The sequence below is a fragment of the Larus michahellis genome, chromosome 5, assembly GCF_964199755.1.
Source record: "Larus michahellis chromosome 5, bLarMic1.1, whole genome shotgun sequence".
Lineage (NCBI taxonomy): Eukaryota > Metazoa > Chordata > Aves > Charadriiformes > Laridae > Larus > Larus michahellis.
The window spans coordinates 47,508,227-47,796,584 of NC_133900.1; the positions used below are offsets into that span (position 1 = coordinate 47,508,227).

Here is a 288,358-nt window from a genome sequence, read left to right on the forward strand (position 1 = left end):
AAGCCAAGCTCCGGGATCAGGTGCTGGCATAGCGTTTCCCTTCCCAGAAGGGGCACTTGGCTGGCGAGGAGGCGGGATAGCCTTCCTGGGGTGAAATGTGTCGTCATAAAAATAAGGGGAGGAAATCCGTGCAGCAGCCAGGTCCCCCCTGCCACACGCAGGCACCCCGGGAAGCTACTGTAGCTTGGGCTCTGCCCCACTTTTGGGGTTTTCTCTCTCCTTCTCTGATCCCTGAGATGCTGCAGGAAGCTTTGCTTAAGGTCTTTAAGAGCTGAAGGAGTTTTTAAAGCCGCTGTGGCAGCCCTGTGTATGTCCGCGGGGCATCTCGCAGCAAAATTTCACCCAAGCAGAAGGGCTTCGGGCTCCTGCTCCCTCCCTGCACCCTGGTGGGAGCATCCTTGGGGCTGCAAATGATGTCCCCAAAGGAAGGAGTGGTTTTGCTCCAGTGACACTGGGACCCCAAAAGCTGTCTCTGAGCTTTCTGGCAGGGTACGGGTTGCTCAGCCCCAAGTTTGTCCAGGACTGCAGCCCTCCAAGCGTGCCGCAGTGCGCAGGCTGCCAGCCCGGGACTCCCCCAGTCACCTGCCATCTGGAACTTGCTGGCACAAGTCACCATCCCCAGGAGCCTGCCTGCCTCCACCAGCCAGGGCGAGCACTTTCTTGGCGAGCTCCTTGCTAGCTCCTGCTGATCCACCCAGATATTTCCTTCGCAGAGCTGGGGGGTCAGCTTGGTCCCAGGGGTCACCTTTCCTTGACCGTCCCACCACGATGCATGCAATCCATTGCAATGGCACATCAGCCTTCCTCTCCCTCCAGTTTCCCAGTCTGCACTCTCACTTGGGGTTATAGCATGGAAATCAAGCCTTAATTCCTGGCTTTGTCCTGTTTCTCCCCCAGCTTTCACCTTTGGAGGCTTGGTCTGGGGTCTTCCCTACAGCCTGGGGAGATTTTGTCAGGGGGTTGGATGTTCCTGGGACTCCCAGCCCTATTTAAGGGAGAAGCTGCTGTCGAAAGCAGGCAAAATATCTTCATCCTCCTGCCTTGCCTAGCCATGAGCCAGCAAGGAGATGGGGGAAGGTCTAAGGAGCACCTTCCCCACCACAGCATGCAAGCTGGGCAAGAGGAGACAGCCCTGGAGCCTCTGGCAAGGGCAGAGATGGGAATCACTGATCTGAGGTTGGAATTCATTTTTCCAAAGGGATGGGCTGAGTACTGGTTCATAGCAATACTACTTTGCCAGCCAAACTTGGGCCCATGTGCTCAAAGCCAACAGATATCTAGGGAAAAGTGGAATTTCCATACGTCTTCTCCGAGTCCCAAGGATTCATGGCTCATATATCTTCTGTATTTGAACTGATGCCTTATGTTTAATAGTCCTCAGTGAATTTTTCCACTGTCTGATTCCTTTTTGGACCTTTAGAATCCTCTGTGCTGTGAGATGAGCTAAGTTTTACGTGAAGAAATCTCTCTTTCTGTTTCTTTGGAGCGTGCCCACCGCCTCTGCTCTTGCAGCTTCAGAAGACCCTCTGAGCAAAGGGGCGTGTGTGCAATAAATCTGCTGGCCGCTCACATGAGGCGACGAATTCCCTCTTCCTGGTGATCAAAACCTCTCTGTGGTGATGCGTGAAGATAGGAAATGCCCTGCTGGTGATGCTAACCTCTTCCAAGGGCTTCTCTCACAGGCAAGAAAGTGGCTCTGTTGACACTGGGCCACTGGTCCTCAATATTCAAGAAGATGCTTCTGCGATTCAGAAGTGTTTTTTTTTTCCCCGGAAAGCCAGGAAAAAGAAAACAATCTCACAGCACTTCCCATCTCTCCGTGCTCCCCAGCGTTTCCATCTCTTACGGCCAACGGCGTCCCTTGGACGTCTCCTTGTGTCTCTGGTTTGCTCTGAAGATGGGGCTGAGCAGCAGATGGAGTTTGCGTATTTCAAAGAAATCCCCCTGGGAAGTGCTGCTGCTTCCCCCCATAGCTGTTAGGGGCAGGGACAGAGGTGGGCACCCACAGGGTCACCTGCCCTATGAGCTCCCATGGTTTGCAAGCTGCCGGTACCATCCTGTGCTTGATGCAAATCCCTGAATTACCTTTCGTGACTCCCATCTTCCAGATGTAGAGCATCTCCTTTAAACCGCCCCCACCAAAAAACACATCAAAAGCCAACCACAAAGCCCGTATTCTTTATAAACCACCCCGAAACTCCCTCTGCCAGGCCTCTGAGATGGAGAAGGGAGTGGCATCCCAAAATCTTGAAGGTGGCAACGGACTTCACAGCGGGTGGATGGCACGATGTGATGGAGCAGTGATTTCTCCTGGGATGCCACTGGAGATGGCATGTTGATGGGTCACTGCCCAGCCACTGGATCTCATCTCTTTGCCCTGCATCTCTTCCTCCGATTGCTGCAACCACCTCCCCTTCCAGGAAAACTTCTAGAATACATCTCTCTGTGTTTCCATGGCAACTGGCACGCGACCAGCGGTGCCGTCTCCACCGTGTACCTATTCCTGGTGCCATGGAGAGGATGCTCGTGTGACAGAGGAGACAACCCGGAGAGGTCGAGAAGATCACCACCACCTCCCAGCTGTGCTGCTGGCCCCGGGGCAGCGGCAAAGGGATGCTCCGAGGACCTCTGCCGAAGACCATCTTTCCTCAGGCATGCCCAGGCCACCTCAGCAAATTTAAGCAGCACGTGAGGCTCTATGAAATGCCTGTTGAAAGGTTTGTTTTTTTTTTTAATTACTGGTCAGGAGGGAGGAATCGCTGGCTGGAATTTCAGAGCCTGGGCACAGCGGGAGGTCGGAGTGGATGGCTATCTCGCTCCAGGTTTTATGTTGCTGCGCATCACCATATTCTCTGGGTGCTTAGCTAGCGCGAGCAGCTCTTCTTGCCCTTAACGCATTGCTTCTCCTGTATCCTTGCTTTTTTATCACAAGCAGCTGAGCTTTGGGGTAAAATCCCTCAAATTTGGCTGCTACCTCCAGTTTAGCCGAAGGGGATTACAGCCTGGGGGCGACTGCATATGGGGACAGCAGAGCAGCTTGCCAAAGCGGAGAGGTCGCTGCAGTGCCTGCGATCCCATCGCCTCCTAAAAGTAGGCTATAGTCACAAATAATCTCATCTCCTGCTCCCCCCTGCCCCCTGAATAATATAGTCAAACCCAATACTAAAGGCAAAGTGCTAATGCTGTGAGCTCTCAGAGAAGCCGGCGGAGAGCAGAAGTGGTATTTCTATTCTCTCCTTCATCACGCGTCCTAATCACAATATTTTTAGCATGTGCTTCTGCATGCGTTGGTCAGGGGCAGGAAGATTAATTTGGCTCAGAGTAAGCACAGGGCTGAGGCCGAGGCTGTCAGGAACACAATCATTTGGCTGTAATAAAGTAATAAAGCAGGAGGGGACAAATTTCTCAACTTCTTTCCAAATTCACATTTTTTTCTACGAGTCTGACTGCCTTCATGTATTGACTGGGAAGCCGTGAACAGTTCCAGTTTGAATGAAATGATTCACTGGGCCCCAAATAAGTCTTTCTCCACTCATTCTCACACCAGTTTTAATCACCTCTAAAAAAATTATTTTTAAATAAAGCATTCTTTAAAACAAATTACTGGACTGTTTTATTCAGAAAAAGCCTGAAGCAAAACATTTGGACTTTTATTTTTTAGTTTCCTGGGGGCTTTGAACAGGAGCTCAAGCTCCGAAATGAGCCCTGGGCATCATTAGGCTCTATCTTCATTAGGCTGCAGGACATCTCAATCCCCACCGCAGATAAAAACCTTCTCTAGGCCCCTTCTGCTCATCTCGCCGTGGTCCTGCAGCCTGGGCAGGTTTTATTAGGGCAAGCAGAGGCTCGCACTGCACCCAGCAGCCTCAGGGCTCCGGCTTCGCAAGTGATATGGCAAAGGTGTGCTGGGGATACGTCTCGAATGAGATGCAAAGAAATGTTGGCCCCTTTACCGCCAGTGTCGTCAACCCGAAACAGAGCCTGCTTGCCATCAGATAAAGGCGTTCATTAACAAACCATTAGAATAAAATCCCTTTTGAGAAGGACAGGTAAGGAAAGCTAAGCTGGCTGGAGAGGGAGGAGCGCGTTTCTGTGCCCAGGGAAAGGAAGAAAGCCTCGAGGTTGCTTCGCCTCCGCCCACACCTCCCTCCCTGGGCACCCGGCCAGTTTCGAGACCCAGTTTCCCAATGCCCACAGGGATTACTGGGAACTGGGGTCGACCCTGGGAATGGGCAGGCGGCTTCCTTGAGAGATTCAGAGTTAAAAGGGCTGGTTTTGTACCCACTGTTCCAAACTAAGTGAATTGGCCAGGGATGTTGCAGAGAGCCCATTGCAGAGACTGGAGCTAAATCCATGCTCCCCGAGGCCCATGTTACTTTTCTAACAACCTACTGCAAATCTTGCCCATGAACCACGCTCAATTACTTACCCCTCTTGGTTGCCAAGAGAGGGGCACGCACACCTGGCCTGGTGCCTGCTCGGAGATGAATTTATCGGACAGCTTTCCATTTGTGAGTGTTATTTGCTTCCTTGACCAGCTCACTGCTCCTTTTCAGGAAAGTTTCCAAGTATGCGGAGAAACACTCTCCAGAATCATTAATCAGAGCAGCACGAAGATTTATTAACTCTCCTCTCCATGAAATAAAACCATCAGCCTCCAAAGCCAGCTTTCTATGCCACCAATTCTTCCTCCCAAGTAAATTTAAAGGCTGTCACCGTCAGCTGCTAATGAAGGCAAATCCATCTATCAAGTTCTGATTTGTTGCTTGTGGTTACAGTATCGTGATCTCGACTCATACCCAAAATACAAGAGTGAAATGATAGCAGTCCTTTTTTTTGCTATTAGTATTAATTACATTAATAAAACTTAATGATATTCATGCCAAAGGTTGGAAGTGCATGGAAATTCATGGAACTCTTCAAATTAACTGCTCTTTTCTCTCGGCATATAATTAGGAAAACTATTAAATATAGTATGGTATGGAAATTAATACAAGTTATATCTATTACATAGTTCAGCTATGAGAGAAGCAGAATTTGCCATCTCACTTGCAGGAATCTCACTGCCCAACACAGGCATAAATGGGAAAACTGTCACTCTAAAATGTATATGCAAGAATGCATTTTTTCCCCCAAAATAGCATGGGAGAATGCTGATTTTACCTACTCTTGAAAATGTCTTAAGCTGCATTGTGCAGCCAGTCGCTACAGATTGCCAGAACCTGGAAGGACATACCAAAGGAATATGAGTGCAGATGGATGCCCCCTTGTACCTTCCTCTAGGCACCCATCAGTGACCACTGTCAAGGGATGAAGTACATGACCAGATTGGTCTTCAGCCTGCCTGAGAGCGACCAACCCTACGTTCCTGCTCTTGCTCCAGGACACCATCCTATCGCTAGAGGGCAGGAGGAAGGATACCTCCTTGGGTTGTTTTGTGACGGTTCAGCATCTCCTGCTGAGGTCACACACTCGGCAGCATCTGGACTTTGGTGTATCATCCTGTTTGGCAACGTGTTTGAGTCCTATTTGTTCCTGCAAAGAGGATAAATCTCCAACCCAAGGTTTGTCCTTCAGGGAACAATGTGGACTTCTTTGGCTAAGGTGTACCAGAGTGTGCTGAGGAGAGTAAATTGTCTGCATCATGTCTGGGTTTATTTGCAATCAAACACACAGCTGGGTCAACACTTTCTGCATGAGCCCAGCGTGGGAAAGAGTCAATGCATCCCCTCTCCATCAGGCTCAGAGCAGAGCCGTGGAGAGAGGGTACAAGCCAGAGCAGCTCCTCCTAGAGGAACCTGGAAATTTACAGGTGCAGAGCACAGATGAGAACACCATGCCAGTGGCTGGCCCATGCTTTCTGGGCCATACATCACCTTTTTATGAGGATCAGCTCGAGCTAGGGACAGATCATTAAATAACATGGTGAGGAAGACACATACAGGCATTAGTCTGATCCGGAAAGTGAGGGACAAGGGTTGAAACTTTCCTATAAACATACGAATCATCATGATGCCACACATCAGCGAGAGTATTTACTCGTGTAGCCTGAGAGTCAGAAATAGAAAGCATCTCGAGATGGTTACACAGGGGTCCTCCGAGGGTGTTTATGCCTTTGATTTCAGCTCCTCTCTGAAGCTAACAGAAGGGCCTTTTCATTCCCTTGGATCTGCTGGAAGAGGGATTCGAGCAATGCTGAATGTCCCACCTTGATGCAGGAGGCTGCAGGATGAGGACACCATGGAGAGCTTCTTGCAAGGCGACTCACACACTGGACTCCGAATATTGTAGATGCCCACTGGTTGTGCTCCTGATGGATCTCCCCCGACTCCTTGGCTCAAATTTTGCCTCTCTTCCCAGCTCATTCCCCTCACCTGGAAGAAGGGGTTTGCATTTGTCAGCAGCAGGGTGGGGAGACAGACAGATGGAAAAAGACAGCAGCTGTCAGTCCTGTGCACTCATAATTTTACATCAGTAAATACTCCTGCGGTCTCTGTCAAGCAGCTGCAGGGAACAGAGTGGTTCATTTATATGGCGGCCCCAGGACACTCCTTACTCTGCAGGTTCAGACAATGAATAAGGTCTCCTCTTGTCTTAACCCTCTACTATAGCCATCAGCCAGCACCTTTCAGCTCCCTCTTGGTCCCCAAGCCTTCCCTGGCACTTGTCCTGTTCCCATCATACTCTGAAGCTGCTGATGCCAGCTGGGACTAGTTGATGGCAGCTCATTTACTTGTAAATCCACCTCAGTTAACGACTACAGCCGTTAGCATCAGTTACGCAGTTTACATCCAGCTATAAATAAGCACAGTAGTTGAGAAATTACTAGTGATCTAAAATTGGGAAGTAACAGGGTGGTTTGCAGGCAGTCACTAACAGAGTGTGCCATTCACAAAACACACAGGTTGTCTTGGAGCAGGGACATCCCACTTGCAGTCTATGGGATGTGTCCAACCATCCCAAACAACCCATCCAATGCTGTGGGCTCTGTGGCACCATTTATTGCCGCAGCCCCAGTGCACCCAGCACGGGACTAAACGTAACTCTGCTACGGGACAGCTTTACAGCCAGCTGTGCTTCCAGGACTCTTCTCTCTTTGCAGAAGACTTGACCAAGAGCTGCAAAGAATTAAATATACCCTACAAGAAAGTGTTAGTAGAGAACAAGGGCATGGCTCTTTGCTCTGTGCCCAGAGCTCTGCCGGAGGGAGCCAGTGGGAATCCTGCATTACTCCAAATGGACAGAGCAGGGCTTGGCCCACTCTGGCTCACTGACAAATACAAATAAATATAACTGGCATGAAGCATAAACTGCCTGCCAGGACAGTGCAATGTCTCCATAGAAACCCCTGACAAGAGAACCTGATGCTAATTTAACGACGGCAAGAATAGTGCTGTAGCCTGTTGATGTTGTAAACTTCCTCGTTTGAGCTCTCTTTTTTTTTTTTTTTAAAAGGAAAGTGGGATGTAATTGCTGGAGACGACGCCGGATGCAAGGCAAAGGACGGACACGGCGTCTCTGGTGCTGTGACAGCTAGTGATGACAGATGCACGCTCAGCTCGCACTGATTTCTCCTTCACTGCTCCAGTTCACAACTAAAAATAAGCAGAAGAAGGAGCTGAGTCTGCTTCAAGGAATTGTGGGGCAATAGATAAATAAAAATAAAAAGTGAAGTTCCTGAGTAGAGACATTTCTAAAGCTAGATCACCTCCTCCAGTGCTGGCCCTTAAACCTCTGCCCAGGAAAAATCACCAAATCAATGAGTTTCTGTGAAAAATAAACATTCCCTTCCCATACAACCAGGAAAAATACCCAGAGATGAGGATGCAGTCTGAACTGCAGATCCAAAGTGTTCAGGAAACACAAAAGTGTCTCCCCAGATTGCTAGATCTGCATAGAGAGAAGGATATGTATAGAGAAGTTTTGATTTCTTCTTTTTCTTTAAATTGGCTTTCTGCTTTCAGGTCTTGAGGCAGCGCTCACAGTTGTCTCTGACCACTGTGATTGCAAGAATCTAGGTTAGACCGTACCTGTACACCTAACCGAGGTTATATTTTAACTGGGAAATCCTCTGGAAGTCCTGAGTCTGGTCTTTCCCACTCTCTGGGTCAATCCCAGCTCCATATCAAGGTGAATCCTGGGCATGCACCGACCTACCCCTCTTCTCCTCTTCATCCACTGAGCCTGGGGACACCAGAAGGGATACTGAGCTGCAGTGAGCTCTGACTACTCAGTTTAGGTGTTGGGGAGGATCAGGATCCCATGATAAAAAAAAAATCCATGGAGTTCAGCTGCAAATTTGAGCACTTTGAATTGCCACTTGGAATTAGCAGCTTTTTCTACCAGTGAGATTTGAGCCCCTACTCAAACATTTAATTGCCCAAAGTTAGCTGGGGTGCATCCCTCTCCCAGCAGCTCAGGACCCCACTCCCTCTGCAACTTTTCAGTCTCTGCTAATTAGACTAGCTTTATTTTGTGCCTTGATCATGCCTCGTCTCCCTGATGTGAAAAGATGTGGTTATACTTCATCCCTCCACCCCTCCCCTCCACCTATAGAGAGGAAAAGCATGTAGGTGCACCACAGCCACGAGGTTACCCTGACACACAGTAGTGAATTAAACATGCATGGGAACTTGGGCACCGAGGCCAGCTGGTGAATAAACTCCTTACCCTTCAAAACAGGGGGGCTTCCTGCAGGCTGCCTCCTGGGAACGGTCCCTGGCCCAGCTCCCAACCTGCGCTAAGTCACAGAGGAGCCAAAACCAGGAAGATTTATTTCATTGTTGTTTCCTGTGTTAATAAAACCAAGCAGGAGGAAAGAGCAGAGCTACAGCCCCGCACGCCCTTCGAGACCGGGCTGGGAAACTTTACTGCTTACTGTAACGTAGAGAGGATGAAGTGATTCCCAGGTGGCCCCAGAGGCTGGGGGTGGATTTGCCATCATAACAATGATGACCTGATGGAGAGGAACGTTGCGAGATTTAATTCATTGACGCTTGAGAAGTGTTTTAGAAGGGACTATGAGGTGAAAAGCATGCACGCCACCAGTCACCGGCAGAGCTGTAACTAAAAGAACTTGAGGAGTTAGACCTGGCTTCTGTAGGAACCTGCCAATGGGAATTTTGTTGTTGACTTCAAGGGTACCAACATTTCTGGTAGCTTTCTGCCCTACCTCGGACTTTACACCCACAGAGACATTTGGTGCTACGTACGGTTTTGTTTGTTTCATGACTGTTTGGTCTAAATTCCCCTCTCCCCCTCTCCCAATGAAATAAATAAAGCTGATTTCTCAGGAAATACATGTTTCCTAATTTGTCCTAGGGATAATCCAGCTGTCCGCAGGGTCTGAATATGATCACTAGTATTTACTCTTAGCTCTGAAATGCAACCAGTTTTGGTATAGAACGTGCCAATATTTTCTATTTTAACTTCCACATGGCATTTTCTTCTTTTTTCTCCCCTCTTTTTAGACTTCAGATTCAAATAGTGAAAGTAAAAGGTCTAAAAACCACAAAGCGCTTGGAAGCTCAAAGGTTTCAGAGGAAGAAACATGTCTGTTGTTTCCAGGAGATAAAATGAGGCCACGTTTCATTGGCACTGCTGTGACTTTCCTGCAGTGACACGCTTTGAAGGTGTATTACATCAGAGACAGTGGTTCGGCACTTTCTCCTCATTCTCTGCAGTGATTATAACCTCTCATTGCTCCAGCTTCCTCTGCAGTCATGGAATAAAATGATTAATAATATTTGATACTTCTCTGATGTGTTAAATAAAATACAGTGCTGTTTGGCAAATGTCAGGCTCTTGCCTGAACTGAGCCTGGAATGTTTCCTTCTGACTGTCAGGTTTCACTTCCCCTTTGTCATGTTTAAGTTCATGAAAAACAGGCATTACATTTCGATTTCCATTGAATCACAGGGCCAAGCCAGTCACTGGAGCCAACCAATTGACACTAAGCGAGGAGCTGACTCATGAAATTGGCTGGTGTTGAATTACTCTTCCAGAGAAAACTGAAAGCCGAGGCTTTAACTCCCCAGCGATGTTCAAAATCCTATCGTGCTCTTTGCCAAAATGTCTGTATTCACTTTTCATTATTACCCCCAGCACTTGTTATATCAGGATAATTTGGAACGAAAATTGGGCAATACGTACATTAAGTGCTTCCAATCCTGTTATTCCACCATTCACAGAGATACTTCCTCCAGCAATGCAAACACTATCTGCCTAGAGCATGCACAGCACATGACCTTGGAGAACAGACTGTCCCAAATTGGGAACACCAGGAGCAAGGTTGCCTGTGCCGTCCTTTGCAGAACGGCAACCAGACTATGTCAAAACAGGTACAGCATGCCTTGAGGTCCTGGTCCCAAAATGATCTGCATCAAGGGTGTGGCTACAGTGAGGTGTACCTCCTTTCTACGTCATCCACTTGCGCTGTCTGCTTCTAGAGAAGGACTGAGCTGCCCATCTGGAGTCATTTGAGGTGTCCCCTGACATCTCCAGAAATGATGGACTGTCTGCTGAAGACCTGTGCCCTGTGAGGTGGAGCTTTAAGCAGGGCACCCTGTCCTGACACCAAATTCCTGCCCCACTTTCTTCTGTTAACTATTCCATTTCTGCCCAGCTCATCTTCCCTCTCTCTTTCCTTCCTCCCCATCTCCCTACCCCTTTGGTCCTCCTATCTGAGAGACACGTGCCTCACCCCTCTGTGTTGCCTTGGGAAGAGGCAGACAGACTCCTGCCATTCATGTCAGCTCTTGCCCGTATCATACTTGGCACTGGCCAAGAAAGTTGTCTTGAGCTCCAATATTCCTAACGTATGTCCCATGTGCCAGGAGCAGGCAGCAGAACACATGCTGTACACATTTAGGAGCTGTGGAGGGCTGAGATAAACTCATCCAGGTTCACAGACATGTCTGCAAATTTGCCACAGATATCATTGAACGCAAGAAAAAAGCCAGATTTTTCAAAGGTGTTTACCTAAGCATGTTCAGGTGCAATTTCCTGGGATAGGTATTTCCGTGACTATTTAATAACACATTTTATAACACATTTTATAACACTCCAAAACATTTTCTAATCTGGCAAAACAACATCTTTTTCTCCTCCCCTCAAACCGCAGAACTGTTTCATCTGAACTTTACACAAAATCTCAGCTGGAGAGAGACATTTGTCCCAGAAAATTCTTGTCCAAACAATTACAGTTTGGCAAAAGTTCTGAGCAACTGAAAGCAGGCACTGGAAATGGGAAAAGCCGGGCTGCCTTAATGAACAGAGCAGCTGGAGCAAGAGGAACCAGCAAGGGACTGTATATACTATCTACAGCGACAGCTTTAGCTTTGCATCCTTGAAACAAACTTAATTCTCAACATTTGGCTTCCGTACTGGCAAGACTGTCCTTGGGAAAATGTTATAACACAACTGCACTTACTGCTTCTCTGCACTGTGTGGAGTCTTGCCTCTTGCTTCCTGATGATTGCCCTGCCCCAAGGTCAAAAACATGGATACTGTGGCCTTTATGATTGAACTCCATTTCAGCAGTGAATGGATCTCAAAAGCTGATGTCTTCTCTTTCTGAGGAGGTGGGATTCCAGGGTCTTCTAGAGATCTGTCGTTAGCCACGGCAGGCTTTGTTTTGCAACAGAAAATCTTGAACTTGGGTTGCACAGATTTTCAAAGGAGCTTCTAAAATCTCAGTAGAGTGGATGACAAATATATAAGCCAAGGGCATCTTGCTTCACAGATGGAAAGATGCAAAAATCATGCTGATAAAATTACTGAAAACTGTAACACACCCACAGCACATAGGCTACCATAACTTTTTTGCATGCAAATTCCGAGTGATCCTGTAGCCAAAAATGGCAACGAGAAAAGCAACCTGAGGGGATGCAATTCCTTCATATAACTTTGCGTCCAAGAATAATGATGTGTGTCAGTTCTGTGGATATGTGCTGAACCAGCCAGAATGATTCAGAACGGTTGGCAAAACGGAAGCGTTAGTCACTGTGAAAGATCCAGAAGTTAGTGTTGGCATATCGTGGGCATGGCAAGGAGAAACCAAAACCAAATAGGGAAAAGGGTAATGTAATGGAAGAGAAGCTGCGAAGGGGATGGAGGTGGAAGGGGTAACTTCTCAAATAAAGAAGGCTCTGGAAAATGAGACTAGTGCCAGTAGAGGCAGGTGATGGATGGGACAGAGTGGTTGGGCTCAGAGGAAGAGTATCTCTAACAAAGGCAAGTTGGCAAAGAGGAATGTGTCTTGCTCAACACATCAGTGCCCTTAGATGGGTTGCCCTGCATCCTCAGCCCAGCATTTCTGAATCTAAATCCATGAGCAGGCACTGCCCTCTTAGATCTGACAGTTCTGCAGGCAACTGTAGGTCATCAAACCTTCTGCACCAGCTGCTGAAGCACGCTCAAAACTAGTCTAATGTCTTCCATCTGATCTCTTCTTTCCCACTGCAGGCTGTAGTTTGGGCTGAATGCTTGTTCCAGCTTGAGATGAGCCCTGTCTGGGATATCTGCTGAGGAGGCTGGTGGCTGTCTATTCGGCCTCATACTCTGCTTGGAGAGCATGAACTGGAGCATGGTCCTTCCCAAAGGTGCAGAGGCGGTTTGACCAATGCCTAACACTAAGTGTAGACAAACATGTGCTCGCTGCAGATGGGAGAGAGCAAGAGCAACAGCATGGCCGGGAGTATCACTTGATTTCTTTGCCTGGCAGGTAACTCAAGTTAACTCAGGTTCAACTTGAGTACAATACTGGGAAAGCGAGGCCTCCACATGGTGAGCTTTGCCCACAAAGTGTGATGAACCACGTAAGCCAACAAGGTAGGCAGTGAAGCCTGATGTCCTACAGAGCTGTAGCTCTTAATTGTGTCTCCTGGTGTCTTGCAAACCTCTAATTAACAGACTCTTTAAAAATCCTTCCGTGCTTGGGAGATTCACAACATTTGATTGAAGCTGCCCAATGGCTATCAGCCAGTTATTACTTTATTCCTTTAAAATTAGGAAAATGAACAGACAGAAGGATGCATGCATAGTCACCTAAGCCTTGTTTCCAAGGAAGCCAGGCTCATAGTTGTCTTGAGATAGCTCAAGGAATTAGGATGGACATCTTACACCTCTCAAGTGTTGATTCATAAACCCCCACACTAGGAGTGACCTGCCAGACAAAAGCCAACATCATGCTTTTCTCGGTAACAGGCTCTGACAATGCGTGTGTGTGTGAAATACCAGTCTGGCAACATCTGAAGAGGCATGAAAGGGGATAAAATGCACTTTTTAAATCAATCACCATTTTAGATTTTTTTCTATATTGAAAGGAGCGGGGGAGAACATGAAAAGGTTGAAGTAGCATAGACAAAGTGATTCACCATGAAAGTGAGGGTCAGTAGGTGGGGATGGGCTATACATTTACTCTTAACCTTTCTGCTGGGATTTCAGGGATAAAAATGAGGGGCTGATGACCCTCTGCAGCATAAGTAGATGTGTGACACCTCCTAGGCTGCTTTGGGGGTTTTCATTTTGTCTTTGCAACAAAAAATTACAGCTTAAAACCTGAGAAAGAACACACTGTAGATATATGGTTCAGCAAACAGAATCTGCAGAGGGCAATTACAAACTTGTTTTTTTAAATAAGTAGATGAAGTTCTATGCTGATGTAAACAGGCTCTATGTCTGTGGTCGTACATACACCTGATCTGCTCAGATGGTACAAAGAAGAGCACAGCAAATATAAGCACTGGTTTAGGGCATGTGAATTACTCCCTAGGCTCTGCTGCCTGATCTCCATTGACTACATGGGAGCTTGGATGCCTGTCGTAGAAGTGGCAACCCACGTGTAGACAAGTAAAATGGGGTCACCTTGCACAGAAACAGTTGTGTTTCCGTAGCTTGAAGCCCAAGGGGAACGATTTCTTACTTGGACTAGCCGGACTCAAATAACAATATCAATGATAACAGCTAACAATAACAATAATAAAGGACTGATGCAGATAACACTACATATTGCGATTTCTAAGTCATCACAGAGAGTCCAGAGACTGAAAGTGAGAATTTACAGGACTTGGCTTCAAATGCACGGCAGTTGTCTAAGCACCCACCTCAGGGCCAGTTACGTTTTGTTGTCCACTCTGGAGGACTGCAGTGGGGAGAAAGGTTATCTATAACTCAGGGATGTGTATGAAGGACCTCACTCTTTTTCTGGGTTGATGACAGATTTATTACCCAGCGCTTCTTCCCAGTTGCCAGCACTGTCTTTAGACACAAAGTAGGTGGTTACCTAGAGCAGCAGAAGCTGAGCTTCGAGCAAGATGAAGACAATTCTGAACAACACAGCAGCAACCACGACAGCAGAGACTCCCTGCAGGGACTGCTGGATCTGAAGTCTGAACAAAGAAGAACTGGCAAGAGGTGGCCCAAACCCTTCTGCCTGCTCCTCTGACCTTGCTCCACGTCTGCATCTCTGCATCCCATGGAGGGGAACTAGTTTGTTCAGAGCAAACTGAATTTTGCCTGCAGCGCTGCAAAGCCCGTAGCCAGCTCTGCCAACTTCTCTGCCTGTGGAATGAGGGAGTGATGATAGTGATATTCGATGTGAATTCCCACCTGCCTCACACGGCTGGTTTGGGCTTTAATTAATACTCACAAACTGCTTAAAAAGCCACATATAGAAGCTGTTATGTAAGCACAAGTTATTATTATTAAAAAAACATTACAAGCGAGTTATTAGACTGACAGATGGAATTATCAGTGGAATTATAATTTTATCAATCATCTTTCATTTTGTTTCATCTCGTCTTTCTTTTATCACCCTCCAGTTCTAGGCTAGCAGCCCTAACACTGTCTAAACGGACAGCCTATTGAATGTTGCATCACCGGATGGCTCTCAATGGCACAGATGAGTAAGCGAGCTCTTCCCAGACAGCAAAGAGACCATGTTGTGAAACTAACCAGAATCCATCTGTGGGTTGAAACGGGCGCAAAATGATTTAGAACCGACGATAGCTGGGACCTGAAATATCATTTCCCTCCCCAAGGCTGGCTCTCAGCTTAGGCAAAGCAAGTGGCTGCCACCCTCACGGGGAGCTGTGGGCTGCGAGAAGGAAACCTGCCAATGGGAAACATTTACTATTCCCCAGCAGTAATTGTTCTTCATTAGAACTGTCAAACTGCTGTGATGGCGGAGGCTAATTTTCTCTCTGATCTCAAGATGTTGGAAAGCTAATGGCGCTATCTCATAAGCTCTCTTTCCAGAGAGCTACTGATTGGTGCCTGCCTTCAAGGCAGGCTTATGTACAACGGGAAGCAGCACAGATGAGGCTCCAAGTCCTCATGTTCTGCTCTATCCTCTACGAGAACCTGTTGTCTCCAATGCATGGGTGACCCATCACAAAGAGGAGCTGGGGGCAGAATTTGGGAGGATGATTAGGAAGAGCTCCCAACTGCTCTCATGACGGGAACTCCAGAGGAAGCTCCTTCCGGTAGGTTAGTGGTGAAGCAAAGGTTCACGGGACTTTTCAACAGCCCCCAAAGAGATGACTGTCCCCATCACACTGCAGTTTTGGTAATTACTTCTTGTCTCAGTTTTTGGTGGGTAACTCTGTATAGTAAAGATCTCCTTCTTCCACTTGGGAGCCTAGCACTTTGTTTCTGGCTGGGGCTTTTACAATGACAAGACATAAATATTTCTTTTTATTATTTGATTTTCCCAGTATCCTGTACTGGGATACAGTATCCCTGTATCCAGAATCTGAAAAGTTTCTGGGGTATATATCAAGACTAAAAAAAGGAGGCCCAAGTAGAAAACATCTACTGTTAACATAATTCTAAATTCCGTTAAAGGAAATCCTGTTTCCTTCTTGACTGTCCTGGGAATAAGCAACAGGGAAAACTGGATCCTATAAAACATATACTAGGTTGACTTCATGCTATTCTCTCCCTGCCCAACCATCCCATCTGTCAAAACTTTCATATATCTGTTATTTGCTACACGTTTTCTTTTAATTGCTACATTTAATTTATGATGCTATTACATTCTAAAATAGATAACCTGCTTGGCAGCAAATATTCCTAAAATAATCAAGTTCATTAATATGATTAAGAGCAAAATCTTTTACTGCTTCTGCTGCTCAATATTAAATTGAAGAATGAACATTTAAATAGACAGTTTCTTATGTAGGTCTCTTATTTTTACAAAGTATAAAACTCAGTTAATTTTAAAGGTTTCTATCTAAAAATAGTACTGTACTGTACTTTAATAGTAAAGTAATAAAAAAAAATATTCTATGAAGTAAGAAAGAAACAAAATGTTACGCGTTGTAAGTTCCCAGACATTCATTGCATGACTAATACTGTAACGATGATTTTAGACCGGTCAGAACCCAAGAAATAAGGATGCTATATAATATCAAACTATGAAAAGAAGACGATCGTGCAGTTAACATGGGGTGACGGTTTATGATTCGTAGGATTTTAGTTACTGTGCTAAATTTATATCCTTAATTTGCTTAAATTAAAATTGCTCAGTCTGGTTACAGCCTTTTCTTAGCCAAGTCTGAAAATGAACTACAGTTGCATGTTATTAGTCTTACTTTGGAGGTCTATAATTATAACATAAGTAATTTAAGGACGATAAAACTGAGGAAGTCTTCCATTATCCCTGAAGAGGATTTCGGGAACGGAGGTCAAGTCTCATACAAATTCAAGGCCTCTCTTCTTTCTCATGAGAATTGAAGGCTAGGCACCCAGTGCTGAGGGTTCAATTAAATAAACTATTATTTTATTGAACATTTATCATTAAAGTGTCTTTCAGCCCTACTCACAGGCAAGGGCCACGCTGTACCATGCGCTGCACAGACACAGAAATTAAAAGGACAGTCTCTGTCTCGCAAAGGCTACGGCCGAAGGATAAGGCAAGATATAACAGATGGAAACAGACAGATGGAGGAAAGCAAGAAAACAATGATACAATGTCAGCCAGCATGACGGGAAGTCAGCTCAGCACCCCAGTAGTCTGTTAGGCAGCTTTTTGCAGGAATCGCAGCAAAATGCGGGGAGTGGCATGGGAAAGAGCATGAAGGTGCTTGTCCGCACGCTAGCACGGAGGTAACGAAGGCTGGCACCACTGGCAGAGAGGGCTGGCTTCCTGATGCTGCTGAAAGGTGAGGAATGCACTAAGAGTAAGTTAAAAAGGCCTTGAAAATGAAGAACAAGCCTTCGAGTTGGAGGCAATGGAAAGAAGGGAGCCAGAGGATGCAGAGGATCAGAAGCAAAATGTTAGGTTTGGCAGCTGCCCCTTGGGTAAGTACAGGTGGGGCTGGGCTGTGAAGTCCAGAGAAGGGGACATCTCAGCACTTGGGATGGGAGATGGCTGGGCGTGGGTGGCTGCATCTCAGAGCCTTCAGGTGGAGAGGGTCCGAGACATGGAGACAGCTTGAGTGAAGGGACCAAGATGAAGACCCAAGTCAAAGGTGGGGCCCACATGAAAGGTCCGAGTGAAAGTCTGCTAAGAAAAGCAGAGGAGGGCTGGTGGAAGCTATTCAGAGCTTCACTTCACATCCGTAAAATACGAGGATACCAAAGACAGGCTGGGCTTCTGCTCCAGGCTGAGGAGGGCTGGTGGAGTAAAGGGCTGCACCTGTAAATTGCTATCACAGAGGCAGTACCTGGGTTTGTGTCTATGAGATTCTCCCAGAGGACACATAGCAAGGAGACCATACAGCACACAGCATATAGAGCCCAGTGAGTCCTACACATAGAACCTGGGAGCAAGAAGAGAAATATTCTCTAAAGTCCATCCAGAAGGATCGACTGGAGATATAGGAAGATGACAGAGGACAAGGCTTCAGGAAGAGATCAGTCTAACTTGTGGAATTGATTGACAGGTCAGGGAAGGCAAGAGTGAAGTATTGGTTTTGAGATTTAACTTTAAAGAAGTCATGAGTGACTCTGGAATGAACATTTCCTAGGTATTGAAAGAGATTGGAAGAATTCAAGATAGGTTTGGTATGTCCATCCTTAGAGATGTTCAGAACTTGATTGGACAAAGTCCCGAGCAACCTGATTTAGTTGTATCTTCTAAATGACTTCCAAAAGTCCCTTCGAGCCCTAAACTATTCTATGAATCTGTGGCAGCAATTGTTCAGTGTGTTCAATATGCTTAGAGGTGGAGAGAGAAGGTAAGATGGGGCAGATATGGAGGTGACAAATGGCTTTCAGAATGGAGGTTTTTGGAGATGATAGAACCTAAAGCATGATTATACTGTGGGGAGAAATTAGCAGTCAAGAATGAGGGTGTGAGGAGAGAGCAGGGAATGGGATGAAAGCAAGCACAAAGGAGACAGCGTGAGATATTTGAAGCAATTGTGGTGACAATCAAGAGGCTCCTGCATTGATGACCACGGAGGAGAATGAAAGGCAGATTGAGAGCAGGGAAGCACGGAGGTATGGAAGGGTGACGATATGTCTTGTCCATAAACTCTTGGAAATATTTGGCAGGATCCTGTCTTGGGAGAAAAGCAGAGCAAAGAGAAAGGGAACCTCAAGGACTGAACAGTGCAAGAGTCTGGCAGTGTATTAGCCAGGTAACAGAACTCAAGATTGAGTGAAGCCACTGAAAAGAATGAATATATAATGGATGAAGTCACCTTTGCTCTTCATTGTTGCGATTCATCAGACCAAAGATAGACTTTCATAGCACAGATATCTCCATTTGAGCAAGTCACCCTAGGTTCCCTTTAAAGTCAACACAGAAGAATAGAAACTTTGAGGGCATGCTTCATCTCATCCTAAAATAGAGATCTAAAACAGATCAGCTGACTCATGCCCTAAGAGAGCATGATTTTTCCCCACAGATTATAAAGGGAGCTTACACACCTGACTTCAGATTAGAAGTCTGTACTGTAGGAATATAAATTTAGATAACTGCCATGCTGCCTATCCACCCCAAACACTCTGCATTCTGAACACGGGAGCAGAGAACTGGGATCAGGGATGAGCTAAGACTGGGCAAGCTTGCAGCGGGAAAGAAAGGCAGAAGAGTCAAAGTTAGAAGAGACTGAAGAATGGCAAGATGGAGATGAGAGATGGCTGAGCACAGACGACATCACTAACACTGGTCACCTGGACATCATGGAAAAACTGACTATGGTTTTATGGTCAATGATGAAAAAGAGCAGGTTGCTTCAGAAATTGCCATCCAAGAAATCATGTCTTGACAGTATCGAGTCCTCTCGAGAGTGCAAAAGTTGACCAAGAGTTGTAACTACAAGACTGGGACTCCTGAAACAGGAGTATTTGACTGTGTGAACACCTGCATCTGGATGATGTGTCTAAGCTCCCTTTACAGTCAACTAAAATATGAGGATCAATTCTGTTGCCCAAACATAGGCATCGAGTGCTACTTGAGATGCCCAGCTACTTGAGATGCCCGCATCTCCATTTCCTTAAGGGCACAGGTCTCCCATAGGTCTGATGTCGGATTTACCAGCTCTGCACAGATGTCTTGGGCACTCTCCTACACCTCAGGTGGCACTAGATGTCTGTGGGTAGGTAACAAGAGTTGAGCCCAATGAAGCGCAGGAGTGATTCAACTGACCCTAGGGTAGATACCCACATTTCAGCAGTTGAGTACCTCAGGAATCACTGAAAGCTGCTATTGCAGAAAGATGAGGGACTTCCCCCCACCAGCCCCAGGCAGATGTGGAAGTACCTTGGACTGAACTAAGTCCTATTTTTAGGCAACTGGATCCCGTCCTGCATTACCACCAACTGTAGAGGAGTTTAAATACACAATCCACATGTAGAAACATCTGTGTAGAGACTTAAATTCAGGTTTAAGTCTTGTCTCAGCTGAACTTCACCCTTGGTGTGTAATTCAGATTGCCAAGGTATGAGGGCATTGGTGTGGTGGATGGACTCGGGAGTCTCCTACTGAAGACAGATTGAAAACTTAAATAGACTCCTCAACAGTTCAAGCATAAAACAGATGTCTTAGCTTCCACAGGCAGAGCTTCAGAGCCCTGATGCTACTGCAGATTTTATCAGGGGGATCAGGCTGAAGAACTAGGTAGCCCTGGCACAACTGGTTCCAAAGTGCTTAAAAGCCACAGGTACAATTAGGAGAGACGAATCTATTTCTGGCAGCCCCCTGCAGCACAGAAAGCAAGGTCTGAATGGGTGATGGAGTGCAAACGATTCCACTGTCAGAGCAGAAGCATGCTGATGGGATGGCATGGACAGAAAGTGCACTGCAGGAGCTATTCTGAACCTGTGGGTAAAAGAAAGACTCATTTCCAGCACTGCCAGTTTGTCATTTTTCTTCACCACTAAATTCACTTATTTATTTTCCTGTTTAAACTTAGCACATAACTCAAAGAACGTAACGTTTTAGCTTGACAAGTGGTTTATTCAGGCAGCTGATTTACCAATTCAAAGGCTACTCCCTACAGACTCCTACCAGAAATGTAAGCGTTCAGTCGTAAACCTCTGATTTAATTAAAGAAAGACTTAGACCCACAAACATTATCGCAGCTGGAAAATCCATAATTAGCCGTACATTTTTTTACGAAGGAACTTTCCCCTGATTTGCCTGAAACCAGGGGAAGGGCTCCATACCTCTATCATAATTTCCTACCACTTTCAGCTCAGGCATTAGAGACGCTGTGTGGGCAGATTTAATAGGTTCTTTCTCGCTTCCTGGTGAGGAGAAGGATTGCATAAGATGTGAGTCAAGACACTGGTCCTGAATCTGTGACTGCGATACTGGCAGGAGCTGCACTGTCTGCTTGTCGGCTGGGATCTCAGTAAACAGCACACTTTGTAGCAGTGGTATCAGCCTGCTTTGGGTCACTGGAGAAAAGCCGACTAAAATGTTCTCTTTTTGCTTGAAATCGGGGGCTCAGCGTCACTCACTCTTTGGGAGGAAGGTATTGGGGTTCCTCCTCTTATCCCAGCTCACCCTTTCACACTCCTAAGCTTTCTTATTCCTAAAATAAATGGTTCCTTTCTTTGGTGGTGAGTGCTCTTGATCACGCTCTTAGGGTGATTTATTCCCTCTTTTGAGGTTTTTTTTCACCCAGGTCCAGAGCCTTTAGACACAGGGTTTTCCCCCCTGTGTATGGACTAAAATTTTAAACAACTCATGCACCATTGACAGAAAGAAATGTCAAGCTTTCTCCATGCTCAGGCCTCCAAAACTTGGGTCTATTTAACCTAATTTTGGGCATCTTACCAGAGTAAGACTTAGGTATTTAGTTACCCCAGGCACCTTCTGTGTGTACTGAAAGGAACCATGTACCTTCAGAGAGTGGATCCTAGGCATGCTCAATCATTTTTTTACAGTAAGGGTGGTGGGACACTGGGCCAGGTTGGCAGAGAAGTTATGGATGCCCCATCATTGGAAGTGTTCGAGGTCATGCTGGAGGGGGCTTTGAGCAACCTGATCTCATGAAGGAAGTCCCTGTCCCTGGCAAGGGGATTGGACTAGATGATCTTTGAAGGTCCCTTCCAACCCAAACCATTCTTGTTAAGGACTGCAAGGCAACCATCATCCCAAACTTAGATACCCCAGCTAGGGGCCTGAGGTTTGGTGGAGTGATGCTGCGCCCAAGTTCCTCAGATCATTTTATCTCATTAAACAGTTTTCTCGGTTTGATCCTGATTTGCTCTTTTGAGATCAGGAACAGCAGTTAAGCCCAGATTCTGTTTATCCCTCAATCTAATTTAGATAGAATCAGCTAATAAACCCTCCTACTTTCTCCGACAGTATTTCAGTAATTATGGCAGGCTGTTAGCACTACCGCAGGCAGCAAGGAGGAAAATCTTTTTCCAGCTTTCCTCAAAGTCATATTTACCTATGCCAGTTCTCTTCCGCCCATCCCAGCTCCTATTTCTCCTATTTCTCCAGCCTAGTAAGCCATGGCATGTAGCACAGCCTCCCCATTCATACATCTATTTCCATGTTCCCCGAGCAGCGCCGACTCTTTGGTGCCGGTGCTCTAGTCATGCGCTCTAACTCGTTATTATCATCGTTATCCTAATACCTGGTTTCATGTCCTGCATTGGCAGTTTGAACTCCTTCGCTTGCACTAATACATACACATTTCAGCTCTCCTTTTAACGGAGCACTCCCACTGTCCTTTCACTAATTGAATCACCTACCTAATCAGTCTTCTCGCACACGAACACTTTCTTTCTCCTTGCTGCCCACCCTTCTGCCCACCGACATGCTTTATCTTCACTGACTTGCTTTTTCCCCTCTTTTTTTTTAACCAAGACTAGATGGAGAGATTACCTGTGTCTCTCCCACTAAACCATGTGAATTTTTTCAATCACAAACCAGGAAAAGATAGAGTGGAGCTGGCTCCGTCAGGTGTAAATGTTCCTGAGATGCCTGATATTGAAATACACAGACACTAAAATAGCTGAGATTTTCCAGAACAGCTGAAGAATCCTGTTGACATGATCCCAATAATTACAAGTTTCCAACTACCCCAGTGCATCCAAATACGACAGCTCAAAAACTCAATTAGATCTTCAGAAAAATACTTGTAAAACAGTTTAGTACTTCATCGATGCGCCAAGAGGTTGGTTAAAAAGCTGAGGATATCACAACCATTTGTAGATCCCTTTATCCTCTCAGGCTGCCTGGGATCGTCAGTTGTGGTATGGGACAGAGACCCTTAATTAACAGGTCATAATATTGGCAGTACCGTGTATCTGCTTTTACTAAACACTTCCACTGAGGTCACATCCAGTCCTCTGCCGCCTGGGTGCTATTGCGCCGGATAGAACTACGTCCCTACGTCAAAAGCTTTGCAATTAACATGTCATTGGCACAAGCCAGGGCCTGATTTTTAAATATTCCTTTTCCAAAGATATTTGCAGCCATGAGGGACACCTGCATTTTAGATTCTCCTCTGGAATTAACACGTTAATCAATTGCTTTGATTAATCAATCGTTTTGGGGGAAGCGAAAGCAGGCACGGCTGGTCAGGCCCGGCTCTCTCTGAAAATCTTCCGCAGCAATGGCCTTTTTTAAAATTCCTCTCCAATTTTCATTTCAAGTGACATTTTATTGGAAAGGATTTTAGCATATTACATCTCAGACTGAGTAAGTCTCTGGATATTGTTAGAAAATTAATAAAGAATGTGAACAGCTTCCTGTATGATGTGTAAGCGATAAACATTCAGAAAACCCTTCCTCCTCCCCTCTCTGCCTGTGAATTGCTCTTCTAAAAATAAAGGGTATGACAGAATTTCTGTATTGTATGACAAGAGGAGCCCTTCAGTCATTTGCAGCAGAGAAAAGCAAATGGCAAGCTTTCTCACAGATGACATTTGGAACTGTTATTAGCGCTACAACGTACGGGCTAAATTCTGCTCTCCCTCGTACCACTGCAATTAGGGGAAAATGGCACTGAAATTAAACGGGCTCTTCCTCGTACTTCCCAGGGAAAGCAAGCAAGGAACCTCGGCTTCTTGCAGCAGTATTTACTTTTTTATTGCTGCCTCTTCTCTTCCTCACCCAGTCACCCCAGGCACGCACCCCGATACGTGATATTTTCTTAAGTCTCACTTGTAAATTATTAGGTGATGATTTTGGGGATGTGCATAAACAAGGACCTAGGATAGGCGGAGATGAGCAAATTTAATTGCATTTGTAATAGGAGATGGGTTCGGATATAAAGCAGCATTTTCTTGTCAGCATTGTAATTATTTTAAGGAATGTTTGCCTTGACGTACTTTAGTGTTCTGATTTATCTAGTGCTGAAAAATAACACCCAATTCACTGCAGAATCAATGCAGACAAAAATGAACATACACTGCCTTTTGGGAGATGTTACATTGGATACATGGCAGATAATGGCTATGAGGAGAATAAATAACACAGGAGACAAAAATTGTTATGGAGGTGCCTTTATTTTTCAGTCTACTTCAGCTTCCCTCTGCTTAATAGAGAATGAAAACTGGTGCAGTTATTTATTGTCTCACATGCAGAGAGGTGGACAGTCTGGAGCTATATTCATATGCACAGCTGGATATATTGCTTATATCAACACCAGAAAAGCTTAATTGCTTTTGAGAAGGAGCTCAGTAACTTTATGAAAGATTAAATGATGTTTTGCCTCTGAAAAACGGATCGTGAAGCTGCAGTCAATGACCCTGGAGGCTCCTCTCACTCCTCCATGCCTCTCGAGCTGTGGGAGAAAGACTGTCAGCACCGTGCCGGATCAATGATCTGTATCTTCTGCTGCTCCACCTTCAACTGTCACCTGCTCTTGCTGCTTTAGAGGAAGGGTAAGTAAATAAAATACAGCCAGACCACTGTGTTTTTAGGGGGAAACTCCTTCCTTGCCCTTGCCAACTAGCTGAAACATAAAATATCATTACAGTCAGTACTTCTACTGAATGCCTCAGGGAGACCATTATGGCTGTGACAGGGAAAATGTGGAGCTCCTCCTTCCTTCATAGCACCCAAAGGGAAGCAAGGAATGATTGCGGGGGGCCTACCAACACCCAGGCCTTTGCAGGGGTTCACCTCAACTTTTCTGCCTGCCCAGGTGGCAGAGGATCTCCCCCAAACTTGAGGCCTGTCCTTTTGCCAATCAGACTGGGAAAATGGTCCCTGACAGACCACCACAGACAGACCGCCTCTCCTGGTGGAGAGTTTTGAGTGAGCTGAACAGACTTCCCCCCCCGCCCCGAAAATCACATCTCGTTCCCCAGCACTATCTCAAAATGTCTGCCACCAGATTTTACTGTACGCTCCTCACCAAGCCCCAAAGCTCTCCATGATCAGGCATCACCTCTCTGCAAGCGGGCTGGCAGAGAAGAGCAGGGGCAACGGTTCCCTGTCACGGCAAAAGCACACAGCCACCGCGCTCATTTGGAAAAAAAAACCAAAAACCCTCTCACGGACAGAAATTTCCCCTCGGTGTCCACCTAATTACAGCTCACTCGGACCCGGCGGGCGGCTGCGAGAGCCGGGAAGGAAACGTTTGGGGCTGCAAGTCGGTTTGTGTGAGACTTCCCATCCGGGCACTCGCCGCCGCGCCGCCCGCCAAAACGCCAGCGCGCGCCCCCTCAGCCGCCGCTCTGCGGCGCCCGCCCCGCCCCTCCACGCCCTCCAACGGCCGCTGGCACCGCGCGCAGGGGGCGGTGCCTCCCCTCCCGACCCCCGCGCATGCGCGGGGCTGGAGCGAGTCCCTAGCGACGGGGCGGGTTGGCAGGGCGGCGGCGCGTGCGCGGCAGGGCGGGGCGGGCTCGCGCTGGCCCGCGGCGGGCGCTGTGAGGAGAAAGGGGTGCGCGCGCGCGCGTTATGGAGCCCCCAGAAGAGGAGGTGGGGGAAGAGGAAGAGGAGCGGGTTCCTGTGAGTACGGGGTCTGCGGAGGCGCTCGGGCTAGGCGGCCTGTGGGGGTAACGTGTCAGGGAGGCGGTGGCAGCTCTGAGCAGCCCCTCAGCCCGCCTCCGGCCTTGGGGAGGGGGGTGTGGCAGGCTGGTCCAGTTGCGTTTCGTGTTCCCCTCACGGTGTGTGTGTGGAAACTGGCCTGATCTCGCCTTCTGCCCCGCGAAGGGGCTATCACTGGCTGGCTCTTCTCCCCCAGAAGGGGGGATGCAAGTGTCCTGAGCCCTCCCTGCCCATCTTCTCCTGCCCTGGAGAAAAAGAGGCCTGTAACTGGTCTGATTGCTCCTCCCCTCCTGAGATAAGCGTGTGTGTGTAATTGTCCTATTTCCTTTGTGCTTTAGTCTACCTTAGAGAGGGGTGGGTACAGTTGGCTTGACCGGTGCAGTTGGCTTGGTCACTAGCCCTCCTAAGAATTCATAGCCAGTGGGGCTGGAGTGGTCTCATGGACCCATTCATGCCCTGGAAAGGGTTCATACGTGGCTCTGTGTGCTTTGCTGTGTTTATATCAATGCTGGAGGTGGGAAGAGGAGATCTCTGGAGATCATGGGTATCACATCACATCCTAACACCCCCATATTCTGGAATCAATGTCTTCCTGAACTTGCCCCTTGTGAGAACATTGGTAAGCTTCCGTCCTGTAGTATTGCACTGTTCTGGCACCCAGCCTTAGCTGTCCTGGTCTTTTCGTGGTGTTTTCCAGAAGTGTAAAGAGCTTGCAGCACCTGCACAAGTTTGGACTCTTGCAAACTGTTGGGAAGCATCTTTGTGCAGGGTAATTGAACAGCTGATGTTGGACACTTGGGTCTGGAGATGTTTATGGATGTCACGTTCACAGTTGTCTATTAGGAAAGGTATAAGAGGGCAATCCAAAATGAAAAGTTATAAGATGGTGATCACTCCAGAGCTCTGAAGGAACTCAGAGGCACAACAGCCAAATGGCAACCAGTGGTGGATGCCATATAAATTTTTGTAAACATTCCCGGGGAAGAATAATGGTTTGGTATATGTTTCAGTCTTATCAGGAAAAACAACAGAAACTAAAAAAAAGAATGGAAACAGCCATGTGAATAAATATGACACGTTAAAGGCAAGTCTAGCCTTAAGAACATGTGAAGATAAGAACTTAGATAGTGTAGTCTTCATTTTCCAAAAGCCTTCAGCAGAGGAACCTTAACCGTGTATTTTCAGGAAGGCTAATTTGACACAGAATAGAAGGGAAGGTTCTTGCATTACTGTGTATTCTTGTATATATTTCAGTAGAAATGAAGTTCATTTGAATGCTGATTTACAGGCAAATTTCACAGGTTAACTTTATGATTCTAAGTTGTATGTGATATTATAGACCAGTGAACTCGCCTCCTACTTTTTGTTATACCTTCATGGTGTTCATCACAGGTCAGTTTATTTTGATCCTTCTTGTGTGTCAAATTTTGTTGTTTTATGGCGGCCATTGCTTCCTTCTCTGCATTTGTTTTGCACTGTGGTTTAATTGCTGCTCTGACAACTGGAGCTCAGCTCTGGGAGTACCAGATGGAGCTGAGCCAAGCTTGTTGCTAGTGTACTGCTGCTCTTCTGGATCAAGGGGATGCAGGTGCAGATAGACAGTAGGCCAGGCAAATCTTCTGTCTCTTGTAGTGTGGCTGCTCTTACACCTTTATTGTATGTTTCTGTTGCAAGAGATTATTTTAGCTATGACCTCAGTTGACAGAGAATAACTCTGAAAACCTATATTTGTAACTTGTAAACACGCAAGGCTGTGGTTTCATGAGTTCCATATAAATCAGAAAGCCCCACCTCACCTGTCAAAAGAAGTGACCTGTCCTGCTGTGCCCTGATTACTTCTTGTTGCCTCTGTTGTTTTGTCACATACTCCAACAGACAACAAACCAGCGCAGCTAGGCAGTGGACTGTTAACTGCAGTTAAAAATGGCTTAAGAAACATCTACTCAACTTTTATCTCAAGTTTTTTTTACTGAAGAGAGACTAGGACTGTATCTTCCATGCGAAGTGCCAGCTTATGATAATTTAAAGGCATTATGGAACTTTTGGCCTTAGTCTGTAAGAGTGAGAAGAAATTATGTAAGCAACATAGTGATACATTTTACTGTTTATGTTATTTTTTGTTTCATCAGTGAAAACACTTTGTCTGTTTCCTCTTTTAGTTTACTTTTGATTATGAGGATGACTTAGCACTGTCCTGCAAAGTTTTTGATTCTACATTTAGCTAAGCATAGCTATTACGAACAGGATCCAGTAGGATCGAGTCTTTGGTTCTCATTCTTAAATGCTGCAAATTGATAGCTACATTCCCAAAATTCCATCATTAATAAATTTTTTTTCTTTCTCCCCCCCCTTTTTTTAAAGCTAAGTTGAAACATCAAACTAAGGTACTTCTGACAGAGGTACCTTCTATTTCAATGGTAACAGTGTGGAAAAGATAAAGGAATGAGTGTTTTTGTAAAAGTCGAAGGACAGTACAATACAAATTACAGCTCCTGTAACTACGATCTAAAAAAAGCAAACAAAAATCTTAAAATCAGGTGATACTCATTGCTTTTTCAGTGTTTCAAAGCTAAGAATGTAAAGAAGTGGCTGACCTTCTCATTACATAAAAGCGTTCAGAAATGCTATTAAACGTTCATATTGCAGTTTTGATTTGGACAGCAAGCTGTTATGGGATTTTTTTGTCACAGGAATGAAAACAAGATGTCTAAGCTACCTTGTGTGAAACTAAATTTTGTTTTAATTTGCAATAAGTAGAGAAGTGGTTGATGCTTGGAGGAAAGTTAATAGTTTTGATTATTAGCTGTTAGATTGCTGAAGTGGCTGTAGCAGTGTTAACATATTGTGAATTTAGTATGTTCTTCCAATTAGAAAGTTGGCTCTCATCTAGGCTCCCTCTCCCACAAGAGGTTGGCCCAGGTGATCTTTTGAGGTCCCTTCCAACTGAGCTAATCTATAATTCTGTGAAACCCAAAATAATTACTTCTGAATTAATAGAACAGGAATCCAGCTTCAGTTCCAAAGAAATGTGATAGACCTGTGGTTTCATTTAAATCTTTCTTCTCACTCTGTGTGCTTAGTAGAAGAGCTTGTGGGTGATAGGTAGTGCCTGGGGTAGTGGGGGCTTAAGAAAGTGACTACTTAGGTAAACTGGACATACACCCTGTCCAGCCCTATGGACTTGGGTATCTGAGGATGGTGCTGGAGCTGGCTGGTGTCGCAAACGGCCTCCGTGTATCAAGGCTGAGATATTTTTGATAACTAGAAAAAGATTAATGTTATGCCCCTTTTTTTTCAAGAAGGGCAGGAAAGAGGACCTGAAGAACTACTAACTAGTTAGCCTAGTCATCTGTTCAAAATCTAACTTGTGGCGTTCCTCAGGGGTCAGTCCTTGGGCTAATGCTGTGTAATGTCATCAGTGGTTACCTATGTGGATGGGATGAGTGCACTGAGTTTGTGGATGACAGCGGGTTGGAGGGAGTGGGTGATATGCTGGAGGACAGGGCTGCCATTCAGAGGGACCTTGGCAAGCTGTGTTAAATGGCCCAAAAGGAATCTCATGAGCTTTAGCTATGAAAAATGTGGAGTCTTTCTTGCTGAGAAAGAAAATCCCTGTACATCAGTACTGACTGGTGGCTCTTCAGAGAAGAGCCTGCGGACCTGGTGGACAGCAAGTTGAATGGGACTTGACAGCTTGCTCTTTGCAGCAATGAAGGCCTGCCGTGCGTTGGGCTGCATTAATGCTCCCAGAGCATAACTCATAGCTGAAGGGAACTGAATATTACCTCTTCTTGGCCACAGCTGTGTATCCTGTCTCCTGTTGGTAGAATCATGGGGTTGGAAGGAACCTCTAGAGATCATCTAGTCCAACCTCCCTGCGAAAGCAGGTTCACCTACAGCAGGTTGTGCAAGATTGCATTCAGGTGGGTTTTTCATATCTCCAGAGAAGGTGACTCCATAACCTCTCTGGGCAGCCTGTTCCAGTACTCTGTCACCCTCAAAGAAGTTTTTTTTTCCCATGGTCAGATGGAACTTCCTGTATTCCAGATTGTGCCCATTGCACTTTGTCCTGTCACTGGGCACCACTGAAAAGACTCAGGCCTCATCCTCTTGACATGCACCCTTTAGATATGTATAAGCATTGATAAGATCCCCTCTCAGTCTTCTCTTCTTCAGGCTAAATGGATCCAGGTCTCAGCCTTACCTCCTAATGCTCCATTTCCCAGATCATCTTTGTAGCCTTCTGGTGGACTCTCTCCAGTAGTTCTTTGTCTTTCTTGAACTGGACACAGATGTGTCCTCATCAGGGCAGAGTAGAGGGGGGACGATGACCTCCCACAACCTGCTGGCCACACTCTTTTTAATGCAGGATATCATTTGCCTTCTTGGCCACAAGGGCACATTGCTAGCCTATGATCAACTTCTTGTCTACCAGATCTCCCAGGTCTTTTTCTGCAGAGCTGCTTTCCAGCAGGTCAGCCCCTAACCTGTACTGGTGCATGGGGTTATTCCTCCCTAGGTGTAGGACCCTATGCTTGCCTTTGTCAGGTTGCTCTCCACCCAGCCCTCTAGCCTGTCCAGGTCTCACTGAATGGCAGCACAGCCTTTGGGTGTATCAGCCTCCCAGTTTTGTGTCATCAGCAAAGTTGCTGAGGGTACACTCTGTCCCCTCATCCAGGTCATTGATGAATATGTTGAACAGGACTGGACCCAGTACTGACCCCTGAGGAACACTGCTAGTTACAGGCCTCCAAATGGACCCTGTGCCACTGATCACAACCCTCTGAGCTCTGCCATTCAGCCGGTTCTCAGTCCACCTTGCTGTCCACTCATCTAACCCACACTTCCTACACTTACCTATGAGGATGTTACGGGAGACAGCATTCTGGGCTGCCAGGACAAGAGAGAGGTCAACAAAGTGGCCTGCATCAGGTGGAGGCCACCAAGACACTCAGGAGACTGGAGCATGTGCTGCATGAGGAGAAGCTGCAGAGGCTGGGTTTGTTTGGCCTGAGGAGAAGGAGGTTGAAGGTGAGGATCTGGCAGTGGTGCTTCCCTGCCAGAAGGAGGGCTTAGAGAAAGAAAGAGGAAGACTCTTCTTGGAGGTGCACAGTGACAGGACAAGCAGCAGTGGTGATGTTACAGTAAGGAGAAATTCTAACTGGAGACAAGGAAATCACTTTTTTTATGAAGAGGATGGTGAAGGGCAGACCAGGACCTGCAAAGGTGGTTGAATCTCCATTGTTGGAAATAGTCACAAGTTGACAGGATGAAGCCTGAGCAACCTGATCTAGCCTTGAAGTGAGCCCTGCTTCAAGCAAAAGGTTGGACTAGGTGACCTTCAGAGGTTCTGCCAACGTAAGTTACACTGTGATTACATGAATAAAACTTCTGCTTCAGGCATTAAGGTGTATTACACTAATCAGCTTTCAGATTGCCTTACAGTGCCCATGGCTGAGGTCTGACTGTGAACAGGGAGTGTGCTGTCAGCCTTGGAAGCCTTATTTTCGTAGGAAACTGAGCAAAAAATAGGCAGACTTGTTGCAGATCAGCAATGATTAATTTTCCACTTGCCGTTTTAGGACACTCCATAAAGCTATTGATGTTATGAACTTGACAGTGGAAACTATTATTTTTGAAAGATTCAAAACGATGCATTAGCAATCTTTGCAATGTCAGTGTATATTGTGTAAATATACAGGTTGCCTTTCTGTAATGCTTTTAGTGCATCCCCAACAGTTTACTGTGTCATGAATCTTCCCTTGTTGTACTTGAGATCTGCTGGGCTGGTTCTGATCTCTTGTGGCCATTTGAGAGTCCAACATGGGTTGCATGAAAGTAATAAAACTGTTCTGCATTTACACAGCGCCTGATGGTACTGGTTGGTTGTGCCTTCATGCCAGGAGGGAATGGTGTGGGTCTGAAAAGTACTGCTAGCTAGCATGCCAGTCCTTATTGAAAAAACAAGGTACAGCTTAAATACTTTGTGTTTCTCACACCTGACAGCACCAAATCATTGTTACATTTTTCTGAATAATATTTTTGAAGTCAATATTATTTACTGGTATGTTCATAGATGAACTTCTAGTGCTGAACTATTTGCAGACAATGTGAATTTTGTTACTCATTTCAGTAGCTGGATTTAACTGCTAACCATTTTCATACAACTTCTGGTACTGGGCTTCTGACCAAAAAATTGTTTTTGATGTAAAAACTTATTCTGCATTTGAATGAGACTTTTTTTTTTTTTAAAACTTTGTGTTCTGACACACAAAGTAAGGTTGGTATGGACTATAAAGCCATGATAAATGAAATTGTTGGGTTATTGTGAAATGGAGTTGCATTTTATGTAGCATTAAGGGAATTCTGAATTTGCATGTAGCCTTTGAAGTGCTTTTGCATGATGATTGCTTTGCTTTTCCTTGACTGTTCATTACAAGCTGGTAATTTTGCCATGAAAGGAACGAGTAGGTATGAGACGGTGTGACCTACATTCTTTGTGTTCTAGCAAAATTGGTTCTTTAATCATGAGGGACACAGTGGTCAATTGCATGTTTTAGCAGGTAAATATGCGTCTCTTTCGCCATGTTCCTTTGTTCCTTCCTCACAGCTGGGGAAGACCTTGCCCTGCAGCAGTGGGTTGCTGACTCCAAGTGGCGTGAGGCTTGCACTGCACTGTCGTTACAGGTGATGGGAGGGAACTCGCACCTTAGCTTTCTTTGTAAGGCTTCACAGACCGGAGATAAAGTCATGCTACAGGCTAGGAAGCTTGATTAAGTATTATTTGTGACAACCTTTTATAGCTTTTTAAAAGTTATTACCGCATAAAATTTGAATATAAACTAGTGGACAAATAAGAACAATAACTTTTTAGTATGTAGTACAAGCTGTGCAGCTATGAAGAAACCTCCAGTGAAGGGATTTCCATCATACATCCTTTGGGTCCAGTTATTCAGCAAATGTGCCTGGGGTTTGTAGTATGGGGACGTTTCTGCATCTGTATTCAAAACTAATTGTGTATGTAGACAGACAAATTCATGATTGTCTGAAATATAAAATGTTGTTTATTTAATTATTCATTAATTGTGGGTTTCATATTGTATGCTTGTTTATCCACTAGGAGTAGGCAATAAAGGCACAGAAATGCAAGAATTTAGAACAAAGTATTTGAAACCACTTGAAATAAATTGTTAAGAAAATACCCAGTGTGACTTTGTTAAGGACAATTGATTTCAAACACATTTATGATCATCTTTGAGAGGCTAAGTGATCTAGTAAAAAAAAAAAAAATATGCAGCAAGTTTGGAAGGCATTTCAGGTACAGCTTTTGATTATTTTTCCTGGCTCATTCCTGTTAAGTGTTTTCATTGATAAATTGCATGATTAGTAGATCGTGTAGTCATTGCATGATTAGTAGAATCTAGTGAGACCTAGAAAATAAGTAGATACGGTTATGCTGGGGAAAGTGATTAATACTTTAGAAAATGGTATCGGAATCAGGAATGTTCTTGACAAAATGGGGAAAAATAAGTCCTGAAGTTTGCAGAACGAAATCCAGCAAAAGCAAGTTCAGAGTGGGATCACTTCTAGCACTATTACGTGATCACCTTACTTTGGTGTAAATGCTTGCTTATGTTGGAAGAGTTGGTCCTGAACTCCACTGCCTGTTTTTGCAGGGTTGATGATTTTCCAGCAGCATGTTCAGACAGATAAGGAAACTGAAACACAGATTTGTACTGAATTAAGCTGGCCATGTACCTCTGACTTTTAGGAGAGAGAAATGAGATGAAGTGTTTGGAAGAAATGATAGCGTATTTCTGATGTTTTGGGAAGATCAGATTGTTAGAATTACTCATCTAGGGAGTCCTTTCCCATATCTCTCTAGGTCTTTTACTTTGTTATGCTGTGTTCTATTGTATGATATTTTTATTGAGACCCACTGAAAATATCCCAGTAAAGTAAGAAGAGCTAAGCCTGGATATTCAAACTTTCAGTGGTTCAAAACTGAGAAATGTTCGTATTTCTTTCTATGAAATGTAGCATCAATTAAGAATGCCGAATGAATGTTGCTGTTCCTCCCATTTAAGTTAATGGCACTATGTTGTGTGGGGGTGGTTGTAGTTGTTCAGCTTTATTTTTGTCTTTTCCTCTCATTATGTATTTAGCAGCAAAAGCTAACTTTTGATCTATTAGATTTCAGGAAGAAAAACCTTGTTAAATTTTCTTCATCCGAGTTTAATTATATGGAAACCCTCAGAGATGATTATACTTGTTTAGTAAATCCTAATTTATTTCTTGCTTGCAACTGCTTTGTTATGTACCCTGGTACACACAGTGCTAATATGTGGCAGATCTCTTCCATTGCGCTGTTTCTTTAATATTGCTTTTTGGTATAAGGATTAAAAATGAAATAATGAAACAGAATGTTCTGTTGCCTGTTTCCTTTGCTTCCTTCCAGCTGCTAACCTACAAGGTCCTAGTGACTTGGCTCCCTTTTGAAAAGGAGAGATTACTTCCCTCGTGGTGTTTTGTTAATGCAGTGTCAGGTTCCTTTAAAGAGCAATTCTAAATGCACAGCACAGCCTTATGTATGCACCATGAGAAGCTACAGCTGATGAGTATGTGGGCCTTAAGTCCTTCGAGCCATGGTATTTGTTATTTGAAAACACAAATCAGGCTTGGGTGCTAGCAGGAGAATCCTACTTGTGTGGGAAGTATTTGACTTCAGGAAGTGATCATCTTTCCTTAAGGTCCTTCTGTTACTTCAGTACCTCAAGCATGCTTGGCTTTTGATTCCATTTGATTTCAGAGCATAAAATTTGGATATAAGCAGTTGTGGATTTATGCAGTTGTGTAAAGCTTGCCTTTTTTTTGTTTGTTTTCTTTGAAGGAAACTTTGAAAGAGCAAATTCCAAAGAAGTCTTAGGCTTTTGTGGGAAGATTTTATGAAATGCATTGGTATAACTAATACAATTTGTGAGAATCATGGGCATGGCTCTTGTGATGTACGAGAGTTGAACGATTTAAGTAGTGGTATTGGAATGGGTAAATGTATTGGTTTCACTGAGCATTTGCTAGGTGGGCTGCTCTGAAGCTGGGGAGGTATTGCTTCTTGATTTATAGAGCTTTTTATTTATTGAGTGGCTGTTTTCTCAGGATGGTTGCCTTCCTGGCAGAATCAGTCATTGGTGGCAATTTTTTCTTTCACATGAGGTTTCTTGGGTTGAACACTACTGGTGTTTCTGAGGGGCGTGTTTCAGTGGAGAATTCCTGACTAATTGTATCGCTTTTTCGGGGGTCCTGTTTCATCTCCCTTCCATCCCACCCCACACCCCAAATCAAATCTGCTTCCACTCCCACCCCCCAATAGCACTGCAGACAGATCAATAGCTTATGGGCATTTTGATAAGAAATGTTGACAAACAGTGAGCTGGAAATCAGAACTGATAAACCTGGATGGAATCGGAAGACTAACAATGAGTGTTTCTTGCTTTTCCGTCATTGTATTTTTGCCTGCTTGCTTAAACAAAAAAGAATCACAGAATCTTCAGAGTTGGAAGGGACCTCTAGAGATCATCTAGTCCAACTCCCCTGCTAGGGCAGGATTGCCTAAAGCACATCCCTCAGGGCTGCATCCAGGCAGGTCTTGAAAGTCTCCAGAGAAGGGGACTCCACAACCTCCCTGGGCAGCCTGTTCCAGTGCTCTGTCACCCTCACTGTAAAGAAGTTTTTCCGTGTATTTGAATGGAACTTCCTATGTTCCAGCTTGTGCCCATTGCCCCTCGTCCTGTCACTGGGAACCATTGAAAAGCGTCTGGCACCATCCTCCTTCAACCCACCCTTTAGATACTCGTATGCCATAATAAGGTCTCCCCCCAGCCTTCTCTTCTCCAGGCTAGAGAGTCCCAGCTCTTTCAGCCTTTCCTCATAAGGGAGATGCTCCAGTCCCTCAATCATCTTAGTTGCCCTTTGCTGGACTCGCTCCAGCAGTTCCCTGTCCCTCTTGAACTGGGGAGCCCAAAACTGGACGCGGTATTCCAGTTGTGGCCTCACCAGTGCAGGGTAGAGAGGGAGAATGACCTCCTCTGACCTACTGGCCACAGTCTTCCCTATGCAGCCCAGGATTCCATTGGCCTTTTTGGCAACAAGGGCACATTGTTGGCTCATGGATAATTTACTGTCTACCAGGACCCCCAGATCTTTCTCCTCAGAACTACTTCCCAGCAGGTCCACCACTAACCTATACTGGTGCTTAGCATTCTTCCTCCCCAGGTGCGGGACCTTGCACTTGCTTTTGTTGAACCTCATTACGTTCTTCTCTGCCCAGCTCTCCAGCCTGTCCAGGTCACGCTGGATAGCAGCACGACCCTCTGGAGTGTCAGCCACCCCTCCCAGTTTGGTATCATCAGCGAACTTGCTGAGGATACACTGTCCCATCATCCAGGTCATTAATGAATATACTGAACAAAATTGGACCAAGTATTGACTCGTTTCTTTTTTATATGAGGGAGGTGCATGCTGCAAAATCATTTGAATTATGTTTTAACAGGAATTGACTCTCTAAATATCTTTTCTCTACAGTTCTGCCACTTTATTCTAGTCTGCCACTTTGCAGATCACTTCCTGTGTTCATGATACTATAGCATCACTGTGACAACGACAGCAGCTATTTACATGAAATATTAATATAGGTAAAGGATATCATATTATCTATTTGTGATACTAACATTTATTTCATATCATATTTCATGTTTTCATTCATGCTTTAATCTCTTTGGCTTGTGATGCTGTAGGTGTTGTTCTTTTTGACTTTCTCTCATAATCTACAGGCAGACAGATGAAATTTTAGAGCATCAAATAAGAGATGTGCATTACAGTCAGACTACTTGGGGAATGAGCTGTGCCGCTGACTTGCCATATTGTTGTACACTAAGTTCTCTGTGCCTAGTAAAAGGAGGATAAATATTTATCATGCATATTCTAAAGTAGTTCTATGAATCAGTGTGTTGAAACATTTTTGGGTCTTTGCATGGAAGGCACTGTGTAAGTAGTCTTAGCAATAGTAATACCACTTTGATTCCTTCCTCTTCTCAGTGACTGAGTATTTGAGCCTTTGGTTGCTCTGGATATAATTGTACTCCGAATCTTCTAGAATATTGCTATTTGTAGTAATTGCATCATAACTCATTAGCATTTCTCCACCAATTTCTTCTTGAGAAATCTCCATATGATACATCTCTGGCTCTGTTTTCCCAAAATAAGACTGGTCGAACCTATTCCAAATTCTGATGTGAAATGAATGGGTTTTGAAAACTGTTAAGTGCCAAGGGAGCATTTGTGAGGAGGAAGTACTTGTGGGAAAGAAATTTCCACAAAGTGGAAGCTCATCTGTACTTTGTTCTTCTATATTTTTATTTTATACCCGTTTGCCCAAGACTTGCTCAAGTTAAATTTTCTGAGGAAGATTCTTGCTGACTTCATTTGATAGTGAATTGTGGTGCGTCTCTTTTTTTTTTTTTTTGTTTCATTCTGTAATAAAATATTTTGGTAAAAGATTAAGATATGAAGCTACAGGTAGGAGGAACCAGTTCAGATCATGTTTTTCGTGCCTTTTTTTTTTAGTGTTGTGACAATGAATATGTCACTCCAGGTGCATTGAAACTATGGAAAAATTCAAAGTTTGGCTATAAGATTTAGTGAAATTATTATCTTGGTCGTATTTTCTTTAGGTTGCCAGTCAACTTTTTATTTATTTGTTCTGAAAGTAAGTTAATCAGTAGGTTTTGGGAACTGAAGAGTTCTCTTCATGAAAAGTGGTTCCTCTGGCATGCTGGTGGGTAGAGGGAAGTCTGTGATACAGCTCCTGTAGCATAGAAAAAAGATTTTAATTTAAGTGGATGACAGATATACAAGTAATTAAATGATTTTGAGAGGAATTGCTCACCATAGGCTAAAGAAGGTCATTTTAAAGGGAAGAATGAAGAATAACATGCACAGTTCAGTTGTTTAGTCTTTTGTTCATTGTGTGCATCTTGTCATTACTCATCCATTTTAGTATGTTCTGGAATACCCACTTAATTAGCTATGCTCAACATATCTAAATAAAATCAGTACCCTTTTTTTTTAATTAGTTTTCTAATCACGGTATGGGTCCCTTACCTAATGCTATTAATTTCCAGTACCATACACTATTAATTTCCATTTGGATTAATAAAATTACCCTTTTCTGAAGATGTGTATTGTAAAACCAAAATTTCAATAATAGGCCTTAATTAAATTACCAAATGGCTACTGGAATGCTTTGCCTTCGGAGCTATTGTCACGTACACTTCAGTGCTGCTTCTTCTAGTGACTTGATTAGTGTGAACAATAGGAACTAGGGGAATGTGATAGGGATTGTGTATATGCATAGAGGCTACAATTATTATCTTTAGTGCGGATACAAAGCCCAAACAAACTTATTTTGTGCAGTGAATTAATTTGGAAGAGTAGTTTCTGCCTGGCTGAGTCCTAGTTTCATAGGTGTGATCTATGCATGATCCGTAATTAACATTTTCCTTTTGAGTGCTATAGGTTTTTTAAACTTAGGCAAAAATATTCTTGCCATTGCAATTAATTTACTTTACAGTGCTGGCCTGCATAGAAAGCTGTATTGTGTTTTTATTTCAGTGATGCTATTTTGTGGAAGGATTTAAGATGACATATGGCACTGAAATTCTGGAATTTTATGAGATAACTATGTAGAATTGAGGTTTTCGTAACTGTGCCTGAAAAATGCAGAGGTGTTGCCCCAATGATGTTCTTTAGTTTGCAGTTGGACATTTGAGTAAGTGGCTTATTTTAAAGGGGAAAAACTGGACATTTAAGGGGTAAAAGGAAAAGTCCTGAACTGGAACCTCATCTTATAAATAAAGTGGGCTGTATTTTCCAGGCAGGAAGAGTTTGAGTTACATGGGCATAATTGGGGCTGAAACTAACTGGAGTCCGTGTGGTGCTTTGCCAGTGGGTCTTGGCAGTCCCCTGACCAAATGCTCTTTAAAGGCAAGAGAAGTTCAGCCTGTCTTCAGCTCTGCATGTTCTCAGGCTTCTTAAGGGTGAAAATAAGCTATTCACAGGAAGCTTGGATGCCTGGTAATTGGGAATTAGAGGGGAAGGCCCAAGCTCTCTCTCTGTAGATGACAACCAAGCCACTGGATGGTGATTATTACAGGTTAGTCAAAATTGAAGGGGTTTTCCTCAGTTTATCTTGTAAATTTGTAAATCCACTGTCTCTGTGGCAGAATTAATGGCTTCTTAGGAACATAAGAGATGGAGAAAGATTCATTTGTGATGGCTGTAATTTATTTTTTGTAGATGGATTGAAGATGTTGGTATGCTTTGTATAAGAATCACAATCAACTGAGGTGCCATAAATAGTCAAGAGTGAACTCACCTTTCCTAAGTTCCAATATGGACTAGCAGTCCTGTAACAAATTAAAAAAAAAAAAAAAAACAAAAAAAACCAAAAAAACAAAACCAACTTAAACTTTCATTCACATCCTTTCCAGCTTTTTGGTGCGTTAAGAAGAATGAAACAGAATTTAGGTTTCAGTTTAGCTAATCTAGTAGGTGGTATTCACATTTAAAGAAAGCAATCTCAAATGCTGAATTTTGTGTGTTTCTTTTACATTGAAACAGGTCTATGTTCTGGACTTTTCTCTAAGTTTGTGTCTGATCTCTTCTCTTAGAATGTAATTGATGTCTTTATGCAAGCTCTTATGGCTGGCTTTTTTAATGATAAAAGCTGTATTGTAGTTTCAGCTGGGATGAAGTTGACTTTCTCACTAGTGGCTGGTATAGTGCTATGTTTTGGATTTGGGATGAAAATAGTCAAGGCCTTTTCTGCTCCTCATATCGCCCTGCCAGCGAGCAGGCTGGGGTAGCACAAAAAGCTGGGAGGAGACACAGCCAGGACAGCTGACTCCAACTGACCAAAGGGATATCCCATACCATGTGACGTCATGCTCAGTGTATAAAGCCGGGGGAAGAAGAAGGAAGGGGGGGGGGGGGGGGGCGCGTGTTTGGAGTTATGATGTTTGTCTTACCAGGTAACTGTTATACATGATGGAGCCCTGCTTTCCTGGAGATGGCTGAACACCTGCCTGCCCATGGGAAGTAGTGAATGAATTTCTTGTTTTGCTTTGCTCGCATATGTGTGGCTTTTGTTTTACTTATTAAACTATCTTTATTTCAACCCACGAGTTTGGTTTTTTTTCACTTTTACTCTTCCTGTTCTCTCCCCATTCAAACTGTGGGAGTGAGTGAGTGGCTGCGTGGTTCAAGCTGATGACTGGTGTTAAACCGTGACAGGTTGCAAATGGCATGCTCAGTCCATAGAATCGTAGAATCATTGAGGTTGAAAAAGACCTTTAAGATCATAAAGTCCAACCGCTAAACTAGCACTGCCAAGTCCTAAACCATGTACCTAAGTACCACATCTACATGTCTTAAATACCGCCAGGGACGGTCACTCACCCACTTCCTTGGGCAGCCTGCTCCAATGCTTGACAAGCCTTTTGTGAAGAACCTTTTCCTAATATCCAATCTAAACCTCCCCTGGCACAACGTGAGGCCATTTCCTCTTGTCCTATTGCTTGCTACTTGGGAAAAGAGACCAGCACTCACTTTGCTACAGCCTCCTTTCAGGTAGTTGTAAAGAGTCACAATGTCTTCTCCCCTCAGCCTCCTTTTCTCCAGACTAAACCACCCCAGTTCCCTCAGCTGCTCCTTATAACACTTGTGCTCTAGACCCTTCACCAGCTTCGTTGCCCTTCTCTGGACCCGCTCCAGCACCTCAATGTCTTTCTTGTAGTGACAGACCCAAAGCTGAACATAGTACTCGAGGTGTGGCCTCACCAGTGCCGAGTACAGGGGGATAATAATTTCCCTAGTCCTTGTTGCCACACAATTTCTCATACAGGCCAGGATGCTATTGGCCTTCTTGGCCACCTGGGCACACTGCTGGCTCATATTCAGCCAGCTGTTGACCAACACCCCCAGGCCCTTTTTCACTGGGCAGCTTTCCAGCCACTCTTCCTCAAGCCTGTAGTGTTGTGTGGGGTTGTTGTGACCCAAGTGCAGGACCCATCGCTTTTTGAACCTCATGCAATTGGCCTTGTCCTATCAATCCAGCCTGTTGAGATCACTCTGTAGAGCTTTCCTAATCTCAAGGAGATTGACACTCATGCCCAACTTGGTGTTGTCTGCAAACTTACTGTGGGTGCACTTGATCCCCTTGAACAGATTGTTGATGAAGATATTAAAGAAAATGGACCCCAGTACTGAGCCCTGGGGAACACCACTTGTGACCAGCTGCTGACTGGAGTTAACTCCATTCACCACAACTCTTTGGGCCCAGTCATCCAGCCAGTTTTTCAACCAGTGAAGAGTATGCTTGTCCAAGCCATAAGCAGCCAGTTTCTCCAGGAGAATGCAGTGGGAAACGGTGTCAAAGACTTTGCTAAAGTCTAGATAGACAACATCCAAGTCTTTCCCTCGTCCACTAAGCGGCTCACCTTGTCATAGAATAAGATCAGTTTAGTCAAGCAGGACCTGCCTTTCATAAACCTCTGCCATTTGCTGTCTTGGACACTAAAAATACCTCCAAGTGTAGCTTGGCTTTTAAAAAATATTATTATTAGTGAGTTAAACTGGAACTAGAGTCAACATGAGGAAGAGGATGAGGGCAAGGAGGGGTATTAAAGAGATGGGGGAGCTACAAGTCCTTTTTCTGGTTGAGGCCTCATGTTATATTGCTGCGTTAATATTACCTGATGTTCTCCAGTGGTAGTCCCCACTTTTTTTTTTTAAGCTGGTAACTACTTTCCTGGAACATTTTTGTTTGGGCTGAATCTTGGTGTTCCAGAAATGTCTCTTTTCGCCATTATATACCATTGTGTTTGAACCTGGCTGTCTGTATTGTCTGGGGAAAGCTGTTACAGTCGTGACCTCCAGCATGAGATATTATAGAAGAGAAATTTTGTTCTGACTGCAGAACAGCTTTCTCTGTTACCTTGTGGGGGAAAAAAATGTTACATCTGCTTTTCCAGGCTGAAGTCTAATTTAACTTCAGTTCATGCCCTCAAAGCCTGTCAGGTATTGCTAAATTATAATTTAGAAATCAACCTAGACTTGCTTTAAGATATTTACATAAGATGCCTTTTAAAATTTAGGTTACAACATTGATACAAGTAAAAACCTTCTTTGTTAATATAATTACTTTTTAAAAAATCCCAACAACCACTGTTAATAAACCAGACAGGACAAATGCTAGACCTGACTTTGATCAAGGTGATGAGTCTTTTTGGTATTTTGTGATTTATTTAGAACTGCATGTACGTGGATTGGAAATGAGAAATAAATTTCTGGCCCTCAGAAATGATTGGCTAATGTGCAGAAGCTCATGTTCACTGTTTCTTGTGATCTGAAGTGGCAAATGAACCTACCCCTTCTTGTTAAGTTTTGGAAGTCTGGATTGAATTTAGGTCACTGCCTAAGTATGTTGAGGCACGTGCCTCACTTCGGGTGTTGGGGATGGCTTGAATATTTTATATATTTTGTTGTCCATTACTTAAATATATACACATGTTGAAATACCAAGAAATTATTTTCTATTTTAAAAACACATATCGTTTCTTTTAGCCTATTGCAACAACTCCACCACATTGTGGCCGGAAGGAGGAATCCTTAAGCCGCAGCAGTAGCGAAACCCAGGCATCCGTTACCAGTGGGATCTCCCTAGGAGAAGCAATACGTCAGAAAACTGCCATTAATTGGGTATTTGTACTGTGCTTTGTTTTGTTTGTGGTTGAAGGATAATTACAAGGATGAAAATAATATAAAGTGCTTTATCTGTATAATTTAGACCTCCACCTTCCCGCCCTGTAAAGATCTGTGTTTCTTGGACCTGCAGAAAAATAGGACTGTTGTGAACTTTGTCAAGTCATCTAGTCTAGTCTTGATTCAAGTGCTACAAACCTTTTTGACACGTTCAAAACTGAATCCCTAGTAGTTCAGGGATCTTTTTTTTTTTTTTAACATCCCCCCCCCCTTCTGTTTTCTGGTTATAAACCTAATATATTTTCCAGTGTAATGTTTTCTTCTTTGCAACACTATCTTTGATATATATGCAGTTTGTAATTAGCTGTAATCCTGGTCCTGCTACTGCCTTTAAATTACCAGATCTGTCTACTTCAAAATAGATGATTTACATGTTACCACGTGAACTAAAGCATGTCTCTGTGCTATCTAACTACTTTTAGACTTAGTTTTAATGATGTGTTCCATATGTGATGAAGGAAAACTGTACTCACATCGTGATACAGTCATAGTAGTTCTAGCTGATGGATATGCTTCCAAATATTTAATTACTCTGAGAATTGCGTAAGATCACAGGTGTTTTGAAAAGACGGATTGTATCAAAAATTTTATTTCCAAATGGTTATAAGAATCTTGTGCAAAAATTATAGTTTATATAGCAAAATGCTAAAGTGAAAAGTAGCTTTTAATATGTTAGTAGTGTTTCAAAAGGCAGAAGAGCTTGCAGCTATTAAGTAGGGATAGTACTGTACCTCTGCCAATTCACTGGAACACTTAACGTATATGTAATTATAAGTTACATATGCTGATGATGGTTTCCCTTATAAGTGATAGATAGTCTTAATTCTCTACGCTGAAGACTGGTCTGTGCCTTTTCCATAATTAAAATGTATCTGTTTAATTATTTCCCCAGTAATCCCAATGCAAATGCGTTAATGAGGTATCTGAACTAAAGATGCTCTTCCCCATTTGAACATGAACTGAAAGTCTTTTTCTTAAAATATACCAAAGAGTTGACTGGGATTCTCAAGGCATTATCTGTGTGACCTCAGATTTCTGTAACTAGAGACTTCCTTTAAAGACAAACCAGAAGCTGTTCTGCTTGTTACTCCCCCGATTGTACGATGCAAACCATGTTTACTACACAGTGTCAGGAACTGAATTGGCCCAGCATCCTACTGAAGGATTTTTCTTTCTAAGTGAGAGATTTCATTCTGGTTTGTAAAAAGCCTTCTGTGGTGGCAGGATTTGGAGATGAAGCTCAGTTTCGGACAAGTGATGGAAGAGTGGGGATCAGATAATAAGCAATAACAACTTAAGCAGTAGTGAGAACTGACTGTGGACTTCATCAGTTCATAGTGCATCATAATTCTTTTACATTAAAAACTGAGTATTCGTATAGGAAATACAATTCAGAAGCAATGATTCCATTGTTTCATAACTTAGTCTTTATTTCCTTTGGAAATATGCCTTATAAAACTTTCTTGAGTTTGAGCACTTTTTTTGCCCACCTGTTCTTAGGGTATCGAGTCATGGTATCAACTTCCAGCAGAAGTGGATGCCAGCCATTTAACTGCTGCCTCGGAGACAAAGCTTGGCCTGACTTGTGGTAGAAATGACCTGACAGAGTTCCCTACTCTGGAGGAAGGAGTGTTGCCTTCAGCAGAAGCATCTAGAAAGCAGTCTCCTGGAGATACAGCACACGGCTTACTGCTGGGTATGTTCAAAGTTGCCTTTTGTTCAACTGCTAAACAATTAGGATTTTACTTTTAAATTAATTCCTAACCTGGGTTTGACTTCTTTTAGTGAAAACTGGTGTTTAAAAATGCATTCTGTGTAATTTTATTGTCAACGCCCATCTTCAAAATGAGATAGAAGGCTTGTGTACCTTTCTTGGGTCCTTTAACAGGTGAATTGATTATCTTTGGTCTCAGGTAAAACTGTAGTCTTGTTTTCCTTTAGAATTAATAGTAAACCTGAGTAAAGTTAGAAATTTTTGGTGTTGCATCTAGGTGAGGTGATAGTTCTCTGTGTCCTCAAAATCTGTATTAATTTGTTAGTCAAAAATCTTTGTTAATTTCAAAACAGTGGATAGAATAGTAGATGTAATCGTATTGATAACACGAAAAACTGTGTGGCAAGAGTGTGTGCATGCTTGCACTCCTTTTTCATGAATTCAAACTACTGTGTACTGTTCCTGTGTTTCACTGCTTCTTACAGGATTTCTTTATACACAAAGTAATCTCCGAATACAGTTTTAAAAGGTTTTCAATAGCCCTTTACAAAGGTATCTTATAAGTGTTACTGCTCTTTAATTAATCGGTATATGTATTCCTTTTCAGATAAGAGGAAAAACTGAGGCATTATAGCTAGAAGTACTGTACTACTGCAAGATTTAACCCATATAAAGGGATTTCCTTATGTAGGAAGTTAGCATAACAAAGACTACATGGAAGAGAAAGGTGGTAATTATTTACAGAATGTCTCAGTAAGTTGATGTTTACACACTTACATGGTTGTACTCACAAGCACCAGCTCTTGTTTTTATTTCCCAAGTAGTCTAGCTTGCCTGTAACATGGCAGCCTGGGATGGTGCTTTGCTGTACTCTGCTGTACTTAACAACTCACTGTTGAGCTAACAGGAAAAGGAGCTGTGTATATGAAATGCAGCAACCTTGTTGTTAATGTCCCATTGTCAGAGCACAGGACCTTCTGCTAACGAGTCCTCTCTACTGGCGCTTAACCACAAGTTTATGCACACATTCTTACTTCATTCATATCAATAGTAATGTATTTGTTACAAGTCCTTACATTTCTCTCTGGGTTTGGACAATGGCTATATTGTAATGTACCACATTAATGTGGATATTGATTCTTTCCAATATATTGGTCATCTTGGCCTCAGAATGTGTTTGCAATTGGTATGCTATCTTCAGTATTGATCATAGCGCTAAGATGTGAAAACCTGTGTGCAGTGTATTGGTATATTACAAGTGTTATCATTAACAACACAATTTGAAATACAAAAAAGCCTGAAGAGTGTTAAAAAACTAATTGTAATACAGCTGTGAGCATCCTTTAAGAATAGTATACCAGTGGTGAATAGTTAGGGTTTCTGCATCGCTTAATTGTAACTTCTCATCCTTTAGCTGCTGCTTCTATTTGTTGTGATTCACCAATAAGTTTGTTCCAGCCATACTAATCCCAGTGTAGCACTCTTCCACATTATATAATTCTGATTAGCAAATGCACGATATGGATGGACACTGTATATGTTTCATCCTCGATATATACAAGAAGGTTGTTATTGTTTTTTCTATGTGGGGTTCAGTTTTATGATGTGATCCCCACCAGACCAGATACAGGGAAAGAACATGCATGCAGCTGTTTCCAGAATCATAGCCGAGGGAAATGTTAACTGATAATTGGTACTTGCGTGCAAGTAGTTGTTGCTGCATTGAAGTACAGCGTTCTTCAGGTTGCTTTCATGTAGAACAGATGAATTTGTTACACCTCCATTTTTCATAAGGCGTTTTTAGCTCCATTAATACACCATTAGTGATGCATCAAGTTCTTAACTTTAGATATCCAAAGTGATTGATGGATTATTTTCGGTAATGCTAGTGGGGTTTGTGCATCTATTATTTGGCAGTCATCTTTATTTTTGACATAAAATATCCTGGGTTTTATTTCTCGTAATGACATGGTTGTATTTGTTCCATGCCTAGTACTTACACCAGTCTAGACAGTGTTGTTTTGGTCTTCCCTCCTCCCCCCAACTGTTCAGATTATTTACATTTTTGTGGCAAAACCCCCCTACTTATAGTGTTTAATATTCTATTAGTAGTCCTTATTGCTAGTGCTTGTGTTTGGGTGCCATTTATATTACTGCCAGTAATATTTTCCAGTTCTAACACCACTTCAGAAAAGCTAAGCATTTCTGTTGCTTCCTTTCACATCTAATCATCGCAGTTTAGTTAAAGATTGGTTTGAGAAGTTCCAAGATTTAATATTTCACCTTTATCCATCCTTGGTTACATTCACTTTCATCCATGTGGAGTCAGAGTATTCTGTTCTGGTGATATAGTTTTTTTTAGTCCACTGGTAGTAGTACATCTTTGAAAAAGAAAACTTCTTTTTATAATGCAGCATTATTCTCTGCGTCTTAAGACACGAACCATGTTACTGATTCATTGTAATAATGTCTAATAATCCTCAAAATAATGGAAACAGAGACGCTCACTTTCTTCACTCATTGCTCTTAATCATAAGAAATGTATCTGTCCCCAACAAGATAAACTTGTTTCTCTTGGAAATAAAGCCAACTTTTGTCAGATCCATTTTTCTTTTACCTTTATTTGCTCATATTTTCTTTTTGTTTTTTAACTTCAGGCTTCAGCTGTGACAATTAATCTGTAAGGAATATCTTTCACTTTTTGTAAGTGTGCATTTAACAAAACCAAAAACAGCAAAAGCAGAGCTAAGCAATGTATAGTTAACAATACTTATATGGCTGAAGTGGTTTGCTTTCTCTTCTGTGCTATCTATGGAAGATAAACCTAGACAAGACTGTTATTGATAGCTGTTTTAATTATCCAAGCTGGAATATTGTCCTTGCTTGCCTTACTTTAGTTGCGTTCTTTACATTTATTGCATTTCTGCTTCCTTATGCGTCCAAGTTACTATGCTAAACAACTGTTCACCAGACCCCCAGACATGACTGTTATCCATTGATTCCACTCTTAAATTAGCAGTTGTTGCATTTAGGTATAGATTTCTATTTTTTTTTTTTTTTTTCAACTCTTAAATGCTAGTTGTGACATCAAATTTGATCATGCACTGTGCGTTAACTTTTGGCTTTCAAAGTGTTGTGGTTTAACCCCATCTGGCAACTAAGCACCACGTAGCTGCTCACTCACTCCCCCCATGGTGGGACTGGGGTGAGAATCAGAAGAGTAGAATTGAGAAAACTTGTGGGTTGAGATAAAGACAGTTTAATCAGTAAAGCAAAAGCTGCGCACATGCAAGCAAAACAGAACAAGGAATTCATTAACTACTTCCCGTTGGCAGGCAGGTGTCCAGCCATCTCCAGGAAAGCAGGGCTCCATCATGCATAATGGTTCCTTGGTAAGACAAATGTCATCACTCTGAACGTCCCCCCCTTCCTCCTTCTTCCCCCAGCTTTATAAACTGCTCATGACATCACATGGTATGGGATATCCCTTTGGTCAGTTGGGGTCAGCTGTCCTGGCTGTGTCTCCTCCCAGCTTTGTGGGTGCCCTCCACCTCCATGTTGGCCCGTATGAGAAGATGAAAAGTCCTGGATGCCGTAGCAACAACTAAAATATTAGTCGGTTATCAACATTATTCTCATGCTAAATCCAAACCACAGCAGTATACCATCTGCTAGTAAGAACATTAACTCTATCCCAGCCGAAACCGGGATGCAAAGTTATCTCTGTCTTGATTTCAATTGAATTGTTAATTTTTCCTGTGCAAACATTTGTGTATGTATATTGTAACTTATTGTTATGTCATTTGTTAACTGCTTCTTACCTGATGATAAAGCCTGTTTTTCTTTACTTTTATGACACTCCACCTAGACTCCTTTTATGCATATACTTTCATACACTTCCTTGGAAACGCATAACTTAACAATGCTGTTACTAAGCCCAAAGTATTTCTTTTTGTATTGATATCCCTTAGAGGATCACTCTGGAAAATCAAATATTACCCCCTCCCATTAGATTATTATATTTGTGACTCACTTTTCCAGGATGTTACTGAAATTGCTGAATAAAGATGCTTCTAAGGCTGGTTTCATTACGTCATTGTGCTAGGTTTTTCCACAAACAAAATTATTATGGGGAAATAATATGATTGCTTGTGATATTTTAAAATAAACCTGTGTTGCATCCAGTTAACTGCAAGTTCAACTTGCAATTTGCTATTCCTATAACAACTGGTGTAATCTTACTTGTTGGTTTTTGTTTGTTCTGAAGTTAAACAACTGCTTAAGGGGATGGAGTTGAAATTGCCTTGGGAATAGCCTGGTAAACATTCATGGCAGCTCCTGAGGGTTTTATGAGTTTAGCTATTATTACCATTTGCTCATTTTCATCAGTTTGTGGTTATTTTGATAATGCTTTGATCCATCCTTTGTGAAGGAGCCTGTAAGAGGAGAGAGAACATCTGTCTGGTGGATCTGTATCCAGAGGTTCTGAACCCCTCTGAGGCTCAAGGTTCCATGCCTTCCACTGTAGGTCTCGCACTGATGGCTGCAACTATTCTTTGTGTTTTGTGGTATGCTTTCTTCGGAGATCGAACTCGGTTTTGGTAACTTGGATTATCTGGTTCAAAAAATTGCTGTTTCTCTGCTTGAACCTTTTGTTTACTTGTTCAGGGGTTCTCTGCTACACGGTTCTCTGTCAGCTTTATGGTGGTGAATATACATGGATTTCTATGAGGGAAAACAAGACAGAAGATGACTTCTATCTGTAAAGGCAGAATCTGGGATTAGGTTAGTTTTTGTAGAGGTAATACATCTGCTGAAGGAACTTTTAAAATCCTGTGTATGATACAAAAGCATTAAAGGAAAGACCAGTGCTTTTTTTGGTTTCTTAGAAACTTCAGGTACTTTACTGGAAATCCCAAATGTTTGCCAATATAGACTTAATATGTTGCTTTAGTCTACACTGAACACTAAGCACTGTCCCTTGCTGCCATGAGGCTTTTTTTTTTTTTTTTTAAGACAATGTGTTAGGAAGATGAAGTGAGATTCTATTCTGGCATAACAACACAGGCAGACAAAGCTTGGTACGGCTGAATCAGTTGCTGGTTGCTGTGGATTTGGAGCTACTTCTGAGATGTTTTTGCAGAAGTTTTCTCCTTTATGAAATAAAAAGCACTCTTGACTGCCTCATCTTTGGGCCTATGGACAGCTTTGTAATTAAAAGCCATGTGTACATCACGGTGAGTTGCTGTCTGGCTGCATTTGGTTAATACTGAATATTTTGTTTTACCATATAGGAAATTCTGGTTTAAGACAGATATTAAAAAGTGGAAGGACATGGCAGGTTAGGCATGCTTTGTTTTTGCTTACATCTTCTATATAGAATTGTTGTATTTAGTATATTTTATAGCATTTTGTCAACATTATTGTGGTTTGCAGAACTGGAATCCATTTTGTCAAGAAAAATTTCCTGATATTTGTCAAGGTTTGTGTTTTAAATGCAACTGGAATTAAAGAGAAAGCATAAGGTTTTTTAATAAGATGCAAAGCTATAAGAATTCTGTATAGTGCTGGTATTTTATTTGTTGTTCTCTAGTGAGTGTGCCAGTAGCTACAGCCTTTTTTTGTATGCACTTAAATTTCCAGATATGGGAGGAAAGGTGAGAGGGAAGCGAGAAACATAAGCTGTAATACTAATCTATTCCTTCTTCTCTTCAAAAAGTGTTTTGAATTTCATTTGGGGAGAAGGGGGGGGAACTCACAATGACAGTTGTATTGCAATTGCTCCTGCTACATTGTGGAACAGATTGATAAAGCCAAGAAGGTTTTGTTTTTGTTTTGCCTTCCTTTTTTATCTTCCACAAATGGCAATTTGACTCTGGCATTCAGAATTGTCAGCAGGCTGTAAGATAAAGTAGCACACCCAGCTTTGCTTGTTCAGTGAATTCAACTGTGAGGAAGCTTTTGACCTTCAGAGTGACAGCGGGAAGAATTACTGTTTTGACACTAGATGCTCGAAGAGTGTTGTACTGACGTCACTTGCTGCTTTAAGCATCGAGCACCTGCTTCTCTGCCTGAAAACCTAGGTTATGTCTGAGTGTAATGAGCCCCTAAATCACTGTAAGCATCCAAAATATGATAGTGATGATCTTTCTGCCTCCTGCAGAAAATAAGTTACTGAAAACATTAGAGTTCATGTGCTGTAAGATTAGAAAACGTTCAAAAAGGCCAGATGAGGGGGAACATGTGACATGGCTGGAGTTACATTTTATATATATGAAAAAATTAGTTTTGTAGCCCAGTTAAATGTTATCTATTGAACTCCATAAGAATGCTTTTACAGGTCATCTCTGCAGGCTGCTGCAGGGGGAAAGCTGGAAGAGAGGCTTTCTACTGAGGATGTGGCTGCAGTGAATGTCAACTATTATCATTCCTCCTTTTTTTTTTTTCTCTTTTTCTGTTCCCTTTTTTCCTCACTCTTCTTTCGTGGCCTTGTCAGTCATCTGCTGCTTCAAGTCAGTGATCACCACCACAGTTCCTCTAACTGGAAACCTCTGGGGAAGGCAGGGTACTGTCAGCCTAAGGCAGATTTATGCTACATGGCAGAACCAGAACGTTCTTTGGAGAACTCAGGGGAGCAAGACTGTCTGAAATGGAAGCTAGTCTAAGGATGTAGATTTGCAATATATTTAGTCAGCTAAAGACTGCTACTGAAAAGGAAGGGTCTGGCTTTTCCTCGTCCTGCATACTTATTCCTGCTGCATCCTCTCTGCTAAACCCACTATGTGAATTGGTGCAATCAGATGCGCTCGCTGTTCAGACTGAAATGTAATGATAGGGTTGGAAAATGGAAATGGTTACATTTCAGCTGGATCAGAATTCTCTTGCCTGTGCAAAAAAAGGAGGGGGAAACACATCTCTGGGCTGGAGTGGAGAGATTAGGGCTATCCCTTCTCCTGAGGTGTAGTCATACAGTTTCAAGTGGAGATGGAGAACTCAGGGGCTCTTGTTCAGGACTACATCTACGAGGCTGAGGAGGGAGGGAAGAGAGAACTGAAGTAAGACTTGTGTGTGCTGTTCACATAACTGTTGAAGCCATTAATGATCTATCTAAACTGCCTTACACATTCTGTAGAGAGACAGTTAGACATTTTGTAGAGAGACAGTTAAGTTGTCATATTGTGTCAATGCACTTGGAAGTGTCTTATTTGTCACCTAGGTTTGCATAACTTCAGTGTTTTACATTGGATTCTTGTTATATAGTATCTGAACTGAAATGCTGTTAATGACCACATTTCTGTTGCATACGTACATACAAATGTAATCAAGTCACTCTTTTCTTTGATTACACTAAACAGATTTAGTTGTAGGAGGCTCTTGTGATGAGGCATGTTGCTTCATCTTTTAGACGTTTTCTCTGATCCTCCTGTGATAGTTATGTCATCAGATGTTATGGTCATCAGAAAACTGCGAATTTTGTTTCAACAGTAGTTTCAGTACAAGATTGGAAAGAATAGTCCTTGTTACTACTTATTCATTATTCTTGCTTTTACATATATATGAAAAATTTGCTTGCCATTTTGGATACAGTATTTCACTGGCCTCCTGTCAGTGGTTTGTTCGCCATGACCCTAAGTCCTCCTCCAAGTTGTTGCTTTCTGAGGTAGTCCTTGACTCTGTTAGATTTGCTTAGGTGCTTCTTTCCCACCCCTACCCAACGTATTGCTGGACTTCAGTTATACCAAAACTTGTATCCTTTGCCATGCTGTGATGACAGGTGACCCAGACTGCCCCGTATCAATGGTCTGTGCAGTGAGATATATATTATTGGCAAATATCTTCCTCATCTGTGTGCCTTCTCTGTAAGAACTTAGGGGTTTCTGAAGTTTCAAATAGGGCAGGGACAAGAACAGCTCTTGAAGGGGTTCACTAGGTGCAGTGAGGATTTCCTGTTTATAATTCTTGGAGAATGCTAAGTCATTCTTCATCTGTTTGTGTGCTGGGTTGACTTTCTTGGTACAAATGTTGAGTGGTACTTAAATTTTTGTTGATATAATTTATCTTTAAAGCATTGATTTATCAGCCAAATGTTGTGACTTATGTTGTGTGAGTGTGTGTATGTATGTGTGTATACACATTTATTTTATCAATACATGTGTAGATGCATTAAAAAAAAAATGTATGGCAAGATCTATTTTTGACAGCATTTGACAGCTTTTTTACCCAATTATTTTTGGTTCCCTCCCTCAGTCTTTTGTTTCTTCATTTACAAAGACAGCACACCCAGTCTTCATTGTTCAGCAAAGCTCTGTCTTTAATTACTCCTGATTTTCAATTTAACATTTAGCTTGAAAACACGTTTTCACTCAAAGTGAAGAAGTTAAGCTGAAAATCAGGAAAACTTATTTTCCTCTTGTATGAATAAAAATGAGCTGCCAGTTCTGAAAACATGAAGTGTATCATGATGTGAGATGACAAGTCTAATTCAATAACTGCAATTACTATTGCCTTTCTTCACTAATATAATTTTAAATGTAAAACAAGACTTGGGAGGAAAAAAAGTACATCTACCATAGTTTAGATTCCAACTTGCTTAATGTTTCTTAAAATACATATTTTTGCATCTTTAATGCAATTCTGTATCCAAGCTAACTATGGTCAATCTAGTCAGTATTTTCAAGTATAATAACAAAAAATTGAGTACACTAAACAGAATAAATGTTTGAGCAAATACTCATACTCTACTCCCATATAGTGGTTGTGAATAGGGCATCTAATGTGCAAGCTGTGTTCCGTTTTGTCAGTACCTGCCCCTGAAAGCAAACCTCTTTGTTTTCTGTAAGTACATTTTAAATAAGTGCTAAGGAGATTAGAGTGAATTAGATCAGTCCCTGTTCTGTGATTTTTAATCATGATTCAAATTGTGATTAAAATCACATAAATACCAATCAGTCTGGTACATTACACCACAATTTTGGCTGTGCCCTATAATGTAATAGAGCCCTGAGGCACTGTTATATTATAAATGAGACATCCCTGACCTTGTTCCTTATTTTCTTAGCTGATGCTCCCTCTGTGCTGATGCTGCCAGCCTTGAGTTTTCTCCTTTACTTTTTTTTACACTTCCATGTGTGTTGTAATTTTTTTCATCCAGCTTTGCACGGATGCTCACCAGTCTACATTGGAGCCTCTTCTGAATGCCCTCTTTTGTCAAGTTGCTTAGGAGTTGCTTAGCTATTCATACCTATTTTATTAAGATGCATATCATCTCCTTTCCTATAAACTTCCAAGAAAGCAGATGGCTTTTTTTACTTTTCATTCATGTTTGGTATTGCAGATAGTTAAGACAAGAGTGAAATGGAGTGGTGACCAGTGCAATGCATTTATGTAACGAAGTAAGGTAGAGAGTGTAGCTTTAAAGAGGTACTGGCTGCTAGAAAAACAAAGATTCCACTTAAGTTGATGTAGCATGTTTGTGCCATCTGTCCTACAGATGCTAAAGTATAAATTCGGCTTCCTCTAGGAGACATTAGGCTGGCCATGTGGTGGAGACAGCTGCTGAGATAGAAGGGAATCTTTGAAACTGTATAGCAATCATATTATTTTTCTAGCTGCTGATGGGGTGGGACTAGGGGGCGTCCAAATTTTGAGCCAGTTTTGCTGTGTGCTGTAGAATTACTTCTATCCATATAATTATCCTCTCACTACATAGTGTTCTAAAGTAATTAAAAAAATGATAATTGGAAGCATTAAATTAAAAATGAATCAGAAAGGTCATCTTGTGGTTCAATACCACTCATCAGCTGATGTAATACAGGCTGTAGAAAGCCTCAGGATAAAGCTGACGTAATGTAAACTTGATTCTTTGTATGTAATGGCCATCTCATCTGATGATTATGCTTCTGTATAGAATATAGCTTGTCTGAGGTGGTTGAAAACTAATGAACCTAAATTAAATGAATGTGAATTCTGGTTCTGAAAGCCACACTCTTGATGACAAATAGCTTTTTTGCTTTAAAAAACCCCAACTTATTAAAGTATAGGGATTTTTTTTTTTTTGCATCAAAATGTGTATGTAGTGATTTACACTTATCAGATACCAGCTTATAGTTGTTTTTATTCTTGTGTTATAAAACATTTCTGTTTGATTTTGTAAGCAGTGAACTGAAAAAAGAAGTGACAACTACCTCAGAGAACAAAGAAATACATGACAGAAACTAAAATTTATTGATACAGTAGTAGACAGTGGTACTAGTATAATTGTGATCACTGTTTTATTATTACTTGCAGAAAAATATCTGCATCTTTTGCTATAATAAAAATTTATGGAAAAATGGAGACTGGGGAAGACATCAGTGGGGATTCTTGGTTTTTAAAGAAGTAAATGGTGATCTGGATAGAAGCCCTGTGGATGTTTTCTGACATGTATAGGCTGTGTGGAAATCACGAGGAGAGATGCTGACTAGTGAGTGGAAAAGGACAGGGATGTGTGCAAAAAGAATTTTAAGAGGCTAAGTTAGAGATGTCAGTGTGAAGTAGCATTTTGACATTGGCGAGAAGAAACCTGAATTTCATAAGCGATAAGAAAGTTGAATTTAATACATGAAGGAACATGCTTCAGCAGAGGATTTAAATGATGGGATTACATAATTTTCACTGCAGTTGGCATGTTTTTTAATTTTGAAGGCTGTATTAGTTGGCAGGGCAGTTTAAAGAGGGATTGCCTGGCATGCTTTTATTACTGTGTTATTGTTATTTTTAACAGATATTCAGGACACTCAGTTCTCTCCCTGTCTTCCACTGCTGATGTATTCAACACAAGGTCAAAGATTTTCAGATGAGACGCTTCTCCAGCAGTCAGAAATGGATTTTATTCCCTTAAGGTAGGATAAAGTTACCTGGTGTCATGACAGAACACAAGTCTGAGTGTCGCTTTTCCTGAGCGGCCATGAGTTGTCCTATATTTGATAACTATATCAAATAGTTATTTCAACTATATCAATAGTTGAAATAGTTATCAAAAAACTATATATATATAATAATTACAGTTTTATGCTCACAGAAATAAGACAAAGGTGTAGTTTACTCTTTGTTTGTTTTGTATAGAGAGAAGGCATTGTCAGAGTTCTACTCATCTTCTTATGTTGCCTTCAAAAGAGTTTGAACAAGGGAAAACTGGAACAAGCCTCTTCTGAATTTATCATCCTTAATGTACCTGAAGAAAATGGGAAAATGAGGAACTCTACCCTCTCAGACATCTTTTTAGTTTTCTTAGACTCTGAAATAAACTTCATGAAATTTTGGGGACAAAAATCACATACAACTTGTAGTTACAGTAGTAAATGCATGCATATACATGTAATAATATTGTGGTTTGTATATACTGGAATAATATATGTTATGTGTAATTAAAAATACATATTTTTATATAAAGTTTGAATACATAAAGGAATAACTATTTCAGTAGAAGTCTTTGTCCAAGCCTTCATTTCGAGGTGTAACAGATGATTCCTTTTGTGCAACGAAGGCAAGAAATCCTCTGCCCTTCATTAAAAAGAGAAAAAAGGAAGTGTACATATAAACACACATACTTACCGTTTTGTTGTTGTTTAGGCTTCCTTGTACTTTTTTTGGTGTGTGACGGGAGACAGATTTGTTTCCTAGTGTGATACACTGTGACTTCATTTTGTGGATCAAAACTTAGTTCCACCAGAGCTGGTGATCTACTTTCATAAAGTTATATTACTTGGTGTTTGATCGTTTTCATATAAAATAACTATTAATTCAAAATCCACAATAAAAATATTAGAAGTTTATAGGAATTTATTGCTTGTGTTCCTCTGAGACCCTGGCTTATTTTATATCCTTTAAAGAAATAATTGATGTAATGAAACTGAAATAGGTGATTTATATTAAAAAAAGAAAAACCACATGGAAATTTATATGTGTGTAAGCAGCTCCTATATTTTATTTAATTAATAAACATGCTGTTAGTAAAAAATACTTCAGTCCTAATTTGATTGAAAAATATTGACCTACTAAGTAGGAACTAATATTATTTGAAAACCTTTATTTTATAGGGCAGTGGGGCTTTTTGATGTTGTTTGAACTTTCTACACTTCTTCACATTTTGGCCTGTTTAGAGGGTGTGTTTATGTCTGTGTTGCTAAACCCCAGTTAGTTTTTGAGTGAGGTTCTACTTCTGCCTCTTATATTAAAGCAGAGAATATGGACGTTGAAATAAAAAATACAATCAGAAATTTACTTACTTTTCTCGTCTCTTGTAGAGGAGTCCCTGATGTTTCTGGTGCATCTGAGGAGCACACAAAGCCTTTGCACATCCGTGAAGCTATGTCACTGACAGATGCAGAATCTCCCTCCAATGCACCCGGTGACTGCTTGACTTTGTCCCAGCATCCTCTTTCATTCAGACATGTGGAACCTTGTGATGCCGGCTGTAGTGGATGGTTGTCTCAGCAAACTTCTTTTTCTGGACAACTACTGGTGAACAAGGGGGCAAATGAAGACTGTAAGAATTATACCAATGAGAAGGCATTTATTCCCCAAACAAGTGACGATTTAGCAAACTCCGCTTCAAAGGTGATGCTAACCAAGGCAGATAGACTGAACCAAATGGAAACTTCTCTTGCAAAGCAGACCTGTAGTACGTCTATAAAAGACGAACGTTTCTCCCGCAACGGCGACATACCAGCTACTGTTTTTGAGCTTTCAGAGGAAGACAAAGGGTTACTGAGGCATGATGAGCTCTCATCTTCAGAAAACTCCTCTTGTAAAACAGCACTGACTAAGAATTCAGAAAAAAGGGAAAGAGAGATGCCAAAGGAAAAGGTAAAAATGTCTGAGAGTGAGTCAGAAGGGTGCTTGAGGCAGCTGGAGAAGCTGGAAAAAGAAAAGAAGGTTCATGAGCTTGATTTGTCTCATAACTTACCTGATGATTTGAGGAAAGACTTTTTACAAAAGAATTGTAAAAATTCAGATGCACAAGATGTTTTTTCTGCAAAGGCTTCTGAAATAGCTGAACTGTTGAAGGAACAGGGAGAGGATTTAAATGGCTCTGAAAGCTTGAAGTTGGTTCAAGCTGTTGCTGAGGAAATCCAGGGAGCTTTCCTGGATCATCAGCAGAAACAACTGTCTCCTGCAGTGAGATTTGAGAAAGAGGAGTTTATCCCTATTGTGACAAGCACCAGTGATTGTGCACCTAAACAACTGGTTGTGACTGACATGGAAGCTCCTTCTTCATGCCGTGAGGATGCCGCAGTGGAAGTAGAACCTGGAGTAAGCAGGAGTGAATTAACTAGTTCAGATTTTTCCATAGAAAGGGGACATAAAATTACAGGCATTTCCCCTTCCTTTAATCTTGTAGGTGATGGCTCATTCTCTGTACACTTCACTCATCCAAACTATCAGTCTACTCCAGGGATACTACTAAAGAAAAATGTTAAGGCAGAAGAACTTGGTGTCCTTGTCATCAAATCAGATATTCAGGCCTCTCCTTCATGCTTAAATGAAGAAACTTCAGGGAAGTCATCTGCAAGTACACCTGTATCTCCTGAGAAACAACATTCACTCCAATGTGCTCAGAAAGAAAACAATGAATGTTTTGAGTCCTTGCAATTCAAATTTCCCCACACTGGAAGAATTCAGTCACTCCCATCACTTAGTTTCACAGAGAAGGTAGGGACTTGGAATATGAGCCAGCCAGAGGAGATATCTGATGCATTGACTTCATGTGCCCCAGGTGGAGTTTCTCCTGAAAGGAAAGCCTACAGTGCTATTGCCAGTTCTTCAAACAATATTTTGTCAATACAAAAAAGTGGTAGAGACCCCAAAGATTATGTTGCTGCTTCCTCTAGAGAGACAGGTTCCCTGGGAAGTTTGCATTTTCATAATAAAAACATACTGCTTATGCACCTTCTTAATAGATCTCAGTCTGACAACACAGTTAATGTTTCCAGTAGGAACATGTCCTTGGTTGAAGTTATTCTGCCAGCAAACTCAACAGAGGCAGTGCAGCCTCTAGAAGAAAAAAGTAATGTTTTAGGAGTGTCTGAAAATAGTTTACGAGGCTCCATGATACAAAAGTTTACAGCTGAGATTGTTTCTGGTTCTAGTGCTGAAGATGCAGAAAGTAATAGTACAGGACAAAGTTCAGACCCAAATATTTTTGTTTCTGTTGAAGGAGTGACTCAGCTCCTTCCAGAGGATGCAAACTCTCCAACTGATGACCAGAAGTATTGTGATGCTCTTGAAAATCACTCTTACAACCTAAATGTTCCTACTGGCCATGTTAGCATGGGCAATTTTAATGATATTTCCCCAGATAGTTTGAATCTTCCTGTTAGTTCTGGGGAAAGTATCCAGGGGGACTTGGGCTCTTCTGGGTGCTCTTCAGTGGTTTCCAGGCACTTCTTCACCAGTGCAAAAGATAACTTCATCACCGTTGGAGCAACTTCTTTAGAAACTCCAGAGAAAGAAGAGCTTAATATCGAAGAAAGGATCCCAGTAAGTTAGTTTCTAACAAAAATTTGTAACCCTTTTTTACCTTCTGATTACGAAGAGATCAGAGTACGCTTGGCTGTCATAGACTGAGTAGGACAGAAGTGCAGAAAGTATCACAGGAACGAGACACTAGCATACTTATAGTTAGTTTGTGATATCCAGTAATGTCCAGAACCTGACACGCCATAGTTCATCTTCTAGAAATACTAGCAAATAAGCCTAAAAAAAAATAAATCTTAAAGGATCTTTTATAAATTATTCTAAGTTAAACTCTGATTTCAGAGTTTTCCTATTTTATTTAATCCTCTGTTCTTCTAGGAGACTCTGGTAGGGTCTAAATCACTACAGACTAAATGAAATGGTTTTACGCTGATCCGTGCTACTGGTGAATTTCATCCATGGTATTACTTCAGCTTACCTTAAATACAGAGGTGGAAGAAATAACTTTTAGGTAATATTTAGCATGGGCAAAGAAAAGGTTGGATATGAGGAAGATTATTTTTTTTTTGTTGTTTTTTCCATGTATAGATGATAGTGTCATGGTAACAGAATGCAAGAGAAATGTAAAGATTGGTGGCTAATGGTTGTGGAACGTAAAGGACATAAGAACAGGACATAGTGGGTGATAAAAAGTGAAATCTGTTTAAGAGACTTGTAAATAAATTGATTGTAGCTCTTTTAGCAGAGCACTGATAAGCCATTTCTGATCTTCCAGATTCTTTCAAAAGATCAGGTTATAATTATCCAAACATGAGGTTGAGACTCAACTGCTGACTAAGGAAATGCTAGGCTGCAGAAGAGAGAGATGAACTTCACACACCCACGGATCTGCAATAATAGCAAAACCAACACAGAACTCCTTGGCAAATCAAATTGCTTTTTTTCCTATAAATACTCTTACAGCTTGTTCACTTTATTTCAGTATCTAAGGCATACATTCTTGATTCTTTGTATATTGCTCATAAAGGACGTTCGAAGCCTCGGCATACCTTTACTCCTTTATATCTTATTTGGCTAATGCAGATTTCTTTCCTCCCTTCCCCATTTCAGGATGGTTGGTGAGAGTGGAGGGCAGATTGTGGCAGCTATGTTAACTATACTAATAGCTGTTGAGTGTTAGAGAAAATTAAATGCAGATTTATGTTAATGATAAACATGTAATTATCTTCTGAGTAAGTGGCTGTTCCTCTCACAAGATGACTCCTATAATCATTAGGTCTTTGGAACTGTGTTTTAGAAGCACTCTTCTCTGAGTTGTCTCTGCAAATACGTGTTGAAACAAATATAAATATTGTAGGGAGGATATTTTAAATTCAATTCATGAGAAATAAAGGTTGTCTGTTACCTCCTTTTATGACTATAATTAGGTGTGTTCTCCAGCCCTAGTTCTGAGGAATTCTGCTCTCATAAATCACTGACAAGGTAAAGGAAATTAGGCCACATATATGGGTATTAATAGGTAGGTTTATAATAAAATCATAGGAAATAGAATTGGCTAAGATCCATAAGGTAACTTATTTCATTTTGTTGGCTAGTTTAGGACGTAGTACAGATGAATTTAAATTAACTTGCCCCTACAGGTGACTAAGTCAAGGCAGATTTGTTGGTGGTTTTTTTTTTTTTCTGGCATATAATGTCTGGATGTAAACTTAGATGCTCTGATAAAAGGGAAGAAATTACTTTCTCAGGAGATCCTAGATGGCCTTTGGTAGGCTCTTACCTCCACAAGACTCTTCCAGCTTTCAAAATGTATTAATATAGGGAATGACGTTGTTTGTGTCTGAATTAACAATCTCCTGGATGTTGCACAGAGAGAGTTGGTCTCGTCCTCATAACATTTTTCTCTGGTATATTGCAGACTTCTAGGGTTTGGGTATGATTTTTGTTTGGCTTCTCTAAACTAACTGCTTTGTTTAATGTTAATGAAGTTATACTTGAATAGCAACTTATGTATATGGCATACAAAGAGTGCTTGTGTGTATTTGTTCCATACTTATGGAAAAGGGGAAAAGACATGCATTTTATGCCATCTTTACTAAGAAGGGGTTATTGCTTTAGCTGCGCTAGTAAAACTAAGTCTTTGTTCTACATAGAATTTGTATACTTGAGTATCCTGTATTTTATAGACTTAAACCAGTGCAGTAGGTTGTATCCAGACGTGGTTTCATAGCCAGAGAGCTTTTGAGGTACTGCTGAAATTTGTTCATTGCACGCTAGGCCACTGGGTATATAGGCAATTATATATTAGACTACCTGTGTTTCTTCATAAAACTATCACCAGCAGAAGGCGATTCTACCCCTTGGCCAGTGCAAGTTTATTTCTTACAGCAATGTCACTAAAACTGTTTCATGACGTTTTTTAACCAGCTCTAACAAAAGGATTCCCAACGATTTGCCTTGAAGACTAGCCCATAATGAACTTGTCCTTAAGAGTGAGAAACTTTCCTGCTGCCTAGCTTGAAATTCAAAGTCTGATAATGTTCTCCGTGCAGCAATCATTTAGGGAGGAAAAAGGTTTTTAAACCAAACCTTTTTGTTCTCCTTCCAGCTGGCAAATGTCATTTTAAACAGGTGAGGCTGAAGCTTACTAATCTCCTCTGAAGTATCAGACTTCTTGTTTATACAGTGTAGAGAGCATGCATTTGAGTAAAAAGACTGTAAGCAGTCGGCTTCCATTGTTTCTGGATCCTGCGGAAAGGGCTGGGCACTGGTTTAGTGGTAGCGGGCTGCTGCCAGTTGCAGTCTTTGGTACGTGATGAAGGAAAGGTCAGAAAAGCACTGGAGGAAAAAACTGTTGGTGAGTGCAAGCACAAGTGCTATCACTGCCAGAACAGTCCTTGCAACTTATTTCTGAATTGCTGCCAAAGATAAATTAATGAGGAATAGATGGCAGGATATGTCAGTTGTTCTGCTGGGCTGCATGTGGTTTGTGAAGTGCCCATTGCGTAGGCCTAATCATACTAGCAAGAAAAAAGGCTTATCACTCATGGCCCAAAGAACAGAATAAGCTGGAGATGTTGTCTTATGTGACTGCTTTAGTGCTTTGGGTGAACTGTTAGTGTGAGTTGAACATGAATGAGACTCAAGATGGTTTAAAACAAGTTGTTTGTGTTTAAGGTGACATGGAAACCGTGTGCAGCTTCATAATCCATTGACATTCTGTAAGACTGCCATATGTGTTATGTTACTTTTTTCTTGTTTTGCCAGATATATCTTCGCAACCTTGGCATTGATCAGTCACCTGGAACTATACTGACACCGTTTATACCCCGAGGACCGATCAGGGAAGTTGAATTTTCCCCTTCAGAGCTTAGAACGCTGAAGGACTCCACTGACACGCTAACGAGGACTGCTCCACAGCCACAAGGTATGGGAAAGGATGACCTTGTGTTGTGCAAGCCTTAGAGAGCACAGAACTGCGGACTCACCTGTGAAGTTGCTCTTGGCCTGGTAGTGCTAAGTGTGTTTCTTCTCATGTATCTCTATTTCATTCATATGAGTTGATCTCCTCCCATCTCAAATGTGAGATACTTGGCCTTGGAAAAGTCAGCATTAAAATGTTTGAAAACATGGCTTCTCAGTAAGGAGTCAGGGCTACATGGCACCTTCTAGCCAGTGCAGTGGCGTTTTGTCTTTTGTTTTTCTTTATTTCTCTTGTCACAAGAGTTCTTAAGAAGGAAATGTTTTGTATCTGAAGATTAAAGAAATGTTACCAGATTTTTTTCTTCCTGCGAGAGAAATAACTCTTGGTTTCTATTTCTTTCTGAGACTTCTTGGTGTGTTCAGTGTGACAGAAACTCAAATGCATTTTATAACTGACACAATCAGTTCATAAATCCATCCATCTCAATATATAAAAGAAAATAATCGATATGACCTTAACAAGTTTGAGTCATTTCTATGTGAAGAACAGAGTGTGCTCAGTTAGGGTTAAGATCCTTTTGTGACATGCCCATGTAGCGTGTCATTAAAATGTGAAAATGTGCATTGCAACTACTTTTCCTTAGCATATTCTCTTTTGGCATTTGCTTCTTGTACCCAGTGGGAAAGAGCAGATCTGAAGGCTCTTCACAAGAAGTACCTGTCTAACCCTTTGAATATCTGTGACTTTGAGAATCCTGCACTGACCTATCTTTCTAAACAGAAGTGATTAAGTACCTCTCTTCTTATGCCAGTTGAGCTTGCTTATTTTCTTTTATTATTTTTTCCTCCTTTAAGCATTGTGGGAGACTTGGCAACTGAAACAACTTTGCAATTGGTACAGGGGTGGAGTTCTTCTCAGCAGAGGTATTATTCAGCTGGGCTCTGGACAGCTTAATGTACTTGAAAATATCAATGGTTGTGCCATGAAACGAAATTTCGTTTGAAACAAACAGAATTGCTGTTGGCAGGCATGCTTGGGAGCTGGCTTTTCACTTTTGTGTGTACCTGCCAGCATGGATTTAAGAGCAGCATTTGCACTTAAGTTTGGCCTCTTTTTTTTTTTTTTTTTTTAAAGTAATAATTTGTTATATATCCAAATGCTAAAAGTCCATCTTGTCTGCTTTTGGAGCTTTCTAACCAGTAGTGGGAAACAAGCTTATCCATAGAGTGTACTTTGCATTTTTCCAAAAGGATATTTTGGAAATACTGCCCCGCAGCCCTCCTGTTTTTTGCAGTGATACTTTTATAATCCACGTGTTCATTTGGACACTCAAGTACCACTATGTCATTTATCTAAGAATATTGATTTAAAATCTAGTTTAAGCATTTATTTAAAAGGAAGTTATTTAAGTCAAGTTCTGTAGTTTCCTTGATATTTATGCAAAATTGTCCAAGGGATTTCTTTCAGTAGACAATTGTCATGGAAGTCTTAGTTCAAGTCTCATTCTAAAAACAGTTTCCTAAATGTTTTCTAATATTTGGATTCTTCACTCCCTTTACACACCCTCCAGTACAAGAAAAAGTAGTCTTTACTGATGCAGCTGTTTTCTGGAGCCTCAAGCTTAATGAGTCTTCTGTTTCTTTGTAGGTGAATTGCCACCAGCAGTTGAAATTACACAAACAAGTTTTAATTCGGACACTTCCACTCTCAGTATATCTATATCAATGAATTCAGAAGTTGGCGCTGATATTCTGTCACCCTGTGAACTCTCTCCCCGCTTTTCAAGATCTTTTGGAGACAAATCATTGAGTCAGTGCAAAATGTCATGCCACCAACTGGAGATAACTGCTCCACTTCCCACACAACGGGAGGCAAAGTGTTCAGCTGTCTCCAGACTAGCTGAACCAAACCAGCAGCAGCAGACTGCTGGTTCACCTGGCTGCTGTTCTGACAGAGAGAGTCCCATGCTTGTTGCAAAAAGTGTTCAGGATCTGCTAGCTCAAAATGAGTCAAAAGATGTAATTAGCAGCCTGCAGAGATGGACTGCTGGCTCTTTGGCTGGAGTTAAAAATGAAATGGAAGTTTACAGAGGATCACGAACTTCAAGTGTAGGTAGTAAGAGAAATAAGGGTCAAGAAAGTGATTCTTTGATTGGATCTGGTGCATTGCGAGAAATACATAAGCTTTTGGCAGAGGATATAGCTGTCACTCGGTGTGATCCTGTCCTTTCCACTGCTTCTTCTAGAGAAACTGGTAAGTCTTCCCCAGCGCCGATAAGAAAGGAGGATGGCCCCGAAGGTTCCACGTTAGTGAAAGACAGTGTCCCCCACTTTCAGAAGATATGTTCATGGGATGAGACTATGACTCAAAGAAGTAAGCAAGAAGAGAGGGTGGTAATAAAGCCTCTGAAGTACAGCACATGCGATTTAAGATGGGAAAATTCTTATGAAGTCGATTTGCGTAATAGTGAAGAGATGATGAAGGAAATGACCAAAGAGTTTAGGACAGGAAAATCTGTAGGAAGGTCTGAGCCAGAAGGGTGTAGCAGCGTAACTACAGACAGAAATCAACCTGGTTTTGTGGGTCTTGCACAAAGCAATGGAAGTAGTGAAGTCAGCACTGGAAGAACTTCAGAGTTGAGAAATTCTTCTTCATCAGAGCGTCTAGGCAGTGTCACCAATGTCCCAGCAGGCTTTCAGGGCATGTTGTCTAAAGCTAGTGTAGCTGGAAGCAAGGCAGGAGGTTTGCAAGAGAGTGATGACAGTAGCAGTGGAGATTCACTAGCTGCCCATATCAGAAACCTTCTGGGGCATCCATTTTCCTCAGAGCCTCTAGGCAGTGTCACCGACGTCGCAGGAGGCTTCCAGAGCATATTGTCTAAAGCTGGTGCAGCCAGAGGCAAGGCAGGAGGTATGCAAGAGAGCGATGGCAGTAGCAGTGGAGGTTCACTAGCTGCCAGTGTCAAAAAACAGAAAAATGGCTCGCCTGTGATACATGCAACACAAATTCTGAAGAGTGCAGATGAAGAGGAGACGAAAGCACGAGGTAATAAAATGTCTCAGTTGTGTTTTATCAGGTGTTATGTTAGAATGGCAAATATTTATGTTTAAGGGATTGCTTTGAAATGACTTTGAAATGATGAGGTATGGATGTTAAGGGAACCCAAATCTGTTCCCCTGATTTTGAAGGTGGTTTATATTATATTATTAATGATAAATTTTAATGGGACAGGGCTTAAATGATCAATGTTTTTTAGTCATCTTATGTAGTATGATAGAATGGGGTAGAATTGGACTTTCCCAGTTTGAATACCTTATTTAGCCTAACATTGACATGAGAAAGTGTTTTGTCCACATAGCTATTAGGCATGTGCCAGGTTAAGAATTTGGGAAAGGATTGTGTGAAAGAGCGTTGACTTGAGTCTGAGACTGTAAAGGTGCCAGAACCGGGTAATGGGTCCTGGATCCATCTTTCCAAAGAAATGTTCAGAAGGTCCATTTTAAATTGTATTTCTGGTCAGTCTGTCAGCTCTGCTATTTGATAATGCTCTTTATCGTGGTAGCTAGAAATGGGTAGCAAAGTTTTGATTTTTAAGTTATAAAACTGTTACCATACATGATGTGAGAAAATGGAAAGGAAACTGCTTTCTGTTTTATGTTCTTTGTATAGCATGGGTGAAGCTAAAACTGGCCAGCCGATCTCAGGAATCTCTGTCAGACTGGAATGAAGAGGACCAACAAAGACTAGAGGAAATAAAGGCAGAACTGCTTCTGAGTGCCAAGAAATCTGCACTAGCCAAGGTACAAAACAGACATGACAAACCAGCTGCTCTGGAGAAAATTTTTGAAGCGGGGGATGAATGCTGCTGTCTTACCTGTGATCTTCAAAAATATTTCAGGAATGTAATTCATTTTAAGATTGGTGGCTAGACAGGGAGAGGGGGATGCAAACTAATGAGAGCTGTGTTTAGTGGAGACACTTGTTTCAGTTTAGTCAGTTCCTACATATGTTTTAGAACCAGCCACAGCACATGCTGTTGTGTTGTGGTTTTTTTTTTTTGGTTTTGTTTTGTTTTTCCTCAGACTGTAGTTAGTTATCTTGGGTGAAGGGGGGTGGTTTGGGGATGTAGGGGGCTGGCACACAACTGAAGATAATCTGAAGGAAAGTAGGAAGGACAGAGATGTGGTCAGTGATGATGTGATGAAAGAATTGGTGTTAATTGTGGTGAGAAAGTGCATGCAGCTTATGATTCTTACCAAGCCAATTAACTTCTGCTTTTCACAAAATATTTATGTAAGTGCTGATTGTGCCTTATAAACTCCTCCTTCTTCCGTGGAAGGAGTTTACTGTACAATGCAATATTGTCTAGGTGATAGGAGTGTGTTGTGTTACTTCCCATGTGTTCTGAAATGTTTACAAAGGAGTGTGATGCTTATCTTTGAAAGGATGCCTCAGGGAAGAAGGGAGTAAATTGTTCATTCTTTATGTTGACTTTATCAAAGGTAATGGCTTCAAGTGTGAGGAAGTGTCTTATTAGAAAAGAAACTCCTTAACGGTAAGGATGATGAGAGGAAGATTATGGAGTGTTAATCATGGTATGTTTTTAAGAAGAGCTTGGGCATATGTTGGTAAAGAATCATCTAAGTGTAGTTAATGCTGATTTGGGGCAGGGATATAGGCTAGATGAGCTTTCAGTCTCTTACAGCTCTATTTTTCTGCGAAAACTTGTCATCGAATTGTTGGGATGTTTTTTATATCTCCTTTGGAACATTTCTAGTTCATATATTAACATATAGTATATCTGAATTGGAATTTGTCTAAACAAGAGTGTGTTACCTTCAGTTTGACTTTAAATATCCATTTTCAGCATTCGTCTAATTATGTCATGATTCCTAGGGGCTGTCTGTGTGTCCCAAGGTAGGGCATTATTCATAGAGAGTATTTTGAACAAAAAAAAAACAGACTGGAAGAACATGGAGGTGTTTGTATAACATGAGTAGTGGATGGATGATGTATTCATGTGTGCAGGTTAGAGACCCAGAATCGGTGGGAGAGAGGCTGGATAATTAGGCAGAGCTAAGGACTGGGGCAGTTTCTGAGGAGAATGTAGAAAATTTGCAGTTGAAAGTAGAGTCATAATCCATCCTAAATTTGGTGTTTCAGATAAATGCCCTTAGCTTTAGTAATATATCTTCCTTTTTTTTTTTTTTTTCCTTTTCTCTTTGTAGACTGTCTGCCTCCCAGGAAAAGCAGTGGTTTTGTTTGTTTGCTTGCTTGTTTTAATTGAAAGACTTGCATCAGCAAGAATGAAGAATAGTGTTTTAAGAGTAGTCTGTGTTTGTGTTTATAGTTTCTTGGGCATGAACAGTGTTGGTAGTACAGTCATCAGCTTCCAAAACACATCAGACTAAGCTTCTCGATTATTCACATATTGATGTAATCTTTGACCGAGGAGCCTAAAAAAAACCCCCAACATGTTAAGTTTTATTTATTTTTAGAAATTCAGACAATTCTTAAAAAGTAAAATAACCCCAAAAGACGAATACATATTTTGCTTCAGTCTGTTCGATCAAGACTAGAGGCCCTGAAGCCATTTTTTCCCAGCTTTTAGATTTTGTTGCATCTCAGCTTTGTCCCTAACATTAACTTGTTACAGACTGTAACCAAGTACTTTACCTTTATATAACTCAGTGTCAGCTATAAATTTTATCCCAATTTAGAGTAAGAAAAAATTAGTCACTTTTGCAAACCAAGACTCCAAGAACTTGCTTTAAGTCAACCACAACACTTTCTGCTTTGATCTTGAAACAATTTTTGCTCTACAGTGGCTTTAGTTTGAAATTAAAAATAGTTTTGAATTTGCAGAATGAAGGCGGCTGGGTTTTTTTGGTTATACTTAAGGTAAATGTATTTTTTTTCTCCAAGAAAAACAATATGTCACAGAAAAATACAGGATGTTGAAAACTATTTAACTGAAAAAAATGCAGCCAGTTCTATTGCTGACAAAATAATCTACTCTGAATTAAATGGAAACTGTTCTGTAAGATACCTGTTGAATTTATAGAGCAAAGCTGGCAATACACTGACTTAAAAAGAACAGAACAAAGATTATGAAAAGATATTTTCCTTCTCCTAAACTTTAAAGACAGAGAAAGACAAACTGTTCCTAGCACTCATGCAAACAATTCTTTCGTCAGACCGTCATCTTTATTTTAGTGCTTCTGATGCAGACTTATGATGAGTGTTCTTTTGAGAAACTTTAGACTCTGCATCTCATTTTTATAGGTGACAGCTCAAGAAAAATAATTTACCACTGTGATATTTTATAGTTTCTCGCAGGAAGCATGTGAACCTTCTCCTTAAAAAAAAAAAGACAATGCAACGAAGGAGCAGGACAGCTCGGGAGAGTTCTTGTCAGTGATATTTTAATTCTAAAGATTGTTCCATTTTTTGAGATAGTCAAGTATCTGTTTGATAGCTGTTTGTCAGTGGTGATGTGTTAACAGACGCTCTAAAAAAGAAGCATCATAATGATTTCTCAAGTTCTAGCTGAGCAGAGTGTTTAAGGAGGTGATTGGGACATATGCACATAAATGGGCTCCAAACATGTACTCAAGTGCTAAGCTGAATAGTGGCCCAAAAATGGGAACATTCAAGATGAAAAGTTAATGTTGAAGAGGTATCTCTAATACCAAGCTGTGCTCATGAGTGTAACTCCGAATTTTATTTTCTTTGTTTTATCTTCTGTAAAATTGACAAACCTTGCGTAGTGAATCTGTTTTCTGTACCCTCAATTCATGGAGTCTTCTTGGTGATTTTATAGCTCTTCCATTACACAAGGAGAGAAACACTCTATTCACACTATTATGTTTTATAATAAACACTAAATCTTGGCAGAAATGCGTAGGAGTAGATGGCAAACACGGAACTTTTGACATTAAGGGGTTTTAGTTTAAATTTCATACTAACTCCACTTGATACTGGCTCTTCCTAAAGGTCTTAACTGGGAAGAGAAAGTGCAAATCATTGGGCTTCTTTAGCAGGAAAAGGTGACAAAGGCTGCAGATTTATTAACTGCACGCGCATAAGAAAAGTCACGTTTCAGATCATCCAGAGTTGGGTCTTGTGAAATTTATGATAAGATGATGGCACTCTTTTATAAACTTTTTTGTGATGAAGGGAGGCAGAGAGTTGCCAAGACATTCCTAAAGATGGGCTACTGTTTGATGAGTAATTCCTACGTCTGTGGCCATACTGGAGTGGCTGTAGAGATCTGTTTTTTGCCTGAGCAGGTAAGTTGGTGGTAGAGTACTTATTCTTTTGATAGACTTGAGGAGTTTAATCCTAGGATGTGTGATGCTCCTCAGTTATAAAGAGCCACAGAATGACATGAAGGTTGTTGGGATTTTTAAGAAAAGCATATAAAAAGTCAATCCTAGGCTCCAGAAATCATCCCTGTTACTGTTGTTCCGCTGAAATCATTAGGGTCTTTCAAGAATAATTGATAATTTCAAGAATAACAAAAGCCAGTAGGCGGACTTCTGTTCTAGGAGCATTGCCTTTCAAATGGAACCACCTTCTTGTGCCATTTGTACATGTACATTTGTTTTGGTCCCCCAGTTGAGATTGAGGGTTATTGAATTGCTGTTAGATAAAAGTACAGTTTCAGCATATTAAACCTAAGAATTTCAAATTGAGGACCCCACCTGTATTTTTATGGGTGCCAAATAGCTATCTCTTGACTTATCTAAGAGCATTCCCTCTCTGTATACTGTATTCTTCCACTATATGCTGTATTTTTCCACTCCTTGTACTTTCTCACTTTTTCAGGAAGTTCACTGAGTTGTAGCTATAAATTTGCACTGCAATCTCTTGTGGATCATATGCCACACAGATCTTTTTTGGAAGGATGACACATAACAAGCACAATAAGACATGTGAAAGGCTTGGGAAGATGAGTTTATAGCAACTTCTGTGCTTGCTTTCAGTTGTAGGAGTTGCTGTGTATTACTTCAGGCCATTGAACTGGTACGTGGTTTAGGGAAAAGATCGTCTTGGGAGCATCCCTACCCTGGCACAGGACTGCTTTGTGTTCTTGCATTCTTCTACGGTCCCTTGTTGTCCCTCATGGCTTTAGGAAATACAGGAAGCCAAATAAACTAATTTATTTGCTTAGAATAGATAAGGCCATGGAAAAATACTGCTTTGGAGTAATAATCCAGACCTTGCTGAAATAGTTTCCCGCTAATGACATCTGGGATGTAGAAAGGATTGAAAATCTGTTGTGGAATACATGTTTATACTTTGTGACTTACACCAAAAATGTTTTTGACTGATTTTTATTTCCAAATTCCAGCTAGCTGCTGAGGATGTCACCATCCAGGGACCTGCGTTACACTTTATTAATGAAATATACTCTGCTGTTTCCACAGTTGTTCCAATCAGTAGGAGAAAATAAATACAACCTAGATTTTTAGTTTTATTTTTTAAATAAGCTTATCTGGCCCATCTCCATGACAGTACATTTATCTCAGATTTGCTCTTTGCACCTCAATGAAAGTACTGTAATTTTAATGACACATTAAAGAAGTGCAGATACCGATAAATTAATAAAATTATGTCCATGCTTAAGAAATTCTCTCTAAAGAACGCTGGTGGCCTATAGTTTCACATATACTAACATGAGCTCTAATGATTCGGATGCTGATGAAATTGTCTTTTGTTTTGTCCATTTCCGGTGTTCACTAACCATGATGCTGCCTCTGATGCTAAACTGACCTGTGAAAAAGAATTGGGGTGAAATAATGTAAGAGGGAGCTGCTGTCTAGCATATTGTGTGAAGTGTGGTCTGGTATTTTGTGTCAGGAGTGGGACTAACTGTATGATACCTGTTCTAGTTAGTGTGCATCTAAGCGAGGGGAATCTCGGTTTATAGATAAATGTTCATTTCTCTAGAATCAATACAGCTACTTCCAAAGGTTAGTGTTTTAGTTCTTTTGTTACTGCCCCTCGTTGGAGGTGCAGTGTTAACACATCAGGTGAGTAGTTGCCTTAATTTGCTTCAGGGCAAAATCTGTTGCATTTTTCTGAGCAACGCTCACAGTAATAAGCAGTAACTTAAGGTTTTCCCAGTTGCACTTGCAAGGGTTTCTCTTTGTACTCTTAGAGTAACAGGCTTTCTGCATGCATCTGGGAGTGTGATGTTTTATTCACTTGTTTGTAGTGTAATCTTTAATCTAGAGGTATTTGTCATTCTCTTCTTCCAAACTACCTTCTCCTTGCACCAGTCAGGTAAGTTGCTGCAAAAATCAACAATCAGTGTTTGGGAGCTTCCCAATGAGAAAAGTCTTGGAAGCAAAGGTCCTACCCATACCTACCTCCAGCTCAGCCTAAACCACAACACATGTGCACGAGGAGTTGCAGAAAGTAAGGAAATGAGGATGGTGAGCCAGTCAGAGACAGAGGATCATATTTTGTTTGTCTGTCTTACTGATCTCGGTACATCTCTGCAGACCATGTATTGAACGTCCCCTGATAGTATCGGTTGTGTGTAATGAGTTGAAAGAAGAGTTTGGAATATCCAGACTTCGTTGAGTATTTAAACACATTTATTTCTACGTTGTTTGGCAAGTAACTAGAGCCATTTGCTGAACCTTTCATACCTTTTATCTTTGTGTAGTATATTTAGTGTATATATGCATATGTATATATGCCTAGCAAGTATATATGCTTTGTGTACAAAAGATGCGTCAAGAAATCAGGTTACATTTTGAAATGCCAGAAGAAGGTGTAGGTTCTGTAGTGAACAGGGACTGTAACCCTGGGAGTTTTCCAGTTAACTGCAGCGTGAGTAATCTGTCTCATTAATGGGCAGCTGAAGGGCAACACCATCTGATGAATATGCTTAGAGAGCAGGGTGTGGATTTATTTTGTCTGATTCTGCTGGGGGGCTATAGCATGTGTTGCTTTAATTTTATTTTCCTGGTATGATAAAGTGCTGTTGATTGTTGCTGTTGGGACTTTTTTTTTTTTTTGATGGAATGAGGCTTGAGGTACAGGAGAAGATGAAGCAATGAGGACTGGAGGGCATGCTGAAAATGGGAATGGTTAGTAAAGTCAGGCAAAGAAACCAGGACAGAAGTTTAATATTAAAGTAAATTATTAGTTTCAGTTTCCTAAATGACCATGACCACAGGCAGGTAATTTAAGGCACAACACTTTATACTGTTGTGTAAAATACATGCCAGAGATCCCTGAATATGTGTAGTCAAATAGCAGAGTCCCACATAGAGTGGCTCTGTTACTGGGAGGTGGTACAGATGTGGGACAATTTGCATGGTCAGACAAAGATGTAAATGTAACTTAGTTTTAAGAAGATTTTATGAGCAAAGACAACTGACAGTGAACTTCCTTGGTTTTGGTGGGATTAGTGTCTTATCTGTTGGTAGGAATACCTTCTCTTTTTTTGCAGAAGGAGTACCTTCTCTTTTTTGTCACCAGCTTTCCAAACAAAAAAATAGTTTTTGTGGCAAACATATCCATTTTGATGGGAGAATGAAAATGATCTGCACATGACAATTGGCAAGTTTTTACAAGTTATCACTTACCTGAAAGAGAAAATTAAAGCTCTGATTGTTTTACGTCACTTTTTAATTATTGTCAGCAGTGGGTGGTGGCCATAAAAATAAAAACACTTATTACAGCTCTTGTCTGAGAGGAAAACTGGCATACTTGTTTTGGGGGAAAAGAGAAATGTCAATTATGGAAAATTAAAGCTTTTCTAATTAAATATTTTCTCATGCTTTGTAAAGAACAGCTTTCTTTGCTTCCCACTTGTTCCCATGTAGCTGTGTTCCTTTCATTTTAGTTCTGCTTCATAAACACTAGAGTTGACTCAAGTGCAAGGGAAAACCTTTTACATCAAGTTCTGTTTTATATAGTGATATTTATGGCATAGCAAAATGTCAGATGCAGAAGTATCCCTGTAACCCTAAAAATGTCACATAATGTAGCGCTTTAATAGTGTGGAGTTTGTTTGGACTCTGATCCAAACCAGAATAATTTTAGTGTGTGTCTGCTAACTGATTTCTTGGAAGTCGCCAGAACTTAACATTACATACTTGGTTAAGGTTTGAGTACTTACAACTGGAAGTAAATGTGGATTTCTGTGTTGTTTTGTTTTTCCATGGAGCTATGAAGGGATCCTTTTCATCAGTAATTTACAGATGACAAGTAGTTAAGTTGTATACAAGATCTCCTTCCTTGGAGATTTTCGAAACCTGATGGGACAAGGCCCTGAGCAGCCTGGCCCAATGTTGAAATTAGCCCTACTTTGAATGAGAGGTCATACTAGAGACTTCCAGTGGTCTCTTGCAACCTAAATATTTCTGTGATTTTGTGTGGCTAATTGTCTGGCTTTTAAATTAAAAAAAATTATCACTGAAGTCACAAAGCTTTAGCAGGGTGTGTTTGTCTCTCCCTACATCCTTTTGAACTTAGGTAGCGAATAAATATTCAAAAGATAGTCATTATTCCTAGTACATGATGAACTGGGTTTATGATAAATGTTCATCTGTCTGTGAAGCCAACCAATAAAAGGAAACAAGGTTTTATTCTTGTTTTCTAGTGAGTGGAGTGATGTTGAGAGGTATTTACAACTTTATAGTTCAAAAAACTAAAGGCTTCTATTATAGATATCATTGCTGCTGTTTGTTGTAGCATCAAAACCATGTTAGCTAATTTGCTGGCACTTAAAATATGACAAATTTTTAATTAGTTCCGTTAACAGATGAGTTCCAGAGAAAGCGTGTGCTCATTCATGATGACAGACTCTTGATTATCGACAGCACTAGTCTTTCTTTGAATTCTGCAATCCAGATTTTGGCAAGGGCTGGAAGTTATCCACATAACCTTTGTGAATTCTTCGGTATTTTTCAGGATTTGTGGGGATGCAGTTTGGAAGCTGCTTCTCAGTATAGCCATAATCAGGAAGAGGACGTGGAGCATTTCAAATCTTCAAGTGACAAAAGATTTCAAACTGACAGACAAACACAAGCAGTTAAGACTAAGGCACTTTTAGAGTCAAGTTTACGACAATTCGTGCCATTATGTAGAGATGGTCCGTCTGATTGTTGCCTGCTGAAGGATACACAGTTTAAATCTTTGAGTACGATTCAAACACCTATTTGCAGCAAGCATCAGACAGTTGCAGCTAGTCATTCTGATGCACTTGTTGAACTTCATCCACCATTGCAGATGGAGAGAGACACATATGCAATGAGGTCTGCAGCAAGAGAAGTAGTCCATTTACCAGCTCAGAAGAAGCTGTCTGTGGAAAAGGATTCTGAGGAAATGGCTAAGCAAATTACTTCTATCACTTTTTCATCCCGAAAACGTTTTCAGTCACCTTTGACTTCCATGGTACTCAGCAGCAGTCTCACTAGAGACAGTCTTCATGGGATAATGCCTTTGGAAGTTGACTCTGCTAGCACTGAGGAACAGAGCCATGACAAACAACAATCGGAAAGATGTAAGACCTGTCCTCCTTCAAGTCCAATGCTTTCTGGCTCAGCATCTAATGAGATTGCTTTTACTGCTGAGAAAGACAGGTTTCATCATGTCTCTGCTGACAGTAACAGAGTTGGAGCTTATCAAGAAACAGACGGTTTGTCAGATGAGTATTCTGTAAGCATCCATGCTGATAAAAGACAGACCCTTAGTGCAAAAAATTCTCATGTTCTGCCTCAAGATGTGACTGAATTGGGCAGGCATAGTGCCAGACTTGTGGGGCTTGACTGCAATAAAACATTCAGTCAAGAAACGAATAGATTTAATGAAGCCCATTCTATAAGCTGTTACCAGCAGGACAAAAGTAGCCCACCTGGCCACATCCAGTTGTATGAGAACTTAGAAGGTTCAGATCCAGCCGTACAAACTGATTTGCTGAAGGGCCGTATTAAGTTATTTGAAGAAGAGAAGAAAAGTCTTTCTGATGAAGTACCTCTCGTTCAGAAAGAGGATGTGAGAGAGCAAATCAGTATGTCTCACCATTCATCTGCGGATGAGATTTTATCCACCACGTCTGTATCTCCTTTGTCACCAACTAAGAAAGTACTGTCTTGTGTCCACATAACTCTTTCCTCAAAGTGTAACAACTCAGACCTGCATGGTGACTTGAATACTGAAAATGAGATGAGATCATGGGATAAACCTGAAGTTAATACTCAACCAGTGTCTTTAAAAACTCCAGAAACTTTAATAGAAGCTGTTTCCACATTATCACCTGCTAACCTTATTCCAGAAGATCAAAGACCTTCATCTTTCCCAAGGCCAGTGTCTTCAGCAGATCCTTGTCTAGTGCTTTCCACTGTTACAAGCACAGCAGGGCAAGAGCTACCTCTGCAAAGCAGTGAGAGATCAGAAGTCACTGTTCTGGGTTCAGGGGGGTGTAGTCTGAAGAATATCTTCAACTCTGTAGTTCCTGCAAAGACTGAGAAAAGTACTTCTGATGCTACCACTCAGATAACAACAGAAGGTCCTGAAAAAATAACCTTTTCAGCAGAAATTTATGTTAATTCACAAGACAGTGAAAATGCTGTCCACCAATCATCTCTCCAGAAAGCACATGAACTTCCCAACAATAGAACTTCATCTCGGAACAAGATTTCCTCTTTCCCAAGGCAGAATGGTGAGCAAATTAGTGTCCTATATGTTTATGTAGACTTTCCTCTATTCAAGTTTGAGATATTTATAGGTATTGAAAAAACAAAAACAAATCCAGCTTTTTTTTTTTTTTGTGAAAGCAACATTCTTGAGATAATTTTGATATTTGAAGTTGCTCATATGGGAAAAAACCCAACCCTTAAACTTGGACTCTGCAGTCTTGTGGGTAGGGCGTTGTATAAATACAGTTGTAGTTCAATTCAGGTTTATCTGGAAGTGAATTTGTTGGTACAAGTCTGGTTCAAGAAAACTTTCTGACATTTGTTTCTAGATAATTTCATTTGGTTTACCGCTTAGAGTTTGTCAAGAGGTATATCTAGTTACTGATTTAATCTCTAGTCAAGGTAGTACAAAAGCTAAGAAGAGAATATGCACATCAGTATTTTCTGCAGAATAAAACAGAAAATGTGGAGGCCTTTTAAATCTGTTGACGAAGGAATGTAGATGTTTTGCAGTGTTTTCCCACAGTAGTGTTTTATAGCACTGGTATGTCTACACTTGTGTAGTTTTCATGATTTTTCCTGGGCTCCAGGCTTTGTATCTCTATTTTCAAGGTGTTTAGAATGGTACGGGTTGAGAGAGCAAATTCTTTCACTATATCAGAGTGCAAAAAATATTTCATCTATCTGATTACCTCTTCTCTTTGCTATTAGAAGTCAGATAATGTTCTGGTCCAAACGTTTGCTGGAATTCTGTTGTGACACCACTGTTTTTATTGACTTGAGAGACATATCCTTGCTTAGTTAAAATTATTTCATTAAACATGGATCAACTGTGAGCTATGTGGGTATGTGAGGAGGTTTTTCTAAGTCAGTGTTTGTCACCCAACTCACAAATTTAGTATTGAATAGGTAAGTAAGCTATTTTTTCTAGCTGAGTGACAATCAACCTTCCAACCATTGAGCGCGTATTAATTAAATAATTCACACTTGCAATTTATTTTCCTAAAGAATATGCTATTTCTCCAGATTTTCCACACTGAACATCTTCAGCAGTCTCCTTGGGTCCTGATTTTTGCTTTTATCTTCAGTTGCATTAAAGGATTAAAGCCTGACTTCTGTTAATTGCTTTGCCTTCCATCCTCACAGATCAGCCCTTATTGTTGCCATACAAACCTTCTGGAAGTACTGGAATGTATTATGTTCCGTATCTAAAAGCAGGATCCAAAATTTCTCCAGTTGCGTCAGAAGCTAGCGTTGAGAGCTCTCACTCAGGTATTTGTTTATCTTAGGTCTTCCAAATGCAAAATGATGGTTGTAATTCATGGATCAAAATATACATATTTCATATGCAGAATTGTCTCAGTTGAGCTTAGGACTCTTCTGTTCTACAAGTTTAGAGAAAGCGCATTGATTTTTAATAGAAAAATGTCTTTGTTCATGTTCACACTGCTTTATAACACAAAGATGTATGAGCCCTGACTGAAGACTATGGTTTCAATTTCTTTGATGAAGGGGATGTTAGTACTCCATTCTGGCAGTGAAAAGAAGCAAGGCTCAATGTCTTACAGCTTGATAATTATTTCTTTTCCTCTGGGAATTACTGTTCGGTTTGGATTCTTTCATATCTCTGCCAGTTCTCATTCTTTTTAGTTCCCATATTGATGTACATTCTTTATTAATTTGGTATGTGTGCATTCTGAAATACCTGCATAATACAACACACATTTCAGATAATAGCTTTCTCAATACTGAATTTCTTTCCTCCATATTAAGGGATTCCAGTGTAGAAAGCTTTTCTATAAACAATGTAATTCATAATCACAGCTTAAAATATATATTCACCTCTTCCCCACATCCTCCCATCTCCCAGGAAAAAGCTCTCCTCATTTACTGGAGGAAAGGATGCTCTGTGATTCATCAACTTCTTTTGCTTTGCCTGCTGTTATTTTTCAGTTCTCTTCTATACATAAAGAAAGCATCACATAAGCATTATAGGTCTTATTTGCAGATTGTTTTCAGTCAGAGCTTTTTGACATCCACAGTTACTTGTAGACAAAACTAATATTACAGAGATGTCCAATTCCTGAGAGAAATGCCCCAGGGAAGTAGATTGATAGAACAGTGACAGTAAGTGACAGGTTAGTCATCATAGTCACAAATTGTGCTTGTAATTGCTTATGTATGTCTGATCATTACCTTTTTCCGGTCTGTCTGTTGTAATATGGTCAAAATGAGAGAAACAAATGTGATGCGAGTCTGTTGTTTTGCAGAAGCTATGATGCTAGGTATAAAAATGCATATGAGGCAGTGCAAGGTTCTAGAAAACGTCCAGCAGAATTAAAAAATAAATTTTGTTTTGTAAACTCCCTGCTGCAGCTAGGATTCTTAGCTCACGAGTAGTAGCAGAAGAAAATTGAGTTGAATTAAATCTGCTGAATGTAACCAGCTGGTGTTGACGAAGATGATAAATCAGTTAGGGGCCATTTTAGGTTTCTAACATTAGGAGACAGCGGTATGGTAGTAAGAGAGCTCTGCTGCTGTTGTCCTGCATTCTTGTTTAGAGGTTATACAGACCTACTCTAGTCATCCAGTTTTTATCCATTGCTATTCTGAGCTCGGAAAGTAGGTATTTACATCAGTCAGTGAAAATGTCTGGAATTGTAATGTGAGCAGGAGGGAGTCTGGGCACTCCCAGGTCCTGTGTCTGGCTTCCTAGCATACTTGTCTAATGCTTGTATTCTTCTCTGCTTGTCAGTAGAATAGGTGAAATTTATCTACCTCTCAGGGAAGAATCTTGTCACTAAAGATCATGAAAAACAATGTGGTGCAATACCTACTGCTGCTGTGTTAGTCACTAGAACTGCTCGCTAGGGATCATGATTGTTGGTTGGTGAATATACTGGTACTAATACTTGGATAATAGGCTTTCTTTCAGGCTTTGTCTTTGTTGTGAAATTTCTGTATCTATTTTTTGTGCTTCCTCTTTTTACTCATGATTATTGCTCTCTTTCTCTGCAGGGTCAAATGATGCTCTTCCTCCAAGGTTTTCAACAAGCGTGCTTGGTTTAGAGGATGATAATGCTCCAGGCAGTACAGCTATCGAGCATAAAGAAGGAATCTACAGTAAGAGGGCCAAGCCCAAGGTAGCCTGGGCTGAGGAGCAAATGGTACCACTGGAAGCTTCCTCAGGTAGTTAAAGTGTGTGTTTCATTTTACATGTGTTCTCATACACACGAAAGAAAGTAGAGAAAAATAATTATGTTTCAGGATCCACAATTTTTGGTCTCATGGTATTGCTGATGGGCTGCTGAAGATGCTGGATTTGACTCATTTTTCTCTTCCCCATCTTTCTGCCCAAACACTTGGATATTAGTATTTGCTAGAATTCCAGTGGCCCCAGTGCCTATTGGAGCCTTTGTAAGATTTTTTTTTTTTTTTTTTTTTTTTTTTTGGGTTTGATGGGGTTTGGGGTTTTTCTTGTTTGTTTTTCTAAAGCATTCTTTGAGAAGTGCAAAGTCTCCTTTACGTGTTCAAGGGATGCCTGTGTAGAAAATGACAGAAATCCCTTGGTAAATAAAAGCAGGTGGGATGACTCTGTATATTGGGTTGGCGTTGTGTTCCTGCCCGCAAATACACTTGTGTCTTGTGGTGTCATGTAAAGTATCTCTGTAATGTTGGTATGTAACTGAATTTTAATTTGATTTGACTGATGACTCTCTCTTCCTCCCCTCCATTAACCTTCTTGGATGGTACTCCTGAGGGATGAAGGTCAGGATTTTATACTATAATAGCCTACTTTAAGGGTTTATTTGCTGAGAATGATGACAAAATGAAATTACGCTATGCTTGCTGATGATTTTGACACTGTTTCTCATGACAGTAGCTAAAATTAGTCCTGATGGACACTCCTTTCATACAAAACCTCATTTTGTGAGGTTAATAAACTTCCTCGAGACTGAGTAGGCATGGGGATTTTTGTTGTGTTTGAGAAATGCATCTTGTTCCTGGACAGAAGTAACTGTAAACAGAAAATCGCTGAGTGGTTGCCATCTCTCATAAATGCAGCTATTAATTCCTCAGAGAAGTTGTTTATTGCACAGTACAGTATTTTGCAATATGTGCTATATTACACAAAGAGTGAGCAAGTTGCAAGGAGGTAATATCATTATGTCTGTTAATGAGGGATGGGACACGAAACATATGAAAACAGCCTAATGGATTTTGAATTAGAGTGTTCCTGCTCTCTTCTAGGTATTCGCATACATAGGGTTTTGGGGAGCCTATTTATTTTTCTTAGTATCACATAAACTTGTTACATGGAGACTAACGAAATGGATTTTTATGGACTATCTCAGTGTGATGATTGTTGTCCTTTTTAAGCAGGCAGCTCAATATGCCCAGGGTCAGGTCACCCCACAGAGCTGTGCTGATGTATTGCTGGGGATTCCTTCTGATGATTTTAATTCTTCACTCTAGAAGCGGCTTTCTGTGAAGCTTTTCTCTTCAGAATGGAGAGATTTTGGTATTTCCGTTAGGTAACTTTTATTTCCAGGAGACAATTTAAGATGATTGCATAAGACGCACTGGACTTCATTATTTTATCTTCATTTTACTTTTTCAATAAGTGTACATAGGACCAATAGTTGAATTAGTGCAACAATGAAGACAATGTTGTCTTAACCTAGTTTTTCTAATGGAAGAAATAATTCGCTGTGAGCATTTATAAAATGCAAGAATATGGGAACACGTAAGTGGAGTAAGACAGAAAAGTGTTTCCTTCATTCACTGTGGGTAAATTGAAAGAAGAATGCTGGGTCACGGTGGTAGAGCTACAGAAAGAGCGCGTGTATAGAAGTGAGGTCTCTGAACAAGAATCTACAGTAACAAAATATGTTGGAGCAGAAATCAGCGGATACCTTGTTTTTCCAAATAGCCTGGATAAAATGGAAGGGGAACATAAGTGCTACTGTAAAATTATCTAATAGTATTTTTCTGTAGCTGTGATGGTCTAAAGACACAGGCAAGAAAAGAACTGTAAGTAGAAATAATCTTTTATGAGACCAGCCAGTACAGTTGGAAATTTAAGCAAGCTTTCTGAAGAAAGACTTGCATGTCTAAAATCTTCTCTGACTTCTTCAACTGTATTTTTAGGTGGTCTAATAAAAGATTACCTCTACCCACAGAGCTTGTCTAGAGCTTAAAATTATGCAAGTTATGTATTTTTTAAAAAAAGTTTCTCTATATAAACTTATTTTTATTTTTTGCCTGTTTGCATTCCTTCCATTTTGTTGGTAACTTTTTAAAAACACAGAAATAGCAAAAATTCTGCATAGTATTCCCAAGCCTGATCTCATTTGTCAGGAGGATGTGGAGGAATCCTCTTGCATGAGTATATAAACACTGACCTTGTATGGAAAGACAAATTCCTCCAATTTCAGAGTTAGTGAGACTGAGTCTGCTCATGCTGTTCATGATCTTGACATCACACTGAACTTGTCTCTGTGTTGGGAAGGGAAGAGATGTATAAAATCTAAGGAAAACAAGTGACTAAATAAAAGTAAAGTTGATGAGGCAGTATTGACAGTATGAATTCATGCAATTGTAACCCTTCCTGAGCTTATCTTGCATTACTTGTTCCCACGTGGAATTGAGGTTTTATAAAAACATAGCTTGTGATTCTTGATGAGGTGGGAAGGTATTTTCCTCCTTGGTTGTGGGACTTGCCACCCTTTTGCTGAATCAGTGGCAAAGTGTGCTCAAATGAATAAAGGAAGACCTTATTTCCAGTTCTGTCTTCATCAGTAGATCACAATCATGGAAACAAGACTGTTTGAAACAAAACAAAAATACAAACAAAAAACCAAACTTAGCAGGAATGTTGGAGAGCTAGAGAAGAGCTGGTATGAGTGTGATTCCTGCCATTAATGGAGCTTGATAGGCATTTGCTGACAGCTCTCCATTACCTAGTCACTGATGTTACCATTAGTAAGTGGACCATTCTTTTTTTGTATTAACTATTTATATTAAAGCTATTACTATTCTATAAGGCATCTTTAAATGATACGCTTGGCTAAAATGGCATAGAACATCTTGGAGTAAGAATAGGGACCTGGGAAATCCTTCTGGCACTAGTATCTATAATTTCTCCTTTCTGCGTTCATGGTTCATTATATAATTCAGTCCATTATACAAAGAACATAACAAGAAACACATTTTTACTTTCTAAAATTTGATTATTTTTTTAACAGTATATTGCAAAGGACTTTAAAATTATTTTGAAGTATATTCCTGCTAGTGCATGCTGCATGCATACTTGACGTATGTCTATTACAAATGAGTTTATAATTGGATTTCTGCATATAGTCCTTTGTAATTTCAGATAGTAGCATGTTCTGGGGGGATTTCACTGCCGCTTTGAATTAAAATCTGTCATCTAAGCTTGAAAGCAAAGCAGGGCTAAATCTTGATATGCTATCGGAGATGGTTCTAGGAGCTGTACGGAAAGTGGTATTGGTTGTCTTATATATAGCGCTGTTCTGAGTTAGTTAGGAGAAGATGTTAAGGCATAGCGTCAGGGGACATTTGTACTCCCTGAGCATTTGTCTGAGAAGAGGCAAAATGAGTTGTGGCTTCTATCATGAGTTTCCATAAATATAAATAAAGGTTCAGTCCAAATTTTGGTCTGGAGCCTAGTTACCTGTGGTGTATCTAGATTCCTCCTTCAGATTCAGTTGGATATAATATTCCCTTGGATTCTGTGTTGCAAACAATAGAAAATATTATTTGTATACTTTTAATAATGCCAAAACTTCATTTCTAAGTTTGCTGCATTTTGGGTACAATGATTCCTGCTTTTAATCCCTTGAAGTGATTGGAAAGTGTTAAGATGAAAATCATCCTGGTAAAGATTTGCGGTTTGCTACTTGCTTCCCTGTAAAGAAACAAAAATTTAAAGTTTTTTCGTCTCTTCTAGAACACACACATCATTCGAAGTCTGTAAAAACCACTCATTCGGTCTTCAAATCTGCACAGTTCTACCTTCATCATCCAATGCCCATGTGTGAGAGCTACTTCCTGTCTAACAGCGAGCTGTCAGAAGACAGTTCTGGTATTGGACATGCTAGACCTTCCTCAAGGGCTATCTTGCAGAATCGGAAGAAAGTACATTGTCATCGACGTGTTTTCTCTGTTTGTCATAAAAAAGATAGTGAAAATGAATTCTTTCCACTCACTGCAGAAGCAGATTACAGCAAGAATGAGGATCTAAACGTTAGCACATCTTTGGGGAATGAAACATCAGGGAAGGACCTACTTCAACATGGCAGAAGAGAAGCAGAACAAAAGGCAGCTAGAAATTATCCTTTGCCGTGTAGCCAAACAACTTGCCTCAATGAGACTGTGGAGAAAGACCTGTCACCGAGAAACAGAACCCACTCCAGTGGTAGCTTAGATGAACTCTGGGTTAAGTTTTTGGAATGCCAGAAGAGACACCAGCACCATGATTTTAGGAGTAATGGTGAGCTGTCCCTTGTTGAACGCCTCGATAGATTGGCCAGGGTCCTCCAGAATCCCATTAAGCATACACTAATAACAACAAAATCTGAAAAGAACATTTCTGAAAGGGAAATTAAGGGAAGAGGGCAGAAGAAAATAAGACTGCCAGAAAAGAGCATGTCTGAAAGTACATTAGAGCCTAATGCAACACATGTTGAAGAAAGACCGCGTATCACCCATGATAAAAATAGCCTTGTTGAGCTCAGGAAAAATAGGCCAGGAGAGAAAATTGTCTGCCACATGAATAAAATTTTGGAGCACCAGCAGTACTTGGAAACTCCTAGTGACACTTCCTCAGAGACAAGGCTTAGTGGAGATCATGGTACCACGATCAGTTCTGCCACCTCAGAATCAGATGCTGTGACCCAAACAGAGATGGAAACTGCTACTCAGACTGAGGTGAGCAGTTCTGTTTCCACCATTGACACAGCCAGGCTGATCAGGGCTTTTGGGCATGAAAGAGTGCGGGTGTCACCAAGACTCTCCCAGCTTTATTGTACCATCAACCACCAGAAAATTTGCTCTGAAAAGTGGAACAAGGGAAGTGGCAAAGCAGTGGGTGTAGAATATCCAAAGGTTACTTCTGAGAGACACAGGAAAAGGAAAGAGATCCAGGTATGTGGCCAGTTAGACCAAAAGACAAGTTTAACTAATATTTATAGGAGCTCTTAAACTGCTGTACAATAGTAGAGTTTGTTATTTGGAGAATCATCTAAAATTTCACAGTGTGTTGTTTACAAGGTATGCTTCTGTCTTTGATTTAAGTAGCTCAAACAAGTCCTCTGCCTTTCCAGGAATAAGGATGGCTTAAAAAAGATTTTTATTAATATTTTTATTTATAATACTTATTTAAAGGTAAAATGAAATTGTCATAAACTTTGCAACATTAGGACCGTTAATATTAATTAATATTAATTCTGACCATCTAACAATGAAATTAGGATCCAACATTTCTTGCATGGTTGCAGTATTTAGAAGATTATTTTATTCCATATTCCACTCATAAGACTAATCTTTCAATATCTGGACCGTAAAAACATCATCAGGTCTTTTGCCTGTTAAAATCACCCACGAGATAACTGATTGCAGTAATACTTATATGAGAATAAAGACTCACTATTCCCGGTGCTTGATGTTGCATTGAACACTTATGGCTTTAGAAAGTAGTGTCTTTTATCTGCTGATGTAGTGTTCTTTTTTAAAAATACATATAGACACATGACCCATCTCAAATAAGGAGTGAGAGAGTGAGAGAAAATTGATGGCAAAATGGCAAACTTAATTTTAAAATCCAAAGTTTGGTAATTTCTGTGATGCTTGGCAGAACAGAATTCAAGAAGTGTTTTGTTTTGTTTTTATTTTAGTTGCAAATATCTGGTTTAGAGACAGATATTTGCTTTATAGCATAAGCCCTACTCCTAGAGAGACTACTGTACAAATCTTTCAGGCGAGTGCTGGATTTTGTAGCTCAGTTTTTTATGAGAGCCTATTGTCAGCTCTGCTTCCAGAAAACTTGGTTACAGCTTTTTTTATTTATAGATGCTGAACGCATCCCAGAAGGCTTTTATCTATTCCAGTTTCTGTTATTTCTAAAGCACTCTTCAAGCTGCCATCTGGTAGCAGGTAGAAAGCTAAAGGTTGCGCTGTTCAGCTGCTGAAGGGCTTTGAAAGCACTGAACTGAATATTCTAGTCCAAATAGGAATATGCATGTCAATATTCAGTATTGAATGGCTGCTTAAACTTATTTCTGTGGGCTGATATGCATGTGCATGTAAATGGGTTATCTTGGCTTTTTTTCCTTACTTTATACTGTCTTCCTTTTTGCTGAGCACATATTCAAATTTGCTTCTGTTCTCTGAAAGAAGATACATATCTACTACATCTGTCTAGTGCAGTCTACTAGAGTTGAAATAGTTTTATGAAACTAAAAACCAGTTCTTGCCACTATGCATGAGAGTAAAAATTGCCTCCTTTTAATGTTGAAATGAAATTGCTTTGCATTGAAGTAGTGATAGCAGAGGTTCAATAAAAAGGTAATAAAAAAGCCTCTGTTCATTTCCATCGTGGCTGGCGTTATGAGTTACTAATAGGATACTAATTGCTATGATCCAGGAAAAAAAATAATCTGTTTCATAATTAAAAATTAAATTCAGCAGAGTTGCAGAGATTGGTCTGTGCCGCACTGTTGGATTTGAAGCCTGGGGAAACACTGTCAGTTAATTGCTGTTAATAAAGCACTAACCTTCTCTCTGTTGTATATAACCAAAAAGCTTGTGGACTAGATGCATTACACTTACAGAGTATATTCCTTTTTAAATGGCTGTAAAGTTATAATGTGTCATAAATTTAGATTAGTTTATTGTAACAAAGTTGTGCTGCTTACATTCCTGCAGCTGGAACTTCTATTTGCGTAAATGGTGAAGAGGTGAAATTAGTGTTTTGCCTAAGCCATGATCTTGCCACGTGTCTCCTTTTTCTTGTTTTTATTGAGTTTAGTTTTCTCCACCTGGAGAACTTTGTGTAATGAGGATCACAGGGTGAGAGAATTTCCCATGTTTTGAAAGGACTTTGCTCTTCCATGCCAGTGGTACAGAACTGGAGTTCAATGTGAATTTATAAAGCAACCTGTTAATCTCTCAAGACAGTTTGTCCCTCCAGCAAATGCAGCAACCTTTTAAAGGCTTTTGGGTAGGAATGTAGGATTCGGTTTAGATGTTTATTCTTCCTCTTTCCAAAGCAGAAATATTTCACAGACTTTGCGGTCTTTCGTGAAAGTACAGCTAACAGATGATCTTGCCCCACAGCAAAGGGTTATTATAAGTCTGTCTTGGCAGGCCACATCGTCTCAGGAACTTTGGACAAACGAATTGGAGGATGCTCATCACTGTACAGAATCTGATCACAGACAGGCTCTTGCCTCCAAAAACCGCACACTCTTCTCACTAGAACAGGGTGCAGAAAGTGCATTGGGGCATGAGGATAAAGTCAAGGCTGACTGTTGTGTGGCACAGCAATAAGAGACACTGATCAGCCTGTGATAAATATCTAAATAATAATAGAATCAAGGTACAAGTAAAGAGTGATGGCTATAACTTTTTTTGCTGTTTAAAACCTACTTTCTGTTCATTTTGCTTAGTATTTCAGGAATTTCTGTTGCCTTTCTTGGTGTTTTTTTTTTTTTTTTTTTTTTTTTCCCTAGAAGGCAATCTCCCTTTCATTGGATTCAGCTTCTGCAAGCAGCAGTTCTTGGGGACCAAGCTCTGCTCTTAGTAACAAGCGACGGACACGTATGCTAAACAAAGGTATCCAAGCAGGTGAGCTGTTGAATTCCAGATTTGTCTGTGTTTGCTTCTGCCTTTCATCTCTTTGGAAACTTCTCCAAAGTCTGTTGTGTGTTTCTGGTGATGGGTATGTACACGCAACGTTCTTCAAATTCACTTTGAATGCTTTTAGAGAAAGATGTTATGTTCTAATTAAAATGAGCCATTTCATTTCCTTTCTTGGTCTGCTTGAGTAGTACCCAGTTTTATCACTTACTTACAAGTTTATTAACTTAAGCTTCTGATCTATTTCAATAATAAAGGTGGACTAATGGTATTTTTTATATATTTTTTTCTCCGCAAGACATCTGTTACTTGCAGAATACATTTTGTAGGCATATGCTGTTTCAGAAGGCAACTGCAGTGTTTCATATTCTTCTTGGTAATATTTAGGATGTTATATTCTATTTAAAACATAAGCTGATCCTGGACTAGTGCAGTTCTGCATTTGGGTTTTTCTGGTGGCAATTATCAGTTTCTTCATTGCTGTCATTTACACGCCAAGTTGCCATTATAAGATTAAGTAATGGCTTTGTTTTATTCATCAGACATATCAATTATTTATTTATTCCTGTTTTTTTTTTCAGTGTGCAAGTGGATTGAATCACAAAAGTATTTTCATGGCTTGTTTTCAAGATCATGTTATGACTTTTTGAATGTTAGTTGACATCTTCCACTTTATATGTTTCTGTTAAATATTTGTAGTGCTGTGAGCAAACCAGTCCTCTATAGCTAAAACATTATTTTGTATGGGATGCACTGCGTAAGCTAACAGGTCTAGAAAAACGTGCGGTTCCATTGTCCAAAAGGTAAAGCTGTATGCTGACCTGCCGTTGTGTCTTTCAGCAGCAGATTTGAAGTTGACTCTTTACATAGTCAACTCAGGTCCCCATCAAGGGGCATAGCTGGTTCAAGTTTAGTTCCCATCCCCATATGTATATATGCTTGCTTTGCTTGGGGTGCTTGCTTTACACCACTTGAATTTTACTCAGATTATTGTATAGTAACAATTTTGAGTCACTGTAAACCCTCCTTGAATTGGAAGTGGGAATATAAAAGATTTTCCTTTTGGAAGATGGGAGTAAAGAAAGTGATCCTTCACCTTCGAAGTTAAAATTGAGGGTTACCCCCTGAACTACGCATGTCACACGTGCTGATGTTGAAGTACTTCCAGCTGCTCTGGAATAAGATGTTACTGCTTTGTTTTCAACTACAGGAGACTTGGAGATTGTGAACAGCGCAACTAAGAAAAACACTCGAGATGTTGGTGTGACTTTTCCTACCCCAAGATCTAGTCAGCCAAATCAGTGGCCCCAGGAACCCTGGCATTGTGTTGATGGTATTTTTGGAGAGTCAGATGGCACGGTCACAGATCATCAGGCAGCAGGAAGCAAGGATAAGCAGAAGGGACAGCCAGGCAATTTTTCTGTGGAGAAAAGGGCGAAAAGGAACAGGCTGCATTTACCACAAGGTCAGTCCAAAATACACTTTCTCTGTGGACCAGAAAAGCTCTATGTCTCAACAGCAACTAGCAAAATATGTGAGGAGGATTTGCTAGGACGCAGAGTAATACACTAGTACAGTCAGTTCTTATTCTGTTTTTAATCAGTGAATTTTAAACAAAAACACTATGTCAAGTGAGCTTTCTAGCGTTCTATTATGATGGCATTTTCAACCAAGCAACCTAGACAGCAAAGGTAGTAAGTAGAAAGCAAGGAATAATACAAGAAAAGATGAATGAGATGGGAATCACATAGACACTTAATTTTGATTTTTCAAGGTATAAAAGGTTCTGTTAAGCTCTGTGTAACTGGTCACCGTAAACTGTATTTACTGTTTCATGTACTGAGGCTTCAAAGAACAAGTATTTCTTTGGGAATGCTTGAGGGAAGATTGTGGTACCAGAAGAACTAGACTTGTCTCCCTCTTTTAGCTAAAGTTGCATTTTTGGGCTGATGGTGTAGCCTCTTGACTGATGGTTTATTTTGAGTTGTGCTTTGTTTTGTTTGTTTTTTTTCCAAATTTCCTGTCAGTCTTCATAATATCGTGATCAAATGTTTAAAAATGTTTTCCTTAGGCATCATTGTTGTTGTAGGGACAAATCATTCTCTCTCATACTGGTTTAATTTAGAAAATTTAGAATATCTGTTCGCAGTACTAGGTGATGTATTCGAATCCCTTTATGTATGTAAACTGTGACTAATCTAATTCTTGTATACATATTTAAAATTTAGAAGATGTAAATCATTTGATCTTCAAAAACATCTATTAAAAAATATAGGGCTTAGAACAGCACAGAGGTTCCTTAAAAATGTGTAATTGCTGATAAGTATTCTTTCTATAGAGAGAGAAACTTGCAAACTAAGTTATTTTGTGCCTTTTTAAAAGTGTGGTTTGATAAAGATTTGCTGTTTTTTTGACACTTGGCAAAGGAATTATTTTGAAACTGCCAAAGGTGTCTGCTATGGAGTCCCATCTTATTAAACTGAAGTGAGTATTTATTGCAGTGTTAGGCCACTGATTGTGTTTAGGTAAGGCTGTGAGACATAGATGGAAAATAGGCACGTGTGTTGTCTACATATCTTAATTATCTTTTGTGGCCGTTTTAACAGGAATGTCATGGTTTGTCCAAGCAGAAGACTTGAAATCTGAATCTAGGAAGGAAAACCATTCCAATTCCTTTTCTGGTCCTGGTCCCTCTTGGTTTGAACCGTTGACCAGCACAAAGCCTTGGAGAGAGCCTCTCCGAGAGAAGAACTGGCAAGAGCAGCAGCACAGCAACGTGATTCAGCCAGCAGTTCTGGAAAGAGATGCTGAGAACAGGTCCTTACGACCGTTTGTGAAGCTTACGCTACAGGTAAAGGGACTCTGTGCTATAAGGCTGCTGGGATCTCAGTAGGATTTCGGGAGTAATGCTGAATCTTGTGGGAACACATTTTCTTCCTTTTTTTGTTTTGTTTTATTTTTTTCTTTTGTTATTTCACCTTTATAATCAGTGGAAGTCAACATGTTACAGACCACTCCTACTTAACAAAAAAGTTAAAAAATAAATAAATAGCAAAACCAAGAAAACCAATGAATTTCTTAGTCCTGTTTGGTTATGTTAATCTGGCTTTCCACAATATGCTAATCTGTTTGAATTGACCTAATATTTTAGGGCTTAAATAATTTTTCTTTAGGAACTAGAGAGGAAGTAGCTGACATAATGTCAAGTCATACTTGCTTCCATGTAAAAATAATACTCTGTGATGTACATAGTAAGTGATTAAATGACCTTTAATTCATATAGTGCTAACACTGTATGTGTGTGTATATACATACACATGCGTACATGGTGTACACTTCAGATCAAGTGTGATCACTCAATATCTGTGGAAAAATACAGATGGTAATGTACAGAAATATTTTTGAAAAAGTTTGTCCACAGCAAGTGAAATCCAAATTAGGAGGTGCTAATTTAGGTGCACTTCAGAAGTTTCTTTAAGTTCAGTTGCATCTGCTCATGTTCTCAGAGACTGCTCTGTGATGGAAATTGAAGTGTGGCAAACCAGAGGTAGTAGGAGATCGCTTTTAAAATTCCACTTCTGATCCAAAATGAATTGCTAATGTTGATGTGCCCCCCGATTTATACCACAGGAGGCTGTAATAAGTTACAGAATCTTCTATGGGCTCAACTTTGTGGACTTTGCTATGCTTTTTTTGAGAAAAGATTTGTGTCCCTTTTGCTAATTATTTTAGCTTTTTTTTTTTTTTTCTTTCTTTTTGGCCAGTTAGTCTTCTATTTGTTGACATATAGCTTGTTAAACAAGATCTCTGAGTATCTACCCAGCATTAAGGCTACAACATTTTGTATGTGATACCAAATACTACTTTGGGATTTTTTTTTTCCCATGCTTCGGTAATGGTGTTAGATATCTTGATTATTCCCTTCCAGCCCTCGGGAGACAGTCTGGCCACTTCACACTTTGCTTTGTGTCATCCCATTTCAGGAGGCTCTTGCGGTGCATCGCCCTGATTTCATCTCCCGCTCTAGAGAGCGTGTGAAGCATCTGAAGCTTGTAATGGAGGAAAGGAGGGTACAGAGCGTACTGCAGTCCGAACGAGAAGAGCTATTTAATCCTCCGGAGAAGAGAAAGGGCTACAGGAATGCAAGTCACATGCTGTCTGACAGAGGTACCTTCATGGTTCTGCTTTTTATGTTCTATAGGAATTAATGATTTTCCACATTATACTTAAGGGTGTATTTTCAATAAAAACATTACAATTATTTAACGTTATTGTGTATAAGAATCCATAACTTAAAAAGGACTCACTGCAGTAATATTCTTTGTGAGAAGTAGACTTTTCATTCTCTTATCTCAAAATTTTCCATTTAGGTTTTCTGATTAGAGAAAAGAGAAGAACAATTCCAAAGAGTGAAATGGTTCAAAGATCTAAACGGTAAGGTTAAGAAAATCTTGTTTCAGGTAGATAAGTGACCTGAGTAAATGGGTAGGAAAAACGAATGAATTGTATCTGCAGTCAAAGAATTCAGCTTTTTCAGTGCAAGATGCAGGCACCTTATCAGAGGGAGAAAGCACCTATATAAGAAATCCAAGAAACAAGATCATTTTTAAAAAATTATTTCTGTAACTAAATCTGAGTGTTCTGCTGCGGTATCTGCCGTCCAGGCACTACATCAGACTGTGCAAGTACTGGATCCCAAAAGAAGCAGAAATGTAGGGTTTGGGCCACTGGAGTGTCTGTATCGTTTTAAACATTAACAAACTAGGTAACTGGTGTGGGAAGTAAGGCATTGTTTCACCAAATGAAAGTAGCTTAATATAAGAAATAACTACTCTCAAAGGAATATGGAAGCTTTTACCCTTGATGAAAACCACCTTATGATAGATTTTGCCTTATTTTTGATTCAAGTAATTCATATATAAAGTGCACACTAGCAGTGTAGTAAACATTTTGAATGCCTGTGCTACAGAGAGAGCATGTGAAGATGTAATAAAAAAATGGAGTCTATTGCAGCTGTATTCTGAAATGGTAGTGGGGTCAAGGGGAGGTGGTTTGGAAGAGTACTAGTTGAGAAACAGCATAAATATTTAAATAAGACTCATGAAGTCATGTCTGATAACCTGTAAAATTACATAAAAATACAATGATACTGTAAGTTATTTCAGAGTCAAAACAAAGATCAAGAGTATACTCTGAGGCAAAGGATATTTAAGTAGTTGGGATTTCAGCATATATGTAAGTGCTTTGTTGCATTGAAGTTTTGGAATGTACATGCTATATTGAGGGAAGGGTTTGTGCTATGTGAAAAGGGCAATGCTGTGGGCCGGGACTGTTTCACAGCATCTTAATGGGTAGTCGCAATGGGATGGAGAGCATCTCAATGGATTTACAGGTGACACCAAACTGGGAGGACCAGTCAGTATGCTGGAGAGTAGGTCTGCAGTTTCTAGAGATCTCTGCAGGCTGGGGGAAAGGGCCAAGAGCAATCTCATGAAGTTCAACAATGATAAATACAAAGTCTCTCCTTGGGACAAACACACCCCCCTCCTGCCAAGGACACCCCACTTGGCAGTGTCTGAGGACAGATTGTCCGGGGAGTGGCCCTTCTGGAAATGGTCTTGGGGGCCTGACAGCTGGTGAACAGCAGATTGAACACGAGTTGTCAGTATGCTCTTGCAGGGATGAAGGCCAGCTACTCACTGCAGGGAAGTGGGTATTACCTCTGCTTGGCACTGATGGGGCCACAGCTGGAACCTCTCTCCTGTTCTGAGCTGTCACTACAAGAGAGAGGCCTGCCTCTGGTGGAGGCCACCAAGACACTCAGGAGACTGGAGCATGTGCTGCATGAGGAGAAGCTGCAGAGGCTGGGTTTGTTTGGCCTGAGGAGGAGGAGGCTGAAGGTGAGGATCTGGCAGTGGTGCTTCCCTGCCAGAAGGAGGGCTTAGAGAAAGAAAGAGGAAGACTCTTCTTGGAGGTGCACAGTGACAGGACAAGCAGCAGTGGTGATGTTACAGTAAGGAGAAATTCTAACTGGAGACAAGGAAATCACTTTTTTTATGAAGAGGATGGTGAAGGGCTGGACCGGGACCCGCAAAGGTGGTTGAATCTCCATTGTTGGAAGTAGTCACAAGTTGACAGGATGAAGCCTGCGCAACCTGATCTAGCCTTGAAGTGAGCCCTGCTTCAAGCAAAAGGTTGGACTAGGTGACCTCTGGAGGTCCTTGCCAGCCTAAGTCACACTGTGATTCCACAAAATATCTACTGGAATATGCAATATACAGAAGAAACCCCTTGATATATGTGCTGGGAGAGTTCAAAAAGAATGTTTTATTTCAATAGCTTTTGGCATTTGGGAGTATTTTTAGAGCATTAATAGACAGGTGGCAGAAGTGGTACATAGGGTAAATATGTCAGTTCCCCAAGGAAAGCATCTCCACGTGTTTTAGCTGGAGTAGAGGGTTCGGGTCACTTGGATGCTGAGGTTGATGTATCTGAACTCATGTATTTTCAGAAACTCTGATTTCCTAGTAACCAAAGTCAACACGACTTCTGTGGAGACTGATCTGGGCAGTCACACTTGGTGACTTCTTTTTATTCTTGCTGCTTTCATACTGCAGCTCTCAGTTGGAGCTGAGAAGTAATTTATTCTGTACCATTCTTTTGAAATCCACACCTATAATGAGTGCAGAAGCTTTTTCTTTTTCTCCGAGGATATAAATGGAATTTCTCATGGTGAGTTAGCTAGAGGTAATGAAAACAATTTTCAAGGAATTTACCCTGCAATTCTGCATTGCTCACTTCATGTTCTAAACATCTTTAGGGTGGGATGATTTGTGAAGGGTAAATCTTGATCTTTTGTTGAGGGGAGCCCTAGAATGTCAAAAGGCTTTAGAGAGTGGTGAGATGGTATCAAAGCAAAACCCCAAATCTTGGTGGTATCCCTGCCCCCATCCAGTGGCACATGCACGGACCTAGCATCCTCTGCTGCCTTCCAGCAAAGCATGAGAGGAATAAAATAAACATCAAGAGGTGAATTATTTCCTCTTTTCTGTAGTGGTAATATGCGTAGTGACATTTTTAGAAAAGATGATCTCCTAAGAGCAGCTGCAGAGTAGAAAAATAGGGATACACAGGAAGGTAGGTTACTGAAAGAAGTGCAGTTGCCAATTTTTTTTTACTACTTTTTTTTGGTGTTGGATGTGTATTTGCTTGCTCATCAGTTCCACTGTGACGTCTGATGGACTGGTAGACACATTTGCTTGGGGGACAGTAGAAGCTACAAATGTATATGGCTCTCCCTAGCTGATGCTGGTGAATTAGACAGGAGATAATATTCAGTACAGAGATTTGTATTTGGTCCTTGCTTTCTTGGTTCTGCCTACTTACTTACTCATTATCGTACAGCTTCCTATTACTTTGTTTTCCAGCTAACTTCTCATCTTTCTCTCCTTTGAAATATGCAAGTGACACCTAACTTGCACTGACTAAATAGCAAATGGGTGCAAACTGATAGACATTTGCCTCCATCACTTCTCTTGCCAATCTGAAGTATTACTTGTTTTCCTGCTGGAATTAGTACCAAGAGAACTGTCAAAGATGCCCCCCCCCCGGCTGGTGGGCTGCATTGATTTGCAATGTTCAAAATGGAGTGTGTTGTAGTACTTTCAGATAACATGAGTTGAAGGCATAGATGTCTTTAAAAATATTGAAAGTGCCAACAGTAATTATGCAAAGATATGATATTGACTTAAGAATGAAACAGTCTCTAAAAGAGTGTATTGTATCTGTAATGAGTTTGTTTGTTTGCTTTCTCTTTGCTGATTATCAAATCAGCATGTTAAGAAAGGAGCAAGATCTCTTTTGCTTTAAGTATTACATGACTGAAATTTTTGAACATCATTAATTTCCACCTCCCATAAACCTCAGTGTTTTTGAAGCTGCATATTTCTTCCTTAATGATCTTAAAGGAAGATGTGGGGAAGGCAGTGTGAGTAATACACTGCCATCCTAGATGTCAGGCCCCTCCTTTAGATGGTAGCATGTAAGACAGACTAGAATAGTGCACTGAGTCTGTACTGAGCACCAGTCACCTTCTATTCGGTTGAAAGTATCCCTTGCTGTTTGGTTCTGGTATGGGAGGAGTTCAGCACTGGAGAAGACAAAGCATTTGCCTAAACAGGGTGACACTGTTGAATGCGGAAAATACTGAAATTTTGAAAAGATGCCTAAATAGCTTAAATCAGGTTATTCTTGTGATAAAGGTGTTGCTATCAATGGATAAACGTGTTACTCGGAATCAGCATAACCAGCACAGAGAAGCAGTGGGGCTATTCTGTACTGAAGATATTGAAGCTCTACCTTTTGCAGCTGGGTAATCATAGCAGCTCTATGGTCATTTTAATGTTATAAATATTGCTTTTAGGAGGTGCTGCTTGTAAGAGAAAGACATTATGGCATGTGGGAATTTCCGGTATCACAACTGCTATGTATTCCACATTTTCCGTGTGTGACACTAGTAAACCCCCAAATAAATTTTTCTATGATGTGGTTGGCTAGTAGCCTTTAACAGAATGTGAACATAAAACAGAGGATGTGGGTTTTTTTAATATCAATAACTTCCTTCCAAGTCACTATTTTTGACTTTTTGTATTTACACTTAAGGATCTATGAGCAGCTTCCAGAAGTGCAGAAGAAGCGAGAGGAAGAGAAGAGAAAAATGGAATACAACTCATATCGCCTGAAAGCACAGCTTTACAAAACGGTATGTGTTCTGGTCAAGTATTTATACTGGAACATTTTAGAATTTTTTTTCTTGAGATCAAAAGCATTATGGTAATATTTACTAAATTTTTTATTCTCTGGTATTATTTTGCAACTTCTAGGATATATCAGCATTTAATCAGGGTCAAAGCAGTCAAACTTAAAATTTGAAACAAAAAATCCTCTTACCTAACTTAAAATTCTTCCAGTACCTACACGTGACCTATGGAAAAAAGACAAGGAAGCATGGTCCTCATTAAAATACACCCAAAAGGTCTTGTGCAGAGTCTTGAGGGCAGAATAGAGGGATCACGGAGCTTAGTTAAAGATGGTATTTCATGGACAGGCTCTTTGAACTGGAGGCTGCTGGTTTTGCTCTCAAGTACCCTTGCTGTAGATGTATTTGGCTTACACAATTCACAGCTATCTTTGCAACCATGGTTAACAAAGCCTGGAGTCGTCATTCTTAATTTTACTTAGTGGAGAACTGTCAGTACTGGTGGTAACTTGTTAACTTTGGGGGCTGTGGATTTCATCGTTACGTGTTTGTTCAGCTGATAGTGTGGTCTTACCGCACTGGCACTGATCAGCCTTGGATCTCCTCTGTCTGGCAAGCTGTAGAATAAACCAGTATCCCTAAGCATGGGTATGACTAACTTTGAACCACAAACACTTGTCCAGCAGTTCAAGACCAGTTTCTGTGCTGGGACCTCACCACAAAACCAGCAGGAGAGCAAACGTGGGGTGAGGACTCCAGGATTTTGGTGAGCAGAAAAAGGAAGCAGTGGGGCCCATTTTGCTGGGCTGCTCTAAGACTGTGCTGAATCCTGGCTCATTCTGCCATGAAGCAGTGAGATACCTGCAGGGAGCTGCTTCTGTCCCAGCTGAGAACTGCTGCTTGTACTCTTCTCCCTGGCAGTCCCAAGTTGTGCAACATGTGTTTAACAGACACACACAAAGCACGGGTTTAATTCATGATAGAAAGATTGAAGAACCCTGTGCTAGAGACTCGCCTGGGTTAAGCACGATATGTAACAAAGAAGAGAATCTTCTGTCCTTATGCCCTCCTGTGTGCACACATCTAATTATCTAGTATTTCTGTGTAACGAGCAGTATCACAATGATGTGACAAATGTCCTGATAAAACAGAGGAGGCCCATTTGTCCCCCCTGAAAAGTGCATCTCCAAAACTGACCAGTGTAGCATTTTTTGAGCTGTTCTAGGCATCCATATGCTTAAGCTTTCTCTTAAGACTTAATAAGAACTGAAAGATGAGAAACAGCAGTTTGTAATGCAAACACTGAGGTTCTAACCTGACTTACCTTCTCCCACTTTAACTAACCTGCATGCCATAACACGTAGCCTTCCAGAGAACTCTGGCAGCAGGCAATAAACTGCATTATAAGCCTCAGTGGTTTAAGGACATGCATTAAAAATTAAAACTCTCTCTTTTTTTTTTTTTTCCCCTCTGGGTCTTAAGGTTGCACTTCAGTTTTAGCATTGCAACTCTTTCCTGGCTAAGTTGTCCTACCAGAGCTGGAATAATGAGTTTAGCTATTTGTTGGGAACAGCAGTAATTGGATTTTAAAAGTCAGGGTTCATAACGCAATGCATTATTCAGAATACCTTCCTAATCTGATTGTAGGTACTTAACACTAGAATTACTTGAATTTGATTATATGCTTTTGCAGGGTATATTCAGGACATATTTTTTTCACTGGTCTGACAATCTCAGATGCCGGTACAGTAAGGTCTTAAGAGTTAACGAATGCTGGCAGTTGTTGACTTGAAGTAGGATTGTCAGGTGGAAGCAGAGAGAAGATCAGATCAGAAGTTTTGTATATAAATGTGGTTTTGATTGGAAGAGGGATGATGATTCATTGCAGTCAATATTGTAATCTTTTTGTCTTCCTTGATGATGCAGAATAGCTGTAGTGAGTAGCTGTAAATACAGTGAATGGTTTGTTTAGAATTTGGTTAATATGTTGCTGAGAGCATCAGTTTCTAAGGGGATCTGATTATGCATGAAAAAAAGAGCCACAGATTTTGTGGAATGACTCCAAAGATGACATAGAGTATTAGGAGAAGATGGCTGGTACAAAAGCTAGATGAAAAACGTATGTAATGTAGGGTTATATAATTTAAATGATCTGTAGCACTGTATCTCTCATAGTGAAAAGTTTGTGAACTGCTGATGTAGAACAGCAGATCAATACTCTGGAATAGATCTGACTCTTATTTTAATTGCAGTCACCTAGAGGAGTCTTGTTGTGCCTTACACAAACCTAGCAGGGGACAGTTCCTTCCAAGACTGTTTGGCATGTATCCAGACAAAGCTCGGGAAAGGAGAGGGAGGCAAACAGTCAAGTGCCCTGCTCGAGTTTGTGTGGGTTAATGGTGGAGCCAGGCATAGTACTCGTATTCTCTGACTCCCAGGTCAGTGCTTAGTGGCATGACCTGTCCCTAATGAAACTTCTTTGTCCTTCATTTTTTGTACTTTGACTGGCTGCCACTGGACATCTTGATGCGGAAAGCATGTACTCATGCCCCAACCACTCCAGAGTGCAGCTTAGTAGGTTAAACTGTTGGTGAAAGTGTCTGCTGAGGCATCCTGTTCTGGAATGTCTGAGGCTTATGCTTATATTTTCTTGTCTGACTTTCTGCTGTGCAAATGTTAATACCTGGCAGAGGAGCACTAAGGAAACAGCTGGGCAAGTGGGGATGTCTGAAACTGCCAGGCCAGTTTGCTTAGTGAAGGAGAGTCTGAGCACTTACTTTCTCCCAGCACCTGTGCCTGAACACTTTATTGTAATAGTGAAGTGTGCTTATAGCCTAAGTTTATTACATTTCAGCCATGAGGTAATATGGTGCTGGGACACTGGTTGCTTCTATTTCTGTCACTGACACCAAAGGAGTAGACATGTAAAAGTAAAACTAGGCATACACCTCACTAAAAGCAGTACAGCTGGCTCTGAGGATGGGATTATCTGGCAGTACAGTGTGCATACCACTTCTACAGGGCGTTGAGGGCTCACAGGTTAAGGGTGATTAAAATTTGGGAAAGGAAGCAATGAATTAAACATGTATACACACTCATATCTGTATGTACATGAACATGGACAAGTGTTGTTTGATGAAGCATCCTCACATCAGAATTTAAAGATATGTTAGCTATAGCTGCATATTGATGTAATTTCTGGGACAATGCTTCTGAATTAAAATGAACACCAGCTTCTTAGTAATGTATTGTGAGTAGAAAACAAACAAAATTGTATGTTCCAGTATGAGCAATGACAGCTACTATGTGGGACACACTGCTCTCTGCAGGCAGTGTGTGTCTCCTCATTAGCTGTAGGGAACCAAGAATAATGATCTTAGTGTCCAGGTTGAGCAATGAGATGAAACTGAGTTTATTTGGCTCAAAATAAGTCTCCAAATTAGTGAATATATATAGACAAAATTTGCTTACATTTTGTAAAGTACAAGTGAAAATATTAATACAGGACACCTGGGAAGTAAGGGCTGTCAGTGCTTGTTTTAAGGCATTTATGTGCTGCAGTGGAAGGTGAGGAGAGAATGAAATAACAGTTTTGTTAGCATCGAGTGAGGATGGGATCCTTGTGAGGAAACAGTATGGACTCATATATAACTGGAAACTTATCAAAATTCCAGTGCTTGAAATCAACTGAGGGTTTCCAGGCATTCTTAATTTTTTGAATTGTTAAATACTTATCTTTATTAAGATAGCAAAGTTATTTTTATCACAGATGCGCATGAGTCTGGGCTGATGTTCTGTCCCAGTATCCCTTTGCTTTTGTACTTTTAATTTCAAATAGAGCATAAAATTATACCAGTCAGATAAGGGAATGGTGTGTGCCCTTTAATTTTGAAAACTGTTTAATCGAGACAGATTTCTGGTCTGATGACAGTATAAATCAGAATTCTTTGAACCCCAGTGAAGTGAAAATTAATTTTATGAGTTTATCGGATACAAATTTGTCCTATTACCAAGGCTTTTCCATTAGACATAGTAGTTGGTAATTTTTGTAAATAGGGAGCATGGGAGAGACCTTAAAGCTTAAAAGGCTAAAGCGGGTAGCAAAGTTATTAATTTATGTTCTTCCCTCTACCCCTTAAAATTAAAAACGATAGTAGCATTCAGGAACACTAAACACCATTTCATTTATAGATGGGACATGTCCTTTAGAGCCTGTGGAAGATAGGGGCCACAAGGTGTCACTACCCTATAGGAAAAAGCACATGCTTCTAGAGGTGTGAAACTGAATTGCACTTTGCTTGCTGCTTTACAGTAATTTTTGCTTAATGTTTGTTTTTCATCCCCTTGGCTACATTTTCCCTCCTGTCAGCAACGTGTTAGGGTTTTTTTTTGTTTTGTAGTCACTTCTGGAAGTGGAGCAAAGAGGGGAGATAGCATCTAATTGCTAACTGGGTTTGCTTATTAGATTGCAAAAGGGCCTGTGAGCTGTAGGGACTCTTCATAGGTTTTGTGGTATGAGGCATTTTGAGCCCTTCTGAGGCTTCATAAAGTACTGGGGACAGATTCCATGCTGAGATTCACATCAGCAGCTTTGCTGCTTTTTATATTTATGTATGTAAGCAGAGTATATTCTGCGTTGGTATATACACTATATATAGTATGTGTATATACTGTATACACACATAGTGCATACTCTGTGCGTATAAAGAGCTGAGCTGTGTGTAGCATTCATCTGTGTGGTACAAAAGGTCACATCAGGTAACGGCTGTATCATTCCCGCTGCTGTTAGTAATCTATGAGGTATCCAAAGCTCTTACTTTATTGTATACTTCTATAAAGCTATGTAGTATGTATCATAGAATCACAGAATAGTTTAGGTTGGAAGAGGCCTTCAAAGGTCATCTAATCCAGCCCTGCAGCAATGAGCAGGGACAGCTTCAACTAGATCAGATTGCTGAGAGCCCCATCCAACCTGACCTTGGATGTTTCCAGGAATGGGGCATCTACCACCTCTCTGGGCAACCTGGTCCAGTGATTTGCCACACTCATTGTAAAACGTTTCTTCCTTGTATCTAGTCTAAATCTACCCTCTTTTAGTTTAAAACCATTACCCCTTGTCCTATTGCAACAGTCCCCATTTTTCTTATAAGCCCCCTTTAAGTACTGAAAGCCTGCAATAAGGTTTCCCTTGAGCTTTCTCTTCTCCAGGCTGAACAACCCCAACTCTCTCAGCCTGTCCTCATAGGAGAGGTGTTCCAGCCCTCAGATCGTTTTTGTGGCCCTCCTCTGGACCACCTCCAACAGGTCCATGTCTTTCCTGTGCTGGGGGCTCCAGAGCTGGATGCAGTACTCCAGGTGGGGTCTCATCAGAGCAGAGTAGAGGGGCAGAATCACCTCCCTTGACCTGCTAGCCATGCTTGTTTTGATACAGCCCACTACTCGAGCTTGTCCAGGTCCCTCTGGATGGTATCCCGTCCCTCAGGCATGCCAGCTGCACCACTCAGCTTGGTGTCATCTGCAAACTTGCTGAGGGTGCACTCGATCCCACTGTCTACGTCATTAATGAAGATATTGAACAGTACTGGTCCCAATACGGACTCCTGAGGGACACCAGTTTTTACCGTTCTCCATCTGGACATTGAACCATTCACTGCTACCCTCTGTATGTGACCATCCAACCAACTCCTCATCATCCAGACAGTCCGCTTATCAAATCCCTATCTCAAATTTAGAGATAAGGATGTTGTGGGGGATTGTGTCAAAGGCCTTACAGAAGTCCAGATACATGACATCTATAGCTCTTCCCTTGTCCACTGATGTAGTCACTTCATCATAGAAGGCCCCTAGGTTGGTCAGGCAGGACTTGTCCTTGGTGAAGTATGTATTCCATGCTTCAAAACACGAGTGATCTGCCAGCTGAGCTAGCAGAATGTGGTGTTTAATTATCTGGATTGCCCATTGCCATAAGAATGGGTCACACTAGCAGGTGCCTGGAGAAGAATACCATAACAGAGCCAGCATTAGCAGTACTTCTCAAAGATGCTCTACCAGTCTGGTGTAATTTATGTCCAAAGGGCTTTCAATCCATTTTTGGATTGGTGGCATTTTTTCTTTCATGAATTTGTCCACTTTCTTTGTGAAGTGTAAACGTCTGGTGTTTGCAGCACCGTGGGGAGGAGTTCCACAGTTTAACTGTGCAAGACCATGACTTTTCACACAAAGTATTCTGTGGGGGGTTTTGTTTTGTTTCTTTAAAATCTATTTCCAGCTATTTTATATGATGCCTCCCCAGATTAGTTTTGGAAGAGTCCGCCAATAACATTCCTTTTTCACCTGCTTCAGGTTGCTTTCATCTCTTCCCCTTCGGTCATGGCTTATCCCTCCCACTGTAGCGAAGAGCCCTAATTTATTGAGTTGTTTATTGTAGAAAAAACTTCCACTATGCTTGTTACTCTTCTCCGTAGCTCTTCTAGTTTTCCTGTGTCCTTTCATAAATGTATCGCAAACTGGAGAACACGGGACGCCCAGAAGTTTGTATTCAGCAGGTGAAGAGCGAGACATGCATCATGGTGGTTACTTGATGGAAACTGTCTGTCAGCTCATGTCAAGGTGTATTCTGACTCCTTAGACTTGTTTCTGACCATTTCCACAGCAGCCAACACAGGGACATCCTGGTGGTTTTTATACCGATGAGTGAGAAACAACTAGTCTGCTGTAGCTGTTCTAAAATATGTAAACAGCTATTTCTTAGTGTTGTGTTACCCCTTGATATTCTGTTCAGAAAACTTATTAACAATATCTTCATGCTTAGCACTTTTAATTTTTAGAGGAATAATAATCATTCTCTCGCTTTGTTTTTATCTTTCAGAAAATCACCAACCGTGTCTTAGGGAGGAAAGTGCCTTGGAACTGATAAAGATCTGTTCAAACGAAGGTGTATTGTGCTTATTAAATGTGCAGCATAAAGGAGATTGTGAAGTGAAAAAACTAATGCAGTAAATACTCGTGCAGTGTATGTTTTGTGGTATTCACTTGTGTAATTTTTGTACTTATATAATCTTGCTGTATTTAAGAATCAATAATTTGATATGAATGACAGGTTTTTAAATAAATGGATGGGTTTTGTAGTGGTGTTAACACGCTTCCAAAGTAAACATAGTTTGGAAGTACTTGGTTCATAATATATTTATAACTACCTGATTGGAACAGTAGTTTTATATATTTATTTTAAATTGTTTTTAACAATTATTTTTTATTTTTTTATTTCCTATCTGAATGTAGAAAACTCACTTGTAATGTTTTGTAATGCAAAACCCCCTTAAATAAATAACATCAGATCAGTTTGTAATAACTGTTGCAGCAAATATGAAATGTATCTTCGCTGTCAGTATGGACAACATCTGAAGAAATTGGGCCGTCATCACCTCTTACTTTACCCAACACAGAACTTAAGCTCTTACAGGGTATCTGTAGTGGCTGTTTAAACTGGACGTTATTAGTGCCTGAAAGAGTGGAGGAGTCACAACTTCACCGAGCTTTCGCTTGGTTTGCTTTCTTTCTGTATAAACCAGGAGAGTCGCATCAGAAATTTTTTATGATGTTGGGGATTTTTAAGCTTTGCCTGGGAGAGTCCCTTTCACTTCATTAGATGCTTGCATGCTGACAGGGTACTTGCTTATACATTTAACAAGCACCACAGTGACAAAAGATGAAATACGAAGATTGTGGTTCTTTTGTGATAGAAGCCTGAAGTCTCAGTTTCGTTTGCTTATCACAATAGAGTTCATATGATGTATAAACAGGAAAAGACACCTGAGGAAAACGTAAGTGGGTGTGAAGAGTGGTTTCCTATTTTCTGTACTTAAGATGTTCATAGCAGTTAAGTTCAAGGAGTGGCTGTAACGGTACACACAGTTCTATGGAGGGTGAGGCACAACTCAGAGATTGTGAGCTGTTGTGTTCACTAAGGGTTTCACAGAACTTCTTGTTTCACCCCTTGGCTTGAGCCATCCAGTGGAGGCTACAGTCCAGCTCTGCCAGTTACCCCTGGAGTTCACACTAGGGTATAACGAATCAAGTCTTCAGATGATGGGAAATAATGTAATTCCCTTGAAGGTCAGTAGACCTACACTAAATTACACTGGACAGAGATTTAGCATAGTATTTTTCAAACTGTGTCCTGTGCTGCTGGTACCGCACGCTGTTAAAGCGGCCATTATATCTTACCCCAGAGTCAAGTGTGAAAATATATGCGGGTGTAAGATTTATATTTTTTCTGGATGTACTCTTCTTACCAGAATAGCATGAAAAAAACCCAGCCACCAGAAAACCATGATCTAATATGTTGGAAGGCCATATCTTGTTTGGTCTCAGAAATCTGAAGTTAAGACTGCAGGTTAAAAATAATACAGTATCACATGGCTGTGATAAATCAGCTCAGAGAATGGCTTTATCTCTTTAGACCTTTCCATGTTTCAAAATCTGTTTTTACCTATTTGTGCCTTCCACTGTCTTGTCCTTGGGATCAGTTTGGATGCAAGTTACTGCTTTGCTTTTGCTCTTCTGGGGCTAGAAAGCAGCTCTGTACGTTGCTGAAGCAGAAGGTGCTAAACCTTGCTGGTACTGGGATTTCTCATGCGATTCCCTGATATATGTATGAATAGACTTTTTCTTTGCGACAAGAAATTCAGCGGTGTTGGAGTCCTGACAAGATGTTACCTCATTGAGTGCTCACTTAAAGCCAGTTAGCTTCTTAAATATGCTTTTAAGCTTTCAACCAATGAAAAAACAAGAGTGCTTAAGGGCCCTGCTGATGCCTCAGGGGATACTTGGAAGTCTTCCTACAGCCAGATAACACAGCTGATGGTTGTTTTTATTTAAATGCCCATAGCGTTCCTGTGTGTTGCTCCCTAACAAAAGCATAGAGGCCAATAATCAAGCACATTGCGAACAGGCAGTCCATTTCAACTGGTTGGAGTACCCATCTTCCCGTAAGTAGAGTAGTACACGTTGTAAAACCTTTCAAAACAAAGGAAGAGGTGCTGCAAATTTTTTTTTTAATGTTTTACCTCACTTAAAAATGTTCACTAACTACCGAAGTAATCTAACAGTCGCTGTCATTCTGTGAGTTGTTAGAGTTGCAGCTTGTGAGCTTTAGCGACAAGTAGCTGTAATTCCTCATTTGGTGGAAATATTGTAGCATTTTGCCTTTGCAAAGGAAGAAGTATTTGCTTCTGTTAAAAAAACTTCTGTTTGGGCACACTTTAATATATCAGAATGTGTGATCTGAAGATTGTGCGTGGATGTTTTACCCTGGTCTCGAGCTGCACAAAGAGTTTGCCCTCTGGTTTATGAAGTATTGTAAAGCAAACATTCTCTTTGCTTTGCGCACAGGGGGAAGAAAAAAAAGTTTGTCAAGGAACAGTATGAGATTGTTTGACTTTTCTCCCCAGAGGACTGAGCACCTGCAATTCCAGATGAAATCGGGAGGAGCTGCAGCTTCTCAGAACCTCTGAAAATTAGGTCCCGTGTGGCCAGGTTTAAAGGAGGCAGGTCTCCTCCTCAGCCCTGTACTCTAACAGCGTTATGGTCCATCCTTCTCGATTCCTTCACAAGGGATGTATCGTCCATCCTTCTCTTGATTTCTTCATGAGGGATACTAGTGAAGCTGACTTACAGCCATTCCACTACTATTCCTTGTTGTCATCAGGTCAGATAAAGCTTGTGCTGGGTGCAAAACATCCAGTGTTTATAGTTTGATGGAAGGAGGCTGTTGACATTTGGAGTCATTGCTTCCAACACGCAAAACTTTTTTGAAGAACTCAGGAAATTGTGCTTGTCTTGTGTTGATTCTGGAGTGGAGTCATCTCTCCTTAATCCACTGCTATACAAAGACTTTTAGGGTAAATTCTGCAAGTCTTTGGAAGTTTAAAGAGGGCAGAACTATTTTTTTTTTTTTTTTTAACCCTACAGGAGCAGGCTTTTGTTATCAGCTAATTAGAAATGGGCTTTGATCAGACTTTGCCATGCCCACCCTGCACAATGATTATTGCGTAGATGCCAAATGCATGTTTGAGTCTCACCAAAAGGCCAGTTATCATAGCTGGTATCTCAAAAACTGGGAAGGGGCAGCACAGTTGTCTGTTGAGCTGTCTCCAGAAACTGAAAGCAGCTTTGATCTAGTACTGTTGTTCATTTGTACCTTGTTCATCACCAAGTAAATAAAATGTCTGGTCTTTTGCTTCGGACTGGCTGTAGATGTGCTGTCTACAAACTGAACTTGAAGTGGGAAGAGTGAAGGATGTGGGGGTGCGGTGGACAAGGCAAGGAAACCTCAGAGAAAAGGGGTGTAAAAAAGCCACCGTATGCTTTGAAAGGTTCCTTAGTTCAAAAAAAGAGGCTTGTTTGCCCTTCAGAAACACCTTCCATTTCCTCTTTCGTGATAATATTCCCTAGTTGTACCTTTTGTATTCCATCCTGGTGAACCTTTTATAATAACATGGTAAGTCCTTTGGTTCTTGATGGATGTTTTTGGAGTCCCTTCTATGGAGAACCAGTCTCAAGTTAGAGCTTTGCCGCATCAGGCAGTGATGGGGGAATGTGTGAGGAGCTTGAGCAGATGCTGTTTGGCACATGTTCTCTCATCACTGGTAACTGGAAAGATCACCGTGGAAACCAATTGCAAGGATCATGTGGGGAAAAAAAAAAAAATAGTCGAAGTGTGGAACTTCCTTGGAAAAGAAAAGGTCCCCACAGAACATAGTCGTGTTACTGTGTGTGTGTTTTGATATGCCTGGTCCAGAGTGGTTGACTCCTGGAGGACTACTTCCCTGAAGGACTTCTGCCTTTGTCGGTGGTAAATTTGTTAGTGGATGTGCCTGCAGGAGAATGCAACTGAGCGACTTTGAAGAGGAGGACGCTGAAAAGGAGATTTGCCCTGTGCAAAAGCAGGTAAGCTACTGGCTTCCGCTTATTTGTGAGAGCATCCTGGTTTATAATTCACTATAATTCACTCTTCCTGAAACAATACCCTAATAAAGAAAATACTTCCTGACTGGCTGTTCGTTAGTCCAGATCAAACTTTAATCCAGTAAAGAAGATCTTAATATATTGCTTCCTTTATGCTGCGTTTATTAGTTGGCCAGCTGGGCAACTGTACTTCTGTAAAGTGTAAAAGTGTAGCATGAAGTCATTGGACATGTTCGTCGTAGGCTTGGGGAAGGAATTCAGCTGAACTGCTGTAAATGGAAAAGACACAATTCTTTCACACAAGCAAGGTTTGAAAGTCAAACTTTTATTAATATTTTTCTCCCTACATCAGCAGATAAATGAATTCTCCAGGCCAAATTAGACCCTGCGGGAGGGTGAATGACCGCCGCATGACAAATGAAAGCCATGTTGATTAATATTCTTCTGGAAGGCACTCAAATTCCACGGTGATGAGGACAGTTGTGAGAGGTCTTGATAGGGGAGAAGGACGTGTTTTTTTTTTTTTTTTTAATACAATCTAATTTTATTCATGTACCCACGTGCTGCAGCCCTGTCTCTGTCTAGCTTTATCAGAAGCTACTTCAAACTCGTCTTCATGATGCAAAACAAAGGAGAAACTCCAGATCACTTTCCCCAAGTTGCGTTGGCTCCTTTACCCAAGTTCAATTCAGTACGTCCCATGAATCACTCTGCTCTAGGGGGCTTGCTGCTGGCTGCTGCCAAGTCTCCTTGAGTCATCTGCTGAGTAGCCAGCCCTGGCCTTCCCCTGGAGAAGAGTAAGTCTTTTGGACTGTGAGACTTGCTGGTTGTATCTGGAGCACGTAAAAAGCCAGCTACGCTCTGTGGTCTCTGGAATGCCTGTGCATGAGAAGCTGAGTTCCTGTGGCATTGTGTGCAGGTTGAATAGTCATTTTAGTGGGAGATTATGTGAAACTGGGTCTAAGGAGACTTTTTTTTGGTCTATCAAGGTACATATTTTATGAATGGCATAGAGTTGTTTTACTACATCACAGTTGTCCTTGTCCTTTGCAGAAGGACCCATAACGGACAAAGACTTTGTGTGGACAATGCAGTGGTGGAAGACTCAAAGTGTAGGTTCCTGGGATATCTTTGAGCACACCTCCTGTGCTTGTGCAACTCGATGTGCTGGTTGTCTTCTTCATGACTATGAAGAACGAGTGCCTGGGAGGACAGGAGCATGCTGAAAATAGATACCAAGGGGCTCTCCCTGTCTTTAATTCCATGTTTGTGAGTGATTCCCCCGCCCCTGCTTCACATATGCTGCTCTTGGCTTACACTGGGACGCAGAAATCCCGGATCTCAGCCTCAGCTGCCACGCTGCGTGACCCAGCTGCAGATCATGGTCGGGTGCCACAGCTTCTGTAGGCTTTTGTCAGCAGAGATATCAAGTGATCGAGGCTGTAGACGGGGGAAAGAACGCCTGTTCCTTTGCACAAAACGACCTTTTATAAGCTGCTCTGGATAACCACCAGCCATTGTGATCCCCAGCCCCATGCAGGTCCATGTACTTCTCCATGGCCAATGGCTACAGTCACATTCCCTGTGCTGGTGGAAAGCAGAGGCTTTTGCCTTCACATAAGCTGAGACTGCGCTACTTTCAGTAGTTTGCATTGGTTGAGAAAGAGGAGGAATGAGGAAAAATATCACGTAACGTAGTAGCGGTGAAGCTATGCCACGGTGACGGGCTGCTGGGGGAAGACTGGAGCCTGTCAGCTGCCCAGGGTTTCCTTGGCTTACGGTCCCTACGCTATCCCAGCCCCTGGCTCACCCCTCTGCAGAATCCTGGCCACCAACTGCCCTTTCTTGGAAAGACGTTCGCAGCGTTCAGCAGCTCTGCACAGCCTCGTTCCTCTGGACCTAGCTGCTGATGGTTTCCTGATGGCTGAAAGCCATCATTTGAATCTCTCCTAGTTATGTGCCAGGCTGCTGATTTACAGCTGCTCTGATGAACTTCCACTGAGCTGTGTGGATCCAAGAAAGGACTGCAATGCCCTTTGTTTTTCACCGCACTTCCACAGGTTTATTCTTTGGAGTGACTTTATATTTTCCAGCGTTTGTCCTCTTGTGGAAGTGGTGGGACCTGCGCAGCCTTTCCATGGTGAGCTGAAGCAGGAGACCATCTTCAAGCTTCAGTGAGTCCTTTCTCGTGCTCTGCAGAGCTTGACCCAGAAAGGGGGGAAGATGCTTGGGAGATTCTGTGGTGAGAGTGAGATGCTGCTAAATGGCATTAACCCACCTGAAAAAAGGCTGTATCTGAGGCTAATGGGCGCTTGAAGGTGTTGCCAAGCTGGCTGGGGAAGACTTGCTAAGACTCGCTAATGCTGTCCAGATGTTTGCATCTGCTGGTTGCATCCCAGGGCCCTGTTAACAGGACCTCAACACGTGTTTGAGTGCCAGGAGGGCTCCGACTGTGCTGCTGCCTGGGCTGTGCTATTTGGATTTGCCCTTTGTGTTGGGAAACCCCAGCAAAGTCTCCTCTCCCTTCCTCTGCTGAAATGTCACCTTGGGCAGGCTCACCCAGAGCTCCCTAGAGCACTTCGGGTAAGGGTGTCTTGCAGCTGCCTCTATTTTTAGAGTAAAATCATTTCACAAAGCTTTAATTACTGGTGTTAATCAATATTATTATTCGGGCTTCAGTAGCTATTGGTGAATCCTTGCCCTGGACTCAGGAGGAGAAGTTAGGTAACGCCAGGAGAGGACCCAAACAGGCTGAAGCAGAGCAGGGACCGTGCTCTGTGTGTGTGCAGGAAGGAAAGTGAGCCGCACCCCAGCCCCAGGCTGCCCGGGTGGGGCAGTGAGCTGTGCCACCCCCCCCCCAACTTTGATGGGGCTGGATGCTGGCACCCATCTCCTGTTAGAAAAAAAAATAAATTAATCACAATCACAAGTGTGGCGGGTATTGAGGGCCATAGACTTGTCTCTCCTCTGTCTCACCCTGGTGGGATGGATGGAGTTATTTAATTGCCTTCCCCCACATCCCTCTCCCTGTGCCCCCTCGCTTCTCCCCCCGCAGGAAGGGGGTGAAGCGGCGGCGGGGAGCCCGGGAAGGGGTGTGGGGGGGTCGGCGGCTGCCGTCCCGGCTGCGGCGGGATGCCCCGGCGGGGGGAGCCTGGGAGCAGCCTTCTCCTCCGGTCTGGTTTTCATTAAGCGGCCCGGCTGGGCCAAGAAACACAGCAATAAATAAAAGCGAACAATGCCGGCCCCCTCCCTCCCGCCGCCCCCTCCAGCCGCCCAGCCCAGGACGCAGCCGGGCGCCTGGGAAAGGGGGCTCCGGCCGCCGGCGAGCGGGGCCGGCCGGGGCGAGTGAATGGGGCTGGCGGGGGGAAGCCGGGCGGAGGGGAGGGGACCCGAGAGCATAAGAGGGGAAGGCAGGGCCGGCGGCGGCGAGCAGAGGCGGTGACAGCCCCGGGGAGCGCCGGCATGGCCGGGCGGGCCCCCCGCAAGCCCTGCGGCCGAGGGGGCTTGGCCGCTTTTTGGGGGAGCCGCGTCTTCTTCCTGGGGTGGCTGCTGCTGCTCCCCGCGCGGGGGGATGCTTCTGGACCGCGAGGTAAGGGGAGGGGGGCGAGCGGGAGGCGCACCCCGGGTTCCTCCCGCGGGGAAGGGGGTGCGGGTGGGGGGTACCCCGGAGCTTGCAGGGGAAGAATGGATGTGGATCTAGGGGGGGCGGTGGTGCTGGTGGGGGTGTCGCGTCCCTGGGCTCGGAGCGGGGGAGGCTGTGGGCAGCGTTCCCTCCCTCCTGCCCTATCGCCCTGCTGGGGATGTGCCCCCCAAATTCCCCCTCTCAGCGGGTCCTCCAAGCCCCATCCCAGCGCTGCCCGGGCCAGAGCGGCCGGACTCTGCACTATGACTCTATATGGTCTGGTTGGGATGGGAGGGCTGGGACCGGCCAGCCCCCCCCCCGGGAGAGAGGATGGATTCAGGTCCTCACCCCACTCTGCTCCTCCAGCACCCCCAGAAGGGCTGAGACCTCCCTCGTCTCCCCATCCCGAGCCTCCCTTGGGTCCCTGGGGCTGTCCCAGCTCCGTGTGGTGGCACCTTGAAAGGGAGCTGGCAGTGGCTTGTGTTTTGGGGTGAAACTTGGCTTTTACCACAAATGAGGAAATACATGATTTTCTACAGTGGTTCCTATTGCTTTTCAAATGTGTGCGGGGGGGGGGGGGGGGTTGCCAGGTTGGGTTCAGCCTCCTGTAGTCTCTCTTCTCCATCCCTAATTCCTTCCACAACCCCACCATGAAGATGGTGTTGATGCCTCTCCATGCAAAGCACAACTTTTATTTTTTTTTTTTTTTTACTTTCGAGCTTTGCTGGGTTCTCTCCTGCTGCTGCAAATAAGTTTTCCAGCAACTCCGAGAGAGACCCGGGCGATCTGCGCAGCTGGGAGAGGGTGGTGGGAGCCAGAAACCTCTGTTTGGGTTAAAGAAGAAAGAAGGAGCAGACGCTGCCCGCTTCGGCTGGAGCCTGGGCGCTGCGGGGCTCGGCTTCAGGCTCGGGCATCCCCCAAACGCGGGGCTGTCCGGCTGCAGCGCTGCAAACATCTTAAACGCCAAAGCAATGCTGTTCCCGACAGAGCGTTCCCAGAAAGGGCTGGGAATGAGTGTGTTTAAGGGAAAAAAAGAGAAGGGGGGGGAGGGGGCAGTGAGAAACCGTCTCTACGCTACATTTGGATTTATTTGACTTAAATTTTTAAGGCCGTATCTCATGTTCTGATTCTCTCCGATTCCCAGCAAAAGCTATAGTCAAAACAGCGAGAAGCTTAATATAATAACCAAGAGGTTTTTACGACGTGGCCTGAAGCCCAGCCCCATAATCCCTGCAGAACGGCTGCCCCTCGTGTCCCATCCCCTCCCCAGACAGCGTGGGAGAAAGACGGGCTTTGCAGCAAGCGGGGAGAGGCAGCGTCTCCCTGTCCGTCTCCCTCCGTAGCAGTCAGCGAATTAGAAATAGGGATATTTTTTGACCCCTTTTATCTGTAACGGGAAGGCAGCAAACCCCGCTGGAGCTGCCCACCCTTCGTGGCTGGACGCAAGTCGCATCGCGGCCACGTCTCATTTTCCCCACCAGAAAACAAGGCTTATACATGGCTGCGGGGTTGGTGGGCCTCGCTAACGCTTTTGGAGGAGGTGAGGAGAAGGAAACTGGGATCGTGCCACCACCTTATCTACAGTTATTCCTGGAATCTGATTAAATGCTATATATAATGAAAGCTGATTAAATGCCATTGCACGATAGTGCCGGGTGCGTCCCAGGGCCTCGTGGGACAGACATGGCCGGGCTGGGGAGCTCGATCACGTTAAAACACTCGATCTGCAGTTCCCAACCAATAACTCCATCTTTTTTTTTCTTTTTACTTTTGAATAACTTCATCTTTCCTCAAGCCAAATCCCCCTAGATAGATGCAAGGAGGGAACCAAAACAAGCATATAAAATTATAAAGCCATAAGCCCTGTTATTACACTCCCTTCGTAAATAACTTCGCCCTTTGCCGGGGAAGGTTACTAGGGCCAGGCTTTCACTGACAACATTTGGCTTGGCAAGGGGGTCCACCCCTTGACATTTTTGCTAGACCTCATCCCCTCTCCGTAGCATCTTCAGATTTTATTTTTTTTTCTGTTGCTGTCCTGGCTTAAGTCACCAGTAGCTGCTCACTCTGCTGCAATCAAATATGGCCGCATTGTTTAGGAAAAAAAAAAAATCTTAGAAAGTCTGCCTGTCTCTGGTTGAGCCAAGGAATTGCTTGTACTGCTCTGCCCAGGGGAGCTGGGATGGCTCAGAGAAACCCATAATGTGCTGCAGCTATTTTAGCTCCTCTGCTCCCTGCTCGAGTCCAGCTGTGGCGGGGAAGATGATGGCTCGATTTCTGGGTGATGGAACCACACTTCCCTGTCCCATAAATGATGACGATCAATGGTGTTAAAAGCATAAAGCCAAAAAAAAAAAAACCACCAACCCAAAAGAAAGCTGTTTGTGTGATTCAGGAGAGATGGAGCAGGTGTGTGGATGCGCTGCTGCCTGCGCAGCCCCTACCCTCACCCCGGGCTGGGGTGCTCTGGGGGTGCTCCATGGGGTTTGCCTGAGCTGGTTGGTGGTGGCCAGGATGAAAGCGGGGCCAGGGAGGGGACGCCCATGTGGCAGTGGCTTCTCCAGGTGGGGTTTGAGAGGATTTAGGCTACCACTTTGGGATCTGGGTGGGCAGCAATGCTCTGGGGAGGTTTCCAGCAGCAAGGCTGGGCCAGCGATGAGGGTGCTGGCCTGGGGAGGGGGCAGTGCTTTGGCTTCATGCCATGTTCATCCCCCAGAAACTCCTAAGAGGTGCCCTGGATGTTGCCCAGAGACCCCAGCTCTCTCTCTTCCCCTCCATTTCTCTCTTGAGGTGGTTGCGGAGGAGCTGCCGCTCTCAGGGGCTTGCAAGGTCTGTTCATGCGCTCACCAGGTCTTCTTTTTCCCAGGGTCACTGTCTCATGGAGAACGGGTCACCCCACACTGGCTCCTTGGGGGCCGTACCAGACGAGCCGTCAGCCTGGATGAAAAGGTAAGGGCAGAGATGGTTCCCCTCCCCTGCACTGCGCAGCCGGGTCCTGCACCCAGAGGTCCTCATGGTGGGACTTGGATGGACATGTTGACTTTGTGGGTCCCATGAGCAGAGTACGGAGTTTATAGGACCCATCACCCTGTTCAGGTGATGAACAAGGAAAGCAGAGGAGGCAACAGTGAGTTAATTAAATGTGATCTTAACTATTGGGTAGTAAGAAGGATGGCCAAGAGCTATAGAGTGAGTGGAGATGAGCTGGGCAGTTTGGAGACAGAGAGGGAGGTAATTCATCAGACTGAAGGTTTGGCCAGAACAGACAGACCAGCAGTATTAGCTAAAGGGAAAGTGCTGCAAGACTTAAGAGCAATATCCTTGGGATGACTGCGAAGAAGCCAGGCATGGGCTGTGGGGAGGAGAGGACATCTCTTCCCAGGGCTGCTCTGCTGGCCGTTGCACCCTCTCCACCACCCCCACTGTCTCCAGCTCTGCTTTATGAGGTGCTTGTGGTGACCCTTGCCTGGGTTTGGCACCTTGCCGGGCTCTGGGGTCAACTGGCTCCGCAGCTGCCCATCGGCCGCAGCAGCTGGTCCTCGTACTCAGCAGCTGGGAGAGTCTCAGGGGCTATGGTCTCCTACGGGGCAGATCAAATCGCTTCCCCGCAGAACAAGCACCAATGTGGATGGTTGTGGGAAACCGTTGTGTTTTGGGGACTGAGCAGATTCGCTGCTGAGAAGACCTTCTCTGGTGGCATCTCACTGGAGCGGGGGCTGAGGACACAGCTTTGAGGTGCCTCCAAGTGAGACCTCCTTCATCCAGGCAGGAGATACTGCGGGGGGGAGTCAGCCCAGCTTCCCAGCGGTGAAAGCAAAGAGGGGATTTGTGCTGCCCTGCCTCCTCGGAGCAGTATCATTCCCATCGGCACTGGCTGCTGGGAATCATGTTTCTCCGGTAGCTGAAATAACCCATCGTGTTGGGGATGCTGTGGTCAGCCTGTAGAAATGTCCCCTCTCTTCCTAGCAGCCCCGTATCGGTCTATATTTAAGTTGGATGGCAGTCGAGACGGGGAATGCATGGCAGTGGGAGGATTATTTATACTCTCACTAATACCCCGCTGCCCAAAATTGTGCTGGGTGGGTGCAAATCGTGGACACGCGTCGGGTTTTGATATTCACCAGGGGACCCTGGGGGCAGTAGGACTGGGATGGCCATCGGCTGGGGACAGGGTGGCTGGGTAGGTCCCAGTGTGTTTCCTGGCATCTGCTCTGCGTCCGCTGGCTCCAGCCAGCCCGAAACAAGGAGGCTCCTGTTCCTTGGAGTGGGGGGAAGGCAGGGAGAGGGAGGGTGGTCGCAGCCGGGAGTGGGGAGGCTTTGTGGGGGAAAGATGGTGGTAACCAGACAAAGGATGGGGTAGGAGAGAGCGGGCTCCCCGCTTGCAGACAGAGCCCTGAACCGGCCCTTTTTGCCCTGGTACTGCTGACGTGTGTATTTTTAGGATCGATTTAGCCCGTCCCATCCCCGCCCTGCCTCCTCCTGCCCTCCAGCAGAGATCCTGGAAATAAATACGGCTGTGTGGTTGCTGCCAGCCCACTCTGTTTGTCCAGGCATGGCTGGCTTTCGGGGTGGGTGTCTGCAAGGACACAACATCCGAGTGTGTGAAATGATGGGTTCAAGCGTGGTGACCGCCCCGAGGCTCCTCCGTCCTTTCTCCTCTGGGTGCTACTCCTCTGCGCAGCGGGTGGGATGCTGAGGGGTGGCCCGTGCCACAGTCCCGGGGGACATCACTGCATCTCCTTTCCCTCTTCCCAGAGGAGCTAGATGGAGCCGGTGGGAAGAGGAGGAGGATGGTGGTGGTGGCCCTGTGGTCCCATCGTGTGCGGGCTGGCACGGCGCTGGGCGGGCTGGACCCTGCCTCCCCCCTCTACACCCTCCTCTCTCCTATTGTTTGGGGCTGAACTCCCCGCGGGCTCGACGGCTCCCTGCACACATGGAAGCGATTTTGGAGAGGCCGAGGAGGAGGTCGTGGGGACCCTGATTGCAAACAGCTCCCTCGTCACCGCTGGCTTGGGGTGGGATCCTGCCCCGCTGCTGCCGGCATCCTCCTCCTCCCACTCCTTCCTCCCGGCTCAGGTCACGGAGCAAAGGCTGCCAGAGCTGACTGTGGGCTTTTCCAGTCCTTTGGGGCTGGAAATGGAGGTTGTGCCCAGCATGCTGGCCCAGGTGTTCCACCAGTATCCAGCTACGAAGCACGGGAGTCCCCCGTCCCCACCCTGGGGACCAACAGAGCCTGTTGTGCTGCCTGTGGTGTTCCCTGCCTTATTTCTTTCCCTTTGGAATTGCCTTTTCCCAAGCATGGTTTCTTGCTGCAATGGTTTTAAACTGAAAGAGCGTAGGTTTAGATTGGACGTAAGGAAGAAATATTTTACACTGAGGGTGGTGAGATACTGGACCAGGTTGCCCAGAGAAGTTGTGGATGCCCCATCCCTGGAAGTTTTCAAGGCCAGGCTGGATGGGGCTTGGAGCAACCTGGTCTAGTGGCAGCTGCCCTGCCCTTGACTTTGAAGATCCCTTCCGAGCCAAACCATTCTGCGATTCTGTGATTCTATTAATCACAAGGTCTGAGGAACATCGAGGCAGAAGAGCCCCTCAATCTTCCTCTGGGTCTCTTCTGGCACCCTATCCCTGTATGGGAATGCACCTTGGCACCGATGAAGCATCCTTCCACTCACTGCTACCCTGACACTGCGGAATCATCTGCTGGGTCCCTGGAGCAACCAGTGTCTCCCTGTCCTGGGGGTGGGACGTGGCTGTCCCCTCACCCTTGCTGATGAACACTTGGAGCATTCCCTCTGGCCGTGGTCGGGGCTGTCCCTCCCCTGGCCCTGCAGCGTGGGCCCCTCCCCTGAGAGCATCACATCCATGAGGGGTCACAGCCCTGCTCCCGGAGGAGGAAGGGAGGAGGACCACCAGGTGTCGAGGACACGCACTCCTGCAATCTGTTTCCTGCAGGGAAGCCCTTTTCCCTTGGCAACGTGTGGCAGGACTGAGCAAAGTCCCTGAGCCAAGTTTGCTTCAAAACAACCAAAATCCTGCCTCTGTCTCCAGGGCCTGTACTACCCTGGTTCCTTCAACTGCCCTGGAGCTGGCTGCCCCCAGGATGCTTTTCCAGTGAGCGGCTGGAGCAAGAGGCTTGTCCTTGACATCTCGGATCGCGGTCCCGATGCGTGTTTAGGACAAGGCAAGGCAGTCCCCAAGCTGTGCTCTTCCAATCCTAACTGTGCTGCTGGGATCCAGCTGCCTGGGGAGGACCTGGCTCAGCCGTGATGCTCCAGCTGCAAAACCCATCACCAAATCCTCCAAGGAGCATCTCCTGGTAACTCTGAGCCCCGTCTTCCTCGTTACGTCCAGGCTTGTATGCGCTTACTTAGGCAATTGGGGCTTGTGGGACCTGCCCGAGCAGATGGCTGGGCTGTGATTTGGATGTGGCTTTTGGATTTGGGCTTAACTAGTGATTTCCCAAGGAGCTCAGTGCTCTCTGAGCCCGCTCCCGGGTGAGCCGCTCTCCTGCAGGGCAGCGGGGGATTCTCAGCAAGGGCGGAGGAGGGAGCCTGGGCGAGGAGGATGGCCAGGAGCCGTGGGGAAACAAAGATCGTCTTTCCCCTCGAAGAGCAACGCAAACCCCTTGGCCTCAGCTCCCCTGCAAACATCGCTGTGGTTTTTCTGATCAGCAGATTGAAAAAGGAAAATAGACTTGGACTCGGCCCAGCAGGTCATCTGGGTTGTTCGCAGGCTTGGTCCTGGCCAGGGCAGATTTCATCCCAGCTGCTCTTGGCCTCTCCCAGCCCAGCCCCTGGTGGGACTGGCTTTGCTGGGATGTCCTGGAGAGGGGTCACCACCTCCACATCCAGCCAGGGTCAAGGGAAGGTGGTTCCTGCAGCCTGTGGCGGAGACTTACGCATGCTTTTCGTGGCCACTGGAGAAACAAGGTGGTAGCGTTTGGATGAGGGAGGAAGATGCTGGAGCCCAGGATGATGCTGGTGCCTGGGAAGGTGCCGGAGCCCAAGAAGATGCTGGAGCCTGGGGGTGATGCTGGAGTCCAGGAAGGTGCTCATCCCTGCTCATTCAAGGTGCACAATATCTTGACTGGCAGCTCTTGGGGACCCAACTGCCTGGCAGTTAGACTCAGGGCAAAATTATCAGTGTTTAATTAATGCAATAACCTTTCCTGGCCTTAGAGTTGGGTTTTTTGACTCCTACCTGTCGTGAGTGGTGCTCGCACCCTCTTTCTCCCTCATCTTACTCCTTGCTATTTATTTCTCCAGGGGCTGAGCTGGTTTCAGCCCATCACAGCTGAAACCAGGATCCGTCCCGAGCTCCCCACTGCCTCTACACGTGCTCTCTGGGGAAACTGAGGCATGGGGAAGGGGACAGCTTGCTATGTACCACCTCGCGGGGGTTGGATGCAGACCCCATTAGCAGTGGTTTGTTTTCCAGCCTTTGGCAGCCTGGGAGACAGGACGGTGCGTGAACGGGGAGCTGTGAATGCAGGGATAACCCTGCACACACACATGTCCCTTTAAGACGGCAGCTGGGAAAGAGCATTTTGCCAGTAAAGGCCCTTAAGTCGAGGCAGGGAGTAATTGCTGGGGAATTCAAAACCGGGAAGGAGCGGCAGGGACTTGGGGAGGGGGAGGAGGAGATGGGCTGTGGGGAGAGGGTGTTAGGGAGATCAGAGACGGGGAGAAACAGGCTTGAAAAAAGGGAGGGCGAAGAGGGGGGAAAGAAGGGAAATGGCAAGAAAAATGTACAGACCATGTTTGGCCAGGGAGTGATGTTTGTATAAGATCATGTTCTAAAAATACAGCCCGTTCCCACCATCGCCGAAGGAGGGGAGCCCTCTGCCCCGGCTTCCTCCTCCCGGCATCACACAGGGCCCCTCGCTGGGAGCGGGGACCGTGGCCGTGCCGTGCTCGTGCCAAAGGGGCTCACTGGGAAGTGGCAGGGCCTTGTAACCGGCTTGCTTTGCTGTTTGGTTTGGGGTATTTTTTGGTTTATTTTATTTTATTTTTTTAAGTGCTGTGTCTGGTCTCCTTTTTTGGAGCTGGGAAGATGGTGTTGGAGGCAGAGGAGGGGCTCGGCTGGCCCCACTCCATCACCGTGTCCCCATGCTGTTATGGGCTGGGGTGTCTGGCACCTCCCCGTCCTTAGGAAACGGGGCCATAAGGGCTCAGACCCATGTGTCTCCTTGGAGCCAGAAGCATCCATGTGGCCAATTTGAGCAGCGTAATGGGGTCCCTCCATCCCTGGAGCTCAATTTGGGGTGGCCTGTAAGGAACACCCATCTTGGGAGCACAAACCCCATGTCCTGGGGTGCAGCAGCGGTGGTACTCGGCTGTCCTGCACCAAAACGCTTTGTCCTGTGATGCTGCCCCTTAAAAGCAGGATGGTCGCCAGGAGGGTGGCCCTGGGGCTGCCAGGCTGGAGGTCCCCCAGTGTCCCCGGTGCCCAGGATGCGGGGTAGGGATCAGGGTGCAAAGCCTTGCTGGCCATCTTTATAGGATGAGAGGGGACAGCGGGATTTGGCTTCTGTTTTAGCCCAAGCTGTGAATCGCCCAACTTTACCCCCGCCCCGCTGCATTCCTAGTGACCGGCTGCAAAACCCTGTGATGCTAAGAGCAGCCGAAGCCAGAGCCTTGCGGGGATGGCTCCTTCCTCTCCCCTTTCCCTCCAGAGCTGGAAGAAACTTGCCAGCTCATGGCCAGGGTACCGGAGCCCTGCGGCGGATCCCGAGCACGGGGCTGAGGGCTGTCAGCCTGCTGGGCTCCATGCATCCGTCATGGATGGGGAGGGACTCAGCGAGGGAGACAGAGCCAGACACGCCGGCTGGGCCGTAAACAGTGCCATGCTTTTAGTGTCTCCAGTGCTGGAGCTGGGGAAGGGATGTGGGGACATCGGAGGAGGGCTGCACGTGTGGGCTCCAGCCCATCCTGTCACGTGCAAACGAGCCGTGCTGGTGTGGATCCCTGCGTAGGGTTCCCATTTAATGCCCTCCAAAGTGAGGGAGTGTGTAAAACCGCCGGCATCCTGGGGAAGCTGAGTCAATCATTTCCTCTTACTGCCCTACGGTATTTTTAACAGTGCAGTTATCCGGTGCCTGGGCGGTTGCTATTTATTTCCGTACCCTGCAGGGGTGCATGCAGGTGCCGACCCACCCAAGAACCAGCCTCTGCAAGATCCAGCTCAGGATCTCTGGTGGGGTGAAGCTGCAGTGGGACAGAGCACCCAGAGACTCCATTTGGGATGCTCAGGGCACTGCTCCCGATCCTGTATGCCATATCGGTTCTCTCTTGCTGCCTTTTTCTGGGGGAGCTGCCAGCAGATTTGGGATTTGCTTTCTCACCCCCTCTCTTGCGGGGTGAATCCCAGTGTGAATCCTCTTTTATCTGCTGCTATTCATGGGAAACCAAGAGGAGGGTTTATTTCTCACCTTCCATGGGCTTGTGGCAGGGGATGGAGTAGGTGGAACAGATCCATGGAGGAGAGGCTGGGATGTGCCATGAGCTGGGGAGCAAAGGAAGGTGCTGGGGACAGGGATGGACAGAGGAGATGGTGATGGTGCTCGGTGGGAACAGCACAGGGTGCCTCGTGGTCCACTGCCATGGCTGAGCTTTTGGGAGGTGAGAGGTGGTGTAGGATGTCCCCAGCAGAGTGGCTGGGGATGTTCAGGGACCTCCTGTCCCCCATGTCCCCACTCACACCCACCCCTGCCCTGCGGCACACATTCTCTCATTGCTCCCTCTGCATTTCTGCAGTTGGAGAAGCAGCTCCTGCTTTTACAAACAGGGACGGTGCTCAAAATCCATTGCATCTGCTGCCTGTGTTGTTGTGTTGCTAACGCAGCAGTAGGTCCTACCATAATACAGGTAGGCAGTAGGATGGACAGGCACCCATCTGGCAGCATCCTGGACTCCGTTTTTTCTAATTCCATTCCTCCTTTGCTTCCTCCACAGGTGCCGGCGCCTGCCCGAGCAAAGGTGGCGGTGATGGCTGAGGGCAGAGAGCTCGTCCTGGTGCTGGAGAGGAACCAGTAAGTGTCGGGGCTGGGGCTGGGGAAAGGGAGTTGGGTATCCCTGGCATGGTCCCACCTAGAGCAGTAGTATCCTGGCTGTCCTGTCCTGCCCACAGTGGAAGGGACGGCCCAGTGTGGCTTCCTGCCAGCTGCAGCCAATGCATCAGTTTGGGCTGAAATGCTCCTTTTTCCACTGCCCACACCCGTGTTGTGCAGGAAGCAGCCTTGGCTCGATGCCACGGTGCAGGACCCAGTATGGGTGAAGGTGGTGTGGGGTGCTTAGGGGATTGAGAGAGAGATGCCAGGTAGAGCGTCAGCCGGATGGGGGACTCTTGGGCTGCCATCCCGCTGGTAGGGCTAATCCTGTGAGGTCTTTGGAGGTATCTTATGGTGGGAAATGCTGACTGCTGGCAGTGATTTGGAAACCTCTGCTGCTTTTCTGCTGGACTGATTTTGGGGTTGGAAGCCTGGCACCATTCCTGGGTGACCTTGCCATGTAGCCTCACTTGACCCTTTCTGGGAGAGAACAATCATCTCCATCTTCTGCCCTGCTCTCCTTACCCCTCTCCCTAAGACTTTGTCCCGTTTTGGATTCAGGTCCCTCCTGGTGCCAGGTGGCCCCATGGTGGGGCAGGGCAAAAAGCTGATCTTTGCAGGACGGGCTTCTGCTTCCACTTCTGCTTCTCACCAGCAGCTGTGGGAGGCTTGTGCCTGGCAGAGCTCTCTTCCTGATGCTGTTTGGGTACAAAAGCAGCCACCACGGTGTCTCCCAAACAACCCTGCCAGGCAGCAGGTCCCAGCGACCTGCAGAGTGGCTTTTGGTGTGCAGGAAGGAGAACTGGGGAGTTGCCATGCATGTTGTGGTTTAGGACTGTGGGCAATGGGGGGGTTGGCAGGGGGGGTTGAGAGCTCAAGTGCAAAACTTAGCCTTGTTTCTAGCTGGTGCATCAGGCCTGGAGATGTTTGTATGTCTTGTCATGACCCTAATTCTGGCTTGGTACCACTTTGCCATGCTGAAGGGATGAGTGTGGCCAGGAGGGGTGAAGAGCATCTCTGGTGGCTGTGGTGCTTCTGTCAGGGCTGGAGGAGTGTGAGGCATTGCAGGATGCTGAACTCTGGATGAGGGCGCGGGGAAACAGATGGGGGGATCGGTGGCAGCAAAAGGGAGCTGAGCACTCAGGGCAGTCCATGGCACCCAGGACCATCCATGGCACCCAAAAGCATTCATGGCACATAGGACTGTCTGTGACACTCAGGACTGTCTGAGGCACCCAGGACCATCTGTGGCGCCAAGAACTGTCTTGGCACCTAGGACTTTCCATGGCATCAAAGAGCATCCACAGCACACAGGACCATCCATGGCACCCAAGACAGTTCATGGCACTCATGATAGTCTGTGGCACTCAAGATCATCTATGGCACCCGGGGTAGTATGTGGCATCCAAGAGCATCCGTGGCACCCAAGACATGGCACCCAAGAACTTCCATGGCACTCAGGGCCATCCATGGCATCCATAGCACCCAATACCATCCGTGGCACCAAAGGCAGTCCACATGGCACCCAGGATAGTCCATAGCACCCAAGACTGGCTGTGCCTAGTGGTCGTGTCTACTGGGAAGACCAGTGCAGCCCAGACCATCTACACAGCTGTCTTGTGCCAGCTAACAGGACTCCTTAGCCTTGTTAGCTCGTGGGCCAGTGAGGCCATGCTAGACCTCAAATCTTCTTTCTTCTGGTACTTGGAGATGTGGTTAGCCTCCAAAACCATCCTTTGTGGTGTTTTCCAACAAGGCCTTCCCGTGTGCTGGAGGAGAATACACATCTCCTTGCCTTTCCCTTCCAGGGGGTCCTGGTGCTTGGCCTTCCCTGGAGAGGACATCCCAGTGGTCTGAGCCATGCTGGGACTCGCTGTGCCCCTGGATGGGACTCGCTGTGCCCCAAGTTGGGGGATCAGTTTAATCCTCCCTGTTCCCTCTATTCCCCAGGCATGGCATGGAGGCTTTCGCCTCTCCACTGTCTTCAGCCAACCCATCCCCATCCCTGTCCCCATCCTGCACAGGTGGTTGCCCATCTGCCCCCACACTAGCTGGACACTTGTCTTGCCAGGCTGCCTACAAGCCCCTATCCAGGATCCAGGCTGAGCTCCTGTCTCCTTTCTCCGCTATAACTGGAGTTACTGGTGCCAGGCACCCACTCACAGGCGGGCTGGGAAGGCGGGAACGTGCCCACAGCGACATTTTTGAGGCCAAGCTCATTGCAAAATAGAAACCAAGAGGCGGGAGGGCTATTCTGGAGCCGTCTGTTTGGTTTATTTTCTTCTGCTGTAGAATAAAGCCCCTGGGATGGGGCCAAACCCCACAAATCGAGGGCCAAGCTGTCAGCAGGGGTAAACCAGCCCTGCTTTGTCCTTCTTTGGGTGGCCAAGACCCCTGCATGCACACGGTCCTTCAGGGGACCTGCTGTCCCCATGGTGGCTGCAAGCTCATGGTGGGGCACCCCTCACCCTGGTATCTGGGCAGAGTCATGCAGCCTTCTGCAGCGTGGGAAACCCCCATCCCTTTCTCTTCTCTCCCACCACCCATGGGTTCGTTTCAGTCTAAATCCCCCCTGTCTGCTCCCCAGGACCCCCAGCCCCACACGCTTGCTGGTTACAAGCTCAGCTCTGGCTCTTCCCTGTGACAGGAAGCAATTTGTCAGCGTGGGACGGGGCTGCGTCAGGGGTGGCCCCGGGACCAGCTTTGGTGGGAGACGGCTGGCAGCTGGGGGGGAAGCTGAGGCATGCGGGGTGCAGGCAGGGGGGTGCAGGCTTTGCTAAAAGCAGTTTGAGCTTTCTCATGATCAGCTCTGTTTTTTCGGGGACCCCCCGCCCTGTTGCTGGGGTGTTGCACCAGGTGCATCACCCTTGCTGTGCCGTGAGTGGGGCGAAGTGACATACTCAGGAGTGGAGGGGGTGGCCGTGTCGGAGACCCCAAACTTCCTGTGTCCTCGGATGGACCTTGAGATTGATCCCTTCTTCTCCCAGCAGGATGCTTCCCTCTGGGGACTTTGGTAGTCCCAAGGGAGGTTTGGTCCCTATGGAGAAGCTGTCACCCTGCCTGGCTGCTCATCCTCGGTGGTGGCGAGGTGGTCCCTGAGCCAGGGGGTGGGTGGGCAGCCAGGCTCCTCCTGTGCACGTCCCCTGTCCCAGACCAGCAGGACCTTCAAGCAATATGGGCAGCCCCTTCCTTTCTGAGATGCAAAGTGGCACGCTGGACTGCTATTCATGTCCCTGCTGGCCGTGGGCAACCGCTGGTCGGGGGCCAGCCCTGACGCACCGATGATGGCCGCACTGCCAGCTCCACTGTCCAAAGCTTTGCAAAGGGAGGCTGTGAAGGGGAACCATGCAGACGGCTCAGCCCTGTATAGCTGCCCAGGGCTGGGCATAGAGGCTTGGTGTCTCCCTATGCCGGGACACCCAGAGCAGCTCGAGGGTCCTCACCCCTCTTCCCTCTCCTCTCTCTGCAGGCTGCTGGCGCCGGGCTACACCGAGACACACTACGCTGCGGACGGGCAGCCCGTGACAGTGGCCCCCAACCACACGGTGGGTGCCGGAGGACGGCCGTAGCTCACCGCCTTTTTTGAGGGTGCCTTGGCACTTGGGATGAAGCCAAAGCCCCACCGGGACGAGGCGCGGTGTTTTCGCTGGCAGCATCCCCGGCGCCTGTCGCGGCAGGAATGCAGCAACACGCGGCTCCTGTATCTCTTGGCCGCGATACAGCACCTCGGGAAATAAACACAGGCAGCGCCGGGCTCGAGCAGTCCTCGCTTTCCCCGACGTCCCCCCACCGGCCATTTGTCACCCTTCCAGCGAGCCGAGCCGGGCGTGGGGCTGTCTGTGTCCCTGGCTGAACCGCCGGAGCCAGCAGCCTCCTGGCTCCATCCCTCCCGTTCCCCGGTGCAGAGGGACACCACTCGCCTGGCTGGGAAATGCAAAATGAGTGTTATTTTGGGCCGTGCATGGGGGGTTTGTTGCTGCCCAGCCCTGTGCGGTGGTTTCTAACGGAGGTCTCCATCGCCTCTCTCCCAGGACCACTGCTACTACCACGGACACGTCCGGGGCTATGGCGGCTCCTGGGTCGTCCTCAGCACCTGCTCCGGAATACGGTATGGAGATGTGTGGGGCAGGGAGGGGCTTGTTGGGCTGACGAAGAGGGGGATGGATCCAGCTGCCCCCTTCCTCCCTGCAGGGACCCCCCCTGGGGACCCCCCGGAGCAGCGTCGAAGGTGCTGCAAGCCCAGTTCTAGATGTTTCGTGGGGCTGATTTTCCATTGCTCCCCTTCTCCTACCCTTCACCCGACCCCTGGGGCAGGCAGGGCAGGGAGAGGCTGTTTTTCTGGCAGCGTGAGCTGCCTTCAAGGAAATTTGTCTGTGGAGGAGGCAAGATCCCGCACCCTGCAGCGGGGACCCCAGAACTGAGCTTTGTCCTCCTGCAACCACCAGCTGCCATCCTGTGTTCGCGTGGTCTGACTGGCACGGAGGCTTTAACGCTACGGATATATTAGCTCATAGGGGTGTATAGACAAAGACATCCATCCCTTGCCTCTGCCCCCACTCTGGGTATGGACCAAGCTGAGGTGCAGCGAGTTTGTGGGGCCTCAGCAGGGGCTGTGAAAGTACCACAGGAGTCATCTGGGGCTGCTCTCCATTGCCAGGGGCCTGATAGTCCTGAGCAGCAACACCAGCTACTACTTGAAACCCCTGGGGAGCCTTGAGCCAGGCCATCATGTCATCCATCGAGCAGAGCACTTGCCCATCCGAAGTGGGACCTGTGGACATGGTGATGATTTCGGGAGCACTATTGCTGACGTTGCTTGGCTCTTCCAGACAGTCCATCAGCGGGTAAATCCATCCTGGGGTCCTTTGCTTGTGGAGGGGCAGAGGGCTGAGAGCGGGGCCATCTGTGCTCCTCCTAAATGCCTGCAGCTTGTGGTGGGGTGCCTCTCATCCTGGCATCTGGGCAGGGTTGCGCAGGCAGAGGGGACGTAAGGGGTGTTCATGGGCAGCTCACCTGGTTTGGAAGTGGGCAGGAGACCTCAAAGGGAGGATGTGTGGGTATGCTGTGCCATACAATGTGGGATGTGATGTAAGGCGACACTGGGAGTTGCACTAAAGCTGCACAAATTTTCCTGGTCTCCTCGTACCTCAGTTTCCCCTCTTGGCCGTCCTTCCTGGGCAGCTCTGTACTGTCTGGGGAACCTGTGATGCTCAGAGCCGCAGGCTGTCCGCTCTTTCAATCCTTCGAGTCTTGCTGTCTGTCTCGCAGGTGAAGAGAGATGCCTGGAGGACCATGAAGTACATGGAGCTGTTCATTGTTGCTGATCACACACTGGTGAGCACCACAGGGGGCAGAAACCTGGTCCCCTGCCGAAAAGCAGGGACCCTTCTCTGTCTCCCTCCCTCCCTGCTCTTCCTCTGGTGACCCTTCCCCATCCCCATCTCTCTGCAGTACAGGAACCAGAACCTCAACCTCGGCATGACCAAGCAGCGCATTGTGGAGATCGCAAACTACGTGGACAAGGTAACGGCCGGTGAGGGGGACCAGCCACCACCTCCGTGATTCCCGGTGCATGTGAAAGACCTGAGCTGGGTGCTAGCCTGGTGGTGGCCCTCAGGGACTGTCCCCATGTCACTGGGGCTAGGAGTTTAGATGGCAGATGTGAGCATGCGGTGGAAAATGCTTTGCCACCCATCGGCTCAGCTGCAGCTGTGAAGAGGGTGCTGGTTTTTCACCCTACTGTAGCAATGGGGATCAGTGCTGGCATCCTTGACACAAGCAGGGACATGCTTAGGTGCTGTCAGCTGATGGATGGCATCGTGCCACCCTGACCGGCTCCTGTGACGACACCTGTGCCTATAGAGTTCATGCTTGCAGGTGGATTTGGGACAAGTGTGTCCCCAGGTCACCCATCTGAAACACCATGGCAGTGATATAGGATGTACAGCGAATGCCAGTCCCCATCCCCTCCATCCCTGTCCCTTCCCTGCAGTTTTACAGGTCACTGAATATCAAGGTGGCCCTGATCGGCCTGGAGGTGTGGACGGAGCGGGACCAGTGCGCCGTCACCAGCGATGCCAACGCCACGCTCTGGTCCTTCCTGCAGTGGAAGAAGGCACTGAGGTCACGCAAGAAGCACGATAATGCCCAGCTGCTGACGTGAGCACCCCTATGGACCTGGAGATGTCGGGGCAGGGGGCTCCCAGCTCAGACCGGGGTCTCCAAGCCACCCCTGGGGTGCTAACTGCTCCTCTGTTCTCCTTTCTGGGCAGAGGGAAGACGTTCAGGGGGACAACCATCGGCATGGCCCCACTGGAGGGGATGTGCAGCGCAGATAACTCCGGAGGTGTCAGCGTGGTAAGAGGGGCATGAGGGTCCCTGCTGCTCCTCTCAGGCTGGGGGACCCCACTGCGACCCCATCTTGCTGGGGTTCTTCATGCGCCTGTAGGACCAGCCATCCCGGGTTGGTCCTGGGATGCAGCCCGAGAGTGAACAATGCTGCTGGTAGCCCCTTACACCTCTGAGATGTTGGCCAAATGCTTAGGAGGGTGGGAAGGGCTGGTTTAAAGTTCTCCTGCCCCATGTACACCCCCAGCTTCCAGATAGCAGCAGTGTTTGGATCGCCTGTGTTGCTTCTGCCCTTCATGTTGAATAGCCCCTGCTTGTTCCCTGCTTCTGCTTTCTGGTTTTGTAGGTCATCTCCAGCCCAGATAACTCTTATCCTCCTCCTGATGGGGTGATGGTGGCCCTGGTGACCTGTGGTCCCTAGACAGGGTGGTGGTGTGGGGCACTGAGGTTTTTGGTTTTTGGGATGCACCTTGCAAGGCCCCATGTTTTCAACAGTTGGCTCCTGCAAAAGAGTTTCCCAACAGTCCCATGCAGGACTTTTAGGAGACCAAACCCCACTTCTGCCATGAATCTTCCTCTATCCCTTTCTCTGTCCCTCCCACGGGATCCAGTTGCAATCCCAGGGATGTTGCAGTCCCTCCATCATCCCAACCTCATTCCCTGTTGCGGGATCACCCCTCTCCATCGCTCCCGGCTGCTGTGCTGATGCATGCCCCATCCCTCTGCAGGACCATTCGGAGCAGCCCATTGGAGCAGCCGCCACTATGGCCCACGAAATCGGCCACAATTTTGGCATGAGCCACGACAGCACGGGCTGCTGTGTGGAGGCCACCCCGGAGCAAGGTGGCTGTGTCATGGCAGCGGCCACCGGGTAAGTGTCGGTGGGGACGGGATGTGGACCCTAAGCCCCCCAGCAGGTTGTGGATGCTGTTTGGATCTGGGTGGGCTGGGGAGTGGGGATGGGGTCCTGTCCTGCAAGGCGCCGCTGTGGGTGCAGTGCCCCATTGCAAAGGAGAACCCGGCTGGTTGCCCTCCTCCCTGTTTGCCCTGCACATCCCAATACCCTGGAGCGAGCACACCCCAGGGCCCAGGAGCCGGCAGGGCTGGTGGTCTCCGAGGGGTAGCAGAAGATAGCAGAGGGGTAGCAGCCCCATCCCAAATGAGCCAAGGATGGAAGCAAATGGATGTTATCTGCTAGACACATTACAGGAATCCAAGGCATTTCCCTGGGCTAACCCACACCTCAGCACGATGAAATTATTCTTTATTGTAAGACTGGAGGGCCAAGGGGTGCCCAGTCCCTGGCCATGCTAGCAAGTGGTGCTACTCACAGTGCTAGCACCGCACTCATATTGCGGCGCTGCGGTGGGGTGAGCTCACATCCCTCACCCCAGCCCCACTAAATCTGGCGTTGGGATGCTCCGTGGCGGCAGCCATTAACTTTCATGCCCTCTGGCATCTCTCCAGGGTTTGTTTTCCTGTGCTTTTACCCTTTGATTCAGTCCAGAGCGGTATGAAATTCAGCCGGTTGGTGACAGACACTTCCCTTCCAAAATCCTTCTGTTGGGTTTTCCAGCTCCTGACGATACAGTCATCCCAGATTTCCCTGCACTGCAGGAAAGCAGCTGTTCACTCCCCATTATTTGAACGCACCCGCTCTTCCAGTTGATAAATAACAGTCGAACGCCACGATGTGGTGTCAGAGAGTCCCCGGGCTTTTCCCGGCGGCACTCAGGGCTGTCAGACTGTCCTGCTGACCCCATGGTGTTTAGTCTCTGCCTGGGTGGATTGTGGTGGGGAAAAACGGGGGCTTTCCAGGGCGAGGCAGCCCCGCACTTGTTTGTTTAGTTATCCTACTAATTAAATGTCCTGCCCGCACCCTCCACAGCTGGATGCGCTGGTGCAAAACAGTAGCAGATGCTGTAGCTCAGCTGTGCCCCTGCTCAGCCCTGCAGGCAAAGCTCTCCGAGCTGACATCTCCCTGTCGTATTTCTTCCGTCTTATTTTGGCTGAAATATTTTTTCTTCACGTGGGCAGAAAACACATTTTTGACTGTGTTCAGCCTGTCCCTATTTGCACGTTCATGTACCAGCTCATGGGTATATTTATTTGCTCACCCTCCGCTTGCACAGGACTTGCAGCTTTCCCTCCAGCTCAAGAGATTTCCCCCAGGCTTCAAAATTACTTTTAGAAAAAGCCCTGTGTGTCATCTCGGAAATGAGAGGTCCTAATATGAAATAAAATGCGTTTTCACCGAGAGGAGGAAATGAAACCAGCACTGAAGGGGAGAGCTGTGCACAGCTCTTACTCTCTGCTTCCTTCTTCTTCATACATCACACAAAAACCCCCACAAACTTGTGCAAAATTACGGAAGAACCACACGCAGAGCTTTGGTAGAAAAATCACCGTTTCCCTCCAGCTCCTTACAGGAAAGGCCAGTTGGGTTATTAGAGAAATGAACTTACACGTTGTAGGCTCTGATTTATTTTTTTTTTCTGCTCAAGCCTTATGAATGATTTAATATAGTTTTGGGGTTTGTTTTTTTTTTTTTTGTGTGTGTTTCTTTTCCATTTTTCTTTAACTTTTTAGAGGATTTTTCTCCATCTCAGCCTCAGAGGTATTTAAACAGCCCCAAAAGGGTATTTCCCATCAGCACTTCAGTGATAGCAGGCACATATTTAGCAGACATCCTGGGCAGATAGTCACTGCAGATGTGGAGACCTGCCTTGCGGTTAGGACGGAGGCATTTGCGGTGTCCCAGTTGCAGAGGACTGAGGCACAAAGGTGACACCTGCAGCAGCAATAAGCTGGCAGAGCCTGCAGGCATGGGCGCTCCCTGGGCTGCGAGGTTTAGCCGATGGGGGTCTCCAGTCTTTAAGAGGTTTCTTGCTGGAGGGCTGATGCTCTGGGGGTGGGGTATAGCAGGTCTGCTTGTCCACCCCATCCCATTCTGGAAGATATTTGGGCTTAGTGAGCTGTCCCCTGGTTGTTAGTCTGGTGTTCAGCCGTGCAAGTTAGGCTGGGAGATGTTAGCAGTCGATGCATCTGGCTGAAGGTGGCTTCTGCTCTTGGAAGGGTTTGTGCCAGTTTGCCCATGTCCTTATTTCCCAGCTCTGACTGTGGTTTTCCACCTTCTCCTGGTCCCGATCGCCCTGGTTCCCATCCCTCCCCATCTGTCCCCTGCGCAGACACCCCTTCCCTCGCGTGTTCAGCTCCTGCAGCAAGAGACAGCTGGAGAACTACTTCCAGAAGGGAGGTGGCATGTGCCTATTCAACCTGCCCGACACCAAGGACCTGGTGGTGGGACGGAAATGTGGCAACGGCTTTCTGGAGGAAGGAGAAGACTGTGATTGCGGGGAGGTGGAGGTATGGTGCTGGGTGCTGCATTGCTTTCCCGCAGAGGCTTTGGCAGCTCAGCTCAGCTGCTGGGTGGCAGGACGTGGCCCATGTGGAGAGGGGTATTTCCAAAAGAAAGGTGTTTGCTCGTCACCACAGGGGCTCCATCCCAAGGGCTCTTCCCAGTCCCACCTTCCTAAAGCCATTTAACCAGTGCCTGGCTTTCTTCTTGACTTTGCCCTAGAGTGCTCAGGTCTTCCTCATCCCTCCCTGTGACTCAGTTTTCCCGTTGCCAAAAAGAGAAAAGCAATGCTGTGATGGGTGGAGAAGGGGCTGGGGGCAGCACTGGGGAAGGGATGGACTCACTGATTGAGGTGGTGTCTTCTTCTTCTCCCTACGCAGGAGTGCACCAACCCATGCTGCAATGCACACAACTGCACGCTGAAGGCGGGGGCCCAATGTGCCCACGGTGACTGCTGTCAGAACTGCAAGGTAAGCTCCCCCCCACCATGTCCACTCACCTGCTCAGGGGCTGAGCAGGGAGATATGGCCCCCACCATTCCCTTGGGACTCGTGTGCTGCATGTCCATAAGGTCAAACCCCCCGGCTGCCAAATGAGGAGGGTTACGCGTAAACTTGTATCTGCAGGACACTCTCTGCTGGCTGCTTTGTGGCTGGGGTCCAGCCCAGAAATTTGGCTTTATACCTTGACAGCCCTATATAGTCCCACAGGAAACATTATAGATGGTTTATGGCCCCAAGCTGTACTGGGGGGCAGCAGCAATGCCAGCTTGGCCCCTTTCCTGCTGCTCAGGGCTGATGTTTCTGTCTCCTCCTGCGGCAGCTAAAGGTGGCTGGAACGATCTGCAGGGAAGCAGCGGGATCCTGTGATCTCCCCGAATACTGCACGGGTGCCTCACCCTACTGCCCAGCCAATGTGTACCTGCTGGATGGCTCGTCCTGTGCCTACGGCGAGGCTTACTGCAACAACGGCATGTGCATGACCCACCACCAACAGTGCGTCCAGCTCTGGGGACCAGGTGAGTCCCACCAGCCCCAGCCCTGCCTCCTTGCCACCCCTCTCCAGAGCAGGAGCCACACTGGGGCTCAGCGCTGTGTCTGCACATGGGGTCCCTGTGGCCCCTGCCCGTGGGACTGGAGGGTGGTGGATGGAGGGGTTGTGGTGTCCCCATCCAGGGTTGGGGTCTGCGTCTGTGGGGCTGGTGTGGAGGGCTGGGGGTGCTGTGCCCACACACTCACAGGTGCCTGGTCCTCTGCTGTGTCCGTCCACCGGCTGCCTATGGCTCCCGTGCTGCATACAGCCCATGCATTACATACAGCCCCCGTGCTGCATATGTCCCCCATGCTGCGTATGATCCCCGTGCTGCACATGACTCCATAGGCTGCAGGCGACCTCCACGCTGTAGTGCAGCCCATACCCTACATATGGCTGCAACGCTGCATACAGTGTGTACGCTGCATAGACTGTATATGGCCTTCTCACTCTAGTTTTAGCCCGTATTTTGCGTATGGCCCTCGCACTGCCTACAGACTCCATTTTGCATATGGCCCATAGGTGATGTGGCTCCGATGGTGTACATAGCCTCCATAGTGTGTATGGCCAGATCCTGTGTACGGTTCCACACTTCATATGGCTACATGCTGTATACTGCCGAAGGCTGTATACAGCCCCGACACTACATACGGTCCCCACTCTGCATACGGCCCATAGCTCATATGCTCCATGTGGCCGTCTGCTGTGTATGGCCCCCAGCTGCGTATGACCCCATGCTGCGTAGGGCCTCCACACTACATATGGCCACCCACAGCCGCATGCTGCACCCTGCCCGTGTGCGCACTACAGTGCCCATACCCACACTGCCAACACCCCGCTCGCACCCCTGTGCACCCCTCTACTGCTCCCACCCCGTACAGGGCACACAGGTCCCCGTTTGCATAGTGGTGCTGTCACCCCCCAGGGCGAGCACCTGTGGGTGCCCCCAGAAAAGCTGCAGCAGGCACAGTGGGGAATCCTCCCCCAGGGCCAAAATCTTCTGCAAGACCCCAGAGCAAAGGGGTTTTCACCCCTCTTGTGCTGTTCGTGTCCTGGCACCTGCATCAGCAGCTCTCTGGGAGACTTTTACATGGTATTTTCTCCATGAGCATCCAGCCCTTCCTCCCGATTTTGATATTTCTCCCTGCTGGCTGCTTTCCCCATCCCATGCAGGATCTTTCCTTCCTCCCTGCAGGCGCCTGGCCAGCTCCGGACGCCTGTTTCCAGGACGTGAACATGGCCGGCAACACCTACGGCAACTGTGGCAAAGACAGCCAAGGGCGCTATGTGAAGTGTGACAAGAGGTGGGTGCAGCACTGGCACCCCTGGGTGCCCCATCTGGTCCTCCTGCACCCGCAGCCCCCCACTGTAAAGGGACTGTCAGGGTCCTACCTCAGGCTGCTGGCATCACCCCTTGGGCCAGCTCCGTTTTGGACCTGAGGAAGCCACCAGGTCCTTCCTGGGCTCAGTCCCTGTCACTGCTGGGAAGTTGTCCCACCATGCATCATCTCCCAGCCCAGCCTGAAGAGAAGGAAAATCAAAGCAGCATCAGCAGAAGATCCTATTTAGGGAGTGTGTGCTCTTCAGTGTTCCCATTTAGACCATGGATGTTAGAGGGATCCCCGCCGGCCTGTTCCCTCCAACATTTCTCTGTGCTGTCCGTGATTTATCTAAGTCCTTTCTGAACCTGCTGAGCTTCTCCCATCACAAGCTAACATGTCTGTAAATTCAGAGGGAGATGAGCCAGCAGGCAGTGGGGCAGGGGGTGATGGGGCAGGGAGGGTGAGGTGGCCGGTACCCACATCTCCTGCACTCACCTTGGCCGTGCCCTCCTCCTAGGGATGCTATGTGTGGCAAGATCCAGTGTCAGAGCTCAGCTAAGAAGCCCCAGGGGACCAATACTGTCTCCATCGACACCACCATCCGCTTCAATGGGCGGGAGGTGAAGTGCCGAGGCACCTACATGTACACTGCGCAGGATGATGAGGAAGACCTCTCCGACCCTGGGCTGGTGATGACAGGGACAAAATGTGGAGATGGGATGGTGAGTACCTCTTCCCAAGGGTGGAGTCTCCTACAGGAGATCGTCTCCTTGGCTCTTATCCCAGCTCCAGTGTGGACATAAGCCCTTCTCTGTGTTACAGCCAGGACATGATTTCCTCCACACTTGCAGATGTTGTCCTGGTGACATCTCAACCAGAGCATGTCTAGACATCACTAGATGCTTGTGTGTGGGCCACCAAATTCTTCTCTCTGGGCTCCATGCTTCTTTACTGATTTAACACATAGTGGAGCAACCCCAACGAGAATTGCATGCCCAGGATGAGGCTTCCTCCTATGAATAAATTGTTTCCCTGGGGAAGGCTGTGTTAGGAATCAAGACAAGAGATCAAAACAGATGCTGCTAATTGAGCATTAGTTTTTTTTACAGCCCCTGCATCTCAAAGTACTTTACAGAGGGTCAGCTCAGCTGAGGAAGGGCACAAGCCTGGTAGACAGCACAGTAGCAGGGATGCATGCCAGACAGAGCTGTATGGGGAGATATGGTCTTTGCTATTTGGCATTTTAATTGTGAGATTTTCATCCCACTTTGGGAGGGAAGGCCAAATGTTGATATTTCATGAGAAAGGATGACTGGTTTTGAAATCCAGTGTTGGTTTTTTTGGCTGGTGCCTGCCTTTTAGGGCCAGATGGAAAATGCCTTCTCCAGGAGCTGCCAGGTGGGTTGTTGAGGGGGAGAGTGGGAGTGGTGGTGGCTGGTCTTTGCTGAACCATCCTGGATTGAGGAATGGCAGAGGTTTCCTGGGCTGTGCTGAAAATTGGAGTGAAATGCATTGACCTGGCACAATACGATTTCACCAACCTGTGTTTTCCAATGGACAGCATCCTTCCAGAGGACTCCCATCTGTGAAGCCAGAAGATTGCTGTCCCCCCTTTCTTGGGTCTTTCTATAACCTTGGCTTCTTGGCTCTCTCTCAGGTTTGCAAAGATCGCCGATGCCAGAATGCCTCCCTTTTTGAGCTGGAAAAGTGTGTTTCCCAGTGCAACGGTCATGGGGTGAGTTATTGCTGGAGACCTATAGCGGGTTCCTGAGAAGAGCGCAGATTCTTAAGCAAAATCAAGTGTCTCCCACAGGGATGAGCCTTGCAACACCGTGGGCATCTGCTTGTCATAACTCTCACGTGCATGAGCTATGGGTGAGACTGCTCTGAGGTCTTTGCTTAACCGTGTCCAAGTTAGAGGAAGAAGATCATTCATGATGCAAGGACCATCTGCAAAATTTGGATCAGGGTCCAATTTGAACTGGAGAGCGTTAAGAGCTCAGAGCAGGTGCCTGTTCCCTCTGAGAGTAAAGCAAGAGTTAGAAACACAACTGGGACTGCAAAAAGGCAGGGAATTCATTCAGTGAATAGAATGAGACACTATTGTCCAAAGCTTAAAGGCTACAAAGATTTGACCTCTGCGGAATGCAGGGCTTTGTCAGATAAGGCAACAACAATACTATGGTTTAATGGGGAAATCCCAAGGAGAAGATGTTTAACAGACTTCTGGCCTAATGCAAAGTATTAAGGGCATCAGACTTGTCTATGACAAGTGGTGTGAAAACTGGGGGTATAACATACCTGTCTTCAGTGTTTCTGCAAAGAGCAGGGCAATAAAAGTATCATCAAGAAAATATCTCTGAACATTGCAATCCCAGATTTGAAGGGCAACACAGGCAGGGTCCAAGTGATGTTTAAAGGGTGAATATTGGCAGCGGGTAAGCTCCTTTAGCCCAGACTCCTGCCATTGGGCATCTGGTCTCATCCCCACTGTACAGACCGTCGTTTCCATATGTTCCTCATGATCTCCAACCCTCCTTCTCTCTCTGCAGGTCTGCAACAGCAACAAGAACTGCCACTGCGATGCTGGCTGGGCTCCCCCCTACTGCGAGAAGCCGGGCTTGGGCGGCAGCGTGGACAGTGGCCCTGTGCAGCGTGACAGTGAGTCCCGACTCTTCGACCCGTGCCTTGTGATGCTGGTGGGGCTGGAGCGATGCCACAAAATGGGGAGATGGTGCGATAAAGCTGCTGACAGTTCTGCTCCCAAATGTGCTGGGTTAGGTCTGTTCAGGCCTGTGCCCAGCTTTCGTTGCTTGGTGGCCACCCATTTTAATCAGAAGCCACCAGATGGTACTGCTCCCTTTTTAGAGATGTGGTCAGCAAAGATGTCCCTAGCCTGGGTGGCCAGAAATGGGCAGACGGGACCGATGTTTCCATTGAGTGAAGCTGGAGGCTGCTGGCTTTCCCAGCACCGCACTCACCTTTGTGCTTTCCCTGCCAGATCACGAAGCCATCTTAGTAACTCTTCTGCTCGTCTTCCTGCTCTTCCTCCCGGCCCTGATGATGAGCATCTACTTTTGGTACCGACGGGAGAACTCGCTCCTGAATAAATGGATAATGGAGATGAGAAGGAGGAGCCAGGAGACATATAGGTGGGTGATGTTTCCTAAATCCCATCTCTTTTGAGGACCTAGTGAGACCCTGAAGTGTTTTCTTGCCACTGGCGGTATCCAGCCTGGTTGGAATGGTTGTGGGGGAGCTGGTGGTGCACAGGGCCTGTTTCAAACTGGTATGAGACCTGGTTGAGGTATGAAGAGTTCTCTCCTGGGACAATCTGAGGCACTCAGTTCTCCCCTGAGCAGAGGACAGGAATGGTCTGTTGGACAGGACAACCCCAGAGAGTGGTGATGAAGGTGGCCTGGTACCAAGGAGCTTTCTTGCCAACTGCTCCTAGCAGGTTGCAAAAACTGGAAGAGCTCTAAAGTAGCGCTGAATTTAGATATTCCCATTATTTCCCCTCCCAGTACAGGTACAGACACACACATACCTCAGAGCCCTTGCAATAATTTGAGAAAAAAACCCCAGAACTAAACAACCTACTTCATTACCCTCATTATCTCAAGACAGACTTGTCATCCCCGCTCACCCAGCACTACAAGACTGTCTGTTAACAATCTGTTAATGGAGACAGGATCTCGCTGACGTGCAGCATTTCAGGAGACAGCTGTTGCAAAAATATTTGCTTTATTTTGCCATCTGTGATTTATGTTTGTGATCCTGGGCAGGAGCAAAACCATCAGTCGGAAGTCAACTGCTGGTCATCCCAAAGCTGCTTTTACCTTGCGGAGCATTTCCACCTCCAGCCACGCTAATAAAGTAAGTAATAACTTGCATTCCAAGTTTGCTTTCCCTCCCTGGGACTTGATGCTTGTGGGCGATCACATCTCCCTCCAGCAACTGGTCAAGCAACTGGTACTCCATGCTGGTTTTGCGTTGTGTCTACACTGCGAGCCCTTCATCAGTAGTACACACACCTCCTAAAAGTGAGTCTGTTGAGTTCTGCCTGCTCAAAAACACCCCAGTGATTGCCAGGAGCCTTGGCCGGGAAATTGCCCATCACCATGGCAAAGCTTAGCAGGGACTCTGAAATCCCACTGATGACTTTGTGCTGGGTCTCTGGGGAGGCAGATGCTTCTGCTGCTGGTTGTGTCAGCTCAGGTGACCTTGGGATGAGTAGGCCCGGGGCTGAATTTAGGTAGAAAGCAGTGGTCTTTTTGAGCATGACCACAATGGCTGGGATCAAGGCAGAAGGGATGATGTCTCCCGTCTCTGTAATTCAGTCTGGTCAAAATCTGGTATGGATTCACCAGAGCTGGTCCTGGTCCAGATCTTCTGAGCCCAACACCTTTCTCATCCCTGTGTGCTGTCATAGGATTAGCGAGGAGCAAATTTTTTCAGCTATTGGGTGCGATGGTGAAAGTGGTGGTCCCAGAAAGTGGAATAAATACCCAATGTTCCTTCTGCGACTCCCTAGCACACAGACCTTGAGGGGACATCTGCTTTTTAGCATCCAAGAAAATGCACCTAAGGATTTGGAAGTGTTCAAGACCAGGCTGGATGGGGCTTTGAGCAACCTGGCCTAGTGCGAGGTGTCCCTGCTGATGGCAGGGGCGTTGGAACTAGATGATCTTTAAGGTTCCTTCCAACCTAACCCATTCTATGGTTCCATGATTCTATGATTTTCTCCATACTTCTGCTTTTCTCGTCCCTGCAGGCAACACGGGCTGCATGCCCCCCCAAACCCAGTGCTCACCAGCCTGGTTCCCAGCCCGTCAACATTGTTCACCCTCTTCGCCCGACTCCTCACTCCATCCCTCCACGCCCAAGAGACCCCAAGCCTGCCAGGCCACCTCCACCAGTCAGCAAATCACCCATGGTCCCCATCAAAACGGTCGTCTCCCAGGCTAAGATGCCACCTCCGAAGAAACCTCTTCCCTGCAGCCCCGTGAGGACTCCACTGGTGAGCTTTACTGGCTGGCTGTACTTTCCCGCCAGACTCATAGAAATTCCCTGGTTTTTGGCTGCCTGTGGCTCTTTTGGGTTGGACACTATTGAGAAACTGTCACGTCACCCTAAGAGATTAATCTGTTGCAATGGTGAAGAAAGCTCAGTAGATAATGATTAAGGTGGTTTGGGTGTTGTTATATGTTTTGAAGCATCTCAGCTCCGCAGCAGGGGAGAGAGGTTTGTAGGAGGTCACTGAATGCTTCTTTGAGGATGTTGTCTCTCACCATACACTTTGTGATCCCAGGTTGTCCCAAAGCACCAGCCCCCGCGCCGGCCACTGCCTGGAAGTCCTCTTCTGGCCAAAGAACTGCCTCCTGCACATGGACAGACCCTGCTGGTCATGGTCCCTCCTACCAACTTCAAGGCATCGGGTATAAGTGCCATGAGCCACCCCACAAGGCCATTAAAGTAAGTTGAGAGAAGAGTCGAGCTACTTCTCACAACTGCTGGGGTCCTGTGGGTCACATCTGGGCGGGACATTCCAAATGTCACTGTGGTGTGCTCTGGTCTGCCCCTTATGGTGTCTTCACTGTGACCTGGATTTCTCCTGCTCCTCCCCAATGTGGCTGGCTGATGTTTACAGGCCAGAGTGCTGAGGATGAGGAGAAATGCTCTGTGCTCTGGGGTATGTGGGTCTGCGCACGCTGGTGGAGTTATAGAGGTGTTCAAAGCCCACCAGCTGTGGGGGTAACTGGCCTGCAGGGCATTGAGGATCTTTGGTAAGGGGCATCTGGGGACAGCACCAACAGGTAGGAAGGAAATCAGAAGACCTCCCAAGTTCTTATACCTGGGGAGCAACCGCAACCAAAGTGACCAAGGTTGGGACTTTGGGTCTTGTCGGGTCCTGATGGGTTAAGGGAGATGCCATCTTTTGGGGGTGCATATGGGCCCCCATCCCAGACCATGGAGCGGGCTGTTGGTGAGCCTCTGGGGAAAGTGGACTGAAGGGACATACGTTGATGCTGTATTTTGTCTTTCCTCCCTACAGACCGATGCCACCTCAAAGGTGAGTCACCGACACCGTGTAGGACCGTTGGGGGATGGTCTTCGCTGCTTGTGGGGCATGGTCTTTGGTTAAGCACTGGGCTAGGACCCGAGAGTCTGGGGATTAAATGTCCCCCTTTCCCAGGGGCTCTTAGATGAGCAGGACATAGGCCCTCTGGGTACCCAAACAATAGCAGGGCTTGGACACCTGTATCCAAGGGAATGGAGGACATGGGCTTTCCAGTTTGGAGCTGTGAGATTCAGTCCAAGTCCTTTACAATATCACTGCTACTTTCAACTCTCGCTGTATTGCTAAATCCCCTGGAAATAGGTCAGTGGAGCCTCAGGGGATCACGCTTGCATTCGTTCCTGCTAGCCAGGTTTGTGGGCCATATCCAACCATGGAGAGAAGGCACATGCTGGACTGAAGTTGGCTTTCATCCCCAGATGGTTTGCCTTGCTAATTACTGTTTTGACCCTCTTGGACCATTTTAGGTTCCTATGTCTTTGTAGTTGCCACCACAAGGAGGCTGAATGTGCCCCAGAATTTCTCAGTGTAATTCAATCCCTGTAGCTCATCTCTTCTAGTAGATAAACCAGGCCTGTTCTGTGGTCCTGAAAGAAAATATTTGTCACATCCCAGCAGAAAAACTCAACTCCCTCTCCAGATGGTGTAGTTTTGTCCTTGCTGCCCACTGAGAGCATTCCCTGGCCGTCCTCTCTTGAAATGGAGCCCACGTAAAAAAGTGTTGACTGGTGGGGCCAAACTTGCGCCAGGGAGCAGGAGGTACCCGTGTCCTGGTCTGAATTTTTACTTGACACGACCAACGTGGTAAGAGAGGGTCAAGGAACTGTTTTCTTTCCTAGATGGATGAGGTGAGATATTTTATGAATTCCCAGGATGGACTATAGGGTCCATATCTTGTTGGTCGATTTGGTGACGTCTCTTGGTAGCGCACAAACCACGTTTTGGCTGTTTTGGGGAATCTGAGAGCAGTAACCCCTTTGGGGACATTGTTCCTGCAGTTGGTGGGCTCACAGTTCTCACTGCTGGTTTCTACCCAGTGCCACCACCTGCTTTTGTGGGCTCTGTGTCCTATAGGGTTTTGAGGGTACGCCAAAGGAAAACACCCCAAATGGATACAATTTGGGGTTGTATCTTTGAGAGAGGACATGGGTGACCATGACAGTCCCAGGTCCCCTCTGGTCCCGGGTTCAGCAGCTGGTCTGTCTTCCCTGGGCTTTGAAAGGGTGGTTGTGGTGGAGGTGGATGCTTGGTCTCTGCACTCAAATGAATTGTCTTCTTTCTCTTTCTTCTTGCTCTAGGCCAGTCCCGCCCATCAAAGTCCAATCAACCTCCTTCCCCTTGAAGAAGTGACAAACCAAGGACACCTTAAGCGCATCCTTCCTGAGCTGGCTCTCCTGATTTGCACTGCTGCTGGCGACAGGGGTCTTTTATTCCTCTCTTGTTTTATTTGTCTTTTGATACCAGAGGACTATTTTTATAAGACAGAATATGTATTCAGCACAAAAACTGTAGTGGTGGGGGGAGGAGAGGGGAAATCGGTACCATGACAAAACTAAGGGTTGGGGTAGGCTGGCGGTGGGTTTACCATGATGGAGACTCCACCACAGCTTCTGGCATCGCTTCCTGGCCAATTTACCCCCCAGCTTTAGTTTCTTATTGACATTGCACGTGGGCTGGGATAGGGTGACTTTGGGTCAAGTGAACATCCAACACTGACGAAAGATGCTGACAACAGTGGCAGCGAAAGCCGTGTAATATCCTTCTAGCTACCTCCTCCTTCTCCTCCAGGCCCCACCATCACCCACTGCCACCAGAGTTCAATGCTGGGTATTGTCTCCGGGGAGACATTTGCCATGAGAGAAAAGTGATTTCCAGTTTGGACTCTGCCATACAGTGCTGGGACATTTCCATGAAGGAAAGGATCCAAGTTCTCAGACTTCTCCTGGCCTCCTGCCTGATTGCACAAGAAAAACTAGTGACAATCCTGGGGCCATACCTGGAAGGAGAAGCTGTCTGGGAAACGGTTTAAGGTCTGAAGTGCTGGTGGCAGCTGGTTACCAGGGTGCTTTCTAGGGGCTCAGGAGCCCTCCATGAACATTGCATGTTCCCTGCTTATGGGGCAAGCCCAACAGTGGCTCTGTGAGCTGCTAACACTCTGCTGTCCAAAGGGGGAAGTAGCCACAAGCCGGGAACAGGAGCAGGAAGACCTCCTGCCTGTGTCAATGGCTTGCCCAAAGGCCTTGGCCAAGCCATTGCATTTCTCTGTGCCTCAGTTCCCCCTGTCTGTAAAACAGGGGGTAATACCTACCTCACAGGGGTGTTGTGAGGTTTAACAAACTGATGTCTTGAAAGGGCTTTACAATCCTCAGATGAAAGGTGCTGTTGACCTGCACAGTACTATACCGTGCCACTTTCGTATGACTTGACATGCGGCTCTGTCAGGGTCTGAAATGAGAACAAAGGCTTTGTACTGTCTGCTGGCTCCTCCGTCTCTTTTCTTGTTCAGATGTTCCTTGAGCCTTTAGACACCGAGGACTCTGGCTCTCCCACCACATCAGTGCAAACAGACAGCCCTGGAACCCCTTCTCTTACCCCTGAAACCTGGGATCATTTGGTCCAACTGGGTGTGAAATGTCAGCTACCCTGGCGTAGTTCCCATCTGTCCTAGGAAAAATTTTTTGAGATACGTTGAACCAATGTAAAGGTTGTTCATGATGTAGGCGCAGGGACAACCCTCAGGAAACTTCTCTGGTGTTTCATTACCCCCAGGGTTATAAAATGGGCTGCTAATCGTAGGTTGTGGTTAAGGCCACCTTAACCTAAGCTGTCCTTACTCTCTTAACATCAGACTTTGTTTCGAAGCCTTTGGTCACACACGTGGGTCTTCCCTGAAGCATCTCTGGTACCTCTGTATTTGTCTTGGTTGGTGAATATCCCAGTGGGATGTGGGATCCAGCAGCTCCTCTTACTCTGATAGCAAGTCACAAAATCACAGAGTCATTAAGTTGAAAGGGACCTCTTGAGATCATCCACAGATGACCTCCAGGGGACAGGATACATGAACTGATCCCTAAACCTTCCCAAGGTGCCATTCTTTTTCGTGATCTTCCAAGGACTTCTGACATGGTCAGACTTGAGGAAGAGCCTATGGAGCTCCTGGAGAGGGGAAACCCGGCTGCCTGCCTGTGAATGCCCTTGCTTCTACTGTCCAGTATACGTGTTAGCAGAGGGTTAAACAGTTGGAGAGGGTTTGGAGAAGTCGCTGCAATGATGGAGTGGCTGGAAAAAACTTTTCTCAATGAGTCGAGCCATTTAACTTAATGACAAAGTGACAGCTCTGCAGTCAAAAAAACACCTTACTGTGAGACCAGCAAGCGAATGATCACATCAAGCTGATGCAATGTCCTGGGGCTTGGATTCTTGCCCATTAATGCCACCTACCTGGCTATTACACTCCCTTTTGTCTCCTCCTGTTGCCAGTGGGGAGAGATGGGGAGTTCATCCTCTACAGCTATCCAAACTTCACCAGCAGTGCAGAGCTAGGACACGCACATTCGGGGGCTAAATTTGAGCTATTCAGGGTAGAAAGGAATGGACAGAAACCCCCATTTCTGATCTCAGCGATCCTGCAAAGATGTACTGGTCTAGGTGCTCTGCTCAGCAGCACAAGTACAATGAAGTTTTACACCTGTCTCAAAGACACTGTCTCTGCCTGTGAGATGTCCTTGCATGCACCAGCAGATTTTTCTTGAGGCAGACTGGCTGTGCTGTGGTGCAGAATGACCCATCACATCCATTTTTCCCAGGCAAGAGCAGCATTGCTAAGAAAGTCCTCCCAGTCCACATACCCCCACCATCCCAGCTCCTCTGCCCTTGAGCTGCAAGCTGGCTCCTCACTGGGACCAGTGGTATATGGGGAGGTTGTAATTTAGGGATGGTGCACAATGGTCTGTTTGGTAGCTCCGTCTAACCTGAAATGGTCACAGGGAGTGCAGATGGATGATGTCCATCCTGATGCACCCACAAATGTAAGACATGGCCTATGGTCCATGGGATGGGCGGGACTTGAAGCCTGCTTAGAGAAATTCATGAATCCAGGGAGGGCTTTTGGGTGTTCAAATGACACTAGATGGCAGCAGATGACCACCAAATCCTCTGCTCAGCCTTACCTCTAAATTTCTGCTGGGAGTTCCAGGGACCAGATCCTCAAGTGCAGGTTTTCTTCTTGCTCTTTTTTCCCTGCCCCATCATTTGCAAACCCATTAAAAGTGTGACCTGGGCACAAAAGTTGCCAGGTGCCTCTGATGACTTGTTGAGCTTGAAGTCTGTCCAAATAGAGCTTTCCTCTTTATAAAGGGGTCCACAGCCAGTTTGGGTACCTTTGGAAAATGACAATAGGGGAGCTGAAAAACCACAGCCCTTCACCGTACTGTGTCTTCAGCATCGAAGGCACCTTCTTGGCTAATGGAGCCTTGCTCAGCCAGCATGTGCTTGGCGAAGGGGAAAGGGGAAAGCTCCCATGGTGGCAGTCTTGTCTCAGTCATTTCACTGAAACCTGAGGACACTGAGATGTGCATCATGGTCCCATCTACTGCATAAAAGTCTTCCAGTCTCCCTAAGGCTTGGAGCGGTGAGTGTGGGATAGAGGATCTACCTTCAGCACCTCAACATTTCTGGGTGCTTGTCCCAGCTTTGCTGCTGTATAGGCAAACTCATACATCACATCTGTCCCTGTAGGTACTTTGAGCACCAGAGTACACTGAGTGCTGTAACCTGCTTTAGCCCATCTGCATTTTTGGCATTGGTCTCACTGTCTCTTAGGGTAAAAGAGTCCACTGTTTTATGCTGCATCTCCTGAGAGGCCGGGCCTCACTGTTTCTCCTCCTGTCAGGTATGGTAGAACCCAAAGCAATGATTATGGAGATGTGTGCTGAAACGTTCCACCTCCAGTGAGGTCTTGAGCAAGAGCTGAGGCTGCGAGTCTCAGGCTAATGCTTCACTGGTGGTTTGAGCAGTCATTTCTCATTTCTCCAGTGGTACTTGTACTTACCATGTGACAGAGTTTGTGAGATTGAAACGAGGAAGACAAACAACTCCTGGCTAGCTCAGGAGAAAGCTCTTCTATCAAATTCAGCAGCCTTACATTGTACACGCTGGACGGAGCAACCATGCTCTTAATTCCCAGCAACATCTTGGAAGACAGGATGGGCCTATTGTCTTGGTCCATCTAGTCCAATATCCAATTTCCAACAGCAAACAGATCCGGACATTTCAGAAAGCAGGTGGAGCAAAGCACCCAGCTCTTTTCAGATTTTAACGTGAAAGACACCTGATCCCTGATGGCACCTGCTCTTTGCTCCTTCCCCAAATAATTCCCCTTATGTTCTTCAGCCCTCCAGCAATGGAGGACTCACGCTGCTCCAGGGAGCATTTTCCTGTGCCTTTCTCCACATAGTACAAACATTTTCTCCAGCTTTGGTCTGATTTAACAGTCTCTGTCTTCCTGCTGCACTGAGATGCTCCAAGGCCTGTGCAAAAGAAATGGGGAAGAAGTTAATCTGGGATAACTTGGGTGAGTCATCTCCAGTGGTGTATCATTCTCTACGCAGCTGCTCTTCTCTTGCTGTGTCTCATCACCATCAGCATTCTTGCAAAGACTTCTGAGGTCCCTGCACAACAGGCACTTGTCAAACAGCAAAACTGAGAGATTGTGATCCAATCTACTATGAAATTAGTAGGGACCTCTGGGCTTTTTGGACGCTTTCATTCTTACTGGAGTTGATTAGGGTTGTGTGTGGGGGTGTTTTAACATCTCCCAGGCTTTCTTTTAACACAGTGGCCTCCTTGGATCTAAACATCTAGGTGATATGACCAGCACAGCCTCAACCCTGGAGAAAGGTCATGCTGAGCTGGTAGGGCTCATGTGGGCCTATTCTGGTCCTGGAGGTGGCCAAGGATACGTGACACCCTATGGAAACAGCTTGAATGGCAGTAGAGGGGAGGCTACAGTTGTCTTCATCTCAATGCTGGCAACTCCAGGCAGAGATGGCCAGGACACTAGGCCTGGGTTAGGTCCTGAATTTGAGGCGGGACTGATGTAGCTCACTGGGAGGAGGATACCATGCACTGTGGATGCCCGGCCCCAGAATATATGCTCCAGTATGTTAATGGCCTCACTGGGACTGGCTGCTTTTTCCTATGGAGCAGAAGCAAGCCCAGGTTGCAAAGGGACTCAGGACTGTACCTCCCTGGCCATTGCAGGGGGTTGCTGTCATCACCCATTGCACTTATGAAGAAGTTTGACCCATTGGTCTTTCATCTGTCCCACCTGTGTCCCATCCTGCCCAGTCACCCTGGAGTTCAAGAGACACAGCAAGGGGCCAGTTCCTGACCCACAGCAGCTCCATTGGCTTCTGCTTGGGCATTCCAGGGTTTTCTAAGGGATGAAGGCAGATGTGGAGGAAGGACCAAGCAACACAGGGGACAGGGGAGAGTCCCCAGGGATGGAATGGCTTCCAGTGAGCTTCAGAAATAGAGGGGGTGTTTCTGGAGCATACTGGGGAAGTCAGCTTGGGACAAGAAGTGTCCTGCTTGGCTCCCTGGAGCCTGAATTTCAAAGTGCATTGAGTTTGCACCAAGGTCATTGTGGGTGTCCTGGCACCAGGCAGGCTCTGTCCTCTGGGATGTAGCACAAGGTGATTTGCTAGTGGCAAATGTAAAACCATCTTCCTCTTCCTTTTATTTTTCTCATTTAATGCTGCATCCTGGGGTGGGAGAGATGAGAGGGGTGGACGCCTGAACTGGGACCAGCTGCAGGCAGGCAAAACACTCATGGGGATACAGAACTGCAGGCAGACAGATACATGCAAGAGCCAAAGGAAAAAAAAAAGCAAAAAAAGAAAGAAAAATGGAAAAAAAAAGCAGTGAAGCAGTTAATGAAGAGGCTCCTGCAGCCAGGGTAGTTGAACCATTCATCATCTTCCAGTACCTTTTCTTTCTTTTTACTTTATTTGTCTTTGGCAGAAGGTGATTGCTCTCTCCACCCATTCCTGCCGTTCAGGGGCTGATAGCTCTCTCCTTGGAGCCAAGAATGGTCCCATTAAAAATGAAAGTATAAAGCACAGCTTGATTTTAATTCACTGCGTCAACATTTCTTTATATAGGGAGAGAATGGGAGAAATAAATTTATAGCATTATACGCACACATGCTGAAGACTGGGGTCCTGTTGAGTGCTGTCACTGAAGTGTTGCTTAAAGCTGATGTCTTATCTCTCTAATTTCCAAAGATTGCTTAAAGAAGTGAGTGTCTTTCAAGTCCCAGTGCTATGAAGTACAAAGTGAGCTTGGAGAGGGAGCACTTTTGTGTCAGCGGTGTCAAAGCAGGATGCAGATCTCCCTCTCCAACTTTCCTTTCTATTTTAAATCCTTGTTCGGAGAAACAAATGAAGGAATCAGTGCAAGTTTGGGCAATGTTTGGAGCAGAGAAGACCTGCCCTGTGGCTTCATGGCATCATGGCACTTCAATGCAAAGACCCTGCTTCTGCTGTCCACTGTAGTTTGAAGAGCATCGGTGAGTGGAGACAGGGCTGAACCTGGATGTCAGAGAGCACATGCAATGTGCCTGTTTTGGTCCCAGATGCTTGGCTGAGATAATCAAACCAAACTGCTCCAGAGTAGTAAAATCAGGAAGTTGGAGAATGTAGAAATGGGGGTGGAAACACCACAGTGTGGCTTCAGATGTGCTGCTTGAGACCCAGGTGTCCAGCCCTTGTCAACAGATGAGATATATAAATGAAGGAGGAGCTGTTCTGGCCTAATTAGCAAAGATGTACCAAATTACTGCCTTGAGAAACACATTTAAGAGGGCTTTTGTAGGACAGGCTACGAGGCGCTTGCAGGGGACAATCATGACTAGTCAGGGACTGAACGGGGCTGATGGTGCCCAGGAGAAAGGCTGAGTTTGCTATCTCCTCCCCAGCCCACACCTCCACTGTACTTGCCTGCAGCAAAGTACTGAAGGTCAGGATGTTGCTCACCAGCTTCCCTACTTGGACAGGGAAAGCTGGTGGGATGCTCGCCGAGGGACAGAGGGCTGTTTATTGCTATTTACTGCAGCTTCTTTGGTACCCAAAGGTGCTTTAAAGAAGTAAGTATAAGATGAAATTTTGGTCATAAAGACATAATTTTATCTTTATTGGGTTTGCATAAAAATAAAGAAGCTGTTTCAGTCCAAAGTAGCCTCCCGTGACTGAGGCACGTCATGCATTTTGCGATCCCTAGGCTTGCAGAGCAAAGAGCTTTGGTCATGTCTGTGCTTGTAGATTAAAATGTGCTTGGGAATGTTTTGGGGGTCTTGAGGCCAATGGCACAGAGCAGTCTTCATCTGTGTTATTAAATTCTCCTACCTTCAAAACAAAGTGGCCATCAGCAAACTGTCTGCTGGGATGATTCATGGGCCACGTAAGTGGCTGACCCATGCAAGAATCATATAGTGCTTTGCGCTAAGGCCAAATGTGTGACAGGAAGGACTAACAATTCAGCAGCTTGAGTTCAGTTCACTGTTCAGTTCAGAAGTACAGACACAGCTTTTGGGACTAGGTGAAGAAGGAACATATATCATCTCCGTGGCTCTCCTCAACCAAGAACAGTCCATTTTTGGCCCTCCTGCCTCTGGCTGTGGTTGGTAGAGAATGGGTGAAGACAAAAGAAGAAAGTCCTTAAGTTGTCTTAGACAGCTTTAGTGCAAAAGGACTGATCTAAGAAGTACCTCTAAATGTCTAGATGAGGAGTCTCTGGTGCCAGCATCCACTTTTATTGTGAGAAGCCAGTTATTCCTGTCATCAGTGGTGTATATGAGGAAAAAGAAAATGTCAACACCCTTGCAAAGCCCCTTTCATTTATGAATAGTCACCTTACTATTCCCAGCTGGATCAACTTGAAACAGCTTTTGGACTAATTTTCTAGCAAGGTGTGAATTTACCCTTTTGGATTCACAGCAAGATTCTGCTAACATCAAGAAGGGCAGTAAGCACAAGGGGAAGGGCAAGGCAGATCTTACAGCTGCGGGACAGGACCTACCATGGTAGGACTCCAGAGCCTGAGACCTGCTCTCACATGGTGGTCCCATCAAACTGCTCCTGCTATGCAAAGGTCTCTAGCCATGGATATATGTGTTGGAACAGTACCTGAGCTGAGTACATACATCATGTCAAACATGCAGGACGGAGGTACAAATGTCAACCAGGGAACATGTGACAGGAGGTACCTGGACTCCATTGGACTTGAGGTGACTTGGCCAGAGTCCAACCTGACGAGCCATTCTGCTGGGCTTTGCTTAGTGAATCCAAAATGAGCCAGGGTTTGGATAAACGGCCTAATTTTCTCCTGCCCATAAAAATAACAGGTGGCTTTGTCAACTATTTTTTCTTCTGTTGCATTTTGTTGGGTTTCTTCCCACTGCTTGCCCTTTCCACAGAGAAAAGCCATGACTGCAAGACAAAGTTTAGTCATTCTTTGAGTTTCAAATCATTCCTGACATGATTTTTTCACCACACAGTCTCCTCAACAGTGTCTTTCCCAGGAGGGTTTTACACATGTGAAGTGAAGCTTTTGTATTGCAAGCCACTAAGGACTGAGTCGAGGTATTATTGTCCTTGTGCCTCGTCTCTGCAGGGCTCTGTTCTCGGGCACTTTATTAGCATCAGTCATGAAGTTTGGGCTTTGCATGTTTTTCGTTTTTAAACTAGCAGTGAAAATAGCTCAGTTCGCTTTGATGTTTCCTTGGATGGAGCTCTTCTTTTTTTTTTTTTTCTTCTCTTTTTTTTTTTTCTCTTCCCCTTTTAGAGCAGAAGCAGAAAAAAATCAATTTAAACAAGATGCAGAAAGGTTTCAAAACAAAGTCTTAATCAAGTCAGCTTTGCCTCCGATCTTCCTCCGGTTCAGCTCTGAACCACCCCCCAAACCTGGCAGTTAATGACAAAAGAAAATCAGGAATGATACACTTTGAAATCCTTGGCACTGAGTGACATGCACAATACTTTAAAAAAACCCACCAGACAATTGGCTGGAGAACTTTCTCCATTGAACTTCAAAAAACACATTGTTTTCTGGGATGGGAAATGGCTGCTCTTCTTTTCTGCTCTGTTTTGTTAGAGAACAGGCCCTGGAGTATAGCTAAATTGAACTCTGCTGTATTTTCAGCAGGAGGTCGGGATCTTCTCCAGGACTTCCAGAGCTGAGACTGGTCCATTCCAAACATCCAGATGATTCTGTCTCTTTCAGATGCCTTCCAGCACACTGGGAATGTCCTGTGGCAGGGTTTGATGATGGAGACGCACAGGTAAAAGTAGCATGACTGCCTTTTGGATGCCCATGTGCTGGATCTCCAACGCTATTCAGACAGCAGCTTGGCATAATAAGAGCTTTCAGTCCTGCTGGCCATTTTTTCTGTGAAATGGTCTTGCTAGTTTCACACCTGGTCTGAACTCTGCTACCTGGACCTTGCTAACCTGCAGAGATCAGAGGTCCTTGGAGGTTTTTCAAGTAGAGCTTGCAATGCTGGTGTCTCCTTGAGAGCCAAAGAATGACCATGAGGTTGCTGGTAACCACCCCAGGGCATGTCCTGCCCCTGGTGGGGATCCTCTGGTGCTGCAAAGCTCGGTGACCCTCTGGATGAGAGAAGGCACTCTCTTGGTTTGCAGAATGTGAATTTCACCCATGCCCAAGAATTGCAGAGGTACTGGTTGGAAAGTACCTCTGTCAGGTGTCTGGAGCGTCTGCTCAGAACCTTTCCTCTTTTTTCTTTCCAAGAAAAGGCTGGTGTTGATGGCTTTTAGTGTCTGATCAATCCCTGCCAGCTTCAACAAGGGAGTCTTATAAAACCTGGTCTATGCTGGAGAGACAAGTCCCATGCTGAGTAAGAGCCAGTTGCTTCTTGTAAGACTCTTAGAGGTCCATTTCAGCCCCTGTCCCCTAAGTGACAGCTATGTGCATGTGTGCCATCTGCTGTGGTCGGATTGTACTGGCTCTGTTGGTAGTAATTCACCTTTTTACCATCACAAGTCTGCAAACAACACAAGGACTCTGCTAAACTCTGACCTAGCCCCAAGACCTTGAAGATCTAGCATGTTACTAGCTTTGCTACCATCCACCTCCAAAATAACATCACATTTGAAGTCTCCATGACTCCTCCTTACAAGCACACAAAGGGGGTTATTGCATTTAGGACCCTGCTTGCTTGCTCTGCTGAAGGAACAGGGACAAGCAGACTTTGTGCAAGACCTGATGCAAAGTGGACTCTGTACTTTCTCCTTGGTCCCTAATGACCAGCGAAACTCAGCCCGTAGTGAAAGCAGGAGACAGATGGTTTGCAGCAGAATACCAATTTTGATGATTATATGCTGCACCGACACACCATCAGAATAACGGGGGCAGCTGATGGATTTGGTAGCGCCGGGCGCTTAACGTTCTGCCTTGTTTTGTCTCCTGTCATTTCATGGTGCTAATGGCTTCTCCGTGATTTGTTAGATTACATGACCTCAAGGACACCCAGCTCCCTCCTTCTTTTCTCTTCCCTCCTTCTCTTTCCGCATGTGTGGACGTGCACTTTTGTTTTAATAGAATCTAAATGACATGTCTCTGCTTTGGACAGAGTTCAGGAAAGCTATCGCAAGGACGGCAAAACCACAAGTGTCCTATGAATGATTTCAGCTCTCCCTTGATAAGCGGGTGACCTGTTCCAGTGATGAAGCTGGGGGGCTATTGATTCAGCTCAGGGCAATTGTGCAGGTTTTTGCTGAATTGGCTTGACGTGTTGGCTGGAGATTACACCTATTTTCATGACAAGAATGAATAGCTGCCGAGCTGTTCCACCTGCCTGCTACCCAGCAGGACTGGGAATGGAGGAATTGCTCTGGGAAGAGCCAGGGTGTCAGATAAATACTTGATGCATTTCCAGTCATAGACCTTAATTCCCCATCACCAGCTCATGGGACTAGAGATGGTGCTTGGGTTGGGGAAGCCAAGGTCTTCCTAGTTTCCAGAACCAGAAATATGTCCTAGCTAAATCCTATTGTCCATGTAGGAAAAAAACCTGGGCATGCATTGTGCCACCTCACAGCCCTACCTTGCTTTTCAAGCACAGAAAAGCCTCTTGCATGGTTCAGGGGGAACCCTGCATGAGTACAGCCTGCAGGAATGGCAGAGGAGGACCTCAGTAAGGGACAGGGTCAGCCAGACACCTCGACTGTGTAGGTGCAGCAGAATGGACCCTCCGGACACACAGCACCCCTTGTGCTTGTGCCTGCCTTCAGGTCATCTCCTGCAAAGGAATCTATTAAGGGTACGGGAAATTGAGACAGGGTCTGTGATACTCTGGAGGCTGCTATGGAATTGTCAGTCTTTGGGTCTCATTGACTGCTCTGATGAAATCACTGCAGCACGTTCTCTGCTAGGATGACCGTGACAGCAAATGGTTTTGCTCTAGGACCAGTCTAAATGGGTGGGTTTATGAACCAGTGCAGAGCCGCCTCCATGTGAGACTCAAGGGCTTTTGTGCAAACCTCGGAGCTGGACCATGGTACGGACAGCTGTTCAGGGAAATCTGGCTCTTGTCCCATCCCTGCTAAGGCATCTGGCCTAGCCTCACCACACTCTTACCCAGCCCCCAAGGCTGGGAGGAATCCAGCAAACAGCTGTGCCTTTTCACTCCATTTGGGTTGACCATGAGAAAGGGTGGCTCCTTTTCTCCGGCTGCTCTGGCCAAATTCTGCCTCTTCGTCTTAAACCAAGCTGGGCCTGTCTCTTTTGGAGGAAACTGGGTAACTCAGAGTGCACATATTTGTTGGCATGGAGAGGAATCACTGTTTAGAACACATTAAAAAGACTAATGGGGACAGCTGTTATCTATTGAGGAGCTGGTGTCTCTTGAGACCAGTCATCTAGGTCTTACTTTTATGCCCTGGTGCAACTCATACGTCCTCTATGTGCTACTCCAGAAGCATGCAGGTGTCTTGCACACCTTTGGGCATCATTACCTTCAGGTAACTGAACTGAGCCTTTGGTCTCTACTGGCTGTGACAGGAGTGTAGACACCTACACTTAGATGCTGAAATTTATGTGTTCCCATCTATCAGTTAATCCCGCCTAGGGATTCAATGTGGTTATTAATAATAAGTGTCTAGCAGGGCAGGAGGGAAGTGTCTCAATTATTAGGCTTAATCAGCCTTGAAAAAAGTCATTGCTGTACTGTTGGGCACTTGTGGTGCTGGAGCTGCTTGCAGCATGTCCCAGGAGATGATGGTCCCTGCAGGTTAGCTGTGGGGGGCATTGCCTTGAGCATCTTGGCTGTGGGGAAACACAGATGAGACCTTACAGCTGGCACGGAGGCAGCAAGGGAAGGAGATGGAAAGCCCACAGCTGGGCTTTGTCTTGTCCAAGTGGGGCAGCGCATGTGCTTGAGGGGCTGGCTGGGAAGTTGCTGCCGCTGCAGCAAACAGCAGTGGTCCCACAGTGCAGACCTGCCCCGGGTGGGGAAAGCGAAAGGGTTTATGCAGAAAGCTGTGGACCAGCCGAGCCCAGCCCAGCCTCTGGGTCCCTCTCTTCCCTACAAGGTATAATCCCATTGCCTTTCCAGCAGGACTCACTTTGCTCCTGCTCCCATTTTACCCCTCACTTTGCCCCCACCCTTGCAAGAGGAATTATTCCGTGGTGAATAGTTGCAGGTTGGTCTTCCCCAGCTTTGGCAGCTCAGTCACTAACAACAGCCCCCTGTGTTGGTCCCTCCTACTGCTCCTTTCTCTTTTGTCTTCAACTTCCAGATTCCTCTTAAGCTTCAAAATGGGAAGATTCTCTGTCTTTATCTGCAAGGTGAAAGGAGAGAGAAATTATCTTCTGCCTTTGGGAAGATAAGTCACGTTGGAGTCTTCCTCTTTAGAAAACTCTTTAATGCCATTTATCAATTAATTACTAGGTTGCATTTATGCCCATTAATTCCCCCTGCTGTCTTTCATTTTTGGAAAGGTCTGTGTTGCTCAGGATCTAATTGTCTTGGTCTTTACACTGCCTTCTTTCTCATTTTCAAGTTAAGTGGATACCAGAGCCTTCTATGTCTGTTCTTTTATTTCCCCTGCAGATTTCTCTGGCCCCCCCCCAGCCCCGCTTCTCCTCCACCCTGGTCGTGTTCAAAGAGGATTTGACTGGGTTTGGGGGGAGTGGATTAAGTTGTGTGGCCCAAGCTTTAAATCCTAATTCCGCTCATGAATCAATTGTTGCTGGAGCCAGGAAAACATTTTCACCTGGAACTTTTTACACTGAAAGACACGCTTCCAGGTCACCTGCAACATGCTGGGGTTTTATATCAATCTTGGTTCGTTGTTTGGGTTGAAATAACCAAAGCAGGCAGTCCTGAAAAAGAAAAGCTTCAATTTACATTTTTTCCCCTCAAACAGTTTGATATCTCCGTTTGAAACAATATTTCACTTGCTTCACTTCAACTTAAAACACAGAAGTATTTATTTTAAATGGAAAGAAGTTCCCAAGTAAACAAAATGGGCTTATTTTGTTCGAATGATTTGCTAGTGAAAAATTGAAAAGTATAGCTTTCAGATAGGTCCAAAAGAATGTTTTTCTTCAGTTCAATCATTTAATCATAGAGCTTTTCTCACCACCCCCCCTGCCCTACAGTCACCATTCCTGATGTCACTGAGAAGTGCAGAAATGCTGCCATTTAAGCCCTGTTTCTGCAGGGAAGGATTTTCTAATCCTTCTGGTGTTAACTAAGCCAGCTTTTTAGAGACCTGAGCAGGGTCCGTCCCCAGGGGAAGGTGCTCAATACTGCAATTCAGCAAGAGCTCGGTGTTTCAGGATCCTTTTCCCAGGGTACCCCATGGATTTTGGAGGACATAATATTGAAAGCCAGTTAGAAGAAAATTTTTTTCTAAAATCCCCAGCTTTGGTTAGAAAGAAAAGGGATGTGATTTTGCTAATGACCCTAAATCCCTTTTTTTCTTACTGAGATACAGATATGTCTGGTGGGCACAGAGGTGTTTTTGCCACAAGCTGGTCGGGTTAAAGCCATGTGAGTTCTCCTATTGCCATGTCTCTCTGGAGATCAGGAGGAGATGAGATGTGATGCAAGGAGAGGGTTTTCTTCTAGGATGTCCTCACCCAAGACCATGGGTGAGTTGTTGCTTTTGCTGTTGCCAGCAGGTCATGAACCGATTAATCATAAGTGGGGAGAAACAGACATGTCTGTTGTTACTTTCCTTCATTTTAGCCCAAAGCATGAGCTAAACCATGCTGAGTGCTCTCCAGTAATGACCCCAGGAGCCCAGACAACTCAGAGGAGGTATCAGTACCTGAAGCAGAGCAAGTTGTCCTGGCTGTCAAGTAGGTGCAGCAGTGACTGTGTCAAACCAGTAGCCTAAAACACAGGATATTGCAAGGCTGTAATCCCCCTGGCAGGTGGGTGGTCAGGCAGACATCCGTGCTGTGTCCCATAGGAGCTGTCACACCAGCCAAAGTGTGGAGATGGCTTGGGGTCTGGCCATGCTGGATTGCTGGGATCACAGGGCAGATGTCCCTGGTCTCCTTGCTGCTGTTGCTGCTGATAAGAAATGCTTCAAAAAGGGGAGGATCCAAACTCACAAGGCATGAATACAAGTGCATCTCTCAAATCAGGTGTCTGGAGCTGGGAAGCCATTGTAAGCCCTCATATCAGAGGTAGATAAGCACATCTGACCCAATTCTAGCTTTGGTTTTGCTGCTGGCATGTCTCCCTGAGGAAAACAGAGCTGGAGGGACGGGTGGGCACCACCCTGGAGTTGTGGAGAGAACCAGCCAGGCAAGCAGATGGGCTAAGAGGTCTCCCCATGCTGGTGCCTGCATGGGGAATGCATGGGGTGCCTCTCCAGGAGGCTCAGAGCGGGGAAATCGTAAACAGAGATGCTGAAAACCCAGTGAAATCTGAAAGCTAAGTATTAGTAGGATTAAGATTTACAAGTACAAAACTCCTACTTCAGAGAAGGGGAACTTTATGCCTGGGTTTTGCATACTCAAAAACATTCATGAGTGGCAGCACGTTGTTGTCCCTTGCGTTGAATAGGACAGATATTTAAGAATTCACTGTTGGATGGGGTGCAACGGTTGAGCAGAGGCGAGTGATCCGGCTTAGATGGGAAGGGGTTACTAAACTGGGAGATAAGGAGATCTGTGCTAGCGTGGGGCTGGTGCCCTCATTATGTCTTCAAATTCAGGTTGAAATTGTACACAGGCCTGATGCAGACTCTTATGCCAGGGATGAGATTCATCTGAGAAGAGCAAGAAAAGCATCCTGGTGAAGCAGGATTGTGGAAGGGCTTTAAGTTACCTGTCTGTCTAATTAGTGAGTCTCATTCTCCATTTTCCGCTGAGCTTTGGTGGTACTTGAAAGCAGCTGCCGTTAATGGTGGCTTTGTGCCTGCTGCCCTCATGCACGGCCTTCAAGCAGTGGCAACCCAGGGAGAGAAGCAACTAACCTTTCTTTCTTGGTGGCTAATGACAAAAATGGGCTGTTTGAAAGCCTTCACAATTTCTGGGAGGAGGTGGTGGTGGTGGGAGCAGAAAACGCAACACTCATTGCTTAGTGCTGATATCTCATCTATAAAAGACAGCGGTCGGTCATTCTTCAGGGACTGAACTGTGGGGAAAAAAACTTCCAGGAACCATTAACTCCAGAGGTGCTGCATCCCATGGCCAAAGCCAGCACCCCAGGGCCATCTCTGCAGCAATTCCCATTTGCTCCCTGCTCAAAAAAATTTGGTTTCTCACCACTCATCTGTTCTTCAAATCCTTCCATCCTGCAGGGTGAGTTATTACAGGGCAGAATATCTGTCTCCTATATTTGTGCCTCTGCTGTGGGAGGATTTATCCTCACTCATCCCAACTGGACTGTATCAAGCGATCACCACTGCACTTCCAGGTTCCTCACCAGCTTCACATTTGGTAATGGGTTCGTCCCCTACATGGGAACATGGTACTTGATGAATGAAGACACTTGGAGGACTCAAAGCTAAAGCCATCCCATAAACATTACCCTAGTGTTCTTTTTTTATTTTGAAGGAGCTGATACGATGGGGAACTAAAGCTGCTCCTTGCTTCTGTGTCTCCTTGCTTAGGTCTTGTTGCACTTCCATCTCTCTGTTGCATTTGTGGAAAATTAGATCAATTTGCTAAGCTGTGGATATGGCTGCAATTGGGAGAGTTTAGCACTCTCTCACTTCATTTGAACTGGAAAAAAACCCCAACAGTATCTGTTCCTGCTCTTACTGAAACTGGGGGGAAGTGTGAGAAAAGGAGTGTTAATTGGTGACAGCTCGGTTCCTCCAGAGCGAAGAATAAAAAGTGAAGTAACCCTGGCAGCGTGTGGCCAGAGCGCCATTAACTACCCTTAATTGTCTTTGGCTTCTCATGTCAGGATGGAGAAAATGGGGTTTCTTGTTGTTTTGCAGGATGACTGAAAAATGGTGGGATGTGGTGACTCAGATAGGACCAAGTTCTGGAGGAAGTATCATGGGGAATATACATGAATTTCCTTTTATTTCCTGCTTCCACGGTGGCAGAAGAAGGGAGAGAGGCCAAGCTGATACCTGAGGGATGAGAATAAGGTGAACCTGTCTGTGGACAAGTGGGTGCAACTGGACCCTGCGATAGGTTTAGGAAGCTTCACTGAAAACCTGGACTTTTTGTGGTATGTGAAAGACAAGAAGGGATCACCTACCCCTGCAGTTTTCAACACTTTTCTTTGTGAATCCCCAATATGCTACAATAAAAAGGCAAACCCATAAGGCCCTCCCAGCTGAATCTACTTTGCTTGGTCATCTTGATCAGTTCCCTAGAAAACCACAGGTCTCTGGGGAATCTGTAGGTTGGAAACCTCTGGAGAACACAGAGAGATGGAGAGAAACTTGCGGGGCAAATTGTGGAGGAGAAGACTAGGCGTGGAAAAAGGAGCCGCTGTTGCCATGCATTAAGCCTTAGCAAATCCCCTTTCCTAGTGGGATGACAGGAGCTTAAATAAATCACCTGGAAGGCTAGAAAGAAGTGGGACTGTGTTCTGCCTTGCTCAGAGCAAGAGAGATTCATGATGCGCAGGTGGGCAAATGCTATTTACACAGCGGGTCAGGTAATCTCCATACACCGAGGTTGGGGAGCTGCAGCTGGCAGAGGGGAAGCTTGCAGGGACTGTGGAAAAGGTCCTTTGGGGAGGGCATCAGCACAGAGATGGAGGAGAAAGTTAGTGAGGGAGGTCCTCTGCACTGGCAGAGCTCAGCCCCTGCAGAGGTGGGATGAGGAGTCAACATCCCAGCTTGCACCATCTCTTGGTGTTGTTCTCTGTGTGCATGTGAGGGTTGCGCTCTTAAGCAGTGCTAGCTGGGGGCATGACCTGCTTGTGCACAAATGCCTGACCTGGAGGGTATGAGAAGGGTGGAGAGGTACCATGTGGGGTGGTAATCAGTTTCCTGAGCCCGGGATGGTCCTACTAAGTTCATTCATCCTGCCCTATTGCAACTCCAGCTTTAGGCTGCATGTAGATCCCGACTTCACTGCCCAGAAACCCCAAAACTAGATTTAAGGGTGGCAAAGGATGGTTAGTTTCCTTAGGAAGCTGGGAAAGACCAGGTGGCGCCTTTTCCTGGTTAATGTGAGCTGCCTTCAGTCAGCCTCACCACCTGGACTTTAATTTTCTCTTCCAGACCCTCAACCAATGCTTCCTTCTTCCCTCCAGGTGGGAAGGCCAGAGAGCAAAATCCGTCCTTTGTGCTGGCCCTTTGCCATTCGTATTTTGCAGCAGCAGCTGTTGCCCGCTTTACTGCACAAACCTTTGCTTGCTTTCCTCTTCTCCCCCTTCACCCTCCCCTCACTGCTCCCCCTGCCCTTCCTCCTTCTCCTCCTCCTCCTCTGGCCATTTGCCAATGCCAAGCCAGAAGCCTGACAGCCAAAGTGACATCGTAATTTTCTCCTTGGCAAGAGAACTGCAGAGGTCTGGGTTGTCTGAGGACATGCACAGCAAAAAAGGAGGGAAGGAAGTGTGGGACCTGCTTTGTAAAGCTCACAGCAATTTTGGAGGGAGGGGTCTGCCAAGGGAATGTGCTGGATTGTGGTTCCCTCTGGACTGGAAGGCAGCAGATTTGGTGATGGATGCTCATCTTTCACTGGATGATCAGTACTGCCCCTGTTTATGCTATGTCCTCCCTGGAGATGCTGCAGATGTAGCTGTGCTGGAGCCCCATGTGTGATCTCCATGGGGAGGTAGTTCATGGAGTCCTGAGGGCCCTGCTTGGATACTTCTGCAGCTTGGGGATGAGAGGCTGTCCTCTCTTCTCCAACAGTGCAAACGGGGATACAACGAGGCATGCAAGCTTCTTTTACCAGACTGCCCGCAGGCTGGGTGTGCTAACGCTGCCACGATGAACTTGTTTGGGGCTGGGACTGGGACCGTGGGGCCTCCTGGGATGGCAAGAACCTCCCGTGCCACCACTCTCAGCCCATCTAGAAAAAATCATTATAATCCTCCTTGTGGGGTGGCATTCCTCTCCATTTCGTGCAGATGATACTCACTCTCCGTTAATGTCCACCTTAAATAACTCGCGGGGCGGTTCTGCAATGTCGGCAAAGGCAGAATGTGTATGTGTGAACGGGGGTAGATGGAGCGAATGTGTAATTTGGCTTAATCTTTCCACACTCAAGGACGCAACAAAAAATCTCTCTTTGTCTATTTAGTCAAAACACGGCAACATCATTGCTCTACTGCTCAGGAACAATAAAGATGCAAATAATGTCAACATTTCCCGGGCTTTTGCCAGGCCGGTTACTGGGGAGAATATTATTGCGTCCTGATTACTTTGTATGAAATCAGCTATCAGTGCCTGTGCGTGGCTTTGCTTCTTGAGGATGCTGAACTGAACCGGAATGAAAATGAGAACCACCATCTCTGCTGCTTGGCCTCCACGCTCTGACTTATGTTTTAGCGCTGGGGGCAGGGCTGGGGTCTTTAGCAGTGCTGGGGGCAGAGAGCAGGAGCGCATGCGTGGTTTGTGTTGCGTGGCTTGTGCACGCGTGTCTGGGGGTGGAAGGGAGTCCGGTGCCTGTGCTGGTACGTGGTGCAGAGTGAAGGGAATGCAGTTAATAAATTTCCAGCCTCCTTGGCTGCACTGTGACTGAGTTAATACGCATTGTTTGTCGGGTGACCCAGGAATGCCACTTCATCCCCTTCCCCTCAGTTTCCTTCCTGGGGACGGAGAGTATCACGTGCTTCGAGATCAAAAGTAGATGGAGGCTCTCCACCTCCTTACCATGACCTGGGGACATACCTAAGGCAGGTCTATGCTGCAGACAGCAGTAGCATACGGATGAGGATACCGTCTACCCATTCCTGAGCGCTGGAGGAGCTTAGCTGCAGCAGGAGGAGGAGAGGATGGGATCTTAGTCTGAGAAACAGCTACGGAGCAAGCTGTAAGCATTTCTGCAAGCAGGTTTTCGTTTCACTGAAGGGGTGGGAATTTTTGGGGCCTAATTTTCCTTTTGGCAGTCCCTGGTACATGGTGTTTTTGGGACTTGAAGGAAAACAGTGGGCTGAGCTGTGATGAAATGGCTGTGTGTCACAGCCACCTCTTTTGCATGAGTATATAAGGCAATATAAACTTAGTTGTATCTGTCCAATAAATATATATATGGACAGACAAGTATTTCTATCTGAGCAATACAGAGCCAGAGTGATGGGATAAGCAACCCGGGCAGGGGAACGTGGGTAGGGTTGGATGGGGATGCATGAGGTGGCTGGTGTGAGAGGTCAGTGAGACAGAGCTGGAAGGTCAGAAGACCTTTGAGCAAGAAAAAACAGAGCTTTTTCTGAACTCAGCGCTGACAGAAGGAGCTTGGGGCTGGGGAAAGATGACCCTGAGGGACAGGGTAACCTTAGTAAGCCAGGTTGCATTGCCAGCTCCAGCATCAATGTCTCCTGCTGAAGCGAATGAGTTGCTGCATCCCAGGAGCAGTGTGACGGTGGATTCCAGTGGCCTCTCTGTCCTGGGAGGATCCAGGAGCTGGCAGTGTTTTGTGTCAGTACAGTGATCATCAGCTCATTCCCTCAAAAGAATTTGTTACCCACCAACAACAGCCATGAACTGCTCATCACCTGTGACGCTGAGAGCTGCATCATATGACTTTAATTACTGCTGATAGGAGGCAGTGACAGATATTTATCCAAAAAAAGAATCCATTGCTCCTGAATTAAATATTTAGCTGAAAAGTGAATGGCATCTCTGATAGAGGAGTTGAAAAAAAATTCAAGAAAAGAGGTAAAACCATGCATGGTAACCAGATATCTTGTACACGTGTGAGGTTCATATTCTAATATCTAATGTAGGAGGTTTTCTCACTGTCAGCGTGCTGCACTAGCTGCGCAGAAGGAATAATTTCCCAGTAGCATGGGCTGGTTGACAGAACTCTGGTTTCCAAACACTCTCTCCCCAGAATAGTACTGATACAAAAGTAGAATTAAACTTTCAATGGAAAGACTTGATTTTTTTGCCAAGAAATTTAGAAACCGAGTAAGATGTGCTTTTCAGTTTTACTTGGATTGAATTCTTCTCATTTTTAATTGTTGAAAAGTTGTTTTTAGGGTTGGATCTTTAAAGGTCATTTAGTCCAACCCCCCTGCAATGAGCAGGATCCTGTGTCTGCTCTTTTCCCCTTTGCTTCAGTTCACATTTCTCTCTTCCCCTTTTGGAGGAGGAATTGTATGGTAAATATTTTACCCAGTTATATCCCAAATCAATGAGTTTCAAAGGGACTCTTCAATTTGTTTGGTTTGTTTTCCTTCAGCACTGCAGGAGCTAAAGGTTGTGCTGTGGCATGTGCCTGCACCCTTGAAAGCCGGTGAAAAAGGTTCTTTAAAATCTGAATGAAAAATCAACATAGGTGCCTACATCTACTTCAAATTGAAATTTAAGCTCCTTAGGTCATTTCTGTGCCTTGGACATTATTTGCCGAGTCCTGTTAAAAACACGAAGTCTGTAGCTATCTACTTGTTATAAATCACAACTGCCCAGATGGCCCTGTTGGTGCAGCCTGTTCCATGGTGTTTCCAAGCTAAGATAGTTTCTACCTCCAGCATTGCTTTCTTGCCCATTCTCTAACTGCTCCAGTTTGTGCTCCAGACTCTGTTTTTCCTTCCTTCCTCTCACTCCCCAGCCCTTCACTTCAACCATTTATCTCACAGATGAAAACTTCTGAGATGCCCCTTGAAAAAAATTACAGGCTCCGAGAGTAATTTTGTTTCAGTACTGCAGTAGTGATGTCTTCAAAGACATTTAACGAATACCTAAATGAGACCTCTTGTCCCTGCGCTCGCAATGCTCTCTTTAGTCAGGGCAGGGTTTTATCTGGCTTTTCCAGGTTTTGTGTGACTTTCAGTGATGTTTAACTCACTGAATGCAACAGAGAAGTGTGAATGGAAAAGTGAGGGAGGTGGTTTATTTGTTTCTCTCTAAGACTGATGTCCACCCCAGAGAGGACAGCAGCTCTGGGAGAAGCACAGAAAGGGTTTGACCTTTTGTACTCGCTCCAGAGTTACCAAACTTTTCAGGATCTGGCCCCTGTCTATCCTCTCACCCATCCCTTAAATCCCTGTCCCTCTCTGAGCCTCAGGACACCTCTTCAGCCATCAATGCCTGCCACTTCCTTCACTGTCGTCAGGTGCAACTCTCATACTGCCACCTTACCTGTTCATTTATTGCATCTCCTCTTCCTCCTCCATGCCTCCCACTACCCTATCCCTGTCATCCCCATTTCTCAAGATGTGGGCGCTTCCCACCATTCAGCCTCTCTAAGATTTCCAAGGCATCTGCTCAAGGGTGGCAGATGTGATGTGGGACAAGGGGTGACTCATTGTACAGGAGATGCTGGAGGTCAGATAGGACACCCAAGACCATTTCCAATGGCATTGGATGCCTTGGGTGGGGAGTGAGGTCACATAATGCTCAGTTCAGTTGCCTAAACATTTCTACTGCTATAGAATACCCTATGGCATCTTGCCTGGCCTCCAGCTGCCCTAGGTAGGTGCCCAAATGTGCAACAAGTATTTAAGCTCCTATTTAACCACTGGAGATCTACAGAGACACTCAGCTCCCCAAAATTAGACCTCTCTGGTCAACGGAATGGTTCTCCAGGATCCCTTGACTGTGTTGACTGGGTCTCCAAAGTCTGCAGTGGGTACTCAGACCCTTGGATACCTACATGGAGACGTCTAAATCTGGGCATTGAGATCAGTGAACTAAATCCCACCTGCAGCGAGTGGAGAGTGAGCTGTACTTGACCATCAACACTCAGATCCTGAGCTGTAACTTGGCAATCCCTTTGCTGGGCAGGAAGTGAAGAAACACCCTCCCCATCATCTCCACCTTTCATTGCAGGCCACGATGACTAACGGAGCTGGGAGTCTTCCAGAAAACTTGGACAGCAGCAAGCTCTTGCAACATGCTCGAAAACAATTGAGCTATTGTGCTTTAAAGAGGTACCACCCAGCAGTAACTGATCTTGCATGTGTTAATTTAGGATGCACTGGTTTCAGCTGGTGGGGAGCATTGGTAGTTTGCTCATGCTGAGTCATGGACCTGGACAGATCTCTGTATCTATGAAAAGTACCGTGGATTGCTTCAAGAGCCATTGGGGTGGAGAACTGGTTCCTTCAATGTCTGTAGAGCTTTCCAGCACAAAGCAGTTAAGTTATTTAAGGAGTCACTTGAGTCCAGAGGAAATATGGGTAGCTAACTCTGCATCATTCCAGGCAATGAGGGTCACTGCTGTAGAAGTCAAGACAGGTTTAGGGATACCTAGCATCAGCTCTAAGTGCAGTCCCCATTGAGGAAGAAGGTGCCTGATGTTACTGGGTCTGAAATACATACTTCAGCTTATTCAGAGTGTTATCAAACTGGAATGCTTTCCTTAAATCCGTTGCCACCACACATTTGCAATCTCTTTGTGTTCCCCTCCACCCAGCCAGCTGTTCTCTCTCATGACAAATCTTTCCCCCCTTTGCACAGGCAGTGCTGGCACAAATGCCCGCAATGGTATGGCTACTTGCCCTCCAGCAATACTTGAGCAAAACATCCTGAAATGGATGTTCTTATCTGGCGTCTATTGTGTGCAGAAGGGAATGGATTCCTTGCCGCTAATTGCCAATGCTCTCTGCAATTTGTTGCACATTATTTCTTTTTCCTCCTCTAATTAATGATTGCTTTGTGTTCCCTCTGCTTGTTTTGTGGCTCTCACTCTTTCCCCAGCTCAGTCTTTTTGCTATTTTTTTGCTCTGATGCTGCTTCTTCCCCTCTCCTTCCCCCCAACATCATCTGTTTGGTCTCTTGGGGGGGTCTCTTTCCAGATAAACCGCTGCTGTTTCCGGCACACCAAGTTATTTTTTCAGATCTACTTCTCTTTTTTTTTGGTTGTTGTCCTCTTGATTGCTTTCTCCCCAACTGTTTCTTAAATGCGCCTTGCATTCTGCTTCCAGAGTGTGCAGAAATTGTCCAATCTACTCCAATTTGGACTTGGGTTTGCATTACTAGAAATTGCCCTGGGTTTTCTGGGTTGTTTTATTTTTACAGAGACTTCTAGCTGATGGTGTTTCAGATCAGGGAAGGGGCTGGCAAGTCCTGAGGGACCTTGGACAGGTAACAAAAGAGTATTCAGAGGATTGAATGTGCCATCCTTCTCCAAAACTGTTGACGTGAGTAGTTGAATACGGAGTCCTTGATTCGAAAAGCACATTGACCATTTGGAAAGCATTCAGAAAAGTGCCACTAGAAAGATCCAAGTTGTGGCAAACTTGCTGTCCAGGGAAAGATATGGGTTACACGTCAGCATGGATTTCACTCTGCTCATCGTTGGAGCCAATTGCAAGACAGCTCTGAGGCAGAAATGAAGTAGATTTGGCAAGCACAATGGCTTTCACAGTTTATTAAAGCTCAGCAGTGCTCAAACTAAGCTATGATTTGGGTCAGACCTTGCTTGGGCAGCTGTGCTGAGTATGGACACAGTGAGCTCAGCTATGCCTCAAGAAAACAATCTGCAGATCTTTCAGTGGTGGCAGAAAGCCCTGGGCAAAGGACTTCCACCTCCTGACCTACTTGCCTTCCCCAGGCTGTGGTTCTGCCAGGACCTGCGGATCCCCCTCCATCTGCTGTGGCTGGGTGTTTTCTTGACAGAGCCTGCTGCTGGGTGAAGAACATTTCTCACACTTTCTTCCTGGCCTTCCTCCATCTTCCTCAGGGACACTGCCTCTCTGCTACCTCCTATTTGAGAAATGTGGGCAGATGTGCTTCACCCCACAGGACCAGCAGTCCTGCCTCCCTCCCCTCTTTAGCCCCACTGAAGTGCCTGCGCAGTGCTGGCAGTTGCAGGTTTGCAATGCACTGTGGGGACTGTGGGCTGGTTTGATGGCCCCATCCAGCAGTTGGAAGTTTTTTCAGTCCAACAGCAGCAAGACAACAACTGGTGAGATCTTTGCACAACAGCCTGCTTTCCTCGTGGGAGCAAAGACGCTTTGGGGAAGCCTGGACCTCTCTTTAATCAGTGCTGGCTCTGCTGATGTTCCTCAACTCAGGATAAACCAGTCCTCCTTTCTTTGCACCTTGGCATGTTCAGCAGAAGAGAAGGCTGTCTACACCAGACACCCATATATCCTGCCTCTGAGTGTGGTTGGTAGCAGATATTGAAGGTAAAAGAAGAAGACGAGTGCAAACACACAGTGACGCTTTCCTAAAAAGGCTCTAGTAAGTATCCAGTCACCATCAGGCAGTAGCTCAAGAAATTTCTGAGCAAAAACGTGGCTTTGATGTTTACTTCATGGAGTTTTCTTTCATGCATATGCCCTCAAATCTGTCATCAAGGACAAGGGGAGCTGCACACTCTTCAGAAACACTGCAGGAAACAGGAGCTATGGTGTACAGCCCTGACATTAGCAGATAACCAGCCTGGACTGACCTGCATCTTCCTTTCCTTCACTCATTGAGAGTCCAAAGATGTGAGAGATGAAGCAGTGAGTTGCTCCTTCACACATATAGAGTTTTGGTTGGTTTGCTGACCAGCTGGGAGCTAAAATGTGAGATGTAAATACCCTATGCATAAAGCTTGATTTGCTTTTTGGGTGTATGGCTTTTTCTGTGACTTGTTCATGCCGCTACAGATGGAGCCCAGGACATGTGGTCACACTACAAACATGTGGCTAAGCCAAGACTGGCATCTCCAGATTCCCAATCTAATGCCTTCTTGCTGTGACAGTTTGTTAGTTTGCAGGGGTACAACTCAGCCCGTGTTGATGGGCTCTAAGTCAGAAAAGGGCAACTCTAAAGGCTGCCCGTGCAAAAGTCAATGCCATGTTTTAAGTAAACAGCTGTTCTGAGCTGAAGGTCCTAGGTGCTCAGCCAGCCTCCAGGAGGTATCTCCCTTCCATCTAGATGCAGTAGGCATCACTGCCATCCTTAGAAAGTCAGGTATGTCCTCCAGGTTTTATTTAATCAGTCAGAGATGATAGGACAGGGAAGCCAAGAATCCCAATTTCTCACCTGCCAATCTAAGCACCCCAATATTCAGTCCTTCTCTAGACAAAAGTTTCTTTGCACCTATATAGCTTCCAAATCTATGTGTCAATCCTGCTGTTTGGAGATGGAGAAGATAAGGTCAAGGGTGAGGAATTGCTACCGACATCTGGGACAAGGACACAGGCATGACTCCTGGCTTGCCTGGCCACATACAGCTTCGAAAGGCAGTAACGATCATTCCTGGGGTCTCTGCTGGGGTCACAGCTTGAACTCACCCCCAGCTTGAACAAAAGCTGCAAACACTGTGTGGGTCAGGAGTCCTATTGCTGCAGTCTTCTACTTGAACTGCACAGGGAGCATTCACTTGTGAAGGGTTCAGTCAATGGTAAGTGGGAGATTTCTGAAGATGTAGGTGGCCAAGCAGTCATCTCTGACACTTTATGCTGCAGGACTGGTGTGGATGGAAAGGAGAGGTACCCCCTGGGTAACCCTTTAAACCCTTATCCTCTTATCTTCACAACCTCAGCATAAACCTGACCTTCTACCCCAGCATCTCCAGGCCTTCTATGTTTGGGGAGGAGCAAAGCTATTTCTTGTGAAGGAACACGACCACTCAGGGATGGACTTTCACCTGTGGCTTCTGCTCTGCACCCGCTAATGGAGGCCATTAGGTACCCTGCCGTACCATGGCAGTAATGGACTGTGCGAATCCAAGTGTTTCCCTGGGTAAATGTTTAGCATTCCCATCTGCTCCTTTAAAATAATGCAATTTAGCCTAATTTTTGGTGTCAAGGCATTTGGTTAGGGAAATTATATTCTGTCACCAGGGTGTCAGGCTTGTCTGGGTTTTAATAAAATTATGACACCCTGTGCAAGACGGTAAATGAGTAGTTCCCGTGTTCAAGCCCTGCCTCAGACCAACGATTTTTCCTGCGGTCCCGGAATAAACACTAGTTGACAGTCCTGCAGGAGCAAAGCAGATTCATTGTGACTAAGAATCACCTGCCACATGGCTGGGAACAGTGGGATACAAATATGTTCCGGCATTGGCAGCAGGTCCCACTTGAACGGGTTTCTGGGAGTAAGTGGCTGGGCTACTCGGAGTGATTTATTCTTAATCCTTGCAAGGGAAGAAGAAAAAAAAAGCTTTAGGGGATGTCTGAGCTAGGAGTGGTTTCCCAAATCTCCAGTGTGAGGCAGGAAAAGAAGTGGGGAGACCTGGAAATGGCTAAAATCTTGTTTTCTAGTGGCCATAAGGACAGAAAGAAATGCCTTTGGAAACCTAAGTGGAGCATTTAAGAACTCTTCTTTGGGCCTTAAAATTCAGGTTAAAAACAGGGAGCTGGAAATCAGTCCCTGTCTGTTGTAAAGATATCCCGAACCCGCAAAGGTGGAGCACGTGGGCGTTCCATCCCTAGCTTTCAGCCGTGGGGAGGAAAGATCCTGCAAAGCCCCTGTTCAAATGAGGGGAGAATAAAAATTTTTTTTTTTTTTTTTGTGAAAAGGGAAGGAATGAGCTGCACTAACACCGGCAGTGGAAGTCACACCTGACTCATATTTTGTCTGGCAACTCAGTCCCAAACCTGGAGGAGAAAGCAAGCCCCGTCTGCAAAATACGGAGCTATATTCAGCCCAGGGGCTTAAGCAGTGTTGTCCCCTCCAGCACAGGGGGCAGACCCGTTGCTGAGTGTGCTGTTTACATACATCTGCTGCTCTTGCCAATGCTGATTTTTCACATAAAACAAACTCTGTCAATGAGGAACATATGTTAAATAAAATCCTGTCGCCCAAATGGAGATTTAATGCATGTTTTGATACAGGGCCAGCTCCCTGCTGGCTGTAAATTGGCATTGCCCCACCAGCTTTCTGGTGCTGGGTGTTGGTGGAGCCACAATGCTTTATACCAGTGAAGGGCCTGGCCCTCAGTTACACTTTGCCTTACAAAGCTGATGGGTTTTGTATTGCAGAGCCGATAGACTGCCTTTCTCTGCTGGAAAACCCCCAGCCATCAGCTCTGAAACGCTCCTTGGGATGGGGTTGGCTTTGTGGTAGGTTGATTGTGCGGGAGAGAGGTTTTCCAGGTTACCCCATTTCAGATCTGAGCTCTGAGCTTGCCCCTTCCATAGCCGAGGCTACCAGTATTACACGTTAACTCCTAAACCTGACAGAGGACTTCCAGATATCCAGGAAAGGCTGAAATTTCCATCCCCCGAATGGCCATTTGCTGTATTTGCTGCTGAATGAGGGTCCCATTTCCAACAACCTGTGCTCCTCCCAGTGCTATTTGAGCCCTTTTCCCCTCAAACCTATCACTCATAGAAGCATCACTGCTTCTGGAGTATCCTGAGATAACTCCCAAGATGCAGAGAAAATAAGCTGGAAAGGATTTCAGACACCCCTGGGAAATGACACTCAAGTTACAGCAAGTGTTGTCTTTTTTTTTTTTTTCTTTTCCATATGTAGCTTACCAGGGGCCTGTTGCATTGCCAACGCTTAGCTTGCTCAACTAACTGGAAAATTCAGAATTCACATGCAATTTCACCATTGAGGGGGAACAAACATCCCTGCCAAACAAGCATTACTGGTTAATATTAATAACCAGCATTACTGGTTAATACTAGTACTAAAGTAAGGTTGGTAAACAAATAGAGCGTCTACAAGGGGCAGGGGAGTACTTCCCAGAGAGGGGAAATATTCCATTACAAATATTTCTGTTTCCAGAAAGGAAAGGTGACCAGATTCAGAAGGATTTCACCTGAACTTGTATATGTAAAAATCTCAATATTCAGATGAGATCTTTATTGCAGTTTTGTAACTAACCCCTGATTTTCAGCATCCAGAGTCCAGCTATCTTGAATACTGGCTCTGCAAAGTCTAGCCCACCTCCTTACTGCTTCTGAGTTAAAAACACAAACCTTCTGAATACCCAAGGTGAAGGATTTGTTTTACAGCTACTGGGGGATCATAGGATTCACGGGCCCTAATAAAGCCCTGTGTTGGATGCTTAGCTTTTACCCCATCACCCAGCTCCAAGAGTCGACGGTGTGAGCTCCCGCACGCCCGTGAGTCATTGACCTCTCCCAAACCACTGTGTTTCAGCAAAACATTTCAGTTGCAGTGGATCAGTATCTTTTTGATGAGGGCGATAATCCTGCAGTCCTGTTGAGTCACAGAGTTCTTTGCAAACCTCTGGACATCGCAGTGGGTAGGTATGAAATCACAGCCACTGGCATCAAGGGAGTGATGTGACGGTTAAGGAGATCAGAGCTACACTTTCTGGGGGCTTTCTCCCTGCACAATGTCTCCCCAGCTTCCCAGAGCATTACAGAAAAGGCTGTTTCCGCTGCTATATCATAAAAGGTATTTTTTTAAATGAATAATCTTTCTTTTTAATGCCAAATGCACCCCAGGAGGGATTCAGCTCCAAATTCAAACCCTGACTTTAGCTCTGTACTTGAAGGTGTCTCCCGGGAGCAAGGCATGGGAGCTCATGTTATAATTTGGTGGCAGTCCTAAGTATAGTCCCAGGATTCTGGAGAGAAGTCCCACTCCCTCTGGGGCAAACACAGGCTCAACTGAATTGCTCTCCGAGCTCAAGTGTGTATTTATTAGGGACTTGACTTTTTTTTTAGAGACAGCTGTCTAGTGGCATTGGAGATGTCCAAGGGTGTCTGAGATTCCTGCATGGGGTTTGCAGACCCTGGGATACTTGCACCTTTGTAACATGGTGACGCTATGGATAATCTACAGCATCTTTCATGTCATATGCCACATTTAGGCAACTCAATCAAGCACCCAGATCGCACAGAAATGCTTATGTATGGGTGTCTGAATCTGCGTGCAGAGCGTCCCCCTCCAATGCAGTGTGGTGTGTTAGCAGGTGCAGCAGCGCTGGGATCACAAATTGATAGGAGAACTCCGCAGGGAAATCTCGCTGCTCTCTGGCATTTCCACACAGCGCTTTTACTCAGATGAATGGGGGAAGACACCAAAGGACTGCAGGGCCCCAACGTGTAACAACCGTACGGGACCTTTTTGCACCAAGGAGCAGCTGTGTGCACCAGCTGTGTGGTGACAAAAGGCCATTTGAGTTCATAACTGTTCCCATCTAAATGCAAACACTGTCATGTTCATGGGCTAGCGAGGGGAGGGTGCATCCCCCGGCACAGTGCTTGGGGTATCCTGGATCCGTGGTCCTTCCAGACAGCTGGCCCAGGTAGATAGAGAATGGGATTATACAGCTATTCCCCACATCATATTCTCTATTATTTGTCCTCCTGCTTTGGGGAACCTTCTCTAACTCCAGAGCTGAGACATTCAGCTGGGGGAAAATGCCAAGGGGGAATTTGGCACTCAGACACACACAAGGCCATAGGTGATTTGAGCCATTGAGTCTGGCCCCACAACTGTCCCGTGTAAATGCGTGGTTGAGGATAGCTGGCACGGCACATGGCACATGGCACAGCTCATTTAAGCATTGCAAAACAAACGCCACAATTGAGATTGAGAGGAATACAGCCTGAAATGCTTTTAACATGCTTTGGAAAGACAAGAAAAGAGACTGAATGGCTTCGGCATTGATTTAGAACACAAGGGCAGGGAATTTGTTGAGTGGGAAAAAAACCCTCTGTAAAATATCACTTCAGTAGCTCACCCGCAACATCCATTAAGCAGTTCCAGTATAGGGAGCTCAGAGACAGACATGGCTCAGAAAAAGGGTCTTTCCAATGAAAAGTGTTTGAATTTCCCTGGGGGGAGAGCAAGGGGTGGCCAGTCCTGGGGCAGAAACTCCATTTCGAGCCTGCGTGGGAGCAAGAACTTGGTAGCTGTGGGCTGTACCGTGTTGTTTTCTGTGACTCTGCAAGGATATCATACATTGCCAAAGTAATCTTCAGTTCCTTCCCTACCCAGGCTTATCCTCCTCATAGTTCTGGTCCTGTCCACTCATGGCTGGTTGTCTGTGATCCACCAATCTCATTGTCCTTGAAGAACTAGACCAGAGGAATATAGTTGTACTAGATTACTGTTCTCAGCAGAGAATGTTACTTGCTTTGGTCCCGAAGGCTCATCTACATACAAATCTTGCTCTTGGTTCCCTTAGTTGTGTTGTGGGACTCCCAACAGCCTTGGCACCTGAGTAAACTACCCTTTTGTGTTATGCTTCGTTGCCAGCGTATCAAATGCCCAGATGACATCTCTGACCTACGTGTTCAAGGTCTCCTTGGTAAACAGAAGAGCCAAAGATGGCACTTGAGCTTCATGGGAGCTGGTTTGTCTATCTTTATTGGTTTATCTTATAGGTGTCTTGTGTTTGAGCTGAGATACAGTTCTTTACACAACCTCTTTTCCCAGTATGTCAAACCAGTCCAGCTTTTCAATCATTCCCCTATCCATGACCACAGTTTGGTGAGGAAGCATCGAATTACTTTCTTGCAAACAAGGAGACAAAGATAAGACAGTCGAATATTTGGCTTGGTAAACACACGTTACCTCAGCAGGAAAATTAGCCCTGCAGACAGGACACAGGACTACTCTAATAATCCATTGCTAATTCATCAGCATGGTTTCGCCTCCATAGGAATAATCAGCAGACTCTAGAAAGGAGTTTATTAGTCAATCAGTCCCAGTGATTATATTTATCTTCTGAGCACACACACACACACACACACACACATGCACAGAGTTGCTTTTTAATAGGACTTTTTCAACCCCTGCTGATAATGGATGAAAATGAGCTAAGATTATGTTGGCACAAGGATGTGACCCAGTTTAGTGAGATGGGGTCAGGCAGATTTAGAGATGTGTCAGATATTTTTTCACAGGGCAGTGTTTGACCCTGGGGTCTGCAGGTCTGAGAGAGTGGGGCAGTGTGGGGACTGCTTGGGTCCATCATTGTCCTGACAACAACCTTCCCAGACCACTCCTCTGCCAAGTTTTGTGTTGGTTTATCATTGGTCACCAGGAAGAAGTTTGGATGTCACCAAGACAGTCATGACCTCGTGGGTTCCTGCAACTGAGCACCTGCTCTGTGTGATTAAGGAGCCCCAGCATCAATCCTCCTCAGGGATATTGTGGGCCAAGTTTTCTTCAGCTGAGTCACTTAATGGGACTAAAAGGCTTTTTCCAATTGTCTCCCACAGTGATTCAGTCATCAAATCCCAACTGGTTGGTCAGTCTACCAAACAGTCCAACGTTGGTCTTGCAGGGTAGGGTGTCTGAGGTTACAAAATGTGCGCAAGAACAGAGAAGCAACCATCTAATGAAATAACAGCTATAGATGAGAAGTATCTCAGAGGAAAAAAATATGTTGAAAGTCTCAGCTGATATAAATAATTGTAACTCTATCCATGCTCCAAGAGTAACATCTATTGACAGAGCTGAGGAACTGGCCCAATCTTGTCAATATCTATGTGATTATTACTAAAAAATTGCCTCTAACATGCAACGTCCTTTGGAGATGGCTGACAATGAAAGGGGTGGACCACCTGGTGAACAGGAGAATGTGATGTGTGTGCTTGTGGGAAATGCTTTCTCCCTAGGCATTGCATCTGGCTTATGGTCAAGGCACCAGATGATGCTAGATGGACTTATGTGATGGCTGAGATATTCTGAATGGTGGGTTTGGGCTCTTCAAGCCTGTTTCCAGCTCAGAGCATGGAATGATTAGGTTTGTCACTGTCTACACCCAGACTTGCGGGCATATCCACAACCGGAGAGGGAATTAGCTGGGATGCAGGCTCTTCTGCTAGTAGTTCAGCCCACTGTGTAACTGATGGTTCTTGGAGATACCGCAGCTTGAAAAATGCAGGCCCCAATCTCTAATTTTGTCACTATTCCCAGCAATCATGGTTTGTACAGGTGATGATACAGTCAAGGGACTTCCCAGCAAAGTCAAGCATAGATATGATAATTTTGGGTGAGATTCTTGCCTCCTCTAAACCTTTGTTAACCTAAAAGACTTAATGGATTTACTCTGCCCTGACACCAGGTCAACAGAAGAGAGACACGGTTCTTGAAACTGAAATGTCCCATCCTTGCCCAAGTATGATACAGAGGGCCTTGCTCTAAATTTAACTCGTTGATGCTTTTTAATGCAAAAAGCCTTATGGATCCTCTTTACAAGCAGCATCAGCACAAAAAAACCCCAACCCAACACACAGCAACATTAAAAAAAACAACAAAATAAAGCAAAACATAACTGTGCAAATAAATACCCTTTGCAATCTGGATGTTTTACGGTTTGGGAAACATTCTGAATATATAATCCAAGCAGTTATATTGCCAAGGAAACGTCACATAAAACAAGAAGAATCATAGCTTAGATCAGGGAGATAAAAAAGGACAACACAATCTAATCAGATGTGACAGATGCAGCCCAATTCAACATAACAACCAGAGCCAATGGGGATTTGCTTGTAGAATACACCCCTTGCTCCCTCCCAACCTCCTCCTCTTGTTCCAATATTCAGACCTGTGTTCATTTGAAGGGAAAATAAATTGCATTTTAAAAGCTCTCTGGAGGTGTCCAAACTGTTAATAAGAAGGCAGACTGCTGTGAGCTGGTGGGGACCGGGGATGGTCTTCCAAAAATGGGCACCTGGATTTTGCTTTTTATTGGACTAAAAAGCAAGCAGGATTGGAGGAGCACCAAACTGCTAGGGATGGCTCCTGAGGTCATGGCAAGGAGGCAGGACATAACTACAGTGCTGTCAAAATTCATCTTGGCCATGTCCAAACCAGTGAAGGCCAGTATGAGGACAACTAACCCTTCTTGAATGTCTGGTTGGGGACAGGTCTGAGTTGAGCAGTGGCTCGCACCATCTGTGGGATGATGTAAAAAACATTTTCAGACCTCAGGGTTCAGTTTGTCTTATCAAACCTTAACTGTCTACACATGGATCTGATGTAGCATGGCCCTCTAGACTCCAGGGTTGGGCAATAGAGAGTGATTGGCAGCTCTGGTAGGTGCTTTATCTGTCCTTAGTCAAGTCCTGGACAACCTCTTAGAGCAGCTCAGTAAAAACTATTTTGGACGGGAACTCTACCCACTGCAACCAGTTCCTTTGCCCCTTGCAGATAGTTTACTGGAGGCCCCCAGTTCTTAATTACTTTAGAAATTGTGTCCGCACCTTGTTCTTTGTAGTGATGGGCTTCACCAGCAAGAAAGGAATATCCTCATAAGTGGGATGGGACCAGACAGGACACTCCCATCCACTAGCCCAAGGAGGTGGAAGGCAGGTGAGCAGCATGGTTTTGCTAGACTAGTTGGAGTGGAGTTGAACTTGGACCAAGGAGCAATGCAAAAAGCTGGATGGGCAAAGCCAGACACTGTCCTGTGCTCATCCCATAGGCTGGGTACCATTCTGGATACGCTGGGAGAGATGAAAAAGGCAACAGAACCAGGATAAGGATGGCCAAAAGGCTCTAATGCTTCAGTGGATCAATTATGTGAAGAAGAACAAGGCCAGTCCCCTGTTGTCGTGTTACCCAGTGCCCTTGCAGAGGGCAGAAAGCAGTTCTGGTCTCACTGGCTTAGTCCTGACCCAAGCAGTTCACATCATCATTTGCTGGAAACCCTCTCCAGGGTTTTGGGTGGAAAGGTGTTATTTTTGTCCCTGATGATGAACAGCAACAGCAATGGGGGCTGCTCTGGAGGCCAGGCAGGTGTTTTATTTTTATAATTTCTTCCTCCCCGCCCCTACCCCCACCCCCCCAAGTTTGTTCTAATTAAATATTTTAAAATTCTCTGGAAATATCATCACCTATTTAATGATTTTAGGGATTGCTATGTTTTCTTTCTGTCTTTTTTTTTTTTTTTTAAACTGTGCATTTGCATCACTATTGCTACTATTATATCTAATCATAGACACAGGACAACATACTCTTTCATGGGAAAGCACCTGACAGCACAGGACTGTGACTGGGTTATTCCTGGGCATCTGCTCCCTGCACACACCGGCTTCACTTTGATGCGTTGAGCCCTGTGTAGTCTCCTGGGCTGTTCCACTTGCTGTTAGAGAGAGGAGAGGGTGCTGGTGAACTCCTCCATCCTCAGGAAAGCAGAAGGGGATTTGGGAACGGCCCTGAAAGGACAGTATTTCCTCCACCTGATGTTTCTCATAGGGACTGCAAGGTGAGAAGAGCTACTTGCCTTCTCCTCTCTGGATTCCCAATGTGACACTGCCTGCTACTGAATTTGCCAACGCCTCATGTGGACCGGTGAAGGGTTACAAGTGCTTGCCCAGAAGGTAGAAAGAGAATGAACATGTGCACAGCTAACCAGCAGCCCAGGAACATAGGCAGTGTGCTCAGTGCGTCTCCATCCTGCAAAAGAAACAAAGGGACCCGAAAGAACTGTTGCAACTTCTTGCCTAGACGGTGCTTCCGAAGCTCTCTCCCTCTCTGGGTTTTTCAGTGGATGTGGAAACCGGCCTGCTGCTCACATGCAGCCTTTGGAGATTTCTTGTTAGGTCAGAAGACGTTGTCCCCCTCCTATTTAATGGGATGTGGGCAGATTTTCCGGAAAAGAGCAAAATCCACCTAGGATTGTTTTAAAAGTCTTTTCCAGCAATGGACAGTCCAGCAAAGCCGTTTATAAGTTGTTCCACTTTTATTTACCCTTCCTAGTAAAAGAGCAACCAGATGTAATTTCTTGTTTGATTTTGTCCTGCTTTCACATCTAGCCTCAGGATCTTGTTATCTCATTGTCTGACAGACTGACAAGTGATACGAGATTTCTGCACTTAATGAGGGGTCTTGCAGACTGTGCTTCAGCCACCCCTTGGCCTTCCTCTTTCATAACAAAAAAACTTGAACTCGGGGGTCCTCTCCGGTTAACTCAGCCTTTCCAATCATTCATCTCAGTCTGCTCTTGCTTTCAATGTAAATACCAGAACAAAATGCAGTGTCCCAGTCCCAGTGGCCCTACTCCTACATACAGACATGATACTTGGACCTCTCTTTGCAAAATCCCTGGTTTATGCATCCAAAAACCACACCATCTTCATCATCACACCATCAGCCTCTGTACTCATTATATTTTGAACAATGTTATCATGCTCACCAACTGCTCATGTCCTTCTCACCATATCCTCTAGGCTGCCTTGTATCAGCAATATATTCTGTCAGGGTCTTGTTTCTTCTGTAGACTTCATTGGTGAGGCCTTGGAGTGTCTGTGGGTACGACGAGAGTGCACGGATCCCTTGGGCACCCCACCTTCCTTGCAAATGTTTCCCTTCTGTTGGCACAAGCTGAGGTCAGTCAAGGGCTTTTAATCCCTTTAATGTGTGCCACGTTAATTTTAGATCATCCTACCTGTCCATCAAAGGGCTGTGAGGTAGAAAATCTGATACCTTGCAGGAGTACGTTAAATAAGACTGTGCCGCCATACAGAGAGACCTAGACAGGTTGGAGATATGGGCAGAGAGGAACCTTATGAAATTCAATAAGGGCAAGTGTAGGGTGCTGCACCTGGGGAGGAATAACCCCATGCACCAGTACAGGTTGGGGGCTGACCTGCTGGAGAGCAGCTCAGCTGAAAGAGACCTGGGAGTCCTGGTGGACAACAGGATGACCATGAGCCAGCAATGTGCCCTTGTGGCCAAGAAGTCCAATGGCATCCTGGGATGCATCAAGAAGAGTGTGGCCAACAGGTCGAGGGAGGTCATCCTCCTCCTCTGCTTTGCCTTGGTGAGGCCACACCCGGAGTACTGTGTCCAGTTCTGGGCTCCCTGGTTCAAGAGGGACAGGGAACTGCTGGAGAGGGTGCAGCAAAGGGCTACAAAGATGATTAGGGGACTGGAACACCTCTTTTATGAAGAAAAGGCTGAGGGATTTGAGTCTCTTCAGTCTGGAAAAAAGACGACTGAGGGGGGACCTTATCAACACTTATAAATACTTAAAGGGTGGGTGTCAGGAGGATGGGGCCAGGCTCTTTTCAGTGGTGCCCAGTGACAGAACAAGAGGTAACAGGCACAAACTTGAGCATAGGAAGTTCCATCTGAACATGAGGAGGAACTTCTTTACTTTGAGGGTGGCAGAGCACTGGAACAGGCTGCCCAGAGAGGTGGTGGAGTCTCTGTCTCTGGAGACATTCAAAACCCACCTGGACGCGTTCCTGTGCAACCTGCTGTAGGTGACCCTGCTCTGGCAGGGGGGTTGAGCCAGATGATCTCCAGAGGTCCCTTCCAAGCCTATGGTTCTATGATTCTATAAACAGCATTGCTTTTAATAACCACAGTGCAAACCAAGTCTTCCCAAGCCCTGTCCTACCTTTCCTGTACATACACAGAAAGCTACCAAACAAGATGCGTCTCCATCAGCTGGTTTTAATTTGGTTGCAGATTGCCTTAACACCCAGACTTTTGCATGCAATTACCAAACCAGCATAATCTGGAGCAAAGCATTTCTCATGAGTAAGACTGCCTCTCTAATTCCCCCCCCGCTCCTTCTATCTCGTGTGTCAGTCTGGCTGAGAGCTCTGCCAGCCCATCACAAAGTGTTTGACATGTCATGCCGTGAGCGTGCACAGCTTTCCCTGCCTTGAGTTGTTCCCTCTTGCCCTCTGAAGGGTGGCAAACCCCCCTGATAAGCAATCTGCCGCACCTAGCATCCCCTGCTGTGCAGCAGTATGTGTGCACCTCTCAAGCAGTATGTGTGCGTGGAGACGAGATGGGAAGACATGGAGATATGTATTATCTGATCTGATGCTATGAACTGCAGTCCCCTGCCATGGCATGTCTGCTATGTCAGCTTTCTGCTAGCAGAATTATGGTAAAGTCCCCGGCACAGGGGAGCTCGGAGTGGTGCAAAGAGCATCAACCTCCAAGGAAGTGCCAGGGTCCCTCTGCTTTTCTGCAGCCCTACGCCCATCCATCCCTGGCAGGTGAGACAAGCAGCCCACCCAACCATCTGGACACCACAATACTCCTAATTTCATTTAGAAGTGTAATTAAAAGTTATATAAAAATACAAATGCATGAGTAAAACATGGCCTCTGGGAGAGAAAGCACTGAGTGTGTGTGTCCCACTAGACCAGGTACTAACCAAAGGGCACGTATGGATGCTCTAAGGCACATGAAATGAGGGAAGGTAGTGGAGCAATGTACTAAGGTTGTGTGTTTTAACTGGAACAACTGGTTTTCCAAATTCAAGGGCTTGTGTCAAACCTATTTACACACAGTCATGAGACGGAGATCACCCATAGAAAAATGGGTGGTCTGGAAGTTGTGTTGGACTTAAGTTTGTGTTTGGACATAAGTTCCTTATGTCTGAAGTTTTGTTACAGTCCCTCAGCTGGCAATATTCTTTATCACAAATATTGCAGCAGCTCATGCACTTTTTAAATCCCAGTGCCAAGAGTTACGTGCTTATGCTATTTTTTTCTTCTCACTGAAACTAATTTGTAAAAAATCTCGTAATTATAGAGGAAAGCCAAAAAGTGAGACCTCAAGCACCTTAAACGTGAGCAGGGTGATAAGAAACACACATTCTGGGTCTTGTTAAAAAAAGTTTAACATAAAGCTGGTGATTTGGGAGGGAAGGGTGGGTCAGACTTGTGCTTTTTCTACTACTGATGGCACTGTCTTCTCCAGCGCACAATTTGCTTGGGTCTTTTTTATTGAGAAGTCCTTTTCAGGACCTGAGTGCACCTCTTCTTCACTTCATATATATTGGTTTAGAAACACAGGAGTTGAAGCAGTATCACATCTCATTTATGCAGTTTGAAGAGGACATGTGCGATAGTAGCTTGTTTCTACAATTAGAGAAACACTTCAATGATAGCAGAAACAGTGCGCAGGGAAGAGGCAGAAAGCCATTGCCATAAAATCCTGAAAAGCAATAACGCCTGTGTCCTGCACAGCATCCACCATCAATGATTTTAGGGAGCAATTCAGAGAAAAAAGAAAATGAACCTGGAAAAGTTTTCTGAGCTCGCTATGATGCAAAGCCAGATGTTGCCCCTTGCTACAGTAATGGGGTAGTGAGCACTAAGCTCTTAAGTACCCTTTGCAAAGCTCACCGTGCCCCCCACAAAGCCTTTTGAAGCACAGCGTGAAGACAGTTTAGGCTTTTTATATAAGACTTGCCCACCAACACAATTAAATCTATGCTGGTCACTTTTCAGTTTTCGTAGGCAGGAAAATGCCTGGAAATGTCACAGCAAAAAACCATCAATTGTTTTATGTCCTGAAAAGGAGGAGGGCTGGGAGGCAGAGTGTGGGACAGCCGCAAAATTAAGCCGTTAATCTTTCAACAGAGGACAAAACAGAGTGGAAATATTTGCCACCAAAGGTCTTTTTAAGAGGGTGAGGGGAATAATGCTGCATCTTTCCTCAACGTTTTGCCAGTCCTGCACAGAGGCGAGAAGCAACAAGGTATGAAAGGAGCTTTGTAGTCTGGTTACCTGTCATCTTGGGAAAGGTCCACGGGAGCTTTTGACTCAAAAATCAGCACCCCTCTCGAGCAGGATGGGTGAAAAATCATTCACCTCTTGTGTTTAGTGTCCCTCAGGACAGCCTGCCACTAAGAGCTGTGAAGAAGGGGCAGGACAGGTTGCATAGTCACTCCATTTGCTGGGTTCTGCTCACAGCCTCCCGAATTCCTGCCTTCCTGCCACCTCCAGCAGGGATTTAAGGGCGGGGGGGGGGGGGGAGGTAAAAGGCCTGTGTGAAGCTCGATAAATGCCTATAGGGCTTCCAGGTCAGAATTAGTAAGACCAAACTGGTCTAGGTCTTCTGAGCTGTCATTGGCACATCTGATCTCCTACCAGCCAGGAGACAGATACAGCCAGGACTGTGCAGAGCAGTGGTCTCCAGATGGACTGTGGACCTTAGCAGACCCTCTAAGTCTTTTGAAAACCACCCTCAGGCTTGTCATCAAGCTTTCAGTTTGGCTGAAAATACTGTAGAAGTAGGATGTTTTTGTAGTCTATCTACTAAGGCCCATGGACATCACACACTTTTCTGGTGCATCACCCTGTCTATAACATCTGTAGTGACAGCCAAAAAAAACCCAACAAAACAAAGCAAAAAATTAAACCATTCCTACAGAATAACACTGTCTGCTGGATACACACACTTACTCTGTTTGAGGCAAAAAGGGGAGAAGGTTGAATTGCAGATGACAGAAGTTGTCACTTAGGGTAGGATTCATTTGTCCACATTTAGATTAGCATGACCTACTTTCAGGTGTCTACCTGCAATAAGAGGAACTGCAGTCTAGAAAGAGAGCTGAGACAAATGGATATGTGTGTTGTAAATATCTGAAGTTATCGGAGCAGTGAGACAGAAACAGGAGTGATAGGAGAACATGAACAAATCAGTGTTTCACATCGTTATACCCAGAGAGGTTCATTTGCAGATCAGGAGCCGTCCTGTTGCCCTGTGTGTTCTTTTTGTCCCCGTGGCCCCATGGATGCACCTGCATCCACCACTCTACTGCATAGATTTGGCTTTCTCTCAGGCCTTCCCTGTCCCTGATGAAAGGTACTTTGGTGTCAAACTGGTACCAGAAGACTCCTGGAGAGTTTTCCTGGCTTTGCGCAGCCTTGTCCCCATGATCAAGATTTGCACCAGCCCTGGAGCCTTGCTGCTGCCTGCACAGGCAGTTGCACCAGGATGAGGTGAGCTTGGCGAGGTCTCACCTGCAGCCTCTGTCATTCTGCCAGGGGCTCCACAAAAGCAAGACGCTGGAGAAACAGAGAGATGAACTGGGCTCTCGGTCTCTATTTTGTACATACTTCCAACGCAGTAAAAAAAACCTCCAGAAGCTGCAGCTTAGTCCTTTCAGCAGGTCTTCGGCTGCAGCTCAGAGCTGTTAACTCATGATGACAACAATTGTCAGCTCCTATTAAGATTAGGATAAAGGCTTTATCAGGCAAATTGGTGTGGATGCTGCTGCCCTAATGTTATTTTAAGTGACTCCTCCTCCATTACTGGGAGATTTGTGAAAGACAGGGGCTACTGGTCCAAAGCCGAGCCGCTGGGATTCAGATTCCGGCTGCTAATCCTCTTCTCACAAAGAAACCTCCCCTCTGTAGGAATCATGTCCTGCTTCTCAACAGCCTGCGTGATTATTCCATTTCCTTTCAGTGGACAGCATGTTTCAACACTTATTAAATTGCTGTTTCTCTCAGCAGGGTCTGGGAGCCTGTTCTATTGCATCCCAAGAAGCACAAATCTCCCCCTGTGTTGGTGATAGCTGGTATCTGATCAATAGCAATGCAATCTTCTCTGCTGAGTTTTAAAGGCGCTTGGTTGGGCTAAAAATCAGTAAGAGTCATTTGATTCCCTTGGAGGGATGCTCTCTTACACCACCTGAAGATCTGGTCTCCATATTCTCTTTACTTTATACAATTCAGACCTTTCAGACACTCATTTAATAGCAGCAAGAGCACAGGATTTTGAAACGGCTGGGTCGGGATATCTTTTGTCATTGCTGTTTTTGTAAGTGCTTCATAGGTAAAAGAGCCACTGAAGTAGCTGTAATGTGTGATGCCAGGAAAAAAGCTTTCTTTTGAATAGCATCCAAAATCCTCAGCTATCTACCCAAGCCTGTAGAGCTGCCCTGTAACAATGGTTCCTCTGTAGGTGGGTTGCTTGGGTGTTTTTGGCACAAGAGGAGCTCAGCGTTAGCCTCTCTGATGAGAGCATGCGTCCTGGGTCAGATCAAATAGCTTGCCTATCCGCTGTCCCACAGGATGTCTAAGACTGATGCCCTGAAAAGGCTTGCAGGACAGGGCTAGCATGAAGGTATGGCCTCATAAGGTATTTTGAGGTACGCTCTCAAAAGCTGTCTCGGCCTCCAGAAATTCGGAGTTCAGGGAGCTAGTTGAGTTTGGTGACATTCAACGCGAAGATAGTTCAGTGTCGTGGGCACTGCGTGCTGGAGGTGTCTCTGACGTCTGGTTTTATTACCCAAGTAGTTCTCTGTGAGCTTGTCTCTCAAACAAGGAAGAAGGGATGGCGGATGTTGAGATGTCTGCAGCAGCCTTCCTATGGCTGCTTCAGTAGCCTGTTAGGATATTTGGTGCTCACACAGAGGGCACAGAGTAGGGATGATCCACAGAAACTAATGAGACCCTTTCAGTAGTTGCAGGTACTCATGACAGCCTTTGGATAACCGACTGGCTCAGACCCATGGAGCCATCTCCCCTCACCCACAGCAAAGCTGTGCCAACTCCAAGCTGATCTGCTGGGCACCTCTGAGGAGAGGCAGGGTGTGACGGGAGGCCTCTTGAGAGGCTGAATGCGTAATGGATTGGGGTTTTGGGACCTGCATCATTAGGGACACTGGGTGGGTAGCCTGTGGATCCTTCTGGACCAAATGATTCCAGGCATTCACAGCCGAAAATCCACCTCATGCACCACCAGCATCTCTGTTCCCTGGTACACCGAGGTAGCAGCAGCCCCTTGTCCTGCCTCCACCCCAGGGAGGATGAGTTGCTCCAGAGCCACTGGGGATTAACCCACAGCTGCTTCCACTGGGCTGTCTTCTGCTGTGCTTTGCTGAGAGCTTTATCACTGCTGAGTAATACAGAGAATTACTCGTGGCAAGGCATCACTGGTGACTTCATTCTAGGCACCTACCTTCATTTTGCTGTTGAAGCCCTTGCTCTGCTGAAGATGGGAAGGGCAGCTCGATTGTTTCTGACAGAAGCAGTTCTTCCTCTCTGTTGCCATTACAAATGCCCTATTTCTTGGCATTTGGCCAGCTGGGAGAGTTGTTCTGGCTTTCAGCCAGCGCGGGAGGTGCTGCGTATTGGGCTGCCCGTGGTAGGGAGAGCTAGGCTGCTGAATAATACAGGGCTGGAAATCCTCATGCAGATGGATTAGAGGCTGTTTCCATTAAAATCCTGCCTGCCTCTCCACTTCACAGCATAAATATTGGTGGTGTGAGTGGCAGGATATTGAGGGTTTAGGAGAAATGCTCAGTAAACCTAGGCAAAACTTGTATCCCTGTTTAGCAGACTGGGCAACGGCTGCTTATGTGCAAAACTGAAAGCTGAAGTGCTGCAGAAAGTTAGATGAGGCAAAAAGCAGAGACCAGGGGCCGAAAACCAGCAGCAGGCTTTCAGACCCACACTTTTGTGGGCAGAGAGCACAGAAGACCCAAAACCAGGCTGGTGTGTTTAGGACCTGGCAGACAGGGAAGGCAAAACACCATCCAAACAGCACTATGACAGTTTGACACAAGGATTGGAGGTGGGCAGCCACCAGGATAAAAATTGGCTCCCGGGCATGAGCTGCTGGCAGCCTTTTTGGGCAGAGAGGGGCAAGCAGTACTGCCAGCGTGGGCACCCACATCCTGCTCGGCTCAGGTTGCTAATGCACATCCCGGATTGCCACGAAAACTCGAGCACGTGGTCGGTACCTGGCCCCCCCGCCGTGCCGGATAACTTTCTGACCCCCAGCACGCTGCACAGAAGCTAAAGCCGGCAAGCAATTTTAGACTTGCCAAAACAAAGGCCTAAGATTTTGCTTTAAACTCCTTTAGAGGTCAGGAATAGAGCGGTCCCTGTAGGCCGTGACACCGACATCAGCAGGAGGGCTTGTAAGTGTTACACAGGACTCCTGCTTTCCCCTTCCACCTCTCTCCCAACAAAAATAAAACCTGACATAAACACCAGATGAAATAGTGTTAAGGTCGCAAAGCACGAACCTGGGAAATGCTGCCTGCGAGGCTGGCTGTGTAATCTGCATCCCCTCCTCTACCGTACGTACGATGCAAACTTTAACTGCTGATCACACACTGCTTTTTCCATCTACTTCCTATTGCAGAGTACCACAGCAAGACAATTTCCAGAACAAAAGCCTTACCACAAATTGATAAATACAGGCAAAGCAGGAGATATTCCCTTAACCTTATTCTTGGAAATAGCTGAACAATTTCTGTAGATGAGGTCAATCTGAGGTAAAGCGTCCTGCGTAGAAAATGTTAGACTATCTGGTTTCAGCTTTGCAAAGTTATAAGTTACTGCAAATAAGCTCTTGTAGTAGAAAGTGTCAGGCAGCCTGAACTATTGGTATTTGTGCTTGCTCTATGTATGAAATCCATGTTTACATGGCACAGCTCAACTTCTTGGGCTCCTCAACAGTTGTCTAAGAATTTATTAAAGCAGCTTTTCACTGGTGAAATCAGAATCCATAATCAGATCCTTGAAAAGGAGTAATTTTTGATTGTCTTCCATCAACCCCAACCCTCGTTTAATTGGAGCATTACAAGCCAATTTTTTTGTTTCCTGAGACAGGTCCTTTCCTCTTCCCACACTGTTCAGCGAGAGAAATTGCCTTGACATGCTGTGGGACGTCCTCTTGGTGGCCAAGGGATGGTTTATCATGCTCTGGAATCAGCTAGCCCATGACAGGCTCGCAACAAGAAAGAGCCAAAGGTCTTCATGCTACAGGTCCTAACGCAGCAGACCTCCTTCACTGTACTTTCAGCATGGTGCACGACAAAAGGTAACAGGGAAGGGAAGCTGTAAACGTTCCTTGAGAAGAGATGCACTGAGAGTTGTTAAATGCATAGGAAGTCTGTCTGGTTTGCAAAGTCACAAGGGGCTGGACACTGGGATTGCACACAGGAGAGGTCCTGTCATGGTATTGCCAAGTTCTCACAGACCTTGAAAGGAAAGATGCTGCAAGGAATATTTCTTGCTCAGAGCAAAATCCTTTTGCCCCTTCTACAAGGACTGCAACGGAGAAGTGGAAAATCACTCCATCTGACCAGCTAAATATCTTATCTGCCTTTCCTTCCTCCACCGAAATGCTGCCCATGGATGTTAGCGGGTCTGGCCTCAAAACACCTTGATGATCGGAGGCAGCATTGTCCTTTTGGATGAAGAAAGAGAAGCCCCAGGGTGAATAAGTGCTGGAATTCAACCAGCCCTTTTGAAGATCTGGCTCTTCATGTCACAGTGGGAGTTGCCAGATGCCTCATAGTCAGGAGAAAACCTGGCTCTTTTTTTTGGAGGGGGTGTTTCTAACAGGAGCTGAGCTCTTTGAAATCTCTGGCCTGATCCAACTTGTTAAAAAAATCACATGCAGCTGAGACAGAGCAACGTTTTGTAACTCTTTCCCAAGTCTAGTGACTGAAGGCGATGAGAAGTTCTCTCCTTGGGAAAATTGCCCCTTTCCAAGGGCCTGCAATAGATGGGGAAACGGCTCCCATCCCAGCGGTGGCTTGGGAAGTGGAAAGTGTAAGAGATTTAGTCTGCTGTCGAAGGCACCTTTTACCCACCAGCTGGTGAGGAACATTTGCCTGGAAGAGATTTAAAGGCGCTGGGCAGGATGCTTCCCAGACCTGACCTGACCTGACCTCACCCAGCCTTGACCATCTCTCCTGAAGGTGCTGATCTCCCTCCAGTGACTAGAAAGGGAGTTTACATTAGTTTGAACTGAACTCCTAAATTTCAGTTGGCAAAAAAAATGATCAAGTGAGCCTTCACTTCTGAACTCTTTTTTCTTAAGTCTTGAAGCTTCTTGAAAGCAAAAGTACCAATACTTTAAGGTGGTAAATGGATGGATTCTGGTAATGATATGTTTGATGGCTTGCCGTTGATTCTGGACTGAGAAATAAAGAAAGAAGGATAACAGACTGGAAACCTGTGAACCACCTCTGTACGTGATGATGTGCAAATGTAGGCTGAGTGCTCTTTCTGCTCTCAAGTGGGCTTGACTCACCATTTTATGAACCGTAGACTAATGTCCAATCTTCTTGTTAAGCTAGTCCAGACAAGAAGTGATATTTCTGCATCAAAAATTCACTGCTCCACTCTTCCCCCACGGTAAATCTTTGACCCACATTTCTGATGGTCTTTTAAAATATGAAGATACCAAACGTCTACCAAGGATTTTAAACACTCAAGCCCTTAGGGAACAAAGATCTCTGGCAATGTTGCAAAAGAGGGACTCATCTGGCATGTGAGAACTGAATGGGAGCACTGTCACTCACTGCCTGGTTGATCTGGGCTTGCCAAGAGAGGGAAGTTTTGCAATCACTATAGCGGTACCAGGGCTGGGGTGGTGGTGGTGAGGGTGAAGCGTGGAGAAGGATCTTTTGCAACCAGTTTAAGTTACTGGCTAGGGGGAATTTAACGGTGGCTACTTTTCACTTGACTTTTACATGGACTTTAATGAGAAGCTTCCACACAGGACTCAGCTGGGCCTAGTGCGCATCTGCACAACACCAGGTCATTCGTCAGGACTGTGGTCTTTGCAGCCAGTTTAGTATTCATGGAGAAGTAGAATCCAAACTTGGGACTCCAGTTTAGAGACATGGGCACATGGAGAGCTTAAAACACTTCTGGATCTGGAGAGCCAGCTAAACAGCTCAGCAGACATAGCCCACAAAACATGTATAGAGACACCAGGCCCAATACAACCACTCAACATGAATTGACACACCAGGTGTCAGACCTACTGAGGAACTGGCCAGGATCTGAGCTCCAGATCCTGGGATCTATCCACACTTACGGGATGCAAGACTGTTTTCCGAGAAGCAGAGGTTGCAAAAGACCTAAAAGGCACAATAGATAATTAACTGAAACGGGGCTCTGCCTGGGGCTAAGTGGGCTTATGCCATCCTTGGCCTTATAAACAATGGATGCTTTAGTGAAAAAAAAGGAGGCTGTAGCACCTCTTCTTTTGGCAGCACTTCAAAACCCGCAGGAAGACTGTGTCCAGACTGGGATCAACAGTTGACTGGAGAGGGTTCAGAGAAGAGCCAAGAAAATGCTTAAAGGATTGGGAACCTGCTTGTTGTGAGAATCGCCAGGATCTCACCGTGTTTAGCTTAACAAAGAGAGGATTAAGGAGTGTCTTTATGTCAGCTCATGAATGTCTGCATGGACAACAGAAATCGATGACAGAGGCTTTATGGTCCTGCAGACAAAAGCATGTTAGACTCCTGTTAGAGTGAGTGGCTGGAAGTTCGAGCTAGACAAATCAGACCAGAAAAAGATGCAATTTTTTTAACAGTGAGGATAATTGATCATAGGAGCAGCAGACAAAGGCTGTGCTGCGCTCTCCATCACTAGCAATATTTGTACTGAGGCGGGCTGCGTTTCAAAAGGAGGGGTTCTTGTCTGATCGGTTTGATCACAATTATTGGATCTGAGGTGGGAATTAGCGTACAAAGCTCATGGGCAAGACTGACCAGTAGGTCAGAGAAAATTATCGCAATGGATTTTTTCATGCTTTTCTGAAAAATCTATGAAGTCCCAAATGCAGCTGAGTTTTTTTGGAGGGGAGGTAATAGGGAATTGAGTCAGTTATAAGCTGTTACGGATAGTGCAGCAGAGCAGAATAAATCACCATAATCAAAACAGAGCTGCCTTATGACACTGAAATCTGAACAATGAGCCTTCACATAAATCCACTCCACTTATTAGGCAGAAAAGCCCAGATAGTCAATATTCACATTAAACATCCATCAAAAAGTGCTTCACAGATTGCAGTCCCATTTGGGAATTTCTCCATTTCATAGTCAATTGAAGCTGTATAGCTGATGATTGCTATTGGATAACACCACATTCATGGGATGTAAAATCACCTGGGGAAGGGATGCTTAGATAAAAGGGGGCAGCTTGGAGCAGCTCTGCTGATATACAGCAGTTGGGGGTCTCATTTCATAGCCAAAGGCGTTACTCCTCTGTAGGACTTTTCTTACCTGTGAGTGTGGCAGATGGTACGTACAAACAGGCAGACATAAACAGGTTCATTCTTGTATTCTTGGCACTTATCGGGAGATGGCATCGCTGTCTCTCAGACTGCTTTTCCTAAGGTAGCAAGAGCTCTCCGTGAAGTCTGCAAGGAGGCAAATTTTCACTTCCAGCAACCAGCCTGCTGAGGAGACACATCAGGGATAGCTGTGAGGAACAGTGGGAAGATCTGGAGCTGGTGGAGGTGATTATATCATACCATGTCAGACCAATGGTTGGAGCCATCCCACCCCAGCAGCACTATGGGGAGCGGGTGGCCACAGGCTGCCCTGAGCTGGCATCCACCCTTCTGGTTGCTGTGCATGGAGGCAGACTGCAAACTTCTCTTCTGTTCTCTCTGCCACATCAGGGAGTGGTTTTAAATGCCAATGGTTTTAAATGACTAATGGAGGTGTCTGACCCAGGGCTAAGGCAAGTCTTCAATGTGAAGAGAGTCAAGCACCTTAGCAGGAGCGAGGGCTGAGCATGTCGCAAATCACAGCTACGACCACCAGTGGACCTGCATCAACCAGGATCTGCCACATCCCATGTTTCAACACAAGCCCAAAAGAGAGAAATGTCATGAAGATGTGGGATGCAGGGGATGTTTTTCTAAGAGACCTAATGCAGGTGAAGAGGTGGATGGAAAAAGGGGTCAGAAAAAAAAAAGGAAAAGTGGAGAAATGGGAAATACAATAATTGGTACCACAAGTAGTGGAAGAAGGCACCACCTCTGTTGTGCATCGCTCAGCACTCTGCCAATGCTGGCAAGTGCTCCAGACCATGTGTCATACAGAGCAATAAGCATTCCTGGAAACTTTTGGTTTTAAGCTCTTTGAACCTCTATTCTCCATTTGTAAGTAGTGATAATGTACTCAAAGGATGCAAAGATTGGTTAATTAATGGGTTGTGACATACTCTGATGCTGTGATAATGAGCACTGCTAGGAAATCTGTGATTAAGGCTCTGGTTCAGTGTATTTTATTTAGATAGCTAACCTGGGGGACTGGATCAGTCCCTGAGGCCATCTGAGCTTTCCACCCCTTTCTGTCACCTGTACCGGGATTTCAGTACTGTGCTTCGGAAATGGATTAGAGCCTCCCCTGAAACCTAAAATGTTGGCATGTCTGTGTATGAGACGGATTACTAATTTACAGTGAATATCCTATAATTGTCCTGATGTGTCTGGGACTCAGTGTCCTCAGCAAGGTCTGAACAGTTTACGGTAGAGAAATCCTGGTGCTATACCCTGCACAAAGAGAGACAAAACCATCGGGTGCCTGGGGAGCACCTGGGAAGCTTAACTACTCCAAGTGATGCACAGCTCTCAGGAAAGGGTGGAAATGTCGCATCATCCTATACCTGTTTCACAACATGCACAGTTATATACATAGAAGGAAGAATCCAGCGGCAAAGACATGCTGAACCCTATGAGACCACAAGCTTGCAGGGCTGACCATTGGGTCTGGGAAAGCCAAGGACAGCTGACAAGGAGCCAAAGCCCAGCCACCAGTGGTACAGCAGGAGGTAGGTGTTTTTGGGCAAGAACCGATCGTGTCTAGCACTTTGCTTTGGGCAGCTGTCGAGGGAGATGAGATGAGACTCACGAGGAATTGGCAACAGGATGGTCCAAAGTAGCCGTGAGTCCTGAGTGCACTGGGAAAGGACAGCAACTAAGGTCAATGGGCAATACATGGACCGGCGCGGCGTGAGGGATGCAGGCTGAGGGCAACATCCTTCCCTTGCCCTTCCCAAGGGGCAGAGCAGGGGCAGAGCGTGACAGGGAGTCAGCATGCCCAAGGGCCCCCATGAGTCACCAGAGCCCTCAAAGGGGTCTCACAGGGAAAACGCCTCCTTGAAGCCGCCTGTGAGTCAGGCCTGCCACCAAGCTGATGATTGGGAGGCTTTGAAGTGATGGAGGATGAAAGCAAAGGCAGAAAATGTCCTTTCTATGTCCTCTCTGCTGACGGCCTCTTCCGCAGGCTCTCTGCCCTGGAAATCATTGTAAGCTTCTCTTGTTATGTGAAAAGACCTAAAAATTTCTCAGTCACCTCCCTTCTGTTTTAATCCTGCCATGAGGACACACAGCACGCAGCGCATGGGGCTCTTGCCACCTTGCAGGGGATGCCCAGGCTGGGGTGGCTGCTGCTTCCCCATCGTGAAGCTTCTGTCTGCATTTTTCATTTGCAGCTGGTGTAGAAAATACCTGTGCCCTGCTCAGGAGGGGATGAACTGTGTGGGGCTTTAGTTCAAGCCCCATCCCTTCAGGCTGCAGAAATACAAGATTAAGAGTGTTAAGGGCATGCCTCACCCCACCAGGCTCGCCCAGGGCTAGAGCAGGAGTCTGGGGCAGAACCAGGTTTTAAAATACTTCTGCTCACATAACTCCTTACCTCCCCTTCTTGCTCCCATTAACAGACCTTCCTTGGTTAATTCCTCCTTTGCACTGGGTTGGTGGATCTTCCAGTTTTCACTTTGTGGAGCTGTTTTTCTTTCATTGATTCTGGTTTTCACTTTGCTGAGGCTTTTCTTTCATTGACTTTTTAAAGTCAAGTCACAGGGGCTTGAGAGAAGATGACTCATCCCCTTTTAGAAGTCCTGGCAGCTCTTATCTCCTCTTTGGCACCAGCTGGGAGGTAGGAAAGAGGGAAGAGGAACAAAAAAAAAAGAAATCAATACATCTTCTGTATGATTTTCCACAGCTCACCTGTTCTCTGTGCTCTCTTTACACTGCCTCTCAGCTGGGGAAGATAAGGTAATTTACTTGGTGGCAATACTTCTGCCCTTTTAGTCTATAAAAGCCTTAATTCATTAGCAGAGGTAAAACACGAACAAACCAGTAGGATGGGAGTAGCTATTTTTTTGGAGCATTTTAGGCTATAAGGAAGGAATCTTTCCTCCCCTTTTCATGTATAAATATATATACAAACACAGACAGTACCGACAAGTATGAGGGTGGTCTAGAAAATCATTATGCCCTCAGAGAAGATGGATAAGATTGACCTTTCAGTGTCTGCTTCAGATGAAAACCAGGATGTAACAGGTGATCGCCTCCAAATAGAGCATGTGGCCTTATGCAACAGGTGGTTAAGTTGATGACTCTTTTCTGCAGGATGTTGCAGGTGCCAAGGGGTTAATTGGGAGCATCCGAGAAAAGAATCAAGGAAGAAAAGATATCAGATGTAGCAAATTAAAGGAAAGCACCACTTCTGTGGAAAACCTGAGATGTGAAGAGCAGGGAGAATAATCTGGAAATGATCACTATGTGCTGGCTGGTTTTCATGCTGTTCCTTTGGCAGCTGCTATTGGTCACTGGGCCAGGTGAGCCTGTGGTCTGGTTCAATTTTGCTGCTGTTGTATATCCTTCCTCATCCCCAGTGAGACCGCATCTCACTTTTATCATTTCCCATTGTATAGGACTTGGTACTGTCACCTAACCAATGCAGTCCTTAACAGAGGGACACAAGTCCCCAGGTGGCGGCCACCAACTGCTTCCAGGGTTGCTGGAAGCAGCAGTGACCTTGATAAGGGGCTGTGCCACACTGCAGGAACTCAGCCTGGACATCCCTGAAATTCAGAAATACCCGTGAGCTGGTACTTCCCATGACTCAGATCAACTCCACAATGCTGCCAGGTGCCTCGCACCATCCTCAGAGTGCAGCTGGCCTCAACTACTATGCAAACATCCTTGACAGGGAATGACAAGCTTTGATGGACGGACTGGAGCCCTGCTACCAATTTTATTTTGAATCTTACAAAGCCATGTTGGGTGATGCTACGAGGAGGATTTTGCAGAGATACCTATATCAGCCAAGAGATGGCTCTTGCCACCAGGATGCAGCAAGAAGCAGGGGAGATGAGGGATGTGGAGGTGAAGTTTCAAGGCCAACAGAGCTTAGCAGAGCACAAAGAGCAGAGGATGAAGATGTGGTTCTTCTGCATCTCAAAACACATCAGCCAATGCTACCACCACACTTAAATGTTGGGGGCAATCAGCAAGTTCATTTGGGGAATTCCTAGCTCAGAAAGTGGTGAAGTCTCTGGGTCCCATATACTGTCCCATCATGCTTTAATGTGCTGCAAGTAAGAAATACATTAAAGGCTCAATCAAGAGGCATCAGTTGCTTCTGCCCTACAACTCATTCCTCTGAGGAACAGTGCCACCATCACCAGGACACAGCTCCTGGCACTGTTTTGAACAGGTCTGGCAAGATAGCGATTTTGGGGGCTGGTGAGGAGGAGAGGGAATCAGGGAGGATGTGTGTTTCGGGGCTGGTGGTTTGGGATCCAACAGGCACTGGACATGAGCCTGGTGCACGGTCTGCTGGTGAAAAGGGGACACTGGATGAGGAGTCCATGTTTGTGGCTCTGCGGGGCCAAGGGAAGATGCACTGAGGGCACACACAGGAAAAAAGTAAGCCCTGAGTCACTAACCTGTTTTTTCCAGATGGTTTAGGTGAGGTGGTATTAGAGAGTTAACTGTCATTTTGGAAAACCATGGGGTAAAAAAAAAAAGTAAATAAGTGCTAACAGTGTCCCCCACTGATCAGCTTTAACTACAAAAGCAGCAGAATTGGTCTTTTAAAGGTCAATCGAAGTGAAAACCTTCGCAGAAAATCTCTTAAATGCTTGAATCCCTCATTTGCTTTGCCTAGGGCTGGCTGCTTTGGGAACCAACCTTCCCCTCTGCCTGTCGAGAGCAGACCCCATTGCTGCTCCGCGGGTGACTGCACCCGTCAAATAGAGCCCTTCACCCCCCTGGGGCAATCTTCCTCAGCAAGCTCCATGGTTGAGGCAGACACTTGGCGGTGCAACATCTTGGACCTATTTCCAGTTCCACCACAGACTCGCCTTTTGCTGGGAGGTAGGAAAGGAGAGATGGGAGGGAGGTGGATTTCCAGAAGGATTTCCTTCCAGGGCCCATTCTGGTTGCAAACTGCCTGTGAAGGGAGAAAAGGCTCCTTCCACCCTCTGAACCGTCTCCAAATAGATGTTCTCAGAGCTGGATGATGGCCTGGGAGTATCGTGGCTCTTACTGCATGCAGCACTTCCTACATGACCTCCCCAGCTTCCTACTGCCTCTGCAAGAAATTGCTGCTCCCATCTGTAAGACTTGGAGTGGAGTTTTACTGTTTTATTTACAATAATAGCAATACTAATGATAATAATACGATGATGGGGAAGATGGAAAAATGTGGGTTTGTTGAAATGTGAGCTGCTTTCCACTGTCTCCTGCTGCTTTTATAGGATTTGGAGTTGGTGGGGCATATTGAAATGCCGCAGCGCTCCTTTTGCATGAAAGCCACAGCTCATGCTCAGCGCTGGCTGGTCACACATGCTGTTTGTTTACAGGAAGAGGTTACTGAGACCCGTTGTGCATTTGTTTTGCTGGAAAAAAGGTCCTTGGTCACAGAAGCTGAAAAACAGAAGAGCTACACCCCTCCGGAGAGCCAGCTGGGAGCGGCGAGCATCCTGGAAGCAGCTGGGAGAGCTGCCTGGTGTGAAGCCACGCATTCTATCAGAGGGTGGGATGTGCCCATGGGGATCACCATCCCTCTTTGGTTTCTGGCTGGAGATAGGCATGCAGTGACTGTGCAGATGTCTGCGGGGAAGTGTTTGCCTGATGGAAGAGATATGCTGATCCTGCAGGAGAAGGGCCTGGCTGGTGCCTTTCCTGAGGAAGGCAGCAGGTCTCATCCCTGCCCTTCCTGGAAACATATCAACCTTGTGCCAAACTCTGTCACTGCTAAACGCCTCTGGGTCCCATCCTGCAGATGAACTGGACTCAGGGTGGTGTGGAGTCTAGATGTGATACCTCCGTGTTTTTGTCAATAGGAATAGGACTTTATTCCTCCACTATGGAGAGGCAGAATCACTCGTATCCCACCCACAGGGATCAAAACCAGGTGACAAGCATATGTTTGTGGCTCTGCAGGACCAAGTAGCTCACACCTATAAGTCAGTCATGTGAAAGCATTCTCCCATGCTTCTTATCCATCAGAAAGCACCTACTTACCCTGACAGCGTCAGGAGGTCCTTGGACACACAGGAGGCGAAGAAGTGTGTTGTGCTGGGAGCCAGGAGCTGCAAGGGTTGGCTCCCAGACTTCTCTTCATCCCTATGGGATGGGGTGCTGCTGCCCTTCCCCACTGACCAGGCATGTCTGGAAGATGTGAAATGTTGGGGCCACGTCTTTAGTTGGCAGAGCCCCAAATGGATTAATCCCTGGCGCAACCCCCCTCACTTAACTTTTTCAATCCATTGGCTTCATTAAGTTAATCCCACCATCAATAAGTTTGTTTGCTAGACGGGCTTTGTGAATAGAGACATTTCACCCCCTTAATGACAAGTCTGCACAGTGCTCCATCTTACAGCCTATGGCAAATGAGAGGGACCAGGCTTCCTAAGAGCTCCAGGAGAAATGGTAACATGTGTAGAGCTGCAAGACTGACAGATAGTATTTGTCCTGGTGCTTTGGGAGTGAGAATAGAGATAGTGACACTTGTCAATCACAGCCATCGCTGACCCGTCATTAGCAGTGATGGGGAAGCAGTGGAAACGCTTTGGAGTGGCAGCACAACAAACAGAGGAGTGGCATCACATTTCCCTCCCCTCTCACTTTTGGGATGATCAGAGGAGGCCAGTAAGTTATAAGAGGTTCCCTCTTCCCTGCCTCTCACTTGTCCTCCTCCTCCCAAGATATTTATAAGGTCTGTGATTTGAAATGGAAAGTAGTATGTCTTAAATAAGCTGCATTTGCTTTTAGTTTGGGTGCAAGGCTGCACACAAAAAGAAAAAAACCAACACATTAATTTAGGTGGAACATATTGTATTGAAATGCTGGATTCTGGCTAGCAGGAGTCTGCAGGTGCTTGTGTAGGGAAAGCTGCCTCTGGGCTTTGCCTCATGGTCTGTGAAAAGAGTACAGTGCCTGGAGCGCCACTGGCTTTGATTATAATGGTGGGTAGAGACTGGTTCAGGCTGGCACTGCAACCCCAGTTTATGCTCCAACTTCCTTCCCAGTTAGTCAGTGTGGCACATCCAAGCCCAACAGGGATTAGATAATTTCATGGACAGCAGGTCCATAAACAGAGATATAGGAAGGGCAGGGATGTCCTCTTGACATCCCCAATACAACAAATGGGGATGCGGGAGGAGTACAGGAGAAGAACTGACAAAAAGGATCTTGGTTCACATCATCTTGCTAAACTGTGTATGTTGTTAGTGCTATGGGAGGCAAACCATGACCTAGATGAACTGCTGGTTTGACTCTCTAGAGCGCAGCATGCTTTAAGCAGTGAAAGTACCAATTGACCAGAACTAGTTACTATTTGGGCTGTAATTCACGTGCTTGGGGCTCATTTCTGGTTTTCCTAGGACCATCCAGCTTGCAGCTTTGGAAAAGTCCTTTAATATTACTATATCTCTATTTTGCACCTCTGTAAATGCAGAAGTATAATAAGGCCTTGCTCTCATAAGGCCTTCCTCCTTCAGGGGATCTCAAAGGACTTTAGAAAGAAGATTGCAATCTTTTCCTCCATGGGGAGGAACACCTATGGCAGTTTCAGTCATGCCAGGGCATTGGCTGGGAGGTTGCTAGCGGGTACAGCCCAAAGTCATACCAGGAGCTGAACAGTCTTTAAGATGTTCCCATGGCCTCACCTTGGATAAATGACCATGGATAAAGGTCCATAACGGACTCATATAGGCATAGCTGCAAGGGACAAGGTGGAATTGGGGGGTGAAAGCTGAACAGAATTTGCCACCTGCCAGTTCATTAAGGAGCCTTGAAGTCAGTGTGCAAAATGGCATTTGTGGTACTTCCTTTGTCAGTTTTACAATGAGGAGAATGAGGGCTGGTGTGCACATCAGTGCAGCCTTTGGGGGACTCCAACAAAGTTAACAAAGAAAGAAACAGCAGGACCGAGGGGCCCTGCCTCCTCCTCTCCTCCCTGGGTTTCTGGAGGACACAGCTTGCAGGGTGTTAGCTCTTACGAGTGGCAGATACACTGATGGCAGTGCAAATAGCATTACTGTTATTCCCAAGGGAGCCTGGGGAGACCCAAAGTCATTGCAAGATATTTCAGGCTGTTCTGGCTGAAGGAGAAATGATGATTCTCTCCTGTCAGTCCAAAAGTCAGAGTTTGTTGTGATCCGGGGTGGAAAAAGGCACCATTAGTGCTTTGACGCCAAGCAGCTGCCAAAACATACTTGTTAGAGAACAGGCTGAGCCCTCCCTTATGTCCTTGAGGGTCTGTACAGGAGACTGGAGGAGCTGGCCCAGCCTGCCAGATTGGATCAGCTGTGGACACCAGTCCCAGATCCCTTCTCCAGCACTGTGCAGGGAAAGAAACATGTCTCTCACCTCAGCTGTCTGCAGCACATCGCATCCCTGCGCTTTCCCCTCCTCCCCTCCCACCTTGGACTGATGTCTCCCAGGTTGGCAGGACTACTTGCATCACACTGGTTTCCAGTGAGTGAGACCAGCTGGAGCTGCCTGGGAAAAGCTGAGCAGGGTACAAAAGAAAGGAGAGGGTGCCATGGGCCTGCCCGTGTGTCTCTATATGTGTGTACAGAGGTCTCTTAAAGTCTAAAGTAGCCGTGATAGTTGTACACCACAGACTTCTGACATGCAAAATGCTCTATTTGCATTAGATGCTTTGCCAAGGTCTACGTTTATAGAGACTGGGTCTCTCAACATAATAAGACTTGCAAATGAAGGTGTGACTCATCCAGATTGTTCTGTTATTTCTTGTTATGATCTCTGGGGTCAGCCCCCACATGAGAGCAAGTTGGCTTAGTGCCGCTGAGCTGCCAGAGCTTGTGGGAAGAGCTTGGGATTGGAACAAGGGGACACTGCTCTGGCTCTGCACCGGGGCAGAGCTTCCTCCTTCAGGTGCCGCGTGTCCCTGCTCTGGACAGTCATGGGTGGATATGAAACTAGGATCTTGGGGAAGGAGCTGGAAGCAAATAAGTGACCGTGTGCTCTGGAGCCAAAAAGACACAGATATGGTCCCCTTTCCACCCTGGACTATGAGGTGAGGATGCTGTGACAGGCTCAGATCTGGGATCCAGGTCCCCAGCAAGTGTGGGAGAAGCCGAAGGAGATACCAGTGAAGCAATTTGGCTGTGAGGGAGAGGGAAGCAGAAGGATGCCCAGAGGCAAGTTACAACAGCTGTCTCGGGAAACGGCTGCAATTTCCATGGCCAGTCCCATGAACCTGGACAGCAAAAGGTGTGCCCAGGCCTCTGCAAAAAAAGCTTGCTAGTCTTCATGAAAACTTACAGTTGCTTTTTAACAGTGTTAAAGCAGGGCCCTCATGGAGGCATTTCCAGCTGCACAAAGCTTTCAGCCAGAAGGGCCACTTAACTGTCCACTGGGGCAGTGAAGCAGAGGCATCCATGGCTGAATTGCCATCCCCAAAGTGAGAGGCTTTTGGGATGCTCAGGGTATGGCAGGGACAAGGCTGTGTTCCTGTGCCAGTGGGATCTCAAGCAGAGCCAGCTTGACTCAGGGAGACTTCACAGCTTGTTTTCCATAAGAAATGAGTGTTGGCGATTATCCTCCGTGTGTCTGTATGTGACTGGCCGTCTCCCCCGACCCACAGCTGCTTCTAAGCCGGTGAGGCAAAGCCTTGGAGCAACAGACTTCATCTGCTGCTGGGTGGTGGGGGTCCCCCAGATGCCCTGTCAGCTTGGTGCCAGCTGTTTGCACATCTGCCCACAGCAACAGCTCAAAGGCAAAGCTTGCCCTGCTTTGGGGAACCAGGCATCCTGCTGCCTGCTCCTCTCCCTCCCCTCATCTCTCCCTGCTCCTGAGATGTTGCAGGAGCCCAGGCGAACGGGTTTGTTTTCCCTGGTTCATGCACATCTCAGCTGACAGCCTTCGAAATGCTGCTGGTTTGACAGAAGTATTAGCCTTGCTGAGGTCTGCCACGGCCTTCAAGGTTATCACTTCATCTCACGGCTAATTAAGAGTGACCCGGTCCATGCCATCACAGGCTGCTGCCATCATTGACAGAGACAAGCGATGATAAAGAATAAACTGGTGTTTAATTAGCCCATGTGTGTCTCTGCAGGTTCTGAGCAGAGGCTGGGGTGGGAACGGGGCAAGGCAGGATGACAGAAGGGCTTTGCTGATATTTGCTTCCCACCACAATGCCCACTTTGGTTTGTCCAGGCTGGAGAAGAGCAGGCAGTGCTTGGAGCAAGCACGGGCTTTATAAAGAGCAGCAAGGAGTTCCACCCAGTGGAGGACAACAAGCCTTTCGAAGGCACCAGTGACCACTGTGCCAGGTAGCTTTGTGGTCAGCCTGCATCTGTCTGAGAGCTTCTTCTGCCTTCATCCCCTTACTTCACTGATTTTGGAGGGCCCTGAGAAAGCGAAATAGCCCTCTGGAGTCAATCAAAGGTGCCTTTAAGCCAGAGCACTGTCTGACCAGCAGATGAATAAGGAGGAAGGTTAAAACAGGCAGAGAATGACCTTTAGGGCTGCTGCATGAGACAAAAGGTAAGTTCAGAGGCAGCCCAGCTCCTGGCTATGAAAGCATTACCCAGGACTGTCATGCTTAGTAGCCACCTTCAACCTTCCCTCCAGAGGCAGAGATGGCCTTTTTGTACTTAATAGCTTTTCACGCACTTCTGTCTGGCCCCATTCTGAACCCCTGTAATAGCATCCACAGCCTCCTGTGTCAAGGAGTTTTGCAGCTCAGCTGGGTAACGAGTGAAGTGTTGCCTCCTTTGACTGGTTTTGCATCTACCAGGGGATTTCTCCTCTGTCTCAGGAGGGACATGCCTTTGGATTCATAATGAACTTGATCCTTCTGGCCAGCTGTGGTATCTGGATCTACATGGTGGCAGCAGGCCCCTTTTTGATGACCGATTTTCCTCTGAGGGTTTATTTCCTGGTCAGTGAGAGGCAGTAGCCATGGTATTCCTTGGTCTCAGTAAACTTGTGGATAGGAGGGACATTGATGACCAGCCAAAGACTTGAGATCATGCAGTGATAGGTATCAGCAGAGAAATGGTCTCCTCTACTCTGTTCTTAGTGGTCTGGCCACCCTGGCAGCATTACACAGTCTGACAGCATCTGTCTGCCTGTGATGGATATACGTCGGTCTGGGGTTCAGGTCAGCCCAGATAGGGAGCAAAACTTTTTGCTTCATCGTCTGGGTCAGGCTGCATCCTACAACTGTCAGCTTGATTTCATTTCGGGGAAGAAAACCCTTTGTCACTCGACCCTTTTCAGCTCCCTCAAAAGAAGAATCACGTCTATGGGGAGAGCACAAATTAGCAGCCTCAAAATCTCAGACAAAAAAGCGGTCCAGGCTGCTGCAAAGAGTCAATCGCTGTGCTCCGAGCCTGCTGGTTGCCAGCTAAGGCCAGGTCAGCACTTGAGATTTCAGGCTTGCCCAGGTAAAACAAGTGGCCCAGCAAGCCCAGTGATCTCCCTGCCTGCAGCAGACCTGAGGTAGGCTAGAGGTGAGCTTTGCTCTGCACTGTGTCTCCTGAGTGGAGCCACCCACCAGGGAAGCAAAAGGGAGGAAAAGGGTTGCAAAGCTGACATTCACCAACTGCGGTGAAGATCCTCTCAGTTTGGACATGGGCTCTCCACATCCCTTTCCAGTGATTTGGCTCAACAAAATTTTTAGCCATCCCCAGTACCTCACTGTGGCCATTCTTGTTTTTCAGTGTCATTTGCAGTTTGGGATCCATAGCTGTCATGAGTCAGTCAGGGACAAGGTCACCCTTCCACCTTGCACGTGGCAGGAAGAAAGGCATGTGGGGTGAGTCCTCAGCTTTGTCCACTTTGGGGGCAAAGGAGGTTGTCTTCCTATAAGGAGATAAGCACACTGGGTATCCTTGAAGTCCTAAATATACTCTTCAAAGGGAGGCTTTTGTGCCTGCCAGGCTCCCCACCAGCATGGCTCCTTTTGATTCCTATTCCTCCCTGACCCACCTCGGGCAGTGCTGTCCTTGTTCCCCTGTGTGACAATGTGCTGCAGTTCTGGGGATGGTGATCAGAGATTTCTGCAGTTGCTTGTACTCAGTGCAGAGTGGATGCTCTGGGCTTTGAACTGACTTTGCCTGCCAAGCGTAGGTTGCTGAAAAGCAGAGCAAGGAGTTTGAAGGGTGAATCCTGGCAGTCTCACCCACCAGCTCCTCTTCTCTCCTGACTGGAGGTCCCTTGCAAGCTGCCACACTTCTGCAAGAAAACTACAATGAGCAAACTTAACAAAAAGAGAGAAAACCTGCCCCACTGAGTAGTCTTAGTAACTTGAGTTAGTCTGGAAGGCAATTTTTATTTTTTCATTTGTTTTTTTTTTTTTTTTTGCAGTCATGGGAGAGATTGGGCTTTGGTTTGCTGACCTTTAGGGACTTGAGCTACAAGGACACGGAGCTGCTACCAGTCGGCTGTGTCAGTCTGCCCCTGATCTGTCTGTCCTTTGGGTCTTGCTGACCCAGGCTGCTGAATGTCCTGCCTAGAGAGCCAACAACCAGCCTGGCCTCAAACGGGGCATGCCTCAGGCTCTGGGACTACTGGCTGTGCTCTGGGCATTTTGTACCCTGAGACCTTCAGGTCTTTGGTGACCTCTCCCTATGCTGGGAATCCAGGCATCACCAGTCAAAGGTAGGAGTGAACTGGCTGTCATGGGCACATTTTACAGGGAGGTAGAAAGGTAGAGGTAGAAAGACTAAAGATTGGGCTCTTCCAGCATGCTTTGAGTTCATCTTCATTTCATGGATGGAAGAATGTGTTACAAATGAGGAGATCTGGATCCCTGAGAGGATCTCAAGATTTCTGTCCACAGTCCATCCCCTACAAAGGTTGCACTGAGATACAGCCTTGATCTCCCCAGCCACTGGATCTGTGCTGCCCCACTGAACAGATGACCAGGTCCATGACCAGAGTGGGGGGACACCAGGTTTGATGAGCACTTCTAGCCTTAGGGAATGATGAAAGGTTCTCTAAGATTGGGTTCCTCCTTTCCAAGCAACCACTTTGACGTGGTCCTGTCTGAGAATCAATGAGAATAACAGCCATTGCAAGAGCAAACCAGTACCTCTGTGACCTAGTGAAAGACAAACACTAATATCACTAGACAACTCCACTCAAGAAAGACACAGCAAAATTCGTGACGCTGGCCATGGGAAAAAAAGCAACAACCCATGACGGAAGATTGCCTGGTACTCGACAGAGTTAAAATCTCCAGGCAAAATTTTCAGCTTTCTGATTTTTTTTTCCCTCCCTCTAATAAACGTCAACCAATTATAGGTACGATTAGCCAGATAAAAACTGCTGGCTCAGGCATGGCTTTCAGACATACCGGTTTCCAGATCCTCGTCACTTCAGCTTGCTCCAGCTGCCACAAAAGCAAATGAGCTGACAGCTTCAGAATTAGAAACCCTCTGCCACCTTCTCTTTGCTGGAAGCAGTGAAAGCCTTTTGTGGAGAGAGATGTGAAAAAAAAGTGATTTTTTTTTTTTTTGCATCCTAGTGTAATTCGGGTTCCAAAATTAGGAGACCACCTTGAAAACACACAGAGCTGGAGAGCTTCCAAAACTGGTTTGAGAGCAGAGCGGATAAGTGTGGCAGCAGATACCTTCAGCAATTACGAAACTGTTTAGATTTTTAACATTTAGTGCCCTAATTCTCAGAGGATGTCTGGGGCTTTTTTTCCTAAAAATCTTAGGAAAGCATCTATAACATTTTGTAGTCATTAATCTTCACTTCAGTAAGCCAGCAGAAAGCCAGTCCAGGAGAAAGAAAGGACTAGTTTTCAACAGCTCAGCACACAACATCACACGTATTCTTATTTTGGGAAGAGCCTGGAGGTCCACGCCAGCCCTGACGGCACTTGAAGAAAAAAGCAAGAGGGAAATATTTGGCACAGCTTAGTTGTTTTCTCATAAAGTCCTTCCAAAGGCTGAAGGGAGCTGGATTAATGGCCTGGCAGGGGAAGTTTGGAGAGGAGGACCACAATGTACCAGTGGTTTCTTCAGTTCCACCACCCACCACTCCTCACCCCACACCCGCTTTGCACCTCTGCAGCTGTGACCACTAGTGCCAGCGGCTGCTTCTCCAAATACCCTCTGTCATACCTCCTTCAGGTATCTTGGTGCCTCCCAGACCCTGCCCTTCATCATTGCCTCCTCACCTCCTCATGCTCCCTGCATTCCTGGCTTTGGCATCTTTCTTGTAGATACCAAAGTAAGTGTCTGCTAGGACTGTCAGGTCCTGCTTTGCTTCATGCATTGCCATTTCCGACACCTCCCATGGACACAGTCAGTAACTCCTTAAGCTGTGCTTGTTTCCCGTTCTCCACACCTCTGAGAGCAGCTGAAAGAGCAGCTGAAGGAAAGAGGAAGGAGAAGGGACTTGATGAGAATGGAAGAAAAGATAAGAACGAGTAAGGCAGGCTTTATGTGGGAAGCCTCTGTCGCAAAGGCCATGGTATGTAGGTCACCAAGGCACCTGGCAGGCAGACGGGGCATCACTGCTAAGCTGGCAACCCGAATCATAGGCTGTGTGGAGCCATTTGTGCAGCAGCAAGCACAGAGTTACAGGGAGGCAGCGATCACTTCAGCTTAGGTCTGCATCTGACCCTGGGGATAAGTCACTCAGGTTCTTAACACACTTTCCTGTTTCCCTCCAGGTTGGGTTTTACAGGCTGGCGGGTGGATCCTGGGAGAACCCCTGATAGTAATGTGCTACCTGCATTTCTCAAAGGTCCTGCACTTTTTGACGGGAGACACTGCTACAAATTGAGAGATGAAGATGCCCCACAAGTTCACATTTTGCTTTAGTCAAACTCTGAACATTTCCTCAGCTTCAACACATCCCACAGAATTGCTCTGGGGCCAGACCCACGCACTTGGTGCAGCATCTCCCAAATGTGAGAGCAGCAAGCGGGAGGAGAATAAACAGCAACGCAATAGCAGCAAACTAGTAACATGCATGAGCGTTGTAAGCCAGCCCCTGGCCTGAACTTAGAGAAATTCAGAGATCTGGCTGCAAAGTCAGACAAAGGCCCTTCCTGGCAGGCTGTCCTGACTGTTCGCGTTTTCAAAGCACTTCTGCACTGAGTTCGTGGGATGTGAGTGGTGTCATTTTTCCCTGATGGCACCGTCCAGCAATTCTCCAAACAAACAGAACCAGCAAGAGCTCTGGAAAGAAAATGAACTGTGCAGAGGAGAGCAGAGGGGTCTGACTGAGTGAAGACATTTTATTTGGAGAAGGGGATGTGATAAAGCATAACACGTACTCTCCGAAAGCCTCGTGCAGGGGAAAATGTGTGTTTGCATGGGGGTCAATGGTACGTAACTGATAGAGAAAGTGTTTCTAGCCTGGTATTCTAGATACAGACCTGCAGAGATCCTCCATTTAGTTCAGTTGGAAGGGCCTGGGTTGTATTGTGGAAAGAAATTAAATTTGTTCATAAAACTTCGCTGTCTCATGATCAGAGATCTCTGGAGAGCTGACAGGTCTCCTGGCTACCCTCTGCTGTCCTCAGCTGTCCTCAGCCAGTTCAAAGATGGGCTGAAGGATGCCAAGGGCAATGAAGCTCATGCCCAGGCTGTGGACCACTCTTGTGGTCCTCCTGCATCAGAAAAAACACTCTTCCTGTTACCCCTGGAAGCTTTTGCAAATCTTTGCTTAGCAGAATAGTCCAGAGGTGGCACTCGCTTTTTGCTGAGCGCTGGAGGGTGATGTTTGGAGCAGGGAACCTGAGCTGTACCCTGAACAGCTTGACTGGTCCTAGGGATGAAGAATATTGTCAACCCATTTGATTCCGTTGCTCTGATGAGAAGATGGATGAAATGGTTTGGGAAAAGTTTGTTGGCGTTTGGACTATATTCCATGTCTGTGCGTGGGTGTACCAGAGGTTTTGCTTGACGGCACTCTCCGAACTAGGAAGCACCCAACCGCTTGCCCCTTGTCTGCTGTGCCGTGGCTCTTTGCCTCTCTGTGTGCTGCTCCTAACATGATACTTTTGACTCAGGCCCTGTGCTGCAAAAGTAGACATTTTCATGGTAGTAATTTTTTTTTTTTAAAATAGTAACAGATTTCCTAAAAGTAATTCTACTGATTTATTAATGTGCTCATTATGCTAACAGGCCGTCCCATCATAATTTCTGCCGCGGTTATTACCCCTGTAATCAGTCATATCCCACTTCAGCCAGCCACGCAACTTCTCCAGCACGTCTGCGTTGTCACAGGGATGCGAGCTCCAGTGAGCTCACTCCACTGGGAGGCTGCAGCAATTCCCCGAAGCGAGTTGCAACAGAACGTAACTATGGATGACACAAACCCGGCATTTTCTGCCTTAACATCACTCCAAACTCCTGTCTGTCATCTCTGGATTGGCCACGCTCAGTATGGGCATAGCAAGTTCCAGGGCGTGGGTCACAGTCACCTGAGTCTGCTCTGATCCTCAACATGTAGGAAAAAATAGCTTCTTTGCTTGTGTTGGTTTTGCTGTGTTTAGCCCAGATGCTTGAGGATGCTGGGAAGACTTCCCTGCTTTCTGGCCTAGCCCAGAAGATGAAGAGATGGACAGTCTTTGTTGATGGGGGGCTGGTCACATTTCTGGCACAGGAGGGGAAGGAGAGCACAGCAAACCTCCAGCTCCTCTCTCTTGCTGCTCTGTGGCTGGATCAGAGAGGCCATGCAGGTAACGTAGCCTCGGGTGCCCTGGGTGGAACAGACAGAAGCTCAGCACCAACCTGTGAGCTGTGGATTTGTCTGCCCAGGGTGATGCAGGGGAGAGCAGACGTGGATACCACAGCTATAGGCGCATCCTGGAATTTTCTTATGTCATTTGTCCACTACCAGCTCAGTCTACCCTTCCTCTTCCATGGGGAATGAACACCTCATAGGGGTAAAACCCCATGGTAAACAAGACGACCAGGCAATGCTGTGCCTTGGCTTGCAGAATAAGAACTCATGCTTCATCCTAACAAAGGCAACTAGCACTGAGCACTGTCACCCTGATATCCAAAAGGTGATAATGAAGCCGATGTAGCATGAATGCCCATGGATATGTCACAGGTGAATTCAACCCTTCTGTGATTCTGTGCTCACCAACAGAAAGACTGCAAAAACTGTATATCCTCAATGTCAATGTTTCAACAAGAGTGTAGTGCACATCTTTGGAATTCCCCAAAATACTTCTATGGGACAGGACAACAGTAAGAATCATTGTACCACCAACCATCAGCCATGACAGGATGGCACTACGTGGAGAAACTTTGAACCTCACAGTCTGGAATTTTCAGTCTTGACCACAAATTCAGGGGCATTGCAACTCCTGGGAATATTTGGGTGGTGGATGTTGGCTGTCATGTAGACAAAGGAATGGTGAGCTCTGCTTCATAGTCACCTCCTATAGCCTTAACAGTCCTTCATGTCTCCTGGAGATCAAGACTATGTGAAGGTAAAGGCCTTGGGTGAACAATTCCCCACTGGCAGATGCTCATGACCAGGTTTGTCTTCTCCAGCAATAACTCAAACAGCTCAGTGTTAGGGCTGGGATAATGGGCGGTGCAATTTCATCCCAGGAGCCATGAAGACTTTTATCACCGCTGAGACAGGCTGACAGATTAGATTATTAGTTGATTAGAGCTCTCTGGGAAATCAGCACACCTGCATATTACTGTTTTATGCCTTCTTTCAAGTTCCTGATAAAATAATCTCCCTCATCCTCCCTACCTTGTCCAAAGACCTGGCCTTGCAGCTGTACAAGCAAATGACATCCTCTCCATTTATAACCATCAAAGGGAAAGCAAGAAGGGGGGTAAAAACCCCCAACCCTCAACGCTAAGAGCATGCATTAAAATGTTATTAAGTCTCTTGAATTTCATTTGCACAGCTGGAGCCCTCCCTGGTCTCTTCAGAGAACCAGTGATAGGAGTGGACTGAAAGAAAGGACACCCCTTCACTGCTTGCTGTTTTCCAAGTGTATCAGTGCAGCATCTCGGCAGGATAAATGTGTCCCTGCATGATACACGACGGATTTCTTCTCCGTGCTTCAGAGAGGCATCTAAATAAACCAAACGGATAATCGGTTGTGTACCTGGGTATTCGGCAATCCACTCGCGGCATCTCCCGCAAGGAGCTGTAGGTGGAAAGCGAGGCGTATTGCTTACGCCAGGGATAATGTCGCATAATGTCTCAGCTGTCGGTACCAAGTCGAGATGAATTTTACACCTCAAGACCTGTTCACCCCAGATCTAAAGCAGCCTGGGAAGGCAGGAAAAGATACCCAACTTTTCCTAAACACATAGACAAACAAAAGGCTCAATTTTCCTCCCCTGTGAAGTGACCCCTTGATTTGGGTTTGTCATTGCAACCCGAGAAGGAAAAGCCTGGAGCTGGTGGAAATGCTGATGAACTTGTTGCAGAGGTGTCTTGAAGCCACTTGGTGAAAAGGCAAGGTATTTTATGACACACTGGGGTCTTTTAAAAAAAAATTGCTCAAATCTCAGGATTTTCCTCATTGCTAGTTCACAATCCACATGCAGAGATGGCACTGCTGTGGTGACAGAGGGGTGTTTGGGGGAATGAGGCCACCTTACAGGCACATCTGCCCCTCCAGCTGAGAGCTGGCATTCAATAAAAAATCATAAAAAGAGCCAGATCTCTGTGCCCCCTGCAAGGTTTGCTGTGATGAAGAAAGCCACAGCCATTTCATCATGGACATAGCTTCAATCTTGTTACTGGCTTGTACAAACATCCGCCTTTTCATATGGCCTTTTCATCACAAACTCCACCTTCTCTTACCCTTTTTTTCCCTTTTCTATGCTATTCTTTCCTCTGGAGCTCAGTACTCATTTTTGGCTGCCATGGGGCTCTGTTGTCCCTTTAATGCCTCTAACCTTCCCTGCTGCTCTCTGCCCTCTCTGGTTTTGGCTGGTGTTTCCCACAGAAGCCCATTCAGTTCTGCACTCCTGCCTGGATGGACCCTATGAAGCAGGCTGATGACCAGCCACGGCAAGCTCAGGAAAAGAAATTCTGCTCTGTCATCAGAACACCCATTGCAGCTGCTTGGCAGATAACAGGTCAGAAATAAGCACAAGTTGTCATGAAGTTTGTGTTGAGAAAGACTCTTTGATGCACTGCACCAACTGGGACTGCACATGGGTGAAGAGATCAGTAGAAACTGTTTACCCTAAACCCTATAGCCCACACATCAGACCCAAAAGCTGAGCTGGGTATGGGAAGGTGGAGGCAGCTCCAGATTCTGCCTGGTCAGCTGCAACTCAAAAGGGCCAATTTAGTAGCCTGGGTCTGACAAAGCCACCTCCCTGGGCATCCCAGCTCTGAAGACGGATGGTGGCTTTTTGGAGGGTGGCCAGTGATTCACACTAAGCAATGACGGGCCCCTAGAGAAATGTATGCTATGCCACAAGTCTCAGTGTCCCAAATCTCTGAGTCTGTGGGAAAAGGTGGAAGCTGTGGGTTCATCCTGATGGCATGGTAGCACTACATGATGTGAATCATGGTGCCAGGATGCAAGTTCAAGGTGAGGTTTTGGAGCACAGCAAGGGACTGAAGCCCCCTCACTGGCGGGTTTTTTTCTCCATAGGTGTACTGGGGGTTGTGCATCAGGTAAGAGACGATGTGACTGTGCTGTCCACAAGGAATGGCAGAGGGCACAAGGCAATGCTGGTCCTCCAGATGCAGGAAGGTTTTGTGGATGGACAGGTTTGTGGACACTGAAATTCTAAGGGACTAGTTGTTGTATCAGATCTCCAGGGACGTGGTGCCACCCCACCAAGCTCCAGGACCTGATAGTGAGAACCACTTGTGTCTCCATGCTCTGTGCACTGGATCCCCAGCAGCAAAAACCCACGCACTCATCTGCCATCTCCTTGGACCAGCAGCTGATGTGCAGGGAATAAAAACACCTTGTGTGTGCGTCACCCTGGGGAAACCCTGAGGACAGGCCTGGCAGCAACTCAGGCGTCCCCACACGCCACCTCTTTGATTAAAGGGAAAGGGAGTCGGGGAGGATGGAGGGAAAGCCCATGGAGAAAATCAAATAAAAATTCATGACAGCTCTGCCTTTTAATTTGATGATTTCAGGGCCGTTCATAAATTTACATACTTAATTAAATGCCACAAGTAAATGATTTTTCCATTAGGCTCTGTGTTCCTTATTACACTTCACAAGGCGCAAGTTCTCCTTCCTTGCGTGCAAGGCCAGATAACACTCCCCTGACATTCAGGAAGTATCAGAAGCATATTTCCAGGGTTTTACGTGTCGTGTATTTTTTCTCTCTCCCCCACCCCTGCTTCTTTTCTGAACAAGCTTGAAAATAAAGACGAGGGGATTTCCACAGGGTTATCTCCCCTCTCCTCCTCTTCTCTACCAAGGATGTCTTTGAAAGCATGACTTAGAAAAAAAGGAAGAAAAAGAAGAAAGAGGAGACTGAGAGCACTACAAGAAAGGAAAAGGGGAAATAAAACAAATGAATAAAGCCAAAGGGAGGGAAAACAAAAGGCAAGTGAAATGTGTCCTTCCAGGCTGGTTTAAGAGCTCAGAGTTTACTGCTTGAGCTCCCTCCTGGCAAGGGAGATCCCAGGAAGAATCCCCTTTCCCCATACATCATTTGTCCCCCTTTCAGGGAAAATTAGCTGGCAAGCTCCAAGTATGGGGCCACATGATGGAAATAAAGGTCACTGGGATGAAAGGCACTCCAGTGCTCTTGCACCCGGCTCTTGCTTTTGCTGGTGCTGCCATCGTTTCCCAGCACTGACTTTGTGGTTTGTTCACAGATGAATTGATTTTGCTGCATTGAAGTGCTTTGGGACAGTCGCATTTGAGTCCATGTGACTTATCCTCTCCTTAAGAGCCTGGAGAGGAAAAACCTCCTTGTTACCTTCCACCACTTAGTCTCCTGGAGCCCGTTCTAACAACCCTCTAACATTCATAGTCAGGGGTTACATCAAAGATGTTCTGACATAGAAGTTTCCAGTGTCTAAACAGCTCAGCACTGCTGCTTCCTGTGGGCTGAAGACATGCAGGGAAGAATAACGGCAAGAGCAATGAAAAGCAGCACAGTGAATGCCATCTGGCTCAGAAAGTCCCTGAACAGAAAGCTTTTATGTAAAAAGGTGTCATTCTGCCCCCACCCTCTTCTTAAAGCTCTCCCCTAAGTGCAAACTGTTGGGACCTTCAGGGACAGACTTTCCACTGGTTTGCAGCCCTCAGCTCCCTTGGAAAGCATCAACGTGGAGATGAGGAGTGGAGCCATGAGCTCTGTAACAAGGCAGAGCATCCTCATTTGCAGGATGCTGTATTCAGTGGGGTTATTACCTCGTGTGCAGCGCTTCAACAACATGGATCCAGCTACCACGGGGGGGTCCGGATGCTGTTGCCACCTATAAAGACATTGAAGCATCTAACAGTGGGTACAGAGGCTGCCACCGTCAGTGCAGCCCAACATCCGCCAACCACACGGGGACCAAAAGTGAAGAGAAGAGAAGAGAAGAGAAGAGAAGAGAAGAGAAGAGAAGAGAAGAGAAGAGAAGAGAAGAGAAGAGAAGAGAAGAGAAGAGAAGAGAAGAGAAGAGAAGAGAAGAGAAGAGAAGAGAAGAGAAGAGAAGAGAAGAGAAGAGAATATTTTCAATTGGAAGGGCATCTAGTCTGACTGCCTGACCACTTCAGGGCTGACGAGGAGTTAAAGCATGTTATTAAGGGCATTGTAAATGCCTCTTAAACAGTGACAGGCCTGGGGCACTGACCATCTCTCTAGGAAGCCTGTTCCAGTGTTTGACCAAGTACAGTGCCAAGATCGAGTCCCACTGTTTTTCTTCCAGGTGACATTAACTCTTCTGTCTCAAGGAACAGATAATGTACGATACATGTTTAAGAAAAAAGACTACCCCCAAAGTACCAAAAAACCCCCATATTCTGGGCAAATGGCATGGGAGGGTTCTCTGCAAGTGATGATCCCCTTGCAGGAGCAATTGGTTTTCTCCCTTTAAGCCAGAGACTCTTCAATTCTGCTGGTGGAAGTCACTTGAGAAAAGTAAAGCAAAAACCTCATGTAATCCTCGCTGTAGCTAGCATGCTCAGAAGACTCTGTACCCTTTTCTGTCACAAAGAAAATGAGCCTTTATTCCCAGGAAAGGGCCACAAAAACCCACTTATCTCCTCAGTGATGCTTGGATGCTTTGGCCCTTCTGCAAGGATTGGGTCCCTGAGTGCCACTAAGCAAATGTTTACTGAAAAAGCAACAGCTATGGCTGTAGAAGGATATTTAGAAGTTGTTTTGTTCCTAATGTTGCTAGAGAGAGAGGAAGATACACAGTAAATTGGTTCTTAGGATGCATATGACACTGCAGGGAGCTGCATAAAATAAGGCAGCATGATCATAAAACCTCTTGTATCATCCTCATAAAGGAATTTGACCCTCTCTGGAATTTGTCGTCGGGGATTATGGATGATTTTTTTTTTCATGGTTCCAGTGGCTGTCTTTCAGTTGCAGTCAGAGCTGGGTGAAGCTTGTTTGGAGCTGCTCTCAACCCAGCTCAGCATGGGGGGAGATGGGGGTACATAACATTTTGCTTTTGCTCACTTTCCCCTTCCTCCAAAGAGTCTTACTTCTCTTACTTCCCTGCCAGGCTGGTGGCGGTGGGGGAGCCAAAGGACTTTCCAAGACTCTGCAGCATCTTCCTGGGGCCAGAAATAAGACCTCTATTATAGCAAAAGGGAAATTGAGGCATCTGGTTCCCACTACTTGCCGAGGTCAGACATAGATAATATTTTACTACACTGCCACCGACTCAGCTACTGCACATCCATCCATGGCTGAGATTGGGTCAGCTGCTGGATCTCAGCTGACAGGTGGCAGGTCCTGCCTCAAGGGTCACAACTTATTAAAACGTAATTGCATTGTAAATTGAATGCTTTGAACTATTGTCTGATCACCATCCAAATCTTTGACCAGGACGGCATAGAATGTTAATGATCTGATCTTCAAACCCCAGGAACCAGAGAAAAGTTTATCTACAGACCTCACTCAAGGGCTATGTTTTGCTTTGCTGTAGGCTTTGCTCTAGGAGAAAGATCCTCTCAGCTGACACACGGAGGTACCAGCTGGGGGTATAAAAGATAGTCCAATCTCCTGCAGCATGTGAGTGAAGAAGGGACAAGTGGAATTAGAGGAAAAACTCATGCGAAACCAGGCTTGTCGTTGCTCTTTACAGAGTGCAGAAGTACGGCCGACAGAGACTCAAACCAGAAGCACAGAAACACTCACGAATTAATCAACCCAACCAATATACAGGATGAGGGAGGTCCAAATGGCATGCTGTTGCAGCTATAACTCTTTCAGGAATTGAGCTAATCTCTCCCACTATCAAGTGACATGAAGACACGCCAGCCGTGGTGGAAAATGGGATGCAGGGGTTAGTTAGTGTTTCATGTGGCACTGGACATGCCTGTTAGGGATGGAGCACACATAGACTTTAGTGCAGGAAGCCCTTGGAGGGCTGAGTGGGAGCTGTGACCAAGCTCTTTAATCGATGGGTGATTGGAGAATGTTCATGGGAAAACTTAGCTTAGGAAACTACATTCCAAATGAAGACCATACACTTGGGAAAGCAGAAAGCCCAGTATGACAGTATGTAGGTATGCAGCCCAAACCAGCTTAACTCTTCAGCACTGGAGGCAAAGCACTGGTAAAAATGAAGCTTGAGAAAGCTCTGAGGTACTCAGAGGCAGGTCATCAATGCCTACACGGAAGAGGTATTACACGTGCTGTACACAATTTTTATTCAGACAATGACTTTGGATCATAGACGGTGGCTGGACCAAGCAACACACAGTCACCCAAGGAGGACACTTACAGAATTCAGTGGTCCATTTTACTGATTAGTTTGTTTTCAAAGTCCATCTCCTGAACTTCCTTCCCGCTGACCAACAAAGCCAGACGGTCAAGGGCACATGACTGCTGTTGGAGCTCTGGACAGGACTGTGCTTGTGTTTAAAGCTCTAGTGTGGAGAAATGATAAGCCCAAGCTATCCCACAGGTACCCAACTCAGCAAGCAGAAGAGGGAGAGAAACTGGGATGTCTCTTGGAATGTCTGTTTTTAGTCAGGACTCATGGTTAGGGAGTCTTTAATTCTGCAGGAATGTTAACGTAGGTATAGTAAGGAGGAAGCACAACCCACGTATCAAGGAGCATCCAGACAACACAGCTTAGTCAGGCAGGACCAGAGATTAGCAAGTAAGGCAGGCAACACAGTAGGTTACAAGGTGCAACACAAAAGCACCTTGAGATGTCCACAATGACTTCTTATCTCCAGTGCTGGAGTTTAAATACCTCCCCATCTCCCATGTGAGCCCTCAAGATTCTCCTCTGTGGGACTGACCAGGAGAAAAGGCATTGTTTCTGGCTGCTGGGAGCAGTGCAGCAGCTGGTGACCTGCTGCTGAGCACGATCAGAGTCTGCCTGGCCTTCGTAGGGTCCAGGTGATGGAGATACTGACCCACAGTTCAGCTAATTTTCCATCATTTCTTCTTCTCCCCTTTCAGCTCAAACCCCTCTCCCAGCAACACCCCTGGTCTATCCAAAGCAGGGGAGAGCAGATGAGTGATTTCACTCCAGAGCTGTTTGCTGGAATTGAGTCCGTGCCATCTGCTGTGGCATATGCTGTTCACACGACATGCCGACTGCATTGATGAGCAGACAAAATTGGATCCACGGGTAGACGAGCTCCATTAATGAAACGTCACCAGGATCTTTTGGATCCTGCAGAGCTGTGAACATGTCTGGCTCTGGGGAGACTTCAGAGGGAATGCCAAAAAATCATTTTGGGAGGGTTATCTGGACCGTGGCTCAGATCACGTCAAAGGAGGGGGATATTTAAGAAAGCAGACCAGAAATGCAGCACGTCACACACAGAGGTAATAGAAAGATGGTGTTGAGCTTAAAGTCTCACTTTGTTAATGACTGCAATTAGAATAGAGCTCACATTAAAAGAAACACAATTCTGTTGTGTACACAGGCGGAGAGGAGTAAATACCCATTACTTTATCCACTTTATATTTCTGTACGAATGTGGGCAATCAAAAGCTCCTGCTCATTGGAAAATGATTTCATTTACTGCACCTCACCCACCCCGCCTGCTCTGGGTGAGAGGCTGGAAGTGAGAGCTGCTCATGCCTCCTTGAAGGGAAGCCCCTGCCCCTCTCTGCAGCTCTGCCCCGCCGTCCCTCCCTTTGGACTGCTTCTCACCTCCTGTTCCCAGGTCCATCAAGCCTTCGGTGTGCTCCCTGATCCTTTGAGGGGAAAAATCTCTGTCACCACAGCTGTTTCATCCTCTCCTTGCAGGAAGGAGTTGATTACATGGAAGGCCTTGGATGCTGCAGCATGGTGGGCCGTGGATGGGGCTGGTTGCGAGGCTAAGTGAGGTTGCAGACCTTCAGACCTGATGCACCAACCCTCTCTACCACACACTCCTGTGAGCACATAAGTGCACACAATGTGAGCTCAGAAATATTTCCTGGAACAACAGGAGGCAAAGGCAAGTTCAGGAATGGTGGGGGGAACAAAACCCGCTGAAACCCATTGTCCCTGCAGGGTTCCCAGTTAACACGGAGAAGCTTGTCTCCCATACCATATGATAATGGAAAACGAGCAGCAAATTGACCCATTAACACTGCATCCAGCTGGGCATGCTCTTTCTTATAGCCTTCATATTGATATGTAGCAGAGAGGCCACGCTAGCACATGAAATGATGTTTGGTCAAATAGTTTATTATGCTGGAAAATGCAGATTTGGCTTGAGTGAAACTCTCAGTGAACTAATTTTCTAGTTATTTGGTCAAAAGCCACTTATAAGATTTTTTTGGGAGTTGCTTTTCAAAATTATTCTGCCGTAGAACAGTCACAGCAGTTTGATTTTAATAATTTTGTCATGTGGAATATTTTGATTTTTCATTTTCCAGTACATTCCCATTTCAAAACGTGGCAAAATGTAGTGATTACTCTACAAATAAAATGGGGGGTGGGGGTGGGGGGGGTGGTGAGGAGCAGAGCAACAGGCTGAAACCTTTGAGATAAGAAAAAAAATCTGTCACTGTGCATCCGGAAATGACTTTTTTTTCCCTGATTTGAAAGGAGTGGCAGGGATAATGCTGCATTTTTAATTTTGTTCTATTCTTTGGGTTTTACTCTGGGTGGCCCCAAAATGCATTTAAACAAGATATTGCTGCAATTCTCCCAATTAAAATGGAACAGCTTATTTCCCACATCATAGAAAAGGCTGCAAATAGAATCATGAGGAATTAGGAGGAGCAGGAGCCTTTCTTATGAAAATGCATAGGTTTTCAGCCTGAAAGCTGATTGCTGATTTGCTTTGGGCGTGTGTTTTTTTTTTTGTTTTGTTTTTTTTTTTTTTTTTAATTTTGACTGATGCAGTGATGTTTCACTCTGCAGGGAGAGTGTGATTCACCTATGGGGCTTCTTACGGGGGGTGCTCCATCGTCTGTGGCTGTAGTCTCTACCCTTTGTGTGCCCAGAACTGCCTCCATCCATGGCAGAAGGAAGGTCTCTGCTACATGGTGATGGAGGCACATCCAGTCTCATAGTGAGATGTGAAAGTACCTTCTAAGCCATTGGTTTTGCTGATCCAAATCCCTGTTATCAGATTTGATATGTGCCTTTCACACCATGCACAACGTGGTTTGACTACAGAGCCCTATGGGATAAGGTGGGAGGAGTAGGGATGATGTCCTCCATCACCCAGCAGTGACCTGGATGGGGGAGTTCCCCTTGCTGTGTAGGCACAGCAAGATGAGCATCACCGGGCTTAGGTTTTACGGGGGAATATCTGGTATTCACAAAACTCTGTCTCAGACCCCCAAATACTGCTGGCTTCCTTCAGCCCTGGAAATGGGAAGACTGTGGGGCCACATCTGTCCTAGCAGAATAAGCAGGGGAAGCAGAAGGGGGGGCTGCTGCCCGCACCGCTGAAGGAGATTAGGAAAGCGATGCCATCGTGGGAAGTGCCTGTCACTTTTCATTTGCAAACTCTTCTCTGCAGGGATCGCTTTCACACCGTACACAAGAGCACCAGGGAGCATATTCCTCTTTCGTTTTGCAGAGAAACTTAGATCATCAATATTGTTTTCTAAGGCTCTGTCCAGAGAGAGGAAAGAGCTTTGAAATGTTGGGCTGAGATCCTGCAGTGAAGCGAAGAGGGGAACATGTTCTGCTGAGATCAGAAGGGGAAAAAAATTGCCAGATTAAAATGGAAAAAAGGAAGGGATTCAGATTCATGCATTAGTCTGAAGAACAGAACACAGAGAAACTCTCTTACTCTGATTTTCTGTGCAGTCCAAAGCATGAGAGATGTCTCTGTCCCCTCCCTGTCACAGCAAAACAACACAGCTCCCATGAGAATGGCCCTGCAACCTCTGCTTGAGGTCATGCAGGTTTCATGGCACCTTGAGGAAGATGTACATTCATTACAGCATTAGTCTGGTGATGGTGAGAAAGTGAGGAACATCTCTTTGCAGGGAACTGTAGTGATGCCAGACAACTTTCCTCACATCAGTCACCCTGAAAGACCCCTGTTTTCTTTCACTAGAGCCACTCCTGGCAGATCCAGAGTCAGCCAGACCCTGAATGAAGTGACCCTTGCAAAGCCCCAGAAAAGTGGGCATGGCACCATACCCACTGTGGAAAAGGAGAATAGAGTCTATTTTTTGGTGGAAACACCCTTTTTTAAAACAATAATGCAGGACCATAAATTGTGACTCAGGTTCAGCTCCCTCATGAGAGAAATAAAGCTTCCCCTCATCCTCTTGCTTGGCAGAGCAGCTTGTCCCCAACCTCAGGTTGGCGTGGAGTGTCTGCCCACAGGGGAGGTCCGCAAGGGGCTTTGAGATGTGCTGGTCCCAAGGAGGAGCAAGAGGTGCAAAGCCTGCTGCAGCAAAAAAGTCCTGTGAGCTCATGCTGGTTGCATGTTAGGGTGGATAGGGAGCAGCGTGTACTCATGTTGGTAGGAGAGAGGAGACGGTGGCCCCACGTCAAGTTGCAGGTCTCCCTCGCAGGAGAAACTACATTTGAACTGGAATGACATTACCTGACTGTTATTTCAACCTGGAGCCAGGAAGCAGGAGAGAAGTGGCATAGGCGCATCCACACTCAGAAGGATGCGTGGGAAGGATGCAGAGAGGGAGGCAGGAAGGATGAGAGAAGTGCATAGGCGCATCCACACTTGCAGAAGACCTCTCTGCAAGACCTGTTCCCAGCTGTCTCTGTGACATGTATGGACAAATATTCCACATTCCCTGGCATAGCGTATGGGTCTCATGCTGTGGAACAGAAGCTACAAGACCTCGATCTATGTGTAAGACTCTGGTTCATGCTAATACAGTGAACCTGTGGCAGAGCAAGGGTTTAAACACAGATGTTCCCAAACCCTGACTCAGAGGAGAGGTGAAAATCCCCCTTTGCCCTCATCCCCTACATGAGGCTGTTCTCTCCAGCTAAGTTTTCTCCTTTCCTATGCTGTTATTGTTCGGGAGTGAAAAACCCTTACTGCAGGCATTCATGCAGTGTTAATTTTGACTGATAGCTGCCTTCCAGCCTCAGGAAAAACAGCTGCTGAATGTGCGAGGTTGGTACCGTCCTTCTGCTGCTCCAGGGCTGGGATGCGTTCGCTTCTCTGCTCAAAGCAGGGAGGCTGCTTGGAAGAGGCTGTGCTTGTTTCCCTCTCACACATCTCCGAGGGGTGAGGGCTCCTCCCTGTGCCACCCCTGCTTCAGACGGGCTTCAGGTGCAAGAGAAGCTATGGGTCATCCCTTTAGTCTTGCTTTTTCCACCGCAGTCCCTGCTGACCTTTATGTCCCCTGGGGCAAGGCCACCAAACTGTCAGAGAGGTAGAGGATGGGTGGGAAATTTTCTTGGCAGAAAATGGGAAATCTCCTGCCCTGGGAGACCAGAGGACCACCCTCTTCATTTCACAAACAGGTAAGTGAGATGCTGAGGGGCCACAGCCCAGTTCCTGAAGAGGAATCGCATCGCTCAGCACCATTGGTGGTCTGCACCTGGCTTGGCCAAAGTAAGCCAAGAAAGCTGTAGCGTGGCTGGGACATGAACTTCTGTCTCCCGAATCCTTAGGCAGATGCCCAGACACTTGATCATCCTTCCTGGTGTGGAAGCTCTTTCCAGAAGTGCTTTTAATGGCTGGAGAACACCTCCTCCACCACGGCTATAATTAGTTGTGACAACTGCATCCCCTGCAAGAACAAAATGAAGACGTGTGAGTGGCTCTGTGTGACCACAACAGCACAGCTCTCTGCTGTCAAGGCCTGGAAAAGCACAATGCCTCCAGGCTCTGATGGCAGCAACAAAATAGTCCTCTTTCCTTAATACTAATTTTATTAGTGGTGGATTTTTTTTGGAGGAGATAGCTCATTCCGACTGCTGCTCTTTGCTGTCCTGGCATAAGTAAAGTGAAGTTGTGTTATCACAGTGAGAGCTGCACAAGAAAAGCATGAGCTTGTGTTTTGAAATGAAGAAATGCACAGAGGGTTTGAGGTTGGGTTTTTCGGGAGGGTTTCTTTTTTTTTTTTTTTTGCTTTATTTTGCTAATATTTTGTTGTTGCTGGTTTTCTTTTTTCCTTCATGGAGAAAATACAAAGCAGTTTTCCTCTATTAACCCTACACACACATGCATCTCTTTTCCCTAGTTGGGGCAGAGGAGGAATCTGAGAACTTATGTGCTCCTTTTAGGGAGCCCGTTAAAGTGCTTACAGCTAATGGCTAGATGTGACATAAATAACGAGGCAGATCCATCAGCTGGAGAGGCAGGTAGGTAGTTCAACGTGGGATCCCGGCCCCCTCTCAGGCACAAGCACCCTCTGTAGGGAATGGCACTGGAGAGAGAGGAAATCTTCCTCCCACATAGGGGTGGTGTTGGGTTTTCAGCCCCAGCCCTGTGTGTGGTGTAGGAAGAGATGCTTTACCTCCCTAGTGCAGGAGAGGAAACGCATGCTAGAAATTTTGTGTAGCAGCCAGGTGAAATTAGGACTCTTTAGCACTACTGGCCACTTCTTCTCTCCTGCTTGCAATGGAAAAATTAAGAGGAACATGCCCGAGCTCCTATGCACAAATGGTTTGTCATCTGAGTGGCCTTCATGAGGTACACCGATGCTGCTGAAGGCAATTCTTGACTCCTAGCCCGAGGACTCCCAAATCCAACTGGTCACGATGGTTGTCCCAATGTGTGGGAACAACCCTGCTGCATGTCAGAGGGCAAAGGAGAGCTTGTGCTCTTTGAGGTCTTCCTCTCAGTGAGGACCCATAGGGATCTCCCGTTCTGGGGTGACTTCCAGCATTTTTGTGTCATCCAGTTTCAGGACATTTGGGGATCCTGGGTCAAATGTCCAGCTGGAAACCAGCTAATCCCCCCAGTCCTTTGTCTGATTGGGGAAGGATAGATAGGGAACAATACTGAACCCCTTTAGTGCACCATGAATATGGGATTTGGAGTTGTGGCACTCTACAAGAGATGCCCCCCAGACAAAGACTACAGAATACCCATCTTCCGCAGAAGGATCCTCGTGCTAAACCATGTATATGGCAGATTTGTGCAGGGCCAGACTTCTCATCTCTACATTTATGTACCTCCAATACTTGTGTGTGCATTCATTGCTAAAATAAGAAGCCACCCAGGGCTGTAAGTATCTACCAGGTAGAAAAAACTAGGCTACATTTTTATTTCCAAAGCAAAGGCCTGAAAGTACCTGAGTCCACGCAAAAGGTGGCAAAATCACAAGCAAGACGTCCAAGGACAACAGAAGTCTGTAATTGTGCTATTTTCTTTTCTCCCTGCAAATGGCCAAACCCAGTGTCTAAATAGAGGGTACGTATGTGTGGGGAGGAAGAGGACAGCCACCTTCTCTGTCTGCCCCAGCTCACATCCTTCCTTTGCTAAACAACCTTGTCTCTCCACTTTCTGCTCTCCTTTCCCCATCCCGTCCCTTCCCCCCTTTTCCCATGTGAGTTGTGAGATTTGGCTCATTATCCAGCCTACAAAGTGGCAGTGGCTGGGAATCTGCAGCCATCAAAGCTGCTTAAAACACATCCCCTCTGCTCCTCCCTCGACACTGCCACAGGGCTATATTGTCCATAAAGAAAGCAAACAGCCAGGCGTTGCTCCCTCGCAACTCATTTTCACAGTCCACAATAAGCTTCGTAATCCTCCCTTTGTGGATGGCAAAATGCTAATCTTACCAAATTGCATGGCCCTGCTCTATCACTACTGCAGGCTAAAAATCAAAGCTTGTTTGACATAAATGGCATCAACTGGCACCATTATAACCTCCACACTACAGAGACCAGCTGTAAAGCCTGTGTCAGAAAGAATATCTCTCCCCGTATTATCAGCTGATTTAAATACTAATGAGCCAATAACCACATTTGAGCAGAATAATGGGCATAATAATAGAAGACATAAAAAGCAGAGGTACCTGCGATTTTCTCAGAAATGTTTCCAGGCTCCTTTCCACCCAGGTATTAACCCCGTTAGTAGCTCTCGCAGGAATAAGGAGGGAAAAGGATGTCCAGTAATGCTCAAACACAGCTGCAGAAAGGTGTTTAAAGGCGCTGCATCTGGAAGGAGCTGTGGACAGGTTTATTCTGCACTGTGGTCATGTGCAAGAAGCCTCCTGGGGCTGGATATCACTCCATTTGTGGGTTGATGGCAAATATTTACATGCTGGAGTTTTGTCCCTTGACTTGCAGGTCAGTGCAGACATTTGGAAGATGTTTTGAAGGAAGATGATGCATTGGAGAAGGACTGGGTGATTGGAGGTCACCAGTTCCCCTCTACTGTATGAAGCCCAAGCTTATGGGCCAGGCCCCTGATTTCTAGTTTCCATGTATTGAAGCAGATGCTTGGATATTTTCCCAAATCTCTACCATCAGGTCTTGGGGGACTGAAGAGCTCGGGCACCTAAAATTTGGAGGCTTTAATAAAGACTCCTCCAGAGTCCAATGGAGCGTGTTCATGTTTATGAACCACTGGATCAGTCTATGGCACGACATCAGCTCTCAGTGCTAACTAGCGCTAATGATCACTTGTCTGCCTTCAGGCTGCTACAGTTTCATCTTTATCCACTGTTGTTGTTATTATTATTATTACTGCTATTTTAATTTTCCTTCTCAGACTTATGAAACTTGGCTGCAAGCAGGGGATTGGAAATAAGAAAATCTAGTCCTGGGTTACATCAGAGAGGCAGCATAGCAAGAGAATAGAAAATGAAGAGCAGCAATAAAACAAATTATTAAAAAAAAAATTGCTCCTATTCCTGAGTTCCTTGATCAATTAGTAAGACTATAAGTTCTTGCAAAGGAAGAAGAGAATTAAAAAGTGAAACTAAGTGACAGGTAGGAATTAATCGGACAGGAATATAAACAATGGTAAATAAGTGAGAGGTTAGGCAAAGATGATCAGGAGGTGGGAAGGGACACGCTTGCTTCTCCAGCCTTGCCAAGGTGTCAAAGGGACATAGGGTATTCAGAGACATTCAGGAGGACAAAAGTGACCTTGTAGGACAGATGCCAGTTTGGAGTTAAGGGCAGCTGGTTGCAATATCTGCTCCATCACTGAGTAAATCTCTGAATCTCTGTAAGATTCATTCCTCAGGGTCATGCTAAATTCATCAGCATTTTTGAGGGGACTGGGACTAACCATTTATCTACAGAAGAGCCAGAAAACCTCAACCAAGGTTTGTCTGTGTCAGAGTAGGTGCTGAGGGGAGAAGAAGAACGGACTGATTTCCCCAAGGTTTCCCAGCAGAGAAGTGACATAGGGAGCTTGGAATAGGTCCGAGGATTAGATTTGCTGTATTTATTTCTGGCTCTGAAGTACAGGATCTATTCAGGCTTTTAATTCTTCTGAGAAGAGCTGGATCATGGTTAAGCCAAGCCTGTGATGTGGAGGAAGGGATACATATTGCTGAGTGGGCACTGATGGTGTTACAAGGACTTAGGATCGGGGTTTTAGGGAACTAAGCCTGATTCGGGTTTTTTTGTTTGTTTTGCTTTTTGTTTTAATATCACAGTTGTCATATCTACCCAGGTTCTGGTGATCCAACACCCTCCTGATAGAGCAACTAAAGCCTCATGGATCTGTGTCTATAGCAAGGTTAATAGCTAAGTGCTCCTAGAGAGTGAACAGTCCTTTGGCCCCAGAGATGCTCCCTGACAGCAGGAGATGAAGCATGATGCAATCATACGAAGGGGCCAGGGAAGGACTCCAGCTTTCTGTCAATCATTCTTGCACCATATTTTGGTAACAAAAGCTTTAAGAACAGATGATTCATTTCACAGGAGCTGCAACATTCCCTGTGGTGAAGGTCAGCTATGAACTTCTGGCACAGCATTGTGCATGGCTGGGTAATGTAGGACCATGCGCAGCAGTCTGTAGAAGTGTGAAGGGTGATGAGATGTGTGATACAGAAAAAGCCAAATGATACCTCCAATGGCCTATGCATGTTATGGACCAAATGTAGGATCAGTTGAGGTCTAGCCAAACCAGTGAAGGGATGAATTCTACCCCTGCTGCATCTGCAAAAATCTGGAGTGACTGGACCAGCACTGTTGCTCTATACTTACACCAGCATGATGGAAATCTGCATCTCTTTAACAGAGAATTAGCCAGTGACACTGCATAAGAGTCTTTGCATAGACAACTTGTAACCTTTGGAGTGTTGGTGAGATGGCTGTAAGGAGCACCCCTACCAGCGTGGACTTCCTGCACTCCCAGCCCGTCCCATCCAAGAGGTAGAGGCAGGACATGCAAGACTTGCTTGCACTGAATTCGAATTTAGAATGATGTTATTGAGACTAGCAGCATTAGTACAAAACGATACTGATTAAGTGGGATTTGAGAATGGCCTTTGGACATACACTTGCAAAAGACAGGGGAAGCAGCGAGCTTCAGTTGAAGTTGTGAGGGACCTGACAAACTCTTGTGTCCCTGAAACTACACTGTTGCCCCTTTCTTGTAGAGGTTGGGTTCAGACTTACTGGACTGGCAAAAGGTGCCCCTTACTCTCCATCAGGCAGACCACTGCTCCAATCCCCTCCTTTTGAGGTTCAACCTGGAGCAGAACCCATTTCTGTGACCAGGTATGATTTTCATCTGCACGAACCTTGTAATCAGAGGGTCTCACGCTGACACCCAACCCAGCTTGCAGTGATCTTGAAACTGAACTGGGGACAGCAGTTCAGTTCTTATGTCTCTAGAATTAAACACTTTCTGGCACAGACAAGCTCTTTATACACCTGAAGGCACAAAACTCCTGCTGCGTGTAAAGCCTGATGCCTGGGAAGAGGACATAAGTGGTTGTCTGAACAATGGGGTGGTGTCCTAGAGGATTTCCAGCAATGCAGTAAGGAAAAGGGGGCATCGTCTCATCACCCTTCCAACTGCCATGTGGTCCACCTAGCACAAATGATATCAAAAGTGGTTTTACCAACGTCCGCCCTCCTGCGGGTGTGCTGCTGGTGCAGCGAAGCAGACAAGGCTGTTCTCCCTTCAAGGAGCAATGGGTCAGCCCTCTCTTCTGAGTTGGGTGCAAGTCACCATCTTGCTTACATTAGTGATGTGCTTTTGGGGCTTTTCTGTGGCTTGGAAATCTGTTCTGTCATTTCTGGCTGGCACCGAGATGCCCTGGGGACAGGAGTGGGAGGGAAAAGGGTAAGAGATAGTTCACTTTCTGAGTGGCAGATCCGGCTTTGTCTGAAGTCAGCTGTTTCCATTGCACTGAAAGCCGGCACCAAAGCATAGTTTAGATGTTTTCAAAGCATTTTCACCCTTGGTGCTGGTGCAACCCAGTTTCCTGCTTCCCAGAAAAAGCACTCTGGGAATCCCTACCCACACCATGCAGGAAGGACTGCTGTTGTTATCGTTTTATTTTTAACAACACGAACATTCTCTGATAGAGATATCTGCCATATATTGGTTAAAGCTTTCCAAGACTGCACAGCCTGGTCTGGATATACACTATGCCAAAAATTTCAGGTTGAAATGTTCCAGTTTGGCAATGTCTGCAGCCACAGAAAACAGGAGCTTGGAAGACCAGCTTCCAGGATAGTTTAATTCTGCTGTGGGTTTACTACTGTTAACAGCTGAACGGACCCACACCTGGTCTGTGGGACAGCGGAGATGACCCATACATGACATGTGTTAATTCTGAACTCAGAGGACATGAAGTGGGGTACACACAGACAAATCAGAGCATTGTCAGGACTGAGATAACAAGATTGGCTTTGAAGAATAGGCAGATACCTCTGCCTAAAAGCAGCAGTGAATTACCCAAAATTTTGGCCAAAAGTAGAAATCATGCCCAGGAAATCTTATTTGCCCCAGCAGTTGCTGTTGCTTATGTGCCCAGTGTCTAGATGGAGGAGAAGGTGCATTATGATTATGGCAGATAGATAACTTCGTGCCTCACCAAAGAGTCATGCTGTTATCAGGGATTTCTGGAGCAGAGTGTGTCTCGGGCCCCATGGATTGTGCTTATCACAGAATAACATGCTGTTAAACTATAATTCACCATGGGAAGTTTCTCTTTAAGCTGGTTTAAGTAACGAACTGATAAGTTGATAGAAAGAGCCCAGCTCACTTATGGTGACCTTTAAAAAGAATATGACAGGGTTTCACTGTCAAAGTTGTTTTGGCTGGATGTGAGCCACAGGCATGCAGTTGCTATCAAATTCAAAAGCTGATTGCCGAGATCCTGAAGAGAGCTGGCGGGTAAACAAAGCTTTAGCACATTTCCCCTCTTCTCCACTTGGCACCCGTTGAGCTGAGCTCGGACAAGAAAGTCCCAGGACTGGAGACTGCACCATCATCTTGGTTTTTTTTTTTTTTTTTCTCTCAGGCATTGCAATCTGCAGTGTCTTGCTTGCAGGGGTGGCAGGGCTACTCCAAGGTGGAAAAGGAACAGGGCTGCTAGAGGCAGCGGGCTGTGTCCATCTGGGTCTGCAGAGTTAGTGCCCCATGCAGTGTGGAGCAGCTGTCAGCAGCTGCTGCAGCCACATCCCAGATTTGGGACTTTCCTGCAAGTCCAGTCTCAGCAGTGACCGTGCTTTCATATGTATAAAGCTCCCCTCCTCTAGGCTGAGTGTCAGCAAGGGAGTTACACCAGAAACTAACCCACAGAGGCGCTGAAGGTTGCCATGGAAGGGGGACAAACGAGATGCATTGTCCACTTTTGCTGAGCAACTCCACAAATAGACCAGGGATCATAGAATCATTTAGGTTGGAAAAGACCTTTAAGATCATCAAGTCCAACCATTAACCTACCACTGCCAAGTCCACCGCTAAACCATGTCCCTAAGCACCACACCTACACATCTTTTAAATACTTCCAGGGATGATGACTCAACCACTTCCCTGGGCAGCCTGTTCCAGTGCTTATCAACTCTTTTGGTGAAGAAATTTTTCCTAATATCCATCCTAAACCTCCCCTAGTACAACTTGAGGCCATTTCCTCTCATCCTATCACTTTTTACTTGGGAGACGAGACTGACCCCCATCTCACTACAACCTCCTTTCAGCTAGTTCTAGGGAGGGCAACAAGGTCTCCCCTCAGCCTCCTTTTCTCCAGGCTAAACAACCCCAAGCTCCCTCAGACACTCCTCATAAGACTTGTGCTCTAAACCCCTCACCAGTTTCATTGGCTTTCTTTGGACATGCTCCAGCACCTCAGTATCTCTCCTGTAATGAAGGGCCCAAAACTGAACACAGTGCTCGAGGTGTGGCCTCACCAGTGCCGAGTACAGGGGGATAATCATTTCCCTAGTCCTTGTTGCCACACAATTTCTCATACAGGCCAGGATGCTATTGGCCTTCTTGGCCACCTGGGCACACTGCTGGCTCATATTCAGCCAGCTGTCGACCAACACCCCCAGGCCCTTTTTCACTGGGCAGCTTTCCAGCCACTCTTCCTCAAGCCTGTAGTGTTGCGTGGGGTTGTTGTCACCCAAGTGCAGGACCTGACACACAAGAGATTGACTTGGGACTTCCTGGAGCTTTGCAGTCTCCTCAAGCTGTCCTGGTCCATGTTAACAAGTGCTTTTCGGTACAGAGGAGCTCCAGGAGCTATGGCTAGTGGAAGTCTTCGATGTTCCCTGGGGACCTCAGGAAACTGCACGTGGCTCTCATGTTGAAGACTGCCCATGCACTGGTGGAGGTTTGGTAGCCTGTTATGAACATTTTTGCTTGCCATGGATGCCAACACACCATGGGAACAGCTCAGCTGATGAACACAGCAGGTCACAGAGTCTAGGCCATGCCAAAGCAGCATCTCACGGACAGCACCCATATGCCTACAAAAGCAGCTGGGCTGCAAGAGACCGGCTGAGCATGGTCAGAGAGCCCACGGGTAGAAGCTGCCCTGCAGGCTCCCACAGGAAAAGCATTTTGTCAGTACCAGCACAGGGTGCAGAGGTACCAAAGGCTGGAGGAAGAGGAGCAACCCTGTCTAACCAAGCTTCCATCCCTGTCCATCACAGTGCTGCCAGGCCATCAAGGAGTGATGGAAATATCATCTCCAGAGCCCGTTACCTCTGAAGCTGAGCCCAGAGGAGTGCTTGCTCTCAGTTCTTGCAGTTGAGTACAGGTGAGAGACTTTTATATAGATGCCAGACTCCAAGTCACTGTTTTCCACAGCAGAATTTCAGTATTTCTCCTTGCCAATAAAGATATATACATGTAAAAAAACAGGTAACCCTAGAGACCCCCATCATTTTAAATCTAGGCTGGGCAAACCTAACTAGAAAACACACAGTGGGAGACAAACCTTTGCTAGCAGTGCGGTAGATGAGATACGCTAATAAGATCTTTTCCCATCTCTAATTTCTATGGATCTAACTGCTCATGCAGAAAGCAGGAGCTGGGAGATTTGGAAAGCTATTTGTGTGGGTAATTGACATTATTTTCTCTGCTAGGCAGTGCGCCCAACTTCCAGTGTTAATATAAACATTTTTTTAAATGATAGCTTGTGCATTTTGTGGGCATAAAGCAGCATTTGTATTTATAGCCCAAAATGCATAATAAATAAATGCATACATTTGGTAGGATATTTTATCTCCCTGGAAAAAAAAAATAGTCTATTCAGGCTGACCAGAAATGCTTGTTCATTCTGGCTGGACTTAGCAAAACATTTTGGTTAAAAGCACATAACAAAGAGTTTGGGATTTTTTTTTTTGGAGGATGTGAAATGGTTTTTGATTGCCAATTTCAACACAAAATACTTCCTTTTTGGAGGTTTGAAGTGATGTTTCAAAATTGACCTCCATTAGCCGTTATTTTTAGAAAAAGCTGAAACAAGGAAACAGAGGGTTTATTCCAGGTTTGGTTCAGCCCACAATTGAATGACTTTTTTCATTTTTTGTATATTTTGTTTGTGGGAGAATTGTTTTTAAAAGCTTGAGCTAAACCACATTTTTTTCCTCCCATGTCTGCCATGGGCAACTACAGTTGCAGTCATGTTGCGGGGATGGAAATGGCTTGAGATTTGTCTTCACCCCTTCACCGCCCTGCCACCATTGTCCATCCTTCCCAGCTCCATGGCTACATCCCAGTTGCATTGGCTGAACTCTTAGGGCCCTGTGCTCTAAATCAGATCTATAAGATGATTTTACCTGTATATATAAAGTAGTCTTGAAAAAGGAAAGGGAGAGAATTAGTAATTTAAACCAGATCTTTTTTCACATCAGTCTGGCCACGTGTTCTGTTGCCTTGCAGTAACACCTGGTCCTGCACAGTGGGTTGGTGGCAGTGCCCCTTTGCCCAAATCACACACTACTGCCACTTATGTTTGCACCTTCCTCAGGTGGTTGTTGATGGTATGTGGTCCACAAAGGGATGCTGGATTAGGGAATTCCTGCCTTCCCTCTCTCCTCTGCAGAGCTCCCTTCTCCTTCATTTCACTCCTGCATGCGCCGCCCCACTCCTGTTTCTGCCCACTTAGCAGTCTCCAAGGCGATGCTCTGAGCCAGGTCTTTATTTGGCAGTTCAACATGAGGCCCCTTCCAAAATATTTTTGTACGTTGGTGCAGAGCAGGATGGAGTAATTAGGTCAGGAAAGCAAAGAAGTAAGCCAGCATGGCTGTTAAAAAATGGGCATGTGGCACCTTCTTCACTGCTTTCCTTTCCTTAAGCCCTGGTTCTGCCAAACACGTGCTCTACCCCAGTTCTGGCTGTAGTAAAACATCGGATGAGATGCACTCTTAGAAATCCCTTTGTGAAATGCCTCTGACCTTGTCCCTTTGGGGTGAGATATCACCAAGATAAAGGCCCCAGACTCATGCCTGAGAGGGATGGAGTAAACACAACAGAAGCGGAAAGCCAGATGGAAGCAGTATATAAGTGACTTCAGTATGATCTCTACCTTCTGGCTTGGACTTCCAATCTCACAAGTCCAAGGGGAAGAATGACCTCTGGAAAGAAGAAAGTTCATGTCGTGCAGAATGGACTTGAGATAAATCAGCTCTGTAGTGAACATGTGCAGCCCCCTCCTCTCACTTCAAATTCTCCCTTGGCGCAAGCCGGTATCCTGTTCTTGGATTCATGTCACTCCACCTTCAGCAGAAGATATCACAATTAATGACTGATTTCCATCTGGTGAATCTCAAAACAAATAGTTGGGACTAAGGGTCGTGGGAAGGTAAAGCAAGAAACAGCCCACCGCAGGCAGGAACAGAGCCCTTCTCCAAGCAAGTAGGGAACTGGCACCCCCAGGGAGGTTTCAGCCGTGCAGCTGCTTTGTGTTTTTGGAGGAGCACAGCTCAGTTACCGCCTTGGAAGAGGACGAGTAGGGCCTGTGACTAGAGCAAACAAGGTGGGATTGAGTGAAATGGGACTGGAGGGCATCTTCCCACTATGACAGTAGCCAGTTGTGAGTGCTGGGAAGAGCCAGACCACTGCTGGGAGCCAGGATGAGTTGCCCAGTCAGAAATGGAGAGTGTCCAACATCAGGAAGACCTCTCATTAGCTAACACAAACCCAGCTTCATGCCATTTGCTATGGGTAGGATGCCATGTGATTCTTGTGGCCCTCCCATGCTGCAAAAACATTATGGCTGAAAAAATTGCTCCCTGGCTGGATTGGCCAGCAAAATGAGAAGTGAAAGGCTAGTGTGAAAGCATCCTCTTCCCTGCTTAAAGGCTGAACACCATGAATCAGAGGGAGGCAGCTGCGCACCAGCAGCGTGTATCATGGTCCTGCGTGCACTGGTGGAAGATCAGCCCTATTGGCTTAAACCACCTCCAGTGCCAGCTTGCATTAAAAAGGTTGATTTTGCATGGGAATAGCTAGCAGCATTCATAAGCTTCCATCCCAGCAGCTGTGGTGCAGGGACTACCATGTACAGGAAAGGAGCACTTTGCAGAAGACAAGGTATAGATCAGCCTCCTCATTTAGGAAACATGTTTTTTTTGTGGTTTTTTGGGTTCTTTTTTTTATGGTTTAAAACTTTTAAAACCAACCCAAAGGACCTATTTTTAAGGTAGGGAACTCCTCGTGGTTGAATTTTTAGCCACTGACTGAGTCTAGTCTTGGAGCCCTTGGAAAAAAGCTCTGTTGCTAAAGCAGTGCTCGAATGCTTCTCTTTCCCAGTTCTGCATCTAAGAAACATATGGCAGTAAAAGATGGGGAGAGTGAGCCAAAAACACGGCACATGTATCTGGGCAAGTTTCCGTAACCTTTCTGACAGGTGCAGTTTGGCAGTGTAAGATACTGGAGCTGGTTTGAAGCAACATCAACGGAAGGCACAAAAAGCATCGAGTCAAGTCCCTAGTCCCAGAATGGGAACAGAAATGACACACAGTCATGAACATCCTCCCTCATTGACAAAGCACGAGCGGAGGGTGATGAACAAACAGAAATCAGTTGGCAAGGAAAAAGGGGAAAAAGAAATCACTGTCACAAGGTGAAACTCAACCTCCCCCAGTGAAATGTGGTGGTGAATATATTAAATGCAGAAAATCTCACTGTGCTTCCAGAGGGACCTCTGTAAGTTGATGGCCCCATTCTGGGACCAGGTATATATGAAATCATTGTTTTTTTCTGGGAAGGTTGCAGGTGAAGTCTGGATTTCATTATCTCCTTGCCGTCTAGCCTCAGAAACAAAGTCATGAGATAGTCTTTGGAGACAAGTTAATTTAGATTGGAAACATCCAGCAAGTCTCCAGCCAGCTGAATGTAGAGGCAACTATTGTCAAGTTGGCTGTTCACCTAAATAACCCTCTGAACAGGGTGTGACAGCAGAGCCCAATTGCTCATTAAGACTTTGTAACTACAGACCTCTATGGGGAAGAGAGGAAATCAGTCCTCGTGTGAGCAGTCCTAGCCAGGCCGTCTGCATAGGGGATACCTCCCTGTTCAGTCATGGCTTGATACCAGAAACTTATTTCAGATAGTGTTGTTTGGGAAGTGTTAGCTACCATGGGGCTTATAACTCCTGCATCACTGGTCAGGAATCCAAGACATTGACACAATTATTAATATTAATTGTTGTTATTATTCTTATTATGACTATTGAGCTATGTTGGAGATTTCATTTGAAATTAAAAAAAAGAAAACAACAACAACAAAACCAAACACAAATAACACCTGTGCTGGGATTCCCATTGGCCAAGTTTTGGTTCAAATGACAGGGAGACCACAAGCCCTTCTGGGGATCTTCCATGGAAGCAGGAAAGAAGAGACTGTTGTCTTCACTAATGCAACGGGGCCCATGGAGAGAGTTTAAGTGATTCAGTTGTGAAATCTGGGAAGAGCTTAGATTTGAACCAAGACCTTTTAAATCAGACCCATTGCACGCTCCCAATTGAGACAGCACTTCTTGTGTATTGTGTGATGGGTACAGCTGTTGTAACATGTCCATCCAGGTACTGAAACTACCAAACTCCTTGGAGGAGAAAGGGATTTTCAGCATCCCATCAGATCATCGCTCTTGCTGCAGTTTTCTTCCAGTAAAATAGAGATAATACAGCAAAGAAACAATACCACTAAACTTGTTATCAGTCCTACTTTGCTTATTCCTCCCACCAAACATTTCCTATCAGCATTCAACAAGCTAATCTTCTCCTTTTGTCACTGAAACAAAAACACTTGCTCATTTTGTGTCATCTCCAAATACTGCAACAATAGAAGAATGCAGCCATTAATTACTAAAATTACCTTTACAAGGGAAAATTATAGTCATTAAAATCGAGGTGAAACTCATTTGTACTTTCCTCAACTTCTTCTTTTTAGGTGTTTATAAAGTCACCAACTTAATGCCTTCAGTAAAGACCCCACAATGCAGCAAACTAAAAAGTTTGAGAGATGTGAGTGGCATGCTGTCACTTCCAACAGCTCTTCTGCTTTACTGATGAAAGATTCCTTTTCTTTCTCTGAGCTGTGCTATAATCTGGAGGTCCATGGGAAAAGTGGCTTGGTCTTTCTTGTGACCATGTTTGCACAACTGTGACCCTGCTTGGCATGATGAAAGATTTGTTTTGAATGGCCTTCATCCAAGCAGCATGGCCTCTGGTGATGTCTTCACATGCCCACACAGAGGGAGGATCAGCGGTGACAAGAAGTCACTTGGTGATGTCCTGATCATCTCTGAATACTGTCGGGCTTTCTGTTTGCTTCCACGCACCCTTCCTGCTCTCTTGTGCTCTACTACACCTACCCTGGTGCTCCTGCCTCTGTACCCTACTGCTTCAGCCAACCAGATACCAGACTTTGCCATGTGTCTCATTTGAAGATCCAGTCACTGTGTGAGAGCGTGAGACTGATGGAAATGGAAAAATATATAACATGCTGCAGGGCATTGGAAAAAGGCCTGCTGAATCTCCCTGCTGGATGAATTTAGGTCATATGCAAGATGAGTTGGAACATTATTTTTGCAGTGACTTCAACAACCTGAAATTATAGACATGAAGAGGTCATAGAACTTCAGTGTCAGTGGCTTCACAATCTCCTAAACTGCCCTGGTGTGGTGCAGCCGAGGGTTAGAAAATGTAGCACTATGCCTTTACATTTCTTGAGAATTTCTTGACAACTTGATGTGAGGCTACTGTTCAGAAGAAGGGCATGTGGAAGAATGAAGACCTGTTGCCAGGTTTGCCTCCCTCCCATCTATCATAAACACTTGTAAGAGCTGCCCTCCACCTCCCCAACGTGATGCCCCTACAGCTCCAGAAAGGACAGGATTGAACTCTTGTGCACTATCTGTGCATGGAAAATGCTGGATGTGAGCATGGAGCAGTGCTGGAAACAACATGGAGAAATATCAAAGCCTATTGGAATGAATAAAAAAGCTCCTTTGATGTAATTCTGCTCTGCAGCAGATCCAGTGTGCGTAAGCTCTCATGCTGAATATAACAAGGAGTGTTGGGAAGCACAAAAGTTTTCCAACCACTGGAGCAATTGAGGTGCTTTAGTAAGCATTCTGTGTGCCTGCCCAGGGTAACATACCCTCCAAAAGTGGCAGTGGTTGAACAGGATGCCTAAGGGGAAATCTGAGAGAAGATAAAATATACCGCATGGGATCTATTGACCCTGAGTGTAGTCTTTCTTGCCCTTTCTCCTGTGAACAAGATACCTCCAAGGACAGTTGTGTCCAATCTCTCAGAGCCATTTGTTCCATGAGAGCTCTAATGACACTAATCCAGATGGGAGGCTTAACACACAAACCAACACCCGATCCGACTACTGGTGAACACGAGCTCATGTGCTAAACTCAGTTACCATAGTCTGATTCTGTTGATATCAGTGATGATTAGTAGGAGTTAAGAGGAATCTGATTCATTGGTCTTATGTTGGATGACAGATACTTGGCCTAGATGCACATCTAGACCTTATACACATATATATAAATTGTGTTTGCCATTTTCTGCAGATTTCAGCCATAGGCAATGTTTGAGAAAAAGAAGAGCATGACTAGTTTATGCTATCAAGATAAAGGTTAAACACCCAATTATTGTGTTTGGTAGCAAGGTTATGGGCCAGCACAATAAATGACTTTGTTAATAACTGCCTGGAAACTCAATTCTATTCCTAGCCACAGACTTGGCCTTTCTTTGAACATTGTTGATCATCAGTAACATTTAGGGTGTGTTTCATCTAATATTTATCCAAAGCACCTTCTTTACACTTCGTTTTAACTCTTAATTTTCATTCTTATTTAGTTACAGTGGTCACTGAGTGCAAATAAAAAAAGCTAGATTTTATGATTTACTGCAATGCTTTATGGCCAGTGACAAGAACTCCCTTAGTTTCTGAATTTAGGTGATTTCTTTATGCCATTGCCTGGCTGTCGGCTATTTCACATCTGTGAGATGCCTTTTGATGAGCAAAGACACACCTTGAATTCCAGGGCTTCTCCCCGTTTTGTTTGTGGACAAAGCAGCGTGAACATGGCTGAAAGACAGCCAACATATCACACAATTTGGTGTCTTGCAGTGGTTGGACCAGTTTGGGACCTTTCTCCTCAGGGTGACTAGCCAATATTATCATAACTGGGGAAATACCATTCAGGTTTGGACTCAATGTCAATGTTTTGTCCCGTTTTTTTCTTCCTTGTGTGTTTCTCATTATGTAATCCCTTGCCCTCTTTTTGCTGGCTTTCTTTCAACTACTTGTAATCAAATATTTCTCTAAAAGAAGTTCCCAAGTTGTTTTTGGTTTTTTTGGTTACCATCACCGGAATGAGCATGTGGCTGTATAGTTTACAGGCTCCTTTTAAACAGACGGCTAATTACTTATGAGCAGCTACAAAAGTTAACTATAAATATGTAAATTGGGAAAGAATAAAATACTCGTTAAACATTAGGCATTTACTATGGAAATTAAGTGTCATTAGATCCATAAAAGACTCTCCCAGCATTTGTTCTTGTGGCATTTCTCTTTAAGCCTTCATTAGTGTAGTAATCCTAATAAACATAGAAACGGGCCACCCTGTCTAAATAAAATCAGAGCCATCCTGAATGTATGCCCAGAACTCAAACCCAAACATTTTTTTCACTTGTTTTGAGCCTTGGAGATATTCCATTGCTTTCATTTTCTTCCCCAGTTTGCATTTACTCTTTGCTTTTACATTCAATCCAAGAAGAGGAGTAAAGTCTACACCACAGAATCATCAAAAAAGCTATTCACATCATATTTTTGACAGAAATGGAGCCAGATATTACAGAAGCATGAAACATTCTTGGCAAAGTATTTAGAAAAACACTACTAATTTGAGGCTTTAGAGTAGACAAAGTAGAAGGCTGGAGCAAAATTCTTAGAGAAAGGGTGGGAAATCCAGCTCTGGGAGCTGGAGATCAAACCAGACAAATATTTTTCCAAAATGAGATAGGTATGGATTTTCCTAACTCATTTTCCATGAGTCTGTGAAACCCGTCATCATCTTCATGGCTTTCCAACCCAACTCCTATCATCTCTACTCAGCATCTTCTTCTGTGTCAGCGCACTCTGTCTAAAATAAACCATGACTGCAAATACAGTTACTCACTTCCTCAAGAGCCTTCCTGGACCTCAGAGGTAATGACATGGAAACCCTCATGTGGAATGTCCCAGGGACCTGCAACAATTTTCTGAAGCAATTCCTTAGAGATGCACCAGTGTGGTCCTATCAATTCCTGCAAATTCAATATTCTCATAAGGTCACTAGTGCAGAAGAGTTATCAAATGACCTGTATGCAAGAAATTTATTGGAACTCATCTTCAAATAACAAGATAATTACAAGAGGCTTGTATGAATGGTGGTGAGGCTTGGTAGACATACGAACTCTCCCTTGGTATAAGGTCTAGGGCACTTGTTGCAGTGGGTGAACTGAAAGGATGATACTTTTATCTCTCCACACTCCACGCAAACCAGTCTATCACAGTCCATACCAACTTCAGCTCTGCAATTCTGCTCTCAGCCAAAAAAGTCAGATGGAAAGGTGGAAATATTTATTTTTCAGTAAATTTTCTGTAACCTATGATGGATTTGTCAAAATGAAAGAAAAATAAAACAAGGAAAATGAAAAATCACAAACTTGGAAAAACTCTGGTGAAAGCACAGAAATGTTTGTCCTTTCTCTTTCTGTAACACCCACTCACACATAGTCAGCCTGTTGACAACAGTAAACCTATGATAAAAGAAAAATGGAAATTTTGTCACAGAAATTTCTAGCTTGTCCACTTGTTCCTGGAAAACATACAAATATATCTGTAAATTATTTTCAAGCCATCTCCAAGCAGTCAATTCAACCAATGCCCATGTCGTTATAGTCCCCAGAGTAATTAGCAAACTTGCCTGTGTGAGAAAAACTGTGATGTGCTCCCACATTGGAGCAGCCCAAATTTGATATGTTGGTCACTGCCCAACGCAGCTTCACTGGTGGAGGAAGGAAAGTCTCTTCATCTGCCTGACAGCCATGACACAGGATTTTAAGACGTTTTATGGGATTTTGAGACACTTTATGAGCCAAAATCAGTTGGTCAAAGGCTGTGGATACAAATACTGTGCCATGCAGTTTACATCTAAGCATTTTCAGTATAAGTATATTCAGTATAATATATTTTTACCCTCAAGTTGGTTCTTTATATTTTTTAACTGTTTGTTTTGCAGCAGTACCATGCTAGTTTGGAGAACAGCTGCCCTATATTGCAGCATGTCAGTCTCACATACCAAAGGAGAATTTCCTTCTCTTCAAGGAGCTAAAAGTCCTAGTAAAAGCACCAGGAAGGGGCTTGAACCTTCCATTGTCCTCTGCACCATCTATGTGAGGGCTGCAAGTTGTTCCTTCAGCCAAGTCTTCTCACGCAGTCATTTTAGCTCTCAGTTGCCTGTCTAAGAAAGAGGCAAAGAAAAATGCTTGAGTCTTCTGAACCAGCATTACTCAGCTGGTGGGTGTTTGGCTGTAAACTGACCTGATCCCCCAAGGTGGGCTGGGAAGAGGCTGTGTTTCGCTGTCTGTTCACTGGGCTGGAAATCAGGATCTGCTCTGAGATGTATTTTAACCTCCATGACATAGGGTAAACCACTGAGATCTTCTTAATTTCATGCTCACAATCATAAAAAAATCTCACAGTGATGCTTTGGACACCAAGCATGGTTTAGGGAATGCGTCATGAAAAGGTGCTCAACCATAATATACGGTATTTTCGTTCCCTAATTAATTTCTTCACAAGCCTTCTTTGATTCACCCCCTGCTGCTGCTGAAGAAAACTCACAAAGGCATGTGAATACAGCTTAAGGGGAAAAAGACTGACAATAAATGGGCTTTCTAGTTGCCTTTTGAAGTAACTTCTTGTGCCCTCAGAGAGTCTGCAGGCCACAGGCAGCAAACTCTGACATAGCATGAGGTGTAGCTAAAACATAAACAATACAAGAATTTAAACCAGAAGCGACTGTCACTTGAGAGAGAGAGAGGCACTGTTGTTTGTAAGGTGCTTGTACTTTGAGGATGTGCCTGTCCAATGCACCTGAGGCAACCCTGGGTGCCTTCATGCTTGGACCAGCCTGTGTGGAGGGCTCCCTGCCCTGTTGGGAGGGGAGCCTCAAGGTGCCACGGGAATGGGCTCTTTTTGTGTGTAGGCTGAAAGGCAAAAATGGGAGATCATTCTCTGGAGTGGGAGCTATAGTGAAATACTGAACTCCATCGCTCCAAACTCCATTTGCCCTGGGGATGTTTGTTTCTCCATGAGTAAACACAGCCAAGTAACTATAAACTGTTTGCCTTCCAGCCGTAGCTTTTCTTCCCCTGAAAGTGTGATGGCTTTTGCATCAACCACAAAACATCAGTGTCGTCTCCACCTTGTATCAGAGCTGATGGGTTAGGGATGAACCTTTATGTCTGATGCATCTCCCCAAAACATTACAGCTTGAGGTTCACTGGACCAGGGCTTGAAACATAAGCAGTATGTGATTGCGTGCAGATGGCTGAAGACATGGATCTGTTTTATTTATGCTTCCGGGAACGATGTTATTCAATATGCTGTTGGAGATTTAAATGTTTATTCTGAGAAATTCCCAGACAAAATTTAACTAGCAGTCAATGGAAGAGCTTAATAAGGGTGGGATGGAAAAAAGTCTTTTTCTGTGTCTGTGGACCATAAATCACAGATGTTGCAAGGGCCACAAATCTTGGCTTTTCATGCCATTTAATCTCAGTTCTCTTGCTGCTGTTGAAGGAGATTTAAAGGCTGCCAGTCTGCTCCTATGAGACATAGGTGTGCTGATATGCTCATTCTTTAAAAAATGAAACAAGTTGAAGGGCTGTTAAAGGCTTCTGCAAGCACATTCTGGTGTCCTAGAAAGGGGAAAAGTAGTTTTCACCAAATATGCTGAATAACATGCATGATTTTGGGCTGAACACCTGCAAAGGATAGAAAGCTCCTTGGTGATCAGATCTGCCCTTAGCCTGGATTAACCAAATAAGACACATCTTCCTCTGCAAAAGTCGAGGTAGTGCTAAATTATTTTGGTCAACGACGAAGTATCTCCTTTAGGTAAAAATGTGTGCCTTAATCCTCACTAAATCATGTCCACGGCCCACTCCCAGTTGTTGGATGCTATGGTCCCTCTGTCCAAAAGTCTGAAAAGCAAACAGATTTCTCCTTTGAAAAGCCGACCAGCCAGACTCCCCCCATAAAACAAGTTTGTGTACCCTTTTCTTATGCTGGGGCACTTTTCAGAACTTTTTTTCACCTCCCTGACCCTGGAAGCAAAACAAGGATTTAAAACTTTTTGCTTTACTTCTGAGAGAAGCCTGCAAACACAGCCAGTGCCTGTAGGCAGAGGAAAAGCTGTGTTGGCCCCTCGCAGGCCTAAAAAGCAAGTGACCTGGATAAAGCGAAGCGAAGTCCTGGAAGTCTGAAGTGTCTCTGCAGATTGGCAAAGCTCTGTTAACTTGTCAAGCCAGGGCACATGAAGTGGGGCCCTGGTGCAGCTTGAGTGTCAGCCTCACTGATGTCAAAGGCTTTCCTCGGTACCCAGCGCATCCAAGATGCTGTGTTACCTCCTGTATCCAAGGCTGCATCCAAGCCTTTGCAGAAGAGGGTTGTATCAGTGCTGTGAGCACAGAGGAAAAGACCAGATGTCTTTGGCAAGGCTGAGGCATACGCAACAGCCTTGCCAAGAATAAATGCTGCTTTTAGGAAAACCCAGACCCAGGGTTATTTATTTTTGTAGCCAAACTGAACTTCTCTTCACTCGTTATACCTGCCTCTTTCTTGGATTTGTCTAAAACAGCAGCTAAAGCTCAGAGCTCTTTATTTTTTACAGCCGTGAAGAGTCTCATGCAGGCATCAGGAGGAGCACAGGAGGAGGTTGGAAATGACTGCTTGGATGCACTAGGTCAGGAAGGGTTCCAGTCCCACGTGTCCTCCTATCTGGGACACTCCTGCCCCTCATTTTAAGCCGCCTGAAGGGATCATGCACAGGAGGTGCGACGTTTGTTAGCTGGTTTCTGCCAAGGAGCTTTGCCTCCATGTGTGTGTTGGCTGCATAAAGCACTGGCTTGTCACAGAGAGCAGCTGAAATACCTGTTCAAACCCAGTTTTTCCCGGAGGCTTTTGTCATTACGAGTACAGGAATCAGAATTAACCAACACATAAATAAATAACCTCCAAACACCAAGTCCTGCTATTTTTTAAACCTGAGAAACCTCTTGGCAGGTGCTTAGGAAGTGAGTTCATTGCCCTGGGGAAGAGTGATTTGTTTTCACACAGGACATGAGGCTTTATTAAAAGACAGAAGCTATTAGGTGGCAGTGTTTCCACTGGCCCTGGCTCTGTTTTGTTCCCTTCCCCGCCACACCAGCCATCGGACAGGAAAGATTATGGTGAGAGAAGAGGCTTTTAAGCCCTCTCAATCTACTTAGCTGTCCAGATCTAGAAGGACTTCTGAGTCTTGTGACATGCATGTCCCCAGACTGGAAGGTTCCCCGTTAATGGGGTTTTCTTGCCCTACTTGCCCTCAACCCCTGCTTCCTTAATGCAGGGAGGACACACCTGAACCACCTCAAAAATGTGACTTTAAAACCATCTAGGTCTCCAGAGATGGTGGAGATAATGCATTTTTAAGACACAGATTATTTACAAAATATATTGATCACTCCTTGATTATGGTTGGCCTTCTGAAGTATATAACGTCACTTGTCACTGTGGATGACTTTTTTTCTGGAAATAGTGTGATCCACTGAAGTTGTTACTTCTTCCTTGTGGCTTATCCTACAGGTGCAAGGAGGTGGGTAAACCGGGGAATAACACCATCCAATGAACCTTTGAGTGAGCTGGTAGTGCCTGCAAAGCACAAGCTCAGTAACACCATGTAATGAACTTCCCCTATCCCACTTGGATTCAGGTGGTTTTATACCTAACAACAAGCACATATCATTGACTGATTCCAGGAGGGGTCACGGACCAGTACTGTCTTATGAAGAGCAAAGAGACAGCTTTGGCAAAGGCAGCTGTGACTGGTACCCTAGCAAAGGTGTTTGACTTGCTCTGCATGAGAACGAGTGCTGGTGTCAAGCAAGGTTATCTGCTAGATTCTGTGGCAGGCCCAGCTCAGAAAAAAACACTGTTATCCTACACAGTAAGACTAGCTGTTGCTGCTTGGAGGGCAGTTACAAGGTATTGGAGAAAAAAAGAACCTTTGAGTTTCTGCTAGGCAGGTCAGAACTTCTCTGTGGGGAGCTTGGAGGGCTCCTCCTACCCTCCTTCCATTAGCAGATGAACAGGATCCCCAGCTGCAGGGGAAAAAGGCATCCACAGCCTGCAAGGCTGGGGACTTGTCCAAAGCCTTCTGCTCCCCAGCTTCCTGCACATTCGTTCAGGAAAAGCAGTGGTTGAATGATCTACAGTTCATGACAGGTCTTCATCATTTATCAGCAATTGTGACCATTCAAATCACTGTGAGAGCATGGAAGAAGGAGGAAGCGGTAGGGCAGATGGGGGACAGGACCATGCCTTGGTCTTTCCCACTCCTCCTTCAGTAGCTGATTGGGGTACTCTTAGTTAGCTGGTGCCTGCAGGGAGGCAAAGCCTTCTGCAGGATAAAGTCTGCATCCATTAGGCCCATAGTGCAATTGCTTGCTGCGTTGGCAAAATGCTCCAATTCTGGAGCCTCTACTACAAGAAAGACATGGACGTGCTGGAACATGTCCAGAGAAGGGCCACAAGGATCATCAGAGGGCTGGAGCACCTCTCCTGTGAGGACAAACTGAGAGAGTTGTTCAGTCCGGAGAAAAGAAGGCTCCGAGGAGACCTTATAGTGGCCTACCAGTGTCTTAAGGGGGCCTACAAGAAAGCTGGTGAGGGACTTTATAGGATGTCGGGTAATGGTAGGACTAGAGGGAATGGATTAAAACTAGAATGGGCCGATTCAGACTGGATGTTAGGAAGCAGTTCTTCACCATGAGGGTGGTGAGACACTGGAACAGGTTGCCCAGAGAGGTGGTGGAAGCCCCATCCCTGGAAGTTTTTAAGGCCAGGCTGGACGGGGCTCTGAGCAACCTGATCTAGTGGGAGGTGTCCCTGCCCAAGGCAGGGGGGTTGGAACTAGATGATCTTTAAGGTCCCTTCCAACCCTAACAATTTTATGATTCTATGAAAATAAGAAGTCACATGCCAGCCAGCTTCCCATATAAAAAATATCCGCTACAGCTCTCAGAGCAGGGCTTGTGTACATCTAATAACTGTGCTGCACTTTAGTGATGGTTGAGTGTTGCTCCTTTTGCTTAGGTGCCCTGCTGAAAAGCATCCCACCAAAATCCATCAACACAAATTAATAAATTATCACTGGTCATCAGAGACACCATCATTGGCTGGTGTATGCTTTTGTCCTAATGTAACCTGCATCTCAGCTGATTAGCTATAACTCAAAGATTTATGATCATTTGAATGTCCACCTGTGTTTGTTCTCCTTACTGGTGCTATGTTCCCATCTCTGGGCCAAAGAAACTCAAGGGGTTCTCCATCAAGCCAACACATGACATAAGCACAAGACGGATCATTGCCTGGTGTCTCTGAGAAGTGGGAATGCTGAAAGAGCACTGATTTACGAGAGTTGGAGTGAAGTGGTAAGTGAAGCAATAGCTCCTTTTCCATGACGCTGCCCTGTGTTTTGTAACTTGACTCATGGTCACCAAATGATTAGGACCTTTCCTGAACGCATGATTTCCCTTACCCTGAATGTTTACGATGGCTGGTTTCAATTATTTCTTTCCTTCACACTCGGTATTTCAACCTGCCTCGGATGAGCAATTCATCTACTCTATCAAATGACTTACCAAGATAGATTTCACATACAAGGCAAATATATTTTGCCTCCCTCATAATTTCACAACACTGTTTTTTATAATTCTGTTTGCCTTGCCTTATTCCCAGCAAACCTTTACCCGGAGTAGAACTTTCCACCTCTGCAAGGTGGGTACAAAATGCCATCGGATAAGAAAAGTAGCATTTACCGCTATTTTGTCTTGATTCTTGTGGCACAGCATTTTCCATGTTACGTGACTGGATATGTAGAACTGGGTCAGAAAAATGCTGGGGCCCTTGTGTGGGGCTGCAACAGCACCCCACCACAGAGCTTCACGTTGATGGGTGTGCTCAGACTAACTGGTGCCAATGCAGAGTTGCACATAGTTGTGTTTTACCTATGCACATGCACTCACACATGACCATCAAGCACCAATGATGCCACGATGCTTGTGAAAAAGCTCCTTTTCCCCCACATTTATACTTTGTGAATCGTTGATACGAATTCAATTAAGATTTGAGGGACAATTAATGGAGTCAGTGCATTTAATGCATATGCATGCAGCTGATTGCTCAGTCTTTATTTTCTTCTGCTCGTAGTCAGCATGGATGGGACACACAGAGAGTTTATAAATGAGTAATGAGTAATGAGTGATTCCTTGGAAGTGGCATTGTGTGGGAGCCAAGGTGGGTACGGACACTGCTATAGTACTCAGGTGAGTTGAGATCTGTGTCAGCAAAAAGTACGATGAATATCCAGGCGAGGCTGAACGAGCACTCAGCAAAATTCATCTGCAGTTCATTGAGGCAACACATGGAGAGAGTTCACGGGGAGTTTATCATGGGAACTGTTGAGGGTTAATGGCCAGCAGAGCAGATTGAGCTGTGGGATTACTAAATAATGAACTTTTCTCTCCAATAAATTTGGCCCTGACTTATAAAAAATCAATAACATGCTACACTTCAGACATTTTTTTTCTTTTTGAGGGGGGAGGAATGTGGGCTCAGAGTAATTTTTAAACTACTCTTTCATATGTATATATAAAAATATATTTTACCCTGACCATTTATACAAAAGCTCTGATGTGCCACATTTATTGCAGCTTCATCACCTAGATAGATTTTTATGTGGGTGCCTGGCTATTGCTTTGTTTAATCATTCCTTTCTCTTCCCTCCCCAGTCCCTCGCCTCCCTCCCCTTCCATGCTTTTTATGACACTATCACCAGCATAGATCTACAGGAGGTTTTTCATGTGATATAGGATGTCAGAGAGGTCAGGTCAGCTGGGACAGAGCCAAAAATATTAGCGCTTTCTAGCCACTGAAGAGAGAAATTGAAATAATAGCACTTACAAACTGGCAGATTTTCAAGTGCAAGAAGAGGGAGGGCTTTTTTTTTTGTTTGTTTTATTTTGTTTCTAAGGGGAGAGGAGATGGTTTCAGTTCCTGGCTATAGAACTGACTGTCACCGTGATGTACGTTTATGTTTGGGTTACGTCTGGGTTGGAAGTGGGCGCCGGGCTGGTATCTGTTCCTGGACTGCTGTGTTTCCTGAGTTTCCCACAATCCTGTTTCCCTTCAGCTCTGTATGGAAGTAAGTCCCTCAAATGATCACATATAGTGGGCTCCGTCACAACATACATGCCCTTCAATGTAGCTAAATAATTGCATTGTCCAAGGGCTAAATTTAAATTCTAGAGACGTATTGCCTGTATTTCAGCTCTCCTCTTACCTTGTGTATTTTTTAAATCCTGTCTGTTCTTCAAGAGGCCAATGTATAGGACTGGGAATTAAACCCCAGGTAAAAGGTTCTGTTAAGCATTTGAACACCATGACCTTCAGCAAGCCACTCAATTGCTTTGTGACTTTTTACTCTGTCTCATATAAAATGATAGGAAAAATCAAATCCAGATGCCTTATGGTGTGCGGAGGAGTTGTTCCATCATGCAGCAAAGGACTTTGCGTCTTTGAGGGATGTTGTGAATGGGTATGGGCATATGGTTGCGTAGTATGTCCATGTGTGTGCCCTTCTGCCCTAAAATAGGTGAAGTTAGAAGTGTTTTGCTGTGTGCAAGTCACTTCAATTCCTATATGATTTCAGAGAAGCTTTCTCAGTTGAAGGAGGAGGGGTTTTACAACAAGGACAACTCTAGTGTCTACTGTTTTGCTTTGCTTTTTGCGGGCACAGCACAGCAGAGGTGCACAGGAACAGTCAGGATACCAAAATCTTATCGACCATTGCCCCAGAGTCTGTGAAGCTGGACTCCACTGGGAATGGGCTGTGGGTGTATGTGAGATGGTAGCTACTGCTGAGGAACAGAAAATTACTTCTTCCAGTAGCATTGTCTGCTGTCCTCACTTTTTCCTGGTAGCAGTGACAACCAGCCCAGATTTTCAGGGGGATCCTGGGCTCTCTGTTCCAATCATGAACAGCCAAAAGTCAAATCATGGTTCTTTCCCTTTCAGATGAAGAAGCAGCCATACCTGTTGGGGATTCAGGAAGTCCCCAGCAAAGCCATGACTGAGATGCAGAAGATAAGTGACAAGGAGCACTGCAAAAAGGGCACGGAGACCTTCTCCATCCCTGGTTATCTTACATATCAGGTCCACACAGGCTCTGCCTCTTTTCTGATGCCGCAAGTATCATGAAGATCATCATGAGTGATATCTTCCCAACAGGCACGCTGCAACCAGCACCGGGCCAGCATTGCCAAGGTATACATAGTGCTTTGATCCTGCTACTGCCTCAAGGGAGAGATGACTAAGTATACCAAGGGCACGAAGACATTCTCCCATGCATCACACTGAAAAATTGCTCTCAGAAATGCTATGGGAAGTAGCTAGAATGGTAAACTCTAACGTTAGGACATCAAAAGCCAAGAATGAGGAGAAGTTTCTGGTTTCATAATTGCAGGTCATTTCACAGGTCTGTGGAGGTTGGGAGCGGGTGGTGACCTTCTGGTTATGGACAAGATAACATCCCCAAAGTTTAGCTAGCTAGGCTGCTCTTTTAAACCGAGGAGACTACTGGCTCAGCCCTCAACTTCTCTTACAGCGACTCTTCCAGAGAGCTCCCTTGTCCATCTGCTGGCAGGCAGGCTTCAGCAAGAAGGTTTCCAATCCAATGTCTGTGTGGAGAGTTCTCCAAAGCACAGGGAAAAACAAATTAATGGGACATTAAAATCAGTGTCTATAGCTCTCTGTTAACACTTTCTGCAACACAATGCCTGCTAGTGGTGACTTACAGACCTTCTTAAATTTTCTAGAAGTTTACAGCACACTTTTCTGACAGCTATTGCAGCTTAACTGTCTCCTTTTGCTCCTAATTGCAGTTATTAACTTTTGGAGTTTATAGATTTATAGACATTATGAAATGGCCTAAATATGATTCTTTTCCTTCCAGTGTCATATTGTCTTCACTTATTTGGAAATCTTGACAAAAAGCAAACAGTTGGCGCTCATTAAAATGCCATCATGCAAGAATGCAGTGACATTTAGTGGAGGATGTTTTGGAGATGTCTTTGACCTTTGCTCGGCGACTTCTCCTCGGAGTTCAGGAGGTGCCTCCATACCACAGCAACACTTCACTGAGCTAAGGAGCTTCCAATACTGACACTGGATAACAGCAGTTTGCTTTTGGTATCTACCATCTCAGCCTTGTTCATCAAGTTGAGTTGCTTCTTCCCTGGGCTGCGTGTGTCCCCCCCCGTCCCCTGGCCCTGTGTTTCCACAACATGGGCACAAAAAAATTTGACACAAAAACCCACATGCAAAACAATTTTCATTCTCAAGAAAAATTTAAATTGGTTCTTGGATGTGACAAAGGAAAGAAAATCAGACTAAAAGGAGGGATTAATGAAATGTATACACCATGAGGCATCCAGACTTCTCTAAGTCACCTTCTTTAAGGACCATTGTGGTACCAGACCATATCACAACCTGGTAAGTCAACAACTCAGTAGCCCTTCTCTCCTCTTTGACGATTGTCATTAGCATAGAGTCATAGAATCATAGAATAGTTAGAGTTGTAAGGGACCTTAAATATCATCTAGTTTCAAGCCTCCTAGACTACATGTTCAAAGCCCCATCCAACCTGGCCTTGAACATTTCCAGGGATGGGGCATCCACAACTTCTCTGGGCAACTTGTTCCGGTATCTCACCACCCTCAGAGTAAAGAATTTCTTCCTGATATCTAATCTAAATCTACCCTCTTTCAGTTTAAAACTGTGGTAGCATTTGGCAAATATTCTGGTGGATGTTGCCATGGGCCTGAGCCCTTGAATCCCTGAAACACACTGAACCACTCACCTCGTATGAGACTGAAGAATCTAAACACTGAATCATAATATATTGCGAGTGCCCCCCTGTCTCTCTCTCTCCTGACCCTCCTTAAAGCCCATCTCTACAGTCACTAAAAAAGAATAATTTCTAAAGAACAATATGTGGCTGCAAGACACAAGTCAGAGCTTCCTAAAATCGCCAGTGAGTCTGCGATTGGTAATGTAGTTTTGGTCCCTTGTAGGATACAGAACTTTGTCTTGGATATACAAACTGGTTGCTATGACTTCACAGAATCACAGAATGTCTGAGGTTGGAAGGTACCTCTGGCAGTCATCTGATCCAACCTTCTGCTCAGGCAGGATACCCAAGACTGTGTCTAGATGGCTTCTGAAGATCTCCAAAGATGGAGATTCACAACCTCCCTGGGCAACCTGTGCCAGTGCTCAGTCACCCTCACAGTAAAAATGTACTCCCTGATGTTCAGAGGGAACCTCTTGTCTTTCAGTTTGTGCCCATTGCCTCTGGTCCTGTTACTGGGCACCACTGGAAAAAGGCTGTCTCTGTCCTCTTTGCTCCCTCCCTTCATATATTTATATGTATTAATAAGACCCCCCTGAGCCTTCTCTTCTGCAGGCTGAATAGTCCCAGCTCTATCAGCCCCTTCTCTTAGGAGAGATGCTCCAGTCCCTTCACTATCCTTGTGGCCCTTCATTGAACTCTCTCCAGTATGTCCATGTCTCTCCTGTACTGGGGAGCCCATAACTGGACACAGCACTCCAGGTGTGGCCTCACCAGTGTTGAGTAGAGGGGAAGGATCACCTCCCTCAACCTGCTGGCAATGTGACCCAAGATAACCTTCTTCTTTGCAGCATGGGCACATTGCTGATCAACTTAGTGTCCATGAGGTATCTACCTGCTTCTGACAAGCTGCTTACCGGCTGGGGCCCCCTAGCATATAGTGGTACCTGGGGTTTTTCCTCCCTAGGTGCGGGACTGTGCACTGTTTTTTGTTGAACATAATGAGGTTCCTGTTGGTCCATTTCTCAAGCTTGTTGACGTCCCTCTGGACCTGGGACTGTGGGACCAGGGCAGCATGACCCTCTGGCTTGTTGTACTTCCCCATGCTAAGGGAACTTGGTGAACCGTTATCACTTGAACCATCCAGTTACAGCATCACTGTGCTTTGGAAACATCAACAATGGAAGTCACCTGCTGTCACCAAAGCCCAGAGCGCTTTGCAGGATTTGGCATCCAAGAATCAGCTCTCATCTGGCTTCTGGTGCTTCGCTCTGACTCAGGCATGGCTGTTACATGGCTGGGTGGAGGGGGGCTGCCAACCTGAGAAAACCAACAGCCATACAGCAATAACTGTTAATTGACCGAAAGCCGCTGCTGCGGTGCCAACAAGAACAAAAGAACAAGCAGCTGGCTTTGCCATCTGCGCCTGTTTAAAAGCAGCTAAAACAAAGTCCTCTCCAGAGTTCCCAGCTGTGAGGAAAGGTAACAAATCCAACAATAACGTGGGGTTGCACATGGGATGGGTCTGTGCCTCCTGGTCACTCAGACATGTTTAGCTTTTCGCACAGGATGTGCTAAGCTTCCCAGCCCTGGCTTTGTAGAAAACAGTGGTGATGGGCTCTGGTGGATGCAATCCTCCACTCAGCTGGGCAGCTCTGAGTTATTTCTAGTCCGGTTGCAGTCCACCATGAATAAAAGACCAGGTGTTCAGAAATTGCTCAGTGCCTACAGTACTCGCGAGAGCTTTGCTGTGTCCTCTGTCTCTTTCCATCTGGCTGGGCATAACAAGGAGAGCTCTGCAATGCTTCACCTAAGAGTGCTGGGACACATGGATGGAAAAGGCCACCCATGGAGTCTGTCTCCTTCAGTCCCAAGGGTCACGAATCAGGGATCATGAATGTTCAGCCAACCCCCCCACAACCTGCAAAACAAATTAAAAGCATATAGAGTCTTTTTTCAAGGTAGTTTCACATCACATGAGGTGAGACAGAGGGAATCTCCAATGTGCTGAGATCCTGCTATGACTAGGAAAGCTGAAAGACAATATCTAAATATGCTGTTTTATCTTGCAGCCATAGCACTGTTAGGCTAAATATTCACACTGACCCATTTAGTGAGAAAAAGAGAGGAAGCAGAGGTACTCATCTACTGCTTGCTCTTGAAATGCAGGAATCTAGTCCAAGCTACCCAGGGTCTGCAGGAGGTGAGCCAGTCCTACCTAGCAAACCAAAGAGGGCCGGCTTCATTTAGCCAGCCCTCCAGCTAGCACACAGCCCCAACAAGGCTGGGAAAAGGCAAGGGGGGTATCACAGGCCAGGGGCTCTTCCTAGAAGGCAAATGGACACAGCTAAACTTTTTTGAGAGAGGAAGAGAAGGGAGGAGTCTGGCCAGGTGGGTCTGAGCCATGTCATGCCACTTTCCCCTAGGGCCAGAGAATGAGTTCAGTCCCTTTTATGTGATAATACTGATGCAAGCTCAGAAAGGTGAGGTCAACTACCTGCTAAAGATGCCAGTCAGTTCTCATTGACTCCCAAGGGAGCCTAGACACCAGGTTAGACTGTATGTTGGGCTCTCAGCTGGTTAATGCCACCTAAGATGCTTTGAGACATCTTGAGTTGTTCTTTCCCTCTCCCTAGAACATCTGTTTTGTGTTTGGTGTCTTATGTCTACAAAAACTCAATCCCTTGCAGCTACTGCCTGTCCTGGCAGCAGGACCCATCTCTCTTTCTAGTATCTGGGGGAAGTGGTATTTGTTCTCCCTTTTTGTGTGCCTATCTGGAACTACAATTCAGTGTTCATTCCCTCTTGGACATTGCTGTTTCCCTGATAGAAAACACACAGTCTTGACAGAGATGAGAAACTTTAAACTCATGATCTGGTGACTGTCCCAGGGAAGCAATTGCACCGCTGTTTTGTCTGATTCACCATGGCTGTGCCTTTGCCCATCTGCAAGTCCCCTGCAGCTCAGACACCAGTTCCAGGACAGGTATTTTCTTTAAAAGGAGACAAATCCACACATCCTTTCTCCTTCCTGTGTCTTTCCTGAGGTTTTTCCAGAGCAAGTCTCTTGTAAAGCTCATGTAACACATGCAGTACTTGCATCCAGTCTGCTTTGTTCTGATTGCAGCTGGTAGCACCCAGCACCGCTGGGTGCTTTTGCCAAGGGGAGCACGGGCCTCCAAAATCTAATCCCAGAGAAGTGCTCAGCTCCTCCTTGTAACATCTGGAAACTCTTGGGCTTGGGAACTCTTGTGGTACTCAGACCTGGTCTCACACTGGCTGTTTTTGTGCAGGGGCTATCCACTTAACAGTGATCTGTGTTTAATAACTGAGAAAGAAATGCCTGGCAACAGCCAGCTAAAGCATAGATACGCAATTAAGCATCCTGTGAGGGATTAAGAAAAATACTGTTTGCTGGGGAATATCCAAAACCAGTACAGTTTTATTCATTACGTTTCTACCTCACTGTGTCTCTGGAAGTCCAGAAATCAAAGCTGTCCGTAGGTTCAATGTAGTCTGTGACAGAAAACAGGGGTAATTTGTAGGGGAATGCAGGGTCTCAAGAAGGCAAAAAGGAAGCACTAATCTTTACTGTGGGCTACATTTGCAGGAGAGATTCCCATGAGCAATGACTTTGGTAGTCTGATTCATAAGGAGATGACTGTATGGAGGCATCAATCCTGAGAAAGGAGGGAAGCAAAAAATAAATTCGAGTTTGGCTAATGCATCGTGTCACAGTGTGCAGTGAGCTTGGTGCTCCTTGAACTCCTGGCCCCTGATAGCTCTCTTTCTACAATGTTAATTAGTGTCAGCCTTCAGGCTGTCAGACTTAGTCCTCCTCCTAGTTTCCCATCTCTTTTTTCCCATCTCATCTTTTTCCCAGCTCATGTGATAGTCTCATCTCTACTCCTCATGCATATCTCCCAGTCTTTCCTTTTCCTACCATATGTTTGAAAAATATCTTTGTATGCAGATCTGAAACAGAGGCAGCTCAGAACCCCAGTTCCTTACTTCTACAACCTTCCATCTAGCCTGGAGGGTGACACAAGACTTCAGTCCAACTTCTGGAAGGCACCAAAAAGTAGCCTGGGACACATCTTGACATCACACAGGAAAAAAGGTATCACAGTGCAGGGGTGGGGCACCTCACCTCGTTTGGCTGATGTAAGTGATGCCAAAATCAACAATAGACATCACTGTAGTTATAGTCAAACTGGTGCATGAGCATGACAAGATGGAATCAAAATGCTCTGCCTAGCCAGCATGTCCTGAAAGCAGAAGGATCAAAACTCCTAGACATAATTTCATGAAAGTGCTTTCATTGGGAAGGATTTTCCCAGAGATATCCTTCCCTTGGCATCTGCAGAGCTGGTCGGTTGTTTCTGCACTCTGTTGGGTGTAGACATGTAGAAAAGACAAGTAGCGCATGCTCTGTCCTGAAGGCTTAGCCATTATTCTTTCTCATTTGTTTGGTTTCCTATTTACAGTAAAGGTCACTCTACCTGAAGGCATTGGGTGGTATTTGGGCATTTCTTTTCCACAAGGCAAAAAAGTAACTAAAGTTACACTGGATACAGTAAGTATTTCTCAGTATTTACTCTCTATTCATACACCCAGTGCATGTCAAAGTAGGAAAGTATTCTTCAAGAGGCAGAAGAAAAGCTGATAACGGTAGTGTTCTTTATATAATTCAGGCACAACTATCTGTCAACAGAGCAAGGTAATTATCCCAATAAGATTTCATGAAACGAGAAAATATCATGGATTTTATAAACCTTATTAACATGCAGAGTGAATGCAAAACAACAAAAGGAGTCCTAAAACAAAATGTTATGTTAAAATCAATATTGATTGCTGGGGATAAGTGTTATACGAGACAGTAAAATTCCATAAAATTCCTCCTCAAAACAAGGCTGTAGACAAACCAAAGGAGAGCGAATAGCTCTAAAGCAGTCTAATCGCTTTGCAAATTGGGGAAGGAGCATCTTGATGCTGATTTGCTCCAACATCAGCGTGCTTTTCCAAAAAACCCTCCCTCCTCCTTTCGTTCTCCTGCCCCCCTGCAACAAGCCCAAATAATAGCCCATTACTGAATGCACCATAATGGCGCCTTCAGGGATGGGATTAGAGTAAGTATCAATTTGGAAATTAGCAGCCTGGTTCAACGAGCAGCATACCAGCCCTGCAGGCACAAGGAGACATTTGAAATTTGCACATGTGCTGCCTCACCGAACTCTGCTTTCATTACCCTCTTCCTTTCTCCTCCCTGCAAACTCCTACAGCCTCTTCAGGCTGGCAGGCTGTTTCACACCGGCTCACTGGCAGCAGCCGCCACCACCGTGCTAAGGCAGAGACATTTGCCAGAGCATGCTTGCGTGGTCCTCCAACTGTTGGCTTCCCCTCCACCCTTCCCAAAATTATATGTCCACGAGCCCCAAAGCCAGTGAGCCCCCACACTCGGGTAATGGTGTGGCAAAAGCCCAGGAACAGATCCTGGTGTTGCTGAGCATCCGTGTGCGCTGAGCTCCTGTCCCTGCAGCACCAGGGTCCGGAGTCGCCACTCTTTGGTGGTGAGCTATAGTCTGGTGCATCCTCTCCTTTGGCAGTTTGTAAACGTCTCCAGGCCTTCCTTTGGGGATCTAAGGCTGCAGCCCCACTCCCCCATACACACATTTACCGAACTGAGATTTAAGCCACAAAGCCCTGTCCAAGCACTGAAGCTTGTCTCTGCTACGCATCATGCAATGAGGGGGGTCCTGGCCTCTCTGGAGGGAAGGGAAGTTGTAGTGTTCGCTGCCAGCAACGTTTCACCCTTGGGCTCCTCAGCAGCCAGGGAAGGGCAAAATGGATCTGGAAGGACAGCAATGCACTGACAGATTTCCTGGGTCTTCTGCATCAAGTGTGGGTTACTGCAACAGGGCCCTGCTTGTTCCAGACAGCACTCCATATCAGCAATAAAATGATACAGTCTTTTCTCACCCCTTCTAGGTTCACAGGCCACATGTGGCTGGACAGCCTGATCTGATGTCCTGACAAGCTGTGGCTGGTGTGTGCAGTCACAAGATAAGGAGAAGCTTTATTCAGAGAAGTGATTCCTCCAAGGCCCAGCACCCCCAAGAGATGCAAAAAGGCCACCTAAAACCATGTCACGTCTTCCACCATGAGGCTGGGCAGGAGGGTCCTTCTACTGTGATGGATGTCATGCTTTGTAATGAAGAAACATGAGAGCTGCTCTGCCAACCTTATGTTTTGGTCTCACCCACCACAGTTCAGACAAATACACTCCTCTCTCTGCCTCTCTCACTAAAATCAGTTCCTGGACATCTCAGAAACATCTGGTGATGCCAAATAAGACTTGCAGGACTTCCATAGATGCACTCAGGATCAACTGACAGTCGTGTCAGTGCTCTATGGAGTAGCCAAGGACAATTAAATGGCTGGACATAGAAGATTTTGAATAGGGTAGCAGAGACCAAGGTGGAGCAAGGCTACAAGTCTGCTGGAGAAGGTTGGTGCAGAAGGAAGACAAAGAATGTGGTATACACCCAAGAACATGGGTGGTTGGGATGGGGAGAAGGAGATAACTGAGCAGGTTCTGAGATCACCTGGGCCAACCAGGGACAGGACTTGGTGAGCTGAGAGCACCCTGGTTGTACTGCACTGTAATGAATAAACAGCCACATCTACAATCAGAGAGCTGAAAGTTCCTCAGATGGAATAAAAAAAGGAGGTAAATATTTATAGCTCAGTCTAAATTAACAAATAAGTATGGTGAATGAGAGAACTGCCAGCAATTCATTTTAGTGCATAAATCCCCTGGAGGAAGAAAAATCATTAATACTCCAACAAATGGTCAGAGACAGGGACAAGCCAACATATCTCGTTTATTCTCCAAAGGGCATTTCAGTCACCCTATCTTCTACCTTTTTTCTCTGTCTGTAGTAGCATCCCCTTTAGAAAAGGACACAAAATGACTCAAATTCTTAGTAACTCTTGATGTTTCAGATGTTTCAGGCTGCTGTTGTGCTGTCAGCCAGAGTTGGCAGCACTCTGGTGCCAGACAGGACAGCTGGAAAGGAAATGAAGTCAAACCCATTCATTTTTTGCAAAGTAATTTTAGCTTGCAAAATTCCCCTTTGTTTCAACAGGAGTTTGCCTGGGATGCAATCAGAGGAAGCTCTGGAGTTGAACTGACCTGAATCTGAAAACCTGTGGCAAAAAGTACATAAAAGTAAAATACACCTGGGATCAGAACAAAGCCCATATTCCCTGCAGTCCTGCATATAGACACACAAACACGTATGCAAATCTGGGCCACTGACATGTTGCATTATAGGTAACATGAGTTTAACCACAGGTAGACCTAAAAAATGGGCTCTGGACGATAAACCCAGCCTGAAACCATGACGGGCATATGAAAGAAGTGACATTTGGGATAATTTCAGCAAACACACAGAGAGATTCAATTCTGGCATGTCAGCTCTTTTCACTTCACTGGAGAGGCTGAGGTGAAACATTTTGTCATTTCTAGGGAAAAAAAAAGATTAATTAAGAGTTTTGTTTACTTTTTTTTTCCTTTTTATTAAATACTTCAGGTATTTCATTAAATACTTCAGAACACGAGTGAACGGGAAACATCAGAATTTCCCCAGGACAGATACTCCATTTTTTTCCACTGCTTTATGTATCCTATCTTATTCCATAAGCTATTCCACTGCAGGATAGGTGAATCTTCAAGGACTCTTTTCAACTGGGTCCTTAACCATGTTGTCCTTTGGGTGAAGACTGTGTCATCAGAACATTTTCCTCAACCTCGCTCTATTGAGTTAACCCGTTGCTAAAATGCATTAGCCACCAGCACTCCTTCCTCTTTCCCCATCCATCAAACACAATGATGCTCTTCATCTACCACAGACCTCAGCACTGGCTATGTTTGATTTGGAGCTATTGTGGGCCATTATCAAGGGCTGGTATTCGTGTATGGGTGTAAATATTGTTTACAGCTTCCCTGTCTGTGTTAATACACATAATTAATGCAGGGTACACCAAATTCACTTGGAAAGGTTCTTGCTGTGTTTTTAGTTTTGTCCTTTGCTTATTCAAATGATGACTTGTGTCTGACCACTGTCAACACCCTGACATGTGGTTTTCCTTTTTTAACTCTGTTGTGTTGTTTTATGTTTTTTTTCTTTGAAATTAAAATGCCTCTCTCTTTCCAGAATCAAACAGAAGGTTTTATCTCCTTGAACTGGGAAAACGCAGATGTGTGATAGAAGACAACACTTTAGTACGCATCCCTCGGGATAAGCTAGTTACTGTCCAACAGATTCTCTAATCCACATTGACCAGCCATGTGTGCTGTGAATTGTTTACCTCTGAGAAAGGCTAAAAGTGAGAGGGAGCCAGTGGGCAAAGACTGAATGATGCATCAGGTGTTGGGTGTTAGCACAATAGATCCTGACTGTTGGAGCTGCTGCAGCCCTTCAGTGCCTCAACCCTGATGTCCCTGGTTGGCCATGGGTGTAATTACTGCCAAAAACAAACAAACAAACTCATTTATATAGAATTTTATTCCTACTCTGGGCAACTGCTCATGTCCACCTTGTGGCTGGAGGTGGCCACTGCAGAGCTAGCTGTTCTTCAGCCAGAGCAGTTCCCATCTCTCACAGTGGATGCAAGCACATGGCTGAAGAGAGGATTGCCACAAAGAGTAAGGAGAAGGGGAAAAGGAAGTCAATGCTCATCTTCTCGATCTGACCGTAATCTCTTTGAAACTTCCAGCAAAGCAGATCAAGGCTGTAAGCTTGACCAGGCAGGGGGTGTTACTCACCACTGTGTTTTGGAAAGTCAAACAACAACTGAACCCCAATCCTGACCTCAATGCCTCGCAGGGATAAATTAAAAATAATAATAAAAAAATGTTAGTGATAGCATTAATGATGAGTTTTGCACTGCTAAATGGGAAGTTTTCATTAGCAGCAGTATTTCTGTCTGTGACTGGCCACTAATTTGCTGCAATTGATGCCTTACAAAATGAACACTGCAGTGTTCCTGGGAATAGATGGGTGAGTATTTCTCTAACCAAGCACCCCGGGTCAAATGCAGAGTGATCTCATGCAGCATGTCACATGGCTGGCCTGAAATGTCAAGCCCTGCACTGGGAGAAAGGGGTGAGCAGGCCGGGTCATGTCTGGTTTTAAAAGGATTGTTTGTGCCACACTCCATCCAATGCCTTGGGTTGCAAGGACTCACACAATCCTTCCCTTCATTCTCCAGCAGAGTGGTATTTTCAGGAAGACAGGGAGCATTAACTTCCTCGCATCTGATTATTATTATTTTCTCGTTTTTTTTTTCCTTTTGACCCACACCCTACTTGTGTAGTTGAAGGGAGAGAGAGTAGGATTCAAGTCCAGACCAATATCAGCATCAAAGAGACACTAGAATCCTTAGTTTATCTCTTTCTGCTCCGTTGTTCTTCCAGCAGAGACTGCAGGTACCTTGGGGTTTGTCTTCCCTGGTTCTGGGGTGCTGCGGACCTCCCAAGAGGAACATCCCCACGAGTGGGAGTAGCAGGCACATGGCAGTGATTTATCGGTGTTACAATTCTGCTGCATCAGGACAGCAATAAAGGAGCTGCATCATGTAAGGAAACCCCTACACAGGTCAGATGCTCTGGAGTGATCCAGACCCACGTGCTGCTCCTGTGCCTCATGCAGTCATGGCTGTAAGGAGTAATTCGTGTCAACTACCTCAAAGCGCTGCCAGACCTGGCCTCTCTGTGCAAGGTAGAGAGGTCGCTATAGCATGTAAGATCATATCCCATAGGTGCCAGAGGTTATTTCTATCCATAGGGAAATAAGGACCTGGCGTTTGCAGAATAGGTGCTTTATGCTGATTGCGTCTCTCTTGACCTTACACAGCACAGTACTCACAGCGACATCTCCATTAGCAATATTCATCCTCAGCTCTCTTTATAGTTGATGGCACTTCTAAGGCATGATTCATCCCACCAAAATTAGCCGAAATAGATCACCGGCTGGGATTGCGGATTTCTTGCTATTGACTGTCAGGTGAGCCAAAAGCTATCAACTCAGGTGGTGGTATTTGCAGTCCGCATGTCTCAGGTTGGAGAAAATGAACCCTACTCCCCATAAGGCTGAAGAGGAGTTCAAATTCCGCAAAACATAAACACCTGGAACTGGTACAGGCAGGAACTTGATCATAACAACTTGTCTTATTTGGAGAGGAGAGCATCTCTCCCCCAGTTTCAGGTCATGGAGACATCTCTTCTCCTGTGTTGTCCTGTCAAAGGGAAAGGACAAAGATTGAAGCCACTGAACTGCAAAAAGGGCACAGATTTTGTCTCCAACTCTGAAGAAGCTGCAAGAAACTCATAATAGTTGAGCAACTTCTATGTATGAGCTACTCATATGCATCATCCCCAAGGCTCTGTGCAGTCTGCTAGAACTCCTTTTCCACTGGTGAAGCTGAAACACAGATTTCTAAAGGCACTCAGGTCCTAAAGTTGCAGAGATGCCTACTGGCATTTGCAAAAATGCCTGTTTTAGAGAATTTCTACAGGTATGTCCCTTCATACTCCTAGGTGCCTCTGGAAAGCTGCTCCAGAGAGTCTACAGACACACAAGCAGTGTTGAAATCCTCTGACCAGGGAGCAATCTCTGTCCTTCCAACCACCTGGTGCACAGCAGTTCAGGGCCATGCTGAGGCTAACCCTCTGGAGCAGTTCCCCTCCTCTAGGCCCCTCTAGCCTGCAAGCAATTATTATTTTTGAAAGTGTGTATTTTCATATCAGAGAACCTAAAATAAAGCAGTGCCTGTGATGTAACCAGCCTTACTCCATGACTCTGAAAGTATGTGTTGCCTGCCTTGTGGTGTGAAAGTATGGGGGTAAAGGGAGTTCAGGGAGTCCAAATCTTGATGGGATAGTGATGAGGAATGGGGGTCTGGAGCAGGCCCTACTGCTTATGGGACTTTCTCCCTGGGGTTAAATATCCCCAGAACAGTGCTCAGGTTTAGTGCCAAAGTTTTCTCACTCCTCAAGGGAGTTGAGAATGGACTAATGTATGTACCCTGTGGACCATCAAGGGACCAAGCAGCACAGAATTGCCCACTCTCTCTGGGCAATGCAGATGCAATGTAAAACTCGGATCCTCAAAAAAAAACCACAGGGAGATGAGCACATCCGGGCCTTTGAAGAATAAGGCAGTTCCTTCCTCAGCTGTGCAGGTGGAGTGTCCCAAAAGGCTTAGCCACTTCTTAACCCTGCTCCCCTTGGCATCAATAAGTGGAAGAGGTGAAAGAAGGGAATGACTGTTGTAAGAATTCAGTGGATGCTTAGAGTATTTTGAAATTATCCCTTACTCTTCCATTCTGTGTTGGAAGGATGTGTCCAGCCAAACCCTCATGATTCATACTATAGAGACATCGGATCGTGTTAACATTTCTATGTTTTGCTGCGGGAAAGACGGGTTATCTTTCCTGCCTCTGACAAAAGACCACTAGCAGCAATTTGCAGACAATACCCTAGTTAAGCACAATAGGCCGAGCATGTGTCATTAGCTACCAGGCAAGTTCAAAGGCATTTGTACTCCCACCTAGGCACTCCAGTCAGTCTGCTCCATATAATGAGAGCACTGTGTGTGCTTCCTGAGAGCTCTTCTCCAGCTAACCACCAATATAACAAATCTTTTGTGCATTTTTGTATAACAAGAAATGGGTTTGCAATTTTTCTTCAAAGGTTCAAGTGCTGAGGAGTTTTCTTCCTTACAATAAAGTGGTGATATACTTGGGCATCCAACAATCTCCAGATGTTGTGTGGAAGTAAAATATAATCAAGGAAAGAGTGTCGTTTTTTTTTTTTCTTCCAACTATCCAAACAGGGAGTAGAAATAGTACTTTGTGGTGTTACAACCTGTTGTAACTGCCAAACTGATTCTGGAGGACAGCTGCTCCACTGCTTGCGGCAGTTGTTTCCTGGTTCACCAGAGGCTGAGCAGCCAAGGCTGTCTGCCATCTCAAGGAAGGGTTCATGCACATCAGTCACCCCTGTCCATATATATTTGTTGTAGACATCCATGCCTCAGATGCTATCAGTCCAAGAAAATGAGACCCACTAACTGATTACCTCTTTGTCAAGTTTTGATCTCCAAACTGACAAAAACTACCCTTAGACAACTAGAATGCATCCCTAGACTTTTCAGAAACTATTTTGTGAGCATTTATAGATTATGAAAGAGATTTTGGTACTGAATAGGAGCTTTTTCCCCCCGGGACCACATCTTGCGTTATAGCAAGAGCACAGCAGGGAAAGTGAAGAGCTGAAAGAGCTCACAGCCTAACTGCAGGTGAGGTTCACGGGTCCTTTGCTAACCAATAGCCAAGCACAGTTTCTCGTGAAACCTATTTTGAAAGAAAGGCATTGGACCAGGACCTCGCTTCTGAGGTTGTGCATGGTTTTCAAGGTGATGCTGAACTCTGTGCCCCAAAGGATGTTTCCTGGTCTGAAGTTTAACCAAGGGCAACCTGCCCCTCATGCTTCAATAATGAGCTGGACTCAAGAGGACATTTGCTGCCAGCTCCTATGGATGATAAAGCACAATTTATGAGATGCATTGAAGAGAAAGAAGACGGCCTTTCCCTCAAGGTGTGTGTGGCAGATTGGCCACAGCTAATGGTCAATAGGCCAATACTTGGCGGGGCATGGCTAGTCCTTGCATGTCATTTGAACACCTTCCTGCAAGCAGAGAACAGAGACTGAGAAATCAGCAGGACCGGTCACCCTTCCTTTCATTGCTTAAATTATTTACTTTACTGTTTTCTCTTCTCCTGGCAGCTGATTTGTCAGAGCAAGTGATGCAGCTAGAAAGAGAGTTGTGGCTGCAACAGGAATATTGCTGCAATTAGAAAAGGCCATAAACAGTTCCCTACATATGAAACTGCTCATTGAATTTGACAAGCAGTCTTTTCTTCTTCTCCCAGCCACCAAATACAATCAGCCTCTTTCCCTTTCATAAATGCCAGCACTTTTTTTCATTCCCACCAAGGGTCCCGTGCACTCAGATCAATACACTTGCAGACTGAAAGAGACCTTTCTCCTTACTCTGAATGTCTTGTGGATAGAATTAACGCTGATGGAGTATGTCACAGTCCAACTGTAATTTAGAGACACATCATGAAACCATGCTGTCCTGGCACTGGTCCAGCTGTCAGATGTAATAGAAAAGTGAAACAGCTTCATCTACCCCAACAGCACACTGCTCTCTGGCAGCCACTGATTTAAGCTTCCTACACGTTACGGTGTGTCATTTGGAGATGATTGATGAGGTACCAGTGGATGTTGCTTGCCCGTTCCTAGTAATGGTTTGCAAGTAGGAGGTATGTCAGAAGAACAGCTGGAAGGATTGTGTAGGGCTCATTTCAGTGTTCGCCTGGACTAGAGATAAGACAGAAAACATGCTACCAGAGCAAGACGGTACAAATAACTCTATGCTATATTGGGTAGGGTGGAAACCTGTCAAGGTTTCTGCAGCCTCCATAGTCACAGAGGGAGACCTCTATCTCTTTACAGAGCTCCCTCTCATTTATATAGCATCTGAGGGTTGAAATCTCTTAGTATCTCAGAAATTATGACCAATGGGGATCTTTTAGACCAGCCATGAGGTAGAACCAACTTTTCCAACCCAGTGCAACCTAATCACTGTAGTGATAAGGGTCCTTGGGTCATTCTGGTTAATGTCTCTCGAAGACAGGCAGCATGAGTAGGGGGGGTATTTTAGGCATCGGGGTGCCCTTTTGGAAGGGAGAGATTATTGTGATTTGGAGAGGAACTGTGGAGGGTCTTATGCCAAACTGCACTGCAATTGTGATGAGCAAGAGCACCCAGCAAGTGTCTGCTGCCAACAAGGAGCAGAGCAAACATCGACCAGCAACACCCAGGTGGGCAGAGGAGGCTTTGCATTTGGCTGGGAACCTCTGCACCCCTGTGTTTAGTTTGCTTTATTTCTGCTCCAGAAGGATGCGATTTAATTGGAGACAGTCTGGGGAAAAGCCATAGAAGCCAAAGGTTTGGAGATGAGGATGGCAGGAACAGGGGGAGGATACATGTCTAAGGATGGGAGTCATATGCTGCCTGGTGTTATGGAGAAAAGGTTAAGGGGTAATTTATCATTGTCTGTAAGTACCTGCTTGGGAACAGTAATTTGAAATGAGAGAGCTCTTCAGTTTGTATCACAAAAGGATAACAAGATCCGCTGGCTGTGAGCTGGAGTGAGGTGGTGCCTTTGCTGAGACAGAGGCATAGCAAAAGGAATGGGTGGAGGAAGGGCAACCACTGGTGACAGAAGCTCCAACCCTTCACCTCCAGTATTTACAACCCCCCTCTTTCCTTAACTGAGGCATCCTGCAGCCGCTCTCAAATGGCAAGGCTAATTTGAGCAGAATAGAATGGAGCATTTGTCCCCCTCCCCATGAAAATACCAACATTGGCTTTTTGTTGCAACCTGGGGCAAAAACATTGACACTCCAAAGTTTTCTGCAGCCTAGTAGTCCCAAGAGATCCAAACAAGCCAGACTTTTTGGCTTCAGAAATTTCAACCCAAAGGACACTTAAATAAATTCCCAAATCAATATGTCTTATCTTGAGTTCATTAGCACATTCCCCAGTTTTCTGCTGGAAGTAATGTCCTTTGTTGATCAGTGTTTTCTCACTTTGACACATTTCTTGTAAGGGCATTTTGCCCTCTACCACCTATGTACTATTGGCCTTGTTCCTTGGCTGAACTTTACCTCCCATATCATGCTCGCACATTAATTCTCAAAAATGCATCATGCAGCTTATGCAGTGAAGAGATGCCTTTTGCATTATTGTAGAAAAATTCTTCAGCAAAATCAGCTCAGAATGCAGCTTAATGTCTGTAGGTCCCACTTTGGTAATGTAATGTCCACAGGAAAGAAAAATGTCACTTAAGACTAAAATCATAACAAAGTCATCACTTCATATCAAAAATATAATGAAGGTCAGACACAAAAGGAGACATTTCATTCTTGTATCGTATAAATCAAAAATTTTACCGCACCAAATTTAAATGGCGCAAAAAAGCCCTCCTGGGAAACCTGTTCGACTGAAAGGTCCATTGCCAGTTTCAAGCATGATCCATTCAACACAGACCATGGTGACTTTTCCACAGTGGGAAGCTGTTAAACAGAAATCAGTTTTGTTTGCTAGATGGAATAAAAAAGAGGCAGCTCTATTTAGCTCCAAACTCTGGGTCTATCTGTGGTTATTTCCAGGAACCCTGTCTTAAGACAGTTGGATAGACCACATTTGCCCTTACTAGAGACAAGGACAGGAGCTTGCACCAGGGGAAGATTGTCCCATCATACTGTTCAGTGCTGCATGCCCAAAATTTTAGCTACCAAGCATTCAGATGGACAATGCAATTTTCACCCAAACACACTGCTCCTGGGCAGCTGAATGCAAGCAGTCAGCCAAAGCAAGGGCTGATTATGGGAAACATCTGGGGTGAGATGGGAATTCCCCATTCTCTGGTCATTCCCTGGACTATTTTAGGACTGCTTCTCCATAAAATAGAAGTGTAATCTTCTCCAGGGCCCCAGCTGTGTAACTGAGGGCTGTTCCATCCCACAAGGATAAAACAAAACAGCTTTCTGTTAAGCTCAAATCATCCAAGGGAAAAAACTTGTCTTTCAGAGACTGATACTGGTTTCCACAACGTCAATGAAAAATCTTCTGGTGATTTTAACGGGAGAAGCAGCAAGCTTGGTGGTAGCAGTCCTTAATCAAAGTTGAACCTTGTACACAAATGGTTTCCTCTGTACGTGGTAAATGCGCTGATAGTCTCCAGGATAAAAAAGAGAACAGATATGCTGATAGCTTGGCTGATGGTCTGTCATACCCTTTGCAGTGGTGCCCACCAAGGCCAAGAGCAGCTTCTCTGTGTGGCTGGAGGTAGTTGTCCATCTGTCCAGTATGAATGCACAACTTGGGGACACCTGTCCAGTCTCAATACATATCTCTGCAGAGAAGAAGGTGTTTAACGTGCCCAGGAAGACAACATCTGATATAATTGTGTTATTCCCACAAATGCTCAAATCATAGAATTGTCTAGGTGTAAAGGACCTTTAAGACCATCGAGTCCAACCATCAACCTAACACTGACAAAAACCGCCACTAAACCACGTCCCTAAGCACCACATCTACCTGTCTTTTAAATACGTCCAGGGATGTTGATTCCACCATTTCCCTGGGCATAAATAAATATAAAATATTTAATAATAAATATTATTATTTATCTTGTTCCTTATCTAGAATAAATAATAAAAATATTGCTCTGCCAGGCAGGGAGAAGAACTGAGGCTGCTTCTTGTGTGGGAGTTAGTTTTCAGCTATTGCCAAGTGATAGTGTCTCTTTCACCACTTGCTTTCTCTTTGCTCCGAAGAGGACAGCCGTGTTATCGTCATACTGCTGACTAATGTCCTCTTTTCAGCATGGAAAAACAACTCCCACATTGTCTTTTGTGCTTTTACTTAAGATGGGCTACGAAAGGACATGTTCCTACTTGTATTGAAGTCAGAGGCAACAAACGTGTTGACCTTTATGGAATGCTTACCCCAAGCCATACAAAGGGTCTGTTGGACCCAGGGTTTACCTGCTTTCATGTCCTCTGTCCACACAACGCATCTCAGACACGGGCACCTCAATTGCTGATGACAGCCTGTGAAGGCAACATGCTTATGAAAGTTTTCCAACACTGGCTGGCCCTGAGAGACACATTTGATACAGCTAGATCTGAAATAAGAGGAAATGCTGACGTTCTACATTCATGTCTAATGGCCCACATCCACGATCCAGAAATGCAATAGTTTGCTTGACTCATAGCTGATCTTGTAGACTGCTTACTTTCTAGAACTACTTCACACGGGAGGTTTCACCTCCTTTACCTTTAGTAGTGTGAAAGCCATGTGTCCATTCCAAAGCAGATGTCTACTCTCTCTTTTTAACTATTTGATATAGATCAGGTGGGACGACTAAGCCTCGGGAGGCACGTCTCTCTCTGTGGATTAGACAATGGGCCCAAAGTTAGAGGAGATTATTCCCGTCATATACTGTCCATATGTCGGCATCATGTGCGCTGCTAGGAATGCCCAGAGTGGCCTAAGTCCTAAGCACCAGCCACTCTTAATGTCCCCAAAATAGGCAGAGCTTTGCCTGTTTCAGCATGGGATCCGACTTTCCAAAACAGGCCTTGCAGAGACCACAGCTGGAGCAGGGGAGAAGGACATTCTTTCATTCTGCAATTGGTTGGTGGCTACAGCATAGACCCAAAGAGAAAAAATCAGTAAGTGTTACCTATCTCCTTTGCTTGCAATGACGTGAGCCTACTTGTCGCCCATGAGTGCTCCAACAACATGGTAACAGGATACTCCAAAACTGGGAGCTCCCTGTTGCTGAGCTGAGTCAATACAGATCCCGTCAGAGCCAAAAGATGACCTCCTCAGCCCCAGCCTGGGAGGGTAATTGGCTCCCTTCCTGAAATCCACATTGTTCAGGGACCTCTACAAGCAAGTCTGAACAGTTCTGTGGCCTTTAGCAGAGCAGAAGACAGGGAGATGGCCCAGCTGGGAAAAGGATTTACAGCCAGACAATGAGGATTTTTCATGGTGTGACATTTTATTGTGCGCGGATGTGTTGTCATGAGTCCCGTGAGTCACCACGAAGGCTGATCTCCAGCTTCTCAGTTCTCGGCTCTGCTTTTGTCTACTAGGTTTGCTTCTACCAGGGATTTAGCGCTAATGAAATTAAGGGCTTTTGCTTCTGAATGAATTATGGCTCTGGTTCATGCCAGAGCATGAGCTCTGCAGGAGAAAGGGGCAACAGAAGCATCTGATGGGGCTGTGAGATGGATCAAAGAATTAGAGGCAATCTTTTTCTTGGTAACAGATCTTACAGTTGTTCTTTTGGTGTTAGATTCATTCAGGAGAAACTGAACATCATCTGCAGTCTAAAGCTCAGGAGAGATCTGTGCTACAGGATATGTTATTTGTAAGTTACAAATACAAGGTCCATGTTAAGCTTGTCTACTTAGACACATTGAATTTAATGATCTCAAGCTCAGTAAAACCCATTTGTGGATGGCAGGTGATGAAACAGCTTGGCTTGCTGTGATCTCAGAGATGTCAGCCCAGGGTCTAGCAGAATCTCTTATGGATTTGGTATACAGCTGGGGAAAAAACCCTAAGGATGATCATGATGGGAACAACAGTGCAACAATAGAATGAACATAGTTTGTAAAGCTGAGATGGTGAATAACTTGACTTGACCCTGTCCAGACCGCTAGTATCTTCTGTCCAGGTCCTGGATTTCACATAGTCTTCTGCCATGAATCACTGTTGTCAGTGTTGGAAGCTACCTCTTCAGCTCAAATTAACCTCTTCTCAACATGGTGTGTAGCTGAATTAAGTGGGTACAATGGTGGCAATGTTTCTGATATTGTTTATGGGACTTATATGTTTGCCTGTCTCTGAGCAGGTTTTAAAATATCAGTCAACTGCTGTCAACTCTTTGTTGTCTAGCTTAGTGTCTTCCTTCACATATTTTCTGAAGTGTGCTGCTCATATGCTGTGAATTAGGAATGACAGAGGCATTTGTGCATAAATGGGGGATAAATGGAATGATGGAGGCACTGTGCGTAAATACCTGATGGTAGCTAATGAAGACGAGGAAGCCAGACTCTTCCTGGTGATGCCCAGTATCAAGCCAAGAGGCAGTGGGTGCCAATTAAAAAAAAATAATGAAATGAAATCTGAACACAGAAAAAGCCTTTTTTACTCTAAGGGTGGTGAAACAATGGAACAGGTTGCCCAGAGATGTGGAGTATCTGTCTGTGCAGATACTCAAAACATGACTGGATACAGTCCTGGCCAAGCCACACTAGGTGACTCTGCTTGAGCAAGATGGGTGGACAAGATGAGCTCAAGAGGTCCTTTCAATCCTAAATGATTGTATGATTCTGTGATTTGTAAGAAAGCAAGACCAGTCTGTCCAAGGTTCATAAGCAGAGAATATATACAACTATCTACTTCATGTAGACAGACTATATATTCCTCAATTTGCTCACAATCTGTGATTCCTACAGGAATAAGATAACCATGGAATAACTTGATTATGGTACCGTAAAAAATTCACAGCACAGCAGGGACTATCTATGCCGTGCTGTGTCCACCTGCAGAACTGTGGGCAACTCATCAAGTATATGGCTATTCCAGGAAGACTGACAGATCATTAATTCCACAAGCTTCAAAATGCTTCCACATGGCTCATGGTAAGGACAAGTAGAAAAGTCCAAAGAAACTCAAATGTGCTCCAGTAAGAGGCAATAGGAGAGCAAGAGCATTGTCATGGCCACAACAGAAAGCCTTGATTTTTTTAGCAAGGCCAAGTTTGTAGACAGAAGCAGCATATTTTGTTAGGACAACCTGTCTGGTGTAAAAGAGAAGTTCTCAGAGAAGATGTCCCTTCTGCAGGCTCACATTGGAAATGAGCTGATAGACTCTGGGCCACCCTGCAGGAGAAGGCAAAAGACTTGCAGACCCTGTGGTTTGGACAAGGGGTTGGCAACAAAGGAGGAAACTTCCCTCTTTACCCCAGCTCTAGGACTCAGTTTAAGTACCATCATTCTTAGCTGCGTGAAACCAGTACATCTTCATTAACCATCAAATCTGTGCAGACTCTACCTTCCTGAAGATTTGATCTGCAAAGGAGGTCTCTAGGCCCAGCTGGAGGCAGATTACCCATCCATAGGAGTAGCCATGTGGAAGGAGGTTTAGAGACAGAGCAATCAGGCAATTGTTTTGTAGGAAAGCCTGTGCCAAAGCTGTCAGTGTTGCATTGTTTTTATTGTACCGCATAATAGCTTCACAATTGTGATCCAGGAAGCAGTAGCCAGGCAGGAACCATGACTTCAGATAGTATGAAGATAGATGCTGTAATCTTACATACAGATGTTTCAAAACAGGTGTGCATTGACCTATATCTTGATAAACAAAAAGGGGAATCAGATTAACAACTCTATTTTAAACACAAGTTCTCTTTGTAACAGACCCTGGGGGGTAGTATACAATTATGCAGAGAAATGCCGCTTACAACCAGCAGAAAATGACTACAGATGCGTGAAGAATAAGATTAACACCGCTTTACCACTAACACACATAGTACTGTCTTCTGAAATGATTCTCTAGAAACAGTCTGTGACCTAAAACCGTAACCCAGGGTTAGCAGGTTGTGGAAGTTGTGTTTTCCTTGTCCAGGGCTCCTGTGTGATCAGATGGTGCTGTCCTCCAAGCGTATGGAGCACCCAGACCTTGGGAAGCTCTGGATGCCATTGTTGAGATGCAACAGTGATGAATGACTTTTTCAATATGGGGCCACCCAGCCCAGGCCATTTCCTTGTATGTTTTGCATGTGTCTTCATGTAACCGACTTCAAGGTGAGAAGTTCGCATTTACACAACAGCAGCTTACTAGGGTGGGTTAAGAGTTTCTGAAAAAATGCCATGTGTTTTCAGTTCACACCATTACAACTCTATGCCAGGCATTTCACTCTCATCCCCACTTTTCTAACAATTTGCTAAGTGTGGTGCTGCTCTGCTACTACTCTGTTGCTACTCTGCTGCCACTATGACCCAGAGGAAGAAACAGAATCTTTTTAATGCAGAAGAAGAAGAAGGAAACTCAAAGTTCATCTGTCCCTTTCCTTCTTGGCTTTCATCCAGTTCTGTTCTTTCCAGGTGCCTTTCCACTCCGCAGGAAGGCCTTGAAATGCTCCCTTGTCATCCTAGCAAGGGAAGTTACACTCTCCATCTGTGGTCTCTGCCAATGGCACCTGTCTTGAATTTGAAGGGAGTTGGGGGAAAGAGGGCAAGGGGACTCCATGGATACAACTCTCAAGGACAAAAAGTGGGGAAGTTCCAGAGTCAGTCTCAAAATTGTGTCCGACTGGTGTGAGTGCTGTCAGCGATGATGGAGAAGTAGGCATCTCCTTCCTTGCATGACCATCATGACAGCCACTCAGGGACGCAACCCCATCTCCTTGCATGCGAGTCAAGAGAGCCCCATGGCACTTGCTGTTCTGATGGCAGATGAAAGTTGTCAGCTGTGCTCATTCCTACAGCAGCTATGCAGAAAAACAAGCCTGGCACCTTCCCTGTGGTGGCATAATGGGGAAAAAATGGAGAAAACATCTAAGATGTGGGCTTGCCATGGATTGCAACCATCCCAGAATGACAGTGAAAAGACCAACAACCTGCCAGGTATATCACTGGAGGCTAGCAAAGTACACCACCAGCCTGTTATAACCTTCCTGAGGTTTCTTCAGGTGGCAACTGCTAGCCATCACTGGGCTACGTGACTCTGTAGCTGCAGTTGGGCTAGACAAGCCTTTCGTCTGTGCTGGTGTGGCTGTTCTTGCATGAATTCATCCTGTCAGCTCTCCCCTCTTGTGTCTTCCTAAGCTGTCCCAAAAAAGGAAAGCACTCAGGAGGGCACTGCAAAAAAAAATAATAATTAACTGGCCTACGAGGTTATATACAACCCTCAGGCCATAAGCAAACTGCCTTGGTGTATTCAGGAGATATATGCATCAAATGCATCTTGACTGGTCATATGTTACAGATAGAGTGTGCTTTCACCCCTCAAACACAGCCCTGATTTCTCACTGCTGAGCCCCCTTTTTGGAGCAGCTGTAATTTATGAACAAGATGATAAAGAAACGAAAAAGAATCCTGTCAAGGTTCTGTGTGCGTGTTGTAAATTGTCCATATATCAAAGATATTGCCTACATTCAGCATTTAATGCTATCAGTAAAAATATAATGTGAGGGGGAAAAAAAGAAGTTGCTCACAAGGAAGAATGAATAATCTGTGTGAAATATTGAGCCTGTAAAACCAGCATTTCTCCTTTTGGCTGGAGTGCTGGTATTTCTTACTATTTAATTTACATAAATCAATGACAGAAAAAAAATGTAATAACAGAAATCAGATTCTGTAGCTGCAGGGAACCTGGGGAATCTGAGGAAGGAGTTTGGGGATTATAGACGTGCTCCAAAGAGAGCAGCACCAGAGAAACTGATTTTTCTAAACTTTTCTTGTTTTTCTTGCTCAGAGAAGTTAGCCCCCATTTCTACATGCCAGGGGTGAGGTCATGCCAGGAAAAACTAATAACATTGGCGTTTTTAACTTTAAGCTTGTTGGTTCGTTGGTTTGATTTTCCATAAGATTTTGACTTTTAAAATGGTGACCTCAACCAGTTCTGGCTAGTAAATAAAAAATAATAATAATAAAAAAAAGACAGTGGAAATATCCTGCATGATACTCCAATACCTATTGAAAAATTTTGCTGGAAAGCATCCAAAAGGGACTGATGTCATCTTCCTGTGACCTCAGAACAAGAGAGGAGAGAGCTGAATGGGCAGCAAGCAGAGCAAGAAACCTGTACTGAAGGTCAGACTCCTCCACCCTAAACATGCCCTAACGACTCCCACACTAAACCTTTCTGATCCACTGATGGTCCCGTGTAGGATTCGTTCTTGACTTTCCTTGAGGCTTGTTTTAACAGCAAGGAAGCTGAGGCAGGACAGGGGAGGAGGGCTGTGGACCAGCGAGAGCTGTGAGGATCCTGCTGATCGATTCTGCCTTGCTCCTGGCTTGCAGCTCCGTGTGCAGTCCTAGAAAAGGAGACTTTGGTAAGGAATACAGAATTTAGCAAATGCTGGCTTCAGTGACTACACTGGAGCACTTGCCCAGGGAGCCAGAAAAAGGCCAGAACTGGGTTCTTCTGAGTGCCATGGAAAAAGCCTCTGTGTATTTTTTTTTCTGTCTTTCTTTGTTTTCTCTTCCTTTGCCCTGAAGAAGCTGTTGATTATAATTTCAGTGCAGTTTGAGATGCAAGCTTAATGGAGCAGGCCTTTCTATTTTTGTACTCTGTGCATTGTCATATGAAATAACATAGATTATATTTTGCTGTTGTTGATGCATTGAATATACTTGATATTTAAATCCAGTGGTGTTTATAGCAGGTTGAGATTCTGTGTTGGGATCGGGGATGCCTGAGGTTTGCTTGTTTTTATTATTTATTTTGTGGAGAGATTGAGATTCTGTCTTGTGGTTTTGTGGGCTTTGTTTTACTTTTTTAGCCAGACAAAGTTAAAGGACAAGTTGGAATGAAGGGCCAGTTCTATCCTCCTTACTCATAGCAAGCACCCTCTTGATCCTTACTTGGTCCTACTGAAAAGAATCGCTACCAACTGAGTGTTTTATGTTAAAGATCTAAAGGTCCAGAATTAATTCTTTGTAGTCGTGTTTCTTTTTGCTCCTTCAGGTGTGATATTTCTAGTCTTAGATTTCTTCTTACACCACCATTGTCTGCTAATAATTCAGTCCCCAGTGTATGTGGTTCTCCATGCTGCTAGACAGCTTACTCTGGGTAACTACGAGTGTCACCAATGCCAAGGACTAGCTGTGATGGTCTCTGAATTTCCATTGTTAGAATCCAAAATATAAGAAACCGCCTCATCCAGGAAGCCCTGAAATGGCCTAAGAACAAGTATAATGGTGGGATAAGAAAAGGTATGAAGTGGCCTAAAACCAGATACCATGGGCCCATAACCTGTTGTCTGGAAAACCCCAATTTAAGGGGATGTGATCAAAATTAACAGGGTGTTTCAACGTCATGCAGAGCTTGACTTGCAGAACAGGACAGAAGGAATGCATATGCTGGGTTGAATTCGGTTACAGGAGTGTCCCTGGACTGTTTCTCCACATTTCTTTGCAGGCATCTGGAATGCATTCAGCACCAAGGATGTTCTGCAGGGAGATGACCCCTTCTTTTTCTGGATATTTGTTGTTCAGTCCAGCTATTTTAGTTAGAAGAGAATCTAGGTTGGTTCAGGACCGACTGCAATCCCAAAGAGATGGATAAAAGGGTTAATTTTCCCTAAGATTCTCATTCCATTAGTGTGCCTTCATTTAGGGTTGGATCCTTTAGCTGTCATCTCTTTCTGTTGCCCTATTGTTCCTCAGAAGATCCAGCTGATACAAAGCTGAATTTCTGGTTTAGAAATTGTGAGGTGAAAATATTTTGAGAAGCAGCCAGACAGAATGTAGTTAGGGTCAGTAGTCTCAGGGTATCCTGTAAGAAAAGAAACTGAAGGAAGGACAAGGTGTAAGAAAGACAGGTCCTGTTTACAAGTTGGCAATCGAGAGAATTCAACTAGGGAAGTTAGGGAAAGCTTAGTTGTTCATGGGGATTTGAAAAACAAAGTTAGAAACAGAGTAATAAATCATAGAATCAGAATAGTTTGGGTTGGAAGGGACCTTTGAAGGTCATCTAGTTCAACCCCCCTGCCATGAGCAGGGACATCTTCAACTAGATCACTTTTCTCAGAGTCCTGTCCAACCTGACCTTGAATGTTTCCAGGGATGGGGCATCTACCACCTCTCTGGGCAACCTATGCCAGTGTTTCACCACCCTCATTGTAAAAAGTTTCTTCCTTGTATCTAGTCTGAATCTGCCCTCTTTTAGTTTAAAACCAATACCTCATGTCCTATCGCAACAGGCCCTGATAAAATGTTTGTCTCCGTCTTTCTTATAAGCCCCCTTTAAGCACTGGAAGGCTGCAATAAAGTCTCCCTGGAGCCTTCTCTTCTCCAGGCTGAACAACCCCAACTCTCTCAGCCTGTCCTCATAGGAGAGGTGTTCCAGCCCTTGGATTGTTTTTGTGGCCTCCAACAGGTCCATGTCTTTCCTGTGTTGAGGGCCGCAGAGCTGGATGCTGTACTCCAGGTGAGGTTTCATGAGAGCAGAGTAGAGGGGTATAATCACCTCTCTCGACCTGCTGACCACGCTTCCTTTGATACAGCCCAGGATATGGTTGGCCTTCTGGGCTGCAGGCACACATTGCTGGCTCATGTCCATCTTTTCATCCACCAGTATCCCCAAGTCCTTCTTGACAGGGCTGCTCTCAATCCCTTCAACCCTCAGTCTGTACTGATACTGGGGATTGTCCCGACCCACGTTCAGGACCTTGTACTTGGTCTTGTTGATCCTCATGAGGTTCACACAGGCCCACTTATCAAGCTTGTCCAGGTCCCTCTGGATGGCATCCTGTCCCTCAGGCACGTCAATTGCACCACTCAGCTTGGTGTCATCTGCAAACTTGCAGAGGGTGCACTCGATCACACCACCAGGCATGGTATTATAGCAGGGTGCAACATGCAGGGCTGCAGAAATTTGGTGGCTTCTGATGGCAGCATGACAGAGGCAGGTAGAAACTGGAAACCAAAGAGCTTCCTGCCTGTTAATGCAAAGCAGAGAAGAGCCAAGAAAAACTCAAGCTTCTGAGGACTCCTTGAAGACTGCAGCTGAAATAGGTTCATGAAATGTGCCCATTCAAGGCTTTGCACTGAAGAGGGTTGAGAGCATCTAGACCAGCCTTGACAGCTTTATCTTATTTATTCATCAAACCTTACTGTGAGGGGGATGCTGGGACCTCCCCTACAAGCCAGGTGCAATGTTTCACTACTGGGTGGTTAGAAAGTTTTCCCTACCATCCCTAATTACTTTTTTTAATTCAAATTAAGCTGCCTTGCTTCTTGTCCTTCTCTCAGTGGACATGACGACAGTTGATCTCGGTCCCCTTTATAACAACCTTTTACATGTTGGAAGAGGGTTGCCATGCCAACATTTTCTTCTGTTGCCAAGCAGAGGACAGAGTGATAGCTCCACTTCCAATTAAGCACCAGACGCAAGATCTCGAGGGGAGCCTTCTCCTCTGATCAGAAACACAACAGTAAATCCAGACAGCCCAATCTGTACAATATCTCTGACCAAATCCTGTCTCCCTGTGAGTCTGCTTGAAGTTAACCCAAGTCAGATGCACCTGGTTTCTGCAGCTGACCTCTTTAGTCGTGCATTTGTTGTCATGTGCATGAACAGGACCAAGTTGTTGTGGCTTTTTCCGTATGGGATGTTCAAGCAGAATAGAAATGTTGGCTCTGAGGAGCTAGAGGAACTCTGTCCTTGCAATCATGTACCAAACCTCTGGCAATGCTTGTAGGAGTCAGATATATGCTTGAGAGAAGCTGTGCTTCAATCAGATGAATCGGGGGAAGGGATCAGTGGAAACGGGGACTGGTCCAGACTGTTGGTCCTTGCACTCAGATATGAGTAAGCCTCTATTTGCTGCTGGTGACAGAAGTAAGGAATCTTCCTTTTAAACAGAGCAAAGCAGAAGGTGGAGCATGGTCAGAGGTGAGGAAGAACCTGTTTGTCCCATACAGCTTCCTTGAAAGCAGTTCATCCAGGGGAGAAACACAACATTTGCAAGGTTGTCTGGGTTGGTACGACCAGTGATGATATGTGTCAGTCATGCAAACTTAAGGCTGGTTGCAGTTGTGATGCACAAAATTGCCCAGAGCGTTTAGCTGATGTCAGCAACGGGGATGTGTGGATGGTGAGCGTACTTGTGTCAGCGCTGTACAGCACAGATGGGAAATCCTGGCTGCATCCTCCATGACTTCAACCTGTCTCACTCTATCCCTTTTTCTCAACCTGCAACGTACCTGGCCAACCTCAGCCACCTTCTGCAGTGGATCAGACCACTCTCTCACCATTGTCTCTGAGAACTGTTTGTCACCAAAACCACAAGCCGACCAAAGGGAAAGAGAGCACAAGAAGATGAAGAATTAACACCTATGCATTCACAGGACTGATATTGAAGAAAGCTGCATCTAAATGGAGCTGTGAAGGGGAACAGGAACACAATGCCACTCCAAAACCAATTTTTTGCGTTCCTCAGTACCAACAAAAGGCAATCAGGGTTCATGTCTGGGTACAGATGAACCGAGGATGTTACATGATGTTTGGTCATTAGCTTTCAATGAGACTGTGTGTCAAGGGGAAGGGTTCTGCAGTTTGAAGAGGGGATGATTTACAGACCTGAGAAATAACGAACCTTGTAAGGAACAAAGCTTGGAAATAAAACTGCATGCTCCACCTGAATTGATACCTACCCGTGTGTGTACTCAGAGCTCATATTTAGTGCTTCTGGTGGCACATTGACAGACGGCTTAGTGAAAACAAATGTTAATGTTAATTAAGCTGGAAAACTTCCCAGATTTTGAGAATGAGAGTGTTTGCTTGGATAATAATTCAGATAGCCTGTGCCCTGCTTAGCACTTTCATTGGGAAATGTGATCACTCAGAAACAGGGGATCAAACAACCAGGGGCGGTCAGTTAGGTCTCATATCTTTTTCCTAGTATAGAGGGGTGCTGCTCCTTACAGCATCTTCCTCAGCACTTTGAGCACCTCAAGTTTCAGTGATACAAGTGATCCGATACCCCTCACCTTCCTTGTGAAAATGTATTATGCTAACAGCTCACAGCAAGGAAACACTTCCTGAAGTACCTCCTAAATCCTCCTTTACTTAATTTCACTCCAGTGCTTCCAGATGATGATAATTAACCTCTCTTTCTGCAGAGGATAGCAAATAGCCAGAGCTTGGAGGTATGAATAAGGACAGGTTTGGCAGGGTTTCTTATGCATACAGTCAGATATCCCTGCTTAATCTAAATAATTTTAGTTCTGTTGGATTTAACTGGTCTACGCTGTCTTGCACCACCTAATGATCTGGCCCACTGATTTTAAATTCCCTGCTACATTCTTTTAATTCAAATCACGGTCACCGGTGCCAGCCCAAGACTTGTGAATACCAGTGAAGAGCTGTGGGCTAAATAGACGCTCCAGCTATTATCACACAGATGAGAATGCTTATTTATTTATTTATTTATTGCTGAAAGGGCTGGAGGAAAAAAGTAATAATTAGGAAATGAGGGGATGCAAACAAATAGCCTAGAAACCCCTGTTAGCACTTCTGTCTTTATAGAAGGCCACGTGATGGCTCAACACATTCCTATTTTCTGCTTCAGTGAGATGACTTTCATATTGTGGATGCAACATGCGCCGAGTCCCAGCTGGCAGCTCAGCTAACCATTGGTATTGCAATTAAGCTTCCTTGGCATTCAGTTGGGGTGATGCTCCCCAGGGGCCTCCTTAACATTTTCCAAAGGGACAGAAGATCAGCACTCAGAGATGCTGCTGGATCGTGGTACCAGGCCGACTGCCAAGAGCGGATCGCAAAGTGGTAATGGAAGCGCTTGCCCAGGCTGCTGTGTCGTGCAAGGCAGGATGCTCAGCAGACCTCTCCCTGGGATGCAGGGAGGCAAACAACATATTTTCTTTTAATTGCCACTTGCTTAGAAATATCCTCAAAAGTCTGTCATCTGGGTAGGAAGAGGTTTTTTGCTTCTGCGTTTCCCATTTACAACCTTCATATATCCATTCTGGTTTGCATTGTGGCAGGCCTTCAAAGTTACAGCTAGGCTGTGGTAGATGTTGTGCTCACACCGACTAAGAATATATGTCCTGGGAAATGTGCCATTTCAGTACACTTCCAGCAAAGCCATTTAATCTAGTAAAAATACTCACAGGCTCCACCCTAAATCATAGGATTGATGAAGGCTATGTTGGATGAGGTGCACCAGGTTTTGTTATGCTCCACGTGAGGTTGTTTTTTACGGTGGTTCCCTTCCGAACAACGGAAAAAGTAAATGGAAGGAAAAAAATGGTATTAAAATAAAGCCCAGAGCGTAAGAGTGGTTTGGGATGCGATAGGTCATCTCTCAGTGAGCTGACACTGAGTCCACAAGTGGTGGTTGAGATGCCCACAGCTCTGCCTGAGCTATTCGATGTGACACCAGGAGGTCAGAGGGGGTTGTTAGGAGAGGCAGTGACTGGGGAGCATTTGTGCCTAATCCTGATAATCTAAAAAGCCAGTGAAACAGCAAAACCCTGGAGCATTGTGCTGGCAGTGTAGCAACTTCAGGGCCAAAGACATCACTGACCATTTCATTTGACCTCTTATTTGTTATTGAATTTGACTGGTTAGCAGCATATTGAGAGCTTTAAGTCAAATGTGACTTCCTCTTTGAAGAAGAAATTTGGTCTTGATTTGAAAGCCTTCAGCGGCAGAGACATGCAGTGCTTTCCATGGCACTTTGTTCAAATGGTCCATCACTCTGTTAAAAATTATTTCTATTTGAATATGTCAGGATTCCAGTTCCAGTAATAAATATACCTTTCCCCACAAGATTAAAGACTGCTTTCCTAACCACAATTTTCTCCCTATGAAAGTACTTACACACCTTAATCAAATCAGTCACCCCTCCATCTTCTTTTTTTTTTGATAAACTAAGCAGATTGGATTGCAGAAAGTCTCAGTGCAATGCACTTTCTCCAGCTCTCAAGTAATTTTTCTTGCCTTTTTTTTTTTTTTTGGACACTCTTCAGACCTTTCCCCAAACTCCCTTTTAAAACTGACAGCAGACAACCAGCTGGTCCGCACATCCCAGTCTCACTCGTGTCTTGCATAGAAGCGGAAAACATTTCTCCTTTCCTAATTACAACTCCCTTCTTGTTTTCTCCAGGGTCTCTGTTTATCTCTTTGCTACAGCACCATGGTGGGAATTTCTGGTGAGCTGCTTGCTTTCCAAGACCCCTTAACCCTATTCCCTAACATGGTCTGCATTCCTTAAATCTCCATGGGTAACTTTGCAATTGTCTGTTTTAAATCCTTCCTATCCCTGTCATGACGGTTAATATATTTACTTTGAGTAAAAGCTCGTGTAAAGCAGTGCAGGGCTTACTACATGCTTGTGCAGATTTCTCCTCAGCCAACATTTTAAGTGCATTATAACGACATAACAATTTTTGCATTCCTAGTATTTTCTTAATACCTTCCTTGATAACAATTGCTAATCATATTCATGAATTACAAATAATTCTTTCATATTAATTTAAAAAAAGGAAGAGGAAGGTGAGAACATCTTGAGGGATGGAGAACACGTTATTACTTTCTTCTCCTCAACTAGCAATGAGCTAAATATCATTGCTGAGATCCCTCGTGTTTTTAATATGCCCTACAGTTCTTTAAGCCTGGGACTTTCCCTAATGTCTTTAGCTTTCCTAACCAACGATCTGAATTTCATAGCTTCTCATTTTTGCTAATTACCATCTTCCTAGTTCTATTTTTCCTCTATTGTCTTTTTATTTCTAATTGTTGCCTTCGTTTTAACACTGGGCCAAAATGGGATTTTAGGCCACGCTGTCCTTTTTCTTGATCTGCAAATAGTGGTTTTACATGGGAGTGTGACTTGTATCAATGCTCCATTGTGCTGGAAATTGTATAAAGACAGAATGACAAATCCGTCCTTGCGACAGTGCTAGCGCTAATTATGAAGCAAGAGAGAACAGTGGATACAGGCAGATGGGGCTGCACAAGAAAATACCCAGGCGAATATTCCCAGTTGCACCTAGCTGCAAAATCTCTCATCCAGCCAAATTTGACCATCTTCGTGCCTCTGTGATCAATTACCCATGGAGGGACACAAGCTCCAATACCTGTGATGCCACTATTTCCCTCCAGCCACCACACTTCACTTAGGAAGACCTCACAGTCAAAGGAAGAGGGTTAGTTTAATTCCCAACGATGATTTTTTTGGGGGCCTGAATAGGAATTAACATGTTCCAAGAGGTTTCCCTGTCCTCTGCTGTAATAAAAAGACCTTCCAAGTACAGCACAAATCCAAGAGAAAAATGACTTGGGACAATTTTGCTGTCACATTGCTTCTGCCAAACAAGATGGCTTGATCCAGCCACAACAGGGAGAGAAGAGAAAAAAACAACAACAGAAAGGGTACAAAAATGGAATAATTTGATGTTTCCAGCTGGTGGCACTATGGCCAGTATAAATGGCCCAGAACTGGTCCAGGAAATTATATTGAAAGTTGCATCTAATTAACAGCTTATGGCTAAAAGTGCATCGTGGTCTTTGAATAAGAATTAGGAAGAATGGGGGTACTGCCTGGGACCAGAGGTCTGTCTAGCCAATTATCTTCCCTTCAAGAAAAGGCAAAAGGCAATAATGGTATAAAGGAACTGAAACCATGGGAGATGAATCCCTGGAACGGTAATTTGCACAGGTTTTGCTATATAGCTGCTTGTGCAGAGCCTCTCTTCGTGCCTTTAGGAAAGCCTGTGCGCAAAGCAGTTTTGGGGTCCCCAGTAGCTTTTCATACATTTCTGGGTCCAAACTGAGCCGACTGCTGGCACCTGGAACACCCTGAAAAATGCTTTTTATCAATATAACATCCCCCTTCTGTGCAGAGCTGAGCTTCTTTAGCTCAGAAAAGCATGTATTTAGAACAGGCATGTCAGAAAGGAAGTTTAAGTCACAGTCCTCTTTTCTCCTCAAATGGGAGTTTTGAACTTTGTGTGGGTGGAAAAAACATAAGACATTTGTGTTTTCTACTTGCTTTGCTTTTTTGGAATGCTCTGCTGAGGAACAACTCCCCATGCAGAGCACAGTACCTTCCTTCTGTCCATAGAGTGTGTTTGGTCGGTGTTTCCAGAATTTAATTCTCATTTTAGGGGTTCAAATGGATGCCAGATCTGACTGTTAACCTGATCAAAATGCTTGCGGTTTCATGTGGCTTCATGAGAAAGCTACAGAAAACTGAGAGAGACGCCCGATTGCATCACAGGACTGTCCCAGAATTGCTTCTGGACCAAGGTGCATGCAATTCAGATGAGGTTCACAGAGCTTCCTACCCTCCTCAGTCATTGCAGGCACCTCTGGGGATTTCTGCAAGATAGAAAAATAGATCAATTGATCAATTAATTGATCCATAAGTGACTGACAGCCTGTGTTACCCTGAGTGCATGACAGAGATAAAAACCTTAAGTCACTAGCCTAAGCAGCAATTGTAGTGAAATTAGGATTCGTTTACAAACATTTTCCTTTTATCGCTTCTGTCTCAGGACATATACCATAAAGAGGTGTCGTGGAAATAAACATGAACACTGTATATCCAGAGTGACTGTCAAAAAGCCAGATTAAGAACAAGGAAAATGGGCACACAGTGTTCAGTCATAAAACCACTGGAAAAGATGCTCAACAATGAAGTGGAATTAAATGAAATTCTAGCCACTCAGAATACATTATCCCTGCAGCATGTCCATGAAATCACTCTCTGAATTGCGGAGTAATTTGCTCTTAGCCTATGAAGCCTTTCTGATTTTTTTCTCCCTTTTATCCCCCCCTCCCTTATTTTTTTTCTTTATTTTTTTTTTTCTAGCAATAGCAATCATTTGGGAACTCGTTTCTCACTCATTTTGCTCACGAAGGAAATTTTCTACAAAGGAACAATAGTGATGTGTCATCATGACGTTACGGGTCACTCATTCAGCGGCAGTAATGTGCCCGCTTCCCAATTGCTTTGCCTGTGTGCACTAAGCTGCTTCTGGAAGGGTTTTCATGTCCTTTAACTCTTTGCAGGATTACTGGCTCATCGTTCCAGCAAACACGAATTTGCCTTTGCAGAGGAGCAAGCTGCGTAGATCAGCCTGGCAAGGGTCCACGTAAAATACTTTTCTTAACGTAATTAGCAGCTCTGATGGGGATAGAGGGAGAATAAAGCTGTAGAGAGTCTTTTGCTGTGCTGAAGTTAAAACTAGCTTGACCCAAAGCCATGATGGACAAATTCATTGCCCTAAAGAGCTCCTGTACTGTAGGTCCTAGGTATGATGAGCTTCATCACCAGCTGGAAAAAGTATATGGCTGCATGTATTTGTTGAGAGCCTTAGTGAAGGGACTGGGAAGGATTACGTCATAAGATGTAAATGCTGATGTAGCTCATGGCAGTGTGACAGTGAAGTCATGCTCCCTGATCCACGGTTTGGGAACTGACTATGGGGTCTAGGTTCATGTGCACAGCCTACACAGGAGCAGCATCCGTCTGTTTCGGGCCTGGTTTCCTAAAGACATTTGGCTCAGGCAGGTGTGCTGCCTTAATTTGTCTGTGTATCTGTCTGCATGTCATTTTCTTTGGCAGTAACTTTTGAATCACTTGGAGTCAAGTCAAGTCAAGGAAGTGTCTTCAATAACTTAAACCATGAATACATTAAACTCTCTTGGACTTAATGAAAACAGACAGGTGGGGAGCAGAAAGGCTTTTTATTATTGAAGCTCATAGGATGATCTAAAAAACCCTATTAGACACCGGAGAGTCTACTCAAGCTCCATAAGTTCCTTCATTCCCAGGACTACTTATTAACATAATTAAAAGCCCTGAGACACAGATTCATCCCTGGCTCACATTTCCTGTTGCCATTTCTACCACTGAAGAAGAGGATTGAAGAGCTATTGGATGTGAATAGCAGAGATGCTACATTCGTTTTGCTGCGATGTGGATGATGACACAGAGGAGCCTCGAGCTCTGCGAGTTTTGAGTTGGGGCTTTTTTTATTTAAAAAAAAAGAGACAATCTGTTCATTTCACAGATGCTCAACAGCTCTTCAAAAATAATACAGGTGTGCACAGAAATAAATCTGCTGTGTTTACTATGTAATAAAGTCAGATGGGGAAAAAGAAAAAGGCATTGGGAAGTTTTAGGACCAGTCTAATGGAAAGTTCGTTTGCATTATTTTTTTTTTTATTTGCAATTGTCTCTCTGCACAGTTTCTATTTCATGGGCTTGGCTTGACAGTTTAATTTAAAAACATTGCCCCCACTTCTAGACCAGGATGTAGTTCAAAACAGGCTGAAATTTCTCATTACCAGTTGGATGTCTTTCACAAGAGGGGTATGAGAAGAAGGGACTTGCAGGGTAGTGTTACATAGGAAGCAGGAGCATCCTGCTGCTTTCTGATCCTCCTTGAGATGAACTCTTCAGTACCACTGCCCCCAGAAATAGCCCACAGTCTTTCCTCATGTTGTCTTTACCATTGATATCATGGTCTAGCACGGTCGTTGGGACCTCAGACAGGTTCATACACCATCAGAAACTCCAGGTCATTCTGTGTAACACCCCCCAAGGCTTTCCAGAGAAAGTTGAGCATTCTTAATTTCAGAGAAAATTAACGACTCTTTGGTGGTTATCCCATTTCCATCCCATTTTCTGACTAGAAAAAAATTTAAGATTGCTTGTTCAAAGCTCACTTGCACTTCAGGATTCATTTGGCAGCAAATCCCTAGAACTGGCAGAAACAGTGATGATAAAATGTTTCACAAAGAGGAAAGGTCTTTTCAAGCAAAACACGTTGTTTTCTGGGAAAATATTTCTGATCATTTCTTTTCTAGAAGCAAATAAACAAACCATCCAACCAGAAATCCCTTTACCTTCAAGCTTACATGATTTCTTCAATTTTATGTCATGATTATCCATTAAAAAAAGGAAACGGCAGTGTGGGAGGCTGAGAAGTACAGAAAGGTCTTAGAAAAGTGAAAAGAAAGAAAAAAAATTCATCTTTGCACATGGTTGGGAAGATGAGTGTGAAAAAAAACCAAAACGTTACAGGGCTGTGTGTGTGTGTAAAGGTACATTTATTTAATTCATACCTTCTCTCTGACCCACTGAAATTAGGGGCTGAATGTGTAATGCTGATGACATCTAAACTGTTCTATTCCTAGGAATGCAAACAAGTGATGTGGGGATTTCTGACCCTACAAACACGTCCTGTCTTCTCCTTGACCACTTAACCACAGTGCTGTCAGCAATGGAGAGCCTTACCTCCCCAGGTGTGCTCACAGAAGCAAGCCTGGGGTTGTGCTGCAGTCAGCTCAATTCCTCCTGCCCTCGATCTGCAAATTCCCTTTCCTCTCATAGTGAAGATTTAAGGAAGAAATAATAGTGGTAGGTCATTATGACGTTTTAGTGTGTGTTTTATAGGGCATCATGACTCACTGATTCAGGGAAGAACTTTGCAGCTCGCTACGAAATTGCCTGTTTCAATCAATCCCGCTCGTGGCTTCTCTAGGAATTTTATGAAGCGTAACTTATATATGTGCGTGCGAATGCACATATATATATACACACGTATGTATATATCGGGGGTACTGTATTTTTGTTTCTGGAAGAACCAGTTAAAAGCAAAAATGAAAATACTGTAATGAAAAACATGAAGCCTCAAAGTGCTGAAAGCAGCACAAGACTCTATCACGTCAGGAGAAGGGAACAGCTGTCATGAATACCCCTGGCAAGAACATCTCTAAGCTCAGTTGCTTGGAGAGTTAGCAGGGTCGTTGTCTTTGTTTTGCTTCTTTGTGAGTCGGATGCAGCCACCATCTCCTAAAACTCTTGGGCCAGTGATTTCTAAACTTTGTGAGTCTTCATGTCATGGATGAGTGGGTCATAAACCAACCTTCTGCTGCTGGTGCACAGGAGCAAATTTTCTCTGCATAGTTTTCAGTTTGGCTACTGCATAGCGAGGTCTGAGGTCTCTGAGGATTCAGAGACCTTGGTTGCTGCTGGTGTAGGGACCCTAAATATGCCCAGGGTAGATACGTGTACGCAGTCCATGTGCCTCGGTAGAAAAAAACAAAAACCCAATACTTCAACCTCCATCTTTTCCTGAAGGGAAAATAGAGACCCTGGAGATACTAAACATTACTAAACAGATACTAAACATTACTAAACATATCTGCAGGTTGCACTTGGAGCAGATTCTGAGTAGTGGTTAAAGATGCTTAGAGAGAACTGAGAAGGAAGAGAGAAAAGGGCAAGGAAAATGATTTACTTTGATGGTGCTTTTTGTAAATGTTTCATTTTGAGTGGGGACTGGGATCCTGAACACTTCAAGTGAGGTTGTGGGAAGTGTAAAAGAAGCATCTTCTCCCCTCTGGAGAGATGTGTTGGGCCTTTTAGTATGGGATTGTGGGCAGGTTCTAGGATATGACATAAATAGAAAAGGGCATCTCAGTGTGACTGCTTGGGGGGGTGACGTCGTGTTCCAGCGTGTATATCAATGTAGACTTAATCAGTATGTTCTCCATTCTTTTCCCTTTTCTAGAGAGAGGGCTTGCCCTCCTGAGATAGGAGATTGTACCTTTGCCTGGGATCTTCTCAGATTTTCTCCAAATGGATCCCTTTCCCCTATAGTTCATTCATAACTAAACACTCATAACTAAACTAAAGGCACTGGGTGCAACGAATTTAGAGTATCATCCTGTTCCCATCTGAAACCACTAGCAAAATGCCGCAAAATGCTCATTGAGTCTTAAGGAGAGACCAGTGAGAAGATGACCAAGTGTCCCACCATGCCAGCAATCTGACTTCCAAGCTGGTCACAGTGTGCAACACTGCTGTAAACCCTGTTCTCACATGATAGAATTCCAGGGATTACACGGAGTTTTTTGGCACCCAGCTCTGAAATTTCTCTGGACACCTTATTGCAGGGAGACACACAAACCAGGTCCCCAGGTTCTAGTTCCCAAGAAAAGAAACCACCAAGGCCATGCTGCAGAAACTGTAGAGGGTGGTGATCGACAGCACAAAGTCTAGTTGGAGGCCAGTAACTAGTGATGTACTCCAGTGGTCAGTACTGGGTTCAGTCCTGTTTAACATCTTCATTAATGATCTGGATGATGGGGCAGAGTGCACCCTCAGCAAGCTTACTGATGACACCAAACAGAGGAGCGGCTGATATGCCAGCCTGTCGTGCTGCCATCCAGAGGGATCTTGATAAGATGGAGAAATAGGTCAACAGGAACCTCATGAAATTCAGCAAGGAGAAGTGCAAAGTTCTGCACCTGGAGAGGAACAACTCAGGCACCAGTATGTGCTGGAGGCATACGGCTGGAGAGCAGCTTGGCAGAAAAGGACCTGGGGGTCCTAGGGGACATCAGGTTGACCTTGAGCCAGCAATGTGCCCTGGCTGCAAAGAAGGATAATGGTATCCTGGCTGTGTTAGAAAAAGCATTGCCAGCAGGTCGAGGGAGGTGATCCTTCCCCTCTACTCAACACTTGGTGAGGCCACACCTGGAGCACTGTGTCCAGGCCTTGGTTCCTCGGTACAAGAGAGACAAGGAGAGACTGGACAGAGGCCAGCAAAGGGCCACAAAGATGATCAAGGGAATAGAGAACCTCTCCTATGAGGAAAGGCTGAGAGAGCTGGGACTGTTTATCCTGGAGAAGGCTCAGAGGGTCTTACTAGCGTATATAAATACCTGAAGGGAGGGTGCAAAGAGGATGGAGCCAGGCTCTTTCCAGTGGTGCCCAGCGGCAGGACCAGAGTGCATTTAAGCCAGATGCGTTTCTCCATAAATTTTGTAGAAGCTTAAGGTCTTTGAGACAGAAAAATTGTCTGAAATTTGTTGGTGGTTTCAAAAGTTATGAAGGAGGACTAAGGCAGACAAGCAGACATTTCAGTTATATAAAGGGCTCATTTCCTTAGGAAGCCAGCCTAAAAAAATAATCACATCCTTCACAGAAAATTTATGTAGACAGATCCATCAGATATGAATCTGAACTATGCACACATCCAGGATTCTTGCTGGAGAGGAATCCTCCCACACTTATTGTCTCACACAGAGATCCTGGCAGGAAGCTTTTGTCCCATCTAAGATGTGTGTTGTCCCAGAGCCATCTCATGCCTCATAGGGTTTCAGACCATAGCTCTTGTTCTTCCTGGGGGTTTCAAGCATACCTGCCAAAAATAACAAGCCCTATCAGTGACTTTGTATGTTATAGCTGTAAATCTGGTAGCATGAAGCTCAGAACTCTTGGCAACCTCCAAAGCAGTGGCAAGTGTCTTTGACACTGGACTTCCATTTCCTCTGTCTTGACTGGATCCACACAAGACCTCAAATAAAGCTGGTGCATGTTCTTCAGGAAATAAGGGGTCCTACACCTGGGCAAGCTCCTGACGCCCCCTCCCCCGGAAATCTTGTACGGACCATTCTGCCTGGTTCTTGGCTGGTTGGGAAGTGGTGGAGCAGAGAAAGTTCTTAGGACATGCTGCTGCTCAAGGATACACTCTTTTAGCACAGCACGACTGTGATGTCAATCAGAAAGAGTGTCTTTACTTACCTCATGTGCTTTATTGCCTAACAAGGAGAAATCTTGCTCCTTGCTAGTATATGGGTAGAGAGGAATGCACAGCACTGTAGCTTTTGGTGTGTCTGTTACATTGCAAATGAAGAAAGACAAGATACTAGCTAAAAACAGGGTTCATGGGTGCTGCTTTTTATATTTTGAGGTCAGAAGGGCTTTTTAAATCATCTCGGACCTACTGAAGGGGCCTGATATAGAGATCCATTGGCATTAGAGATGATCTACCTCCTCCAGACTCTAGCTGAACCCATGGAGTTGGTGGGTCTCGTGTAGATCTTATGACCCATCTGCCAGACTCTGGTGGTCCACATCACTGCCTTAGAATATCACAAATAGCATATGTCTAGAATATCACTGGACAGCAAGTTTGGACATCTGAACTAAGCTCTAGTCTTCCTGTGTCACACTTTCAACCCTGTACAAGGTATCCAAACATGAGATGGAGATGTTCATGCTCACATGATCATCAGTACAATCTAGTCAGTACAGTTAGTGAACAAGGTAGATCCTTCAGCTGACACCTGTGTTAAGTCAGAATAATCATGGCCTGCACTCTCCCTTTTGCATTGACTAGTTATCTGTTGACTACAGTGACACTAGACAACTAAATTGGAGGTAGCACTCCATGCTGTAGTCACTTCATCAAAAGGAATGGCCAGCATGGTGAGGGTGGCATCTAAAAGCATTATGACTGCTTCGGGGCTCTGTAAGGATGGGTCATGGGGTAGACACAACCAGGAAAACAGCACAAAGAACAGATTGACCAAAGGGAGGACTAAGAGAGTGGTAGCTCTGAAGGTCCCTAGTCCAACCTCTCCTTGTCATGCAATGGGGAAATTGTTTCCCACTATCTACAGTGCTGTTGCCTCCAGCCCTAAATATTTTCCCATGGTGCAAGCATCAGAGGCAGATGCACCCTAGGTCTTCCCAGGTACAGCAGGAAAGACATCTAATTTTTGAAATCCTCTCAGTGAAGTGAGCTTTGCGATCTGGCATCTCAGCCCATGTGTGAGCCAGGGATGACCCTTGGTCCCACGGGTAACCGCCTCCAGCGTAGAGCCAAACTGGGCTCCAGAGAGACTTTGGGTGTGCAGGCTGCTCACCTCACCTGCATATTGCCTTGCAGGACTGTGCTTTGAGGTTTCATGGAAACCTTCTGCACTACTAAGTAATGGCCTAAGGCAGCTGCATTCACAACCTGTATATATATGTCTTAAAGTCTTCTTCAGAGGGTGCTTGACTCAGCATGAAAGAATTCACATCAAAGGTTGTTGTAGCAACATATCAAGTACCCATGGAGGCTAGGTCAGCTCCCATCAGACAAAAGTGTTGCACAGGCGTCAAAGAGCATTGAAACTGCATTCCCTAAGAACACGGGATGCAGTGGTGTAGGGCTGGTTGAAGGGGTCCTAAAAGAGCAGTGCCTGCCTTGTACAGGTGCGCTGTTTCGTTGAGGTGTTTCTGCCTGTTGTGGGCTGATGATGCCCCAATGCTAACAAAACTGCACCCAAGGTTAGGACAATAAGCAGAGCCCCCAAAGCAAATGGGGTAGATTTTGCTTACTTATCATATTGTACACTCCTCTGTGTTACTCGTGCACTGCATTATACAGCACGTAACTTCCCCGTGAGGATCTCAGTGTCATTAAAAAACCAACTAGATTCAAAACATCTTTTGGAGGTGCAGGTACTGGTGATTTTATAGACCCAGAGGTCTTCAGGGCAAGGTGGAGCATTTAGATCACATAATCTCAGGAGACGAGTCTTGCAGGGAAGCCCTCAGCCCCGCTTGGTCTGTGCAGAGCCAGGTCAGGCATCTTTCCCTCCTCCAGCTCATGCTGCAGGGAGACTGTGGGGCTGGGGATGGAGGTCCTGATACAGGTGGGAAGAGAAAGAGGAGGCTGGCCTCGCAGAAGACATTTTTTTTGTAGGTGAAATTCAGCTCCTGAAACACTGATACTTGTTTTCTGGTTTGTCACATGTAGTTCACACTGCATTTCCCCTCATATTTTCTATTTTAAAGTAACAGAAGAAGCAGGGATTTCATTACTTCCCTCCCACAGAGGCCAACTACTCAGCACAGGTAGAATTGGCATCTTAATTTCCCTTTTACTGAGCAGGTTGATACCTGCTATATCAAAAGGATGGCATTTCTCTAAGAGCAGACTGCAAAACTCAAATTAAATGATAAGCACAATGAGTGGACAATCATAATTCTTTCTCCCACGATATTTGGAAATGAGAAATTATAACATCCTATTTCAGTGGAACAGGGGGTTGGGACTTATTTAAAAATGGAAAGAAAAAAAAAAACGTCCCCTTTCCAGGAAGAGCACTTAACAATATGCAAGCAAAGTGGATAAAAGCAGCTCAGTAACAACCCCAATCGCACAGAGATTGTCTCCTGCATTCCTGCACATCTTTGCCTTTTTGACATTTAACTTTAATTTATAGCAATTTAGCTTGCTCTTAGAGGCTGCACTGTACATTTGGGAAAGCAAAGTGATCTGTTAAATGTTTGTCTGAAATTCAAATCAGACACAAAGTACCTTTGTCTTTCCCTTAAAAAGGAAAAAACACAGCCCCCACCCCCACCCCCCCACCCTGACCTGAATATACTTATTTTGGCATAGAGAGACAAATTATTCTCCCACTATAAATTCATTACTATATAAGAGGACAACTACAAATTAGTTTGGCGTGACGGTCAAGAGTTACAAAATCGGTTACCTGTAGTTAGATTCCTAAATATGCGGTCAGGTGGGCAGTTAAGGTCTCAAATCAAGGAAAAAACATTTAGGCATATGATGCAACTCATGTCCTGACGCCACGGCACATGCCAGTCCCTGCGTTCGTCCGAGCTAGTGCCTCACCACAACTCACATTGCAAATTGGGTTCAAAGGGGTGAGCTCAACCAAATTCCTAATTTTTTTTTGAGTGTGGCTAAGAACTTTTCTGAACAGACCAGCCACGCTCGTGATCTGTGGCTGTGCTGGGAGCCCACTGCCCCGCAGGTGCCATTGCTTTTTGTGTGTCTCCTCCAGTTCCACGAGCCTGGAATAACATGAGGACCATGCTGCCCAGGCATTTCTCCACAGGTCGATATACTGAGCTGGCCAAAACTAAACCTGGGACAGCAACAGTAAAGGGACACAGTATTTTCTCCGTAGCATCCTTTTATTTAGCAATGGAAATGTAACATCTGAAAGGCAATTAAGTTCACTAATCCTGCCTGAGAACGAAAAAGGGCTAATTTTCTGCTATGCTGAGGAGCCAAATCAGATCACAGATGAGTCCATCAGCACAACAGTCAGAGCAGAAGGACCACGTGGCTGTGAAAAAGTGTGGGAAGAAGAAATAAGAAAACACTTCTTTGGCAGCAGTGAACCACTTAGTCAGTATCATTGCTCGTGGAGTCACAGCTTTCTACAGGTGTCTGACGTTCAAAATTGTTTGCTACTGAGATTTTTCTGTGCTGTCCGTGAACATTAATTCACTGTCTGAAAATATAATTTGCCTGTGTTCGTTTTAATGAAACCAAAGAAGTGATAGATATCTGGGAAAGAATTAATTCTGACTTTTTTTTTTTTTGGCTCTTCCTGCTCATGAATTCTCTGCAAGCGACCTGTGATTTTTTCCCAGGGTTGCAGATTATTCAAAACTATTCACCAATGGCCTTGTGAATATTCTTGGCCTTTCTGTTACTTGTAAGGAGTCTGTGAGCAGGATAATGTCTGAAGGCAGGACAGGTCTGAGGTTCAAGAATTGGTCTGGCCTCCAGGAGAGTTGCGTGGGACAGTGCATCTCCAGCTGACCTGAGTCACATCACTTGATGCCTCTGGGCTACCAGCTCCACATCTCAGTTGAACCTTCCCTTCCATGGCAAGGACTGCTCCGATGATAATGGTGAAATTATTTATGTCTGCAAGGTGCTTACGTGCTAATGTCTGTCTAGGGCCAAGGTGGAAATATCCTGAGCCGTTAATTCAGAGAGGTGATATAATAAAGGTTGTGCTTCTAGCCGGATGAGAAACTTAAAATCAGGTTTCTGGGGCAATTTTAAAATTTGAATGCAAGTTCCTAGAAATTGCGGGCTAGCTAAATATGAGCTATTGCTCTCAGTGTGGGAGCAAGTGACTGAAATCGAATAGCCATTTACATACAGGGCCTCTTTTAGCCTCATAAATCAATTCAAAACACCATCCCCGTGACCATTCTTGGATGCCAGCTGGGGGCAGCCAATTTCTGTAGCTGTTGCCTCAACAATTTCAGTGCCAGGACTATTTGCAGAAAATGCACACTCGAAAAAGAGTCACTGACGCATTTGAAGAGGTTTGTTTAAAATTTCCAGCAAATGCCTATGGAAAAGCCCTTCTCAGCCCTTACTGTAACACTTGTTAGAAGCAGTGCAAAAATCCATCCGCAGGAGATCAACCACCCCCGTGGCTTCCTTCTTTCGTGGTAATCTGACAACAGGATGAAAATCTTTCTTGCAGTCCCCTGCTTCTACATGGCTGGCCTCCTGCGCTGTGTTTTCCGGTGGACGCCCCCTACAAACTTTCTATAAGAACCCTTTGCTGCCATTGGATGGAGGGGGGAGCTCAGAAAGTGTGACAACTTCAACATTGACATTTAAGGGAGGTAAAAGCCCACAGTAGATTTGAATGCTGACATCCGTGATCACTTGCTCTCATCACTCCTCGGATCCCCTGACAGCCAGCCATGCCGAGCATAGCCAGCCGTGCGCTGGGATCATGCCCATCGCCACATGCAAGTCCCGGCTTCCCAGAGGCTTCAGGTAACTGGGAGATGTGAGTCTTGGCCAGGGCGTTCATCATTAACACACGGCTTCACATCATGTGTGTATCATTATGTTTGCTTATTGCCATGGTATCTACTTCGTTGCCTCAAAGGAGGTAATATGGTTATTAAGGACATCAGAGAGCCTTCTCTTCTGCATAATATTCCTCTTCCTTGGTAATTCCTGCTGGGAGAATTATTATTCCGTAGCACAGACATGACAGCATTGAGCCCATAAAGTCGGAGCTGAACTGCAGCATATCTTTTAGAAAAAAGTCCTATCTCACTTTAAAACCTGGAGTGATAAGGTATTTACCACTGGTTTTGCAAAGCTCTTGCAGTCATTACTTCTCTGTGCAGTTAAAAAAAAATAATAATCACCTTTCATTTCTGATGTGAAGGTTTCTAACTTCAGTGTCCAAACATGTTAGATCAACACGTGGGGAAAAAAAATCTAATGTGAATTACAGGTCCCCTAACACCAGAGGTAAATGAAATCTTGCCGACTCAGGCATTTATTCCATGTTCATCATCACTGTCTGAGCACGTGTGAAATGTGCAGGGAACCGGAGCTGTTATCATTATTTTGACAGACCCAGCTTGTCTCCAAACGGCTTTGATTTTCCTCTGCCCCATCCCTTTTGCCACATGGGATATACTGGCAAGCTTCCTTTTTTTTTTACTTAAGCAGATTTTTTTCATAAAATGCCTGTTTTTCTGACGTGTTCTGATTTGACATCACTTCAGAGCGTAAAACCATCACGGTTCATTTGGGTTTCCTCTCCCCTTTACTCCTTAAATGTTACTGTTATAAATGATCAGAAAAATGATGCACAGGGCTGCTGGGGAGAAGCATGACAGTGATTTCGATCCATTGGTCAGGTGTGCTCTGAACTCCCACCCTTCCTTCCAAAATATATTGTGTTTCCATCGCTGCAGCAAAGGGTCACTGGCTGGACACATTAGCAGGTTCAGCCACCAAGGACAGGCAGCGAGCGTCCTGGGTCCATACAGTGAGGTGGGGAGAGATGAGAACGCGTGGCCCTTCCACCGGACTGCTTACACCCTATGATGTGATGCCTTGCAGACCCCTTTTATTGCCTTGGACAGCCACGAAGATGTGGATTTCCTCAATCAAGTCTTACAACAAAGAGGCAAAAATATTTTAACTCTACAAGGCCCAAGAATGTGGCCACCCACGCACACCAAAGAGCTAAGAAATAGTAAAATCCATTCAATTTTAAAACCTCCCCTAGATTGTTAGATTGTCCCAGTGTGGATATGAGTTACTGGTGCCTGAGGAAAGCTACATGACACCTCATCTAACAAATTAAATGTTTCCATGCAATTAAAATGAAGCACTCAGCCTTAGTGTAATAAACTTGAGGCTATTAGTATTCCTAGTGCTGTTGCCTTCATTGTGCTTTACAGTGCCATAAATATAGGCTCAGCATGATGGCTCAGCAGGCACTGGGCATGGAGAAAAATATCTTGTAATATTTGTTATTAAAACATTAAAAAGTCCTTTACTTGAGCACACACATCTTTAAAACGTCTCTGACTGGGAGCCTCTGCTTTTAATCTCTCAGTGTGCCCCGTGGCATTCCATCATAGCTTCTTGCTGGAGTGACAGGGAGAGCTGCTGTGAAGTGCTGCATCCCCTCAGCTGCTCTGGGGCAGGGAAAAACACCTAAAGAAATGCAACACTGGCTTGAGGTGGAGACTAGCTCCAAAGGTGGAAGAAACCCTTAAGAGTTTTTCCAGGGACTTGGATGCTGGCTGTGGAGAAGACCACCCAGAGAAGGAAATGCTCACATGCAGAGAGTCATAGCACCCGAGTGTAGCCTGCTACCTCCAGATCAAAAATCCTGTAAAGGGGCGATCCTTCTTCCCCAGCATTAGCTGTGGGATTCAGCTTGCAGGTGGTGACACTGAAGTTCAGGTGCCTACACAGGAGATGTCCAGATCCTTATTATAACTCGAAGCATCTAGAGAGAAATTAGTAGACTTTGGGTTCAGTTGCCCATGTAAAGGTGTCTGCCACCTGTCAAAGGTGCAGTTTGAGAAGCCCTGGGGTATCTGAGACACCTGTGCAGTTCTGGCTGACAGGACACAAGACTCTTGGGAGACCCAGGCCCTTTCGATAGCCAGGTGACAGTACCTGGAAGACCCAATTGAGCTCATAGGGTAAGACATCACAAAATAAAATAGCAAAAGGTGTAGGTAAGAAAACTCTCCACGGAAATGTAATTGGTGAAGTCAGTAGAGATGGTGGTGTGATCCATCTGGTTGAGTGAAGGTATCTTCTTTAGCATGCAATGAGTTGTGTCCTAGATTCCACCAAGCAATCTCTCCCCAGGCTGATGTGCTCAGATAGAAATGTCTTCCCTGAAGACAGCCAAGTATAAGCAGACAAAGCTCATCTAGAGGCACTTGAGCACATTTTGGAGGAGACCTAAAAATTCATACCATCTCTCTCTGTAGCCTTGTGGTCTGACCGGGAAGTAGCGCAGAGAGTAGAGCTGGAGGATTCCTGCTCCGAAGTAATGTAGAGCTTAGCTCATGGGATTTTCTTGAGTTAAATTGCAAAAATGTGAGTCTGCACTAAGAAAGTTAAAGCTAAAAACATGATTAGGAACTGAGAGCTGTGCTGAGGGAAAGCAAGGGTTGACTT

The 288,358-nt window shown here is 45.3% G+C and overlaps 2 protein-coding genes across 6 annotated transcripts; both read left to right on the forward strand.

Moving 5' to 3' along the window:
* The first annotated feature begins 25,233 nt into the window (after window positions 1-25,233).
* ALMS1 (ALMS1 centrosome and basal body associated protein) lies at window positions 25,234-102,550 on the forward strand. Of its 5 annotated transcripts, XM_074587189.1 has the most exons (20): window positions 25,261-25,375; window positions 42,095-42,229; window positions 43,793-43,988; window positions 49,023-49,243; window positions 54,769-54,886; window positions 56,291-58,526; window positions 61,731-61,890; window positions 63,535-64,932; window positions 65,557-65,687; window positions 73,825-75,574; window positions 76,698-76,823; window positions 78,570-78,740; window positions 82,525-83,720; window positions 86,306-86,420; window positions 87,643-87,897; window positions 89,039-89,283; window positions 90,416-90,599; window positions 90,803-90,866; window positions 95,094-95,193; window positions 102,059-102,550. In XM_074587189.1, exons 5-20 carry the CDS (start codon window positions 54,810-54,812, stop codon window positions 102,101-102,103), a joined length of 8,253 nt encoding a protein of 2,750 aa, XP_074443290.1. In that variant the 5' UTR covers window positions 25,261-25,375; window positions 42,095-42,229; window positions 43,793-43,988; window positions 49,023-49,243; window positions 54,769-54,809; the 3' UTR covers window positions 102,104-102,550. The 5 variants fall into 5 exon arrangements, with proteins under 5 accessions (XP_074443288.1, XP_074443289.1, XP_074443291.1 ...); XM_074587187.1 differs by lacking the exon at window positions 49,023-49,243 and having other exon boundaries at window positions 25,234-25,375; XM_074587188.1 differs by lacking the exon at window positions 49,023-49,243 and having other exon boundaries at window positions 25,234-25,375; window positions 82,525-83,504.
* A 6,863-nt stretch (window positions 102,551-109,413) lies between these two features.
* On the forward strand, window positions 109,414-140,445 carry ADAM33 (ADAM metallopeptidase domain 33). Its single transcript, XM_074587192.1, has 24 exons — window positions 109,414-109,747; window positions 112,647-112,729; window positions 119,737-119,813; window positions 123,301-123,376; window positions 123,863-123,939; window positions 124,489-124,675; window positions 125,100-125,165; window positions 125,283-125,354; window positions 125,824-125,990; window positions 126,104-126,188; window positions 126,908-127,050; window positions 129,368-129,545; window positions 129,918-130,007; window positions 130,360-130,555; window positions 131,765-131,873; window positions 132,409-132,613; window positions 133,549-133,626; window positions 134,444-134,552; window positions 134,893-135,043; window positions 135,677-135,767; window positions 136,666-136,911; window positions 137,203-137,366; window positions 137,947-137,964; window positions 139,269-140,445. The coding sequence occupies exons 1-24, from the start codon at window positions 109,621-109,623 to the stop codon at window positions 139,318-139,320; spliced, it is 2,847 nt and encodes a 948-aa protein (XP_074443293.1). The 5' UTR covers window positions 109,414-109,620; the 3' UTR covers window positions 139,321-140,445.
* Window positions 140,446-288,358: the final 147,913 nt, after the last annotated feature.

Bases quoted from the DNA above. Each gene is read 5' to 3' on its own strand.
- ALMS1 (XM_074587187.1), top strand. From the start codon at position 25,325: ATGGAGCCCCCAGAAGAGGAGGTGGGGGAAGAGGAAGAGGAGCGGGTT. The intron at 90,867-95,093 runs GTAAGGTTAAGA...TTTACACTTAAG, and splicing joins ATGGTTCAAAGATCTAAACG to GATCTATGAGCAGCTTCCAG. The intron at 95,194-102,058 runs GTATGTGTTCTG...TTTATCTTTCAG, and splicing joins AAGCACAGCTTTACAAAACG to AAAATCACCAACCGTGTCTT.
- ADAM33 (XM_074587192.1), top strand. From the start codon at position 109,621: ATGGCCGGGCGGGCCCCCCGCAAGCCCTGCGGCCGAGGGGGCTTGGCC. The intron at 119,814-123,300 runs GTAAGTGTCGGG...CTCTCTCTGCAG, and splicing joins CTGGTGCTGGAGAGGAACCA to GCTGCTGGCGCCGGGCTACA. The intron at 126,189-126,907 runs GTAAGAGGGGCA...ATCCCTCTGCAG, and splicing joins ACTCCGGAGGTGTCAGCGTG to GACCATTCGGAGCAGCCCAT.